The sequence below is a fragment of the Equus przewalskii genome, chromosome 14 (assembly GCF_037783145.1).
Source record: "Equus przewalskii isolate Varuska chromosome 14, EquPr2, whole genome shotgun sequence".
Classification (NCBI taxonomy): domain Eukaryota; kingdom Metazoa; phylum Chordata; class Mammalia; order Perissodactyla; family Equidae; genus Equus; species Equus przewalskii.
Window position 1 is genome coordinate 11,002,551 of NC_091844.1, and position 281,466 is coordinate 11,284,016.

General features: G+C 41.4%; 1 protein-coding gene and 1 long non-coding RNA gene across 31 annotated transcripts; one reads left to right on the plus strand and one right to left on the minus strand.

Annotated features, from left to right (window-relative positions):
- Positions 1–19,429: 19,429 nt before the first annotated feature.
- On the minus strand, positions 19,430–220,511 carry VWA3B (von Willebrand factor A domain containing 3B). 30 transcript variants are annotated; one of them, XM_070572067.1, is made up of 29 exons: positions 220,273–220,511; positions 209,206–209,315; positions 196,881–197,108; positions 185,123–185,217; positions 183,010–183,260; positions 181,091–181,250; positions 175,039–175,208; positions 171,343–171,458; positions 151,922–152,047; positions 131,984–132,186; positions 125,120–125,274; positions 119,931–120,069; positions 118,724–118,855; positions 105,298–105,396; positions 98,495–98,677; positions 90,002–90,132; positions 87,450–87,607; positions 78,732–78,848; positions 77,210–77,297; positions 76,969–77,125; positions 66,532–66,650; positions 62,249–62,299; positions 53,174–53,375; positions 39,597–39,708; positions 33,985–34,109; positions 32,209–32,346; positions 30,108–30,205; positions 20,348–20,527; positions 19,430–19,490 (listed from the first exon to the last, which is right to left on the minus strand). In XM_070572067.1, the coding sequence occupies exons 2-29, from the start codon at positions 209,246–209,248 to the stop codon at positions 19,481–19,483; spliced, it is 3,786 nt and encodes a 1,261-aa protein (XP_070428168.1). In that variant the 5' UTR covers positions 209,249–209,315; positions 220,273–220,511; the 3' UTR covers positions 19,430–19,480. The 30 variants fall into 30 exon arrangements, with proteins under 30 accessions (XP_070428168.1, XP_070428165.1, XP_070428167.1 ...); XM_070572064.1 differs by having other exon boundaries at positions 20,308–20,527; XM_070572066.1 differs by having other exon boundaries at positions 78,732–78,881.
- Positions 69,289–77,222, plus strand: LOC139075503 (uncharacterized). The gene is made up of 2 exons (XR_011525884.1): positions 69,289–69,521; positions 75,487–77,222. It is a non-coding gene; the product is annotated as an uncharacterized lncRNA (long non-coding RNA).
- Positions 220,512–281,466: the final 60,955 nt, after the last annotated feature.

The window sequence follows — 281,466 nt, forward strand, 5'->3', positions numbered from 1 at the left end:
TTAGGGATAAAGGAACATCATCTCTGTCATTTAGTCTCAAATTGTTCAGAAAAAAATTATTGTGTGTGTGAGAAGGAACAAGAGAGAAAGGGAGCGAGATAAAGTCAACATGGTAAATGATGAAAGGTTGACATTTATGGGTTCTGGATGAAGGGCACATGGAAATTCCTTGGACTATTTTTGCAACTTTTCTGTGTCTTAAATTATTTCAAAATAAATATTTAAAAAGAAAATGTATAGATAAGCCCCAGACAGAGAGAAAATATTCACAATACATATATCTAACAAAGGACTAATTTTCAAAGTATATAAAAATATATATATATAATTAATAATAAAAAGACAATCCAATTAACAAATGGGAAAAATATTAGAACAGACATTTCACCAAAGAGGATATATGGAAGGCAAATATACACATGAAAAGTATTCAATGCCATTAGTAATCAAATTATGAATTATAAATTAGAAACTCAAATTAAAACCACAGTGAAATACTACAACACACCTACTAGGATGACTAACATTAAAAAGATGAACAGCACTAAATTTGAAGAGGATTTGGAGCAACACACACGTTGATGGTGGGAATGTAAAATGATACAACCACTTTAGAAAACTATTTGGCATCGTCTTATGACCTTAAATGTATGCTTACCTCACAACCCCACATTTCCACTCTTAAATATTTTCTCAAGAGAAATGAAAACATTGGTCATTGAAATGGTTTGTACACAAATGTTCATAGCAGTGTGGGGGAGGGAGACATTTCCTCTACCCGCTCTGGGTCCTTCTGGCCAGACAAAGAATTAAGTTCACATGAAACAGAATAACAGGAGAATATTAAACAAATTGTTATGACATATATACATGAGAGACACCCAGAAAAACTGAATAACTCAGCCAACTGGCCGAGGCTACCTGTTTAAGTATCTTCAGCTACAGACAAGGAGGACATTTGGGGTAATGGTTTGGGGCTTAGGCAACCCACATGGAAATGGAAAAGCAAATGTTTGGTAAATAGAACTTTGATAGGAGTGGGCTTAGCAAGGATCCTTCCAGTCTACCGGAACCCAAAGTTATCTATGATGATGGCCTGTCCCGGGGACAGGGCTTTACTTTAAATTTCTTTTAGGCAGTTAGGGGGGAAAGGTAGAATGTTCTTGCTGAGTCTGAGATTGTCTTCAGCTAAAAGTAATCCACATACCAGAGCTGCACATCTTGGGGTGGCCTGCCCTGAACCCCATCAGCAGCTTTATTTATAATAGCCCCAAACTGGAAATAACTCAAAAGTCCATCGATAGATGAAGGGAGAACAGACTGTGAGTTAGTCAAGCTTAGCTACTACTCAGCAAGGAGAGAGAAGGATTACTGACACATGCAACGATGTGGACGATTCTCAGAAACACTCTGCTGAGGGAAACAATGCAGACACAAGGGTACACACAGCATGCTTCCATTTACATGAAGTCTTGGAATGGGCTAGACTGATGCATGGAGCAGAAAAATCAGAACGTTGGTTCCCTGGGGGTTAGGGTGGGGTTGACTGCAGCTGGGCATGAAGGAAATATTCTATATCTGGTTTGGGGTAATGTTGTCACAGGTGCGTGTGACTGTCAAAACCCATTGAACTGAGCACTTAAGGTCTATGCATCTTATTATGTGTAATTTATACCTCATTAAAAATTGTATTAAATATTTTTTAAAATCAGTGACCACTAAAATGGAGTAGAGTGTGGGATGTGTTTGGTGCTTATGAGTGAAGAAGGGTGGGAATTCATCCCCCAGAGTCTGGTCCCAGCCTTTCCCTCTTCCATGACTCACTTCCTGAGTCACTTCCTGAGTGTTAATATGCTAAAAGACTCATTCCCTCCTTCTCCAATTTGAATTGCATTACTAAAGACCTTCTTGTAATGGCAATGTCAACCTTCAAGACACTCAGTTCTAAACCCTTAGAGTCATCCTTGACTCCTCTATTTCTTTCATGACCCACATCCACTCCAGTAGCAAATCTCACTTGTTGTACCTTCAAAATAAATCTAGGCTTAATGACTTCTCACCACCCCCACTGTTACATTTTTTGTTATGCCTGGTCTGGATTGTTGCAATCACTTCCTAACTGGTTTCATTGCTTCTACCTTTGCCCCTTCTCTAGCTTCCTTGTTAACCCTCAAACAATCAGGCACACTTCTGCCTCAGGACCTTTGCAACTGCTTTCCCCTCTGTCTGGCAGTCATCCATGTGGCTCCCTCCTTCACTTCTTTTATGCCTTTGCTCATATACCACTTTCTTAAGAAGGGATTTCCTGAAAACCCTATTCAAAATTTCAAGACTCCTCTCCCGTCCTACCCACAATCTCGATCTCTCCTTCCTGCTTTACTTTTCTCCCAAACACTTATCTCCATCTGACATACGACATATTTTATTCATTTATTTTCTATCACCCCCATGGTCTGTAAGCACCATGAGGACAGGGATTTTGCCCTCCTTTGTTTACTGCTACACCTCCCAGAGCCTAGAATGAAGTCTGGTAGGTAGTAGCAACTCAATAAATACTTTCTAAATGTGTGAATCCTAGCTTTGGTTACCAAGTTCCAAGACTGCAAGTGAGGAGAGGAGTTCTTCCCCGCCATGTAGATAACGGGGATGATACATGTCAGAATGCCTTGACAAATAAAACTATGCTCAAGTCTCCGTGAATACCACTCTGGGAGAAGCTGATCATTTTTTTCCCTTTCACAATCACCTGACTTGTTTATCATCCTGCAGATGTCTATAACTTGCCTCTTTCAATGCTGGATGTTAAAATTCCCAGGGGTGGGTGAAGGGACTAGATTTAACTTCTTTAATATGGTGATGAGGTGGCCCCATGTACTGGGGGTGTTTGAAAGCTGCTGATGAAGGGAACGTGGTTTGTTTTGACTCTGATGTCTCTTAGAGTAATGATGCTGAACAGGAAGAAGTCACAGACACCCAGAATTTCAGACCCTGGCATGGGGGCTTAGCTGATGAAGCAAGGGTTTCCAGGAAAACTGATTCAGACCCTCTAGAATGACTTCATGCAGTTTATTATTCACGAGATCTGGGCGACATCTGGGCGACATTTACATCATGCAAATGTATCCTGCTTATCTGTGAGCGGACACAGCACACCCATTTGCCGTGACACAGAACAATGACTAATATGTTCCAGAGGAGACAAGGGTATTTTACATTTCCATTTGACTCTGTGAAGTTCAGCTTTTGAATTTTTCTTCTCTATTGAATTCTGATTTCTTACCAAGTGGATATACAAAGGAATTTATCTTTTTTTCTTCTGCCTCTCCCTCCCTTCCTTCTTTAATTCCTTCCATTTTTTTTTCTTTCAATCTTTATCCTTTCTTCCTCTTTTCTCTCCCTTTTTCTCACTTCTTTTCTCTGTTCCATCTCCCCACGCTGGCTTTCACCTACCTTTGGGGATGAGGTGATCTCCACCATTTTCTCCTGGCCTGTGTAAGCTCACATTCTCTGTGTGTTGCATGGGCCCATGGTTACTGTTGATGCTCGTTTTGGGTCTGGAAGAAGAATGGAGAGGGGGCTCTAGGAGGCAGAACTGGGAGGTTCTTTGGGGATCATTGGATGCAGTAGATCTCCTCCCACGCACCCCACCCCATTCCTCAAGCCTGCCCACTGTACAGGTAAGAAACTGAGGCCCAGAGTTGGGGGGAATTAGCTCAAGGTCAAATGACAAGTTACTTTCACTCTTTACCTTTTGTGATCACGTCCCAACTATCTTTCTAGGCAGATGTCCTGCCCCACGTGTCCCCTGAGTCCCTCCAGTGTTATCACAGGGGACGTGAGCCCAGTATGCTTGGGTTATGCCTCCAGCCTACGAAAAAGAAATCGTAGAATTTTGCAGAGCTCTCAAACAGGCTGATAGCTTTGTGATTTGGAGAGCTAAGGCTTGCTCCTTTCATACAAGATACTTTGCAACAATCCTACAGGGATGAAACCTGCTTGTTATTTAGAGAGAGATGCTGAGAAAACATAAGCCCTGGTGGTAATAGTGTCAAGATGTTCACAGCACTTACTCTAAGTCACACACCGTGCAAAGCACACTTAATCAATTCATTTAATTTTCACAGTAACAAAGGGGGAAACTGAGGCACAGGAGGGGTGCCCACCATCATAAAGCTAAGCTGGCACCAGCGGTGGGTTCTTAAACACACTTTTAAACTGTGTCCCTGTGTCTCTGTCATGCCAGGAAGCTGGGCCCTCAGGTGCTTCTAGGACTCAGAATCCTCCCACCAGACACTGGGCAGAAGAATGTGACCTCTCCGGCCACATAAAAATGGTTGTTGATGTGTCTGTGAAGTTCTCTCCATCCAAACCCATTTACAGTCAAAGGGGAGGTAAACAGCCTGGAAGAAGTAAGGTGCAGTCACTTTGACCTTATCCTGAGTGGCCAGTTTTCAGATGGGCCAGCTACTGAGCAATCAATAGATGTTTACCTCCTCATTACGAATGAGGTTGAGAGTCCTTGCCTTATCTCATTGGTTGCCCTCAAACAGCAAGCAGCTATGAATTGTAGACATCTTCCATTTCCATTTAGATAATCATGCCTAATGGTGGGCACACTGGCAAACAATATTCCCTGGCCAGACCCTCTGATAATGGGGTGTCCCATTTTAATCCTGGCTCACCTGTAATTTCTATATTAGCCAGAGAATACTGAGTATACCATGCAAAGTAACATCAAGTAGGGACCGAAGAGCTGGTGTCTACAGGTCCTGTAAGGGGACATGGATGGCCAGGCCATACTACATGTGTCTCTTTGCCAGAGGTCAAATCAGAAAGGATGGCGAGGGCCTTCCTGTAGCTCTGGGTAATGTAGAGATCCTCTCCACTCCCCACGCCCAGAGGTGCTGCCTGGGGAGGCACCAGCCAGTCCATGCTGGACACCTCTGGGGCCTAGAGTGAGTTACAATTTCTCTAAGGTGCACATACTCCTTCAGGGAATTTTGAAGCCCAAGAGAAAGGTTGCCTAAATCAACGTCCGTCCATTGCACAAATATGTATTGAGCACCTTCTATGTGCTTGGCTCACCTCATCACATTGAGAAAGACTTCCTACTCCTTGTGAATGGTCTGGCAGAGCCTCAAAATCACGCAAGAGATGGCCATGCACTCCCTTGACCAAAGCTTTTGAAGGACTGCTTTAGGAACACCAAGAAAGTTGCTAAGGATCAACACGGTTATTGGTGTCTTGGGGGAGATTCATAGCACTTTGACTCCAAAGGAGAGCTTGGTGAATGTCTTCACCAGCCACTTGGTGCCTGTAAGGAGGGAGCTGGATCAGAGCAAGATCACCATGCATGTCCGGGATGACAGAAGGGGGATTTGGGGATTAGAGTGGCACGTAGGAAGGGAACAGTCGTGGAGAGGGGCTATGAGATACTAACTTCTTAGTGGAGGATGATTTGCTGCTGGGTGGGCAGACATGGGCTGCTCCTGCAGACAGCAAGAGCCCTGGGAAGGTCTCCCAGTACGAAGGAGACAGGAGTTGGTGCTGATGCTGAGCTCATGGTTATAATTTGTTTCGCATGGCTCTTGACTGTTCTGAGTGGTATTCTCTTCCTCACAAAGTATGAGGGTGGAGGGATATAGGCCGCCCTGCCATCTCTGGGTGGGAGTGTTAGCGATGGCAGTAGCAGTGATGTTGGTTATGGAACAGCTAACATTTGTTGAGTTCTCACTGTGTGCCAGACCCTGTTCTAAGCCCACTATCCATTTTATCCCCACGGCAGCCCTGTGAGGCAGGTACAGTTTTCACTCTAGGTGCCCAGGGTACCTTCTGTAGGGACCACAAGCCTGACAGCCAAGAGGCAAACTGACTCTGGGTCTCAAAGGCCCTCTGATTCTCCTGAGCATATGGGCAGGAGCATTTCCTCTCAGATATCCTGCTTAGGTGCTGGTTCCCCGTGTATGATTTTTTGAGATCCTGCTGAGGAGCTTGTTAAACATACAGAATGTCAGGTGTCAGGCTCCCCCCCGCCCGAGGCTCACTGAGTTTGAATCACTGAGAGTGGGGCCTGGGAATCTGCATATTCAACATAGCAATTTACATATAGCCATATTAAAGTTGCAAAATTCCACTGTAGGGTGTAATTCCTACCTTGAACAAGTTTCTGCTTTGTTCTACAGGTAAGGATGGAGTATTGGGAAGACTCACATAAAGGAATACAATTTTGGATTCCTTGCAGGAGGTAAATCATTTATATTCAAATATACTCTGGAAGCAGAGAAAAACTACTGAAGGCTTTTGATAATGTGAAGAGGATTGCTAGGTTGTGCCTCCAAAAAACCCCAGAGCGAGGTTTAAAGCCTCATGACACCCCCCAGCAGACCATGTATAGATCCAAATGACAGACTTACTTAAAATAAAAGTGAACCTGAGGCACCCCCGCCTTTGCGCCAAAAGGAAAGCTTCTGCGGTAACATACTCTTCCAGGGTTCAGAGAAGGCCCGCCTGATGCAGACTCCCAATTAACTAACACCTTGCCTGGGCACCCAGGCTTGAATGGGGAGTGAGCAGAAACCCCAGAGATCTCCCTAGAAGTGTCTAGAATACTTCAGGCATGAATACAGATAATTCACACAGAAAGTAGACTGAAAGCAGATCATTGTCCAGGGAGCAGAGACACAAGGCGTGCCTTGGGTATTGAACTGTTGGTGGAACTTGATTTGGTTTTCACGATCTCAGTCACAGCAAAACAGCAAAGTGTTTCTCTGCTGGGCATGAGGTGTAGGTAACACATTAACGAAGAGAGGGGATGTGGAAAAGAAGGGGGAAGGAGAGCGGTCCCAGAACTACAAGTCCCTGGACCACCATCCTCCAAATCCTAGCCCTTGGGAAAGTAAAGGAAAAAGACCTCTCAGTTTGATACAAATCCTCCGTTGGAGGCTGGGGTTTGGAAATACCGTGTAAGCAAGTGTCCAAGGTTGGCCATCTAGCCCCAGAATATTTCCTGCACCCCGAATGGCCCTGGGTAGTCCTTCTTTTGGAAGATGGTGAGCCTAATGTCCCAGGAAACCCATACCAGGGTAGCAGCCCCAGAATGTAGCAGGATGGGTGGTATTTCTGCCCCAGTTCTTACAAGTCCAAAGATCCCAATACAGCATCCTGCTGATGGAGTCAGCTGTCTCAAATAGGGTCTCCGAGGGCTGCCAGACAATATCCTTCCCACTCCACACCTTCATACTCTCCAATCTGGCCAAGCTGACATGCATAGAGCAGGCCGTCAGGAAAGGCAAGCCAGAAATCTCGGGCACGGGCTGAAGCTGCTGTCCACAGATGGAACTTCTTCTTTATCAGAGAAGCTTCATCCTGCTCTTCAGGCCTTTCAAATGATTGAATCAGAGCCACTCAGATTATCTAGGATAATCTCTCTTGTAGTCAACTGGTTATGGATTTAAATCATGTCTACAAAATACCTTCAGAGCAGCACTTAGTGTTTGATTGAATAACTGAGGACTGTAGCCTAGCCAAGTTGACACATAACAAAGACCATCAGAATTTCCCTGAAGACTGATGACATCAAGCAGTTTTTCATGCACTTATGGTCAATCATGTATCTTCTTTTGGGAAGTACACAACAAAGTCTTACCTGTTAAAAAAATTAGGTTGTTTGCCTTTTTCTTATTGAGTTGTAAAGTTATTTTGATATCTTAAATGCCAGTCTTTTATTAGATAATATGTTTTGCAAATATTTTCTCCCGGTCTGTGACTTGCTTAACCCATTTCCCTATTGGTATCTTTTGTTGAGCAGAAGTTTTAAATTTTGATGAAAATTAATTTATAATCTTTTTCTTTTATGTTTACTGGTTTTTGTGACCTGACAAAGAAACATCAGCCTACTCCCATGGTCACAATGATTTTATCCTACGTTCTAGATGTTTTGTAGTTTTAGTATTTACATTTAGGTCTATGATCTATTTCAATTTTTATTTACGGTATGATACAAATGTCGATGTTCATTTTTTTCCATGTGCATATCCAGTATTTCCAGTATCATTTGTTGAAATACTTTCTTTTCTCATTGAACTGCCTTGGCACTTTTGTTGAAAATCAATTGACCATATATACCTGAGTCCATGTCTGGATTCTCTTTTGCATTCCATTGATCTATATGGCTAACCTTTCACCAATTCTACACTCTTGTTCACTGTAGTTTTAGAGTAAGCCTTGAGATAGGGTAATTAATTAATTAATTTTTCTTCTTAAGATTGGCATCTGAGCTAACAACTGTTGCCTATCTTTTTTTTTCCTGCTTTTTCTCCCCAAATCCACCCAGTACATAGTTGTATATTTCAGTTGAGTATCCTTCTAGTTGTGGCATGTGGGACGCTGCCTCAGCCTGGCCTGATGAGCAGTGCCATGTCCGCGCCCAGGATCCGAACCAGTGAAACCCTGGTAGCCGAAGCAGAGCCCTCAAACTTAACCACTTGGCCACAGGGCTGGCCCGAAATAGGGTAATTTAAGTCACTCAACTTTGTTTTTGAGAATGGCTTGTAAATTCTAGTTCTTTTACATTTCCACATACATTTTAGAATCAGATTTTCAGTTTCTTCCAAAAAGCCTGCTGGCGTTATGTGCAGAATTACATGGAATCTATAGATGAATTTAGAGAAAATTGACATCTTAATAATCTTGATTTTTCCAATCTATGAACATAGTATATCTACTTATTTTGGTCTTTAAGTTCTCTAAGGAATGTTTTGTAGTTTTTAATGTAGAGGTTGGTACTTCTTTAGTTAAATTTATTACTAAGTGCTTTGTGGATTTTGACACTATTTTAAATGGAATTTTAAAAATTTCATTTTCAATTGTTTGGTTGCTAGTATGTAGAAATACATTTGAGTTATCTATATTGATTGTGTATTCTGTGACTTTACTAAACTCACTTATAAGTTCTGCTAGTAGTGCTGAATATTCCCTAGGGTTTTCTATGTAAATAATTGTGACTTTTGAAGATAGAAATTTTTTTACTTATTTTCTGGTTCTTATCACTTTTATTTCCTTTTCTTGCCTATTGCACTGCCTAGGAACTTCACTACAATATTTAACAGAAGTGGTGGAAGTGGGCATCCTTCCCTTGCTTCCAATCACAGGGGAAAGCATTCATTCTTTCACTATTAAGTGTGATAATAGCTGTAGAAATTTTTTTTTTGGTGGATGCCTGTTGGGAATTTGAGGAATTCAGAGACTGATCAAGGAAAAAGATATCACCAGCAGAGGCAGTAACACACAACAGGCTTTATTGGGTGGCACTTGGACAGAGCTGAATGAGAGGGAAAGTCCGTCACAGTATGAGGCCTTTCAGAGGCTTATAGAGAGGGGTCACTTCCAGAATGCAGACAAGGAGACTGCTAGGGGAGAGGAAGATCGCAGGGAGGGCTTACGTGCTGGGGATGTCACTCAGCAACAAGGTGGTGCGTCTCAGTGAGAGATGGCTGAAGGGCAGCAGCTGCTTAGGGCCCAATAACTACAGGCTATTTTATCAATAGGTAACAGCTGTTGAGTGAGGTTGCAAGGAGTGCGCAAAGCAAGCTGTGTCTACATAGCTAAAAACATGCTTGTTTGGACTATTTTAAAAATAATTCAATGAGCAAAAATTTGAGTTTGGTGCCAGCAGGCTCTTGAGCTAAGGGGTATCAGGTAGCAGTGAAGAAATAAACAACCCAGGGGCATTACACAGATGCTCTCTTTGGTTCATTTATATAACAATGCCCTTTATCAGTCTGAGGAAGTTCTTCTCTTTTCCTATTCTCCTGAAAGTTTGTATCATGAACAGATTTTAAATTATATCAAATACATTTTTCTGCATCTATTGAGATGATCCTTTACAATGGAATGAATTGAATTACGTTGATATAGTTTGATTGTTAAAACAATCTTTAATTCCTGGGATGAACCCAATTCAGTCATGAGGTAGCATCTGTTTTACGTGTTGTTGAATTTGATTTGCTTATATCGTAATTTGCTTTTATTGTAACCTTTGTTTTGATATTAGAGTTATGCTAGGCTCAATAAAATAAATTGAGAAGTGTTACTTCTTCCTGTATTTTCTAAAAGAGTTTGGTGTTATTTCTTCTTTAATCTTTGACAAAATTCACCAGTGAAACTATCTGTGCCTGCAGCTTCTTTTGTGGAAAGGGTTTAAATAAAGAACTACATTTCTTTAATAGATAAGATGATTCAGATTTTCTGCTTCATTTTATGTCAGTTTTGGTTAGTTGTATTTTTCAAGGTCCATTTCCTCTTAACTTTTAAATTTTTCAGGAAAAATTTATTCATAATATTCTTTTATTCTGACTTTAATGTCTGTAGGATCTGTAGTGTTAACCCCTCTTTGTGTTAATTTGTGTTCTTTCCCCTTTTCTTGCTAATTAGAGGTTTATCTAACTTGATTTTTTCAAAGAGGCAACTTTTGCATTTGTCATTTTACCTTGTAATTCTTCTTTGCTCCATGGATTATTCAGAAGTGTGTTTATTTAAACTCCAAATGTTTTGAGACTTTAATGAATACATTATGGTCATTAGTTTCTCATTCAATTTCATGTGGCCCAAGAATATACTCTGTATGATCACAGTTCTTTTAAAATTATTGAGACTTGTTTTATAGCCAAGAATATGGGCTATTTTGAAAGTACTAAGCATGCTGGGAAAGAATATGTTTTCTAGGATTTGGAGCATAAGTCAAGGTGGTTGAGATAATCTATGTCTCTACTTCTTTTTTTTTTTTTTTTGTCTATTTGTTCCATGGAGTGCTGAGAAAAAGAAGTTAAAATCCACAACTATGTAAAATATAGAAACTTTGCAGCTATATAGGTCTGTTTACCACTATACCAGTTGCCTTTTATGCCGTAGTTGCTATATGTATTCTATCTGTATGTATTATCAAGGAAATTAAGAGAAAAAACAGTTAAAAAAAATTTACCTAGATACTTACTGTAGGGGAGGAAGACCTTTCCTCTACATTACCTGGGTTCGTCTGGCTGGAGAACGAATTAAATTCACATGAGACAGAATAGCAGGAGAAAATTAAATAAAGCTTTATGAGGACCATGGCTCAGGGCCTTTCTTCCTGAAGGAAGAAAGGGCACTGAAGAAGTGGGGTGCACAGAGTGGTTATATATCCCCAAACAGGGTGTTTCACATATGATTGAAATGTCCCTCCCACAATAGTCACAAGATTGCCCTGTCGGCACAGTGCTTGAAGGACACAGCAGGTAGTGGGTCTGCTGTCTCAGAGGGCATAGCAGGAGGCAAGCCTATTGGATGGTCACAGGTGAGCGCAGCAATCAGTTCCTAGCCTAAGGAAAGATGCTTCATCCTTAAGGAAATGCCAACGTTGGGGCGGGGAGGGAAGTCAGTTACAGGAAGTTACCAGACAAGTACAATAAACAAATGCAGATTTAAGTCCTTGCCTTCCCCATTGATTAACAGTTTCTAGAGACAAGGTCATCTCCCCTTCTTCCTGGTACAGAAGGAGATATCTTTACAGATGGAGAGTTCCTTTACAATGTAAATGTCTCTTACAAAGGGTAAGTAAATTCTACTTTTCAGTTGCTTTCCTGTCTGCAAAGTAACTAGCCTCAAATAATCATCATGCCAAAGAGACGTATCTTGGGGTGGCCAAATCCAGGTCCCCACATTACCATTTCTGTTGCTGTTCATTCTATCCTTAAGATCTGATTTTCTATTTTGTATCATTTCCCTTCAGCTTGGAGAATTTCCTTTAGGATTTCTTATAGTATAATTCTTTTGGTGATAACTACTCTTGATTTACTTTTATCTGAACATGTCTTTATTTTACTTTCATTTTTGAAGGATATTTTCACTTGATATAGAATTTTGGTGGAGAAGTTTTATTTTTTTTCAACACTTTTTTTTTTTGAAGAAGAAGATTAGGCCTGAGCTAACTACTGCCAGTCCTCCTCTTTTTGCTGAGGAAGACTGGCCCTGAGCTAACATCCATGCCCATCTTCCTCTACTTTATACGTGGGATGCCTACCACAGCATGGCTTGCCAAGCGGTGACATGTCCACACCGGGGATCCAAACCAGTAAACCCCAGGCTGCTGAAGTGGAATGAGCTCACTTAACCACTGTGTCACCAGACCGGCCCCTTTTTTCAACACTTTAATGATATCGTTCCACTGCCTTCTAACTTCTATAGTTTCTATAGAAGTCAGTGATTTCTAATTATTGTTTCCCTTTATGCAATGTATCATTTTTTTCTGGAAGCTTTCAAAATTTTCTCTTTATGTTTGGTTTCAACACTGAGCCTAAAATGGATTGATTTTCTTATTGTTTATTTATTTATTGTTTGGAGTTCACTGAACTTCTTGAATCTGTAAATTTATGTCTTTCAAGAAATTTGAAGTATTTTTCAGCTATTGTTTCACCAAATATTTTTTTCTTCATCATCTCTCTCCTCTCATTTTAAAACTGCAATTACAGAGTGTGTTAGATCTTTTGTATTGTCCCACAGTTCCCTGAAGTCCTGTTCATTTTTGAAAAAAATCTTTTATCTCTTCTTCAGACTGGACAATTTCTATTAATAAATCTCAGATCTTCTGACTCTTTCCTCTGTCTCTTCTGCTTTTAAGCTCACTCAGTAGATTTAAGATATCGTATTTTTTACTTCTAGACTTTCCATTTCTTTAGTTCTTTTATAGTTTGTTTTCCTACTGGGATTTCCTGTCTTTTCATTCATTATAAGCATATTTTACATTAATGCACACAGTTATAATGGCTGCTTTAAAGTTCTTGTCTGATAATCCAACAGCTGGGTCATCTCAGAGTTAGCTTGTTGCCTTTTCTCTTGAAATGGATCACATTTTCATGGTTATATCTTGAATAACTTAAAGTTGTATCTCAGACTTTGTGCATATTAAGTTGTAGAGACTCTGGATTCTGTAACTTTCCTTAGAAGTCTGCATATTTTTGTTTTAGCAGACATTAATTTTGTTGAACTTAAAACTGAAATTTCTGCCTCTTAGGTGGCAGCTCAAATCTCTGTTTAATTATTTTAGCCTTAGATGATTCTCCTGTAACCTGCTTGTGCATGTGTGGTTAAGGCGTCAGTGAGACACTTGGGAAATTTATATACACAAAGTTTGTGGCTCCCTGTGGCTCTGGCTCTGTCCTTCTTGGGATTCTCCTGTACTTTCCAGAAGCTATAGTTTCTCCAAACTCTGTTTTCTGGTTTTTCAAGCCAGAAAGACTAAATGTTTTCATTCAGAGATTAAGCTTTCACATGTAGTACTAACCATATCCTGCCTCAGCCTGCTCTTGAGCTAAACCATGCAATAACAGGAAACTCACCACACCAGAATCTGCCTGCTTTTGGTCACCCTCCAGAGTCTCTGGATAGTTATTATCTGTCAGAGGGTTCTGTGTTGAATTTAGTCATACTGAGGGTGAAATTCCTCTCACTTTCATATTGGAAGGTTAGTTCCACTGAATACACAATTGTTTGTTATAGGCTTTTGTTATTTTTTTCTTTCTGGTCTCCATGGTTGTAGTTGAGAAATCATTCATATTGTGTCACTGTTCCCCTCAATGTAACATATTGTTCTTCTCTGGCTGCTTTCAAGATTTTCTTTTTATTGCCATCTTTTAGCAGTTTGAATACGATGTGCCTTGGAGTGGTTTGTATTTATCATGTTTAACGTTACTTAGGCTTCTTGGATCTATTAATGTTTTCTACCACATTTTGGAAGTTTTTGGACATTGTCTCCAAATATGTTATTTTTCTCTTTCTCTGTTTCCTTTCTTCTAGGATTCCAAATTCACATATTTTGAAATGCTTGAAATCTTCCCACAGGTCCCTGAGGTTCTGTTTACTTTTCTTCAACCCTTTTTTCTTTCTGGTCTTTGGATTGGGTAATTTTTATTAATCTATCTTCAAGCTCAATGATTCTTCTGCTCTCTTCATTCTGCTGTTCTGTCCATTTAGCATATGTTTTGTTGTACTTTTCAGTTCTTGAATTTTCCTTTTGCATTTTTAATACTTTCATTTCTCTATTGAGGTTCCCTATTCATTTCTTCATTGATACTATATTTTCCTTTAATTCTTTGCATTTATTTAGAATAGCTGTTTTGATGTCTGTTAAATACAACATCTGGACTCAGTCAAAGTTTCTATTAAGGCTTTTATCCATCAGAATGAAACTCATTTTCCTGTTTCTTTGTTCAAATTTTTAGTTCAAAATTGGATGCTTTAGGCAATATGGTCTAGTGATGCTGGATTCTAATGCATTCTTCAAGGATTTTTTTTGGTCTGCTTGATTTTTTTTTCTATTCTAATAGGAAGTTATCTTGCCTGTACTGAAACCGCAAACTTTTTTCTCCCATAGTATGAAGGAGTTCACATCTCTATTCATTCTATGGCTTCTTACTGCTGTTTTTTTAAAATCCTGGCAGCTTGGGTATTTCTCCTATGCCTAGTAATTTGGTGATAAGCCAAGGATTTTGGCAGATTTTGGAGCCCACTCTTTCAGTGATTTCCTTGCTTAAATTTTCAACTGCTCTGCCAGACTCAGTCTCTGTCCCCGACACTTTAATCCTGTAAGCTTGGATTACTGCTACCTAAGATGTACATGGTTTTAAAAAGCATTTCAGTCAAAAAGCAGCAAACACAGACTTTACTCCAAAAAGTTCTGTTTCTCAAGAATAGATTTCTCTCAGCTTTCTGCCTACTTCTTCTTTTTTTTAATGAGGCTCCTTTGGTTCTCTCTAGTACATGCATGATTTAGTCATCAGTCAGAAATTAGAACAGAGTTTATGCTTGGATTTTATGACTCCCTCTTATTGTAGTTTCTGGCTGCCGAGATTTCTTCTTTAAATTTTCAGTTCTTTTCTAGCCTTGAACTCTTACCTCTGACACCTGGAGTCAGTCAGGCTGCAGTTTTCTGTTGCCTTGGCCTTGAAAGTTGGGGAGTGCCCTTAGGCCAGAGAGTCACAATCTCACCAGTTGCAGTTTTGTGAGAGACTCTTCACATTCTGCCTGCTTTTGAACATTTGATTGTGCCTTTAAACACTTGTTGGTTTTTAGAAATATTTTATCCAGGTCACAGAATTGTTATTTGTGAATGGATTTGCATTACCACTTCACATGGCCACATTACTGGAAGTTCTCTAAATGTAGTTTTAATCTACATTATCATTTCTTATCATTAGTGGAGTTAAACATCTTTTCATACTTTTAGGTATATTCTTCTATCTTTGTGAATAGTACATGGCTTTTGCCTATTTTTCTCCCAAGTTTTAGTCATTTTTTCCCCCTGAATTTTTAAGTGTTCTTATATATTTTGGGACATCAGCCTTTTGTGTGCTATACTGTGCCAGGACTTTCTCCCAGTTTATCATTTATCTTTTGTCTTTGCTTATGGTGCTTTTGGTAATGCATTTTTACAGATAAATTTTTCTGAAGGTGAGTTAAGCAATCTTTTATTGCATCTGGATTTTGAGTTGTACTTTAAAAAATCTTTTTCTACACCCATGTTATAGAGGAATCCACTCACATTTTCTTCTAGTACTTGTATGCTTTCATTTTCTTACATTTAGGACTTGGATCTGTTTGGAGTTCATTCTGGTGTGTAGTATGAGGCATGGATCTAATTTTATTGTTTTCCAGTGGGTATTAGCCATCCCAGCATCAGTTATTAAAGAGTACCAGTGATCTGAGATGCCACTTTTATAGTATACTAAATGTCCATATATATTAGTGTCTATTTCTGGATTTCATTCTATTCTATTAGTCTATTTGTCTTTTCTTGTGCTAGGACCACACTATTTTAAGCATAAAGATGTTATAGAGTTTTATATGGCTTTTCTTTTTCAGTATTTTCTAGTTACTGTCATATATTTATTTTTCCAAATGAACTTTACTATCAAGTTTTCAAATCTCATAAAACATTTGCTGTTATTTTTATTAGGATTGTGTTACATTAATAAATGAACTTGGGGAGAACTAACATGTTCATGACATTGAGCCATCCTACCTGAAAACAAGGGATGTTTAGGTCTACTTTTGCACCTTTCAGGAGTGTTTTAAAGTTTTTCTCATCTTGTTTTTGTACATTTCTTGTTAAGTTTATTCTAGGAACAGTTGATCCTCATCATTCATGGATTCACTATTTCTGAATTCACCTGCTCACTAAAATTTATTTTTAACTCCAAAATCAATGCTCAAGGCATTTTGCAGATATGTGTATGCTCAGAGTGGCGAAAAATTTGAGTCACCTGACTGCTTTATTGTTTCAGCTCTCCTGTAAAACAGTGTCCTTCTCATAGCATATTTAGTGCCACACTTTTCACATTTTTCTGCTTACTGTTAATGATTTCACTGATTAAAATGACCCCCAACGTAGTGTTGAAGTGCTCTCTAGTATTCCTAAGTGCAAGAAGCCTGTGATGTGCCTTACCAAGAAAACATGTGTTAGATAAACTTATTCAGGCATGAGTTACAGTGCTGTTGCCTATGAGTTCTATGTTAATAAATCAATATATATATTAAATAAGGTGTCTTTAAACAGAAACACACATAAAAGAAGGCTGTGTACAGATCAGTTGGTGAAAATGATATGACTACAGGCTTGCAGGAAACTAACCTTGTATTTCCCCTAGGAGCAATGATTCAGTATTTGCTAAATTCAGAGTTAGAGGTGACTTTATAGAACATAAGTACCATGAATAATGAGAATCAGCTGTATTTTATTTTTTGTTACTACTGTAAATGAGATTTTCTCTATCATATCTTCGAATTGATCATGATTTGTGTATATGAAAGTTACTGATTTCTGTATATTAAATTTCTATTCTGCCACCTCACTGAATTCTTTTTATTGTTTGAATTAGTGTTATCACTGATTCTCTCAGGTTTTCCAGGTATACTCTTTTATCATATGCAAATATAATTTTACTTCTTTTTCAATTATATTCCCCTAGGTAATTTCTCTTGTCGAATTATCTTGACTACAGCTCCTCCCCGCTTTTATAAGGACAGTTTTTCATCTGCGTGGAACTGCTGTGAGTTGGTAATGGACCAGGTCATTGATCCACAGACTCCTGGGGCTGAACAGGAACTTAGAGGTAATGTCTGTTGCTTGATGCATGGATCTTTTCTACATCACTCGAGTGGTCATTCAGTCTCTTCTTGAACATCTGTTCTCTTTCTTCTGGTAAGAGCATATCTCTCTCTTTCAGGGAGTCACTCTGTACCCATTCCACACAGTTGTTATGTGACTATCAATCACTCCATCCTGAAGCCCCATCCCTGGCTTTTGGTCCAGGCCAGTTATATAGAGTGGCCATAAAATCTGAATACATAGCTATTATTACTTTTTTAAAAAAAACAGAGTGAGCCCCTTTTATCACTTCTTCTGGCATATGCTAAAAGTGTAGATTTATTCAGTGAAAATCAAACACACAAATCACCTGAGGCAATGCCTACAGATGCATCTTGAGGGGTAGATGGAAATGCAGTAGTGCACCACTGCCATTACCCTATACTGCCAACTAGCTTTAAAAGAGATTTAAATAATAAGATAACAGTCTTTTATATATACCAACATAGTAACCATTTCTGGTACTTTTCATCATCTATGCCATTTTGGAGTTAATTTCAATTGATTTTTCTCCTCATTATGGGGCATATTTTCCTGCTTCTTCACATGCCTGGTAATCTTTGATTGGATTCCAGACACTGTGAATTTTACTTTATTGGGTGGGGGATACTTATTTTTTTATCCCTACAGACATTCTTGGCTTTGTTCTGGGACACAGGTTACTTGCAGACAGTTTGATTATCGTAGGGCCTTCTTTTAAGCTTTATTAGATGGGACCAGAGAAGCGTTTAGTCTAAGGCCAATTTTGCTCCACTGTTGAGGTAAACCTCTTCTGAGTATTCTACCTGACGATCCGTGAATAATGAGTTTTTCCTCTCCGACTGGAAGAAACAGGAAATATTCTCAGCCCTGTGTGAACTATGGGAATTGTTCCTTCTACTCTCTTTTGGGAGGTTCCTTCCCCAGGCTTGAGTAGTTTCCTCACAGCCATGCACTGATCAGTACAGATTTGAAGACTCAAGGGGGCTTCTCTGCAGATCTCCAGAGTTCTTTCTGTGTAGCTCTCTCCTCTCCAGTGCTCTCTCCTGTGGACTCCAGCTGCCTTCGTCTCCTCAGAATCTTAGCTCCATCTCCTCCATTCACAGAGGCTGCCAGGCTCTCCCTGAGTTCCTGCTCCCTTTGCTGCAGCCTGGAAACTGTCCCCAGGCAGTAAGCTGGGCACTCATTTATTTCTCCGAGATCACTGTACCTCACTGACTATGTCCAATGTTTTAGAAACATTTTATCAGGTGTTTTAGCTGTTTCAGGTGGGGTGGAGGTTGGGGGTGAAATTTGGTTCTTGTTATTCGATATCGGCTGGAAGTGGAAATATACTGTTGTGATTACAGTTTTCCCCAGCACACTGAACTGGGCATTGTCAATAAAGGACAACACATTGAATATATCACTTAATGTCATTGAGCATATCATGCATTGTTATATCAACAAACTATTATTATGTATATTTGTCCTGTACTTTTTCCTCCCTGCTCATCCCCCAATACCAGACAACAGTGATTGGTCCAAAAATAAAGTGGAGATGAAGAGAGGCAGAATAGAGAAGGTAACTACTTTCCTAACGTCTGACAGTATCTCTCTGAAGCCCTCAGTTGCTTGTTGAACAATCGAATGAATGCATGCAGGCTTACATGAATGCATGCATGCCTGAATGAATGACTATGACTGGATGCACGGTTTCTTTCCTACTCCACCAGCTCTCCACTGTGCAGACAAAACCAGATGACTGCTCCAGAGCTTCCTGCCTGGGAGGAACCTCTAGGTTCTGGGGGGCAGCATGCCTCCCCACACACTGTCCTCCACTGCGTTGTGGATCATTTCCTCCCTCCTCAACTCCTTCCTCACTGCCTTACTGCTTTTAGCTTGACGCTGAGCTGATGTCTCCTTTTTCTTTCAAACTTTTGGAAGTGGATTCTTTCTTTAATTTCTGCTCCCTAACCTTGGTGACTCCCCAGCTTTCAGAACGTAAGCACCACTTTTAATAGGTTGCAAATTTTTGAAGTATGAAAATGCTGCTCTATTTTTTCCATTTGCAAAAAGCATCCAACATTTTTCTTATTAATAGTCTGCACCCTGTTATTATCTAGGGGCCATTACTGGCTAGAAAAAGAGAATTTGGGAGAGCTATTTCATTTTTGAAATTAGTGACGCTAATTTCACTAAGAAATTAATGAACAGAATTGAACACTTTTATACGTCATTCCTGAGATGTGTCCAAAGACAACAGTAACAAATAAACAATCCATAGTTTTGAAATGTTTTCAAAGTAAGAGTTTTTATTCTGGATCCATGCTCACTTAGAGGTACCTACAACAGACTACAGACAAAAATAATTAAGGAGAGCTCTATTAAAACTTCCGGAAAACAATAAAATAGGGAATGTTCAGTCTTACAGATCTCAGACACATTCTTAGGTCTTAATTTCATTTCTAACATTAAGCATAAAATCTCTAATTCAGATGAGATAATCAATTTAAAACAAGACTGCAAGCTTGGCTTATAACTGCACAGACTTTCAGAAAATCTGAAAATCCTATGACAGTAATCTGTTAGATGAAGCTTCTGGGTGCAGAGAGTCTACCAGAGGACTGAGGGCAGTTTTGTCAGGACAGGGAAAATACTAGGGTGATGAATGGTCAGGAAAAGCCGGAACCCATAAGCTCAAACAGGGAGGAGGTCCGAGTGGGAGATGACAGGGGAGTCCACCTTTTTTAGAAACAGGGAAGGCACAGGTAGAATCAAGGGTGGCCTTGTCTCAGCAGAGGAGCAACTGTCACAGTGTCAAGTGGCTGAGGTGTGGGCAGCCCTGGAGGAACGCTGGCTTTCTTAAACACAGTTGCCACTGGACTGTTTTAAGGTCTTCAGCCTTTTGCTGCTGTGGGTGGCTCTATGAGGGCAGAGCAGGAAGTGCTAGAGGTGGAAGTGTGGCGGAAATGCTGTGGCTGGCTGCCTCCTAGACCCCAGGCTGAGGACCTTCTCTGGGGAAGTGGATGTCAGCCTTACTTAAGGGTGTTAGAGTTTTTGCTTTACTGGGACCTAAACTGCCCTGGAAACTGGAGAGTGATCTCAAATGCACTATTCTTGAGAGAGATTTCAGGGTGTTCTGAAAATAAACGATGTCACCCCCCTCCCACCTTGGGTTTGGGGTGTTTCTTGTGGTAGGATTCTTGGGACCTGATGCCACGAGAAGAGTCGTCTGAGTCCAATGACACCATCTCCTGGAGAGGCAGCCTCTTGGCGGGTTTCTTTTTCTTCCTTCTAGGGTTCTCCTGTCTCAGCTCTCGTAAATCCCTAGTGTCAACTTCTCTGAGTGCCCGTACGAGGAAAGTAGAGTTCCTTGTGTCCACATCCTCCCTAGAGAGAGACAGAAAGATCAGGGTTACCCTGGTCTTGATGGCTGCTGTGTCTACAGAGATGTCCAAGCCAGCCCCGTGGGCGTTACTCAGCTCTTTGTCTCTTATCTTTCTTCCCAAGGAATGGATCTCATGAGTCCTGTGGGCCCTGAAAGTTTGGGCTGGGCTTTATTCCACATAAGTCATTTCCACAGGCCTTTGATATGTGGGAGCCTCACATAGCATGGAGAATCTAACCATTTGGACTCTGTCCTGATCAAGTCAGTCAGTAAAGGAATAGCTCCTGACCAACAAGCCCCTTGGCGTGCCTCAGAATTGACCCCTGTCCAACCCAAGATGATAAGCTTGGCCACATCACAGTCCAGTTCATTCTTGATATACTGAACTTGAGCTTGTATAATAGAGACATTCTTTTACACCCTCAGGGTTCTCTAATTACTCTAAGTTGTACTATGGGGAAAATGTCCCCAAACTCTAAAAACAATATGACTTTTGGTTAAATTTAATTGACAAAACTTAGGTATGATTATGAAGTCATAGAGCTGGATTTACCAATTAGAAAATACAGTACACACAATGAAGTAATACTTGACAAGGGAGCCAAGAATACTCAATGGGGAAAAGATATTTTCAAAAAATGGTGCTGGGAAAATTGAATATCCACATGCTCAATCTTACACCACTCACAAAAATTAACTTGAAATGGAAATACTAGAACTGAAACCATAAAACTCCTAGAAGAAAACATAGGGGAAAAACTCCTTGACTTTGACTTTGGCAATGATTTTTTGGATATGACACAAAAAGCACAAGCAACAAAAGCAAAAATAAACAAATGGGACATCAAACCAAAAAGCTGCTGCATAGCAAATAATTAACAAAATGAAGAGGCAACCTATGGAATGGGAGAAAATATTTGCCAACCACATATTAGATAATGGATTAACGTTCAAAATACATAAGGAACTCATAAAACTCAACAGCAAAGAGACTAATAACCCAATTAAATAATCGGCAGAGGACCTGAATAGACATTTTTCCAAAGAAGACATGCAAATGACCAAGAAGTACATGAAAAGATGCTCAACATCACTAATCATTGGGGAACTGCAAATGAAAACCACAATGAGATATCACCTCACACCTGTTAGAACAGCTATTATCAAAAATACAAGAGACAACAAGTGTTGGCAAGGATGTGGAGAAAAGAGAACCCTTTTGCATCGCTGGTGGAAGTGTAAATTGGTACAGCCGCTATGGAAAACAGTATGGAAATTCCTCAAAAAATCAAAAATAAAACTACTATATGATCCATCAATCCCACTTCTGAGTACATGTCCAAAGGAAATGAAATCACTATCGTGAAGAAATATCTGCACCCCCATGTCACTACAGCATTCTTCACAATAGCCACGAGAAGGAAACAATCTAAGTGTCTATCAATGGATGAATGGATAAAGAAAGTGTGATATCCATGTGATATACACACAATGGAATATTATCTAGCCAAAAAGGAAGGAAATCCTGTCATTTGTGACAAGATGGATGGACCTTGAGGGTATTATGCTAAGTGAAATAAGTCAGACAGAGACAGACAAATACTGTATGTCCTCACTTATATGTGGCATGTACGTCGCATTTTCATTTTTGTTACTAAGAATGTGAATCCATAAAGATGACTGGAAACCATTGCACCAAACTGTTAATGGTTGCCTCAGGGAAAAGAATTCCAGTGGAACTGTCGCTTTCTCCACATTTGAAAAACTTTTTGCAACTGTCATAAATAATAAGGAGAAACAAAAATTTTTATTTTGAGGAAGAAGAATCAACATGGCAAGAAAGCAGTCTAGAAGGATATGTATCAAAATATAAATGGTGATTACTTTTGAAATATGGGACTAAGGATTGTTTTTATATCCTTTTTGCCTTTAATTTCTAAATTATATTAACTATTCATTGCTTTTGGAAGAAGAATAAAAAAATACACGGTCATAATTAGAATAAAAAGCAGACTGGGATTTTAATCAAGGAAAGGGCTTTACATCAAGTAAGCAGATGCTGCCCGGCCAAGTTTAAGCTATTCCCCAAGGAAATGTCCCCGTATGGGTGGGCGGGGGAAGGGTAGGTGTGAATCTGACAGGAAAGTTCTTATCCACCCACCCCAGGCACCCTCACTCCGCTTGGCCCAAAACCACTCTGAGGAACAGGGGAGGGTGGCCACGCTCCTGACTTCCAGCCAGTGGACATTCTCCACCAGCAGGCTTGGAAAGGCCTTGCTCAATGGCTTTCTGTTTTTTTTTGAAGGCATGCTGTTTTTGATGAAGAAGATCAGCCCTGAGCTAATATCTATTGCCAATCTTCCTCTTTCTTTTTTTCCCCTCAGAGCCCCAGCACACAGTTGTATATCCTAGCTGTAAGTCATTCTAGTTCTTCTGTGTGAGATGCTGCCACAGCATGGCTTGATGAGCAGTGTGTACGTCCGTGCCCAGGATCTGAACTGGCAAACCCTGGGTCGCTGAAGCAGAGCATGTGAACTTAATCACTCGGCTACTGCGCTGGCCCCTCAAGGCCTTCTTTTGCCCTATCTCATACCAAAACCTAGTTAAATTAAGTGCCATATTAATTATTTGAGGCTATAAGTTTGTTCAAATAATATGACAAATAGGCCCAGACTATGTGTGTATGTGAGCGTGGGGAGGAAAGTGCGGGAAGCCACTGTGACTTCACTGGCTCTTCAGAAGTAGCTGGGTCCACTTTGGGGAATGAAATGCTGAGCACCCACTCCCTGCTCTCCTTGGGTCAGAACCCACCTCATTTGCTTGATCAAGCATTGCCAGCTTGCCCATGTTCTCACTGGTTCCCTGAGGCCTCACTTTTATTCTGCCCTATGTGTCTGCCAGCAAGCCATCTTAGAACATAAAGAATGGGAGAGCCTACGGGGTAGGCACCAGACAGACGTTTGATGAGGACCTCTGAGCTTTAAGAATGGAAGGGGCAGAAAATGGAGAGACTGATAAGATGGGGTATTGCCATCCAAATTGTTACCACTGGCCCTCAGAGTGAACGAATCTCTGTGACTCTGTGTTCTCTCATCCCGGGCTCTAGGGCACCACAGCACGCTTTCTGAAAATAGGCAATGGCATTTGTCCCCCTGAATAATATAGGACACTCACAGACAGGGTTTATGGCTGAACTGCTTGTTTTTCAGCGTTTTGCTCCAGCCGAGGAAATGGGGCTCCCAATCTGACCAGAGGGACGAGGGAGCTAATGACATACAGAGGCTTAACGCTTTCAGATGCACAGCTCCTTCCAAGGGCAAAATAGTCAGTAGGGACTGGGCGAGATTATGGGAAGTGATTCATCTCGTGCAATGCCAGAGGCAGCACTGAATCTTGAGGTTTCAATCAATGGCTTAATATCAGTGCTTCAGGAAGACAATGCGAAGCCACCACGCAGAGTAAAGGCAGGAGTGTTAAATAACATGCGAAGTATAATTTCCTTTGGGACATACTCTAATCCAAATGGCTTGATGGAAAATTACTCAACTGCTCAAAGAGAGAGGGTGAGAGGCTAATATTTTGTGTAATAGGAACTGGCAGGTGACCCCAGATCCAGACAAACCGCATCTGAACCCTGGGAGCAGGGTCTGCCCTCCTGTAGACTCAGCCACAGGCACGTCCCCAAGACCACACGATTACAAGCACACATCAAGGGCAGAACACTCCTTGCCTTCAGGATCTCAGTGCCCAACAACCTCCTTCAGGTGCCCAGTGATTTTTCTGGAGCACAGAGAAAATGATTAGTCCTATCTGGCTTTCCTGATCACATTTAGAATGTTGCTAAGTTTTTCAAGAAATCAAACTCCTTCTAAAGTGAATCTTCTTAAGGAGGAGCCTCAGAGGTAATTTTTCTGAGCTTTTCTCTTGACAGAAGGGCCTGTCAAGAACAGAGGATAGGGGCCAGCCTGGTGGCGCAGTGGTTAAGTGCGCATGTTCCGCTTCAGCGGCTTGTGGTTCACTGGTTCGGATCCCGGGTGCAGACCTGGCATCGCTTGGCAAGCCATGCTGTGGTAGACATCCCGCATATAAAGTGGAGGAAGATGGGCATGGATGTTAGCTCAGGGCCAGTCTTCCTCAGCAAAAAGAGGAAGATTGGCAGCAGATGTTAGCTCAGGGCTAATCTTCCTCAAAAAAAAAAAAAAGAAAAAGAAAAAGAATAGAGGATAGATTCCAGTTCTACTGGTAGAGATGTCCAGCCAGTTATACACAGCACCAGGTGTGTGGATTCAGATCAAGGCTGCCAGAGGTGCCCTAGCTGGAGGAGCACATGGTCCCCAGGCTGTGGGTGGTTGAGTAATGCCTGGTTGAGGCACTTCCCTTCACTGGAGGAAACCAGAAGCCAGAGCATCAAACCCACCAGGCGAGCTTCCCACATGCATGCCACAGCCTTCTGATGTGAACAGGACCCCAGGGGAGGTAGTCAGGGAAGAAGTCGGGCTGTGCCTCCCCTGCCTGGCCAGGAGGGAGGATGCCAAATGGGGGGAAATTCCTTCTGGTCTGCTTGATCTTGGAGTTATTGAGAAGATCACATGGGAGAAATCACATGTGTGTTCTCTAAATGGAGAAAGTTATAGACAGGTTAGAGAAGATTTTCGCTCAGAACAGACATCTCTGATGCCATGAAATGTTAAAAAAAAACACCTCAGGAACACCACCAGAATTAACGTAAGGCAAGAGCAATCATTTCCCTCTGTCAAAGACACTCTTAGACGACATACCTCTCTCCCAGCTGTGCTGTCAGAGAACGCAGTCGCCATGAAGCAAAGGAAAGAGAAAATCAGTAACAGCCTCACTCGATTTCACATTGCAAACATGGTGATACCAAAATTCTGTCCTTTAAGCACTAGTTATTTGCAATTTAGCAAAATGGATAACATATTTTGCAAACCGACCTTATTAAAAGTCTTCAAGAATCATTTAGGTGTCAAATTTTGAGTTGAAAATGAAAATTTGCATCAGCTGTGTCCATATTCAATCGTTTTGAATGCTTCACCCTCCAAATACTTTCCTTCTTGCCTTTACTGTGCACTACCCTCAGTTAGGAACCAGAAGAAGGGCCTGAAGAAGATACTCTCAGTCACCCCAAACTGAAGGCCCCAAGAAGGAAGAAAAAGAGGGGAGCCAAGGATGGGGAGCTGGATTTCGGGTGCCCCGGGCCACCCTGCTCTTTGGGGCCATGTACCCCTTGTCTTACCAACTTCAAGTGGATGGTTGTAGTGGATTCAATATTTTTAAATTAAATTTAGTCAAATATGTCCTGTCGGCATTGCAACTTATAGGTCATTTGTTTAATTAGCCCATGAAGAAAGCACCGGGATTTTTTTTTGTTTGAAACGGTCTTATTTGGTGTAACGGTGTGAAGACTTCCTAAAGAACAATGGAAAAGAGATGGCACGTTTATAAAGTAAGTGAGAAAGAGCTCCTGATGAGAAAGGACCTGCCACAGGGAAATCCCAGTGTAGACACAAAGTAAGCCCTACCCCTTTATTTTGTGTGCTCACTTCCGCCAGCCCTGATTACAGAAACAGAGAGAGATTAAGCTTAAACTTAGCGGGGATGTGGCCTCTGCTTAGGAGAATTAAATGCAGTCTCTTGCTAGCAGACAGTAGAAATTATGGTGGGGAGACTAGGGAGTCAGGGAACGCTTCTGCTGTGGAAAGCCCTAGAAGCTAGGGTAGAAAATTAGCAGCTAAGGGCTTTAAATAAGGCCCACAGTAGGACTAAGATAGAAAACAATTAAAGGCTTTTCTCAACGTAGAAAGAATTGAATTTTAATTTTGAAATAGTGATTGACTATGTTGAGTTTAGTGAAAATGGTCAAGACCTAGCCATATCTATTCATAGTCCTTTATAAAGTACTGTAATTTGGATATCATATTGTTTGAGTAGAATTTTGAGATTAACAGAAAATGTGCTATTACTTTAAATGAAATATTAAACTCATCTAGAAAAGGAATAAAGGATTGTAGTATATATTTTCAGTACTCATACCTAAGGAAAGATTCGCTATGGAACTACGTACACCTCAAGGAGTATTGGTGGGCACCCACCAGCATTTGCTCATTGCTTCACTCTTCAAATAGTCATTGGGCACATCCTGTGAGCTGAACCCTGGCAACCAGGATTCAGAAGTGATAGAACCTGGCCCCTGCTTTCAAGGACTCATGCCTGACAGGAGTGATGGCCATGAAAGTACATGGCTCAACACAAAGGAAAATTCTTGTAGTGAGGGCCGGCCCAATGGCTTAAGTTTGCACGCTGTGCTTCGGTGGCCTGGGGTTTGCAGGTTCAGATCCCGGGTATGGATCTTCACATTGCTCATCAAGCCAGGCTGTGGCAGCATCCCATATACAAAATAGAGGAAGATAGGCACCAATGTTAGCTCAGGGCTAATCTTCCTCACCAAAAACAAACAAACAAACAAATAAATAAATAAATTCATTCCTGTAATGAAAACCTCTACACAGTGAAGTGGAATCACCTCACTGCATAGGAGGCTGGAGTCCTGGCACGTCGCATAGTGGTGGTGATGCTTGAGTTCAGTGGTGGAGTTCCCCAGGAGGCCACGGGCAAAGAGGAGCATTCCAGGGAGGGAATACTTAGCCTGTGCAAAGGCACAGAGCCTTGAAAAAGCATGGTGAGGGGAAAAAGCAACAAGTAGTTTAGTATGGTTAGTGTTGACTGGAGGGTGGCTAGGGAGAAGTGAGGCCAGGAAGGCAGGCCTGGGTTCGACTGACAAGAGGCTAAGCTAGGATAAGAAGGGGCATGGACACAAAAAAGACAAATTCGTGTCACTTGCGACAACGTGGATGGACCTTGAGGGTATGATGTTAAGCAAAATAAGCCAAACAGACAAAGACAAACACCGTGTGATTTCACTCATATGTGGAAGATAAACACATGGACAAAGAGAACAGATTAGTGGTTGCCAGAGGGGAAGGGCCTCAGGGGAGGGTGAAAGGGGTAAAGGGGCACAAGTGTACGGTGATGGATAAAAACTAGACTATCGCTGGTGAACATGATGCAGTCTGCACAGAAACTGATATATAAAAATGTACATCTGAAATTTGCACAATGTGATAAGCCAATATGACTTTAATAAAATAATTTTTAAAAAACAGAAGGGGCGTGGGGGGAGGTTCTGAACGATTTTTATTTTTATTTATTTATTTGTTTTTGCTGAGGAATATTTGCCTTGAGCTAACACCTGCTGCCAATCTTCCTCTTTTTTTGTATGTGAGCTGCCCCCACAGCATGGCCACTGACAGGCAAGTGGTACAGGTCCACGCCTGGGAACCAAACCTGGGCCACCGAAGCAGAGTGTGCTGAACTTAACCACTAGGCCACTGGGGCTGGCCCTGGAGGGTTTTTAGGTGGGCAAGGGGCAAGAGCAGATTTGCATGTTAGGAAGATTCCTCTGGTCATCCCTTATGGGAGATGGCTGGGACCGAGGCAGGAGGAGGCCGGAGGCAGAGCCCTCAGGGAACGAGAGCACCTGAACTAAGGCAGCACCAGTCCACAGAGCTGGGAAATATTTTCGAGTTAGGATCAATATAACTTGGAGACCAGTGGGGTGGGGTGAGTGAAGGACCAGGAGAAGCCAAAGATGACTACCAGGTTTCTGCTTGGACAGCTCTGTGACTGGTGGGTACAAGAGTGAACCGAGACGGGGAAGGTGGAGACGGGAGCAGGTTTGTGGAGAGCTACGATTTCAGTTTTAGATGTGCTGGGTTTGAGGTTCTGTACACTCAGGGGGATGGCCGGAAAGAATATGATTCCCACCAGCTGCTGAGCACCCACTTTATTTATGCCACGCACGGCGTGACCATGTCCAATCCCCACACCACTCTGATCTTACTTACCCTGAGGAACAAGCTCAGAGATGATAAACAGCCTGCCCAGGGTCACAGAACTAAGTGAGGGTGGGGCTGGGATCGAACACGAGTCTTCATTTCCAAGGCTCTTTCCACCGCGGTTATCAGCCATGGCTGCACATCATAGCCACCTGGGCAGCTTTTAGGATAATCCACCCCAGGTCCCACTCTCGGAGACTACGATTCTGAGCAAGAGCACAGAAGCAGTCTTGGTTGGAGATGGAGATATGAGGTCCTTAGTGTAAGTGGAGTTATGGAAACAATGGGTGGGGCGAAATCAGGCAGGAGGAAATCCAGAGAGAGGAGGAGCCACAACAAGCCTCAAGAGGAAGGGTTTAGAGGAAGGAGTGGTGCACCGTCAAATAGGACTGAAAGAGCAAGCATAGTCACTGGGGTGGGTGGAGTTCATTGGTGTGAGCGTGTGAGAGGTCCCGAGAGGCCCCTTGGAGATAGTTTCTTCAGAGGGGTCAGGGAAAGCTCATATCCAAGGCTCAGGGAGTCAGAAGGAGGGAAGAGAGTGGAGACATCAGGCCTGCAGACTGCACATGGGGCTGGGCAGTGAAGGGAAAGGAGGGTGCTGGATCACACTGCAGAACCAAGAGAGGTCTATTTAGGTAAGATTCTGTGTGTGTGTGTGTGCACACTTGCATGCATGTGTGTAAACAGAGGAGGCGAACTTGGGTTTTCGCTGAGGAAAATGAATCAACGGAGAGGAGCGAAGGAGAAAGGAGAGAAGAATCCAGGGACAACTGACAAGGCAAGGACCGGGGCTGTGGGGACAGGCCCCCAGATCCTGAGGGCCTTGGATGAGAGGAAGAACTTCAACAAAAAGATGCAGGTTTCCACAAGCCCAGAGGTGGGGACAGGAAGCGGAGGAGAGAATGTCTGATGGTTTCTGTTTATGAAGCACAAGGTGAGGCCATTGGGAGAATGACGGTTGACACTCAAATATGACCCACAAACCCCAAGTGAAATTAATGAGGGTTTCCTGGATCCCTTTCCCCAACCCATCTTCACCTCCAAGGTCATGGCTCTCACTCCAACCTTGATGCCCCTTGTTGGGCCCATGGACTTGGTTTTCGCCTGCTTTCTAGGACAGTTTTTTCTTATTGACTTTGCTTTAATCCACCTTTCCAGCTTTTAGCAATCCTACCGCCTCACATGAAAATGTGTTCGCTTCACTGTAGCCCCTGGAAACTACCACCCACCCCCCAACCCTCACCCGGGCACGGGCAAGCCAGGGCCAGCAGCTTACTCTTACCGCCAAGGGGAGAGGCAGACGGGGGATTGGTCCCAGTTGCAACTAACTCTAACCTTCGCTTTATATAGGACTTCATTAGAAGGCCTTGAATGCTTACAAATAAAAGGGGAATCATTCCTTCAGATTCATGACAGGATTGAATGCTTTTCTGAAAGTTCAGCGAAATCATGTTGGATTTGAAATTAGAACCAGACAGGCAAATGACCAGCAGCTAAAAGGTGTGGCATTGAAGGAATAATGATCACAGAATGACATTTTAAGTAGGAAGTCCTCCACCTCTGCTTTTCTCCCCAAGTATTTTGGAGATCATGGATAAAAACTCAGAAACAAATGAAAAGTGCAGAGATATCAATAAAATTCAGGGAGTAAGAAGTTGGGTCCACTTACATTTTTGAGTCCTGCATTGGGAGTGACTTTATATGAGAGCAAGAGAGAACATACTTGTTCTGGCTGATCTTAATAAGTGCACTCCGCAGGCAGAATTCCTGTAATAACACCAAAAGGGTTCACTCAATTTAAATCACAAATATCCACAATTCAGATGTAATTTTATTCCAGCTCAACCCATTACAGTAGCTACGAGCCATTATCCCATTCAGGGTGCTACCGAAGAGTGCAGTCTAAATGCAGAGTCTAGCTTGATAATCATATGCTGAATAACAGTCATTGTTGACTCCTGTTATTTCTCCATATGCTGGATCATTTGCCAAGTCCACTCACATAAGACGCACATGTGTGCACGTGCACACCTACATCCTTTCATATAACCACCTTGGTCCCTATCTTTATTTCAGCCTTGGCCATCTCTTTCCTGGACTTATAAACTATTGCCACATGGGTCTCCCAGAATTTCTATCAGAACTGTCTTTAGCGTCCATCTCTCAGACCATGCCATCTAGTTGCCAGAGCCCCACTGCCCTGTGGGTACGTTCAAGGTCCTTCTTGGGCTCTGAGGCTCTTCCTCAGGCATCCAAGGTCACCTGCTTCACGTCTCCCCACCCTGTGGGGCTCAGGGACATCTCTTCAAACGTCCCTTGATTGGCTCTCTCCTCTCTTGCCTAGTAGCTATCCCCAGAGCAGGGCCACATGTCAGAAATGCTTCCCCACCTGCCGCCCTTCCAGACTGCTTTTTCACTCTCATCTAAACAGCTCCAGGAACATCCATTTTCTCTCCGGGGCCTTTCATGATGAGAAGGCACTTCTTGATCCCTCTCGCTCTGTCGGATTGGGTACAGTGCTCCTGGGGCCCGTTGGCTCTGACGTCATTACTCTTTGCTCTTAATTCTAAAACTCATTTACCATGACCCCTGCCTGATGGATGTACGTCACGCTACAGTCAAGACCTGACTGGATATTTTTATTCTGTGCACTGGGCAGTCGGCACAGACGTTTAGCGTGCAGGCCATGGAGCCAGACTGTCTGGGTTCAAACCTCTGCTCTGCGGCTGACCCTGTATTGACGTAACCTCTCGGCTTCAGGTTCTGGTCTGAAGATGCAGATAATAACAGTACCTCCCTCACAGTGTTCTGAGCCTTCAATCGTTCACTATGTGTGATCGGATTAGTACTTGTGGCACAAAGGAAGTGCTTAATAAAGTTAGCCACTCTTATTTTGCTTGCTAGTCTCTTTTCTAGGCATATGAAGTAGTCCGTGAAGACAACATTATTTCCATTAGAAACATCATTTATTCAAGTAATTGAAAAGCAACTGGGAGAATCTTCTCGTTATCAGGGGCTGTGCTGGGGGTGCAAAGATGCACAGGCCGTAGTCCCCGTCTTTCAGGAGCTGAGACATTGGTGAGGAAGCCAGTGTGAGTGGAGGGCAGGACAGTGGGCGAGGGAACCCTGAGCGTGACAGGTGTTCTCATGGGAAGAAGACGGGGAGGGCAGTCCAGGAAGAGTTAAAGCCCACGGCCTTGGAAAAGCCCACTGTGTTCAGGAAGCATCGAGCTTTCCACGGGGCTGGAAACTAAGCTCACGGGGCAGGCTGCGGCTGGGCTGGGGCCACGCTGGGCTTTTCAATGAGGCTGATAAGTGTGTGTATGGGGGACATCAGGCAGGCAAGGGACATTATCAGATTTGTAAACTGATAAAGATTTTTTCCTACAACTTTTAGGAAAAATACACAGGGAGGACCAGCAGTCACAGCAGAGAGGGAGGAGTGGTGCTGCAAGAACCTGGGAGGCCACTGAAGAAGCGGAGGGAGCCCCGGCCGTCAGATGTGGAATGAGAGCCCACAGTCCATCTGACAGAGGGGTGAGGAGGCCACGGCAATCCTAGTAAGGGCCAATTTTGTGCCATAGAGAGGGCAGAATCCAAACCACAGGGAGTGGACGTGCAGGTGGAATAGATCCAGCCAGGAAAACTTCTCTTCCAAGACCGCTGGCAGCGCCAGGAAGAGCTGGGCAGTGCCCACAAGATAGGCGGGCGTAAAAGCAGCCACTTTCTGCCTAGCAAGGACGTCCTTTTCCAAATGAAAGTCTACTTACTCTCCGATTGTTACACTTCAAAACCGTGTAGAACTTGTCTTCGGCCACATTCTGATTCGGAAGTGCTATGACAATGGCAGGGACGTAGAAGTCAAAGCCGTTGGGGACCACAATTTTGGCAAACACATAATCTCCAACCTGTAGACGAGAACACATTTCACAGCCAATATTTTGCTTATAGATCTTACAGACAATATTAACATAAGCTTGTTTATAAGATGATTAGCAAATATTGATGCTAAAATTCAAATACCTATCTTTTCTCAGTTGGAAAAAGTCCACAGTTCCAAAATTCTCTGGGCTCACTGGGCCACAGCTGGAATTTTGTGACCAGTTTGGGGAAGCCCCTGTCTAGCAGGACCTCTTCACCTGACAAGGGGCCTGGGGACAGCCAGCAAGATGGCGAGGGGTCTGGAAACGGTACCCTACAGACACTGGTGGAAGGAGCCTGCAGTGCTTCACATGAAGACCGAGGAGAGATGTGAACAGTGCCCCCGCACATCCGAGGGCTGTCACGGACAAGGAGAGGAGCAGGTTTGTTTGATGTTGCTCCAAAGCACACACCTGACATCCCGGGTAAAGGCCATAAAGAGAGAACTTCCAGCAGAGAGAAAACCTTGTGAAGGGGCGTACAGAGGCCGCTGGGCACTTGCCAGATGCAGAGGACTGATTGTCAGGGGAACAGTACACTGATGTGCGCTCTGGGTCTGGCCGGGGAAGGCTGGACCAGACAACCAAAGCGGAATCCTGTGACTGCTCCCTGGGCACTTCTCCTGCCTCCCACTATCCAAGAAACAGCAGCGGTGGAGCTCTGGGGGTCTCTCTCTCCACTCTCTGGCTTTGGTGCCAGGATGAGGGTAGTGGCAGGAGGATGGGCCTGACATAGCACAGCTTTTATGAATTTATAAGCAGGTGAGAACACATCCGCCCAGCTCACCTGTGGAATGCATGTTCAGGGGTGACTGGATCATGGTATCAGGGTCTGGCATCAATTGACTACTATGTCAGGGAAAGCACTACCTCTGTCCTTGTTACGAAATCCATTTTTTTTTCCTGAGGAAGATTGGCCCTGAGCTAACATCTGTTGCCAATCTTCCTCTTTTTGCTTGAGGAAGATTGTTGCTGAGCTAACATCTGTGCTAATCTTCCTCTATTTTATGTGGGATGCCGCCACAGTGTGGCTTGATGAGCAGTGTGTCTGGGATCCGAACCTGTGAACCCTGGGTTGCTGAAGTGGAGCATGTGAACTACGCCACTGGGCTGGCCTCCTACCTCTTTTTTCTTTTTTTATGTGAGCCACTGCCATAGCATGGCCAGTGACAAGTGGTGTAGGTCCATGCCCAGGAACTGAACCTGGGCTGCCGAAGTGGAGCACACCAAACTTAACCACCAGGCAACCGGGACTGGCTCTGAAATCCATTTTAATATAGTGTTTTGCAGTGAAAATTTCAAGAGCACCAGCAGTTACAGCAACTCCCTTCTCCGACACTCAATCATCTGTAAAGTGACAATAGCCTCAAGATGCAATGCAAGCATGTCTGTGCTCTTGTGAGCTACTTAACAGGACATTAGCAGATCAGGGTCACGAGCAAAGAAATCACCAGGCAAGGAGGTCACAGGAACAGGTGCCACTGCTCTTCCTGCCCAAATTTAAGCTCCCTGTGTGGCCCAACCAGATGCTCAGTAAAGGGCAAAACCGTGGCTGCGCCACTTCCTGTTATCCACAACTCTGGGAATGAGGAAAAGGGCCCCGGGAACAGATCGCTGGAGAGGTACCTGGAGTAGTGGGCAGGGCATGGCGCCCCCCACAGGTGTGATGAACGAAGTGGGCACAATCTTGGTGTCCCCATATGTGAAGCCCACCAGTGCATGGGTGGGGCTCACGCACTTCTTCACAACCCCTGGAAGGAACCAAATTTCAAATCAAAAATAAATAATACCTATTCCCTTAGGCTTGCCCCAACCTGTTGGCTTCGCTAAGTTGTACATTTTGCCTGTTTAAATCAGTGCGCCCCTCTGATTTCTCCCCCAGATAGCATTGGATACCGTGTGATGCATACTGTGCTTGACCAACCCAAAGTGGTGGAGCACAGTGCTCTGGTTGAGAGCACCTGCTGGGCTGGGAAGCCCAGAGAACGTGCAGACACTTGTTCATCCAGCATCACCAGCAACCGTCCTGAGAGGACATCGTTCCTAGAAACAAATTTCCTCTCCTTGGACGCTTCCTACCTGCTGATTTCCTTCCTTATTTATTTTAGCCATATTTCCTTCTATAATACTTAGAGATAGATAATTGTAGCTATTAAATTGTGAAAGAGAAAAGGAAATATGAACTACCATCCTCAGCTTTTCATCTAATAAATGATAAGGTAACTAGGCTGAACATACTCCATGGCTTCCTTAAAATGTACAGCCAAAACAGGAAAAAAGAAAAAAGAAGCAAGAAGTTTCCTTTTAGTTATACTCAAAGAGAGGATTATAACAGGAAAAGAAAATACGTGTGTTAAGGTTCATGCATTTTGTCACGCATCCTAGTTGAAATTTACTTTCCCATTAAGGAGGGATTACAAACATTAAGGGGAAGTTTTTTTGTTTTTTTTAAGATTGGCATCTGAGCTAACAACTGTTGCCAATCCTTTTTTTTTTTTTTTCTGCTTTTTCTCCCCAAATTCCCCCAGTATATAGATGTATATTTTAGTTGTGGGTCCTTCTAGTTATGGCATGTGGGATGCCGCCTCAGCATGGCCTGATGAGTGGTGCCATGTCTGCACCCAGGATCCGAACCGGTGAAACCCTGGGCCGCCAAAGCGGAGCGCGCAAACTTAAGCACTTGGTCTCGGGGCCAGCCCCAAAGGGGAAGTTTTGACATGGACCTTCCCTGGCCAGTAGCAGCTGCACTTGTTCTCTGCCCTCGGCCCCAGAGAGGTGAGGCCGTGTCTCCTGGCTCTCAAAGGTCTCTGGGAACCATTTCAGGGGCCTGGGCTCTGGAGCTGGGACCAGCACGCAGAAGCCCCTCCAGTGCTTTTGATCTTTCTCCTGGTGGAGGCTTGGTGATCCCAGGCATCTTCCTGGGTTAGAGTCAGGCTCCCCACCTTTGCCAGAGGGCTGTCTCATCCTCAGGCTGGGGAAAAGGGGATGCACCCCTTTTGAGACCCTCAGCAAAAACGTGGCCCATGCTCGGTGGTCAGAGGAGTCTAGAAATAGTCTAAGCACACAAGGCAGGTCAGTTCATCTGGTGAAAGATGCAGGAATAGTTCTCAACTTTTGCTCCAAACAGGAATTTCTTGGGCCGGAGAATGGATTTTTCACCTCTGGCTGTAAGAACCTTCCTATATTTACAGCCCAGCTTAAATTCCAGCTCCTGAACAAGGCGTTAGCTTTGCTCCACCAGAAGCATGCCCTCCACCTGCCCCACTCCACCGTGTCACCCTACACGTCTGTTCATCACATTCTCCTCTTCCTTTAGTCTCAGAGGGTTCCTCTCTAGCCCCTTGTGCTGGTTTTTGCCTTTCTGAATTGCTTATTAAAGTTTTTAAATTCCAAGCAGCGCCCTCTACCCCCAGGAGAGGACGGGAGTTATTTATGTCTCCTAAGAGGAGCTCTCACATGGGTGATAGAAAAACTCTTGACGTGTAATTAACGCTTTCCAATTTACAAAATATTGTATATTAGCATATGTAATAATCTAATGGGCATTTAAAGTGTTTCAAATCCCATTTGGAAAGATGAGGAAACTGAGGCTCAGTGATTCCAGTTACAGGGCTCATGGAGACAAGATGCAGACTTCAAAGAAATGAAAACTCAGGATTTTCTGACCCTAAATCATCACCCTTGAGAAAGTATCACATTTCCCGGCCCCCTCCCTGCCCCGCCTTCGCCTTCCATTGTAAGTTGTTCCTTTGGCACAAGGCAGAAACCTTGCAACCTGGATTTACATCACTGTGAATGTCCTAAAGTAAAATGCTCCTTCTTACTGAACAACAGGAAGGATGACCCAATTCCCACAAATAATGATTTAAAATAAGGTTCTGAAATGTGTCTTCCTCCCTGCCTTTCAGCATCCTGAGAAGCCAGGCCGTCAGCTTGTCACTTCCATTCTGAACAGTGCAGTCATTCCTCAACTGGATAATCCACTCGGACCCCTGGAAGAGAGTTAGCCACATGGAAATCCCTGTCCCGGTTCCCAAGGATGGCAGCAACCACCGGACTAGCTCTGCTCCCGTGTAGACCTGGCCTTAAGCCACGGACGCTCTGATCCAATTACTCTAAAGCACCTTCTGCTGAGGTTCGTCTTAAAGCCAGCTATTTTCCATGAAAAATGTTTAGGAGGCTTGGGACAAAAGTTATCAGAAAAGGAGTCACCAATGAGTATCATGCCTGTGCTCCACAAAACTCTTTCACCTTCTTTTTTGCAAGGGAGAAAACAGTAAGGCATCGTGACCAGGTGATCTGAATTAACGTCACTAATGAGGGCACATGGACATTAGGTGCCTCTGGATGAGATGCCCTGAGCGGGACGTGACATCATTGTCATCACGTAGGTAGCATTCTTTCCAGGTATGCATAACCTGAATCCAATCTAAACCAAATTGAGGAATATGCTATAAAATAATTGGCTTTACTTTTAAATAATGTCAGTATCATGAAAGATGATAGAAAAGGCTGGAGAATGATTCTAGATTAAAGAAGACTAAAGAGACGCTAAGCAAATGCAATATATGATTCTAGGTTGGAGCCTGTACCGGGGGAAAAAATGCTACAAAAGCCATTATTGGGACAATTAATAGAATTGAAATATACAGATAAAAAGTAGTATGATAATGTTAAATTTCCTGAATTTTATAACTTTATGCTGGTTACATTAAGAGAATACCCTTGTTCTTGAGAAATACACACTGATGGTTAAAGGGACATGATGATGTTACTTAATCTCAAATGGTTCAGAAAAAATAATGTGTGTGTGTGTGTGAAGGTCAGTAGGGAGACAGAATAAAATAAAGTAATAAATGTGACAAAATGTTAAAAATTGGCAAATCTGTGAAAAGAGTATACAGGAGTTCTCTATTATTCTTGAAACTTTTCTAAGTTTGAAATTATTTTTTATAAAAAATAACTCTATGAAGGTAAAGTGGAGTTGAAATTCCCAACTGAGGAAAAGACCCATTGACTTTGGGTTGGGGGGGAGCACAAACTCAGTAGATCCAGTAAGCCATGTGCTGTCATTTAATTTGGCTGAATCAATATTTACTAACTAGCCACCAATCAAAATGACTGATTATATGACTAAATTCAAATGTTTATTTCCTCTAAACTGACTTTTTTGAGTTTAATCACAGCTACAAGTTTGAAATTCCTGAATAGGCAGATCCCATGCAGCTCTTAGGAGGGTGTGCTCTCTGCCTCTAGTTGCATATTTTTTAAAAACCAGGGCAATAATCGCTGGTGCGGCCGCAGGTGTTGCATGTGGCTGTGCTGTTACCCGTGTCTCCTCCACTCCCCCTGCAGCAGGTCTTCCCATTTTCTCCTCACACAGGAATGGTGCTGGGGAAAAGGTTAAGCTGTCCTACTTTTCTCTGAGACCCTGACCAGTAAACTGATCCCAAGCCCTAATCCAGCCATTTGGAATCCAGTCCTTTCCAGCATTCCCATTCAACTGTCAAATTGGCCTGGGACCCCTCTCCAGGGCTCCCATTCAGCAAATCAAGTAGAGGTGGTCTCCTATCATCACCTCCCAGCAAATCTGAGCCCCAAAGATTTGGCAGGTTCTCAGGAGCTCTCTTGCAAAGAAGAGCTTCATGCCTTCATGAGCATCTCAGAAGCCCAGATCCGTATTTACTCTCATCCAGTCAACTCCAACGCACATTTACCAAATTTCCAGTAAAATGTCCCAGTTGCCAGTTCTACACATAAGCCTGCTGGAAACCAAAACTCTTCCTGAAGCATTTTTTCCACTTAAAAAGAAGATTTAATTAAATTTAATTAATAACGAATTTTTCTAACTGGTGATTGATAGATAATGCCTGGTACGGAAGACCAGCTTATTTCTGCAGTCTGATCTTTTTGCTTGACAGACCATCCTCAGGATTCTTTCTCTAAGCTCTCTTTTCCCTACAAGCCTTTACCATGATTTCAATGTCTACTTTTGTGTTGATGTGTCAAAATTCCCATCTCCAAACAGATTGCCTCCCCAGACTCTAGACCCTTATCTTTGCTTCTCTGACAACTTCAGTTGTCTCATGGTGCCCCCTGCAATTCATCGTGTCCCAGACATACCTCATTATCTTCCTGTCCACACCACTATCTCCTGTAGGTATGTCTATTTACCTTATGACACAAGCCAGTTACCTGAGCGACATCCTAACCCACTCTGCGTACACTCTTTACACAGCAATGGGAAGGATCTTTTCAAAACCTCAAGTGCGATTGTGTTTCTCCCTGCTTGAAATGTGGTTCTCCAATAAAGTCCATCCTATTTAACACGACCCTTTATGAACTACCCCATACTTACTCCTCTGAAGAGCTTTATTATTTTCTTCCTTTCCTTTGCATTCTAGGTTCCAGCCATAACCTATTTTATTTCTCCAGACATAAAATGTTTTTCTTCACCTCTAGATCTTCACACATACATATTATTTTCACTATCTGTGAAGCTCTCAGTGAACTTCAGCTGGCTGATTCCTTCAGGATCACATGTCCCAGGAAAATCTTGGGCAAACCTCTTGGGTCCAGCCACAGTAGCCTCTTCCTCCAATATGCCATGAGAATTCCAGCCTCAGGACTTTGTACTGCCATTCCCTCTGCTTAGAACTCTCTTCCCCCAGATAATCTCACGGTTTACCTCTCCTCCTTTAAATCATTACTTAGATGTGACTTTCTCCGGAAGCTCTTCATTGACCGCCATATTGCAACCTTCACATTGACACTCTCAACCTTCTTTCATGGCTTGATCCTTCTTCATAGCACTGTATCTGACACACTGCATATTTTATTTATTTGGTTGCTCGTCTGTCTCCCTCACTAGCATGTAAGCTCCATGAAGACAAGCATTTCCATCTGTTTGCTCACTACACTAGACCAGTGTGTGGTTCAATATTTAGGAATATTACATACATGAAACATAGCAGATGTGTAGTTCAATATTTAGGAATATTACATACATGAAACATAGCAGATGTGTAGTAAAAATGGTTCACTGAACAAATGAGAGATTAAAATAAATACATTTTTATGGCTATTTTTCCCCCATAAATATGGGGAGAAAGCTCATCATCGTTTCATTTTACAAGTGGAATACCTTAGCGCAGCTCATGGGAAAGAAAAGTTTGAGAACCTCTGGTCTCTGATATCATATTTTCTAACAAAAGAATCTTATAAAATAAAATATCTACCTGGAAAATAAAAGCCATTTTCATCACATCTTGCAATAACCTTCTGGCCTTTGAGGGGATCCAATTTTTTTGATTTGATTTTCTTTGTTGGATTCTCTTGAAACTTCTCTTGCTAAAAAAGATAAAACATTAATAATTGATAGGAAAAGACAATGCAGACAGTGAAAATCACAGGTATGGGGTATCTTGAGATTCTCTACTGAGAATCAAACTATTGAAGAATTATGGAACATACATGGATTGTCTACTCACTCTGGAGTACTTTCTGTTCTCTGTTGCTGGGAACAGGCTTTTAAAACTGAACTGATAGGGCTAATCACTGCCCATAGAACGTAGGACAGAATTTGCAGTCCAAATCTAATCACGTTTTGTCAAAACAAAAAAAGGTCAACCTTTTGCAGAGAACTTAAACAGGATCCAGAGTCTTAAAACATAACGGTCAGTATATCCAATATATAATCCAAAATGCAACATACAAAAAAGCAAACAAATATGTCCAATTCTCGAGGTAAAAGACAATCAGTAGATCAAAGTACTGAGGTGATCCAGGTTTTGGACTAATCAGATAAAGACCTTAAATCAGCAATTATAACCATAATCCATGAGGTATAGGTAAATACTCTTGAAATGAAGGGTAAGGTAGTTGTTTTCAGCAGAGAAATAGAAACTGTAAAAATAATAACCAAATGAAAATTTTAGAAGTAAAACATACAATATCTGGAGGGGCTCAATAGCAGAACTGATATGACAGAGGAAAGAGACTTGAAAACAAGTCAGCAGAAATTATGCAATCTGAAGAACACAGAGAAAAAATATTTTAAAAAATGAGCAAGATCCTTCCTGTTCTAGATAACTCCTTCAAAGCCCAGCTCAGTTATAATCTCTCTGGGAAGACTTTACCCCCAGGCAATTTCAGAAAAAACAAGGCAAAGGACTGCTTTGTTATTTCCAAATGGTACCTATGAATCAAGGCTTGGAGTGAATGCGACGGCTGTGTCCACTAGATGAAGAAACTGGTAGCATAATTTTTGATTTGTAAAATCCAATTTTCTATGCTTTATGATTGATCATTAATAGAAAGACCCAATCCTTGCTCATCCTCCCCCCACAAAAAAAAAAAAACAACCCAAAAGCCTCCATTCCACCTTCCAGAATAGTCATTATTTTTAATTCCCCATCAATTTGAGGACCAGTGCTCTTGTAATATATATTTTAAGTGAATTATTAGAAAATAAAATAAACATACAGTGTTTGGGTTTCTGGGTAAAATCTATTGAGGGACTCTAAAGAGCAAACAGTAGCAAATGGGTTGAGAAAGAAGACAAGAATTATTTGAAGTACCACCAAACTGGTGGGGAATTTACTATTTTTTTCCTTTCGTATTCCCAGGGCTGATCTCAAGGCAACCTAATACACAGAAGTGGGCACCTGGGTGCAGACAGAGAGAGCCTAGGAGAAGGTCTCTAGTTCTGGCTTGAGGAATGGGAAAAGAAAATCCTAACACTCAAAGGATGCAGAAATCCTCCTTCCTTTTTTCCCCCATCCTCAGACCCAAGTCCCCAAGCAATCATGTGGCACTGGCAGCAGTGTTGGCAACATGAGCCTAAAGGAGCCAAAACTCTGAAGGAGGGGAACCTTCTTGTCTGATTAGTGGCACTGTGGTCCCAACATGGTGGGAGGAACTCACATTGTTTTCTCTTTCTCTGTGCCTGGCTTCTGTTTGTCCCCAGATGTAAGTACAACAGGTGGAAGCATGCAATTGAGTTAGGAACATAAAACCCCAGGCTGGAGGACTGGAAAGAGGGGCCCTAGGAAACCAGAAATTACTAGGAAGATTATTTACATTAGAAAAGAGAAGGTCAAGTAATACCCCAATACGGAATCAGAAAGATACCACAAGAAAAAGAACACTATAGACCTATATTCCTCATGAATATAGACGGAAAAATCCACGAGAAAATATTGGCAAATGAATCCAGCAACATATAAGGATTATACACAATGACCAAGTAGGACTTATCCAAGGTATGCAAAGCTAGTTTAACATCTATAAATCAATTAATGTGATACACCAAATTAATAGAATAAAGGATAAAACCATATTATTATTTTAATGCACAGAGAAAGAGCATTTGACGAAATCCAACACTCTTTTATCATATAGACTCTGAACAAACTAGGAGTATGACGGGACTTTCTCAACTTGATGAAGGCATCTATGAAAAGCCTGTGGCAAACATGATACTTAATGGGGAAAGACAGGATGATTTCCCCTTAAGATCAGAAACAAGGTAAGGCAATCCTGCCACTTCTATTTCACATTGTACTTGAGGTTCTATCCACTGCAATCAGGCAAGAAAAAAATAGAGGCATCCAGATTGGAAAGCAGCAGGAAAAATTGTGTTTATTCATAAATGATATGGGAAACCACCATAAATGATTAGGGAAACCACCCCAAAGCTACTAGAATTAACAAGTTCAGCAAGATGTCATGAGGTGAGGTAAATATACAAAAAAATCTATTATATTTCTATGTACTAATAATGAACAATCTGAAAACAAAACTAAGAATCCCTCTTATAATAGCATCAAAAGAATAAAGTGTTTAGGTATAAATATATCAAAATAAATGAAAGACCTATACACTGAAAACTACCAAATATTGCTGAGAGAAATTAAAGATCTCAGAAGTGGAGTGACATATCATGTTCATGGATGAGAAGATTTGACATGGTTAAGACAGCCATTTTTCCCAAAATGATTTACAGATTCAATATAATTCATATCAAAATCCCAGTAAGGGGCCGGCCCTGTGGCCGAGTTGTTAAGTTTGGGCGCTCCACTTCAGCAGCCCAGGGTTTCACCGGTTCGGATCCTGGGCGCAGGCATGGCTCATCAGGCCATGCTGAGGCAGCATCCCATGTAACACAACCAGAGGCACCCACAACTAGAATATACAACTATGTCCTGGGGGGGGCTATGGGGAGAAGAAGAAGAAGAAGAAAAAAGAAGATTGGCAACAGAGTTAGCTCACATGCCAATTTAAAAAAAAAAAAAATCCCAGTAAGATTTTTTTATTTTTGTTTGTTGTGGAAATTGAGATGCTGATCCTAAAATTTACACGTAAATGTAAAGGACTCAGAAGAGCCAAAACAATGTTGAAAAAGAACAAATTTGGCAACTTACACTTCTTAATTTCAAAATTTACTCTAAAACTTCAGTAATCAAGAAAGTGTGTTACTGACATAAGGATAGTCATATTGATGGGGGGGTCGGTGAGCCGAGGAGTCGAAAGAAAGATTTCTTGGACTCTCAAGATCTGGCAGTAGTGCTCTTTTATTTAGAGAATAGTGTGGAATAGCATGGGGACAGGACCCGCAGGCAGTCAGAGCTGCTGCTGGCATGGGGAGCCGCTGCTGCTGCAAACATGGGTGGAGAGTAAGGCTAAATTTAAGCCATAGGTATGTGAGTTATCTCTTTACAAGACAAAGGAAAGAATATGTAAAAAGAGTTGTTAAAATGGTATCAGGGCAGGTGGGGTCTGGTTGTTGGGTGGTCCTATAACTTTTAGATAAGAATCAAACCGGATTAAGTAAATGGCAGAAGTCACCGCTTAAATATTATTTTCAGCTAAAGACAAAGGAGGATGTTGGCAGGCGGGGCCGGGGGGGGGGGGGGGTGGGGTGGGGGGGGGCAGTCAGTTACATGAGGTTGCCAGACAGTAAACAACTTAAGTTCTTGCCTTTGGCATTGATTAAGAGTTTCTAGAGATAAGTTCATCTCCCTTCTTCCTGGCACAGAGAGGGAGGCATCTTTACAGATGGAGGTTTCCCTTACAAATGTAAATATTTCCCAATAAAGAGCAAGCAAACTCCGCTCCTTGGAGCCTGCTTCTCATCTGCAGTTTTAAAATTAACCAGCCTAAAATCCCCATCAATATGATCAAGGCAACAGTATTGAGAACCCAGAAATAAATCCTTACATTTATGGTTAATTGATTTTTGACACTTTGGAAAAAGTTTTGGCAGTTTCTTTAAAAATTAAACATAAACTTACTGTGTGCCCTAGAAATACCATCATTGGGTATCTAGCCAAGAGAAATGAAAACTTATATCACACCAAGAATTTTATGTGAGTGTTCATATCAGCATTATTCACAATAATGAAAAAGGTGGAAATAATTCAAATGTCCATTAACTGAGGAATGAATAAAAAGATGTGGTATATCCATACAATGGAATATTATTCAGCCATTTATATATGAAATGTACATAAAAGGCAAATTTATAGAGACAGAAATTGATTAACGGTTACCTAGGGCTTGGGTTGAGACCGGAGATTGACTGCAAATGGACACAAGGGACCTTTTTAGGGTCAGGAAGTGTTCTGCAACTGGATTGTGGTGGTGGTTGACAGCTCAGTCAGTTTTACCAAAATCACTGGATTGAAATAGGTTAATTTTATGGTGTGAAAGTTATATTTATTTGACTGCTTTTAAGGTAGAGATAGGCAGTCATTTATTTCTGGTTTGCTCTGTGTAACTGCTCGTGGTATTTTGCATATAGTGGGCTGAATGAGTGAATGATCGTAGACACTTTTGAATTTACTCTTAAATCAAAAGGGAAACCACATAGGCATTTTCTTCAAATCACTACATTGCAGAAATTGGGGATTTTCCCTCCTATACTGTTTTCATTTTTTGTTTTCAGGACAATTCACTTGTTAAGTCTTGGGTTTCCCAAGGAAATTAGTCCGCCATCCCAATCAGAGTGCCCAGCGACTTTATCTCCAGCTTCTCTTCTTTGCAGACTATCAAATGCTGCTCCTCTCCATGGTACAAAGCCAATACACAGTGTGCTCACATGCATTTGATGCCACCATTTTGCTGTGGTACAGCTGTATATCAATAAAGTATTGAATGCATATTTTATGAATTCATCTGCAGGCCTCTGCTTAAGCAAGCCTCTAATTTATGAGGCCACTGACTATAAAAATGTAAATAACTTCAGGTAGTCTGAACGCTGTTTGCTCTTGGGTCATTATTCATGTTCAATACAGCCTAGGCTCTGGAAATAAGTGGGCTCACTTCCCTGATGCCCTGATGCAACTGGGTTCTGTTCCAGCTGTCTATCATCTGGATCTGTTTGGAGATGCTTTTCAGGTTCATTGAAAGGAGTGGGAGCAAGGTTTACTTCCCGGAAGATGAAAACTTAAGATCCAGGTCCTCAGAAGTGAAGAAATAATGAACTAAGGGGTTAAGCGCTCTTGAAGGAATTGTGGGATCTTATCACATCTTCAGACTTGTGTTGCTTGTAGCCTATGCAGCCACAGACAAAAATGTAAAATGAACACTATCCTTTTGTTTATGATGTTCCCATTCAGCTGGATTTTGCTTGGGTCTCTCCATTCTCATGGAATTTCTATTTTTACTAATGCACTAATGCATGTCAAAGAGGATGGCCCAACATCATTGGTGGATGGTGAATATTATCTGCTTGTTCCCGGGCTTTCCCAGAGGAGAAACCTAAGCACTCCTTCCCATGGGAGATTCACAGTGACCTGCTGCAGTCTGAAATGGCCTCAAAGGGAGGAGACTGGGCGAGGAGACAGGAGAAACAGGACCAAGTGCTGTCAGCTTATGCATATGCAGAATGAGGGGACAAAGTAAATGGTCTCTAACATCCTCTAATTCCATATTTCTGTCCAGGAGAGCCTACATCTTACTACGCCCTTCTGCAGTACTAGAGAAACTGTCAGGCCATGTGCATACAAGGACAGGGACACGACCTTTGTTTGCAGTTTTTACAATATGAGGGAAATGTAACGGCCAGGACTGTGAACAGGAGTGGCACATTTTCTGTCATCTACTCCAAAGAGATGCCCACACCACGGCTCCCTACAGTCAGTTCTTCAGGGAAAGACTCCAGGTAAAGTATTCCCGTTTTTGGTAGAATTTAGAATCTTAAGAATCTGGAACATCTCAAGTTAAATCAGCTGTTACTTAAAAACCTCACCTTTACATAAGGTTAACTTCCAAGGCCACCTTGCTTCATGCCACCAGTGTTCACATCAAAGCCCAATCGGCCAGGGAGGGGCTATTGGTCACTGAGGCACCAGACAGCCTCACCTCCAGACCAATAACATCCTGTTATTCCAAAAAGAGTCCACTTCACTTCCAGAAAGGCATTTTTCCCCTTTAGATTTCATCAATGTAACAGTCAAGCCATTTATTAGAACCTGTGCCTAGAGACATTTAAAGTTCCTTTTCAAAATTCTAAATGAGTATAACCGCATATTTATTTAACAAGCCCCCTTTCATCTCTAGATTCTAAACACTGATCCTCTCAATACCTGAGCCAGAAGCTAACCAATGAGATTACCTTCTACGTTTCCACAGGTACAAATTTGTGAAGCCAGTTGCCCCAAATCCTCAAAGAACTCTTTTTTTTTTTTTATAGTTGTCACTCGCTTCCCAGTTCCTCTGATATAGAGCAACCGCTTACTCTGGGACGACCTTCTCTGCACGAGCAACAACCAATGGTACCAAGGCAGAGTGCTACAGTGTTCATTTTTAACACACTGAAAATGCCACCTAAAAAAATACTTTGCTAAATGGCTGAAAAGTATCACTTCTCCTTCAAGTCATTCACACAGCTGTGAGTTCACCTGTAAGGACCATTACAGACACTAAGGGGCTTTGTACATGTAACGCACATTTACTTTACTTTTGTTTCCAACTGTTACTACTATTGGCAATAATTTATTTCTGCTTGTTTCCACAGCACGTAGCTTTATGGAAGGAACCATTCACCATACACTCAGTGATTCCTCCATACCAAAGCACAATCAATTCAGCTACACCACGGGTAAATGAGAGCAGCCACGGCAAAACAAACTTACGGGGCCAGCTTTCATTCCATAAAACAGACCTTTGGTTTCCCAAATAGAAGGACATCCACCAGGGCAGCTAGACACCCCATCCCTTCAGTCACAGTGTTGGGAGCACCTTTCCAGAAAGATAATATCCTGTCATTTTTGAATTTTGCCAAAGACTTTAGAGACACCGTGCAGTCCATTGCAAAGAACATTCCTAGCCCTGTTCTTTTCCTGCCACACCTCACCTATGCACGTGCACAGTAGAATCACGCCGCTGGGTTTTAAAAAGACATCCCTGGAGGATGAGAGTCAGAGGGGATGGGGGTGAGAAGAAGAAATGCCAGCACTAAATAAATAAGCCGACACACCTCTGGGCTCAGGTGCATGAGAGTAGCTGCATGCCAGTTTCAGTGAGGAAGTCAGAAGGGCAATGATGCTGGCAGCAGGGACGCTGTCCGCTGGGTAATTTGATTTTGCCTTGTCTCCAAAATCCAGAGAATCTCATTCATTTCTTTGCCAGATTCAATTATTAGGTGATATAGAGCAGGACCCCAAATGGTGCCACCCTCCTTTCATGTCATTACTCAATTTCAAGGTCATGCTCTCAGGTTTGCATTGGTGGGGACGGCGAGGTTACTACATGTTTGATGCTTTAAAATTTTCCATTTACCAAACAACGTGTTTCCACATCAGGTACAGAACGCATTTGTATGATTTAACTAGCACTAGTCGTTGGCTTAAAATTTTGTTATAAAACCACTACTAGGATATTTTTTCCCGCCCCAAATCATTGCACTCTGCCACACACTATCCCCAAACTGTACCGGCAGCAATTCCCATGCGCCTCTCTGTCCATGTTTTGTCCTTAAAGGCTCTGACTGCTCTAGTCAAGGTAACCCATGTAGTGTGGGGCGGGTTTTGACTTTTCCTCTCTCCAGGATTCCTAATTATAGGAATATTTGCAAACTGCCTCTGTGAGCAATTCACCACCCTTCAAATCCTTGGTGAGGAGGACAGGGCCAGCCTGGAGCCTTCTCTGATCTTCGCAGTCTCTCCCCTCATTTAAATGTAGAGGGGTTTCCTCCACTCTGAGAGCATCTAAGGTCTGCATCCCTTTGAAAAATGGGTTCTGGAGAGAGAATGAGAAAACGACGTTACAGGAAAATGTAACGCAGGAGTGCCGCACTTCTGTACAGCCCCTCTAGGCCTTGGAGGAACCACCCAGGGTACATGAGTGGGAAGGCTTCAGTGTGCTGTCCTCCTGGGGCATTTGCATTTTAACAGGAGGCAGACCATTATGCTAAAGGAGTGAAGCTGTAAGTGGAATTTCCTGCCTCAGCTCTGCCCTTCTGAAGAAGTCTCCTTGCAAGACCTCTCATGGGTACAGCAGGTTGGTGCTGGGGCTCACGGGGACACCGAGGACACTGCACGTGAGTCCGGGGCTTAAGGGGGAAACTGAGGCCAGGAGGACGTACAGAGAGCGTTGTTATCCCTCTTAAGAAGTCTCGAGCACTCAGCCTTGCTCCAAAATCCCAAGGGGTGTGGGAGGTGCTTCTGTGGAGTTGTTTTCCCCTCCTCCTCAGGGAATAGTGTAACTGCAGCAAACCCAGCGTGAGAAAAACACATCCCCAAAACTTGTGCGCAGTTTCCACTTCCCTCGCTGGGGGCTGCTTCCTAAGCAGACGATGTGGGGAGCTGCGGCCTGACTCGCGTCCCAGCTTATGGTTCCTGTGCTGGGTGAGTGGTTCCTTAGGAAGCAGAGGAGACACCTGCAGGGTGAAGCCTGGACTACAACACAGTGCTCCCCTCCCAGCACCAGCAGCAGCCCCGGGCTATGGAGAAGAGTTAGCCACTCTGAGAGGGAGGTCTCCAACCAAACGATAGTCACTCGCAACCCAAAGGGCTCTTGTGAAAGGATGAAGTTTTTGTGTGCGTTTTCTTTTTTCTGGTAGCTGCAAAGGAACCTAATAAATATGCATTAGTTGCCCTAGACCAGGCTCTAAAGAAGGTTAGTTAGAATTCAGATGCCCTGTGGTGATTGATTTCCACCATACTGCAGCTCTGAGGGCTCAGATTGGCCAATGAGCATGAAATCTGCACCTATGGCCTCAGAGGGGTGCTAGTGAAGAGAGTATTCAAGGGGAATTTAAAATTTCAGACTTAAGACCTCTCCTTTCTTTATACAGTCAGTGAGCCAAGGACTTGTCTCCAGGGAGGCCACAGAACTAGTAGATTTTGGAAACAGGGTGAAACAATTAGATAGTTAAGCAAGGAATGTGCCCAGAGCAGGGCGCTGGGCAGATCAGGTGGGATAATGGTTCTCACCTTAGGTCTGATCCAGGGGCCAGAAAAGGACTGCCAAGGAAAGCCGGAGTAGAAAAGTGGGGCGCAGTCTAGCTGGACACTGGCATGTGCAGCCACTTCTCCCCACCTCTGATCCTCACCACAGGAAAAACACAAAGCTGTCCCAAACTCAGGAACCAATGGGATGGCTACGTTGGGTGTCAGTGTACTGCAGAGGAGAGTATGAGAGCGCCACAGACTTCCAGACTCCATCATGTACCCTGGAGGGGGTCAAATAGAGTGACCACTTCTTTCTGAACATGCATGGGCATTCGGATTGGACTCCACTCAAATAAACTTTGATCACCCTCTGCTACACATTATCAATAAACCCTGAAGGGAGCGGAGGTTGGTCTTAATGAATAACAGGTTTCTTCCTCTCCAGTTTACAATCATTGATCAAAATCTTTGGCCTTCGCTGAAAGAATTTAAAATGAGACTGTACTTCTGTATGAATCAATAAAGATGATTTGCATCTGTGTTGAATTTTTACCCTGGGATCTCAAAAGGCCTGGCCATCTTGAGCTTTGGTTCCAACCAATGGTTTTCACACTGGAGGTCAAGACCTCTTAGTGGGTCATGAGATCAGATCAGTGGGGCGTGGTAAAAATGGAACAAAAATATCACAGAATACATCACACATGGTAAGGAGAAATATTGTTTTAAGAAAATAATACACAGAATCTTCCATTGCAGAGGGTCACGCTATGAGTGGAAAGACCTCTGTAGATAAGCTGCCAATTATAAACCCCCTCAGTCATTAACTATGGACAATTGTCCTGGGCACGTGGGCTCTCCCCTGAACAGACAGTGGGGGCTTTGGAAACCTGGTGTGGGGACAGGGCAGTGAAGGGAGAGCCTTAGCCCCTGACCTAGAAAGGGGGCAGCAGTGGACCCGTCAATACCACTAACAAACTTAATGTCTTCTCTCCCTCTGGCTCACACCTCAGGTTCCCACCATCCCTTTCTCCTTTCCTTCCCTATGAAGATCTTGAAATAAAAATCTTCACTTCCTGTATTTACTTTTTTAGCTTCTATCCGCTCCTCTAACTTTCTGGCTTGGTCCCTTCCACTGCCTCTTCTTCCTCTTGCAGAACGTCAAATGACCTCCTAATCTATCTCCTTAACTCAGATTTCTCTCTTAAGCTCCAAGGATGCAGCTGTCTATTGGTCTTTCTGACCTGGGTGCCCTGTGGACATCGAAGAATGAAGAGGACCTAAAGTGAATTACCTTTCCCTGAAAACATGCTCTTCTTCTTAACCTCTTCCTCCTGCTTATTCATTCAAATACTTATAAGTTCTTACAAGGAACCCAGCACTATTCTAGTGACTGGGAATGCCCAGAACACAGGGGACCAAGTCCCACCCCATTCTTGTGGAGGAGGAGACAGATCATGAACAAATATGTACGTAACGTCAGGTGGCGAGATGCTTGTGAAGAAAGCAAACATGTGGTGAGGGATTAGAGGATGACAGGGGGTTTAGATGGGCTGGCCAGGGAACACCTGTCTCCCTGAGGAGCAGAGATGATGCAGATATGGTGGTTAACAGTGCCTCTGTCTCCCAGTTGTCCAAGACAGAAAGTTTGTGGGCATCCTCAACTTTGCCCTTTGGCTTACCTCACACATTCACTTTCTACCAGCTCATGTGTCTTTGGCTTATTCCCTCCCCACTGTTCCAGCTTGGCTCAAGGACTCACACCTCTCAGTGGAGTGTTGTATCTGGTTTTAGTCTTTCCCCTCAACAGTGCGCCTCATCACGCTGGTAAAATAATTTTTCCAAGACTCACACCTGTTCACGTCTTCCACCTGCTGAAAAGCCTTCCCTGGGAATCCATTTCTTACAGGCACGAGTCCTTGATTCTAGGAGAGAATTCCAAGTCCCTTGGATTCTGGTGCCATCTTCCCTTTCCTGTTTTGTCTCTTGCCATTGCTCTGGTGAACATGCCATGTTCTTCCCACCTCCTGCCTTTGCACAGGCTGATTCTTTAACTCAAAACATTTCTCACACTCCAACCCTCAAATTCCTACACATCCTTCCAGACAAACTTAATTGTCCCCTCCCTGAAGCCTGCCCCAACTCCCGAGCCAGAATCATTTACTTTTTCCCATCTTCTAATTGTTCTGTGAGTGCCTCTGTTGTCATATTTATAACACTCTGCTATGAGGATCTGGGTTCCATTCATTCTATAAATATTTATTGAGTGCCCCCTGTGTGCTATGGACGCAGACAAATAAGGCCAGACAAGGTCTCTGCTCTCACGGAGGTTACGTCCTGTTCTAACATGTCTCCTCCACTAGGCTGGGCCCATGTCTTCAACGCACTTACACTCCCAATTTGTGTCCAACGTACAGTATCACCTTGGGAGGCCCCGAGGAGAGAGAGAAGAATGAGGCATGCTATTCACTGCCTGAGATCGCCCGTGCCAAACATAGAATCTGATCCACTCTAGGGAATGAATAAATATTTTTAGATGAAGAAATTATGGGAATTATTTTTATTCCCACTTTGTGGACAGGGAATAAAGTAGAACATTTAATTCACATCCCATGAACGATGAGCTTTGATTCCCAGAACTCCAGACAAATTCAATAGTACTCACCATCTTTGGTCTGAATCACAAGAGGCTTCTTTTCACTCCATTAGCAACACTTCCAATTTTTAAATTTAATATAAAGTATAAATAAAAGAATAGTGTTAGAATGCCGTTAGGCAGTGGTGTCTCCACAGTTCAACTTGGGAAAGTCCACCATTTGGGACCTGTAATGGTCTGTCTGCCCCACTAGAGTAAGGGTGAGACACTGCTGTCCGTTTACGTCCTCCCAGTGCCTAGAATAGTGCTTGGCACCTTGTAGGAACTCGTAAATATTTCAACGAATAAATGAAAGAACAAGCAGAGAGGAAGAGGCGTGATGAAAGGAAGAGCAGGTTTTCAGGGAGAGAGAGAATTCACTTTCAGTCTTCTTGATTCTTGGGTGCCCACGGGACATCCAAGTGAAGAAGGTCAGTGGGCAGCCTTGTGTTTGGAGGCATCAGATGGTGCTTCCTAAGGAAACACTAAACAGCTCTTTGAGGAAGTCACTTTGTTTGAATAACAGTCATAGGCATAAGATGTTTTGTGAAAAAATTTTTGCATTCTGTGCAAAAGACATAGCTTTCTACACTGAAGGAAAAAAAGCGATTTGTAGAAGAAAAGTAAAATTGAACAAAAACAAACAAAACAGAATACAAGAATCTAGAGCCACAAATAAAGAATTTAAAACCAGGCAAAGCAAGTATCACTTAGCAAAGACTGAAACCAAAAAGATGAATCTCAAAGGTCAGTTCTTTGGGCATATTTTTTTAGACTATCATATAGTGAAAATATGAAAATTACACAGAATTCAGTAAGACTTCAGATGATCTACCCCAGGTCTACACACACCCAGGCACAATCAGAAAGGGAGTTTATACAGGCAACACATATTTAGAGCTCCCAAATGTTCACGACCTTTGATCCAGGGATCATACTCCCAAGAGTTTATCCGAACAAAATAGTTAAACTATTTGCACCACGGAAGTCATTAAAACATCACATGAAAGAGAAGAAAACTAGAAAATATCCCAAGTGTCCAATATTCAGTGAAGAGTTAAATAAATCAGGGTATATATACATCATGGAATATTATGTAACCACAAAAAAAGGTCACTCTGAAGATTCAGAAAAAACACAGCGAAAGCATGTGGGATAAGGCTAAAATTAGAAACAGAACATGAAATGATTATGGACACTCTGACTGCTTGTATGTAAAAAATTTATTCAAGGAGAAAAAAAACTAAAAGTAAATGATCAAAAATGGTAATAATAAGGCAGTGAAATATTAAATTATTTTTTCTTTTTAGAAGGTTTGTTTTACTACTACTAAAAATAATTGCTAACACTTATGGGAAACTTTCAATACCAAGCATTTTAAAACTCACTTTACTCTCATAACAGCTCTACAAGGCAGATACTATTAATAGTCCTAATTTACAGATAAAAAATCTAAGGTTTAGAGAGCCAAGATCACACAGGGATTAGATGCACATCTGAGGCTAGACTCTGCAGGCTAGACTCTGGATCAAAGTCACTGCATTATACTTCTGTTTGGTTTTATTTTCCAATTAAAAGAAGTATTGTTTAAAAAATAAGGTCATAGTAAAATCAAATGGTATTTTCCTTCTGTTGAAAAAAAGTCCCCCGATCTTGACTGGGTTGGCTCGCACTCTTTTAGAAATTGGCATGGTGGAGTAGGGGAGAGAGAAGGAAGGCCAACGTAGGATGGCAGTGATTTGGGACAGGAAGGAGGGAGGAATACAGACACCTCCACGGCACCCACCTCTCCCAGTGCCTTGCTCACGTAATTCTTCTTGGCAGCCTCCTGGAGTTCCATGGCCTGCTGGACGTAGATTTTCCCAGCTAGGATTTCATTTTCCAGCATTGACAACTCCTTCAATGAAATGGGCCAATTCAACCGTTCTAATGCCTCGTTTAAAGCTGCCTTGTTTTCCAAGTACTGGATTGGTTTGTTTGCATCTAACCTAAAACAAAAAAGGGAAGAAACAAAAAACAAAGAAAGTGACCATAACAGAAAAAATATGGAAAGACGGTTTTTCAGTAAACCCTCCCCCTGAGGAACATCCATCAAAGCAGATGTCAGGTGTCAGTTGGCAGAATCACAGCCACACCCTCTGGTCCATCAGGACTTTGGTAGCTTGTAGAAGTTAAAAATAACCATCTCTCATGGGGCAGCCCCGGTGGCTTAGTGGTTAAATTTGGCACGCTCTGCTTTGGCAGCCTGGGTTCGGTTCCCTGGCGTGGACCTACACCACTTACCAGTGGCCATGCTGTGGTGGTGGCTCACATACAAAAAGAGGAAGATTGGCAATACATGTTAGTTTAGGGTGAATCTTTCTCAGAAAAAATATCTCTGTGAATTCAGATAGGGCTTTTTCCCCATTACTTAATGTGATTATCTGATTTTAAAGAAGTTTGACACACATGACATTTTCTCAACATTTTTTTTATGGCATATTTGGAATCCATTTCTTCTTCCCTAGGCCTTAAATCTGGCAGAACCAAAAATGAGCTTCAAAGAGATGTCACACACTATGCCTAGCAGTGACTCTAGAAAACAATGCAAAGTAAAGCAAAACCAAACAAGACCAAAATATGTGCCTCCGTGCAGTTATTCTTCAACCAGCTCATTTTAGTTATTTTGATCTCCTCTCCTCCTTGTAAGTCTAAATAGGCCTAAACTTTCTGGCTTCATTGTTTTGGCAGACAAAGAACAGAAGCCAAACTTTCTATGAGCTGATCAACAGGCTGAGGCTCCAGGGAAAGCCAGTGAGGTGTGATGGCCCAGGTCCTGGATTCTTTTTCCAGTCCCAGGTACCACTGAGTCAGACACTCTTGGAAGGGGAGAGAGAGAGAGAGAGAGAGATTGAGAGAGAGAGAGAAAGGCATGCCGTAATTATCATTCTCTAATTGCTGAAAGTGTCACTTCCTTTGCATGTCAGGTGTTAGAAGAGTACAACGTAAGCCCAGCACAACCACAGGACTCAATCCACAAACAAATTTGTCTCTAGACAACGGCAAAAATTCTTATTAAAAATCTAAATTGGAGTGACGCCAGCAAGATGGTGGAATAAGGAAACTCAGGCCCTCATTCCCCCACAGAGACACCAACTTAACAACAATATATGGACCAAATTGCATTTGTGAGAATTCCAGAAACCAGTTAAGAGGTTGCAGCACTCCAGATGAGCACAAAGCCAAGAAGAATAGGCACTGAAGTGGGTATGGATGTTTGCTGCATTTTGCCTGGCCTAGCCCCTCCCCTTCCCTGGCACAGTGCAGTGCAATTGGTAGAAAACTCCTAAATCCTGGCTTCTCCTTTGGGAGAGAAAGAGAAGAGTGGAACATGCATCCAAGATTCTGTTTTTTTGGGGGTGCTGCCCAAGAGACTGGTTTCTGTCTTGCCTGAATCAGTGTGCTGACTGGAATGTCAGCACACTTTGGGTGCCAGGTTAGGAGTGGCTGAGAACAAAGCCAAGTTCCCCCGCATGTTACCAGAGATACTGCAGTACCAAAAGCAAACACCAGGGAGAGCAACAGATTATGGGCTCCTGAGAAGAAGCAGGAGCAAACCTCTTTAACTGGGAAATTACGCACACAAGCCTAGAGAAGACATAGCCCCAGAAAAGATTTGAGAGGTCCCCAGAAGCTCTAGACCTTGCTGAAAGCCCTCCCCTGTCAGAAGCCAGTCTGCAACGACTGGGAGAGGTGTCTGTTTTTTCAAATGCTCAAATCTCAACTAAAGATCCTAAGGCATACAAAGAAACAGGGAAGGATGGCCCAATCAAAGAAACAAAAAAAATCCTCCAGAAATCTTCCCTAAAGAAAGGAGATCAATAAATTACCTGACAAATAATTCAAAATAACTGCCTTAAAGATCCTTAATAAGCTCAGAGAGAACATAAATAGAAAACAAAATGAAGTTAGGAAAACAATGCACGAACAAAATGAAAATATCAACAAAGATATAGAAACTATAAAAAAGAACCAAACAGGAATTCTGGATCTGAAGAATACAATAACTGAATTGAAAAATTCACTAGAGAGGTTCAAAAGCAGACTCGTTCAAGCATAAGAAACAATCAGCAAATTATGACTATTTTAAATCATAAATTGTTACAAGAGACAAAGAAGGACATCATATAATGGTAAAAGGGTCAATCCAGTAAGAAGATATGACAGTTATAAATACATATGCACCTAATGTCAGAGCTCCCAAATATATGAAGCAAATATTGACAGAATTGAAGGGAGAAATAGACAGCAACACAATAAAAGTAGGAGATTTCAAACCCCCTTTTCAATAATGGATAGAACAACCAGAAAGAAGATCAATAGGAAACAGAGGGTTTGAACAACACTACAGACCAATTGGACCTAACAGACATATACAGAACACACCACTAGCTGATAGCAGAATACACATTCTTGTTAAGTGCACACGGAACATTCTCCAGGATAGACCACGTTAGGCCACAAAACGATCTTAAAAGCTTTTGAGATTGAAATCATACAAAATATCTTCTCCAGTCACAATGGAACAAAACTAGAAATCAATAGCAGAAGGAAAACTGGAAAATCCACAAATATGAGGAAATTAAATAACACATTCTTAAACAACCAATGGGTGAAATAAGAAATCACAAGGGGGAGTAGAAAATATTTTGAGATAAATGAAAATGAAAGCACAAAATATCAAAATGTATGAGATGTAGTAAAAGCAGTAGTAAGTGGGAAATTTATAGTGCTCAGTGTCCACATTAAAAAAGAAGAAAGATCGCAAATCAACAACCTAACTTTACACCTCAAGGTACTGGAAAAAGACCACAAACTAAACCCAAACAAAGTTAGCAGAAGGAAGGAATAATAAAGATTAGAGCAGAAATAAGTGCAATACAGTATAGAAAAACAATAGAAAAAAATCAACAATACTAATAGCTGGTTTTTTAAAAGAGCAACAAAATTGACAAATGCTTAGCTAGATTAACTAAGAGAAAAACAGGGAGAATCAAGTAGAATCAGAAAGGAAAGAGGAACATTATATAACTGATGTCACAGAAATAAAAAGGATTATAAGAGACAATTATGGTTAATAATACATGAATGAATTGGATAACCTAGAAGAAATGGATAAATTCCTGGAAACAAACAACCAGCTAAGACTGAATCATGAAGAAATAAAAAATCTGAACAAACATATAACTAGTAAAGAGATTGAACCAGTAAGCAAACACCTTCCAACAAATATAAACCCAGCACCAAGTGGCTTCAGTGGAGAATTATACCAAACATTTAAAGAAGGATTAACATCAGTCCTCCTCAAACACTTCCAAAAATTGAAGAAGAGAGAATATTTCCAAACTCATTGTATGGGGCCAGCATTACTCTGATACCAAAGCCAAACAAAGACACGACAAGAAAACTACAAACCAATATCCCTTATGCACATTGATACAAAAATCCTCAACAAAACACTAGCAAACCTAATTTAACAGCACATTAAAAGGATTATATACCATGAAAAGTGAGATTTATTCCTGACATGCAAAGATGGTTCAATATATAAAATCAATCAATGTAATACACATTAACAGAGTGAAGGAAAAAAAAATCCACTTGATCATCTCAATTGATGCAGAAAAATCACTTGACAAAATTCAACAAACTAGGAATAGAAGGAAACCACCTCAATACGATAAAGACCTTGTATGAAAAGCCCACAGCTAACATCATACTGAACGGTGAAAAACCGGGAGCTTTTCCTCTCAGATCAGTAACAATGCAAGGATGTCCACTTTCACTATTTTTATTCACCAAAGTACTGGAAGTCCTACCCAGAGAAATTAGGCAAGGAAAAGAAACAAACAACATCCAAATTGAAAATGAAGAAGTAAAATTATATCTGCTTGTAGATGACATGATTTTATGTGTAGAAAACCATAAAGGTTGCACAAAAATACCAGTTTTACTTCTATATGCTAACCATGAACAATCCAAAGAAAATCAATAAAACAATCCCATTTACAATAGCATCAGAAATACTTAGGAATAGATAGACAAGGACGTTAAAGATTTATACACTGAAAACTACAAAACATTGCTGGAAAAAAGTAAAGATGACACAAATAAATGGAAAGACATCCTGTGTTCATGGATTGGAAGACTGAATATTGTTAAAATATCCATACATCCAAAGATTCAATGCAATCCCTATCAAAATCCCAATGAAATATTTTGCAGAAATAGAAAAAAAATCTTCCTAAAATTCGTGGAATGTCAAGGGACTCCAAATAACCAAAACAATTGTGAAAAAGAACAAAGTTGGAGGCCTCACACTTCCTGGTTTCAAAACATATTACAAAGCTACAGTAACCAAAACAATGTGATACTGACATGAAGACAGGCAATTAACGGAACACAACCAAAAGCCAAGAAATAAACTATTATGTATATGGTAAAATGATCTTCATCAAAGGTGCCAATACCTCACAATGGGGAAAAGGACAGTCTCTTCAATAAATATCTCTGGGAAATCTGGATATCCACATCTAAAAGAATGAATTTGGACACTTATCCCATATATAAAAATTAACCTAAAAAATGGAGAAAAGACCTAAACATAAGACCAAAAGCTATAAAACTCCTAGAATAAAATATAGGAACAAAGCTTCATGACATTGGATTTGGCAATGCTTTCTTGGATATGATACCAAAAGCACACATAGACAAATGGAACTACATCAAACTTAAAAACTTCTATGCATCAAAGGTAACAGATAAAGTGAAAAGGCAACCTACAGAATAGGAGAAAATACTTGCAAATCATCTATCTGATAAGTGGTTAATATCCAGAATATATAAAGAACTCCTACACCTCAACAACAACAACAACAACAACAGAATAACCCAATTAGAAAGTAAGCAAAGTACTTGAATAAACATTTTTCCAAAGAAGATATACAAATGGTCAACAAGCATGTGAAAAGATGTTCAATATCACTAATCACAAAAGAACCGCAAATCATAACCACAATGAGATATCACCCACACCCAGTAGGATGACCACTATCAAAAAATCCACAAACCCATAATATAACAAGTGTTGGTGAGGATGTGGAGAAATTGGAACCCTTACATATTGTTGGAGGGAATGTAAAATGGTGTAGCTGCTACGGAAAACAGTATGGAGGTTCCTCAAAAAATTAAAAATAGAATTACCATATGATATAGCAATACCATTTCTAGGTATATAACCAAAAGAATTACAACAGCATCTTGAAGAGTAATTTGCGCACTCATGTTCATTGAAGCATTAGTCACAAAGCTAAGAGGCAAAAGCAACTATCATAAGGAAAATGTGGTATATAGGTATTGTGGAATATTATTCAACCCTAAAAATTAAGGAAGTTCTCTCACATGCTATAACGTGAATAACCCTTGAGGACGTTATATTAAGTGAAATAAGCCAGTTACAAATGACAAATACTGTACGATTACACTTATATGAGGTATCTAAAGTAGTCAGACTCACAGAAAAGGAAAATAGAACAGTGGTTTCCAGGGCTAGGAGTAGGAGAAAATGGAGAGAGGTTGTGCAGTGGTTACAGAGTTTCAGTTTTGAAAGATAAAAATTTTTAGACATCTGTTGCACAACAATGTTAATATAGTTAATACTAGTGAAATGTACGCTTAAAAATGGTTAAGATGATAAACTACATGTTACACATTTTTTTACCACAATTAAAATTTTTTAAAATAAAATAAATTTAAATTAAGATTTCTGGGTTATGTTAACCTACTCATGGAGGAAAATGTTTCTACTGTCAAATTAATAGTAACCTTTTCAAGGAAAGATAGATGGTTTCCAGAGGGTTGTAGTGAAGGGAGAAAATCTTATTCATGTGCTCAACTCTTTAATTTGAAAGAGTTGTGAGATGAGATTCAATGGACATTTACAACACTCTACCTGGATTATGGGGATTTGTACAAATTCTATAGTCCCTTTACCAAATGCAATTTCTCAAAGTTTAGCTATTCTTTATATGAGTACAGAACTGGCCTTCTAATAATCCATTATCTAAATACATCCTACTTTTCTCAATTTATGAAGATTTTAATATAGTTAGAAACCATTCTTTAGAAGGCTGCAAAGTACAACCAAATATCAGATATTTTTTAAAGTAGAAATAATCACTCCCTGATTGCAGATACAGGAATTAAATTCTTAAAATGCTTGAAGGCATTAAAATGTTGTAAAGGGAAAGAGATTGGTAAAAATATTTAAAACTGTCATTTCTAATAGACTTCACTCATCAATTTATTCAGCAAATATTTACCACATGCCTACCACATGCTATGTAGGCTACACTGTTAGAATGGGTATCTCTGATGAATAAACAGCCATATCCTAGCCTTGTGAAGTTTACAGTCTGGTGGGGAGAGAGAATAAGCAAGGTAATATAGAAAATATATAATTATAAATTGTGACAAATGCCAAGAGGGAAATAAACAAGTAGTACTGAGAGAGAAAGAAACAGGAGGAGCTCTAGAGCGATCAAGAGGACTCTGATGAAGTGACAGTCACAAGGAGGCTGCCATACACACAAATTACCAAACTGACTCAGAAGAAATAGACAAATCCCAAAAGCCTATAACAAAGACATCGAATCAGTAACCAAGAATTCCCCAACAAAGAGAAGTCCAGGACGAGATAGACGGCTTCACTGGTGAATTCTACCAAACACGTAAAGAACAATTAATATCAATCCTACTCAAACTCTCCCAAAAAACAGAAGAGAGGGATCACTTGCTAACACATCCAATGAGGCCAGCATTACCCCGATGCCAACACCAGACAAAGATACTAAAGAAAAGGAAACCACAAGACCATTTTCTTTTATGGAGATAGAGGTAAACAGCCCCAGCAATAGCAAACCAAATCCGATGTAACATTAAAAGCATTATACACCATGACCAAGTGGGATTTACCCTAGAAATGCAAGGGTGGTTCGACTTAAGAAAATCAATTGATTTAATACACCGTATCAATGGGATAAAGGGGGAAAACTCCACATGACCATCTTAATAGCTGCAGGAAAAGCATTTGAGAAAATTCAACAAATACCTTTTCATAATAAAAACAATCATCAAACTAGAAATAGAAGGGAACTTCCCTAACATGATAAAGGACATTTATGAAAAACCCACGACTGACATCCTACTCAATGGTGAGAGACTGAAAGCTTTCTCCCTATGATCAGGAACAAGACAAGAGTGCCCTCTTTCACCGCTGCTATTCAACATTACACTGGAAGTCCTAGCCAGATCAATTAGGCAAGAGAAAGAAATAAAAGGCATACAAGATGGAAAGAAGTAAGATTATCTCTATCTGCAGATACAGATACCTCACTCCACATGTAAAAGTTCACTCAAAGTTGATCAATGACCTAAACAAAAGAGCTAAAACCAGAAAAGGATTAGAAGAAAACACAGGGGTAAATCTTCATGAGCTCGTATTTGGCAATGAATTCTTAGATTTGACACCAAAAGCATGAGCAACAAAGGAAAAAAGAGATAAATTGACTTCCTAAAAATTAGAAACTTTTGGGCAAAAAAAGGACATTATCAAGAATGTGAAAACACAATTTATAGAATGGGAGAAAATATCGGCAAATCATACATCTGATAAAGGTTTAATATCCAGAACTCTTATAACTCAACCACAAAAAGATAAGCAACTCAATTTAAAAATAGGCAAAGGAGTTAAATAGATTTTTTTCTTTGAAAAAGATATACATATGGCCAACAAGCACATAAAAGGATTTTCAACATTATTGGTCAATAAGTAAATGCAGATGAAAACTACAATGAGATATCACTTCACAGCCAATAGGATGGCTTTAGTTAAAAAATGAAAGGGAGAATAAGTGCTGGCAAGGATGTGAAGAAACAGGAACCCTCAGATATTGCTGGTGGGAACGTAAAATAGCGCAGTTACTATGGAAAACAGTTTCTGGTTCCTCAAAAAGTTAAACATAGAATTACCCCATGACCCAGCAAATCCACTCCTAGATAGATATTCATGAAAAATAAAAATATGTCCACATAGAAACTTCTACATGAATGTATATTGCAGCATTGTTCGTAAGAGCCCCAAAATGGGAACAAGACAAATATCCATTGATGGAAGAACTGATAAACAAACTGGCACATATATGCAATGGATCATTACTCAGGCATAAAAAGGAATGAAGTACAGGCATGCACCACATAATGACATTTCGGTCAATTATGGACCGCATATACGACAGTGGTCCCATAAGATTAGTACCATACAGCCCAGGTGCGTAGTAGGCTATACCATCTAGGTTTGCGTAAGGACACTCTATGATGTTTGTACAGTGATGAAATTGCCTAATAACACATTTCTTACAATGTATCCCTATCATTAATTGGCGCTTAACTGTACTAGATATGCTATAACTTGGATGAACTTTGAAAACATTAAGTTTTCATATTAATGAAGTAGAAGAAGCCAGACACAAAAGGTCACATGTTGTGTGGTTCCTTTCATATGATGTGCCCAGAATAGGCAAATTCACAGAGACAGAAAGCAGACTGGTGGTTACCAGACTGGGAGGGAGGTCTGGCAAGGATTACTTAATGGGTACAAGGTGTTTTCCTGAGGGGATAAAGTTTTGAAACTAGAGGGAGGTGGTGGTTTGCACAAAATTTTGAAAAATTTAGATATCATTGAATTGTACACTTTAAAACAGTTAATTGTCGGTTATGTGAATTTCCCCAAAATAAAAAAAAAAGTGAGGAGGAACTGGCTTACTTTTCTTTTTCCTCTTGAGATAATGCTCGCCAAACAATTTTATTCAAGTGCCTGTTCAAGAAAATCAACAATAATTATTCAGTAGCAATACTTCATTTCACGGCAAACGGCTGACCCCAGGCTCTAAAGGGCACTTCAGGGAGAGGCCAAGCCAAGCGCCACCACCAGTGGACCACGCCACTGCCATTTGCTTAAACAGATTGGATATGTGTCCCCCCCCCCCTCAGCACCACTGCAGAGCCTCATGGCTTTGTGGGAATCGTGTCAAATATTAAAGGAGGGCCATAGCTCTCAGCTCAATCAGGTACAACCCAGGCAGAGAAAAGGCAGTAAACAAACTGGTCCTCATTATCTCTGCATCAAGATGTTTCTAAACACGCACCATTTTTCTCCCTATGGAAAAATATACCTGTGCCCTTCGCTTGCCTTCTGTAGACATTCTCCTGCCTGGATCCTCAAAGCAAAAGGGGTTAATAGGGTCATTAAAAAAGGGTCAGGAGACACTTTAGGGATCAACCAGCCTGACCTCCTTGTTTTCCAAATGAGGCTGTGGAGAGGGGCAAACAGATGCAGGGCCTTGCTAATCCACCACAGCCAGCTGGAGGTGCTGAGACCAACGCTCGTCACTGAACGTGTTTGCAAAGAGATGCTGTCAACCCAAGAGGAGAGGAGGAAGTCGGAGTGGTGGGTTCTATAGGGTAGTTACAGCTCCTTCTCTTGTTACTAGTCACTGATGCTGCCTTCAGAGGTTCCAGCCCATTTCCGTACCGCCACATCATTACCCAAATCAGCCTTCCCTGAGTGCAGGGCACAGAACACTGGCTCCGCAGGTTGTAAGCTGGCGTTCCATGAAAACAAATGCTTCCATAAAATGAGGTGGGAGGATACTGTCACTCTCCAGGAGGCATTCTTCTAACCACAGGACCAGCATCAGTGGCACAGGGCTCTGGGAATACACTTTGGGTGCTATTATCCTGCCCTGACTGCCCATCGCAGGCTTGGTGAGATCATGGAAAGGGTGTGAGGCATGGTGGTGAAGAGCACAGACTGGAGCCAGCCTGCGGGGCCAAGAGCTCTGTTAGCTTCTCCTCTCACTGGCTGTGAGACTTCAGGCCAGCAGCCAACTTTTCAGTGGAACGAGGCTAATATAGTACCTCCCTCCTAGTGTTGCTGTGAGGCCTCAATGCGCGAGTGTGTGCACAGCACACGGAACTGTGTCTGACACAGATAAATACTCTGCAAGTGATAGAAAGAGTCTGGAAGACGGAAACAGGGCAGCTCAGCGCTCTGTCTCACTTAAGGTTTTGGTTCTGTGGGCCTGTTTGGAAACTGGATCTCTTTAACCCTGTGGTTCGGTAACAACGATCAGGGCTTCTAAGACTTGTTCAGAGGATTCATAGGATGCATTTTTGGTTTTTGCAGGCGTGCTTTCTGAAAACAAAAACCTTTATTTAAAAATCCTCTTAGGTCTAAACCTTGAAAGTGGAAGCAGTATAGTAGGCAGTGTGGACAAGAGCTTCAGAGCTGTGTGGGTCTGGGTTCAAATCTCAGCGTCTCCACATTGCTGCTGTGTGATCCTGTGTTTCCTAGCTTCCCGAAACTCTGCTTTCTCATCAATAAAACAAGAATCACACCAGCCACCCTTGGTGCAGAGGATTAGTGAGCTGCATCCATAAAGTGAGCAGGAATAACAACGTTCGTTCCCTCCAGGTCGTGAAGAAGGGCGAGGTCTGGAAACTCTGAGAAACCATTGGTGAATGTGGGTCCAATTAGCTACCATATGTCTCTAATTTTAATTCAATCCTTTTGAAAATATTTTTCCAAGAGCATATTTTCATAACCTTTGTTATTCCTTATTTTCCATCTTCACTGAAATATTTCAAAATACACAGGGAAGACAAAGTGGGTGAGTATAAACTGAGGGCGGCTGAGAGTGTGTTGATCCTGATCCAGCTGACTGGGTAGGCGACCGCTGGAAAGCCTCGTAGAGTGTGGGATGACAGCAGTCAGTGCTGGGAGGGCACTGGACGTGAGGGCCTCTCTGAGTTTCACTAATTACGTTTCATATTCTGCATATCTTTAGACAAGTGAAACAAGATGGAAATGGAACTGACATTTATACCAACAAATTCTTAAATAATATTGAATACAAAAGATGAAGTTTTATCTGTATAATATTAATGTTAATATTAATATTATTACATAACCATATTAAACAATATTAAATTCATTTAATATAAACATCAAATAATTAATAATGATTCAATAATTAATATTAAATAATATTAATCGTATTAAAATGTTGATCATATCAAAATTAATAATATCATTAATAATAACAATGTAGTATAATATTTCTCTAAGGGTACTAAAGGCTTTTCCAGAGATTGAGACAAATCACTACTGTTTGTATTTTGTTTTTCCTATTAAGAAAGAAGGTCTCTCATCTGCCTGGGAAGGGAGGTTCCCTGTCCTGCTGGAGACCCTCGGGAAAGGGTCAACGTCATGGGAAGAGCTGTGCGACTATTACATTCCATCTATTTATGGTTATTTTAGGATCAGCAGATTCAGGGAATGAAAGGGAGAAGTAATTAATGTTAATTGTTCTTCGTCTATAATTTACACAGCTCTCACAACCACCCTGAGATAGATCTGGTAAATAAGGAAGCTGACACTCACAACCGTCACTTGGCTTGCCAAGTAGACGTCAGAGCCAAGGATGAAAGGCAGAACTGTCTGACCCCTCAGAGCCCTAGCTTGTGGCCCTGCACCAGGCTTTCACAGACCAGGTAATTACAGAACTCAACTATTTCATTAATTCAAGAAAATTAAATTATAATATGAATGATATTATTATATTACATTTTTGAATAACTGAATTTGATGGATGTTAATAACTAAACTTGAATTAGATCAAATTCAAATTAAATTCCAGTAGTCAAATATATATAGACCAACACCTGCTAGGAAGAGGACACAAGGGGGCTGACGTCCTCACAGGGGAGAGACAGGCCTGTGCAGAGGCTGTGAGCGCTCTGAGGGCCACACGTAGGGTGGGCGGAGAGTCCCTGGAGAAAGGCCTCTCTGAGGAGGGCCATTGGTGCTGCGGCAAGAAGGGGTGAAAGAGGCCAGGTGGGGGACAGGAAGAGTGGCAGCAGAGCTGAGAGGCAAGGAAGGCCTGCCTGGTGCCAAGGCAGAGAAGAGAGGCAGCGCCACGGGAGAGGGCAACTGCAGAGCAAAGTCTCAGACCCACGGGGAGGGTGAGCCTTGCAGAGTCAGGCTGCCTGAGAGAGAAACGAAGGGCGGGCAAAGACTCAGAGGAATCCTGAGGAGCCTGTGGAGGCAGCTGAAGAGGCTCATGCAGGACAGCCTCAATTCTCAGGTGAGGCCAGCGGAAGAGGCTCAAGAATAAGATTTGGAGAGGCCTGTGATGGGCATGGTGTGGAAGGACCAGCCTCTGGACTGGACTGTGGGCTCCACGTGGCAGGAGTCAGGCCTTATACTTCTTCTGAACACACACTAGACACGCTGCAAAACGACAGTAGACCAGTAAACGCTGGCCTGGGCCACACTGTTAACTTTTGTGTACTTTATTTCCTTTTTCCCACCCACGTGATGGTAAATGGAAACCCAATTGCACAGCTTCCAGAACCAAGCATAGGCTTGCCTGGAGAAGCTAGGCACATTCAAAGTTTAATTAAGTGCTGTGCACTAAGGACTAATTAAGTGCTGAGGGGCGGGCTGGGGAGGGGATTAGGGAGCTGGGACAAGGGTGAGACTGGGTCATCTGCCCTCATGAAAAGGAGGCCCCATCTCAGCACTGACACAGTGACCATTTAAGAGTATAGTTTATACTCTGGTCGACTTGATCATCATCTTTATGTTGATAAAAAATTATGTAAATAATAACATATATTATGTCCATTATCTCATTACTGTGGAGTTTTCTTAGTCACTTCACAGAATGTTAGATGCTGAAATGATTGTATTCCCTCTGCCAAAGGGAAAGCTTTAAAGATCTCATGGAGATGAGATTTCTATAGATTTTGGAAAGGGAAGACGGTTTCTTTAAAACTCTGCCGGACATATTCAGGCGATGCGCCTAATGCAGTGCCTTGCACACGGGAGGCCCCCTGTGTGAGCTGCTGCTGCTACCGCTGCTATTCTGCATGGACAATTTTTAAATAGCTGCTCCAGAGGAAAACCCAAGTTAAAACAAGAGAAAGCAAGTCAAAACAAACAAATTCCACATCCATTAAAGAGCAGCCAGGAGTGATACTCACCTTTCATAGGACTTAATTGCCTGTTCTACTTTTTGCTTGTAGATGTTGAGGTTGACTCCTTGGGGGTTAATCAGTGTCATCTTATTTGTGTCGTGGCACACATGTGCCAGAGGGAACACCTGTGCATCAATGCCAAAGGAAAGTGTCATTTGATAGGTTAATGCATGCCTTCAAAAATGGTCTACATGGCTGGACGGTATGTTTTTCCAACTGTAAAATCAATACATTATAATAGTAGAAAAATTAGAAAATACAATCATAAAGAAAAAAGTAAGAATCAGAGATATCATTGCTACCCTTTTCATTTCAACTTTTAAAACTATATACTTTGAAAATAACTACCACCACACACACAAGAAAACAAAATTGTTTCAGGAAACCCTAGTCAGAACTGAGTGTTATCTTCATAAGCCTCTGTCAAATTGATGAGAGTGACTGATAAGAAATCGGAGCTCATTGTTGGTACTTTGTAAATTACTAGTTGGGTTAAACATCTTTTTTCATATACTTATTCATTTGGTTTTCTCTTGAAGATACCCGATTATGGTTACTTTCTTTTGACCATTTTCTTTCTCAATTTATGAGGTTCTTATAGATATGAAATAGAGAAGGCTTGGTGATCAATGAAAGAGAGGGCTTCTTTTGAGTTCTTTCTGGCCACATCTGGTGCTTACTCCTGGGTCTGGGGATGTCTCTGACTCCACGCCATCTGAATACTACCGGTAATATTATATGTTTACCTTTTTGCATATTGCCTACCTCTCCCTAACAGAATGTAAGCTCCATCAGAGCAGGAACTTTTCTTTATTCACTACTGTATTCCTATCACCTAGAACAGTGCCCAGCACATAATGTGTCCTCAACAAATATTTGTGGATAAATGAACAAATGTATGTTCATGAAAAGGTATATTCCATATCTTAATATTTAAAAAAAAAAGAAAAAGAAAGTCTAATAGGAGAATACTAAGACACGATATCATTTCAATATTGCCTATGATTCCAACCACAAGGAGCATGTAGGCATTTTGGAAATGTGGGGAATTACTTTTAAGAAGTAAATCTTTACTTTCAATCAAGATGATATAGTTCGTGCTTTTATGTTCCCCCTTGCCTCCAAAATCATGCCAAAATTGTACTGTTGTTGTTATGTAAGAAAAAAAGGAAAAAAAAGAAAAAAAAGAAAAGAGGAAGGAAAGAAGGAAAAAGAAAGATGCATGGTTGACAGATTTCTAGAGACAGAAAGTTGAACAGAACTGTGAACAAGTCGGCAGGGTTGAAGCTCTGGGCTTGTTGACTCTGTGTCCAAAGATGGCAGGGGAGTGGGAGCTCAACTCCTGGGAAGCAAGTGAGACTATGAGCGCTCTGTAAGACAAGGGCCCACATCAGCCTCAGTCCTGAAGCCAGCACTGGTGTGAGGATGTCTCACCCCTGAAAGAAGGCCCTGCATATCGAGAAAAAGCCCTGATGTAGCCTCGCAACCAAGGACTCAACCAAGCCACCCGCCGTCTACAGCATTCCCCTATCAACATGGAACTGGAGCTCAAACCGCCAACCAGGGGGTGCCAGGGGATGGACTTAGGCAACTACAGAACAGAAGGAGAAAGAGAGAAAGACAGATTAAAAACATCTTGTTAAAATGAGCCAGCAAACTAAAATTCCAAAGTATACACACAAAAAATGCCAAAAATGATAGCTGAGCAAATCAACAATCAGAATGTCAGTTCATTTGAGAAGAGGTTAATTTTATGAGCCATCTAACAATAACTTTATATTAATTATGCTTAAAATTAATTATGATTACGTTGTTCAAAGATGTAACAGTCATATAGAAGTACAAAAACATACAGAAGTGTGATGGGGAGAAATGGATAAGAAAAAGAATAATATTTTAAATAATAAAATAAAATATATCTTGGAAGACATAGGCATTAAAATGGAAAATTACATATATTAATTTTGTTTATTTAATTTTTTAATTAATTAATTAAAACATCAAGACCTAAGCAAAAACATAGGCAAAGCTTTAAAAAACTGAAAAGAAAGAAGTGAAGAGGCTGCATAGTCAAACTTGTCAGACACATAAATTTATCACGTGGCTTCTAAGCCACCTTCATCAAAGGGAAAGAGCCAGAACAGTGCATTAAAAGGTGAGTAGACTGGACTTTGAAAACAGAGGAAAGCTTGCAGAAGTGAAAAAAAATCCAAAGCCCATCTTTCAAAATAGAGCCACATATCACAGGAACTTTCAGAAGAAAAAAAAGTCAGTCTCAACAAATGAAAGACCCTCATGTTTTCATCACCCCTGGAAAAAACATCCTTAAGGAGTCTATAAATAGCTCTTCAAGCTTGCCAGCTTTTATGGCTCAATTGCAAATCACTATCACAAAATATTTAACAACATTATAGTATTTCACCATGCTCAGCTTGACTCCTGACTTAATGTACTTGAAGAATGTACTTAATGTACTTAAAGAAACCCTATTGTTTAATGTTCTACCTGCCTCTTTTGTGAATTTGGATCTCATGCGTTGTACGGCCATCGTGTACTTCTGTGTGGTAGTAGTTCAAATCTGGCTCATGTGCACCCACTCTCATTCCTTTCTGCTTGCAGATTTAGGGAAAGACAAAGTCATACTCCACACCGGCAGTCTGTGGTCTTAGCTTTTACAACATGGTGGTCATGTGGAGGTCCCATGAGATATTCTCTTTATGATGTCAAATTTACTGTGATTATGAGGTCATAAGGGGCATTCTCATAGGGACTTAAGGGATCGGAATCATGGCCACTCTACTTCTGCAAGGAAGGGGGTTGGGAGGAGAGTGAGATTAATGAAGAAACTGACAGCTCTGTTTGAGAGGGAAGAAAACCAGCTGATCACACTTCCTTTGAAAATGGTTTACTTATTACCTCTTATAATGCAAATCAAGCAAAACCAACTAATGAGGGGCTCTTCTGGACAATATTTGATAACCAAAGAGAGCCTCAAGGTATTACCTACTTCAGTTCTTTTGATGTTAACCTAGAAGCCTAACCAAATTGATATTAATAATCACACCCTGTGTGGGAAGATTTTAACTATGGGGGAGGGAGGGAGGGAGGAAAGGTGGTAGAGAGAGACTGAGATCGAGAGAGAAACGATAACAGCAGAAGAGCTGGAATTCACTGCCAATTTGGGCTGATTCTGTTAGACTTTTCCCACTGTTGGATCAGAGATACCCTGTAAGCAACCACTGTAGTTGAGAATAGTTTCATCAATAATAATAACAGTGTTTCTCCTGTACTCTCTACCAAGCACGGGGCACTCTCTACATATTTTCTCATTCAACCTCTCTAGATATGTACACTGAATTGCGGTTTTTTAATATGGCTTCCCTTTCCACTAAACTCTATAGCTCTTTATTCCTTTTTAAAAACAGTAGTTTCTAGTACAATACATGTACAAAGTAACTACTAATTGAACACATGAAAGACTAAAACCAAATATAAATTAAAATAATGGTCAAGGCTCAACAACTTTTAAAAGTTTATCTATATTATAAGACATAATTAAGTTTGGATTCTACCAAATTTGAATTCTTGGTGATTGAGGTGTGGGAAAAGTGTAACTCTGCTATTTTTAAAGTGGTGTTTGCTAAGAACGAGAATAATGCAAACAAGATTTTCAGAGTATATTTAACTTACATAAGAAAACTATTCTCAAATAATAAAAGAACAGAAAATTAAAATGAAATATTTTCACACAGCAATTGGCAAAGATACGGAAAAACAGGCACTCTTAAAATTCAAAGTAAACTGCCCGATAACAGGGGGATAGTTAAATAAATCATGGTAATTCATATTATTGAATATTAGTACAACCATTAAAGTTCATCTAAACACGGTCGTTACAAGGAAATATGTTCACAACATATGCTAAATGAAGAAAGCAGGATGCAGAACTGTACACACAGCTGTTTGTTAAAATAACACAGGTAGAATTCTACTTGACAACATCCTGGCCGTGTTTATAAGCAATCCCACAGCATTTTGAAAATGGAAAATAGTGTGAAACTGGTGTTTACATATTTATTGTTCAACCCCAACTAAATTCACCAACTTCACTGTTTTTCAAGTAAATCACTTCTTCCAATAAATATCCCTGAGCTTGCTGCCAGATTGGCCAAGGAGAGGTCTGATTGGCCGTTGAGTAATGAAAATGCAAAAGCTGTGCAAATCCCACGCGGATGACTCTGGACATAGAGGCGATGACATTATAGACATGGCAGTTGTACACATTGCTGAGCGCTGAAGCTTAACTTCTGCTTTCAAACAGAAACATCTCCAGGCTCCACAGAAGAAAATGAAGGCAGGGCCACAAATTAACTGGCAAACATATGTGTCAATAAGATCCTGCATAAATGCATGAAAATCTGTTACTGCAGTGTAGATTACATCTCACATTTTTCAATCTACACTTTTAAAAGATAGAAAGATTATTTTTTCAATTTAAATAGTATAGTAGATGAATAGTAGATGAATATTTGCTGGCATGAAATGATGTTCACAATAGGTTGTTGAGTAAAAATGAAGGTACAAAACAGTATATTCAGTTTGACTTCATGTTGGTAAAACTAAAACAAAAAACAACGGATAAATATGTAGAGAAAAAGGTCTGCCCAGATAACCACCAAATGATTCATCTTTGGGGAATTAAAACTCATTTCTTTCTCTTTCACTTATCTGTATCTTCTAGTTTGTCTACACAATGAATACATACAGCTTTTGTAATAACTGTCCTTTTAATTTTTGAATTAAAATAAGCTTTTCTATCAGTTCAGTTTTGAACGCTACAATATTTGAAAGCAACAAATCACCATGTCTCTAGCGGTATGCCTAAGCTCTTGGCACCTAACATTCCTTGTCAGCGAAATGAGATGAACAGCCACCTCACTAGGTTGCTCTAAGTTTTAGATGAGAAACTTTGATGAGATCAAATGCTTCTCTCAGAACCTAGTATGAGGTCTCACCACATAGGAGATTTGGGACCTTGCCATGGCCCATCAGGAGTAAATGACAGAGCTGGGGTGCAAGCCCAGGCTACCTGACCACAAAGCTACATGCTGAACCCAGATAAGGGCAAGGCAGGACGCCTGATTCCATGCTGCTAAAGACATGATGATGATCATGATGATGCTGATGTGGACTTTCCAAAGGTACAGACTAATGTTCCCAAATTATTTCGCTTTTATTTTCAAAGCAACTGGCAATACACAGCTTTGAATTCCAGATTCATCAAATAACTAAAACCATTTTATTCTGTATATGATTTGGGGATGAGTTAATCTTTTGAAAGACCTAAGGTAAAATTTTCTGGTCCATTGGAAACTAAAAGTGCCAGTTAGCATCATGTAATGAAGAGTTGCCAGGGCAACCTGCCTGCTCAGTACTTCATTTCCAAGGTGACAGATTTGATGCTGGACCAGGAGACACTGAAAATCAAAACAGCATTGTGCTCCAGAAGAAGAAAGAGCCCGTACATAAGTCATGAATGAAACAAAGAGCTGGGAACAAAGCCAAACACTGCTTTATGGTTCTACCCAGACAGATGTGGCCGTGCACAGAACATAGGAGAAAAAGTCAATTACAGTTCTCAGTGAAGTGGGTTAAGATTCATGTATCCTTTTCGGCTTCATTCCACTTTTTGTCTACTTTTTCATAAAATGTTAGGACCAAATCTCAAAAGGCCATACATCTCACTAAGTGGGATATATGTTTCGATAATTGTTTTCCTATTCTTTCCATTTATAGCTGAGGGTCTCTTGCAGTCAGAGGAAATATTAAGGAATAAAAGAAGTGAGCGTGCTTTGAGGGTGAAATTGGAATTAACTGCAGTGTATTTCCACCACCATCGTGATTCTTGCTCCGCCAATAATGGAGGAGGCTATGCACGCTGGGCAGTGTGCTGCCCACCCACGGGTTCGCGATGAGAATTTACAAAGCCACAAAAGGCACCAAGCACAAATGCCCACGGAATGCACTTGAAAAATGTTCACCCTCTTCCCTGGGCTTTGCTTTCTAGAGTCAGAAGACTAGAATGTTCTTCTGAAGAACAGGACTCTCACTACTCTTTATCCTGGTTTTCCCTTCTGGATAATCACTCGACATTCTTCTCTCTCTCAGCCACATGTGATTAGTCCCGTCCTCTTGACTTTACAAACAGCCTTGGACCCACCCCCAGTGTTGGCACCTGGGACAGAGTCGCCTAAGCCTTGCCTCCTGACTGCCCCTTATCCTCCCAAACTCAGAGCTCTCCAACTATTCTCCACACTGCAGCCAAAATCCAAATTTGATCTTCTCTCTTGTTTGCTAAAAACCCTTCAGTTCCCCTCAGGATGACATTGGAAATCTTTAACTCACCCAAGGCCTCCTTCACCAGCTTTAACGTCTTCCCCCAGTCACACTAAACCTTCTCAGGAATGACAAACTTTCTCTGACCCTTGGACCTCTCCACATGTTCCCCCACTGCCTAGGACACTCCTCCTGCCTCATCACCTTCACAACTCCTCTCTGCCCTCCATCCAAACTTGGACTGAACAGATCCCTCAGGTCCGAACTCTTAAGGCCAGGTCCAAAGCCTCCTCTGACAACTGACACCGGGCTAGGGGCTTATCCTGCATCCTCACGCTGCACTTCCCACTCGTCACATTCGACTAGAACTTATTTTAATTGCTCCTTTCTCTGCGAGATTATAAATTGTGTTTGGGTAGGAACATTGGCTGTCTTGTTTGGCTGTATTCTAGAGGCCAGCTCAGGGCCTGCATACAGTAGGCATGTAATACTTATTGAATATTTTTATAATAAAGGCCAGTATTTATTGAGTGTCTGCTAAGTACTGTCCATTATATGCATTACTTCTTTTAATCCTACAGCAGTCTCAGAGTAGGTATATTATGATCCCCAGAGTACAGATATATTACATACATCCTGGAGAGCAAATTTCTGGATGCTGGAGGGAGTTACTACATTCACGTATTCAGAGTAAGAGCCGGTGAGAAGAGGACAAGTTGAATAAGAATAAGATTTTATGTTTGCCTGCTATTTTCATGGTTCTCAAAACATTTCTACACTCGTTGAACTAATGCTTATCAACAAGTATTATATAGAGTTCCTGTTAGGAAAAAGGCTGTCTTGGGTCCAGCTATCCCATCTCTGGGAATCTATTCTAAAGACACACTTGTACATGTGCCCAAAATCTATCTGCAAGGAAATCTGTTACAGGATTGGTTGTAATAGACAAACACAAAGTAAATGTCCATTAATAACAGGGAAGAAGCTTGCAAAGAATAAGAATAAGATACACTCATGTCTATGCACGCAGAAAGGTCTCTAAGATCTTAATTTTTTAAAGATAATTTGTATAAGATGAAAGATAATTTAGAAAAGATAAAACATCAAGTCCATATGGGATTGATTTGTTTATTAAAATTATCATGTATATGTATATAAATGTACATTCTGTATACACATACATATGCGTGTGTGTGTAGAAAAAGGATTGAAAGGATATTTGCCAAACTATTCAGTGTTCCCTTCATAGATGAGAGCAGTTGAGGGAGAAGCTTCCACATTTTTCTCTAAAGGCTTCAATTGGTCATTCTATACCTAGAACGTATTCATTTATTACTTATCAAATAAAAATAAACCAACAAATTAATTAAAAATTAAGTTCCTTTGGTATTTACACCATTTTATTATTTGTTTTAGGTCTGTTTCTCTTAACATTTTTTCTTGGTGTATCATTAATACATATTCAAAGTTAAAAGTATGACCACAAAAACGAAAAAGCACATAAACAAAATCCAAAAATCTTTAATAATCTCACCACTCAGATAAATACTGTTAACATTTTGGTAAAAGTGAAAAGGGAGGGTGAAAGAGTGCCATGCCCACATCATACTTATATACAAATTAACATATTATATACAGAGTTTTGTACCCTGATTTTTTCATTTAGCATTATATTGAGAGCTTTTTCCCACGTCATTACTTATGCTACAGAAACACAGTGTTTAATGGATATATGACATCCCATCATATAGATGTGCCTACCAGATATTTAGATGGTTTTCAATTTTCTCATTTTTAGATATAAGGCAGCAATAACAATTCTGACAAATTCTGACAATGTATTTGTCAGTATTTCTGATTGTTTCCTTGCATAGATTATGAAATATCTACATATGGGTTTGCTGGAGGAAAGACTGTAAGCCAACACCTCTGAACACATTGCCAAGGTTGCGCCAATTTATACTCCCACCAGCAGGACATAAAAGTTCTAATTTCATCCCATCTTTGCCATCACTGTTTATTAGTATTTTTTAACCATAAAAATTTGATAATGGTTGAGAGTTGTCTAATTTTTTTTTCAATCTGCTTTTTTTCTAAATGCATATATTTGGTTATCAGTAAGAAATATTTTTGTCTTTGGTTTTGACCTTATTTTTTTCCTACCTTTTTCTCCTAGATTTTCCACTAGGGTATCTATCATTTTTTTATTCCTTTATGGCATGAGTGTGCATATCTGTATATATACTGAACACTGACACTGATTTATACACTCACACACACACACCACACGTATGGATTTATATGGATACAAACACACAAACACACATATCTAAGATATTTCTCATACAACTCTGTGATATGTTAAAAATATTTTTCTGATATCTGCCTTTATTTGATTAAAATATTTTTATGCAAAATAACATTTTTATGTATTCACTCTATAAATCCTTCCCTTATGGTTTTTTCCTTTAATTTTATGCTTATGCTCCCCCACCCTATCATATTAGTTTTTTGAGGGATTTACTTTTCAATGCATCTCAGGTAACTGGAGGTTTAGAAGGAGACAGGGTAAGCGCAAGAAAATTCTATTCCTAGGGAGAGTTCACTAAATATATTTTATTCCAGGTAAAACAAGAAAATTAATAAAATAAATGCAGAGAATATGAGAAGCTGTCAACAAATTTCCTAGAAGAAATGAATCAGTGCCCAGTTTCCCTGTGTTGCTTCCGGAAGAAGTCAAGTTCACGTGATAAGTTGATATCTGACTAATCAGGTTAGAGCTCACTGAAGGTATAAATAGAATCTGCCAGTCACAAGATGACAGCCAGGGAAAGACCACGCACCTTGCGGCAAAGTCATCAGGAGCTCAGCCTAAGCGATCACACACCACCTCCAGAGCAAGAACCACGGGCCATGTCAAACCAGGACGCATGCTGAACTCCATGGCTGTAATTTCTTAACTGTGACTAATCGAAAAATTCACTAATTCATCTGCTTCCTCCTGGTTCCTTCCATCGAACCTCAGCTAGAGCAAGACTAGGTAGATAAAGCTGGGGTCTTTTCAACTTTCTATTAGGGGAAATTTCAAATATGTAAAACAGTAGCCAGAAGAGTAGAATGAGCCTCCTCTCACTCTATATTCTTATTACCCAAATTTAACAATTATCAGCTCAAGCCAGTCTTGCTTTATCTACTCCTCCTGCCCCTCCACTACTCCCACCATCCAGATTATTTTGAAGCATATCCCGAACAACTCACATTTCCCCTGTAAATATTTCAGTATGAGATAAGGTCTTTTAAGGATATTATTTGCATTTAGAGACTGTAAAGCCTGATATACTCCTCGTGAAATTCTTAGCTACTGTTACATTGGCCAGGAAGCCCCGGGGTTCCATCTTCATATCCTTGTTTCTTTCCTGTTCCTCATCCCTGTGCAATCTGGCTGCCCCACTGCAGCTGCTCTTGCTGAGGGCCAGGACCCACCAGCTGCCCCATTCAAGGGAAGCTTTTCACTACTTCTTTGCCTTCCTCCACATTTAACCCCACCACGCCCTCCTACTGGAAGCTCTTTTTCTCCTTCCAGGACATGACAATCACTCTCTTCTTTTCTGGCTCCCTCACAGGGTCTCTCACAATCCCTCAGTCTCTCTGTCTCTGTCTCTGCCTCTCCCTCTCTCTTTCTCTCTCTGACATTTCCTTTGGAGACTTTTACGATGGAACAGCAGCACTGTATTTAGGAAGGGAAGGGAAGCAACGGAAAGACATAACCTCTCTCAAGTTCTCCCTACCCTTTGACATTGGGTGATGTCCACTCAAGACTCAGGACTCTGAGCTGGAGGCTTTTCAGACAGTTCTGCAGCTCCACACTGCTACCCGTCAGCAGCGAGCCACGAACAACCAACCTGACAAAGGCCAATTTCTTCTCGCCTTAAAAATAAAAATGCTTAAGGGCTTTTCTCTCTCCATTTTACTGCCTTTAAAATAATGCTTTTCCAATAGCTGAAATACATTTCTGTTACAACTGTACAAGACTGAAGTGAACTACTTTTTATTCGAACAGGAAATGAAAAATATATCAACTAGGGACATATAGAAAATCAGGTTTACCTCATCAAAGACCTTGGAAACAACATGCTTGTCCAGAATGGGAACATAGGTGGGGCTGTGAGGGACCGCTGTCACTGACAAGGCATCCATGATGGTGAGCTTCTTGGCGACCAAGCCGTGCGTCTTGAGCCAGGTTGCTGAAGACACAGCTAAAGAACTAAGAACACAAGACTGTGATGTTTTAAAGTTTATAACAGACAAAAACATAATGAAATTGTCCTAGTAAAATTAAAGTACTCACTCTTGGTCATAAACCTGGCTACCCTCTAGAGTCAATCTTTCTAATGCTTTGTCGTCTGGATACCCATTTGCCAGCAGGATGCTCATTTCTGTGAAAGGGGAAATGGCAGTTGTATAATTTCCTGATATATGGGGTTTTATCAAAATGCAAAAAGATCACTCATCTCTGAGCTCAGTTGTGACTGAGGGCTAATACATGGACCACATTTCAGAGAACAATGATCTGTTAGCATGGGAGATTCATTTGCAAGATTCATTTGCAAGTTATACTAAAGACCAATGCATAGGTAAACATGGTGCTATCATTGTACTATCATGGTACCATCATTGCTTTGTTTATCTACCTCACCCCATCTTCACTGAGATCTCTCTCCATGGAAGAATGAGACACACTCATTCTCTCATTCTCCAGAAAATACGTTTTTTAAATGTTAAATAAGAACACGATTAACCAACAATTGTTCAATATTACCCTCATTAGACTACCCCCAAGTTATACAAGGGAGCCTTGATCAACATTTTAGTTTCTGATAGTTTGTTTTGTGGTTCCTCTGCTCTACGCAGAAAACCCAAATCTCTACTAGGTCCTGTTTAGTTGTAGGTTCAAGTCTCCAAACTAATATTTGGAGTTTTTAATGTATATCCTTAAGAAAACTTGGATTTAGAAATGGAAAGGTATATTAGCTAGTTGAATCAGCAGAATCTAGGAAGGGCGTTTGGGAATGAGTTAGCCAAATGTCTAAGAAATCACATCCTAATCACCATACGATAAGCCCTTTAAGGATTGTGCACATAGCAGACAGAGGAAGTATGACAGTTTAATTGAAACTGAGGAAAAGCCATCACACCCATCAGCACTGAAGAACACGAGGTTTGATTAAGCTATGACTGAGTAACAACACGTATAAATTTGCCACTCAGGTGCTTCTTACTACCTAGGGGATTGTGTGTGTGTGTGTGTGTGTGTGTGTGTGTTTAGCTGGGATTTATCATCTATGAACTATTTGAAATACAGGGGAAAGTACTACAGGACTTAAACTTTCAGAAATTTACTATTTTAAGAATAGTGCTTTTATCAATAGTAATAAAAATTATGTGGAAATGTCATATTTTCCTCACATTTAGCCCCCAAAAGGCTGAAAGTATGGGCCAGAGAGGGGCTCTTAGATGGCATCACCACCTGTGAATGAAGGGAAGAAAATAAACCAACTATGAAGTCAGATTTTCAAACTCCAGCCACAGAGTGGCAGCAGCATTACCACTAGCACCACAGTGATGCGAGCCACGTGTCCATTACACACCCGGGCACAGTAAGCGTGAGTCTTGCCCTAGGAAAATCTAGTTCACTAAAGCAGATAGACCTGATTTACAGTGGAGTCCTCTGAAAAGGAAGCAATCTGGACCCACTTAACGATGATTTGTTTCCCCTCAAAGCATCTATACCCGCTTTTTCAGGAGCAGACACACTGGGTGAAGGGAGGTCAGCCTGGGCTTCCTGACCTAGAGACCCCTCTCTGGCTTGCCTCTGTCACGTGGAGTGTTCCAGCTGCTGGAATGGGAAAGGCCGTCCTTCCTCTCACTGCAAGCTGAGCTCTTGAGGGTGGACATCTGGCTTCTGAGCAGGCTGGTTTTGGTTGATTCTGTTGGTGTCACAGGGAGAGGGGTTAAAGAAACTTGGGATGGAAGAAGAAATTTTATTAGATAAAACTATTTCCTTGGATCCTCAAAAAAAAATGGCAGTTTCAGTTTCCCAACCCTCAGAGGACAGTCTGCCAGCAACTGAACGCTGTGGTAATGGCTTGGTCCATCAATCTGAGCCAAGCTCTACCCCTCCTGGAGAGAAATCTGCTTCCAAGCTCATTCAGGTTGTTGACAGAATGCACTTCCTTGCAGCTGTAGGACTGAGGTCCCTGTTCCCTTGCTGGCTGTCAGCCGGGGGCCTCGCTCAGCTCCTTAAACACCTGCACTCCTACCCACATGACCGTCTTCATCTTCAAGTCAGCAACGACACACTGAGTTCCCTTCATGCTTCAAGCCTTTCTGACTTTCCCTCTGCCGCTAGCTGGCAAAAGCCCTTGCTTTTAAGGGCTCATGTGAGTACACTGGGTCCCCTAGATAACCCTGTCTTAAGGTCAACGCAACATAATCATGGGAACGATGCCTCATCATATTCACAAGATGCAGGGTTTAGAGTGGGCCATCTTTGGTGGGCCATTTTAGAAACTCTTCTTACCACAGCTGCTGTCCAACAACTTTATTTATATTATTTTCTACCTTCTGGTTGGGTCCCTTTAACTAGCAAGTAGACACTTATCACACACTGACATTTAATCTGTGTGCTTTAGAGGACAATGAGCCTGTACCAAGACATTTTGATTACTTTTCAAATGTGATTAAATAAGCTACATTAATGGTCAATGTATTCTGTACTTCACAATTTAGAAGCAGAAATATCAAGGCTTTATGTAGTATTTATGAATGAAATGTATCCTTGTTTTCAACAAGAAGGGACTTACCATCTCCTATAAGAAATTAGATAATTAGAATGAAGATTAAGAATCTAAAAGTTGTCTATCTTTGGCACAGAGAGGCAACATCAGTGGTTTCCATGCATAGAAATAGGAGTGTGCTATTCATCGTTTTCTAGGCAACAAAAGGGTGAGTCCCATCTTGGTTGCCTCTGTGACCAGAAATTAAGGATAAATTTCCTCGGGAACTATGCCTATCAGCAAAAGAGATAAATGATCCACACGGAAGAGGTGAACTCCTGCCCTGACCACACTTACAGGCCACTTTGACCAGAAGCACTAGGCAAAAGCAACCACATACACTGGTGTGCCAAAATGAAAATGACATTTAGCTCCAAAAGTTCCCAAATATAAAAACTGTACTTTTCTTAAACCCTGCAAATACTGAATAAAAACACATTTTTCTGGCAGTGTATTCAAGCATTTAACTACTCCCCAAGCTCTGTATATTGAATCCCCACATTTCATCACTCTTCTACATTAAAAATTGAAACAGAATAAAAATTCAGCACAGGACTGCCTATCAATAGCAAGGATCCAAAATCTAAGTGAAATGGTGGAAGCAATAAAAGGCCTTTAAAATGTTTAGGATGAATAGCAAGTAGCTTCTTTAGCAAAACTCAGACTTATTGGAATGGGGAGCAGGCCTGGCAAAAGGGATCCAGTCACACTCGGGGCCCGATGTGGGAAGCCTCTTTGTTCCCAGGGTCCAAGACATGCCTCCCTTGCACAGAGACACAAGGATAAATGGACAGCTCATGCAGGAGGGACCAAGATATAGTAATTAGCCCATTCCAGGAAGCCTCTTGGTCTCTCTGGGTTCAAGGATCTTCCCCTCATGCCCAGAGACGTGAGACAGTAGTGGGGGAAGCTGTAACAGTCCTCCCCCATGGAGAGACATCTAGCACCCCAACCTGAGGAAAGTCTTGCTGCTCTCTCAGGCAGCTGCAGCAGGGACCAGTAGGAGCCCCAGTGCCACCAGAAAACCAAGCACCAAAATAATACCACGAAGGCTGTGAAAATTAAATTGCCATCAGAACCACAGCTCACAAAAGCAGGCCAAGGCCTATGTGCTCACCTTAACCAGGGCAAGCACTTCCTAAAATAAACGATTTAAACAGGAGCCAGAGTCCCTTATGTAATAGACAAAATGTTAAAGATACTATTACAACATCACCCACCCTATCAAGAACCAAGAAAATCATACCTTGAAGGAGAAAAAACAGTCAAATGACTCCAACGCCAAAATGAATCAGAAGTTGGAATTATCTGACATGAGTCTCAAAGAAGCTGTCTTAAAAATGCTTCAACAATTAATTACAAATTACCTTGAAACAAATGAACGGATAGAAAATCTCAGCAAAAAAATAGAAGTTATAAAAATTCCCAAGTGGAAATTGTAGAACTGAAACATAAAATAACAAAAACCAAAAAAACTTGTTCAGGGGCTGGCCCGGTGGTGCTGCAGTTAAGTTCGCATATTCTGCTTCGGCAGCCTGGGGTTGGCCAGTTCCGATCCTGGGTCTGGACATGGCACCACTTGTCAAGCCATGCTGTGGTAGGCATCCCACATATAAAGCGGAGGAAGATGGGCACAGCTGTTAGCTCAGGGCCAGTCTTCCTCAGTAAAAGAGGAGGATTGGCAGCAGATGTTAGCTCAGGGCTAATCTTCCTCAAAAAAAAAAAAAAAGAGAGAAAAAAAACTTGTTGGATGGGCTCAGTAGTAGAGTGGAATTGACAGAGGACAGTATCAGAGAACTTGAGGACAGAACAGTAGAATTCAGCCAATTTAACAACAGAGAGGAAATACCTTGAAAAAAAGATAGAGTCTTAGGGAACTGTAGGACAAGATCAAAATATCCAACATTCATATTATCAGAGTTCCAAAAGGACAGGGAGAAAGAAAGTGGGACTGAGATTATTTGAAGAAATAGTAGATAAAAACTTCCCAAATTTGCTGAAAGACATAATGTACAGATTCAAGAAGCTAAGAAAATCCCAACCATAATAAATTCAAAGAAATCCATGCCAAGATGCATTACAGTTAAACATTTGGAAATTAGAGACAAAGAGAACAATCTAGAAAGCAGCCAGAGAGAAAGGACACATTACCTATAGGGGAACACCACATAGGGTGTCAGTAGATTTCTCATTTAAAATGTAGCAGGGCAGAGAAAGAGGCTCAATATTTTCAACTACAAAAACGAAAGAACAATAAACTACAAATTCTGAATATGCCAAAATTGTCCTTCAGGAATGAAGAGAAAATAAAAACATTCCTAGACAAAGAAAAAGTAAAAAAATAATTGTGGCTAGCAGGCCTGTCTTTGAAGACTGAATACAGAACATTCTCCAGACAGAAAGGAAAAGATAAAAGGAGGAATTTTGGAGAACCAGGAAGGAAGAACGAAAGAGAGCAAAAATATGGTACATACAATAGACTATCCTTTCCCCATAAGATTTATAAATCATATTTGATGATTTAAATAAAAAGTAAACCACCACCTGACGCTCAAGACAATGATATTTAAAATTGAGGAAAATAGGGGCTGGCCCGGTGGCAGAGTGGTTGAGTTCACATGCTCTGCTTTGGCAGCCCCAGTTTTGCAGGTTTGATCCTGGGCATGGACCTACACACCGCTCATCAAGCCATGCTGTGGTGGCGTCCCACATATGAAATAGAGGAAGATTGGCACAGATGTTAGCTCAGGGACAATCTTCCTCAACAAAAAAAGGAGGGAGAAAATAAAGAAATCTAAATTGAAGTAAGATTTCCATACTCACACAAATTGGTAAAATGTTGATGCTAGTAGATTCTTATAAGTCTCATCCATATGCTTTCATACCCAGAGAAATCACTACAGAAACCAAAGAGATACACTCCAAACACTACAAATAAACCAAGATAGAATTTTTTTAAAAGTTCAAATAACCTGAAAGAGGGCAAGAAAAGAGAAATGGAGGAATGAAACCAGTGAAAATGAATAGAAAAATTACAAAATAACAGAAGTACGTGCTAACATACCAATAATCACTTTAAATGTCAATGGTTTAATTACACTAATCAAAAGACACATATTGGTAGAGTGGATAAAAGACCACTATTAAATGATAGACTCTTAGAAGAAATTTACTTCAAGTGCAACATAGGTAGATTGAAGGGAAAGGATGGAGTGGTTATCTTAATATCTGATAGAATACATTGGAGAGCAAAGAAAATTTACATAATAAAGGGATCAATCCATCAGGAAGACACATAGATCCTAAATAGGTATACACAAACTGATTCAGCCTCAAATATTTGAAGCTAAAAGTCGAAGAGCTGAAAAGAAAAGTAGGCAAGTCAACAAATACAGTTGGGATCTCATAACTTCCTTGTCAACAAATGAAAGAACTACTACACACAAAATCAACAAGGGCAGAGAAAATCTGAACAGAACAAACCGGCAAGATCTAACTGACATAGAGGGAACACTGTCCTCAAAAACACTGGAATACCCATTTTTTTCTAGTGTCCATCAAATATTTATCAACATAAATTATATATTAGGCATTAAAACAAACCTCAAAAAAAAAGGAAAAGAATTAAAATCATACAGAATGTGTTCTCTGACCATAGTGGAATCAAACTAGAAATCGATCGCAGAAAGACAACAGGCAAAACTCTAAACACGTGGAAGTTAAACAACACATTTATAAATAATCTGTGGGTCAAAGAGGAAGTCTTAAAGGAAAGAAAAATACTTATAACTGAATGAAAACAAAAACACAACAAATCAAAGTATGTGAGATGTAGCTAAAAGGGTGCTGGGAGGGAAATTTATAGCACTAAATGCTTACGTTGGAAATGAGGAAATATAGTCATATGTTGCTTAACAATGGGAAAATATTCTGAAAAATGCCTCAGGTGACTTCATTGTTGTGTGAACATCACAGAGTGCACTTACACAAACCTCGATGGTATAGCCCACTACACACGTATGCTTATGGTGCTAATCTTATGGGACCACCATTATGCATGCAACCTGTTGTTGGCCAAAACATCATTATGTGGCACGTGACCATATCTCAAATAAATAATAAATTCTTAACTCAAGAAACTAGAAAAATAAAAGCAAAATAAAACTAAAGCAGGCAGAAGGAAGGAAACAATGAAGAGCAGAAATCAATGAAATTAAAAATAATAAAACATTAGGGGCCGGCCCTGTAGCCGAGTGGTTAAGTTTGTGTGCTCTGCTTTAGCGGCCGGAGTTTCACTGGTTCGGATCCTGGGCATGGACATGGCACCGCTCATCAAGCCACGCTGAGGCGGCGTCCCACATGCCACAACTAGAAGGACCCACAACTAAAAATACACAACTATGTACCGGGGGGCTTTGGGGAGAAAAAGGAAAAATGAAATCTTAAAAAAATAAAACATTAGGAAAAATCAATGAGACAAAAAAGCTGTTTTTTCAGAGAGGGGGACCAATAAATCTGATAAAACCTCTATCAAGATTGGAAAAGACAGGAAGAAAAGAGAGAAAGAGAAGACTCAGAGCACTAACATCAGGAGTGACATATGGGCCATCCCTATAGACCTTGCAGCCACTAAAAAGGTAATAAAGGGATACAGTGAACAAATCTGCACTCATAAATTTACAAGCTAGACAAAACAGACCACTGTCTCAAAAACCTCAAACTGCCAAAACTCAACTGAGATAAAATAGACAATATTAATAGCCCTAACATCATTTTTAAAAATTGAATTCTTAATGAAAAAGCTCCTGGAAAAGAAACCTCCAGGCCCAAATGCCTCCATGATAATTTTACCAAATATTCATAAGAGAATTATATCAACTTCTTCCAGGGACAGAAGAGGAGGGACAACTCTCAACTCACTTATGAGGACAGCATTAGCTGGATACCAAAACCGGATCAAAATAGTATTAAGAAAATAAAAGAAAATTACTGACCAATACCCTACATGAACTTAATACAAAATCCTCAACAAAATATTAGCAAACCAAATCCAGCAACGTACTAAAAGTATTACACACTGAGACCAAGACGTACAAGGATGCTTCAACATTTGTATATCAATCAATGAGATCACCGTATCACTAAAGAAGAAAAATCATACATCAATTGACTCAGAAAAAGCATTTGACAAAATCCAGCACCCATTCATGATAAAAAAAAAACTCTCAGAAAACTAGGAATGAGAGGAACTTCCTCAACTTGATAAAGAATATCTACAGAAAATCTACAGCTAAAATCATACTTAACAGTGAAATATTGAATATCTTTCCCCATTAAGACTAGGCAAAAGGCACGAACGGCCACTGTCGTCACTCTTGTTCAACATAGTGTTGGAAGTTCTGGCTCCTGCAGCCTGGCGAGAAAAAGAAATAAAGCCAGAAAGATTGGAAGAGAAGATAAAACTATCCCTATTTGCAGGTGACATATTGTCTATGTGGAAAATGGCAAGGAATCCACACACACACAAAAAAACACAAAACACAAAAAACTAGAACTAGAACTCCAAGAACTCCTAGAAGTGAGTTCAGTAAGGCTACTGGTTACAGGATCAACACACAAAATCAATTGCATTTCGATATACTAACAATGAACATACGGAAGCCTATATTAAAAAACCTATACTATTCATAATTGTTCCCCCCAAAAGAGATAATTAGTTATACACTTAACAAAACATGTACAGGATCCATAAACTGAAAATTACAAAATGCTACTGTAAGACATCGAAGACCTAAATAAAATGGTCATGTTCCTGGGTTATGTCATGTTAACAGGCTGAATGAATCAACGTCATAGAGAGCCACTTATCCCCAAATTGATCTATAGGTTTAATACAATTCCTATCAAAATCCAAGAAAAGCTTTTTTATAAATGTAGACATTCTAAAATTTAAAAAGAAATTTCAGACCCTAGAATAATTAAAATAATTTTGCAGAAGAAAAATAAAGTTGGAGGAATCATTGTATCTGATATGAAAGCTTACCATGTAGCTACATTAATCAAGACAGCGTGGTTTTGGTGAAGAGATAGACACATAGATCAATGAAACAAAATATAGAATTGAGATTTAACCCACACAGATATGCCCAGCTGATTTTGGGCAATGGCGCAAAATTAATTCAATGGAGTAAGTATAGCTTTTTCAACAAATGGCGCTAGAACAACATCTATAGGCAAAAACAAAACAAAATAAAACAAAACCTTGCTCTAATTCTCACATCTTATACAAAATTAACTCAAATGGATCATGGACTTAAATATATAAAATATAAACTATAAATCTTCTAGAAAAAACTTCATAATGGCAAATATTTAGGAATTAAAGATAGTGAAAAAATTCTTAGATTTGGACACCAAAAGCATGACCAATAAAAGGAAAGATTGGTAAAGTGGATCTTATCAAAATTAAAAGCTTTTGCTTGGCAAAAGACCCTAACAAGAGGATGCAAAGATGAGCTAAAGACTGGGAGAAAGTATTTGCAAATGACATATCTGACAAAGGCCTTGTACGCAGAATACATGAAGAACTCTCAAAATTCACCAAGAAAAGACAAATGATCCATATAGAAAATAGACAAAGCACATGCATAGACATTTCACCAAAGAAGATATACAAAATGCAAACAAGCCCATGAAAAGATGCTCAATATCATTAGTCATTAGGGAAATGCAAGTTAAAACCACCAGGAAATATTACACACCTATCAGAACAGCTAAAATAAAAAGTAGTGACAACACCAAGCGCTGGTGAGAATGTAGAGAAACTGGATCACTCATTCACTGCTGGTGATAATGTAAACTGGCACAGCCATTCTGGGAAATAGTTTGGCAGTTTCTTATAAAGCTAAGCATTCAATTACCATATGACCCATCAATTGCACTCCTTGGCATTTAGCTCAAAGAAATGAAAACTTATGTTCACATAAAATTTGTACACGGCTGTTTGTAACTGCTTTCTTTGAAATAGCCAAAACCTGGAAACAACCCAGATCTCCTTCAACAGTTGAATGGTTAAACCAACTCTGGTATGTCCATATTATGGAATACTACTCAGCAATAAAAAGCAATGAGCTACTGATAAACACAAAAATGTGAATGAATCTCCAGGAAAACATGCTGAGTGAAAAAAGCCAGTCCCCAAGGGTTATATACTATATAATTCCATTTACATAACATCTTTGAAATGACAACATTTTAGAAATGGAGAACTTCATAGTTCCCAAGGGTTAGGAAAGGGTGTGGAGGTGCGGTGGGTGTAGAAAAGAGCAACACTAAGGATCGTTGTGGCGATGGAAACGTTCTGTATCTTGACTATGGTGGTGGAAACACAAAACAACATGTGATAAAATCGTATAGAAGTACACACATACACACACACGAACACAAGTAAAACTGGGCCAATTTGATTAAGATCATGGATTGTATCAATGTCAATATCCTGGTTGCAATATTGTACTATGTTTTTCAAGATGTCATCATTGGGGGAAACTAGGTGAAAGGTAGGTACACAAGATCTCTCTGTACTATTTCTTACAACTGCATGTGAATGTAGAATTATCACAATAAAAATTTCAATGTAAAAATCACAGGTTCAGGCTTCTTTTAAAACGCTATGTGAGTTTAGTTTTATTCTACCTTTTTGCATTGAAGGAAAACCAGTAATGAGATTCAAACCATTTTGTTCACTGATACCTGCGTGGAGCACTTTCTTTTTCTGAGTCTTTTGGTTTGAAAGGTCCCCTGGTACTTTCAACATATTTAGGGATGACGTTCGTGCTGATTCGACATCAGAGTAAGGTTTTCCACATTTTTCTGGAGTTGAAACCATAGAACAGATCTCTTTTTGATGCCTGTTTTGATTTAGATAAAAAGTAGACAAAGAAAAAGAAAGAACAAAAAAAAAAGGGAGAGAAACAAAATTTCCATCAGGAAGGCAGCGTTAGCTCAATACGGTCCTGTTGAACACTGCAAACTTAAAGAAATGAGCCTCTCCCTGTTGGGTTAATGTAAGAATAGTCATTTATCCCTGCCCCATGCAGAAGACTGGACAGGGGCCCACTCCAGAGTCGTTAGATACGGCTCCCATCACAGCTCTGTTCCATCCTGGCTGTGTGATGCACGCAGTCACTCAATCCTCTCTAAACTTCGTCACTTTGCTCACCTATAAAGTGCGGGAAACTTTAGCTGCGCACCGACCGTGTGGGGCTGGTGTAAGGACTGACATGAAGGAGGGCCAGCTGTAAACCCGAAAGCATTACAGAAACCCGTTTCTCTACCAAAGGGTTGAACAGCCAGTTCTTAGAAAAGCCACAGATGGGAACCCCCTGCCCTGGACCCTCTGTGCCAGCACTAGATTGTGGTGAACCATTCTGGTGAAAATCTGGGGCCTGGAGGGACACCAGAAACTCCCGAGTATTTTCCCAGACACAGCTTCTCTGAAGTTCAGAACACAGCAGCCACAGAAAGGAATTTCCAGAACAATCCCCTGCTCCATCGCTGCAAAGCATGCCCTCCCTCCTTCACCCCCACCCCATGCCTACCTCCACGGAGCACCCCCCCGCAGTGCTCCATCAACCTTTGTGCATCCCCCACCACACTGTACATCCCATGATGGAAGGACCAGGCTTACATTCATCTGCACATCCCAGTTCGCCTGGCACACGATTTGTACTTAATGAATGTGAGAAAAAAGGAGGAAGGGAGGTGAGACCTGGGGGCAGTAACATTTTCTTACCTGGTGGAAAACTAGAAAGGGCCATTTGTTTTTGACCACAGCTAAGTGGGTGAACTAACTTTTCCTAATGTTGTTATGTTATAAGGAAGTAGAGAAGCATGATATCTGTAGAATGAGGAATTGAGCTTTATTTTTCCTTTATATCAGTTTAGAGCTCTTCTTATGTGCCAGGCATGCCCTTGGTTAATCCACCCAACAACCCTATGACTACCATTATTCCCATATTATAGATGAGGAAACTGAGGCTCAGCCAGGTTAAGTAACTTGCCCAAAGTTACCTAACATGTAATAGCGGCAAGTCTGGATTAAAACATTTCTCTGCATGACTCTAGAACCTGCCCCATTCAGCCGCTAAAAAACAAATACAAAAAAACAAGAAGGCATTCACTACTCGGTCAAGAGCAGATCCAGTCAACTGACCAAGCCGATTTCCAAGCAATTGCCGGCCATTTTGTCCTGAGATTTCTTAGTTTGATTAAGTCAGGGGAAGAAGCCAGTTAAGGCACTGGCTGAAAGTACGGAGAAGGTAATTTGCACTAATGTGCTATCCATTTATTTGATTCTTAGTTGATTTGTTCAAATTCTCCAGACTTAGAAGATGTAGCTGAACTTTCTCAAACAAATGCTTGAAAAATATTGCTGTAAAATCTCATTATAAGAGATGCCTGATATAACATTTATCTCTTTTTACTGACTTCCTGCTCATGCCCTGCCCACAGCCCATATTAATGCTTAATTTGGTAACAGGAAGACAGCAAATTTTGATAAAGAAATCATCACGATTAATAAATGTTTTTTCAACTTCTTTCCATTTTGCTATCACTCTTTTGAATAAAAAGACATACTCCTGATAGGGTGTGTATATGAAGCTATGGCACTTGAATAACTGTACAATGTGAAATCATTTTAATAAGATTTGACACATTTTCTGAGTGTTGGGGTGGTTTTGATTTTTGTTTAAAAACGAATTTGAAACATATTAGAATATAGGGCGGGAAAAGACATGAGAAATCATCTAGCCCAAATCCTACTGCCACAACCACCATTTTAAAGACAAGGAAACTGAGACCCATGGCAATGGACAGGTGTGGAAAAAAGTTAGAGATTCGCCAACATCCAGTTGGGTGAAGTTTGGGCCTTGGACCTCCTGATCCTTGAGTCAAATCTCCTCCACTACACAGCACTCCTGCTCTGTTCTGACATCACTTGGGTTGGGGTGGGGGTCCACCTGTCCACACTGGGTGGAGATGAAACCTAACACTGCTCTGAGGTGTCATGCAAGGATTTCAGAACCTCTATATAAAGGTGAATATGTGGCCTCCTTAAGCCAATCATTATTAAATCATTAAATTATGAATTCTCTTTGCTTAAAAATAAAATCCTAACATAATCACACTAGGTGATTCTTTTCACTAAAAGAAATCTCACAAAGCATTGCAGAAAGAAGTGTCAAGGAGAGCGAGCAGGACATCTCCAAGGCTGGGGAAAACAGGAGGTTTGGCAAGCTCACTTATTGTCGCCTTCCTTCTCTCCGTTGTACCACCAGTCCATGATCAAGGACTCCGAATAAAGGTTCTGCACCTTCTCCAGGTCACTGCGTCCCTGCTCCATTTCCTTAATCAGAAGTGTCAGATCTTCATTCTGCCAAAATGAGAAGTGAGTACAGTATGAAATTGTATAAAAGAGCTCAAATTTCAAACATTTCTAACAGAAAACCAACTGTATCAGGAAAAGAAGAATCCAAAGGATTTCATGCAGTTCTTTTGTTATTCCATTTTTAAACAGCTTTGTTGAGGCATAATTCACATACAATAAACTGAATGTATGTAAAATGTACAACTTGAACGGTTTCAACATTCACATCCATGAAATCATCATTGCAATCAAGGCAAAATAAACATCAAAATAAAATCAAATAAACATACCCATCACCCCCAAAAGTTTCCTTGTGCCTCACTGTAAATCTGCCCTCCCCCAAAACTCCTCTCCCCGATTCCCAAGAAACTACTCCTCTGCTTTCTGTCTACATTAGTTCTCTATTTTCTAGAATTTTATAAAAATGGAGTCACACAATATGTACTCTTTTTTTGTCTAGCTTCCTTCACTCATATAATTATTTTGAGGTTCACCCATGTTGTAGCATGGATTGACAGTTCATTCATTTTTATTGCTGAGTAGTATTATAATTGTATACTGAATACCAAAATTTAGTCACCTGTTGATGGACATTTGAGTTGTTTCCAGTTTGGGCTATTATAAATAAAGCTATGAACCTTTGTATACAAGTCTTTGTTTGGACATCGACTTTCATTTCTCTGGGGTAAATATCTAGGAGTGGGATGATTGGATCATGTGGTTAGTGATGTTAAACTATTAAAGAAACTACCAAACTCTTTTCCAGGATGGTTGCACTAGTTTACATTCCCACCAGAAATGTATGAGAGTTCCAGTTCCTTCACATCCTTGTAAACACTTGGTATGGTCAGTCGTTTTAATTTTAACCATTCTAACAGCTATGAAGTGGTATCTCGTGGTTTTAATTGGTATTTCCCTAATGACTAATGACATTAAGCGTCTTTTCACTTTCTTATTTGTCATGCATATATCTTCTTTGGTGACATGTCTGTTCAAATCTTTTGCCCATTTTTTAGTTTCCTTATCATTGAGTTTTAAGAGATCTTTATATATTCTGGATACAAGTCCTTTATTAGCTATGCAATTTGAAAATATTTTCTCCCAGTCTACAGCTTGTCTTTTCATTATCTTAGCATTAGCTTTTAAAGAGAAACTTTTAATTTTGATCACGTCCATTTATCAATTTGTTCTTATATACATCATGCTTTTGATATCCTATTAAATTTTTTTGGTCTAATAAGCTCACAAAAGGGTTTTTTGTATGTTCTCTTCTAGAAGGAGAAAAACCTAGGTTTTACATTTAGGTCCATGTATCATTTGGAGTTAATTTTTGAATAAGGAGTGCAATATGGATCAAAGTTCATTTTTTGCATATGGATAGTCAATTGTTCCAACACCATTTCTTGGGGGAAAAAACTACAACTATCCTTTCTTAACTGAATTGTCTTTGCACCTTTGTTGAAAATCATTTGTCCACACATGTGTCAGTCTACCTCTGGTCTCTCTCTTCTGTTTCATTGATCTGTATATCTAACTTTGATTCTGATTACTATGGTTTTATAATAAGTCTTGAAATCAGGTAGTTAGTTATCAACTTCATTTTTCTTTTTCAAAGTTGCTTTGGCTATTTTAAATCCTTTGCATTTCTATAGAATCAGTTAGTCAAGTTTTACTCTCAAAAGCCTGTTTGGATTTTGACTGGGATTTTAATGAGTCTATAGATCAATTGAGAGAATGGACGTCTTACCATTTTCTCTAATGTTTTACTGTTTTCAATTTGATTAATTCACGCTCTTATCTTTCATTTCCTTCTTTCTGCTTGCTTTGGGTTTATTTTATTGCTCTTGTTCTAGTTTCTTGGGGATGGAACTCAGATTGTTGATTCAAGTCCTTTCCTTGTTTCCAATATAAGTAGTGCTAGAAATTTCACTCCCAACACTGTTTTAGCTACATTCCGCATAGTTACATAGTTTGTTATGTGGTATTTTTGTTTTCATTCAGTTCTAAGTATTTTTTATTTCCTTTCAGACTTCCTCTTTGACCCATGATTATTTAGGACTGTGTTGTTTAAATTCCATGTGTTTGGATATCTTCCTGCTATCTTTCTATTGTTAATTTCTAGTTTGATTCCACCATGGTCAGAGAACAAACTCTGTGTGATTTCAGTTCTTTTAAATGAGTTGAGGCTTGTTTTATGGCCCATTGTATAGCCCATCTTGGTAACATTTCACGAGTACTAGGAACAAAACTGTGTTCGGCTGTTGTGGTGGGAGTGTTTGACCTATGTCAACTAGATCCCGTTGGTTGATTATGTTGTTCAGATCTTCTCTATCCTTGCTGATTTTGTATCTAATGACTCTCTCAGTTGCTGGGAGGGAAGCATCGAGGTCTCCAACTATAACTTTGTGTTTGTCTCTTTCTCCTTTCAGCTCTATCAGTTTTTGCTTCATATAATCTAAGGCTGTCTTGGTTTGTGCACACACATTTAGGACCTTTATATCTTCCTTGTGGATTCATCCTTTTATTACGTATGCATGCAAATTTTTTGCTCTGAAGTCTACTTTATTATTAATATAGACAGTCCACCTTTTTATTAATATTTATATGGTATGTCTTTTTCCAACCTTTTATTCAAACCTACCTATGTCATTGTACTTGACGTGAGTTTCTTGTATGCAGCATATAACTTGGTCATGTTCTTTTTTTTATTTATTTATTTTTTTTATTTATTTATTTGTTAAAGATTTTATTTTTTTCCTTTTTCTCCCCAAAGCCCCCCAGTACATAGTTGTATATTCTTCATTGTGGGTTCTTCTAGATGTGGCATGTGGGACGCTGCCTCAGCGTGGTTTGATGAGCAGTGCCATGTCCGCGCCCAGGATTCGAACCAACGAAACACTGGGCCGCCTGCAGCGGAGCGCGCGAACTTAACCACTCGGCCACGGGGCCAGCCCCTTGGTCATGTTCTTTTATCCACTCTGCCAATATCTGTCTTTTGATTGGTGTAATTAGACTATTTACATTTAAAGTAATTATTGCTATGTTATCACTTACTTCCATTATTTTATTATTTGTTTTCTTTTTTTTATTGGTTTTGTTCCCCTGTTTCTCTTTTCTGGCCTTCCTTCAGTTTTCTTGAACTTTTTTTTTACAATTATATCTAGGTTGATTTGTAGTGTTTTGAATGCATCTCTTTGTATTGCTTTTGTAACGGTTTCTCTAGGTATGACAGACATACATGTGACTTATAACAGTCTACTAGCATCAGCATTTTACTACTTTGAGGGAAATATGGAAACCTCACTTCCGTTTAGGTCTTTTTATCCTCCTCACTTCTAAATATCATTGTCTTGAGTATCAAATGGTGCCGTAATTTTTATTTCAATCATCAAATATGATTTATAAATCTCATGAGGAAAAGGACAGTCCGTTATAACTACTCATAATTTTGCTCTTTCTTTCTTCCTTCTTGATGCTCCAAGATTTCTTCTTTTATCATTTCCTTTTGCTTGAAGAACTTCCTGAAGCCAATATAAGAGTAGGTCTTCTAGCAACAAATCCTTTTAATTTTTATTTGTCTGATAATATTTTTATTTCCCCTTAATTCCTGATGGACAGTCTTGTCTGATATAAAATTTGTGGTTGATAGTTCTTTTCTTCCCACACTTGAAAAATATTGTGCCACTTCTTTTCTGGCTTTCTTGTTTTCAGATGAATCTTCTGGCAAATCCACTCTCAACTTGGTGTCATTTCTTTCAGGTTGTTTTCAAGATTTTTTCTTTGTCTTTGATTTTCAAATGTTTAACTATTATGTGTCTTAGCATGGATTTATTTGGTTTTATCCTATTTGGAGTTTCCTCAGCTTCTTGAATCTGTATGTTTATATCTCTCATAAAATCTGGGAAGTTTTCAGCTAGTATTTCCTCATGTAGTCTTTCAGTCCCATTTTCTTCCTCTTCTCCTTGGGGAATTCTGATGATACTAATGTTGGATCTTTCAATCTTTCATTATTGTCCCACAAGTCCCTGTGGTTCTGTTATTGTTATTTTTTTCAATCTATTTTCTCTACATTGTTAAGATTGGCTGAATTCTATTGTCTGACCTCAAGTTCACTGATCCTGTCATTTCCTCTCTGCCATTGAGCCCGTTCAGTGCATTTATTTGTTATTGTATTTCTCAGTTCTATAATTTCCATTTGGAAATGTTTATAACTTCTACTTCTTTGCCGAGATTTTCTATTTTTCACTTGTCTCCAGATAATTCGTAATTGATCGTTGAAGCATTTTTATGGCAGTTTCTTTAAAATCCTTGCAAGTAATTTCAGCATCTGATTAATCTCTGTGCTGTCATCATGTGATTGCCTTTTCTCATTCAAGTTGCAGTTTTCTTGGTTCTTGATATGATGGGTGACCTTTTAATGTATACTAGACATTCTGTCCATTGTGTTAGAAGACTCTGGGCCCTATTTAAATCTTTTATTTTAGCTGATAGTCGCTCTGTTTAAATTTAGCATGTGAGACTTCTCCTATTTGTTGTTCCAATGGCAGTTTGATTTTCAGAGCCTTTTTGATATTATTTTGGTCTTCTTTATTACTCTGGTGTCAATGGGGCTCCTGCTGGTCCCTGCTGGTGCTGCCTGAGGGTGGAGCAGGGGTTTCCCTCAATCAGGCTGCCAGGTGTTTCTTGGTGCCTCTATTGCTGTCCCCCCAGGCATCCCTGTGTCACTAGGCAGGGTAGGAGGGTCCCTAGCCCACAGGGACAAAGAATTCTTCTGGAATGGGCCACTGGCTCTGGCTGGGTCCCTCTTGCCTGTTCTTCCCACTCACTGTGGTATCTCTGGGCAGAGGAGGAGAGTCTCAGATCTGCAGGGACAAAGGGGCCTCCAAGACTAGCCCACCTGTGGCTGTGTCACTTTGGGTAGTACTGCCCACCTACCCCTGTAAATCTGTTTTTCTAGAACACTTTTTATGTGTTTGGGGACTTTTATAGCTAAATTTCACTTTCATTTGGGCACAACTGTGTATCTGGTTTTTTTTTCCACCTATTTTTGTCAAGGCGAGCTGTTACAGTGGCCAGAGTCATGAGTTCAGTTCTCTTTTTGTGGGACAGTTATCTCCACTTTGTTCACAGACAGAGCTCCTAAGGGTAGGGGATTAACAGCGTACTAAGTTACTAAGTTACCCCACATAACCCTGCCTCCTTTGGTCTTATTGACTCTGGATGGGGGTAGAGGCTCAGCTCTCCACTGGGGAAGGACCACAGTGCTGTGAGTCCCGTTTCACACTACCTCAATTATTGTTATGCCACTGGGTGTTGTGAAGGCTCAGCTCTCCACCAACCTTGACTGACACCAGGGATGGGGGAAAGTGGAGAGTTGCTTATCCCTAACTCACACTTCCTTTCTCATTTTCATTGATGCTGGGTGTTTGTGGAAACTCAGCTCCCTGCTGAGTCCCATTGACATGAGAACTGTGGTGAAGCATAATTGTGAATGGACTGTCCCCACATTGCCTTAAGTCTTGGGGCTACCTGGAGGGGTAGAGGCCTAGCTTGCTGCTGGACTCCATGGACACTCTCCCAGTGGGCGAATCAAAGGAGTGCTTACTTCTGCTGGAGGGGGTGATGGACAATCAGCTTCTGTCTCAATCTTCTGATGCTACCCTAGCACAGGATTTGGAGTATCATGTGCTTCTTCCCAGTAGGATGTGCAGAATCAGCTTTCCATCCAGACCTATTCACACTACTCCAGCCAAGAAGTCAGAGCATTGCCACCTGCTTCCACTATGCGGGGGATGGAAGATTAGCTCTCTGGTCAGCTCTACTTATACCACCTGGCAGAGGGATCAGCACACCATCACTTGCTTCCATGGAGCAGGAGGATGGTGTGGAAGATCAGCTCCCAGTGAAATCCTGGGGAAGCGGGTGCAGTTTTTCCGTTGGTGTATGGCTGGAGTAGGGCCAGTATTGGCAAAGTGGTTTGTTATTGTTAGACCACCCTCTTTCCAGTCCTTTGTCTAGGGGCAATAGGCTTTTCTTGTGTCAATTTTTTGTTTGTGCCTGTTAGAGTTTCCAGGTTGGAGGCTTCAGCAGTGCCCTATCTGAGACAGATGGAAGGTGATAACAAAATCCTCAGGACTCATTACCACGTTATTCCTAAGCATCCCACCTTCTTTCCATCTTTCAGAGTCTTCCTATGCTTGTTTTTGTGTGTGAGTTTTACGTCCAGGGCTTTTTAGCTGTAAGATGGAGGACCTAGGAGGAACAGGGCTACTCCATTATTGCTGGAACTGGAAGTCTCTCCAGTTATTTATCTTATAATTAATTTAAATAACAAGGAAAAGCTCTTACATATTCACCCATGCAGTTACCATATCCCTTGCTCTTCATTCCGTAGTGCAGATCTGTATTTCCATCTACTACGATTTTCCTTCTGCCCACAGCACTCCCTTTACTATTTCTTGTACGTCCAGTTTATTGGTGATGAAGTCTTTCAGTTTTCATATATCTTTAGAAGTCTTTATTTCACTTTCCTTTTTGAAAGATATTTTCACTGTATATAGATTCCACACTGACAGTATTTTTTCTTTCAGTACTTTAAAAATGTCACTCCACTGTTTTCTTACTTGCATTGTTTCTGATGAGAACTCTGCTGTTTTTGTTATCTTTGTTCCTCTGTACATAATATGTCTTCTTTCACCCTCTTCTTTTAAGATTTTCTCTTTGACACTGATTGTGATGTGACTTGGTATGGCTTTCTTCATGTTTCTTGTGCTTGGGGTTCATTGAGTTTCTTGGATCTGTAGGTTTATAGTTTTAATCCAATTTGTAAAATTCCTGGCCACTATTGCTTAACTATATATTTATTAGTCTACTTAAATTTTTCCACAGCTCACTGACACCCTGTTCTCTGTTTTTTGGTTTTAGTTCTTTCTTCTCTGTGTTACATTTTGGATAGTTTCTATTGCTGACTTGCAGTTTACTAGTCTTTTTTTCTGCAATGTCTGATCTGCTGTTCATCCCATTCCATGTATTTTTCATCTCATACATTGTAGTTATCATATTTAAAAGTTGGATTTGTGTCTTAGTTGTATTTTCCATGTCTCTCCCTAACTTTTTGAACATATCAAATACAGTTATAATAACTGTTTTAATGCTCTAATACAAACATCTGAGTCAGTTATGGGTATGTTTTAATTTTCCTATTTGCTTTTTCTCCTCATTATGGGCCTATATTTTCCTGCTTCTTTGCATACCTGGTACTATTTAAATGGATGCTAGAAATTGTTGATTTTACTTTGTTGAGTGGTGGCTATTTTTGCTTTCCTACTATTATTCTTGGGGTTTGTTCAGGGATGCAGTTAAGTTCCTTGGAAACAGACTGATCTTTCAGGTCTTGCATTTAAGATTTCCTAGGCAGAACTGGAGCAGCATTTGGTTGTTCCCACTACTCAGGCAAGACCCTTCTGTATACTCTACCCAACGCCAATAGGATTATAAGGTTTTCCAGTCCAGCTGATGGGAGTTGTCACTATTCCCTGCCCTGTGTGAGCTCAAAATACTGTTCCCTCTAATCCTTTTGGATGATTCATTCCCCAGACTCCCGCAGTTTCCTCACATGCAAGCACTGATCAGTAATCTGACTTGTCCTGGATTTAAAGTCACTCCTCAGGACAGATGATAAGACGAAAAACACATTCTCTAGAAGGGCATTCTTGAAACGCATATCCTCAGGCCAAGATTGGAGGATTGGAGAAAAGAATTTTACTTACTTTCTCCCAATAGAATGAATTGCTTTATCAGATGGTCACATGGTTATATAGTCTGAGAAGTCAAGAGACAACTACCTAGCATCTGAAGTTTTTGAAAGTTTCCCCAAAATGTCTGCAAACAGTAGTGGTTAACAACCTTCATGTATGGACACCTGGGGATGCTTGTTAAAAATACAGATTCCTCAAGTTTGGCAAAATGTTGATAATTGTTGAATTTGATTTATGGGTATATGAGGGGTCCATATACTCTTCTACTTTAGCGTATATTTGAACAATAAATGTTATTATTCAAATAAACGTTCCATAATAAAAAGCTCAGAAAAGAAACAAAATATATTAATTAAGATTCCTGGGCCTCTATGCCTAGAGCCTGACTTAGTAGCTCTGAAGTGGGACCCTGGAATCTGCATTTTCACAAGTGCCCTAGCTCAGGTGGTCCTTGGATCACATTTTTCAGTACACTCATTGTCAAATGATCCATTTGCTCGACTTAGTTGTCTTTGTGGTTGCTGTTTTCCCATCTAAGGCATTGTCCATGGGCACCCAGCCTGGAAAGCTCAAATAAGTGAACACTCTCTTCTCAGCTCTTAAACTCTTACCTGAACAGCCTGTGAAGGACAAGGATCCTTGCAGCCAAAATCATAAGAATGGAACTGTCCTCCAGTCAAAGCAGCAAGCTCTTTCAAAAATCCATTTGCAATCTCATCATTGTAATTGAAGGAGATGGTATAAATAGGAATTTTCTGAAAAACTTTCACTTGGTCTATAACCATTTCAAGTGGCTGAAATGATATGTTTTGAGGGGAGAAAAGGGAGATGGAAAGAGAGAAGAAGAGAAAGAAAAAAATAAGACATGAAAATCCTTAGTATTTGCTACAGATCGTGAAATTCTCAACTAGTAATTCCTTACACAGTGGTGAATGACTTCTCGGAAAGGTGTCAATTCAATTCAATAAACAAAGCAAACACTGCCAGATGGTGAGAGTATGAAGACCAACAACACAGCCCTTGCCCTCTGAGGGCTCACAATTTGGTGGGAAAAGAATCTGAAAGAAAGATTTGACTAACCAAATCACTCAATTTTAGGTGCACCTAAGCCTGGAGTCCACCCTTTTGAAGTGTTGGGCTATACTTGAGGGCACTTAAAGTACTAGGGTCACGGGTGGAACATCCTGTCTATTGGGATTCAACAGAGTGAGGCCACTGGATCTTGATGGCTTCCAAAGCATCTACTCCAAAGGAGCAATTTCCAGCTCAGACAGGCCATGGTGAACGTGTCCCCCACAGAGTAAAAGAGGAGACATTTATTAAGGGTCCTTCCATGTGCTAGGAACCCTACTGGGCACAGAAAATCCCCGTTGATCCTCACAACCATCTCACGAGGTAGTTTTGGAAGGACTGATAGTTGCCTACCTAATATCCATTCCTCTCCTCCTTTTTTACTATCAGAGCTCTGGTTTTTTTTTTCATGGCAACAATGTGCCCAGTTAAAAACAAACAAACAAACAACACATGCACACATAAAAACATCTTCTGATACTTTTTGCAGTTAGGAGTGGTCATGTGACCCAATTCTATCCGTTGAGATATAGGTAGAAGTTCCAGGGGAGAGATCCCTTTCCTCTAATAAAAAGATGAAGACTTAACAAAAAAAGCTAATGTCCTTCCTTTTCCCACCCCCAAACCCTGGAAAATGGACACTCTACCTAGAAGTGGAACGGCCATCTTGTGACAAAGAGGGTGGAAGTCATATACAAAGATGATGGATCATGAAGATAAAAAGAAGCTGTTTTCTGGGACTCATCCTTAAGTAGCTGTATAACCTAGACTACCTACCCCTGGGCTTCCTTTCAGTAGGAATATAAATGTTTCCATTGTTTCAGCCATCATTTGTCTGCTCTTCTGCTTTTTCCCCAGTAATATGCAACTCTAATCAGCACAGTAGGTATGGGCTCCACTTACAGATAGACAAATCGATGCTCAGAAAGATTTCCTAGGGTCGTCAAGCTCTTAAGTGGTAAGAATGGAATTCGAAGACAATTTTTGTACTAGAAGCAATACCAGATTGTTTGTCTCCCTGGTTTGCAATAAAAACTGTCTCTTGGTAACGACTGACTCTTAGTAAATATTACTGACTCTCAGGAAAGATTAATTGATAAATTCCCCTGCCGCCTCTCCATGACAGCCCAGCTGAGAACCTTCAGAAACTTCCTCTGATTGTCCTTCCCTGACTTTCTCTGCATTTCTCAGTGCTAGGAGTCCCTCTTTGATTGACCAAATTTGCTGGCTCCCTCAGCCAGTCCCCACTCTCCACTTCCAGCTCTATCCTTTGGCCTTTAACCCTTCCAATATTTTTCCTGAGTCCTGGGGAAGGCAAGGTGATGAGGGAGAGAGGACTCTGGACTCATCACTGGCTGGCCTTGGGAAGCTCATACACTGCCCAGGGAGGCAGCCAGTTGAGTGGTCCCTCAGGGTCTGATCTCATTGCATCCACCACTTACGCACAGCCTCAGTCTCTGGCTCCGGCTCCAGCCTTGAGCTTGCCCTGGCCTTAAGCCATCTTTCCTCCTTTCTTCTTTTTTCTTCCCTTCTGGCCACCAGCTGGTTTCCTAACCAAACAGCAACCTAACCTAGCTAAAGTCCTGACCTCATCTCTATTGTCAACTGTAAGGACAGAGCAAAGCCCTCTCTGCTGCCTCCTCTGTCTTCCACCTAAGTTCCATTTCTGAGCATTTACTGTGTACTAGGCAATAAGAGCTCTGCTTGTGCTCTCTCCCTGCATCCTTCCTACAACCCTCTGAGGTAGGTACCATCAGCATCCTTATTTCTTACCAGGAACTCCTGGCCACTGCCCCTCAGTCCCATATACCAGACTGGAGATGTTAGACCTAAATTCTGTTAATTTGATAAATAAATTTTAGCCAGGAACTACTCCTATACTGACTTACAGCTGAGATATATGGGAAGGCAAAGAAACTAACACTGATTTAACACTGACCATGAGAGTGCCAGGGACTGTGGGTAGCATTTTCATATGCTACCTGACACTATTTCATATATTTATTTGCTCATTGCCTATCTCCCCGTAGAACATAAGTTTCACCGAAAGCAGGCACCTTGTCTATCTTGCTTACCACTGTATCCCAGACTGATAGCCTGGCACGTACATGGTGCTCAGTAAACATTTGTAGAATGCATTCATGGGAACATCATCTCATCTACTCACAGCAACCCTGTGAGGAGGGAGCATTAGCACTAAGCCACAGATGAGGAAATTCACCTTAGAGGACACTTGCCCAAGGTCATTCAGATGGGCATGCTGGGGATGACCTTCTAACCCCGGTCTCTATCTCTAAAGCTATTTCCATCATTCCATAGAGCCAAAGAGAGCGCAAGCATGAGATAGTCTGTTATATGTACTGTTGTGAGCCTCTCACCCGCACCCACCCCAGGTAGTGTTTGCTAAACTGAAGTCCTAGAGCCCAGTGTGGTGTTGGAGAGCTTGGCAGAGGGTGGAGGTGCACCTTGATTGCAGAAGGAGCTCCAGCCCTGCGATGGGAAATAGCCATTCCTGTCCTCCTGTCCCTCCACCCTCCAGGGATTCCTTTATTGCCTTATGTCCTCACAGTTTTGAAGAGTAGACTCAGAACACTGAAGTAAAACTTTCGCCACCGCAGCCTGACTAAGCCTGACTCTTTCCAGCCACTTACTCTAGTAGCTCCGCTGGGCTGTGGAGTGTGGTGGGCCACTCCCTGTGTAGCTCCTCTGTAACACTGAGGAAGCCCTTCTCAGCCCAGGACTCCTGAGTACGTTCTCCACAGGGGCCCTTCAATCCCTAAGACGAGGCCAAGCAGCATACCTGAGAGAACGCCCAGTTCCCTCTTCTCTGAGTCTAGACAGATGTGCATCCAGATGTCCCTTTCACCACAGAAGTCAATCTGGGGTGGCAAGAGAGGCAGGGGTGTGTTCTCCTAACTGCCTGAAGGATTTGTGTGCAGGTGGCTCACCTGGTGCCTTCCCCACGTCCCCACCCATAGCATACCCCATGATAGACTTCATCCATTCATTTTTGTTTAGAATGATGCAGAAGCCTTCCTCAAATCCACTTTCTTGATTCCTGCCAGGGCGAGCCCCTAACTTCAAAGAAGTCCCAAAATGACTGCAGCCAAAGATGTGCTGGGCTGCTCCCGGCACAGGCCCGGCAGTGTCCATGCACACCTACAGGTGTCCACCAAAGGACACCCATCGGTTCCATCTTAATGAAGACTAATATTACTAGAACTCTTTTAACTTGATTAATTTTAAAGACTTGCCTTGCTATATAATTCTGCCCTGGACATTTAATCAACAGGCAGTAAGTTGGTGTCTGTGATATTGAATCCTGAACAGCATCTCTGGTCTTCCAAGTATAAATTCTGCTGAGTGTTAGGAATAATAACATTGGCCTTACATAGCAGGTCCTACAAAGTCAGTGAAAATTCAAAAATGAATGGAGATTTCTTAGTGTCTCAATGTCCTCTACATAGAGTGTGAATATCAAATATTCATCTACTTTTCTGAGAGAATCTGAGGGATAATGCAAAATAAATAGACTGCATGTAGGAAAAAGCCAGATAGAAATATGACATGCCTAAGTAAGAGTTTATAAATTACTTTTGGGGTAATTTGCATATTTCTGATTCCAACTATCACCCGTATCCCTGGTTCTTCATCTTTAAGTGGACCGCAGGCCCTCTGAGAATCTGGTGAATGCTATTGATCTTCTCCCCAGAGACATATATGAAGCCATTTTGTATATATTCTTGGGAGATTCTGGACCCTCGGAAGTCTATGACGGATTGGAGATCAAGAACCCTTCTCAATACACTGCCAGAAGGAGTGTTACTTGGTACATCCTCTTTGGGAGGCTATTTGGCAGTATCCGTCAAAACATATACCTTTTGACCAAGTCCACTTCTTAGAATTTACACTTCAGATATGCTCATACATGTGCAAGATGATACACGTGCATGGTTACTTTTGCAACGTTGTATATAACATGAAAATTGAAAACAATCTAAATGTCCGTCTCCACAGGACATGGCTAAATAGCCATGTGATGGGATAGTAGGAAACAATGAAAAAAGTGAGGAAGCTCTTTATGAAACGATATTAAACAATCTCCAAGGTATATGGTTTTATTAATACAGGTGCAGGATTGTGTGTATAATATGCCACCATTTATATATTCTAAAAGGAAATATATATGTAAATATACATCTGCTTGCATGACAAACTATCTCTGAAAGAAGATGCAAGAAACTGGTAACACACATTGCCTCTTAACTGGTGAACAAAAGGTGGGAGGGGAATTTTCTCTATATGTCCTTTTGTACCTTTGTAATTTGTACCATGTGAATGTACTACTATTCAAAAATTAAATAAACAAAATTAATTTTTATGGTAGAAGTTTTATTAAATCTATATAATAAAATATGATATAGTTATTGAGAATGATGTTTCTAAAGAATTTCTGATGACTTGGAAAAACTGTGCGTATTAGATGAAAGAAAGCAGAACGCAAAATTGAGTTATGAACGATTTAAGTTTTCTTCCTTCTTATGCTTATGTGCGTATCTGTATTTTCTAAACTGCAATAAAATCAGTAAGAATTTATTAAAAATAAAAAGATCCCTATCCAGATGACTTTCAAATCAGAATCTCCAGCCCACATCTTCTCCAGACACTAGCCTCCTATTTCTAGGGGATTCTGGACATCCATGAACGACAGGCGCCCAAACTCAGCATCCTCCACCAGCACACCCAAGCCTGTTCCTGCGTTAAATTTAAATTTAAATCAGTTAATAACAATTGTTATAAGCCAGCAATCAGTCACCTTGACCCCTTTCTCCTTTGCTCCCACCTTCTCCTCACTCCACCCTCCCCTCCTCCCAAATTGGCCACCAAGCCCTTTGTTGCTACTTGTCTTAACTCATCTCTGAAGAGAGTCCCCTTCTCCCAATTCTGCTGCTCCTACCTGAGGTGGGCCCTGACCAGCTCTCATCGAGATCTAGTCTTTCCCTGGCACTACAGAGGCATATTTCTAAAATACAGGTGGACGGGACCACCTGCTCCTCTGAGCCCCCATCGCGGCAAAGCCCATCCTTTCCATGTGGTGGTCAAGGACCTTCATGATCTCCCCCAACCTAACTTTCGAGCCTCAGCCCTGACACTCTCCCATCATTGCCCTCAGATTATTGCTCTGAGCAGCCCACATATTTTCATGCCTCTGTTCCTTCTACCCAGGATACCAGGAATCTCCTCTGTTGAGAAAATTCCTTCTCCTCTTTCTAGACACAGCTGAAAGGTCCCCTCCTCAGTGGAACCTGGCCTGGTGTTCTCTGCATCTCGTATAGCAGAACTCATCACTCTGTGCTCCCAGATGTCTCCCAGCACTGGCAACCCCACTCCCCAAAACGTATCAGAGTTAAAGGCATCTGTCGAGCACCTCACCCAGCCTGGAGACTTCCCTAGGCAGGGATGAGATATTAGTCAGCTTTGTAGCCTCAAACTGGGCACCACACAGGGAACACAAGCCAGGCACAGTAAAACCGCTTCTGAATAGAAAGTACAGTGAAGTTGATAGGAAAATCATTCAAAATAAAATTTTACTTTACATAAACTTCTCTGCCACAAATCTAACACTGTAGTAAAATCCAGTTGCTTTACTGTTTAAGCCCTGGACCATTCGACATAGGATATTTTACAATATTTGCCTAGCAGTCTTCACAGGCAAACACCTCACAATACGTTGATCCTAACTCACTTTAGTTAATTTACACTGTACTGGCCTGCAAATCCGTATGTTTATTTAAGGCCCAGAGCATTAGTCTTTCATTCACAAAGCTCAAAAGAAGACGAACAGACTCCGCTAAAACTTTTCAAATAGTTTCCAGTCAGGCTAAACAAAACAAAGAACGTTTCACTGGAAAGGCATGCTTTTGTTTAAATGATTAGTAAGTTAAAATTAGAGGTAAAACCAAGGACAGCGTACAGTGACATGTTTAGATTTAGAGTCCTCAAAGGAAAAAAATCAAAAAGGATCTCCTCACTCTTAGTTTGCAATAAAACATAAACCAGTCTTCAGTGGAAGACGGACGTCTCCTTTCATGAGGTTGGTCTCCCGCTCTGGGAGTGTGTGTCACATTAACCAGACAATACTCACGCCCACATAAATTCTCCTCAGTGTTTTAATAGACAAAGGAATTCCTCAGTGGATTTTCTCACCTCAGTTCTCTGTTCCTGAACCAAGAAAATATCTCTCAGCAGTTTTCTGGTGACAGTTGAAAAGATCCCCCAAACCCATTCTCAGCATTCACTTTCAGGGAATCGGTTAGTCTTTGTTCACAACTTTGCTAAGTACCTGATCAGGCCTCCCATCTGTCAAAAGGTAGATTGCTTGTGTTTCTTTATCAGCAAAAGCAATTTGCAGGGCATTCAGGGTGTTCGTGGAACTTCCAATCTACAGAAAAGAGAGAGAGATGACAAGCACATACTCGAATCTCAAAAAAGGTCTCAAATGAATGTTATTTATTTTCTGCTTCCAAACAAGAAAGAAAAGTACTTGTGATATAAAAGATAGATTAAAATTATGTTGAGATAATAATTTGAGCCCAGTAGTTCCAAGAAGCCTGACCCCTGGGTGTGCCATAAAAGTCTCTATTCAGACAGTTCCAGGACTGCTAGCTGCCAAGACTCTGGGTTTCCTGTCCTCAGGACAGAGTTCTTAATGCAATTTTACCTTTGTGTGCTTCTGTGTGAGGCACTAACTCAGTTACTGTTCATTCAGCTGTCAACACCGCTTAAACATGCGACCTGAATACACCTGGCAGGGATCATGTTTGTTTCCAACCAGGATTTAATCACGACACCCAACATGCAGCAAACATGAGTGTGGTATCACTAGCAACCTGGGAGTACAGCAAAGAAACAGTACATTTTTAAAACTCCTGCAGTTTCTGCCCAGGTATGTAGAGCACTGGCAAGAGTCACTCCAAAACTCATAATGAACGAAAGCCGACAAACAGCAAGCACGCGACTTTTGTTAGGCCAGTCAGAAGGCTCAGGTCCCAGGACAACTAACTGGCCCAACACCTGGGGCGAGATGGGCATCTGCGGAGCCGGGCAAGATGCAAGCACTGGCTTTCTGGGACAAGAGGCAGCCAGACACTAGGAAGAAGAGCTAGGCTGGGGCGATTGGTAAATTGGTAGAGTCTGGCCAGGTGTATACTGGTGAGAGGGTACAGTCCGGAGGCCACAAATGTAGGGGGATCTGCACTCTCTTGAAGGCTGTTCACCACAAACCCCACAGGGTACTCACAGAAAAGACTGGGAGAGTCCTAAGAAAATATCTTTCATGTGCAGAAGTGGGAGAGAGGGCCACCGACACAGGAATCTCCACAGGGAGCCTTCTCCTCTATCTCCCCTACAGAACAAAGCCTTAATCTATGTGTGCTGGGAAGCGGAGGGAAGGGCAGCAAACATGGCCACCCTCAGGGCATGGGTGAAAACCAGGACAGCTGGAGGAAGGGAAGAGGAGAGAAACAAACCCGTCACACCTGCAGAAGGAGCAGGGAAAGGTGCTGGGCTCAGAACTACGGAGAAGGCCACGTCCCTGAGACTCTGGGACACCGTGCCTGACTAAGACCAAGGCTTATTCAGAAATCACCTCACATCTGCCAGAATGGCTATAATTACCAAGACAAAAAACAACAAATGTTGGAGAGGATGCAGAGAAAAGGAAACCCTCAGACACTGCTGATGGGAACGCAAACTGGTGCAGACACTATGGAAAACAGGACAGAGATTTCTCAAAAAATTAAAAATAAAAATACCATACGATCCAGCTATCCCACTACTGGTATTTATCCAAAGATCTTGAAATCAATAATTCAAAGAGATTTATGCACCCCTATGTTCATTGCAGCATTATCTACAATAGCCAAGACATGGAAGCAACCCAAGTGCCCATCAACTGATGAACATATAAAGAAGATGTGGTGTGTATATATATATATATACACAATGGAATACTACTCAGCCATAAAAAAGACAAAATCACCTTATTTGCAACAACATGCATGGACCTTGAGGGTATGATGTTAAGCGAAATTAGACAGAGAAAGACAAATACTACATGATTTCACTCATATGTGGAAGATAAACAAACACATGGATAAAGAGAAAAGATTAGTGGTTACCAGAGAGGAAGGGGGTAGTGAGGTGGGTGAAAGGGGTAAAGGGGCACATATATATGGTGATGGATAAAAATTAGACTACTGGTGGTGAGCAGAATGCAGTCTATACAGAAACTGATAAATAATAATATACACCTGAAATTACACAATGTTACAGGCCATTGTGATCTCAATAAAATAACTGAAAAAACCCCACCCACCCATCACTCTCCTGCAAACACTGACTAGCAAGTAACTTGCAAGAGACAGACTGTCTCTGAGGCCCAGAGTAAAGGGAAAACCAAAAGCTGAGGGTGGAGCAGACATTGAAAAATAACCATCTAGCACATCATCCACCATCTTAACACAAAACATCTACAAGACTTCAAGGGTATGTGCACTGAAGGTAACAATAACAAACCAACCTCAAACCCAGCCCAACTCCTAATCAGACTAATGTTATCGCTCCCACATATTTTAAAAAGAAAGGCATGCTCATTTCCAGGCCTAAAAAATATTTATCTCAATCTCTATCTACCTCACATGATGTCCAGCTTTAACAACAACAAAATATTAAAAAGAAAAAATAAACAATGTACTACCAAGAGACAAAAGTACTCATCAGAAACAAACTCAGATATGAGACAGATGTTGACACGATCTAACAGAAATTTAAAAAGAACTATGATTAAGACATTAAAACCTTAATGGCAAAGGTCAGCAACTTTCAAGACCAGGTGGGTAATTTCAGCAGAGATGGAAACCTTAGGAAATAATCAAATGGAAATGCTAAAACAACAACAACAAAAAAAAACCCATAGTAACACAGATGAATACAAAGAGGAAATAAGAGTAAATCAAAACAGAAAAGAGCACCAAAGAGCTGTGGAACAATATCAGATGGTCTGACAGCTGCATACTTGGAAACACAGGAGAAGAGAGAAACAGGGTAGAAGAAATACTTGAAAAAATAGTGGCTGAGAATTTTCCAAAAACAATGACAGACACAAACCTATGCACCCAAGAAAGTCAGAGAATACCAGGTAGGATAAGTGAAATAAAATGCCCTAACACTTCTGCCAGGGGGGTGTCAGAGAAGGCCAAGTAGTAAGCCAAAACTTTCATCCCCACCAATTGTAATAAGTCCTCCATGCCCGATGGTGTCACTCCCACCCAGCAGTAACAAGGTGCTCTTCCCCCTTCAGAGTCTGAGTGGGGAACATGGACTTTAGCCTCCACCTGACGGTACTGCAGCAGGGTCCTCTTATCCCCTGACAGAGCAGTGTCAGACAGAGCCAACTAAATAGAAGGTTTGAATAATATCCAGAGCATGATAAGACAAAACGAAAATGTCTGGTATTAAATTGAAAGTCATCTATCATACCAAGAACCAGGAAGATCTCAACCTGAATGAAAGAGACAATAGATACCAACATTGAGATGACAGAGATGTTAGAACTATTTGACAAAGGTTTTAGAGCAGCCATGATAAAAATGTTTCAAATAGCAATCACCAACAAGTTTGAAACAAACGAAAACTAGAAAGCATCAGCAAAGAACCAGAAAGTCTCAGCAAAGAAATAAAAGATACTAAGGAGAACCAAATGGAATCTTAAAACTTAAAAACACAATAACTAAAATTTTAAAACACAGTAGGGCTCAACAGCAGAATGGAGGGGAGAGAAGAAAAAAATCAGTGAGCTGGAAAATAGAACAATAGAAATTACCTAATTTGAGAATATAGAGAAGACAACTGAAGAAAAAAACACAGAGCCTTTAGATATTTGTGGGACTGTAACAAAAGATTTAATGTTTCTGTTATCAGTTCCTGAAAGAGAGAAGACAGAGCATGGGACTGGAAAAGTACTTGAAGACACAACACCTCACTCTTCCCAAATTTGGCAAGAGATCTAAATGTATAGATTCAACAAACTGAGCAACTCCCAAAGGAATCCATGAAAATACATAGAAATTTGTGGGACACAGGTAAAGCAGTGCTAAAAGGAAAATTTATAGCACTAAATGCATACATTAGAAAAGAGGAAAAGTCAAATAAATAATTAACATTCTCACCTCAAGAATATAGTAAGAGAAGAGCAAAGTAAATCCAAAGCAAGCAAAAGGAAGGAAATAATAACAAAAAGAGAATAAACCAATGAAATTGAAAACAGTAAAAGAATCAAGAAAAATCAATGAAATAAAGAATGGCTTCTTTTAAAAGATCAATAAAATTGCCAAATTTCTAGCAAGACTGACAAAGAGAAAAATGAGAGAAGACACAAATTGTTAATATGAGGGATGAAATAGGGAATATCACTGCAGATGCTGTAGATATCAAAAGAATAATAAGGGAATTCCACAGACAATCCTACACACATAAATTTGACAACTTACACACAAACTACCACAATTCACCTAATATGAAACAGAAAACTTTAATAGCCCTATAACTATTATTTACGTAGAAATCATAATTTTAAAACTCCCAACAAAGAAATCTTCAGTCTAGATGGTTTCATTGGAGAATTCTACCAACCATTTAAAATTTCCACAATTCTACACAACCTCTGCCAGAAAACAAAAGAAGAGGGATACTGTCCACTTCGTGTTATGAATCTAGTAATACTCTGATACCAAAACCAGAAAACGACAGTACAAAAAAAAGAAACCTATAGACCAATATCTGTCACTAACATGGACACAAAAATCTTTAACAAAATATCAACAAATAAAATTAAGCAATATATACGGTGAATTATATACAATGGCCAAGTGAGGTTTATTCCAGGGATGCAAGGGTGGTTCATATTAAAAAAAAACCCATGGAATTCACCATATTAACAGGCTAAAGAAAAAAACACATGAGTATATCAATCAATACACAAAGTGCATTTGACAAAATTCAACACCCAGTAATAACAGAAACTCAAGAAAAATAGAAACAGAGGGAAACTTCTGCAACTTGAAGAAGAGCAGCTACAAAAACCTACAAAATCATAAGTAATCTACAAAAAGAACCTTCTTGAAGTAATATGTGAATTCCAAAAGGGTGCAGAATGCAAGAGAAATATACAAAAGTTAATTGTATATACTGGCAATGAACACATGGATATCAAAATTAAAAATACGATACTTGGGGCCAGCCCTGTGGCTGACTGGTTAAGTTCGTACACTCTGCTTCGGTGGTCTGGGGTTCGCCAGTTCAGATCCTGGACGTAGACCTATGCACCGCTCATCAAGCCATGCTGTGGTGGCGTCCCACATAGAAGAACTAGAATGACATACAACCAGGATATGCAACTATGTACTTGGGCTTGGGGAGAAAAAAAAAGAGGAAGTTTGGCAACAGATGTTAGCTCAGGGCCCACCTTCCTCACTAAAAAAAAAAAAAAAAAAAAAATCATACTTTAAAGAAAAAAATGAAGTTTAAAAAAAGATACAATACTCATTTACAATTACCCCCCAAAATGAAATATTTAAGTGTAAATGTAGCAAAACATATGCAGGACTTATATCTGAAAACTATACAATACTGATGAAAGAAATCAAAGAAGATCTAAATAAATGGAGAAATAAACTATGTTCATGAATTGGAAGATTCAACATAGTTAAGACATCAACTTTTCCCAAACTGATATCCAGGTTTAATGTAATTCATACTTCAAAAAAAAACCCCAAGATTTGCAGATATATACATGATTATTCTAAAATTTATATGGAAAGGCAATGGAACTAGAAAAGCTAAGATCATTATGGAAAAGAAGAATAAAGTGGAGTCAGTCTACTCATATTCAAGACTTAATACATGGCTACAGCAATCAAGCCCATGTGGTATTAGTGGAGGGATAAATACATAGATCAATGGAAGAGAACAGAGAATTCAGAAATAGACCCACAGAAATATACCCAACTGATTTTTGACAGAGATGAAAAACCAATTCAATGCTAGAGAGACAGACTTTTCAACAAATGGAGCCAGAGGAATTGATGTCCACAGGCAAAAAAAAAAAAAAAGGAACCTCGAACCTTGGCCTAAAAGTCACACTTTATATAAAAATTATCTCAAAAAATATCATGACCTTAAGTATAAAACACAAAAATATAAAACTTTTAGAAAAAAATATAAGAGAAAAATCTTTAGGACCTAGGTCATAAAAGGAAAAGATTGATAAATTTAACTTAATCAAAATTGAAAACTTTTGGTCTGTAAAAGATGTGTTAAGAGGATGAAATGACAAGCTCCGGATTGGCAGAAAGTATTCACAAACGACATGTCTGACAAAGGACTAGTATCTAGAATATAAGAAGAACATTCAAAAATCAACAGTAAAAAAAATGAAAAATTCAATTAGAACATGGACAAAAGATATGAAGAGATATTTGGTTGAAGAAGATAAACACACAGAAAATGAGCCCATAAAAAGATGCTCATCATCATCAGTTATTACCTAAATGAAAATTAAAATCACAATGGGATATTACTTCACGCTGATCAGAATGGCTAAAATAAAAAAGAGTGACTATACCACATACTAACAAGGACGCAGAGAAACTGGATCACTAATACATTGCTGGTGGGAATATAAAACAGTAGTCTCTAGAAACAGCTTGGCTGTTTCCTTAAAAACTAAACATGCAACTACCATACAAGCTAACAATTGTGTTTCTTGGCATTTATGTATACTATTATACAGGATCTCTCTGAACTTTTTCTTACAACTGCATGGGAATTATAATTATCTCAAATAATGAGTTTAGCTTAGAAATACATGTGAACAAAATAACAATATATGTACAAATAAAATAAACATCAACAATAACTCTACACCTAAGCAAATAACATTCAAACTATTGAAACCAAAGGACAGAAAAACTTTGAAGTCAGTCAGAGAACAAAGACACAGCACATACAGATGGACAAAGGTACGAAATATAGCAGACTTTTCCACAGAAACCATGAAAGCTAGAAGACAATAAAATAATAGCTTTTAAATACAGAAAGAAAAAAACCTGTCAATCTAGAATTCTATTCCCAAAGAAAACATCTCTCAAAAATTGAAGAAGGGTCTGGAGCAAGATGGCATAGACTCACTCTTCCCTGCTTCTGCCCTCTAAATACAATGAAATACCCTCAAGATTATTTAACAGACAATCATAAAAGGATTCTAAGAGCTAGAAAGAAGAAGGTGGACTGGCTAGGGACCTCAAGACTTGAAGAAAGGCATTGTAGTGAGTTCCTTGGTCTTCTTTTGATCTCTCATATGCTTCCAGTTTGGGTACCAAAGAGGCCTGCAACTGGAAACCATTAACAGGCATGGACCAAAACAAACAAAACAAGCCAAAAACTCACTTGCTCTGACAAAAGGACTGGGAAAGGTTAAGTCCAACAGAGACCTAGTGGAAATCCCCAACCTCTACTCCACAACTCAGGCCCTGTTTGCTGGAGGCAGTGGCAGTATTGATGTCATGGTGGTCCCAGTCCTTGCTCTACAAACCAATCTGCCAGCAGAAACAGCAAAACCCCAGCTGCCTAGACCCTGTTCCACAACCCAACTCGGGAAATCGATCCACCAGAAACAACGGCAGCAGTAAAGCACTCAGGCGTCCAGCCCCCATGCTGCAACTCTGGGGCATGTGCCAGTGGTCTGATCTGCTGATAGCAAAAGCAGTAGCAATATCTCAGGCTGTCTCGGCCCCCACTCCACACCTGGGGTACTGGCAGGTGGTTCTATGCAACTTCAGCACAGTAAACAAAGTCCTGTTCATTTCCAAACTTGGGCACTGGCAGGTGGTCTGGCTCACTGGCAGCAGTGGCATCAGTGCAGCTAATCTAGCACCATGCTACAACCAGCTCACCAGTGGGTGGTGTGATCCGTCAGCATGAGCAAAGTCCCTGACTCTCCCAGATCCACAACTGGAGCACTGATGGGCAGTCCAATCCTACAACAACAGTAAACACCAAGCCCTGTGTCTTCCTGCCCTCTACTCAGTGACAAAGGGTGCAGCTTCTGCTCCTGCACCCCAGAGGGTCACCCAGCAACAATAGGCAGCCCAGGGACATGACTTCCACCCCCACAGACAGCACCAAACAGGAACTGAGTGGGAGTCCCAGCAGAATGAGGAGAACAAAGCAGACCAGAATATGACTGCATGGCTTAGAAAATTAAAGTGTCATTGGAACTAAAGCCCACAAAGTTATGCTGGAATGAACATACTAAACCTGAACAAGGTGACTGCCTGCTAAACGAGAAGATTTAAACGGGAATAGAGAGTCTCCTAACATAATAACCAGATTATCCAGGATCCAATAAAAGAATCATTCATCATACCAAGGAACCAGGAAAACTACATTTGAATGAGAAAAGCAATCAACTGATGCCAATACCAACAGAGCCTCAGAGATCTCTGGGACAATGAAAAGGATGTAACATTCATACCATCAGAATCCCATAAAGGAGAGGAGAAAGAGTGTGGGACCGATAAAGTATTTAAAGAAGTAATGGCTAAAAACTCTCCAAATTTGATGAAAACTACAATTCAAGAAGCTAAGCAAACTGCAGATAGGGTAAAACCAAGGAAATCTACACAAAGACACTTCTGAAAAGACACAAAACTTATGAAAACTAAGACAAAGAAAAATCCTAAAAATAGCCAAAGAGAAATAATACATTAACTATAAAGGAACACCAACCAAATGACAGCAATTTCTCATCTGAAATCATAGAAACCAGTGCCATGACATTTTTCAAATAGTGATAAAAAAGTACTGCAAGCCATGAATCACATATCTGGTGAAAATCTCCGCCAGGGTTGAAGGAGATGGAAAACAAAGAGAATTTATTGCTGGAAGACTTACCCTTAAAGAATGGCTAATGAAAGCTCTCCAAATAGAAAGAAGGCTTTGACCTTCAGAAATGAAAAAACAATGGAATGGGTAAATATAGAAGTAGATATAATAAAGAATCCATAACCTCATGAGTATCTTTAATGAACTCATGAGTGTCTTTAATGATGTTTTACAGCTGAAGCAAAAGTTCAACACTATCTAATATGATGTATAATGAACATAGAGGAAATAGTTCAGAAAATTATAGTTTGTATATGGTGAGAGTAAAGGGACCTAAATGGAAGGAAGTTTTGTACACTTAACTTGTAGCGGTAAACCATCAGTGGGCTGTGATAAGCTACATATATGTATAAGAAAATACCTAGAACAACCATGAGGAAAACCATATGAGGCAATGCACTCAAAAACATTAAAAGTGAATCAGAATAGAATACTAAAACTCTTCAATTAATCCATAGGAAGGCAAGAAAAATAAGAGAAAGGAGAAATAGAGGAAAAACACAGAAAACAACAAAATGGGAGGCGTAAGCCTTAAATATCAATAATTACTTTATATGTAAATGGCCTAAGTATGCCAATAACATGACAGAGATTGGAGAGTGAACAAGAATATGGCCTAACTCTATGTAGTCTAAAAGGAACACATCAAATATAACAACATAGGTGGGTTGAAAGTAAAAAGACAGAAAAGATACATTATGTAAACATTAATTTTGAAAAATTATGAGTAACTATACTAATATCACATAATGCAGATTTTAAAGAAAAGGAAATTACAAGGGACTGAACATGATGATAAAAAGATCAATCCAACAAGAAGATAACAACCCTAAATGGGTATGCACCAAACAACAGAGCTTCAAAATACATGAAGCAAAATCTAACAGAGCTGAAAGAAATAATGGACAACTCAACAGTTATGATTGGGGACTTCAATAGTTGTAACAGTTGATAGCATTCATAAACAGCAAGGATATAAAGTAACTGAACAATACCTTCAACTAGCCACATCTAATTAACATTTAGAGAACATTCTAACAACAGAATACATATTCTTTTCAAACAAACATTGAAAATTCGTATAAATAGACCATATCTTGAGTTATAAAACAACCCTTAACAAATTCAAAAGAATTGAAATCATACAGAGTATGTCCTCTAACTATAGTGGAATCAAAATAGAAATTGATAACAGAAAGATAACATGAAAATCTCCAAGCACTTGGAAGTTAAAGAATGGGCTTTAAATAACTCATGGTTCAAAAAAGAAACCACAAAGAAAATAAAAAATTACATAGAATTGAATGAAAATTAAACACAACATGAAAATATGTGAGATGAAGCTAATGCAGTGCTGAGAAGGAATTTATAGTATTAAAATCCTACATTAGAAAAGAGGAAATGTCTCAAATCAATATTCTATATTCCTATCTCAAGAACCTCTGGTCTATCTTTTCAAGGATGTTTATATAGCAAACAGCCTTTGAAAATAGAGATAATGTCTTCCTTCAAAGAAAAAGGCAAGTATGCTTATTATCCACTATAAAAATAATATCTAATTCTAGAACAAAGGACAAGCATGTTTATAGTCCATTATAGAAAATTCAGTTCCTCTATGTTCAGGATCCCTTTTCTTTAGCACAACCTACCTTGTCTGCAAGTGTCACCTGTCCCTCTTCACATCACCCTGTGGGAATTGGAGTTCAGAGAATTGGTACCAGAAGATGCAGATACTCTGGCTACTGCTATTGCCGTGAATACTAAGTCCTTTGTTTCTGACCCAGGAGTTTTGGGTCTTCTGCTAACATTCATGTTAGTTTGCAAATAAGGTAAAATCTCAGATCCTTCACAGTTCTTGACATATATTCACACAAAAAGCTGTATCCCAAATGTTCATAGCAGTTTTATTCATAAATGCCCCAAATGAGAAATGACACAGATGTCCTTCAACAGGGAATGGGTAAACAGTTTTACATCCATAGAATGGAATACTGAGCATCAATAAAAAGGAACAAACTCTTGATTCATGAAATAACTTGGATGAATTTGAATATCTTTTGATAAATGAAAGAAGCTAGAACCAAAAGGCTACCTAGGATATGATTCCATTTATATGACATTCTAGAAATGATAAAAAAACTATAGGGACAGAAAGAGAGAGCAGTGGATGCCACGGGAGGGGAGGAGTTAACTACAAAGGGCTCTTGAGGATATTTTAAGGGTGATGTAACTACTCTCTTTGGTACTGTGGTTTACACACATGACTACGCATTTGTCAAAATCCACAGAACTATCCAGTCATGCGCCGCATAACTATGTTTCAGTCAACAATGGACCGCATATGTGATAGTGGTCCCATAAGATTAGTACATATAGCCTAGATGTGTAGGAGGCTACACTATCTAGGTTTGTGTAAGTACACTCTATGAGGTTCACACAATGATGAAATTGCCTAATGACACACTTCTCAGAACATATCCCCATGATTAAGTAAGTGATGCATAACTATACACAACAAACTTGGCAGATGCTACCTTAAGCAAGTGATCAGTTAACATCACCAGTATTAAGGCATATCAACATTGTGTACCTGATATGTACTTGATATGATATGATGCACTAAGAAGGACACACCACCTCTGAGGTATTCTTCCCAAAATCCATAACCCAAATCCAGTCATGAGAAACCATCAGACAAAACCAAATTGAAGGACATTCGACAAAACATCTGATCAGTACTCTTCAAAAGTATCAAGGTCAAGAAAGACAAGGAAAGACAGAGTGCTGTCACAGATCAGAGGAGACTAAGGAGACCCTGCAACTAAGTGCAAGGTGGACTGAATCTTGGTTGAACCTTGGAACGTAACAGGGACTTTAGTGGAAAAACTAATGAACTCTGAATGAAGTCTGTAATATAGCCAATAATATCAATGTGCTTTTCTTAGTTTTGATATTTGTACTATGGTTGTGTCAGATCTTAACACAAGGGTAAGCTGGGTGAGGGGTATATGGGAATTCTCTGTACTATTTCTCCAACTCTTATGTAAATCTAAAACGATTTCAAGTTAAAAAGTTAAAAAAAACAACTCCTGCAGCATTTGGGCAGCAGAAATGTAAACAGAAGAACAACCTCCCTCTGAGCCCAAGCTCAATAGTCCCTTGTTGACAAGCCCACTGTTCAGGGTATGCGGAAAAGGTACTGGAAAAGCTGGGAGAAAGTCACACTGAGCGCCATGGGAACGCTGGCCAGGAGTTGGTGCCTGTTTCACACCTGCACCCACAGCAGCCTTGGGCCAGACCCCACCTCCCACTACCCTACTGGGCAGGCACTGCCTCAAGTTGTGCTTCTCTGACCTTAGGACTGGCGATGCCTGTTTGGGGAACTCCTGCTCCGTGACACCAGCACATGGTGGCTCAGAGCCTGAGAGGTGTGCTGAAGGTACTGGGTTGATTCCTGGACCAAGCGCGCCAAAAGAACTATAGAGGAATCTGGACTTGAAAATGAATTTTGCACCTTCAACAAGCAAGTAAGGGAGCTTCAATGCAGACTTTTGAAGAGAGCAGAATCATACTATACAAAGAATGATCTGAGTTATATTTTTTAGCCATTTAGATGGCTGGTTCTATTCATTAGTGACTCTTATATAAAGCAGAACCCATTAATGCTTTTATCCAATGAGATTACATATGTGATATCTTGTTATCACAAACCCTAAATTAGTGGACTCTGAATTAACAAGACATTTCCTATTATAGATGCTCTGTAAAAGGAGAGAACATATGTCCCACGTAACATCCTTGGTTAATCCTGGAAATTTACCAAGTTGGGTATGAATTTAATACGCTTTCCCAGGCTAAAGTGGCCAGTTAGGACAAAATTTTACAGGCATTATTATTTCTTATAGAACATATGTCCTCCTCCTCCCAATTTGTAAAAGCAAATCCCAAGGGATCTCCAGCACATCCCAATGATGGCACAGGCCCTGCTTTGTTAATAACCAGGGAGCCCCCCGAATGTCCATTTGTGGCTTCCCGTCAAATCTTGACTCTAAACTCAGGCACTGAACTATTTTAAAGATATTTATGATCTATGTTTGACTTTTAAAAAGAGCCCTTAGTCACAATTTTAGTGTATCTCAAATACCTGGAATGCTATACGGTTCTTGGGGGAAAAAAAAAAAACCTTTTAAAATTAAGATAAGTTCAAGACAAGAGAAAATTTAAGGAAAGGAAAACTCTCCCCAGTAGTCTGTGTAAATGCCAAAAACAATAGCTTTAAAGTTCTCCAAGTAAAGTGCAGGCCTGAAGAAATTATTTCACCTCCTGCTGCATCCTGCTCTCCTCTCTCCCTGCTCTCCGTCTTGACCACTCATCTTGGACTGTATGTTTCCACAAGTTCATTACTTTTGAACAAAGTCCACTGTTAAAAATGGCTACAATATATCACTTAAAACAATAATGAAGTTTCAGAGGGAACAAATCTGTTTGAGTACAAAAAAAATTGCATTTTGAAATTTGTTTTCATAAAGGGGCTGAGACACGAGCCAGGGCAGATCTGGAAATGAAATGCTGTGAAGAGAAGCTTAGTTAAATATTAAGATATTGACTAACGAGATTGGATTAATGTGACCCTTGTAAACAAAATGAGTGTCTACGTGAAGCCACTGCCATCCTTGGGGCTCAAAGAACTTTCTCAAGCATTTCTATCCTATGAATAAACCCAACAGGTGATCATGTCAGGCTTCTTCTCCCAGACGTAGCCTTACCTTAATGTCTCTAACCCAGGACTGAGCCCTTTTCAAATTATCTTCATCAATTTCAACAAGTTTTTCCCGCCAAGCAATTGCTTGAGCATCAAACTGCACAAAATTGAATTTCCTTTTATATTTCAGCTGTTCCTGTAAGAGACAATTATTATTTAACCATAAAACCACTCAAATGTAAGAAAAGGTTAGGACAGGTCATGGTTTCATAAATTTTAATCACTATGATAGCTATTTTCCGTTTTAGAAGCTAAAAGTTACATTCAATAGAGAAAATCTTTTCTAGTACAAAAAGCATTTAAATAAAACTTATACACAGTTTGGATACTAAACTTTTACAAATGTACATATGTATGAATATATATTATATACATCTCATATATATGTTTACATACATTATGTAATATTAAATGTTGTCTTTAATGCTAATGTTAATATTATACCAAATATGCACATTATTGCAATCTGCTTAAAAAAATGAAATTCAAAATGGAGTCATTGTTTTGGTCATGGTCTTTTGGTAAAGCTATTATTCAGTTATGTGTCTATTCACTTGTCTTCCATCAGCCCATATTTCTCCAGCAGAGATTTATCAAATTAAAAACCATATTTCGTATTTGTCAACATCCCCCACAACTATTTCCTGTGGTTAATACATCAATATCACCAACTAGTAGCACTACTATGGTCCCCGTTATAGGTGTGGAAACTAGGAGTCAGGAACCATAGGCAATCTGCTCCAGGTCATACAACTCAGAGGCAGCACAGGCAGAATAAGAACAGGAAGCTCCTAACCATCAGCTTACACTACTCCCATCCATCAATTCTGAGGCCAGTGCACACAGTATCCCTGAAGAACATTGGTAATTAAAATAAAAATGCTGAGCTGAAGGTTATATGGAAAATGATGGAAGTATGTGCACATCACAGATTTCAGGATTGAGAAAACTTGAAGCAATGGACACAAAAACTCCCTTAGCAACCCATGCATTACAGAAAGGATCCACCAAAGGAAGGGTCTGTTTGCAAAGAAGAACTGATAATTCTCTAACCTGCAATAGGGAGCTCTTTCCTGAAGTGGCTTTCCTACAGAATCTTGAGTGCACATCTTACTTGTGCACCTCTCATAACAACTGTAGGTGATGACTGGTGGAGGTGCATTCATGATGCACAGGCCCCCAAATGCATGAACCTGACAGCCCCATCTAACCTGTATAAACTGGATGATCTTGTCCTTCACCAAGTCCAGTTTTCCCTTCATTGAGTGAGATGTATCGATGAGAATGTACACGCAATCATTACGCAATTTTCCAAAGAGCATTTGACTCCTCTCCTGTAGCCATTTAATCCTAGGCAGGAACAAGGTTAAAAGTGAATGGTTAGAGCCCACAGCAATGAGCACCTCCCTAAGAACTTAATGATACATCTACAGAGGCCAGAGCTGTGCTATATTGTTTATACACTTAAACAATACACTTAAAAGTGGATTACTCACTTTTAGGGTTTTCTGTGGAAAATCCTACATTTGGGCTGGCTTTCTCATCACCACTCCCTCCCTCTGCTATCCGTCATCAATCCAAGTGAAACCAAACTACAAAATCAATAGGACAGAAAAACTAAATCCAATACTGGGTTCCAAAGTCAAAAGTAAATTACCTCCAGTCATCTGATAGTTTGAAGCCTCAGCCATGACTTCAGACCATTTGTTCTTCTAAGTCTGCTGACTGCAGTCAAGCTAGTAAAGCCAGCACATTCCTGAAGCTTCAATGAAGCTTATGGACAGTATCAAGCAACCCCAGATCCCTACAATAAGCAAATGCCAGGTGGTTGTATGAGCAGGACTGCTTCGTGGTCAAAGCTCAGGCTCCCATCATAGGATGTAAATTAAGTTCACAGCTGCAGGCAAAGCCTGGAGGAGGGGGCAGGGCAGATGGAAGAATACTTGAAACTGAGTTCAGAGTTCAGCAAGGCCTAGGCAAGTAGAATTTGTAGGGCAAAATACTGAAGAAGAGATTACTGCATAAAAGGAGAGAGAGAGGGTGAGGAAGGATGGAGACAGAGAGAGAGAATGCACTCTAGAGATCTCCAGAAGAGTGCCCTGGAGATTTTGGCAAAGTAATGATCAGAGCATGTGTGTGAAGCAACTACTGAAGCCAGGGAATGAATCACCAAAAAAGAGTAGGTAGCTCCACCCCTCAGAGCTTAACATAGGGCTGGAAACAGTTCATTTTCTAACCAGCCAGAGTAGGAAAGCCTCTTTAGTACATGGAGCATCAAGTAGAGTCCAATAAGAGTATTGCCTTAGTATTAGAACCAAATTAGCCCTGGACTAAAGGCTGCCCTGGACCAAAGCTAACATAACTTAAAAGCAAGCCCCAGAGGGATCAAAGTGATTACAAGTAACAACTGCATCATAGAACACATGTAAAAAAAAATACAACAAAATCCAGCACCCAAGAAGGTAAAATTCAAAATGTCTAGCATCCTATAAAAAATTACCAGACACACAAAGAAGCATGAAAATATCACCCATAACCAGAAGAGAAATAAATCAACAGAAACAGACCCAAAAATGACACAGACAATAGAATTAGCAGAAAAGGATATTACACAGCTATTATAAACATAATCTGTATGTTCAAAAAGATAAAGTATGAACAGAATGAGGAGAGAAATGCAAGATATAAAAAAAGACCCAGTGGGAACTTCTAGAGATATGCAATAACCAAAATGAAAAATACACTGCATGATATTAACAGTAAATTAGACCCTAGCAGAAGAAAACATCAGGGAACTTTAAGAAAGACATAGCAATAGGAAAAAATTAAAAATAAAACACAGAGAGAAAAAAGCCTGAAAAAATAACAGAGAATAAGCAACCCATAGAGCAGTATCAAGAAGTCTAACATATGTGTAATTAGAGACTAAGAAGAAGAGGAAAGGGGGAGACAAAAAATACTTGAAGAAATATGGCCAAATGTTCTCAATTTTTATGAAAACAGTACACCCATAGATACAAGAAGCTCAAAGAAACCAAACAGAAGCAAAATTTACAAACATAAACTAAGGCACATCATAATATAATTGCTGAAATCCAGTGACAGAGAGAAAAATCTTAAAAAGCAGCCAGAGACAACATAAGTATGACAGGAGACTTCTCATCATAAATCATGCAAGGCAAAAGACATGGAGAAAGATTTTTAAAATACTGAAAGATAAAATGATAAACCTAGAATTCTATAGTTAGCAAAAATATCTCCCCAAAATAAAAGTAAATTAAAGAGTTTTTCAGACTAAAACAGCTGAAATAATTCATCACCAACAGACCTGCCCTAGGATCTATACAAAAGAGGAAAGAGCAACAGAAATATCAAATATGTGGATAAATACAAAATACGTTTATTCTCATTTTAAATCTATTTACAAGACAATTGATATGTACTGTGGGTTTAAAGCATATGTGGAAATTAAGTGTAGGACAACAATAGAAAAGACAGAAGGACCATAGGGGAAAGGGGAGAGGGGAAGGCAAAAGAGGGTATTGGGCACACGTGTGGTGATGGATTATAATTAGTTTTTGGGTAGTGAACATAATGCAATTTACACAGAATTCGAAATATATTATGATGTACATCTGAAAGCTATATAATGTTATAATCCAATGTTACTGCAATAAAAAATAAAAATTAAAAACAACAACAAATAAACAACAACAAAAAGAAAAGACAGAAGGAAGCATGGAAGTTGTAAGACTTTTATGATACTCATGAAATAACATAATGTTATTTGAAGGTGGACTGTGGTAAGTTAAAGATGTATATTGTAAATACTAGAGCAGTCACACACACAACAAAACAAAACAAAGAGTTAGAATTTATAAGCCAATAGTGGAGAGAAAATGGAATCATAAAAAATATTCAGCAAAAGGAATAAAAGTAGAACAAAGAACAGGTACAACAAATAGAAAACAAATAGCAATGTCTTAGGTTTAAATCCAACCAAATCAATAATCACATTAAATGTAAACGACCTTAACACTCCAATTAAAAGGCAGAGATTATCAGATTGAATTTAAAAAAATAATACCTATATGTCTGTCTACAAGAAACCTATTTCAATGTAAGACACAGACAGGTGAAGGTAAAATGATAGAGAAAAGGTAAACCAGGCAGATAATAATCAAAAGCAAGCTGGAGTGGTTATATTGGTATCAGAAAAAGTAGATTTCAGAACAAAGAATATTACCAGAGATTTAAAAAAAGGGACATTTCCTAATAATAAAGGAGTCGATTCATCAAAGGACAGAACAATCCTAAATGTACATGCACCTAATAGAACTTCAAAATACATGAAGAGAAAACGGATAGAACTTAAAAGAGAATTAGAAAAATCCACAACTATTGTTGGCGATTTTGACACTTTTCTCTCAATAATTTACAGAACAACTAAACCAAAAATCAGTAATAACATGGAAGACTTCAACAACACTATCAACCAAGTTGAGCTGAGATATTTATAGTACACTCCACCCAACAAAAGCAGAATGTGGTTTTTTCTTCATATTGGGGGCCACAAAATAGGTCTCAATAAGTTTGTGAGAATTGAAATCATACAGTGCTTCTCTGTCCACAGTGAAATTAAAAGCTATCAGGAAAATCCACAAATACTTGGGAAGCAAACAACACATTTCTAAACAAACCTTTGGTCAAAGAAGAAATCACAAACGAAATTAGAAAACATTTTGAAGTGAATGAAATGAAATACAACATATCAAAATTTGTGATAGGCAGCTGAAGCAGCACTCAGAGGAAAATTTATAAAATTAAATGCTTATATTAGAAAGAAAGTTCTCAAATCAGTGATGTAAGCATCCATCTTCAGAAACTTAAACCCAAAGTAAGGAGAAAGAAGGAAATAATAAAGAGTAGAAATCAATGACACAGAAAGGAGAAAAGCATACAGAGAAAAAAACCCAATGAGACCCAAAGCTGGTTCTTTGCAAAGATCAATAAAATGGATAACCTGTAGCCAAACTGATTAGGAAATAAAGATGACATACATGACCAACACCAGCTCTATCTTTGTGCATTTAAAGAAATTGAATACATAGTTAGAAACCTTCCCACAAAGAAAAACTCCAGGTCCAGATGGCTTCAATGGTGAATTCCACAAACATTTCAGGGAGACATGATACCAATTCTCCACAAAGTGTTCTGGAAAACAGAAAAGGAGAGAAAACTCTCCAACAACCCCTGAAACCTGGTGAGAAGAGACGGATAAACAGAACTGGCAGCTTCCAGGTGGGGTGTCTTTTAAGCAGCATCTTTTTTCCCAATCTGAAATACAAACTACTATCCCCAAAAGTCAACCCCAAAACTATAAGCAGAGAAGACCCCAGACACAAGTATTACTTTTTCTGAGTAACCCATCACCAGCTTGGTTTTGAGAAGCGGGGGCTCTGGAGAGTTAATACGGGAGGAGACAAGCGTCTGGAGCTTGCGGTTTTAGAAAAGAAAACGTAGATGGAGGAGCTCTCATTTTCAAGTGGCTTCTGCAGGCTGGGTACCAGCCTAAACTTATTATATTTAGCATCTAATCTAATCCAGAGAACTCATTTATAAATGGCATTATTATTCCCATTTTATAAACAGGGAAACCAAAGTACAAAGACATCAACTAACTTGCCTGGGGTCACAAACAAGTGGCAGAGCTGGGATTAGAATCCAGCTCTATCTGCCCTCAGAGCCCATGTAGCCAAATGGACTTGGTTTTCTCGGTCTAAAGCTGTCCCTGGCATCCAGGAGATGAAAGCATTAAGGTAGATTAGCCCCCTGGGACTGACATCGATGTCGCAGTATTAGTACACCAGACTTGTGAGCATTACAAGGTTTTAAGAACAAGCAGGGTTGAGAGGGATCACATGAAGTTATTTTTAACTGATTTCTAAAATATACATACGTACATAAATATATGTGTGTGTGTGTATATATATATAATTCCATTGTATTTAAATGTTTTACAACATTGTAACAGTTGCCTTGAAATGTAATATTCAAGAGTACAGAGGACAGGTGTAATACAGTGTGCAACATACCTGTGGCCCACAAAAAATGCAAGACACGAGCAGAAGCATTCCTTAGCCTCCTACAGTGATGTACAACCAACATGATAATTACATCTTTGTTTGCTGTTTTTAAGAGTCTGCGCTGGCATCAAGGCAGCTTGCAATCCAAATCTAAACATCCTCCTTTGTAAATAAGGCCACCAGCAAACCAACAGGTGGCAGCCTTGACTTAACAATGTTTATTGACCATTTCCTGGTTGAGCTTGACCAAGAGATCAAGTAGATTTGAATTTCAAGAGACTAGACCACGCATACCCTCCTGTAAATACACCAACCTCCTCTGGATGCAGGCCAGGACTGCATGAACTCTCTCACTGTACCATGTGCACTTCTCCTTGGTAATGCAGACGTGGACCAAACTCCCATCCTTCCAGGGAGCATGGACAAACCTGCTGCAGTATTTTGCATGGATTGTCTTCTTGTTGGTCTCCTAAGGAAAGGACAAAGGACAGAAGCCACTCAGAAACCATTCAAGGAACAAAAATCTCCAGATGGCACCTCCATCTCTGCCTTATTTATACAGCTCTTAGCACTCATTCTCACCATAAAATCACTCAACTGCTGGTTCAACCAAACATGTACTGGGCCTGCTCCAAATGAAACGCTGTGCTAAATGTCACGAACGATGTCAGGAAGACGTGCAATCCCATCTGTGCCCCAGAGAAGCAATGTTTCCAGCAGGCAGACATTGTCCTCACACTCAGACACAGACACACACACATACAAACGTAGGAAGTTAGCAATGCAGAGACCTGGACACCCACTACCTGGTGCTGAGTTGAGATAGTAACAACTGGGCAAGTTCTGGCAGAGAAGAAAGAGCTCACAGTGGACTAGAGAGTCAGGGAGAATATCTAGGGGAGGTGGGACTTGAGACTCACACAAAACATCTTTCCATTGTTACTGCAGTGGAGTAGACCCAGTGAAGCAGCCAAGCACCCCATTCCACATCTAGTGCCCCTTACTGGGACATACAGAACTGGCCCAAGGACAAGCGCTTCCCACAAAGAGCTTTCATAAGGTCTGTCACTCTCTATTACTCATCCAACCATTTTACAAATTTATCAAGCACTACTCTATGCCAAGCACTCTCTTAGGCATCATGAATACAATCCATAAACAAAACCAAAATTCCCACCTCCACGGGGCTCACAGTACAGGGGAAGAGCCAGGTAATAAACAAATAATTATACAGCAGGTCAGATCATGACAAATGCTATGCAGAAAAGTAAAGCAAGGAAGGAGATTGAAGAGTGCTGAGAGAGGGGTCAGGACGGGGACAAGTTAAAACCAAACAGGCAAAGGCTCCAAGAGAAGGTGAAATATCAGCAAAGACATGCAGGAACAAAGAGTGTGGCCATATGGAGGCCTGAGGGATGTTTGAGGATGCAGAGGACACAGCAAGTGCAAGAGCCTTGGGGTAAGAGTTTGACTAGCATGTTTGTAGAATTTTAGAAAGGCCGGTGTAGCCGAAATACAGTAAGCAAGGGAAAGAGTGAGAGGAACTGCAGAACATGAAGAGGAGGGCCAGGAAGCAGATTCTGTAAAGCGTGCTGGCCGATAGAAATGACTCTGGCTTTTCCTCCAAGTGAAAAAGGAACCATGCAAGGGCCTTCACATGAGAAGTGACACAATTTATAGTTTTAAGTTTTATTTACAGTTTTAAAGTTTGATTTCGAAAACTATATCATTTTAAAAGATGACTCTGGTTACTCTGTTGAGAATAGACTGTAGATGGTCAAAGGCAGAAGCAGGGAGTCAAGAGGTCAGTTAGGCATGAACAAAGGGTACTGGCAGAAATGGTAAGAAGTGGTCAGATTCTGAATTATAGATATATTATGCAGTTGGAACTGACAGGATTTAAGGAGAGGTCAGATGTAGGTATGAGAGAAAAGAGAGGAACCAGGAATGACTCTAAGGTTTTCAGCCCAGAGAACTAAAAAAATGGAATTGCAATAAATTGCTAGGGCGACTACAGGAGAGCAATCTTGAAGAAGAAAATCTGGATTTAGTGACTAACATGTTAGGTTCAAGACACCTATTAGACAGTCTAGTAACGTGGCAACTTTTCAGGTGGGGACCAGCAAAGGATTCAGGGCTAGAGATTTAAATGTGGAAGTCTCCAGTGTGCCCACAGTATCACAAGCCAAGGGACTGGACGAGATCACCTAGAGAATGGGCGCAGATAGAGAAGACGTCCGAGGACTGTGCCTTGAGGCCCTTCTGTATTTAGAGGTTGAGGACATGGGAAGGAGTAACAAAGAAGACTGAGAAAGAACAGCAGTGATGTAGGAGAAAAAAACAAGACAGAGCATTTTCTGTAAGCAAAAGAATTTCAAGGAAGTAACCATCTATATAAAATGTCGATAATAAGTCAAGTAAGAAAGAGACTGAGAATTGACCCAGATTTAACAATTCAGGCATCACCGGAAAGAGTGAGTTTTGCTGGAGAGAGGGCCTTTGCCTGGTTGGAGTGCATTCAAGAGAGCATGAGAGAACTGTGAAGGGGGAGAAAGGGAATGAATAAAACTCTTGAGGAGTTGAATTCTAAGGATGAGCAGAGGAATGAGGCAAATGAGGAAGAGCCAGACGTGAATACGGGGGTCAAAATACAGTATTTTTAAGATGGGAGAAATAATAACACCATGTTTGTATGCTGATGGGAAAGATCTAGAAATGAGGGCAATATTGACGTATAGAACAGAAAGGAGGAGAAATGAGTGAATGAGGAGATAGAGATCCGTGCACACACAGAGGGGTTGTCTTCAGACATAAGCGAGAACAATGTGGTCATCCTAGAAGAAATAAGGGACACACAGGCGCAGATGCTGGGGGATTTGTATACATGCAAGCAGATGTTCATGGACGTTCACTTCACTGTGCAACGGACTGGGAAGCAAAGCCACCTGCGGAGAGTGAGCATGGAGGAGAAGGTATTTGAAGTTTGAGGACAAAGGACAAGGTAGACACCTTGGAGAATGAGAGTCCGAGTAGATCAGAAAAGCACAGTAGGATTGCTGGGCAACACAAAACATGCACCTGATACAGGTTATAAATTTAAAGCGAAAACAGGCATCGTGGCTGTGTGTTTTTCTCCTCTACTGTGATCAAACACACAGTTGCAAGGCAGAAAAGGCAGAAAGTTGGATTTACCCAGCGTTGAGGTTTTGCCAGATGAGTGCAATAGTGTAAGAGAGGGGGAAAGTAGTTGAGGATGTATGAGAGGGACAAAGGGATAGAGAAGACCGAGAAAAGGTGGTGGAAACAACAAATTGTATATCCCAGTGGGGTTGAAAGATCGGTGGAATTAAGGCAGTAGAGGAAATGACCTAAAAAAAAGTGGTCAGAGTGGGACCTCTGGAACTGATTATGTGGGTTATGATTACACAGTTATTTGTAATGAAAAGATCAAGAGTATGCCTATGAGGCAGGCCCAGTGGTGTAGTGGTTAAGTTTGCACACTCCGCATTGGTGGCCTAGGGTTTTGCCAGTTCAGATTCTGGGCGCGGACCTAGCACCACTCATCAAGCCATGCTGAGGCGGCGTCCCACATAGAAGACCTAGAAGGACCTAAAACTAGAATATACAACTATGCAATGGGGCTTTGGGGAGAAAAAAACCCAGGATATTGGCAACAGATGCTAGCTCTTGGCCAATCTTCATCACCAAAAAAGCATAAACAAACAAATAAAAAAAGAGTATGCCTATGGCAGAAGTGATAGAGATGGAGTAGAGGAGGAAGTCATTAAAGGAGAGGAAGTCAGAGAAATGAAAGGTTAGGGTATGGGAAGGGTCATCCACATGGGATTGACATCACTAAGAATTAAAACAGTTGGAGCCAGTGAGAACAAGCCAGAAGCTATAATCTTCAAAGATTGGTGGAGATGACCTAAGGCTCAGTAGGTGACACCTACAGGAGGTGTAGCAGGTGGTACATTCTGATGACATACGAAGAGGGAGGGAGAATGATCAAGGAGCAGCAAAGAGGAGCTAGGGGGACACCACCTGCCTCCTGGCCCACAGGACAACGTGGCAGAAACAAGGGTCTTCAAGAGAGAGAATCCAGACACGCAGGCGACGGGAATATTTCAGAGCACTGGAGGCTATAGGGGGTTTGTTGATGACTTCTATTTCCAGAGGTCATGGTGGAGGGATTTTAGGAGTCAGGGAAGAATGGAGGATGCTCAGACAAGGAATGTCAGAGCCACACAGGGATGAGAATTCAGAGGTCCAGTGGTGACTGATCTGAACAGGGTTGGAGGCATGAGGAGATCAGTCCTCCAAAGCAGGCAGAGGGGAACCACATCTCCACTGCAGTGCAATGATGGAAGGAGAAAGTGTCCTCTCTCTGATCCTTGCCACACTCCTGGCGATGTCACACAAGAGAGTCCTCCTTACTCTCAATCCCATCATATGGCGTTTCCCATCTGTGCCTTAAGCACTCCCAAATAGAGACACACCAGATGGTAAGTTACACAAATACAGGTGTCAGGCAGCAGAGTGTCAGGATGGGAAAAGCACAGTGTGAGAGCCCAGCAGGTCTGAGTCCCAATCCTTCCTCCACTCACCATGAGATGGCAGGTGAGCTGCCTAACCTCTCAGAGGCCCTATGACTTCATTTTCTCATGTGCAAAATGAGAGCATAAATATTCACCGTGTACGTAAAGCATATAGGCATTCCATAAATGCTCATTTCTGACTTAGATAATGTTTGTCATAAAGTAAAGAAAGCAAGTAACATCTATTGGGCATCTCCTAAGTGTGCTCAGACATGCGTTTTATAATTTGGACTTTACACCACCCATTTTACAGAAATGGAGAGTGAGACTCAAAGAGGTTAAATTATTTGCTCAACATCTCATAATTAGTAACTGGTGGAAGTAGCATTTACACCCAGGCCTTCTCGCTCCAAAGCCAGTGCACTTCCCACCGCACCGCACTGCCTGTACACAGTGAAGGGTCAATAAATATCTGTCAGAGGAATAAGTGGTGGGACTAGAGGGGGTTGCTGAACACCAATGGCTGGCTTGTGCATGAGCAGCATAAGCAACCATGAATGCCATGTGATTTCAGGGGCACCCCAAAATATCAAGTCACTAGGCTTTGCCCGAAATTCCCTAATTTGAAATGCATTTGTGTCTCCTCCTCCACAGGCTCATGCATCTTAGAAATGCTACATAGCAAAGCCTTGTTGTTCACTTATCTCTCAGTACAAACGAGTTCCCTGGATCTGTACCTACAAACTGGTTTTTACGGTTAAGTTTAGGGGGTCCTGCCAGTGGGAGTCTGGGGGAACCCCAAATAATCAACTTATTTCATAGCCTCAGTGTCTCCCTACCTTACACACATCACAATTTCAGGTGTGAATCCAGTTTCGGATATGTAGCCCCAAATACTAAAAATAAAATTGTCCCTTTTTTATCAACATTTGTGAGAGGGGATAGCTGTACTGTATACTTCTCAACTTTTACTATGTTATTACTTGTTAGCACAAGAAATTTGAAGTAAAAGTCTCCATTTACAAGCCAAATTTTTCAAACCGTCCCTGTAAAATTTCATTTAAAATTGTCAAGAAAGAACAAGGAGAAAATCAGCGTCAAAAATAGACCTGCGCACTCCACGCAGACAGGAGCTTGCAGCGAACTATGTTCAAATGAACAGGGATTAATATTTGTAAATGTCCAGGGCTTCATATATTTAAAGAATGAAAACTTAGTTACGTATGATTTCCTAAACTAATAACATTACTGAATAATGCCTACAAAATCAGAAAACTGTGCCGGGGGAGGAGCCCACAAATGCGATTTCTCTGCACTCAGCAATTACTCCACGTCCCAGTATATAAGCCAGGAAACAAGTCTTGCATCAATTCTGTTTCTAATTCAATTTTTATATTTTCCTCCTTGCAGTTCATTGTAAACACCCAAGAGTAAGAGGGCAAAAATACAACATCGCATGGCTAATGTAGCCCCAAAGGAAAGACCCTTCCTGGGGGACGTGTGGAGCCCAGTGGCCAGATGGCCCGAGAGGAGGCATCAAAGAGACTGGGCTTTCCCCTCTGTAGGAGTGACAGACGTCTCAGTGATGATCCTGACACTGAACCAGAGCCTTAGCCAGTACGTAAAGTGACGGTGAATGACATCGCCTCTCCTAGCAGGCTTTGTTGGGCCATTCCCGGCACATCTGCTCTGTTGCTTGCATTGTAGCCTTCGCTTCTCACTGTGTATCTGGGCCTTTACTATCTTCTGAAAGAGCTTCCCTTCAGTTTTACAAAATCAGAATATTCATTTTATCCCTACTTTCTGTTTCACATTGTGACACTTTTTAGTCTTTCCATAATTCTAAACTTTTGACAGTCTTCCGGAGCCTGTTCTGCACCTCGATGTTTTTCTCAGTGTGGCCTCTGGACCAGCAGCTTCTGCATCATCTGGAGATCGCTATAAGTGCAAATTCTTGGGCCCCACCTCAGACTCACTGACTCACGCATGCTAAAGCTCAGGAGCCCCTGCTATAGCTCATTACACTTCCATCATGAGCCAGAGTTGGGCGCTTTGAGAAGCTGTACTCCTTTCAGACCCATTGACACAACGGAACTACAGGTTTCAAAAGTTTTCAATGTGCACCCTTCCAGTGCTACACCCCCTTAGAGAATCTGATTTTATGTTTACTGGGAATCCACTAAATGCTGGCTGGTAGTCACCAGAATAACATATCTTTAAGATCATGACAATGCAAGAGGACCACAGAAATGCCTGCTTCAGGCATAGTCACCAGCAATTTCTCTTCTATTCAATATGAGGGAACAAAGGGCTTCTCTTTTGACATAATATTGAATAATTCTGAGACTTATAATGCCTTGAATTTCTACAAGCCCAGCTCCTGGCTTATGTATAATTATTGTTTAATTTGCTTATATCCAGAAACCATTCCCAGACTTGATCTCCATGCCCAAAAGTATCACTCAGAGAAGTGTAAGGTGGGAAGCAGAGGGGCATCCTTCTTCATGGAAACCAAAGATGGTTTCCCTGCATGCTGCCTTTCACACCTGGGCCCGCCCTGGGCTCTGGTCTGAGGGAAGCCTTACCCCCCAAGGCACCAAAGGAAGGCCAGAGCCCTGCGCAGGGGTTCACTTCACTTACCGCACTAGTCTGCACGGACTCGTTCTCCGGTTTGGCTTTTATATCAACAACTCCGTCAGCGTGGCGGAAGGCGCAGTCAGCAAGGACATCATAAAATGACAGCCTCTGGGCTTTCAAGCCATGTTTCTGGAGCCACTTCTTAGAGTCCCAAGTGACTTCTGGATTTGACTCGTTCTCAACAGAGGTTGCTCCAGATTCTGTTTCTGGAATCACAGTTCATCAGCCATTCATATTACACAATCCATTCATATTTCACCCTCAACTTAATATTTACCAAGCTGGAACACGTTCTTTGTTAGATCACATTCATTTCAGGAAGCATGCTTTCCAAAGCAGGACTGGCAAAGAATTAGTTCACAAGACGGGAAGGCAGCAAATGCCACTCTTCATCTCACTTCCTCCTCTACCTGAGTTGACTGGCCCATGCAGAGGTGGGGATGGCCAACAGACCAAAGCTGTGCGTCAGGAGAGCATTAATTTGGGGTCAGAACCTCTGGGTTCAAGTTCTGACTCCACCACTTACTAGCTTGGGCAAGTTGTTCAAACTTGGGTGAGTTACTCCACTTAACCTCTCTGAGCTTCAGTAGAATTCTTCACCTACACATGGAAGATAACACCTGCTTGGCCTTCCTAAGTGTGTTGAAGTGATTCAATGAGAAAAGTCATGTCAAAGTGCTTTGTAACGAGGTGGGAAGAGAAGTAGGGGCATGTAACCTGCATTGAGGTGGAAGTCAGTCAACCCAAGAAGGCTGGCAGGCTGCCTCCCAGGAGCTCCCCTGTTAACTTGGTGAATTTATCCCTATTCAGAGCCCGGCCCTCAACTCTGCAGGCTCAGAAACCTCATATGTCAGCTCAGGCACTTGGAGCCATATCAATGACAACTCAGGTCACAGGTTAAAGTATAACCCAGGAGGCCAATTGCACAAATATCCCCAGCTTTAGGCACATTGCCTTAGTGTTTTCCAAAGGTTATCTGTACTCTTTGAGTGGGAGGAGGTGTTATGTTACCTGAGCAGAACACCATATAAGCCAGCTTATCATACAAGCAGGAAAGTCTTTAGGTGGCTCAAAACCCCTACTGCCACCTAAGGGAGACTGGGGTATCTGGAGGTGGGCACAGAGGAGCGGGTGAGCAAATCTGAAGGTAAGAAGGTGGCACTGGGGTCTGGAGATGGTTTCCACTGGCCCAGGAGAGCTCTCTGTGCATCTCTCCTCCCAACTCCATGTTCAGTGGTAGCACATTGGTAGGGAGAAATTGACCATGCTGGGAGTATCTACAGAATCTGGAAACCAGCAGATGCTATAAATCAGAGCTTTTTTATTGCAGAGAGTGGATTGGTAAACATTTATCTGCGTGCCACTAGAAGGAAGGCAGAAAGGACCCTAGGCCCTTTCCTACAGCAGAGCACTAGGAGGACAGGGAGGGGGTGCTGGGCAGAGAGGAGGTTTTTTATAACGTGTTCTGCCGCATAGTAGGTCCAGCAGCCTTCAGAGTTTATTTCTGCTTAGATCAGTGGTTCCCAACCCTGTGCACTGAAATCCTCTGAGGAGTTTTAAAAAATACCGATGCCCTGGGGCTGGCCTGGTTGCATAGTGGTTAAGTACACAAGCTCTGCTTCGGCGGCCTGGAGTTCACAGGTTTGGATGCCAGGCGCTGACCTAACACTACTCATCAAGCCACGCTGTGGCAGCATCCCACATAAAACGGAGGAAGATTGGCACAGACGTTAGGTTAGGGCCAATCTTCCTCACACACACACACAAAATACTGATGCCTGAGCCCCACCCATGAGATTCTGTTTTAATTGGTCTGGACATTGGGACTTTTCCAAGCTCCCTGGGTGACTATACTGGGCAGCCAAGCTTTGCAACGAGGGTAAGACAGAAAGAGCTCTCTAAATTATGATTTGCTGACCCATCAGTTATGCTTCCTCCAGACACAGACTCAAGTTAAATTATACTTTTCATTAAAAAGCAGCACTCACTATTAAGGGAACAAAAATATTAGCCATTACTATATTTAAGGGGATATATAGAATAAAATTTGAAGAAATAAAACACTTCAGAGTCAATTGTTTCTCAAAAATACAAAAAGGATCATGTCCTCAAATTTCAATAGAACACCGTTTAAATAATGCACTCTGAAACCTACTGGAGCTGGAACTTCTCAAAGAAGCTTGTTTTTGGCTTTTGAACTTTAAACCAATCTGGCATCAAAAGCCCCTTAGGGTACCATCCCCAGGGCCAGCAGTTGGTTTCTCTATGATTCACAAAGTGTCTTCTCGCCCTGCACAGGAAGCTCAAATCAGAGGTTTCCCAGAGCTTCTGATCCCCCAGGTTCTCCTGCCTCACAGGGAAATGGCAAAAAGAGAACGAAGCCCTTTCTGTCAGTGGGGTCAGCCTCCTTGGAGAAACTCTTTGGGTGACTATTTTCCCTCAATTATGGTTACTTACATTTAAGCCTTTGTCTCCTCTTTAGTCCTACTTCATTCTCCTCCCTTCTTTCTGATTAATAGGTGTAGCCAGAAACAAAATTTTCATTCAATTATTTCCATAGCAACACACACTATCGTACACTTCTGCTCTGTTTTGGTCTGCCTTCTTTTAAAGAGACAAGAGCCATTTAGCAATTATAAATTCAAGCCTGCCATAAAGAATGTCCTTAAAACAGATCAAACCAATTCTAACAAGGGATTTTAAAGAGCCAGAAACTAACTGTTGACTCCTTCTAGCTGAAAAGGGGGTTGGGAAGAAGACCCCAAAGCACCTCTCATTTCCTAAGGAGAGAAGGGGCAGCCAGGCTGCATGAACAAAGAGCGTAGGTGCTCCGGAGCTGAAAAAGGAGAGAGAGGGGGAATCCTTTCACTGTCAGTGCTAATTACACCAATTAGTGGCTGAACCTCATTTTCTCTGGGGCGGGGGGTGGTGAAGAAGGTCGTCATAAGTTCATTAAAGTCACTTACTGTGGGGTCCTTTCCATTCTCCTGCAGTTATCTTAATTAAAAGTGTCACGTCAATTCTCACCTACAGAGCCTAGGGTAATACCTTCATTTATCACAGAGACGTGAGCTCATGGTTCACCCTGTTTACACTGCTTTCCTAGCCCATCTGACAGATCGTAAAGATTTCCTCTCAGTTATAGGCAGGAGAAGCACATGGCAGATCACTTCTGTGCCACAGCATTAACTTTCCCAGTCCTCTGTGTCCTACTTATCAACCTTGGAACATGTTTTAGTGAGTACCATCTACTGGCCAACACTTCTGAAACATCACCGCTATAGCCAGGACCACAGCGAAAAGACAAATTGGGCACAGTTTATGAATGCCCACTCTTCCTCTCAAGGTGCAGCGCCCTAGTGGCTCACAGCCGTCAGGATTTATCACCACATAACTTCCCCCCACACGGCAACTTAATCTTTTGTGTCAACTTGGCTGGGCAACGGTATCCAGATATTTGATCAAAAATTACTCTAGATGTTCCTGTGAAGGTACTTTTAAGGCAAGATTAACATTTAAATCAGTAGACTTTCAATAAAGCAGATTACTCTTCATATCTAGTCGGCCTCATCCATTCAGTTGAAGGTCTTAATAGAAAAAAGACTGATGTCCCAAGGAGGAGAGAATTCTGACAGCAGACTGCCTTCGGACCTGAACTGCAACACCAGCTCTTCCCTGCGTCTCCAGCCTGCCAGACTGCCCTGCAGATTTTGGACTCGACAGCATCCAGAGTCTTGTGAGCCAATTCCTTAAATCTCTCTGTCTCTCTCTGTACACACACACACACACACACACACACACACACACATACACACATTCTATGAGTTCTGTTTCTCTGAAGAACCCTAATATGCCCACCCTTCTCCACTGAAAGTTACTTGTCCAGCACCTCATTGCTGCCATGCCAGGTCCATGTGCCTTTCAAGGGAACCGTCAGCTAATGTATAGACTAGAGCTCCAGATCTGGAACCAACCTCAGAGAGCATCAAGTTCAATGTTTCCCACGCTGTGTTCCACAAACACTACTTCTATTGCATGTCAGTGGCAGTTACTCAGAAAGAGGGTTCCTTAGCAAAAAATTTGAGAAGCTTGAAAATAAACAGTTTCAACAGGTTCTTTGTCATAGGAATTGACAGTGGGGTTCACCATGAGCAGAGGCATAAATAGCATTTCCTAAAGTTATTTAATCCCAGGCCCTTTTTGCATAGAACATTTTGGAGGGCTTATATTTGATAGACTACAGTTTGGGACACACTGTCCAACATTCCTGCTCTCACAGGTGTCATGAGACACTAAATCAACCCTTGGCTGCCACATGGGAAGTGGCATGGGAAAGGAGGCTGTGAATTAGTGGGGAAAAAAAGGTTGAGAAGAAGCTGGAAGTGATGTCTGACAGAAAGAAAGATGGAAAGGGGGAGGGAGGAAAGAGGGAAAGGAGGGAAGTGAGATGGGTGAGATTTCAGACATGTGAGCCAGCTCAGCAGACAGCAGCTGTCAGGGCCGAGGCTTCTCTGAGAATGAAGTGATGAAGCTCGCCTGGATCTGGGCTCCAGGACACAGGTGCCGACAGCGTGGCTTGAGAGAGGAGCCTGCTCCTGAGCAGTTACACACTTGTTCACTGTACTCACTGACTGACTGATGTTCTTTCTTCATCTAAACTTGTTAAAGCACCAAGTCTGAGCAAGCTTGCCCGGCACTGCAGGGGAGGCACGGAGGGGATGGGGGTCAGAAAATGGTACCCACCAATATTCTGCGAAACTGACTCGCTGGGCAGATTGGGGTACACGTGCTTGGAGTGCCCAGGGGTTACACACACGAAGGCTGAAGAACCAGGAGATGCAGTGACGTGCCTGAGGTCACATCTCTCCTATGTGACCAAGTCCAAATGGGCTGTTCTAGAGTCTGACCAGACTTGAGGAAGATGATTAGAGTGTGCAACCATTAAGTTTGTAGGAGAATGGGAAAGAATCCTGACGAATTCTAGGCCCTTTCTCCCCTGGAATATCATGAAATGGTTTTTACTTCTCCCTGGCAATGCTTTTAAAAATAAAAGTAAAATCTCTTTTGAAAAGAAAGTTTCCATGGCTTACCCAACTTGTTGATAAACCAGTGGAAAAATGACTCCAAACCTGAGTGTCCCTAATTCCCATAATCCTCATGGACTGAAAGTGAGAGGAAAAGGAAATTAAAAAAAATAAAGAGGTTGGGGCCGGCGTGGTCGTGTAGTGGTTAAGTTCACATGCTCTGCTCCGGCAGCCCAGGGTTTGCAGGTTCAGATCCTGGGTCCAGACCCATGCACTGCTCATCGTGCCATGCTGTGGTGGCATCCCACATACAAAGGAGAGGATGATTGCCACAGATGTTAGCTCAGCGACAATCTTCCTCAAGCAAAAAGAGGAAGATTGGCAACAGATGATAGCTCAGGGCCAATCTTCCTCACCAAAAATACATAAATACATAAATAAATAAATAAAGAGGCAAAAAAGAAGCAGGCATAAAAATAAAGAATAAAAAGCACCAATAATGGGCAGGAGCCCATACACAAGGAGCAAATGCCCTCTCAAAGACATCGTTCTACATTTCCCGTACTTTCTCTTCTGCCTCATCATTCTGAAGGAAGGAAGCCAAAAAGATTACATTACACGTAGGCTGTGGATGAGGCAGTGGTAGGAGGAATGTTTGGACTACATCACCTGCAACCAGCTACTGAGAAGTTAGAGCAATAGTCAGTTTAGGGACAGACCTGCATGAAGGCTGAGAAGAAACCACTTGTGGAGCGCAGACTCCAAGAGGAGAATTTTGAAAGCCACATTTTAACGTGTCCACATCTAAAAACGACATTTAAAATAAACTGAAAATAGTTAAGGATCAGTGATGTAGGTAACAAATTGTACCCTAGGCAACTATTTCTTTAAAAATAGCACGACATGGCAAGATAAACACAGAGCAATTCAAGATGCTTGGTATAAAGTAGAAAAATCGAGATTAAGAAATAAGAAAAGGATTAACGGAGTTTGGGAACGTTAGATTAAGAACCTGAAATTCATGTGGTAGCGATGATGGGAACTCTGAAACAGAGTGGGAATCCTGGAATTAAACCAAGACTGCAATCTGGATCTGCTTCCTTTGGGAAATTAAAATATTTGCCACTTTTTTTCATCTTGTGTCACCATTGCCAAGGTATTTCTTTTATTTTTATTCATAATATTTCCTGTATTCTTTAAAAAATTTTTGTTGAGATATAATTCACAAACTATAAAATTCACCCTTTTAAATCATACAATTCAGTGGTTTTTAGTTTATTTACACAGTTGTGCAACCATCACCACTATTGAATTCCAGCACATTTTCATCACCCCCAAAAGAAACCCTATACTCATTAGAAGTCACTCTCTATTTCCCCTTTCCTCTTCCCCTCATGAATTTACTCTATGGATTTGCTTATTCTGGACATTTCCTGTAAATTGAATCATACAAATTATAGCCTTTTGTTGCTAGCCTCTTTCATTTAGCATAATATTTTCAAAGTTAACCCATGTTGTAACATGTATCAGTACCAAACAACTTATTACGGCTGCATAATATTCTGGTGTATATAAATACCACATTTTGTTTATCCATTCATCAGTTAATGGATATTTAGGTTGTTTCTACTTTTTTGGCTATTACGATGCTGCTATGAACATTCACGTACAAGTTTTCATGAGAACATATGTTTTAAGTATATACCTAGGAATGGAACTGTTGGGTCATATGCTAGCTCTATGTTCAACATGTGAAGAATTGCCAGACTATTTTCAAAGGGGCTGCACCATTTTATGCTCCCACGAGCAATGTATAAAGGTTCCAGTTTCTCCATACCTTGCCAACACTTCCGTCTTTTTTATTATAGCCATCCTGGGTGTGAAGCGATATCTCATTGTGGTTTTCATTTACATTTCTCTAATAACATGTTGAACATCTTTTCATGTGCTTATTGGCCATTTGTATACCTTCTTTGGAGAGATTATTCAAATCCTTTGTCCATTTTTCAGTTGGGTTATTGGTCTTTTTCTTGTTGAATTGTAAAAAGCTCTTTGTATCTCCTGGATACTAGAGCCTTATCAGATATGATTTGCAAATATTTTCTCCCATTCTGTGGGTTGTCTTTTACTTTCTCATTAGTGTTCACTGAAGCACAAAATTTTTAAATTTTTATGAAAACCAATTTATCCATTTTTTCTTTGGCTGCCTGTGCTTCAGCTGTCGTAGCTAAGAAACCATCACCTAATCCAAGGTCACAAATATTTACACCTAGGTTTTCTTCTAAAGTTTTTATAATTTTAGCTCTTAGACTAAGGTTTCTAACCCATTTTGAGTTAAATTTTTGTATACAGCGTGAGGTAGGAGTTCAATTACATTCTTTTGTATGTGGATATCCAGCTGTCCCAACATCATTTGTTGAAAAGGCTGTTCTTCCCCCCATTGAATTGTCTTGGCACCCTTGTCGAAAATCAATTGACGATAAATGGATGGGTTTATTTCTGGGCCCTCAATTCTATTCCATTGATCCGTATGTCTATCTTTATGCCAGTACTTCACTGTGTTTGTTACTGTAGCTTTACAGGAAATTTTGAAAATACTGTGAGTCTTTCAACTTTGTTCTTTTTCAAGACTATTTTTGTCTATTCCAGGTCCCTTGCATTTCCATATGAATTAAGATCAGCCTGTCAATTTCTGCAAAAGAAAAAAGAAGCCAGCTGGGGTTTTGATAAGGATTGTATTGAATCTGTAGATCAATTTGGGGAGTATAGCTATTTTAAAAATATTAAGTCTCTAAATCCTTAAACATGGATATCTTTCCATTTATTTAGGGCTTATTAATTTCTTTCAATTATGTTTTGCAAGTTTTTCCATGTAAAAGTCTTACACTTCTTTTATTAAATTTATTCCAAAGCTTTTTATTGTTTTGATCCTATTGTAAATGGAATTGCTTTCTTAATTTTATTTTCAAATTGTTCATTGCTAGTGTAGAGAAATACAATTGGTTTTTGCATATTGATCTTCTATCCTGCAAGCATGCTGAACTTGTTTATTAGCTGTAAGAGTTTGTCAAACTCCTAAGGATTTCTATAGACAAGATAATGTCATCTGCAAATAGAGATAGTTTTATTTCTTCTGTTCCAATCTGGATACATTTATTTTTTTTTTATTGCCTAATTCTGTTGGCTAGAAACTCAAGTACAATGTTGAATAGAAGTACAGAGAGAAGATATCTTTGTCTTGTTCCTGATTTTAGGATAAAGTTTTCACTCTTTTACTATAAGCATGAAATTAGCTGTGAGTTTTTCATAGATTCTCTTTATCAGATTGAGGAAATTCCCTTGTATTCCTAGTTTGTTGAGTGTGGTCATCATGATAGGGTACTGGATTTTGTCAAATGCTTTTTCTGCATCCATTGAGATGATCATGTGGTTTTTGTCCTTTACTCTACTAACATAGTATATTAGATTGATTTTTTTGTTGAGGAAGATTAACCCTGAGCTAACATCTGCTGCCAATCCTCCTCTTTTTGCTGAGGAAGACTGGCCCTGAGCTAACATGTGCCCATGTTCCTCCACTTTATATTCGAGACACCTGCCACAGCATGGCTTGACAAGCAGTGCCATGTCCGCACCCAGGATCTGAACCAGCGAACCCCAGGCCACTGAAGCAGAACGTGCAAACTTAACCACCGCACCACTGGGCCAGCCCCTAGATTAGATTGATTTTTGTGTGTTAAACCAACCTTGCATTCTTGGGGTAAATTCTCCTTGGTTGAGTTGTATAATTCCTTTTACATGTTGTTGGATTCAGTTTTGGTAGTATTTTTTTGAAGATCTTGGATCTACATATGAGATATTGGTCTATAGTTTTTTTTTTTATTTTGTTTTGTTTTACTTGTGATGTCTTTGTCTTGTTTTGGTGTCAGCACAATACAGGCCTCATAGAATGAATTGGGAAGTGTTCCCTCCTCTTCTGTGTTTTGAAAGAATTTGTGAAGGATTAGTGTTAACTCTTCTTTAAATACTCAATAGAAATCACCAGTGAAGTGATCTGGTCCTGGATTTCTCTTTGTTTTGGGGTGAGGTGTTGTTTACCAGTTCTCTTTACTTATGATAGGTATAGTCAGATTTTCTATTTCTTCTTCAGTCAGTTTTGGTTGTTTATATGTTTCCAGGAATTTGACCATTTCATCTAGTTTATCTAGTTTGTTGGCATACAGTTGTTCATAGTATTCATTAATAAATATTTTTATTTCTCCAAGGCCAGCGGTGATGCCCCCTTTTTCATGCCTAACTTTAGTAATATGAATCTTCACTCTTTTTTCTTAGTCTAGATAAGGATTTTTCAATTTTGATGATCTTTTAAAAGAACCAACATTTGGTTTCTTTGATTTTCCCTCTTGTTTTTCTATTCTCTATTTCATTTATGTTTTCTCCAGTCTTTATTATTTCCTTCCTTCTGCAGGTTTCAGTTTAGTTTGCCCTTCTTCTAATTTCTTAAAGTGGAAGATTAGTTTATTGATTTGAGATCTTTTTTCTTTTTTTAATATAGGTGTTTACAGCTATAAATTTCCTTGTAAGGACTGCCTTAGCTGCATCCTGTAAGTTTTAACAAATCATGTTTTTATTTTCATTCACCTCAAAGTATTTTCTAATTCCCCTTTTGATTTCTTTTGACCATTGGTTATTTAGGAGTATGTTGTTAATATACACGTTTGTCAATTTCCAAATTTTCCTTCTGTTATTGATTTTCAATTTCATCCATTGTGGTTGGAGAACATATCTGTATTATTTTGATCCTTTCATATTTATTGAGACTTGCTTTCTGGCCTAACATATGGTCTTTTCTGGAGAACACTTAGGGTGCATTTGAGAAGAATGTGTGCTCTACTGCTGTTGCATAGAGTATTCTAGAGGTATCTGTTAGGTCTAGTTGGTTTATTATGGTGTTAGTTTTCTGTTTCCTTATTGATCTGCTGCCTAGTTTATCCCATTCATTATTGAAAGTAGAATACTGAAGTCTTCAACTATTATTGTTGAACTATTTCTCCTTTCAATTTGTCAGTTTTTGCTCCATATGTTTTGGAGGTCTATTGTTAGGTGCATATATGTTCATCATTGTTATACTTTCTTGGCAAATTGACCCTTTTATTATTATCAATGTGCCACTTTGTAAAAATTTTTGTCTTAAAGTCTATTTTGTCTGAAATTAGTATAGCTGCTCCAGCTCTTTGATTATTATTTGCATATCTTTCTCCATCTTTTACTTTCATCTTATTTGTGTCTTTCAATCTAAAGTGTATCTTTTGTAGACAGTGTACTGTTAGATCATGTTTTTAAAAAAAATCCATCCTACCTATTTCTGTTGTTTAATTGAAGTGTTGAATCGATTCTTATGTAATATAATAAATGATACGGTAGGATTTACATGTGCCATTTTGCTATTTGTTTTCTATATGACTTAAATCTTTTTTGTTCCTGTATTCCTCCATTACTGCCTTCTCTTATGTTAAAAAGATATTTTCTAGTATACCATTTTAATTCCCTTGGCATTTCTTTTACTATACTTACTTAAGTTAAGTTTTTAGTGGCTGGCCTCAGGATTATAATTAATGTCTTAACATCACAATCTAGCTTGGATCAGTACCAAGTTAATTTCAATAGTATACAAAAGCCTTGCACCTAGATAGCTCCATTCCCGCCCCTCTCCTTATGCTGTTATTCTCATACAAATTATATCTTTATACACTATTTTTCCACCAACACAGATTTATAATTATTGCTATATGCAGTTGTCTTTTAAATCACATAAGAGGAAAAGAGGTGTTACAAATGAAAACTACATTTACGCTGTCTTTTATATTTACCCATGTAGTTATTGTTATTGGTGCTCTTTATTTCTTCATGTGAATTCAAGTCACCCTCTAATATCCTTTCATTTCATCCTGAGGGACTTCCTTTAGTATTTCTTGTTAGGCAGATTTGCTAGCAATGAAATATCTCAGCTTTTGTTTATCTTGAATGTTTTAATTTCTTCTTCCTTTTGATGGATAGTTTTGCCAGATACAGTATTCTTTGGCTGACAGTCTTTTTCTTTCACCGTTTTGAAGATTTCATCCCACTATCTCTGGCCTCCATGGTGTCTGATAGAAATCAGCTGTTAATTTTATTGAGGACAACTTGCATGTGATGAGTCAATTCTCTCTTGTTCTTTCAAGATTCTCTTTTTGGGCCTGCTACTTTCTGTTGCAGAAGGTTATTATTATTGATTCAATTTCTTTGATAGACATAGGCCTATTGAGACTGCTTCGTCTTGTGGAAGTTTTGACAGATTGTGTCTTTCAAGGAATTGGTCCATTTCATCTAGGTTATCAAATTTGTAGACATAGAGTTGTTCAGAATATTCCTTTATTATCCTTTTAATTCCCACAGGATCTCTAGTGATGTGTCCACTTTCATTTCCTATATTTGTAATTTGTGTGTTCTTTCTTTTTTTCTTGGTTAGCCTGGCTAGAGGGTTGTTGATATTATTGATATTTTCAAAGAACCAGCTTTTATTTTGTTGATTTTCTCTACTAATTTCTTTTGTCAACTTCATTTATTTCTGCTCTAATTTTTATTATTTTTTTCTTCTGTGTACTTTGGATTTAACTTGCTCTTCTTTTTCTAGTTTCCTAAGGTGGAAGATTATTGATTTTAGATCTATCTTCCTTTCTGATTTATGCATTCAGTGCTATAAATTTCCCTCTAAGCACTGTTCTCACTGCATTCCACAAATTTTGATAAGTTGAATTTGCATTTTCGTATACCACAGTCACCTTTTAATAACATGATTCTAGCTTTAACTTTTCATCATACCTTGTATTACATTCCAGTATGCTTCCTAAATTAAATGCATCACATCTACAGAATCCTAATGAACTAATTCTTCTCCCACATTTTGGGGTAAAGTTTTCAGTGAGAGCTTTAACTCTGATTTTTGGAAGTATTACATGCAATTCTTATACAGATGTTTTTCTGTTTGTGTTTTTTGTCTGGAAAATATAGAGCTCGCTACCCATGAGAAAATATCTGTTTGAGTTAAACAAAATCCTCGCCTTCTCACTTGTTGCTTATTAATCAGCTTGTCAATATTCATTTTACTGTAAGGGGCTCTAATGGTGGAAAGCCATGCTGGGAAAATGGCAGTTCTGGGAAGAAATATTATTTTCCCCCTTGCCTTGCCTTAAGTGTGAGCACTTTGACAAGTGTGCCATTTGCTTCTGGCTGCATAAGAAACCAGCAGTGCCCAACCACAGATCTCATCCCGCAGTCCTACTTGAACAAAAAGGGAAGATACTCTTGAGAAGGTAAATATGTACAACTGCTGTGCAAATCAGCCTGTTCTGCCTTCAAACCTGAAGTCATCATGTTGGTAAAATAGTCTTTGTTTAATACAGTGATTGGACATCATTGATACAGAACAGAAAACTCACATGATATGTTCTTCTCTGTGGATATCAGAATCTAAAGAACTTGGGGTCAGAGATTCAGAAACATGGGATTCCATTTGATGGGCCCATATTTGTCTTTATAGCAAGAATGTTCACTTCACCTCAACAGCAATGTCACTCACAGTTATCTGAACTCCAGACCTGCAGAGTCAATTGCCTCCCTCACTTATCTGTTGGGTCTCTCTAAGGGGCTTCAGTCTTAATAGGTCCAAACAAAACTCACCATCTTTTCTCCCAAACCTGGTTCTCCTCCAGCATTCCCTCAGCGCAATATCCATATAGGAGCTTAGCTCTGACACCTACATCTTCCTCACTCCCAAGCCCTGCTAAGTTCAATATCTGAATTTTCCCTCAGATCTGCCCACTTATCCTTCACATGCTACCACCCTGGACCAAGATGCCATCATCTCTCATCTATACGAACACCTTAACTCTCTTCCCTCATCCTTGCTCGGCCTCTCCTCTCCAATCTGTTTCCCACCCAGTAGCCAAAGTGACTTTTTTCTAAATGCAAGTCTGATCTTATCATTCCTCTGCTTAAAATCTTCCAATGGCTTCCCAATGGTCTGAAATTAAGGATTGACATCTCATACCATGGGCTCCAGATTGAGCAAGATCCAGTCCTTACCTACCTTTCCAGACTCATCACAGGCCTATTGCTGCCTTGAAATCTGAGCTCCAGCCACATGCATCTTTTCCAATTCTTCTAAAGTGCCATGCTCGTTCCTGCCTCAGGACCTTGGCATGTGCTATTCTTTTGCCTGGCATACATTCTCCCCTTACCCCCAACCCCTTCACCTCATTAACTAGCCTCCTCAATACTCAGATATCAGCTCCAATGTGATTTTCTCAGCAAAGCTTTCCTTGACCACAGAGAATAGCTCAAGAGCTCACATTTTCCTTAGTCATACTACCCCAGTTGGTAATTATACTTCCAAGTGCATCTGATTTTCTACCCTCACTGAGCAAGAAATGGTACAAGGTCCTACTTTATAAGGACCTGTTCCATGTCTGTTTTACTCACTGTTATATTCATTGTCTAGCACAGAGCTACACATAGTAAGCACTCAATAAATGAAAGAATAAATAAGTGGATTAACCTTTTCTTAAGCTGTCATTGCATTCTGATTATATGCCAGCACAATTCTAAGTGTTTTACACATATTTTCTCTCTTAATTCTCACAACAGCCCCATAAGGTAGATATTATCATTATCATCTCAATTTTGCAAATAAGGAAACTGAGGCACAGATAATAAATGTCTTGCTCAGGGTTACACAGGAGTGGGCAGAGCCAGGATTAATATCTTTCTAACTCTAAACATGTGTACTTCACCACCACCCACAACTACAGAGAAATCTGGTTATTTAACAAAATACCAATAAAAATGAGAGTTGTCTCCCTCTCCACTTGTTAAAAAAGAAAAGTGCTCAAAGCTCCTGTAGAGCTCCTGGTTGGAACTGCCTGCAGAGCTTGAATGAGCCTCTAGCCCCTTGTCTTTTGACATTGAGTTTGATATTTTGAACCAACCAAGTATTTGGAATCCAATCTTGGCACGACTACACAACATGATTAGACCAATTATCTCTAGTGAGTCATAAAATGGCTGTGAAGGTTATTCCAAATGAAATGTTTTGAGCTGCTGCATCACCCAAAGAAGTCTCCCTAACTTTGGACAAATTCTTGAACATTTTGTGAGAAAAACTGTCTTCTCATTTGAGAGTCATACCTGGCGCACACGCACACACACACACACACACACACACACATAGAATGCTCAAATGTACCAACACCAACATCTCTGAACAGCTCAGCATCTCAGGAGTGATCCACATCCTCCTTTTTCATTTTATTAACAGCCGTGTTAAGGTATAATTGACATACAATAAACCATACACATTTAAAGTGTACTAATTGGTAAGTTTTGACACGTGTATGGTTAGGTTTACGTCTATCATCTTGCTATTTGTTTTCTATTGGCCCTATCTGCCATTGGTTCTCTTTTTTTTCTGACAGCTTTTAGATTGAGTATTTTAAGTTCCATTTTATGTCCTTTGTTGGCTTGTTTTGTTACTTAGTGGTTATTTGAAGTTTATAGTATGCGTCTTCAATGTATCACAGTCTAATTCAGTTGATATTATACCACTTCATGCATAGAACAAGAACCTTACAATAGTATACTTCCATTTCTCTCCTCCTAGATTTTTTGGGTTTTTTCGCAATGCAGTGGTTTGTTGTTGTTGTTGTTTAATTGTGGTAAAATATACATAACATAAAAATTATCATCTTAACTATTTTTAGGTGTGCAATTCAGTGGCATTAAGTACGTTCACATTGTTTTGCAACCATCACCACTATCTAACTCCAGAACTCTTTCAGTAGCCCAAAGGGAAACTCTGTACCCATTAAATAATAACTCCCATTTCCCTCTCCCCCTAGTCCCTGGCAACCACTATTCTACTTTCTGTCTCTATTAATTTGACTATTCTAGCTACCTCACATGGATGGAATCGTATAATATTTGTCATTTTGTGTCTGGTTTATCTCACTTAGCATAATATCTTCAAGGTTTATCCACGTTGTAGCATGTGTCAGAATTTCCTTCCTTTTTAAGGCTGAATAATATTCCATTGGTTATAAATAAATACCAATCTATAAATACCATAAATTACCACAAATTAGTATAAATACCACATTTTGTTTATTCAGTCATCAGTTGGTGGATATTTGGGTTGTTCATCTTTTGAACTTTTGAATAGTGCTGCTACTTCTCTCCTGGCTTTTATGCTATTGTTGTCACACATTTTACTTATACATACATTATAGATCCCAGAGTACACTGTTATTTTTGCTTAAAAAGTCAATTGTCTTTTAAAGATATCCATATTCCTTTGTATAGATCCATATTTCTATTCGTTTTTCCATATAAAAGTTTCATTCTCCTCCCACCTAAAGGATTTCCTCTAACATTTTCTGGAGTGCAGATGTGCTGATAATAAATTCGTTCAACTTTTTATGTCTGAAAATGTCTTTATTTTGCCTTTGTTTTTGAAAGATATTTTCACAGAATATAGAATTCTAGATTGAAAGTTTAAGGTACTGAATGAAAAAAAATAAGATGTTGCTCCACTGTTTTTTCACTTGCAACAAAAAACCTGCGTTATGCTTATCTTTGTTCCTTTATACGTAACATGTCTTTTTTTTCCCCTCTCGTTGGCTTTAAGATTTCCTCTGTATACTGGTTTTGACCAAATCAATTATGATGTCCCTTGGTACAGTTTCTCTATTTTCTTGTACTTGGCATTCATTGAACTTCTTGAAACTCTGGGTTATAGTTTTCATCAAATTTGGAAATTTCTAAATCTTTATTTCTTCAAATATTTTTCCATTCCCCTTTCTCTCCTCACCTCAGGAGTTCTATGTATGTGTATATTTGGCCACCTGAAGTTGTTCCACAGCTCACTGATGCTATTTTATTTGCTTGCTTTTCATTTGTTTGTTATTTATTATTATTTTTCTTTATGTGTCTCATTTTGGATAGTTTCTATTGCTATGTCTTCAAGTTCACTAATCTTTTTTCCTGCAGTGTCTAATTTGCCATTCATCCCATTCAGCATGTTTTCAGCTAAGACATTTTCTTCCCTAAAAGTTTTCATCTCTAACAGTTCAATATGTATCTTTTTTCGTATCTTCCTTGTCTCTACTTTTTGAACATATGGAACATGTTTATAATAACTGAATGTCTTTTTCTGCCAATTCTAATGTCTATGTCAGTTCCCAGTCAGTTCTGATTGATTATTAAGAGACACATTTCCTGCTTCTTTTCATGCCTAGTAATCTTTGATTGGATACCAGTCATCATGAATTTTACCTTGTTGGATACCAGATATTTCTGTATTCTTATAAATTTTCTTGGGCTTTGTTCCGAGAGGTGGTTAAGTTACCTATAAAGAAATTCTTTCCTTTCATGTCTTGCTTTGATGATTTCTCAGGAGGACCCAGAGCTCAGTTTAAGGCTGGCTATTACTGAGGCAAGACCTTCCCAAGTAGTCTAACCAGTGCCCCATGAGTTGGAAATTTTTCCAGTCAGGCTGGTGAGAACAGGCACTTTCCTGGCCTCGTGTGAGCTCCAAGCACTTTCTTTCCAATTCTTTCCAATGGATCTTCCCAGCCTCATCTCATTTTCTCACAGAATGAGCTGATCAGTATTGAGCCGAATTCTCAAGGGCGGCTCTCTGCAGATTTCCAGAGTTCTCTCTCTGTGCGCCTCTCTCTTCTCTGGTACTTTGTCCTGTGAAATCTAAAAATCATGGCCTCCCTGGATTCTTAGCTGTCTCATAAACTCAGAAGTTTGCTGTGCTCCACCTCAGATCCTTCTCCCCATACCATGGCCTGGAAATGCTCTCAAAGCATTAAGCAGGGACAATCATAGAGCTCACCTTGGATTTTCCCTGTATCTCAGGAAGCACTGGCCTTCAATGCTTGGTATCCAGTGTCTTTAAAAACCATTGTTTTATATATTTTTGTCAGTTTTTTCCCCCAGGGAATTCTCATGACCTGCTCTTGGTAATTAAAAGAGGTCAAAATTACCAGTGGCCAGAAGGTCTGGCATCACCATCTTCTTATTCCAGGCATCAGGCTGATGGATCAGCCCTGCCAGAAACTTCCCTTGTGGCCCTATGGCTATAGGTGTGAGCTGGCCCTTGAGCTACTGCATCCAGCCCAGGGGTCAAGTGAGGGCTGCTATGCCCAGGAAGCCAGATTTTGTCTGACTCACAAGAAGTTTCCACATGCAATGGCATCCCGCCTGACCTCCTCCATTCTGACCCTTCCCCTCTCAAGATGGAAACCAACCTCCTCTGGCCAGCAGAGCTTTGGCAGCCAAACTTAGGGGATGGTCACTGCCTTCACATGAAGCAGACATAGGGTCTTGGGCTGACACAGCATTTGCACCCAAAAACACTGGGCTTTGGGTGGCAAGGGGAGCAGGTCAGACACTGTACATGTGGCCTCTGAGGCCAAGACAAGGTTACAAAAGCTTTGATGGGAGTCCAACAGTGGAAAGGTACTGACCAAATTTTCCTTTTTAAATAGAAATGGTACATTTGAAGGATCTTTTGAAAATTCATGCTTGGAGTTATTCTGGTTTCCAGTTTTTGGTGTGTGTGTCTTAGATTGAAACAAAGGGATGATGGTCTACCATTTTATTGATTACAGAGGCCAACAGCGCTTCTGTTTCTTCACTAATAACGTCTAAAAACCTCCTATCAACCCTCAGGACTAACTCTCCCATGCTTAAGTACTCCCTGTCATTAGTCTGCTTGAGGCTCCATCGCAAAATACTATAGACTGTGTGGCTCAAACAACAGCATTTGATTTTATCACAGTTCTGGAGGCTGGCCGTGCACGACCAAGGTGCCCACGGGCTGGGTTTTGGTGCAGCATCTCTTCCTGGCTTGTACACAGCCACCTTCTTGCTGTGAACACACATAGCTTTTCCTCTGTGCACCCGCAGAGAGAGAGAGGTCTCTGGCATCTCTTCCACTTCTCATAAGGACACCAGTCCTATCAGGTTAGGGCCCCACCCTTACAATCTCATTTAACCTTAATTATCTCCTTAAACGCGCTGTTTCCAAATACAGTAACATTGGGGGTTAGGGCTTCAATATATGAATTTTGGGGGACACAATTCAGTCCATAACACTCCTCAAAACACACCCCTTAGCAGCAGGCTCACCAGCCTCTTTGCCAGGCCTGGGTGTTTACTTTAATCCAGGTCCCCCTGCTTTATTTTTATTCTCTCAGGAGGACAGAGGACTCTCTGGGTTCTTGACTCTAAGTTTGTACTGAATGGGGTGTCGCTACAAGACAGCAGCCCTTCCAGACAAGCCTGATGAGGCCCCTCCTTGGGAACCCCAGAGAGATGGTCCTGGCATAGCAGGCACAGCTGCTGCTGCCCCAGGACCAAGTCAGGACACCCACTCACAGGAAAAACTCACTGTTCCCAGGAACTTACTGTCACACAGGGCAAGCTTGCCCATGACTTTAAACTCTTCCTCCTTCTACACATGTCCTCTTCCCCCTCTCTGCTCTTCAACTGCATTCTTGTCCCCAGCCAGCATGGCCCCCTTGCTCTCCTCCCAGACTGACACCTCTGTAATACAGGCAGGGTACCAGGAGGCAGGACAGCCTGGCAGAGATTCCCAAATTTTGCTGCACAATTAGGATCACCTAATGGTGATCTGGGGAGCTTTCAAAAACCCCGCTGTCCAGATCGCATCCCTTATAGATTAAATCAGAACATCTGGGGTGAGAACCAGATATGGGTATTTTTACTGAGGAACTGGTTTTGAATCCAGCTTCATCACTTCTCGCTGTGTGGCCTTGGGCAAGTTACTTAATCCTGAATGGAGATAAGAGTAGTGTCTATTTTATAAGATGGTGGTAAGGATTAAATGAGCTAATGCTTGTGAAGAGCTTAGAACAGTGCCTCACATGTAAGGTGTGTGCTGTGTTAATCACTATTATTACCAGGGGTGCCCTAAATGAAACCAGAGCCCAACAGAGAACAGCCTGCACTAACTCAGGAATTAGAAAGGGGGATCAGTACACAGCTCCCTACCTTTATCAAGTGCCTGCTTGGTGCAAAGCCGGCATTATTTTACTTAATCTTTACAATAATCCCTCAAGACCGATATTACAATTATTTAACAGGAGAATAAACTAAGGCTTAAGAAGATTAATTCAGGTTAATCTAGTGACGGAGTTGGGATTTACACTCCAAACTCAGCCTCCTCTGAATCGTCTGCTCAACGTGGCCTCAACCCTTGGAGTTCTGTGTTTGTCTTTGCCTCACCCAATTTTAGCAAAAATCCTAAGTCAGTTTAGCAAGAATCCCCCATCCTCAATATCTGAAAAATTCCTCATACTTCCCGCCCCCCAGGTGGTGTCTGATCACCCCGGCCTGTCTTCAGCGAGGATCCTGTCAAGTGGGTTTAGCCAGAAATCCCCCCGACCCCTGAGGTTCCCTCTTAGTAATTTTCCATCCACCGACGCCTCTCCCGGCTCCCTGGCTCTAAGTCCTGACTTGTCCATGTTGTTTTCACAACTGAGCCCAGTCCTGAGGTCTCTTTTCTTCTATTACAATAGTTCCTGAATAGAATCTGCTTTTACCACTTTAACTACTGTCCAGCTCTGGTTTTTCTGACAACCTACATATACGCACACACGCACACGTGCACACATGCATGCACACGTGTGCACGCACACACACACACTATAGCACAGCTCTGGAAGCTCTCCTCAGGAGCTCCTCACAGCTGGCCTCAGGAGCTCTCCTTGGTAAGGAGCATGGAAACAGTCCCCCATCCGCAACAACTAACGGTCATGACTCTTTCACACTCGTGACCACAAACAGCACCCACCACAGTCCGTTGTGGCCACGGCGGACTTGGGAAGCTCAGCCACCAGCCTCTGAATCTGGGCCAGCGTGCTGCAGGCTTCCTCCATCTCCTTCCAAATGAGAAACACGTCCTCTCTGACCCCGGCTCCTGGGAACGGAAACACAGCGTGAGTGGGCGGCTGTGGCAGGCCTGAGAACTCTCTGGTAGTCCCAGCAGGACTGGCATATCCTAGCCAACTTTCTAGAACATTTCTGAACATCAAATTCCACTTTCTCCACTAATCTCTTTCTGGGACTCCAAACTGAAATCCCTAAGGAAATGCTGTCACCTCAAGAAATCCTCGTATGGATGCAATAAATCCTTGTAAAGTAAATATTTGTAGTAGCCAGAATATTTTAAGATAAATTATTGGTAATACTCAAATAAGATAAGGAATAAAAATATTCAAAAGCACCTAATAAAAGCCAGGGTGATCACTTTGAGGGAGAGAAATTCAATAGTACGTGAAAATAACAACCCCTAACCCTTTCTTGATTTAGCTGAGATTTCCTGCTTCTTTGAAACCAACAGCATAAGTCTTTATTTTCCCTAACGTAATAAAATTCTTTGGCCACTTTTTCTGGAACTCGCTGTCTCAGTTCAGGGTTAGGTTTGCCTGTATGACATTTTTTTTAAGTGATATGGCTTCATTAATATAGATATTTACGTCACTCTCACAATCAGTCAGTCAATAGGATTTCATCCCACGGGAAGAGGTGCAAGGCTGGGATGGAGGCTCTGCCTTCCAGGCTCTAACAGATCAGTAGTTTCCAGAGGATACGGAGGGTGTAGGAGGAGGAAATGGGTGTGACTATAAAAGTACAACATGAGGGAACCTGTGGTGGTATCTTCACTGTATCAACATCAATGTCCTGCTGTGATATTGTCCTGTAGTTTTGCAAGATGTTACTGTGGGAGGAAACTGGGTAAAGGGTACGTGGGATCTCTCTATTACTTCTTACAACTATGTGTGAACCTACAATTATCTCCAAGTGCCTCTCAGCCAGAGCCTGCTGTGTACACGAGGCCAGCAGTGACTCCACAGTTGGAAGATGCCACCCACCCATTTTCAGTGGCATCTATGGGCCCAGCCACCAGCCTAGCACTACTCAAGGCATTGTGGGGGCTACAGGGCAGTCTCTGCTCTGAGGTTGCTCCTAATATAGTAGTACAGGTAAGAATTTAGCAGATGTATTTAGAGGGTCTAGTTTTAAAAATTCCATTCCAATAAAAAATTTAATAAAAAAACCCACAACTCTGTTTCACAGACTGTACACAGTCTGCTCGGAGAACACTAATGGTGTCATCATTAAAGTAAGTGGGGTGCAAATTCTCTAATGATAAATACCTTTTTGGGGTACCTGCTATATGCCTCGCATTGTGCTTGGAAATTTCTAAACATTTTCTCATTTCTCTTCATCACAACTCTGCAGGCAAATTCTATTCCTGTCCCCATTTTACAGCTGCATAAACTGAGGCAGAAAATGTTGTCCAAGGTCACACCATCAATGAGTGGCAGAGCCCGAAGTCAAACCCAAGTTAGTGTGATTAAACCAACTCAGCCGCTCTGACTAGTTGTCCTGGAAAAGGGATGCATGGTTACAGAGGGGGCACTGCAGCCCCGCCCCCAGCTGTTGATGAGACCCCCACTTGCCAAGACTGTCTACATAACAGTTCACAGATGCCCAAGATCCCACAGCCACAGAGAATGAGAGACCACAATCAGGTCTAGGGATGACCCGGGCGATTCATCCACCCAGGACAGACCAGGGCAGACCAGAGTTGATGCTTCCGGCTCTTCAAACATAGTCAAGAAGGGCAGGGCAGAAGTACAGGGACACCAGAGCTCTGGCCCCCCCGAAGTTGGTCAGATCAAGTGAGAGAGTATTAATAGCTGTGATCATAAAGAAGCAAGTGACAAGCTCTGACAGAGACGGATGGCCACCACGGCTTTGCAGCCATCAACAGTCCAAGGAGTGAAACGTGATGTGTACCCAGCTCTGTGCTGGAACTCCGAAAATACCACACGCTGCTGCCAAATGCAAACCTGAAGCTCACAGGACTTCCTGACGGCGGGAAAAGCAAGACTGCCTTCCAGCTGCCTGCCTCAGCACGGAGGCGCTAAGTAGCAGGATTCTCTCTGTAAAAGTTTCAAACGAGTCAAGGCTTTCCATTTCCCCCAGAGTTGTCCATAACATCTTAAGAGGGAGCGTACCACAAGTCAGCCTCAAAGGAAAATTTTCCAAAGAAATACAGCTGACTCTTGATGATCCAGGGACGGGAAAGTGTGTTAAAGGGCAGCAGTGGCGGGGACGGGCTCCCCTGCACAGGTAGTAATTAGGGTTATTGCCACACTCGTTTCGTCACTGTAATTAGGCAGCTACAGATTCCTACGATGGTGATCAGAAAACAAAACAACTCAAAACTATCCCTTTAACTAGCTTTGCTTTAAAAACAAAACCAGCTATCGAATAAGAAAAGCCTCAGGGCAGTGAAAAGCATAACTTAGAATGGAGAGGCTTATTTCAAGTTGTTCCACAGCAGTGAGGAAGAGCTACCATTTTGATCAGAGCCACTTCTAAGGGACTTAGCTGGACTATCAGACAGCTGCAGGCAAGGGAGACAGCTCCGCTGGAAAAACAGGAGGGAGGACGAGGCACAGGAAATCCAGTGTTCAGACAGCTCTGTGAATTTGAAATTCTCCAGGCCCAACCAGAGAGGGGAAGAAACAACAATGAAGCCTTATGGATCTTGACCATCAAGGGATAAGCCAGCCAAGGCCTGAGATGCACAGAAGCAGGATATGGTTCCCCACAGAGACATCTAGGTGACCTAAAAGATCCTCCGACCCTAATGGCCCCCTCCTGCACCAACCCCTGACATCCCCCATATGCCGTGCGATGATCATTTGAAAGCTGCAGAATGCTGACATCAGCTGGGAGAGACGTCATATTAAGCTGCTGCTTTTCATCAGCATCCGGTATAGATTCTTCAGACTGGCTAGTTTTACAAATGAAACAAGACCCAGGACAGATACGTTTTGATGTGTCATGGGAAGAGCCCATTGAGTACTTGCCACAAACACCACCTGCCTGTCAAAACTTCCCTGTCTCACCTGCAGGATGAAGTCCAGTTGTCAGAGTCCAGTTCATTAATCTATTCGTTTAGCAAATATTTGTTAAGCATCTACTATGCGGTGAGTGGGCACTGCCAGTGCTGGAGATGAGTCCAGGGTTCAAGGCCTCCCATAACACTCCCTCTAACACTCTGCCACCATGAACCGGGCAGAGCACTGTGCTCCCAGCCCTCCAGGGCCTCTGTCCTCCCACCGTCCTCTCCTAAAGGGATTCACTCACCTAGCCCCACCCTTCATTCAAGGCACCGTCCTGCCTCCACCATCAAGCTCTGCCCAGCCGCCCCTAGAAACAGTGATCTGCCTCCTGCTCCCTCTCAGCTCCCAGGGAACGGAGCGGCCACAACCACTGTTCTCAGTCTTTTGCTGCCAGGACACACTCTCAGGCCAGGCCATCAGGTGGTCTGATAGTACATGTGATGCCCGGCTGCCTGACACTCCAACCTCCGATTCCAAAGAACACAAAGAAGCATCGGCCAGGATGGTGGATTAGCATATGCATGACCTTGAATCCAGTCTAATTTAAGTCAATCCTTCACAAACATGATGTTCTATTTTTAGGAGGCAGCTGCCCACAACACAGCTCACCACTCAGCAGCGTGTCCATGGCCGCCCTGCTGTCAAGAGCTGAGGCCTCCTACAGTATCAGCATTCAGCCTTGGGTTACTGGTGACGTTTGCACAGGCTGACTTTGTCCACTGGACTGTAAATGTCTTCTGCATGGGGACAATGTCCTTTCTTTCTTTGTATCCTCCATAGCACTCAGCACAAGATCCAGTGTTTTGGTAAGGATTTCTATCCTTTCTTGTTTTTGTTTTTCCTTATTACAATGACACAATTATCAAGCACCTAATGCACTCTTTTCTCAAAGAATCGCCCTGCCTCGTGATGGACAGCCCCTGATACTGCAAGAAGCTCTTCTGAGTGGTATGGAACAGACCTATATCATTTGAGCGTGTGGCTTTGCCCTAGGCATTCCAGAAACTAGCAATGATATGCCCTAAAGCAGTAAGTGATTTCCTTTTAGATCTTTGTGCCACAGCTGGGCAAGGCTCCCCCCATGTACCCGAAACACTAGCATTCCAAGGGCAGGAGGGGAAAGGCGATTAGAAAAGGCACTGGTCTGAGGACAATTAAATGTAGTACCGGGAGAGGGCAATCCAGAAATTAAAACCACCCTCGGCCACCCTGAATCCCAGGCCATCCCTAGGTCCTCTATGGGCTCCTTTCTCTGTGGCCCTTTCCCCAGCGCCCAGGACTCCTGGGTGAAGAATGGGCCCAGCTGGGTGGAGACATCGCCATCTGCCTGAGCCCTAACCGCCTATCCAGTCATGAGGATCTAAAAGGCAGCATTTTCAGGAAAAAGCAGCATATACTTCTATTTTCAGAAAACAATATAATATTCAAAATAGTTAACAAACTATTAAATTAATTAAAAGGTGTCTAAAATTCCCAGAAAGCTAAAATTATAATGTAGATCTGGTGAAAGGGGACATATTACATCCATAAAGGGTTTGAAAGTGGTGCAATCAGTAGTTTTATTTTTGTTTTTTTTTTATTAAGGTTATGAAAGTTAACATCCTTGTGAAATTACAGTTGTACATCATTATTAGTTGTGTTATAGGTACACCACTTCACCCCTAGTGCCCTCCCCCCACCCCTCGTTTCCCCTGGTAACCACCAATCAATTCTCTTTGTCTATATGTTAACTTCCACCTATGAGTGGAGTCATACAGAGTTCGTCTTTCTCTATCTGGCTTATTTCACTCAACATAATACCCTCAAGGTCTATCCATGTTGTTGTGAATGGGATGACTTTGTCCTTTTTTATGGCTGAGTAGTATTTCATTGTATATATATACCACATCTTCTTTATCCAATCATCAGTTGCTGGGCACTTAGGTTGGTTCCATGACTTGGCTATTGTGAATAATGCTGCGATGAACATAGGGGTGCAAAGAACTTTTGGAATTGCTGACTTCAGGTTCTTAGGATAGATACCCAGTAGTGGGATGGCTGGGTCATAAGGTATTTCTATTCTTAATTTTTTGAGGAATCTCCATACTGTTTTCCATGGTGGCTGCACCAGTTTGCGTTCCCACCAACAGTGTATGAGAGTTCCCTTTTCTCCACAGCCTCTCCAACATTTGTCACTCTTGGTTTTGGATATTTTTGCCATTCTAACAGGTGTAAGGTGATACCTTAGTGTAGTTTTGATTTGCATTTCCCTGATGATTAGTGATGATGAACATTTTTTCATGTGTCTATTGGCCGTCCGTATATCTTCTTTGGAGAAATATCTGTTCACGTCCCCTGCCCATTTTGTAATTGGGTTGTTTGATTTTTTTATTGTTGAGTTGTGTGAGTTCTTTGTATATTATGGAGATTAACCCTTTGTCGGATAAATAACTTGTGAATATTTTTTCCCAATTAGTGGGCTGTTTTTTTGTTTCAATCCTGTTTTCCCTTGCCTTGAAGAAGCTCTTTAGTCTGATGAAGTCCCATTTGTTTATTCTTTCTATTGTTTCCCTCATGTGAGGGGTTATGGTGTCCGAAAAGATTCTTTTGAAGCTAATGTCAAAGAGCGTACTGCCGATATTCTCTTCTAGAAGACTTATTGTTTCAGGCCTAATCTTTAGGTCTTTGATCCATTTTGAGTTTATTTTAGTAAATGGTGAAAAAGAATGGTTGATTTTCATTCTTTTACATGTGGCTGTCCAGTTTTCCCAGCACCATTTGTTGAAGAGATTTTCTTTCCTCCATTGTAGGCCCTCAGCTCCTTTGTCAAAGATTAGCTGTCCATAGATGTGTGGTTTTATTTCTGGGCTTTCAATTCTGTTCCATTGATCTGTGCATCTGTTTTTGTACCAGTACCATGCTGTTTTGATTACTGTAGCTTTGTAGTATGTTTTGAAATCAGGGATTGTGATGCCTCTGGCTTTGTTCTTCTTTCTCAGGATTGCTTTAGAAATTCGGGGTCTTTTGTTGCCCCATATGAATTTTAGGATTCTTTGTTCAATTTCTGTAAAGAATGACATTGGAATTCTGATTGGGATAGCGCTGAATCTGTAGATTGCTTTAGGTTGTATGGACATTTTAACTATGTTTATTCTTCCAATCCATGTGCATGGAATGTCTTTCCATCTCTTTATGTCGTCATCGATTTCTTTCAAGAAGGTCTTGTAGTTTTCGTTGTATAGATCTTTCACTTCCTTGGCTAAATTTATCCCAAGGTATTTTATTCTTTTTGTTGCGATCGTGAATGGGATTGAGTTCTTGAGATCTTTTTCTGTTAGTTCATTGTTAGCATACAGAAATGCTACTGATTTATGTATGTTGATTTTATACCCTGCAACTTTGCTGTAGTTGTTATTGTTTCTAATAGTTTTTCTATGGATTCTTTGGGGTTTTCTATATATAAGATCATGTCGTCTGCAAACAGCGAGAGTTTTACTTCTTCGTTGCCTATTTGGATTCCTTTTACTTCTTTTTCCTGCCGAATTGCTCTGGCCAAAACCTCCAGTACTATGTTGAATAAGAGTGGTGAAAGTGGGCACCCTTGTCTTGTTCCTGTTCTGAGAGGGATGGGTTTCAGTTTTCGTCCGTTGAGTATGATGTTGGCTGTGGGTTTGTCATATATGGCCTTTATTATGTTGAGGTGCAATCAGCAGTTTTTGTTGTAATGGAAAAATTCCCTGTTACTTGCATTAAGATGTTCTGTTGTCGAGAGGTCACTGAACACCTGCTGGCTTGATTGGGCTTGATCTGGACCCAGGGCTCTAACCGCTGAGGTGAGCGTGGAGCTGCGCTCAGTCTCAGCCATGGAAATTACCATGAATTAATGTAAAGCAAACAGAGTCGTTTTGCCATCTGGATATATGTCTAATGTTTTCTTGGGGCAATGAATATATGTGTTTCACAGAGCGATTTCAAATACCACGTATGGGCAACTCTCAATAGGTGGAGCGCTTCTAAGCAGAGAACTGTAAAGTGCAATATAATGCAGCCTAACAGTCCAATCTTCACCTAGAAAACCTAAAGAGGAACTATCACTATTCTGGTAAAGAGCAGGTGCTCCAGCAAACTCAGTAAGAAGCGCTGACCGCAGGCTCTGGGTGTCCCTGGGCAAGCAGGCGATAAAGACAAGAGCACAGGGAGAGAGAAGAACATCTAAAGAAAAAAATGCCCATCACTAAAGTTGAGTTGAATAAGCCTATTCTATTTAGAATAGGTCATACTTTTTAAAAGACACCAACTCAAAGGGTAAATGTTTTAATGAAAAGTAAATTCAGGGGAAATTTAGAGAAAGATTTCCTTAGAGGAAATTTATCAGAATTGTTGCTTTTGAGTTTTTCCATCGCAAAAAGACCCAAACTTCTTTTGGATCTAAGGGAGCCACAGTGCACAAAAAGAATGCAAGATGCTCACAGAACTGACCCCTGATTCTGTCATCCAACTGAATCAACAGAGAAACAGTGAGGCTGGGACTACTGTCATTGGACAGCAACCCCACACCAGCATCTGCGCAGCCTCCTGGCCTCAACAGAAGCCTGTTTTTGTGAAAATGAGTCATGTGGCCTCCTGGGGATGGGGTCTCACTCACATGGCTCTGCCAGGTCATCAGGAAGGAGCAAGTTCTAGGAGACTAATTGTTTTCTTCAAACTCACAAGAGACTGACTTAGAAACCAGGAAGCCAATTATTTAAAAATATTCTCCTCTCAGCAGGACATCTTCTAGGAGAATCATCATTCACTCACTGATCCACGAAAACTTGGTCAATGTCTGTTCTGTTTGGGCACTGGAAACACAGAGCCAACAGGAAGCAGGCCCAGTTTTGAAGAGTCTCTGGCTCCAGGGTGGTCGTCCCAAAGTGTGGTCCTTAGAGCCTGTGTCAGAGCCTCCTGAGCTGCTTGTCAAAAGGCAGATTCCTAGGCCCCACCGCAGACTCATTCTGAGGGTAGAGTTCCAGGAAACGGTTCTCTTAAAAGCATCCCAGTGATTCTTTTGCCACTAAAGTTTGTGAAGCTTTAGTCTCATGGTGAGACAGGCGTGTAAATTAAATAATTTCTATCCAAAATATTCTTGGGGACAATAAAAGTTGAGTGATTTCCAGGAGCAACACTCTATACCCTATTCCCTCTTTCCGCCCTAAGGAAATGCTCCCCTAAGAAGTTGAGGCTCTTTTTCCCCTTCACAGTGTGGGGGAGTCCCTGACATGCCATCTTCTGGGTACCCATTCTGGGCCACTTCTCACTGACACAGTTCACAACACTCTACCATGTCTAAAAGTGTCATTTATTTTAGATGTATTTTATAACGGCTGCTTCTTGCTGATACACAGAGGGGGAGAAAGAACAGGAAACTAAAGTTTACTATGGACCTACTATGTGCCACTGTGCTGGGCACTTAAACACATTACCTCGTTTACTCTCACGACAATCACATAAGTAGGGCTGATCATCCCCATTTTACAGATGAGCAAACTGTGGTTCAGAGAAATTAAGGGACTTGCCCAAGGCCACTCTCTAATAAGTAGTCAAGTCAGGATTCAACCTCTGTCCCCAAAGCCCATACTCTCCACACTGGGACACTGTCCGTGTGGATCCTCGCCAATCATCACAATGCAAGGTCTATGTAGGGAAACCTCATGTGTTACGTATTGGTTGTTTTCAGTTTCCTTCAAGGGGCTTATTGACTCATCTCTTCCTGGGATGAACCAATCTGTAATTCCGATCCGTAGGTGACGATGGTGGTGAGCTGTATCGCCAGGGCCTAATGTGACAGCCTGATGAGTAACAGCACACACCTGCTGGCTTAGCTCTAATCTGCCTGCCCCGGGATTGGCAGTCACCCCAGGATGGGCTTGACGGGGTTACCAAGCCTGCGAGCTCTCCAGTGTTGCTTCTACTATCTGCACGTTTGTCTCCCGTATCAAACTGTGACTTCCTTGAAGACAGAACCATGTTGAGCTGTCTTAGTAACTGCTTTCCTTGGTACGTCCCTGACTCCTGGGAGATACCGCCAATAGGCTGTTGGAGAACACAAGCTTATTGAGGAGAGGGACTTCCTTTTCTCATCACAGCATCCCCAGAGCTCAGCACAGTGCCAGACTTTCAAACAACTGTGGATGGGATCTCTCACCCTGAAATCCGAGCAAGCTTGTTCAAATGCAACCAGAAATCTACACTAGCTCTTCTTCCGAGTAACTCATTTCAATTTTAAAAAGCTTTTTGAGGGGCTTCTCCATGCCTCATGCTTCGTTAGGTGACACAACATGCCTGGACCCACTCGATTATTTCAGCACGATTCTAAGAGATTGCCTGTGGTGGTGACTGAAGGACCCGGCTGAACCTGCCACTGATTGCTGCCAACAGGGGGCTACAGCGAGCGGCGGAGGGGTCCTGGGAGAGGCTGTGCTGCAGCCAGGAGCCAAGAATAAAACAAGGAACCCAGGACTTACACCCACCACGGGCGAAGGAACATGGGGTTCCCAGCCCTTCGGGGGGCTCACTCTCCAGTTGGGAAAACTCAACCTTCACATCCAACAGGTGAGGGCATGACCTCAGGGAAAACGAGGGGCCGGTGAGCAGTTCTGAAGTTCTGCACCAGGCTCCCGGAGGTATGGTGGGAGGGAGCAACTTTTAAATCATCAACCAGAAGCACGATGGACACTCGAAGGGTTTGGGGTTCCCTGACTAGGAACCTTGTCTTTTATTCCTTTTTGAATCTCTTCCTCACCCCTAACGAGACTCTAAAGCACACAGAAGGCATTTAATAAATGTTGTCAACTAACCAGAGGATTGTCTCATGGCAGCCATGAAAAAAATGCAAAGCAACCCATTGTTAGAAGCAGCAGGACTCTGGGGATAATGAAAGTCTCTCAGCCGTATAAGCTATAAGGTGGCAACAGTTTTGGAAGCGCAGCTGCTCCGGCTCCACCCGTGGAGTTAACCTGAATTCCAGGGAGAAGGAAGGAGACCTCTGAGAGAGCCTGCTGCTGTCAGGGAGCTGTAAACAGGCACCAGTCAGGGCTTCCAAATTAAATCAGAGATTAGACACAGGGAAGCAGCGCCAAGCCCGAGTGACGGCCCAGGAAACATTAAATATCTAATTAAAGATCACAGTGTCTTCCAAGAATGGGACTTTGGTTATTTTTTCTCTTTCAGCCCAACAGCCCAAACACATCTTAAAGTAAATAAAGTTTGGTTTCATAGTATTTAGTTTTAGTTCATGCATTTTTTTCTCTACCAACACAAAAAAGTGCAGTTCCCAAAGGTGGAATCAACCACATTTTTATGGCTACACCGCTTTTGGACTCAAGAATAACAGTCATGGAGCAGAGCAGCTTTTCTAACCCCATTTTGCCAGGAGTCCTGGACACAAACAAAAATACTCTCTGGAAAAATTGCCTTTTCCTATTACCCAATACTCACTCCTTTTTCCTTATTCATTGCAAAGTCCCTCTCTTGTCCCATAAGCGAAATACGGTAGTGAGCACACTGAACACTGGCCGGTTCTGACCAGTCAGCAGGGCCCGGCCAGCGTGCTGTGCTGAGAGCGGTGAGGTGGGAAGGGGTCACGATAGACTGGTTAGCGATGGCTGTAGTGGGTGGGGGCGGCCGGGCAGTGAAAGGTGTTGCTCTGCCCAACCCCAATCTCCTGGAACCGTGAGAGGCTTCTCGGCTGTGGGTTCTCTTGGTTGCGTGTATGAAACCGTGCTAAACTTAAACCTGTGCCCCAGCTGTCTGCAGCTTGCCGCCTGCTGCTCCTCAGGTATAAAGCCTGGTGCTCTGGCTTGAAGCGGGAGCTCAGAGCTCTGACCATGGCTGCCAGCATGGGCGCTCATCCTACCACTGGAGCGCCTTGAATTTCCAAATCTGAAGAGCCTGATACCACCGGCCATCTAAAATAAGTCCACTGTCACTTCACCGATGAGTCCAGATCCTGGGCAGCTGCATCGATGCTGAAGTTATTTCCCTTTTTTAGTCTGATGCTAGGTCCTCAGTGAAAATTTCTACTCTAATATGATTTTACTTATCTATATTTAGTATTTCAGTTTAATTAAATTTTTCAAGGATAAAACAGGAAGAAAGAACCAAAATAAAAGATGAGGTGTGCTCTGAACCAAGAGATCAAAAGCCTTTTTCCTTCCTAAGACGAAGTCTCCAGCCCACTAAATAGAGCCCTCGCCCTGGGCGCCTGGGGCATTCATCACCTAAGGGGTAGCTCCCCACGGGATTAGGATGGTGCCCCTTAAAGATACCGTCCCTGGAAAGCACCAGCGGTTAAGTTCCTTCCCAAGGTGGTAATAACCCAGCCCCCATCCAGAACAATCCATCCCTACATGAAAGCTTCGGAGAATTGAAAAGTTCCATGTCCGATCTACAAATAGTCCTCTCACTGAGCCCAGTCTGACAACACGGAAGTGTGTGAAAGCCATGCTCAGAAAGGGCCCCACCATATAACCCTGCTTATCACTTCCAGTAGAAGAACAGGGGTTCCCGATTTCCTCTGGATAGGTCCCAGAGGCCTGGCCCTAGGATCAACCTTGAAAATGGATCTTCCTCCCATCAGGACACAGCTTAACAGCATAGCATTCACTTCCTAGGTCCAAATTCTGGTTCCCATCCATCATTATGCATGCAAGTAAACTGGATAGTGTCATGATTATTCTAAAAGTGGTCTTTCCAACAGAGGCTGCCATATCCTGTTGGATTCTCTTCCTTTCTAGAACCATTGTCTACAATAAAAGCTCACTTGGAATCCCAAAAGGAAACTAACATTAATTGAATGCCAGTTTTGTACTAAACATTTCCATGTGTGTTATATGCTTTAGTTCTCCAACAACCATATGACGTAAATGTTATTATTCCATTCTTATAACTCAGGGAACATATCTCAGAAAGGTTAGGTAACTTGCCTATGGTCACACGAGTAGTTAGTGGCAAAACTAGGGTTTGAATCCAGGTTTGATTCCAAAGTTGATTCACTCTCCAGCAAACATTGTTTCCAAACCAAAAAAGAATCACATAAGAACAAAAGATGTGATAGCTTGCATTACTGTTCAGCAAATATTTACTTCCCTCCCTATCTCAGTGTGAGTGGAGTAGACCTCCCCATCCCATGGATGTTGGACTTGGTCATATGATTTGCTTTGACCAACAGAATATTAGTGACTGTGTCATGAGCAGGGGCCTTAGCATGGTTGCATGGCTTGGCTTGGCTCTTGTGCACATGCTACTCACCACAATAAGAATACACCCTGGATAGCACTACTTCAAGCAGGGCAAGTGAGTCCTAGATTAGTCAAACTGCAGTTGATCTGCAGACCTGTGATCAAAAATAACAGCTAAAATTTTTCCAAATTTGATTAAAACTATAAACCAACAGGTCCAGGAAGCTCAACGAACCCCAGGTGCAATATTTATGTCATTAGAATTGGAGGGGACACTTGGTGGCGTGTTTTGCTCTTGAAAAGAAATGGTGAGAGCCTTCAGAAAGCAAAAGGAGAAACAGAAAGGAGGAGCCAGGGAGGATGTACGTCAGTCTTTCCTCAACCTCTAGACGTCAGTAGCATCTATTAAAATCACACCTAATGAAGAGTGTGAGAGGAGCGTGGTTGGAGGGAATAAACAGAGGAGCTGAATTTTCATCCAGGCTAATGTAGAAAAAGCAGACTCAGCACAGGCAGAGGATCCCAGAGGGCAATGGAAATGGAAGGGTGTGCCTCCTCCTCTACAGGTTCAAGGAAATCCAGGAGGAAGGTCTTTAGACAGCACCTGACTGCAGAATCGGGGTTAGCAGCAATTTTCTCTTGATTCCTGAGGTGGGCAGGCACCACCATCTGCACAAGTGCTCAGAGGGGCTAACACAATAGGTGCCATGAAGCTTAGTCCTCATCCTGTCCTCTCTCGAAATATTCTTGATAGCCAAAGAAGATTGACCATGAGCTCTTGGGAGGCAATGTAAGAAAAACTTCAAACGTAATGCGCTATTTAATGTACCACCCTAAGCAGCACACACTGTCCACGTCAAAACACTGGAAAAACTTTCCATCGCCTGAAAAGAGCAGTCCTGGAAAAACAAACAGAAAAAAATTCCATCTGGGGGGAAATTCTTCTAAGGAATTAATGTACACATAAGAATCCAAAGCAGGCACAGAATAAACAAATGATTGTACACGATGTATCTCTTGTCCTTGAAATGAAGCAAAAAACAAGACGAATTCTCTCAGCCTACAACCATGTTTTGCTTTCTTAGAGGAGGAGTGTGATGTAAGGAATCACCCCAAAATACAAGGCCTAAAGCTGGTAATAATTCACACACGATGAATTTATCTGCAGGTACTATTACAACTGATTTATCAAACTCATTATAAGAAAGGCAGATTGCTACCAATATGTTACCAACAAGAAACAAACGTCAAAATTAAATGAAACTAGAATTTCTGGCAATGCATTTATCTAATTTATCCAGTCTCTACTAATTTAAGTTGGAGCAGTCCAAAGGACTGTCGAAACTTTAGAGAATGATTATAGCCTTTTAAATCTCCAAGTGATAATGGGTACAAGTGCATTATTATTGTTCCAAATTTTAAAGGCTTTAATACACTGACAAGAAAAGCTGCAGTAAGCAAACTGCTGATACAGCTCAATCTTTTGTTTTCCTTTCAAACTGAACCCCTGGACCCACCCAAATCTATACTAATAAACAGCATTGGGGGAGGAGTGAAGAAAAGGAAAAAAGAGAAAGGAAGGAAGGAAAATATATTTGGGGAAAAAAATAAAAAGCTTAAAATGTCAATGGATATTACGAGAAAAGGAGAGTGTGTTGAGCAAGAGAGCACAGAAACTAAGCAGACATGTGCTTTCCCCTTAGAAGAATCAGTCCAGCAATGCACAAAATGAAGGTTTATATGGACAATATCAAACCCATTTTTCACGTCTACAATAAACATACAGGGAAGACAGAAGAACAAATTAATGTCAAAAGGTCATCACTGGAAAGGAAGACCAGAACGAGAAAGGACAATGAAGACAGCACACGGCCCAGGACAAGCCCATCACAAGTGGGAGTGTAATATATTACAAAGGAAGCCACATACACCAGCGGAGAATGAAAGGTTAGCAAGTAAATGGTGTGAATAATGTTGTTAGCTACTGGAGGCAAAATCCATTTATATCCTTACATCACACCATACCTCAAAATAAATCTAGATGGACCAAAAATATTTTTGTTTTTGTTGTAAGCTCGGGCCATAAAGAACTAAATGGAAAAGAGATGGAATCACTAAAGAGTGATATAGGATTGAACTTACTGTGCAAACATAAGGTTGCATATAAAACATAGCCAAAATGAAAAGGAAAACAATAAGATAAATTATCCATAAGTAATGGCACCAAATAGTTAAGGTCATTAATACACAAAGAGTTCATACAACGTGATAAGAAACCCAGCAGATAAACAAGCAAAAGACCAACAGGTAATTCACAAAAGAAGTTAAACACAAAATGTTCGATTTCACTGCTTTTCACTAATTGATATTAATTTCTTCATCAAAGAAATTCAGATGGAAAAGAGATATATTTTTATGCTAATTCAGGTTCAGTGAAATGGGTATTCCCTATACACTGTTGATGTGAGTTATGCTGTCTTAAAGCATTTTACGGAAAGCAATTCAACATGAGAGATTACCCCAAGATGTTCAAACTTGTTGATCCAGTATTTTCACTATTAGAAATATATCCGCCAAAAATATAGAATGTAGGAGGAAAACACCACAAGAAAAAGATAAGTGCTATATCATCTCTAATAGCAAAAAAATTACCCAAATATCCAAAAGGAAATGATTAACAAAATTATAGTTTACCACTTTAATGATGTATTATGTATTTTTAACATCACTTAGAAAAGTTTCATAGGAACATGGAAAAATACTTGCTACAATATTAAGTAGAAAATGCAATATTCAAATTGGCACACAATATAATATTTATGCTTTACTTCTTTAAAAACAGTATACAATGAGAAGATTGGAAAGAAATACACCAATTTATTCAACAGTGAAAAGGTTAGTGTGGCAACAATGTTTCTTTCCCTTTCTTCTCTGTATTTTCCATATTGTCTACGCTGTCTGCAGAGTACAAGGCAGCCAACCGGTCACAGCAGCCTGGCCCAGACCTCAAGATCTGCCTCTGAGCCATCGAGTAACCTCAGAAAATAATTCTAAGGTTCTTTCTCTCCCAAAACATTGAGATAATAGTATCACTCACCTCACATGGTTGTTGTGGAGATTAAATGAGATAACGTGTGTAATGTACCTAGAAACATACACACACACACACACACACACCAGCTTTAACGAGCTTGGGAAAAAATCCTCTGAAATGTCAAAAGTTAAACATTTAGAGGGTTAGCATACTTCATCAGTCTCATTCAATAATTAGAAGTGGCATCCTGGTTTCTAGAAAATAACTGATGTAATGGTGAGAGAAAAGGCAGACAATGCTAAAAGTTATGTTTTAATATGTGCAAATTATATTCTCTCTAGAAACACCGGAATTTTATACCAACCTATCAAACGTTATTTTGGAATTTGAGAAATTGATAATAGATAGGCTAAGTATTCAAATGATACTTTTTGTATAAATACAGTGAGTGGCAACATAATGTATGAGACGTAAACGTATGACAAGAAAAAGTGAAAGATCCCGTCCACCTTACACAGTGGATGAAGACCTCGGGGCTCGCACTGGGTCTTAGAGCTCACTTGAACACACCTTTGAACACTTAAGACTTAGCCTTTACTTCCAGGGTAAATACAAATAGATAAGTCAATGTCTTTTCCCTTTTTCCTAGAAATTATGGGTGGGGGGGGGAATGAGAATGAAAAAGAAAACACAAATACTTTCTTCTGCTAAATTAGGAGACAAAAACAGCATCCAGATAAGGGCTGTCAAGAGCAGCAGAGATGCAGCAGAAGCTGTGCAGGAGAAAGCACAGAGAACGCACTGCTGGAGTGCTCCAGAGAGCTGGGGCAGGTATTAGGAAGTGGGGGAACCACCTAAGTCAAAGGTGAACCTGGTTGGATGCCGGAACAATGACAAGGGCTACTAGCAAAAGTCTGTCTGCTTGGTTCAGAGAGGCCAAAGAGAGAGGGCTCCACAAAGCATCGCTCGGAGCTGATTTGCAGGAATCACTCTCTGCAGCAGCAGAGGAGGGAGCCTCTGAGTTCCCTAGCGCACCACCCCCACGGACCACCTGCAGATATCTACCTTGTCTCCTTTCAGTGGTGAACGATAAAAAGGAAGCTAGCCCGCAGCATCCGAACAAGGCGTTACAAGGAACAAATTAGGGGAAAAACAGCAAAACTATCAAGAGATAAATAATACTCACTAGAAAGTTATCAAGGAATACATAAAAATTACGATCCAATATTTCACCATGAATTAAAAAATATGTATGAAGCCATCATCCCCATGAAAGAAGAAAAGAAAGCAGAAATTCAAAAACTCAGGAGTGAGATAAGAAGACAGCAGGAAGAGATGAAATATGAAAAACTCAGGAAAGCAGAACAAAAATCACGGAAGTTAAAATTGATGGAAACAGTGAAGAAAACATACTATGGAAGTCACTGTAAGAAACCAGAGAAAGTGAGCACAAACAGAAATAAAGGATTTTTTAAAATATTAGAAAATGGTAGATATAAGAGAGAGTCAAAGGTGATATATCACACTTTACATTTAAAATGAGTTGCTAAAGAAAACCAGCCTGGTGCAAAGGTAAAGAGAATAAACTGACTCAGAATCCTTACTCAGTGAGTTGCTACTTACTCGCTATGTGACTTAGGACAAGTCTCTTTACCACTTTCTGTCGTGGTTTCCCCATCACTACAATGAGGATCATAACAGTACCTACTCATAAGGTTGTTATGAAGACCAAGGGACTTAAAATGTGGTAAGAGGCTGGAACAGTGCCTGGCACATACCAGGCAACGTCTAAGTGTTTGTTAAATTTAAAAATAATAATAAGTAAACAATGGACACAGCGACAGAAGCTGGAATGGTGCGTGCAGGGGCTGGGAGTGGGGAGAAGGGGGACTTTTTGGTTAGTGGTTATAAGACGTTCAGCTTTGCAGGATGTGAAGCGTTCTGGAGATTGGTGCACAACAGCGTGAATGTACTGAACACCACTGAACTGCACACTCAAGAATAGTTAAGATGGTAAAGTTTACGTTACGTATACTTTACTACAATTTTTGAAACTATTACTTATCTTGACTACAGAGGTTTTTTGCATTGGTGTAGTGCATGGGGTAATGGTAAGTAGGCCAATTATCTGAAATCCAAAACATTAACAATAGCAGGATATTTCTTTAAATTTCCCGGTGAGTTCTCTGAGCAAGGCTCCTCCCGCCCCTCCCTGCATAGCCTCTCTTTTCTATCCTACAGGAGGCAAAAACATCTCCTGAGGAAGCATCCTCCCTCCCAAACTAGAGACAGGCCTGAGAAAATGAACACTGATAAATGCTGGAAACAGAGGGCGGGGATATGGGGGAGAGGGGCTGACCAGGAAAAGGTTGCAGAACTGCCTCTGGGGCCCTGGGTAGGTTGGAAACCACACATTTTGAATAATAATAGTCTGTCAAAGATTTCTGGGCAGTTTTTGAGTGGGAGACGTAGGCTCTGAAATGTTGGCATTTCTGGGACATTGTGATGGATAGAGGAGATGAGATGGCATATTTAGGATCTGGCGCTCTCTCCCCAAATTCAGATCACGTGATCACTGAAATGGCATTAGAATGGCAGACTATGCTCCCAGCATTTCATTCTAAGAAAAATGTTTTTATCTGTAATTTAATTTGTATGCTTCGCAGGGTTGGGAAGACGGTAGCTGCTGAAAATGTAAGCTATGCGGGCAGATATGTTTTCCTTTATAACTAAGTTGCCAAGGAATACATAGGCCAAAATTAAACCCATTTACGGTAATTGGCACGCCTTGGAGCGCTGGTGACATCTCACATTCTTTACTCTGATTGATTCACTGGCCCCTAGGCTTAATCTTGTAAATTACTTTCAGTAGGCATGGCATACATCCTCAATTATTTTTTTTTTCTTAAATTAGCATCAACCTTGTCGTCAATTGACATTTTCTCCAACTCTCTGGAGATGTCCACTTCACCATCAGAACAAAAATGTAAGTTACCTGGAGCAGTGTCCCCAGTGAACTGGACAGGAACCCCTCCCCTGCTCTGCTCTGGGGCACTCAGAATCTGAATCCACAAAGGGTGTGACAGGGACAGGCTTTGTGACTCGACCCCTGCCTCTGTCTCCACCTGACCACCCAGCCTGGTGACACAACTGCCTTCTATTCCGTCCCAGTGCCCTTCTCCTGGGAGCCTTTGCAACACCGTTATGTAAACCTTTCAAGCAGATGCATACGGCAGCTTCTCCTCAACCCCAAAGAGGAGTTCTTGCCTCGTACTGAAGCTGGAAATCTTTCCACCGATTACTAAGGAGGAGCAAGAGGGTGGAGGGGGTCGCGGGGCTCTCTCAGACTTCTAACTACCCTGTGCCACATCACCTCACCACGGAACAGAGCATCCTTCCCTCCTTTCTTGGCGGTGTTTACTCAGTGCCTTTGGCACTTTGCAATTTCATCAGCCCCAAGGAAACTCCCATCTCTTGGCTTTCTGAGTAACTTTCTAGTCCTGTTTTCCCAAATCACAACCCTACTTCTCACTGATTTTGTGATCTCGTTCCCTATGCCTGTTGAACTCTCTGATCACATCCTTTGAATGAAAGGGGGCATTCATTCAGCCTCCCTGGAGGTTCCGGTGCTGCCTTGGCCCTCATAGGAGGCAGGTCAATCCCACTCAGGCACCGACAAGCACTGCTGTCACAGGCAAGAAGTTCCACAGAACCCCGAGAAGTGCAGGCAACCTCGCCTCAGCCTGCAGCTGACCCGGGCAGCAGAGCAGCTCTGCCTGCCAAGAACTAAGTCCTGCTCTGACGCGCCCGGGGCCACGTCTCCAGAAGGTCCCCAAGTTAGTAAACACATATCATTTAGGCCACTTCCTGGGTAAGAAATGTATGCCTGGTCGCTAGGCTGACAAGTGCACCATTAACATCCATGAACTCTGCCCCTTCTATCACATAAATAATACAAAATATACGGTTAGTCCCTCCCTAGTGCTTTACCTCCTAAGGAGACAGCTCATCTGAATTTATTAAGATATAAACTACACAGTTTCTTTTAGATTCCAGATACCTGGAGGGAGTTGTCCTTTCAGTTTCCTTGAGTTCCAAGTACTGACACTGCCACCATCCTTGATGGGGAAGGCGGGAAATTCCACACACCCTGTTCTCTCTGCAAATGCGTGGAATCTGAAACATGAAGAGATGAGCAACATGAGACTAGCAAGTGGTATCTGCACACGTCCACTCATTCTCCCAAGACTGAATTTGCTTTCCTGTGGGGCTGAGCATCTGACACGTGTTCACTGCTTTTCCCTGCACCTTGTCAGTTCCCACAAACAAAAGACAGGGAGGCAGACAACAGCAAAGAGTTGTGGACGCGTTGGGATTTTTACTGATGACTCTTCTCTTCATTAGGGGGTAATTAGCTCATGGTATTTATTGACCCAGGAAAAATGATACCCTGTGCTTATAATTATCCTTTTTGTTCCCAGGGTTCAATCACGTCAACACAGTTTTGACAAGTCAAGAGGCTAATGAGGGCCCAGTAGCGCCTACAGCCCTGCGGGTTCAGTGTTGAACGCTGGTGACAACAGGCACCATTGGCTCATCGGCCAATCGCTGACGGGCTTCAACCTCACCTGAGCAAACGCACGCTTCCCCAGGACCTAAGCATGGCACTGATGAAAACAGTTCCTGTGTGGGCGAATGTTTAGGGCCTGGCTCCTCAGAGTGTGGCCGCAGCAGCAGCATCTGCGAGCTGGCGAGGGATGCGCACTCCCGGGACCCCTCGGGTGACGGGTCAGAACACACATTTTAACAAGATCCCAGGGGAGCCTTGAAGCTCAGGAAGCCCTGGCGTCACACATGGGGGCATGGGCTCAGTCACACTCTCGAGGCCCAGTATCTGGAATTCAAAAAGTCAGTAATCGCCGGAAGTTTCTCTCAGCTTGGCAGAAGAGAGCTCTAAGTAAAGCTCCTCCAGCCTCTCAAGCGTTCCAGCTCCGCCTGTTGCCATGCACGCAACACAGAGAATCCTGAACCATGGGCTGGGACGGACAGATGGACGGGCAGATGGCGGGAGAGGGGTGGGGCCTCCTCTGGGCCATGGAAAGCCTCCGTCCCGTCTATTTCTAAAGGGTTTCGGGCAAGACTAGGACGAGGACTTGATGGCACCGAACAAACCCCTCACGAGGCTGACGGACTCCTAACGGGGCCGTGCCTGCCTCCTGCAGGGGCTTCCTCCGGAGCAGAAGTGGCCAGCTTCCTTCGTCCTGTGACCTCCTTGCAGGGCTGGGGGAGGGGGATGTTAATGGCTGAGGTTTGCCCTGGCAGCCCCCACACCCTGAGCGCCAAGGCCTTTGGTGCCCAGGACTTTCTACTCTCTGATGTGTTCTCCAGCTTAGAAAAGACAAGGCAGACATTCCCTCTGGCTAATACAGCCTCGACTGAGCAGAAAGCAAATCACCATTAAGAAGGGCTCTCGGAGAGCCACAGAGTACAGCACTGCAAGCTGGGATGCTCAGGACGCGCCCTTCACAGTTAGATAATAACTGCGCTTCAGCTGGGCTCAACAACTGAGCGTGCGCAGAAACCAGATGGGAGCCCAGCAGGGCGGAGAAGGCAGGAGCACCGCTGGGCCTGGGTTGGGCTCCCTGGCAAGGACCAGAGCAGGGACAGGAGCGCACATTTTCACCTCATCCTCTCCCGCAAAACTTGCTTTCCACGGTGCCTGGCCTAAACGTCAGGAGCGGAACTGCAGCTTCTCCCATGTTAATCACCGCCTGGCCTCTGCCCACCCAGAGAAAGTGCCCCTCCTGAGCTGAGCAGGGGACAAGCAAGAGAGGCCGCCCTGCCAGTTGCCTTTTTCTCTCTTCACCAGTGAAAGTGGGGCACTGAGCCCCTTCTCTATTTTGCGGGGCTCAGGAACCCAGAATCAAAGCCACACAGCTGATGTTAAAAGATTCCAAAGAGCTTTAAGAACTTCCAGAGCGGTGGTCTTCAGAATTACCAGGGGTCCTGTTAGAATGCATATTCCTGCCCACGCTAGACCCTGAAAATCAGAATCTCTGAGGCCGTGGCCACGATGTCTGCACGTTAATCAAGCTCCCTCAGTAGTTCTTATGCAAAGTGAAAGGCTGAAACGCAGATTTCCAGGATCCCCTGTATTATGTGGAATCAGCCCGCAAGGTGAAGCCCAGGCCTCTGAACTATTAACAGGCCCCCCCAGGCAAATATGATGAGCAACTAAATTTGAGAACAAATGCTCAAGAGTGGGCATGGTACCCATTTCAGACAGCTAACTTAGGAAAGGACTCAGTCATTCTACCGGTAACCACACAAGTAGTTGGTCTCTCTCCACAAGGGACCTAAACTCATACACACACAGATGGGGGGATGGGGAATGTCTTAAAATGTAGATTTTATTATGATTCAGATATGGTGAGGCCATTAGATCAGGAGACAATTGCCATTGAAAAGAGAGTTTGCTACTCACAGTTTCTTCTATGGACTGAATTGCATCCCCCCCCACCTCCCCCCATCCCCCCCACCCCCCGCAAATCCGTATGTTGAAGTCTTAACCCCCAGTGTGACTGTATTTGGAGACAGGGCCTATAAGGAGGTAATTAGGGTTAAATGAGATCATAGGGTGGGGCCGTGATCCAATAGGATTAGTATCCCTTTAGGAAGAGACACCAGAGAACGTACATGCCCTCTCTCTCTCTCTCTCTCTCTCTCTCTCCTCCCCCCACAACCCCCAACATGGAAGGACACGGCAAGAGGGCAGCTGCCTACAAGACAGAAACAGAGCTCTCACCAGAAACTAAACCAGCCAGCACCTTGATCTTGCACTTCCCAGCCTTCAATACTGTGAGAAATAAACTTATGTTGTTTTTTAAAATTTTTCTGTTTATTTTTTTGTGAGGAAGACTGGCCCTGAGCTAACGTCTGTGCCAATCTTCCTCTACTTTATGTGGGATGCCACCATAACATGGCTTGATGAGCAGTGCTAGGTCTGCACCCAGGATCCGAACCTGCAAACCCTGGGCCGCTGACATGGAGCGCACGAACTTAACCACTACGCCACTGGGCCGGCCCCAAACTTCTGTTGTTTAAGCCACCTAGTCTATGATATCTTGTTATGGCAGCCGGAACTGACTAATACAGTTCCTAAGAGGAGGGGGCATGCCACACCACACAGGGAAGCACCAGGCTTGGTCAGGAGGCAGAGGGGACAAGGGGAAAATGTGGGCAACAGTGTTTCTTGTGGATTCTGCAGGAAGGAATGGGTGAGGCAGAGTAGGCACGTTTAGGATTGGCTAGTTTGCATAATTTCAGCAGTGTCAGGGTGCAGAGGCTGTCCCGAATGGTTGGTACCTGGCCCTGGGGTGATTAGCGCAGGGGACAGTAGCCCAGAGTATGAGCGTCTGGACTGAGAGTGTGGCTCTGGACTGGTTCCTTTGCATAGGAAAGGTACGCTCCTGAGCGAGTCATTCACTATCTCTAGGAATTAGCCAGTCCTGGAAGGGGCCATCCCTCCATGGGCAGCAAGGCCCCAAGATCAAAGCAACAGAACTACAGAAAATAAAAAGGCAGGATTAAAACAGGGTAGAGAAGAAAAGGTGCGTGGAGACTAAACGCCACTGAGAAGAGGGGAGAACAGAGCAACAGAGGGGTCAGGAAGACCACAAAGACCCAAGACCCACTGCTGACCTCATGTAAGCAGGCAACTCCCTCGCGGTCCCTCAAGAGCATGTCTTCCGCCTACCTGCTGCAGGTCTTGGCGCTCAGGTCCTTTAAGAAAGCTACAGTGCCTTCTCCTCTGGCGTTGAAGGACACCGTGCAGACAGGATACGGGCTCTCCAAAGCGCTCTCAAGGAGAAGCTCCTTGCACTCCTCAGGAACGTCCCCCACCACAAAGTAGTAAATGGATTCAATCTGCAAAACAGAGGTGGCAACAGTTTATCTCCCAGACGCACCCTGGCCTTGTCCCAGACCCATGGGCAATACACTCCCTACAAAACCCCCTCTTCAAAAAAACAGGCAGAAGAAGAGCAGCACTGCTCTGTGTTCTGCGAGGGCGCTTGGGGCCGAAGTCAAGAAGTGAGATGGTCACGCCCGGTGTCAAGAAGGTCTATGGGCAGTGGCGACAGTCTTCAGTTTTGCATAGGAGCGAGACGGTTGGCAAATTTGGAGAAGAGCTTCCTCCGAGCCCATGAATACATTACACAGGTCAGGAGTGGCTATTTTCAAGTTTAGGAACAAAGGAGGTGTTGGCACAGCCACTGCGGGCAGGAGGCTTATTAGTTATTTCCCATGGAGTGGCCAGAATTCTACAGCAAACTCATCCATCCTCAGTTCGAGGCAGGATGCGGGAAGGAGGGCATGTTCCCAATTGGTTCATCCTCTGGTCTCATCTCCCAGGGAAACACATGCCTGGGGGGCAAAGCTGTCCTGACTTCACACAGCAGGTCAGGAGCCAGGTCCACCCACCCGGCCTTGCCTCTCACTGCCGTGCCAGGTCAGGAGAAGAATGGGAGAATGAACAACCCCCTGTGTCAGGAGCCACATACACCCCAACCTGAAGCCAGGCATCTGGGAGATGCACACCTCACCCAGGTAGGACACAATCCCACATGCTCCCTGCTTAACTTAGAGAGACGTAAAATCCATCCACAGGGCCCAGTGACACAGTCCCACCCCAACCTCAACCACACTGCTCTTGCTCTTCCCAGGACTTTCTGTGCCTTCCACGGTGTTTGTCTCCCCTGCCGCTCACGAGTTCTGTAAGCTCGGGCAAGTGACTCCACTCCAGTTTCTTCACTTGTGAAAAGGGAGATAAAGCGGTTTACCTCATGGCTGACTTTAAACAAGATGACACCCTTATGTATGTACGTAAATCTCAGAAAGTAAAAACCCAGGGAGAGTCAGGAATACATATCATCTAAACCTAACCCTAAAAACGCCCTTATGGATTGTCTCCACAGATAACCGGGAAGAAACCCCAGCAAACGATTTGTGTTTAAGGGATAGATAGATGTCTCCATTCTCTTAACCCCCATTAACTAAACGTAAATAACTAATTACCTCACCTTGACTTCAAACCCGGGACATAAACCCACCTTATGAGTTTGGTGGGTGAAGTGGACTTAAGAGAGAGGTGGACTTAAGGTCAGCTGCCCAGCTGGTTAGGACGCCTGTCTGCGGCAGCCAAGGAGGCAGGTGGGAAAAAAGCCCCCTGCCCCACCCAGGGCTCCTTCTCTCCGCCCTTCAACGCCAGCTCCTGGATTTTAAAAAGCACCTAGGGGAGGTAAAGACTCAGGAATGTAAACTTCTTCTAGTCAGTCACCCAAGAGGCAGAAAAAAGACCGAAAGAAGAAAGACACAGTGTTCTCCAGATTCCTTATGAGACAACCGATATTGTTCTGCCGGCAAACGCACTCCATCTCATTCTGCCCCTGGTGTGAGACTGCACCTCGTGTAGGATGCGTTAAACAGGCTCCACTGAGCTGCACGGTTGTTAGTTTTCCAGCTGCAGAGCCCAAGTTTAGCATGGAGACAGGTTCATCCTCTCCTAAGGATCTAAAATCACACACAGCCCAAGACAGCGGAGCAGACACAGTGGGTATTTCCCAGGATTTGTTAAATCAGCAGGGAGGTGAGTGAGGACGAACATCTCTAGGCGGTTTGTCAGCGGCTTCTGACACCCTGCATCTCTGTGGCACGTCATGCAAACTCAGCTTCTTTGCTCTGACAATAACCCAAGGGTCCGAAATCCTTGTGCAGAAATGTTTTTCCCTCGAGATTTCATCAGACTAAAAATTGCTATAGCCAGCCATGAGTCAGGATTTCCTCTCCTAAAGCGATGGAGTTATCCTCTCACTACTCATTAAGTCCCTTACTCAGCTTCCTAATTGCCTATGTTTGCAGTCAACTCAGTTATCCATGCTACCGATTTCCTGGGCTGTGCTTTCTGACAAGACCACCGATGCCACTCCATTCCCCTGCACACTGCCTCTCCACCTCTCCTTTCTGCTCAGAATGACATTTAGAAAAACACAGAGGATGATAACATATGCTACCTATCACCATCCCCCCAAAATTGGCAAAATGCCTTTTAAACAGAGATGAAATGGCCATCGGCTATTTGGGATGATAAGCTAACATAAATTATTTTATTCAACACTCCCAATAGTCCTGCAGAACATGAATTCTCATTATCACACCTAGCTTACAAATGAAGAAACTGAGGCCTGGACAGGATCATTGGCCTGGTCTCGCAGCTGTCCACCCAGGTGCCTGACCCCATGAGCTTCTGCCCTGCCTTCAACCCCACACTCTGTTGGCTCATCGTGGCAAGGCCAGTCACCTTTTAGAGATGAACCTGAATCCCAGAATTGCGAAAGCAAGATCATAGGACAAGAAGGTGGCCAGAGACAGGCACTGCTTTCACTTCATTGTCCCCCACACCATCCAAGGCTCCTGCCCCCAGATATCAACGTCACTGACCAAAAGTTGGGTCCAAGAGGTCATCTGGCTCAAGGCAATTATCTTAATGGGAATCCTCACCCCTTAACCAGTACCTCTGAGCTCCTTGAGGACAAGGGCCAGTCTTGAGGATCAGCAGCAGCAGCCAGGACCAGGAACAGTTTCCTCACTGACCAGCATTTCCCTAAATGCTGATTTGCACTGAATTTGATAAAACAATGCATGGAAAATATTTGAGTTCCATGCAGCTATTTTTCCATGAGTCAAAAACTCTTGCCATTTTATACTGCAGAAAATAGGATGGAGCATTTCTGTTTTCACTTGAAATGACTTATTCTGTCTCGGTCCTTTGTTCTGCAGCTTCCTATGGTCATCTGTATTCTGCCTGGCCATCCCTGCCCCAGGTTTGGGGGAAAAGAAGAACCAGACCGGGAGAGGCTGCTTTGGCTGCCACTGCCCTCTGCTCCCGCTCGTCAGAAGCCCTCAAGGCCTCCAGGTATAAAAATCTCCATTCTGCAATGAGGCAAAAGTGAAAGTCAGCCAGGGCAGCATCAAGAGCTAGACCAACATTCTGTCTTGTTGTTTGTACAACTTTGACCATTGCAACAGTTTTGACCAACACCAGACCTTGAGTCTAACTTCCAGATCCGGATGGGAGAGAGGCTGAGAGATCACAAAGAGAAATCCAGCTGCCCTCTGGGCAGGCGGACTTCTGCTGAAAGCAGAAGCAAAGCCCCTGGGTCAGCCTTCTCAGGCAGCTGAGAATCGGGGCTCTGGATAGGCAGCCTTTTCTTTCCTCAAGTCCCCTCCCCTCCTGGATCAGAAGGCCTTCCAGGGCCTCTTGGCACAGCACCCCTCCTCATAAAGGCCAGGGAAGCCACCAGCTTCCAAAAGATGTGTCCTAGGACCAGAGGACACTGCAGAGCAGAAACCCTGTGCTAGACAACATGCCTGGGCTCTGAAGACAACACCAGTCCTTCTATACTGCCAATATTTCCTCAGTACCTGACAGGCTGCCCCTCCCAGGAACCAGGCTCTTTTTCACAGAATACACGAGTAATTCATCTATCAATACAGCTCTTCACATGACATTATTAGAGCCACGATTTAGACAGATCCCACGTTCTGCCCAGGCTCCTTGGGACCTGAAGGCTCACTCTTGGTCAGCCCTCTCTGTTCAATTTTCCTGGTCCACCTGTGGTTACAAAGCCCGGTCCTGGAGGAGGCCAGTGGCCTCTGGGCATCCTCCTTCACCGTAACCAAGCACATCAGTCAGCACTTCCTCTCATGTGGACCTGTACAAAACCCAACTTCTGTGTTAATCTTTGGACACAAGATAATGCTCACTTTCTTGGTTCCTTTCAGAACTCAGTCAGGGGAGATGCTAACCCAAAGCAGGTTATCATTAGTAAGAAAAGTCTGGAGTTTAGATTTACTGTTCAAAAAGTTTCTTAAGCCTTAAGTCTTTTCTATTCATAGCAGACTCCAGCTACTTGGATCAATTTAAAACTCACTAGGGTAGACGCGAGGGGCAGAGAGCAGAGGAGCAGGCCCTACGGGAACCCATTCCCCTCCCACCCCCACACACACATGCTTTCTTTCTACTCCTCATAAAACATAGGACACGGTGTTTCCATACATGAGGCAGTTGCATTTACTAGCATTTTCCCTGGGACCACACTCAGACACAAGCTGTAGGTGGAGGGACGCCCGGGTCTGCATGGTTTGCATTTCCCATGCTCCACAGTCTCAAGAGTTTTCAAGTGGCATTTGATGCTCAGTGCCTGGAAGCTGCTTTCGTCTCCCTCTTCTGTAGGATTTCCCTGGAGCCCGCTAAGCTGGTCCATACATCCTGGGCTAGGGATGAGCCCCAGAGAAAGGGGAAGCACAAACCAGCGGGAAGTAAAAGAGAAAATGAAGGTCCCCGGGAAATCCTGCAGTCACATCGGGTCACCAGACTCAGCTATGACGGCGGTGGCCAGTGGACAGACAAAGAGAGAGAACACCCATGTGCGTGCGCACACACATCCAAGAGCCTGTGAAATGTTCCTTCTTGAACGCTTATGATGGTGTCCAGACACTTGAAATTTTACAGATGTTAAAATGAACTTGAAAGGCCAAAGAACAAAGTAGCTTGTATTTTATTCTTCTTTAACGGGAAACATTTGTTCCTCTGGCTTCATGAGGATAAACAAGGTGTTTCCAATTTCAAACCATCACCCTCAGTATCAATAAACACACAGTCTGGTGACCACTGGGGACTGTCCTTTCAAGGTGCCGGCACATGGCCTCCTTGCCCAAGAGAAGACTTCTTAAGGCAGCAGGAAAAAAAAAAAAAAAAAAAAAAAAAAAGCTTGAAATCTACAGAATCCCCGGGCATCCAGAAACAATTAAGTATTAATTAGTACTAATTAATTAATTAATATTAATTATCTGTATCCCAAAGGAAAGCTGACCTACCCCCACCCGGGGAGTTGAAGCTGGCCAAAGGACCCTGCCTGCCCAGAGTACTTCCTCTCTAACTAGCCACCAGCCTTAACATTCCCACCGTCAGAGCCACTCCAAAACCACACACCCTTTGTGGCTAAAAGAATGTAAAATACCACCATTTAATCATTTCTTCCAGGTAAAGCTTTATTCCTAAAAGTTCCCTATGAAAATGTGTATGTGAATACATTAACATTTGAAAACAAATGATTCATCAGCTTGGACATACTTCACCTTGGAAAGCACAGGATAGACCCATTTGTGGAGAAGAGGAAGTAGGAGAGATTCAGAACACGGACGCTGGGGAAACCCTATTTCCTCATCCGCAGCGTTCCATGAGGAGATTTTCAACCTCTCCTCTTCAGCAGAGACGGACTGATTGATCCAATTGTCAGGAGAGCGAGAGTGGAATTAAAATGTTGGAGACGCACAGCGAGGCCTAGCTCCCTGTCCTCTTGATGCTCAGTGGCTGTGAGCAGCAGGTGGCTCTCCCGACACTGGCTAGATGAGGTCTGCCCTGCACCCAATCACCCCGGAGGGGGAGCCCAGCCAGGCCCAAGGGCAGGTATTAAGGATTCTCATTTGGTTGGTCCTGCTCTGCCATCACCAAAGCTGCTATTTTGCTCCCCATCTGGGGCCTGTCACCTATTTCTCCACTGATTCCAAATTCAGAGGTGAATCGGATTAAGCCTTACGGGGCTCTTCAAAGCTAATGATGGGCTCTCTGTGGGATGCCACTGGAAGGGACCAAGGTCAGCTGAAAGGCAGTATGAGGATACTGAGTGTGAAAAAACAAGTTCGAAGCCACCTTCGTGACCTGGGGCCAGCCATGCATGCTCACTTACGGTGGTGTCTTTCCCAGCTTCCAGCAGAGCGTCCAGGCGGCTAGACTGGCTCACAGCCAGCTCGAAAGTCAGTTTCTCAACCCAACTGATGGCAGCAGCGATGGACTGTTCTGTCACAGGAGTAGCATTTTCCTGCCATTTCACAGGCTCTTGAGAAACCCTGAAAGGAATCACATGGGGCTGTCACTAGCCAGTGGTCAACACAGTCAGCAGCCTGCAGTCTCACAGCTACAGGCAACAAGCCACTTAGCGGCACCAGAGCTGAAAGAAAGCAAAAGCACCTCCCAGTCCTCCGAAAGTTACCAACAAAACAGGCAAGCTGTTTAAAACAGGTTTCCAGAGCACCGCTGCCTTCCACAAGCTGCACTGACCAGGAAAAACAATGTTTACAGGAGACTAAAAGATCTCAAAAACGTAAACATTAACAAATACACTAAAATTATTGAGGGAAGGGGGCCGGCCTGGTGGCACAGTGATTGCAGACCTAGGTACTGCTTATCAAGCCATGCTGTGGCAGCATCCCACATATCAAACAGAGGAAGATGGGCACGGATCTTAGCTCAGGGCCAGTCTTCCTCAGCAAAAAGAGGATTGGTGGCGGATGTTAGCTCAGGGTTAATCTTCCTCACACACACACACAAAACTATTGAGGGAAGTTATTTTCATGAACAGGCAGGTTTATGTGCAACTATATTCTATCAGTAGTAAATTTATAAGGGTTCATTAAGATATGCAAATCAGCAACCATTTTATTACTGTAAAATTTTACTTCTGATTCTTTTATGACATTGTTTTCATGTTCTGAAAGATTCCCATCAGTTGCCTTTTTTGGATCAAAGATAGTATTGTTTTGAGTTCCGCAGAACATACGTTTTTAAATCCTGGGGTAATTTGATTAAATCATTTAGTTTGGGCTTGGAAATGTGATGGAACCTCCCCCTGAAAAAGAATGGCATTTGAATTTATTTATCTCTGTGCTTTTAATTGAATGAATTATATGAATCATATATGAATTCATAATTGTAAGAATTATATGAATCATAGACTAAATGAATCAGCCTGATTTGTCCCTCATAGCCCACCTCCAGAAGCAGAGGCCAGCTCACACTTGTGTCACTTCTGAGTGGCCCCTCCTGGTAGAGAATCCGGCTGAGTGGCATAGATGCTATACCATACATTTGCAACCAAGCTAAAGTGTTGCAGACTTAAGTACTTCCTTCCTTCAATGATACGCCTGTGACAGAAACAGGAACCTGGGACAGAACACAACTAGGTAACATCCCCAAAGATCTGGAAATATTTTACTTAAAAAAGAAAAACTCAATTAGGTAGATGCCCCCCTCATCCAGATGTTTCCTGTCAAGGAGGTCCAGCCACTATTCCACATGAGAAGTTTGCACTAAAGTCCAAATTCTCATGAATCCAAGAATCCGTAAATAATTGACTGTGAAAACTCTGAAATATGGGAAACTCTATAAAGCCAGCCACCTGTCGCTCTGATTAAAGGTGGTCAACTTACAGAGGAGGTCAACTTGAGTTGCAAACTCAGTCTGAAAAATAGTGAAATCTGGGACAAGTCTGAACTCATTATCCAAGCCAAAAGCTAAAATATGTAAAGGGATTTTATGCCTTAAATATATATTCAATACAATTCACACTCTTATATTCTGACCTTGCCATGCATTGACAAAGAAGTCTGTTTTTAAATCTCTTCTAATTTTAAAACTAAGATGCCACATGCAAAACAGATAAAAGTTTTCTAAGATTTACTCCTTGTGGGTTTTCTTCTGGAATTACATATCCTAGGAAATTACAAGATAATACCGCCTCCCTCCCCGCAGAGATAACCATGTTAGCTATGCTACTTAACTCCAAATATATGAAAATTACTTACAAATTTCCTTCCTATGGAAACTCACCATATGATATTGAACTTGGCTATGTGAGCCACCTGCTCCTGGAGGACCATTATTAGAGCATCTTGGCACAGATTAAGCTCCTCCTCCAGCATGCCACCAAAATCCAGCACTATGGTGATGCATTGTTCCAAGATGACACCAAAAATCTGCCGGCTTTTGCTAGTGAGCCAGTCCATCCGCAGCTTGTAGGTCTCCACGGCCTCTGCTAAGTCCTCCACAAACTGACAGATGAGCTCTGATTTGGCTGTCAACTTAAAATAAAATTGAAAAAACAAAACAAAATTAAAACACCCCAAAATAAGTCAACTGAACCACAGTGTAGCCGGAAACAACAGGGTCCACTGAGTCATGGCTCCCGTCCTCAAGAACTGTGCATTAATTACACTAATGTGCATTAGTAACAATTTGGTAGATGACCCTCCAAATTCCCGGCTTTCAACTGAAAAACGCTTGGACGATTCCCGACAGAAGAAAACGTGATGAGGTGTTCTATTCAAAATAGAGCACTCTTTTAACCAAATGTGTTTCTAGATTGTGTTTTATCTTTGTAGTTACAGAATTATCTTTATCAGAAAATGCCCAAGGGCAGAGGTAGAAGAAAAGAGAGATCAGCAAAAAAATAAAACGCACTAAAAAGTTTTCCTAAGTACAACATGCCAAAAATATTTCTGAAAATGCTTCTAAACATGCCAGCGCATCTGCCTGGCTCCCTTGGAGAGCTGCCGCCCCCGTGACTCCTCCTGATCACGACCTTTGTCCCATGTCCTCTGTCTCTCAGGCCAAGCTCCCCTGTGCCTGGATCACCTGAGCACCCATCGCTGTCACCAACACCTCTAGGGGCTGCCCCTGAAAGGTGACAGAGACTTGTGGGCAATTTCTTGTACACACACATAAACCATTGTTCACATAGATCAGGCACAATCATGCAAGGCCTTTCAGGGTGGAGGGAGATAGGAGACACAGAAAAGGAATAAGAAAAAAATGTTCCCTGTTCTGTGAAGAATCAAATTTTAAAAGATCTGGTACTTTAAAAAAAAAAACTTCAACAAACCTCAGAGCACCCCCAAATACCTAAATTGTTAAGAAAAATGTGTCTTCTGAAGACATCACGTAATTCCACATTTTCATGCCTCAGCTTGTGTTGTCCCTTCTGCCTTAAACTCCTCTCCTCCCCATCCCTTTGTGTCTCTCAAGCCTATTCCTCAAGCTCCAGCATCATTTCCTGCTGCTTTCCACGGCTCCTTCGGGCAGAATTCCTAACTCCCCCAGCAGCGTCCCCAGCACTTACTACAAGTCTCCACCACAACACGGAAACCAGGGTGCGAACATGTGACACGGGCTGTGGAGGTGGAGTTAGGTGGCGAAGACAGACATTTTCAACAGTTCTGTATGGATTTTACTGTGGTTCAGATGAAAAAACATATTTAGCCCACCAAACTCAAAAATCCATGGATATTATTGCTTAGGACCAGGCTAAGCATAAAAAGTAATGTAAATTTTTAGATATTAATAATTAACAGTCCCAGTGGTGCATGGATGCACCCTGACATGAACAGATGTCCATAAAGCCGCGCGATGGGATGTGCACCTCCGTGAGCTCCTCGTGGAGCGCCAGGGTGTCCACGGGGCCTGACGTGCTGGGGCGGAGGCGGGGGGCGGGGGGGGGGGGGGTGCGGGGGAGGGGAGCGCAAGGGAATGAAAGACTCCAGTAGGAGGCGCTGCTCGCTCTCTGTCCGCCACTACCTGCGAGAGCGGCCCTCTAGTCCCAGTGCACCCGTCAGATAACATCAGCTGGCTCTTGCTTTTCAGCTAACCTCTGTCCTACTGATTTTTTCCTTTATTTTCAAGGGAAAATAAAGTGTTGATATGCAAAGGTTTTCACCTCTGGTCAAGAGCTTTCTGCACTCATCTCTAATAGGTCAAGTGCTTCCCTCTCCGGCTCCATGGCCCTGACTTTCATCACTCTGCACACGGCCAGAAGAAAACCTCCAGCCCCGATAAGGCCTAGGCTCTGCTGCATCGGTGCAAAGCCGCGTGAGCCTCTCCACGGAGCCCACTCCCAGACCTCAGCATCCGCTCACAGGACCTGTCCATCAAGGGGACTCTGACTTACGTTGTATACTCTGCCATCTTCCGCTCTGTAGAACTGTGGAAACAGACCATCTGCATACCGGGAAGCCACAGGTCTCCCCAGAGAAGTCACATAATCTGCATGTTTACAAAGAGAAGCATTCAAAATGGTGCATTACCAAAGCTTTTTATTTTTATTTCAAAATGCTTTTCTCTGGCGCCATTCAAAATATATCCCCGGTGACACCAACAATCTGTGATGCTTCGTATTCTGTTCCAAATAATGGAGTATTTCTAGGTGCTATGATAAATGTAACTGTTTATGGCGGGTGTAATCCTTCAATGCATGAATGAATAGGGAGGAAGAACAGGGTTTGTTCCTTGGTTTCCTGGTTCTTTTGTCCAGAATGATTAAGGCAAAGGTCAAAAATACAACAGAGCAATTGTGTTTAATTCCCGACAGCTTTTATTCAGGACTTCGACCTAGTTTTCAGAATTTTAAAACTTAAACTTAGATGTTATCTATTGCTCTCTCCTGGGGGGGTTCATGAATAAATGAGTGAAGTGAAGCAAGAAGGTAATGGAGTCAGAATACTCACACGGAATGTCAAAACCATAAGATTTTCTCCTTAGATTATATGCTCAGCTATTCAACACACATGGCACAAACACTAAGCACCCACTGTGTGCGAGGCACAGTGCTTACCGGATGAGAAGACAGTGCTGCCTGAGACATACGTCTACTCCTTCATGGAGCTAACAGAAGGCTACAGAAAGGCTTTAAGGACTAACTACAACTTGGCAGGACAGAAGATGAGGTAAGGCTTCCCAGAGATATTTGTATTGTGACGATGATTTTATCATTGTTATTACTAAGTCCCAAAGGTGGGAGAGAGAATGGTGGTACTCTCGGACCCAGCACCTCCTTTCCTCTGCCTTTCTAGGGAGGCAGGCTAACAGCCTACTTTGGAAAGACAGAAAGGGCAAGGCTGAACTTAACAGCCTCTCAGGCCAGGCACGATCCCAAATCACCAGGAGTCATAAAATTTACAAGTCTTGAAGTCCAGTGATCATAACAGTAAAGAGTAAAAAACGAATACTTGAATTTCATTGGCAATAACCTCACTCAATAAACCTCTCAAACTCAAAAATCTCCATTTCCAAAATTTCAACTTCTTAACTGATATTGATAGAGCAACTTCAAATCACCAGTAGTATTCTCTCTCTTCCTAAGACATTTATCTGGAGTCAGGAGAGGGGGCTGTCTTTTGAGGGTTGAAGGAGATGAGTCTGCGGAAGACTCTGTAAGCTGTAATGCCAATTAAAACGTAAGGCATTGTGAGTTCTGCACCCCGTAATGGTGGAGTAGATTCTACTGGCTAACCCTCATACAGAAAAATTATAATTCTGGACAAAACATAAAAATACTTGAAGGCACTAGAGAGCAATCAAAAATACGCAGAAACTCAAGCAGCATTAATCCTTGAAAGAAGGAAATTGGTGAGACTTGCATTGATTTAGCAGGGGAGGCTGAGTTTGGAATTTGAGTCCAATCAAGTTACCTGTCTACCGTAACAGGAATCAGCTCTCCACCCATCAATTGATAAATGGATAAACAAACTGTGGTAAATCCATACAATTCATCTCCTTACATTATTTGGCCATAAAAAGGAATAAAGTACTGGTACATGCTACAACATGGATAAAGCTTAAAAACATTATGTTAAGTGAAAGAAGCCAGTCACGAAAGACCACATATTACATAATTCCATTTATATGAAATGTCCAGAACAAGCAAATCTAGGGAGACAGAAAGTAGATTGCTTTGGGCTGGGGGCTGAAGGGTAGGATGGATAGCTAAGGAGTACAGGATTTCTTTTTGAGGTGATGGTTGCCCATATCTGTAAATATATTAAAAAATGCTAAACCGTACACTCCATATTGGTGGATAGTATAGTATGTGAATTACATCTCAATAAGGCTGTTATTTTAAAAAAGCACATGTGAGAATCTAGCTGTTTTCTATTAAGATAGACACTAAAGAGATTTGCAAAAATGTAAAAAGATGCCACACTTCTCAGTAAAATTTTTTGTTTTAGAAAATAAACTTATTTTTCTTAAACATATTGTGTTAACATAAAATGGATTTGTTACCTTTAAATGAATTCATAAATATTTTTAAAGTTTTTAGTTTTAACTTCCAATACAGTTAGTATCAATAGATATAAAACGCATAACCTCTTATTAGTACAAGAGATTAAAAACAAAGACATGATATGAAAGTGTATAAAGGAGGCGTAATGAATTGAATAAAGAAATATCAAGGTAAAAACATTTAGCTACCAGTAGTAGGTAATCAATTCTAATGACAGTGGTTTTCTCATCAGAAATCATGGAAGCCAGAAGGAAGTGGCACAATGTTTTTTAAGTGCTAAAAGAAAATAACTGTCAACCCTAAATCTTATTATCTGGTGAAATTATTTTTCAGAAATGAAGGATAAATAAAGACATTGTTAGACAAAGAAACCTAAAAGAATTTGTTGCCAGCAGAGGTACTCTTAAAGAATGAATTTTAAAAAGTGCTATAAACAGAAAGAAAATGATAAAATAAGAAACCTTGAAACACCAAGAAAGAAGAACATGGTAAGCATAAGTATGGGTAAATACAATAAACTTTCTTTCTCTTCTTGAGTTTCCTAAATTATGTTTGATGGTTGAATGAAAAATTATAGCACAACCTTGGGGGCTGGCCTGGTGGCACAGCAGTTAAGTTCACATGCTCCACTTTGGCAGCCTGGGGTTCACCAGTTTGGATCCCTGGTATGGACTTAGACATGACTTATCAAGCCATGCTGTTGCAGGTGTCCCACATATAAAAAATAGAAGATGGGCACAGATGTTAGCTCAGGGCCAATCTTCCTCAGCAAAAAGAGGAGGATTGGTGGCAAATGTTAGCTCAGAGCTAATCTTCCTCAAAAAAAAAAAAATTATAGCACAGCCTAATGTGATTCTCAATGTATGAAGAGAAAATAACATATAAATGGAGAGAGTAATGGGACATAAGCAAAATAAAGTTTCCACTCTTTATTCAAACTGGTAAAATGTTGACACAAGTAGACTTTGATAAGTTATATATTTGTGCTGTAATACCTAGCACAACCACTAAAAAAGTTGCATGAAGAGATACACTCAAAAATACTATAGACAAAAACAGAATCCTAAAAAATGTTTAAGTAATCCAAAGATAGGAAAGAAATAATAAATGGAAAATAGAAAAAAACAGAAAACAAAAAGTAAAATGGCAGACAAGCTCTAACATATCAAAAATTACATTAAATGTGAATGCTATAAATACAACAACTAAAAGACAGAGACTGGCAAAGAGGATTAAAAAATGACCCAATAATAGAATGTCTACAAGAAACTTGCTTCAAATATAATGATGTATATGTTAAAAGTAAAAGGATGAAAAAAGATAGTCATCTAAGTATTAACAAAAAGAAAGCAGGATTGACCATATTAATCTCAGAAGCGTAAACTACAGAACAAAGAATATTACTAGGGACAGAGCAGGACATTATATAATTATAAAAGTGTCACTCCACCAGGAACACATAGCAATCCTAAATGCATATGCAGCAAACAACAGAGCTGCAAATATGTGAAGCAAACACTGATGGAACTGAAAGGAGAAATAGACAAATCCACAATTATAGTTGGAGATTTCAATACCACTCTCTCAATTTATAGAATAACTAGACAGAAAATCAGCAAGGATACTCAACAACACCATCAACAAACAAGAACTCATTGACATTTATAGAAAACTCTCCACAACAAGAGAGGAATACACATTCTTTCACATATACACATTTCACATTTACTCATTTGCACATTTCAAGTGCCCACAGAATATATACCAAGACAAACCATATCCATGACTATAAAACAAACCTCAAAAAATTTAAAAGAACTAAAACCAAACAGAGTATGTTCTCTGTCCACAATGGAAATAAACTAGAAATCAATAACAGAAAGATAAAAGGAAAAATCTCCGAACTCTTGAAAACTAAATAATATGCTTCTAAAAATCCATGAGTTAAGAGGAAGTCTCAACAGAAATAAAAAATACTTTAAATCAAATTAAAATTATAATACAACATATAAAAATTTAAGGGACACAGCTCAAGGAGAGCCAAGAGGGAAATTTATAGCATTAAATGCTTAACATAAGAAGAAATGAGAAGTCTCAAATTAATAATCTAAGCTCTCATCTGAAAGAAGAGCAAAACAAATCCAAAGCAAGCACAAGGAAATAAACAATAAAGATCAAAGCAGGAATCAATGAAATTGAACACAGGAAAACAGTAGAGAAAATCAATTTAAAAAAAGTGTCTTAAATTAATAAGATCAATAAAACTGACTAACCCCTAGCAAGACTGACAAAGATAAAAAGAGAGAAGATATGAATTACTGATATCAGGAATGAAACAGAGAATATCACTAAAGACCTTGCAGACATCAAAACGAATAATGGAATACTACAAACAACTTTATACACATAAATGAGACAACTTAGATGAAATAAATCAATTCCTCAAAAAACACAAACTACCACAACTCACTCAATATGAAAAATAATTTGAATAGCCCTATACCTATTAAGAAAATTAATTTCTAATTAAAAACTTCTTGAAAAAGAAATTCCTAGGCCTGGATAGGTTATCTGGAAAATTCTACCAAATATATTAAGAAGAATTAACATTCTACACAATATTTTCCAGAAAATAGAAGATGAGGGAACACTTCTTAACTCATTCTATGAAGCCAGTATTACCCTGATACCAAAACCAGACAAAGGCAGTATAAAAAAAGGGAAAACTACAGACCAATATCCTTCATGAATACAGATGCAAAAATCCTTAACACAATATTAGCAAGTAGAATTCAGCAATATATAATAAAAACAATTATACAACATGACCAAGTGATATTTATTCCAGGATACAAAGCTGGTTTAATACTCAAAAATCAATCAATATAATCAACCAAATTAACAGGCTAGGGAAGAAAAATCACATGATCTTTTCAATTGACACAGAAAAAGTATTTGACAAAATTCAATACCTATTCATGATAAAAAAAAAAAAAAAAACTTTCAGAAAACTAGGAACAAAAGGGACCTTCCTCAATTTGATTTTTTAAAAAATCTTAAAAAATCTACAGCTAACATACTTAACAAAGAAAGACTGAAAACTTTCCCCCGAGATCTGAAATGAGATAAGGACGTCTACTCTCACCACTGCTATTCAACATAGCACTGGAAGTTCGAGCCAACACAAGACAAAACAAGGAAATACTAGGCATACAGATCAGAAAGGAAGAATGAAAACTTTCCCTATTTGCAGATGACATCATGGTCTACCCAGAAATCCCAAGGAATCAATAACAACAACAAACTCTTAGAATTAATAAGTGAGTTCAGTAAGGTCACAAGATAGAAAGTCAACATTTAAAAAAAATCAACCATATTACCATACACTAGCAATGAACATGTGGAAACCAAAATTTAAAATACAATATCATTTATAATTGCTCAGAACAATGAAACATTTAGCGTAAATCTAACAAAACATGTGCAAGACTTGTATACTGAAAATTACAGGACAGCTGATGGAGGAAATCAAAGAAGCAAATAAATGGAAAGCTATTCCATATTCATGGACTGGAAGCCTCAAAATAGTAAAGACGTCAATCTCCTTAAATTGATATACAGGTTTAATACATTTCCTATCACAATCCCAGCAATATTTTTATAGACATAGACATGCTTATTCTAAAATTTGTATGGAAATGCAAAGAAACTAGAGTAGTTAAAATAATTTTGAAAAAGAATAAAGTAAGAGGAATCAGTCTACCCAATTTCAAGACATTATATAGTTATAGTAATTAAGACTGTGTGGTATTGGTAGAGAGACAGACACACAGATGAAGAGAACAAAACAGAGAACCCAGAAATGGCCCTGTGGAAGAAAAGTCAACTAATTTTTAGCAAAGATGCAAAAGCAATTCAAAAGAGGAAGCGTAGTCTTTTAAATAAAAGGTGCTGGAGTAACTGAATATCCATAGTCAAAAAATGAAATATATAGAAACTAACTCAAAATTATCACAGGCTAAATGTAAGACACAAAACTACGAAAATTTTAGGAAAAAAAATAAGAGAAAATCTTTGAGACCCAGCAAGATCCAGCCAGGTAAAAAGTCAATAAATTGGACTTCATCAAAATTTAAAACTTTTGCTCTGAGAAACTCTGTTAAGAGGATAAAAAGACAAGCCACAGACTAAGAGAATATATCTGCAAACCACATATGTGACAAAGGACTCATCTAGAATATATAATGAATACTCAAAACTCAATATTAAAAAAACAATCTAATTAGAAAATGATCAAAATACATATGAAGAAACATTGATTTTGCCAAAGATGATATACAGCAAATAAGCACATAAAAAGATGTTCCACAAAACTAGACATTAGGGAAATACAGGTTAAAACCACGTTGAAATATCACTATACAACTATCATAACAGCTAAAATTATTAACTGGTGACCATACCAAATGCTGGTGTGATGTGGAAAAACTATGTCACATACATTACTGATGTGAGTAGTAGAGACACGCTGGAAAACAGTCTGGCAGTTTCTTAAAACAAAATAAAATAAAACAAAACAAAAAAGTAAATATACACTTAACATACCACCTAGCAATTACATTCCTGGTCATTTATCCCAAAGAAATGAAACTTATGTTCACACAAAAACCTATAAACAATTGTTGACAGCAGATTTATTTGTAATAGCCCAAAACTGGAAACTACCCAAACGTCTTTTAACGGGTAAGCAGGTAAACAAACTGTGGTACATCTATACCATGGAATACTACACTGCAATAAAAAGAAACAAACTATTGATACATGCAACAACTTGGATGAACTTCAAGGAAATAATACCAAGTGAAAAAATGCCAATCTCAAAAGGTCACATTCTATATGATTGCATTTATATAAACCTTCTCTAAATGATGGAAAACAGACTGGGGGTTGCCAGGAGTTAAGGATGTTGGGGAGGTAGGTTGTCTGTATGACTATAAAGGTGTAACACAAGGGAGATCCTTGTGGCGATAAATAGTTCTATACCCTGACTGTGGCTGTGGTTACTCGAATCTACACAGTGATAAAATTACACAAAATTATTCACACACAGTGTATCAATGTCAAATTCCTGGATTTGACATCATACTACAATTTTACAAGATGTAACCATTGGGAGAAATTGGGTGAAGAGTACTTGGGATCTGTCTACACAATCTTTGCAACTTCCTATGAATCTATCATTATTTTGGAATAAAAAGTATCAATCAATGAATCAATGATCCAAGAACAGAGAAAGTAAACTAAAGACAATATCAGATAAACAAAAACTGAGATAGGCTGTCACCATCAGACCCGCACTACAAGAAATGCTTAAAAGAAATACTTTAGGAAAGAACACCAGATGGAACCTCGATTCTTATGGGAGGGAAGGATATTATAAATAGTAAATATGTGGATTTTAGAATGCTATTTTTTTCTACTCAGTTTCTTAAAAGACAAATGGCTTCCTAAAACAATAATTATAACACTGGATTGTGAGATTTATGATGTACGTAAAAATAAAATATATTAAAACAATAACACCAAGGAGGGGGTAGGGGGTAAATGGAGCTATACTGTTGCAAGATTCTTACATTTTACATGAATTAGTACAAAGCTAACTTTTATCACACTGTGACAAGTTAAGGACATAGTCACTAGAGCAACTGCTGAAAATATAACGCAAAAAGGTGTACCTAAAAAGCCTATTGACATCTAATTGGAAAAAGAAAAATGGAATTAAATGAAATACTAAAAAATATTCAATTTGCCCAAAAGAAGGCAGGAAAGGAGAAACAGAGGGGAAAGAAAAAAAATGAGCCAAATAGAAAACAAACAATAAATGGTTTACCTAAATATAACCATATCAATTATTACATTAAATGTAGAGAACCAAACACTACAATTACAAGACCAGATTATGAGGGTGGGCTAAAGAGGCACTCTTTAAATATGGAGACTACAGATAGTTTGAAAGTAAAAGACTGTAAATGTGTATGCCATGTAAAAATTAAGCATGAGAAAGCTTCAGTGGTTGTACTGATTTCAGACACAGTAAATGTCTAAACAAGGACTACCCATCTGAGATAAAGATGGACATTTCAAAATTATTAAAATTTTTCAATTCATCAGAAAGATAATGACAATTCTAAATGTGTGTGCATTTAGAGCTTCAAACAACATGGACAAAACTGACAGAACTAAAGGGAGAAATGGATAATAGACAAAAAATCACTAACGATACAGAACATCTCCACAACACTATCAATCATCTGGGCCTAATTAACTTTTATAAATATTACCTAGCAACTGCAGAATACACATTCTTTTCAAGTGTGTATGAAATGTCTGCCAAGATATACGCTGGGCCATAAAACAAATCTCACTAAATTTCAAAAGACTAAAATCTTATGTTCTCTGATCTCAATAAAACTAAATTAGAAACCCAACAAAAACAAGATATCTTTAAAAGTCCTAAAATATTTGGAAATTAAACAGCATGTCTCTTAAAACCATGAATCAAAGAAAAGGTCACAAGAGAAAAAAGAAAATACTTTGAACTCAATAATAATGAAAACACTATCAAGATCTGTGGGCTTCAGCTAAAAGCATTGCTTAGAGGAATACTTATAATTTTTAAATGACTATATTAGAAGAGAAGAAAGGCTTAAAATCAATTATCTAAGTTTCCACCTTAAAAGCTAGGAAAAGAAATGCAAATTAAACTCAAAGTAAGTAGAAGGAAATCAATAGTAAATATCAAAGCAGATATGAACGAAATAGAAAACAAAGAATAGAAAAAAATCAACAAACCCAAATTTGGTTCTTTGAAGAGAGTTATGATATACCCCAACAAGTCTTATTAAGAAAAAAGTGAGCAAAAACACAAATTATCAACGTGAGGAATGAAAGAGGGGACATCACTACAGATTCTACAGGCATTAAAAAAATGTTAAGGCAATAATATGAACAATGTTTTGCTAATATATTAGAAAACACTGATGAAATAAACAAATTCCTTGAAAAACAACTTTCCTAAACTGGCATGATGAAACAAAAATCTGAATAGCTCTATGTCTATCCCAGAAATTGAATTTCTTATCAAACTTTTCCTATAAACAAAACTCCAGGCTCTGATAAGTTTCACTGGGGAGCTCTATCAAACATTTAAAGAAGAAATAGTACCAACTGTGTACAAACACCATCAGAACACAGAGGAGGAGGGAACACTTCCAAATCATTTTACGAGGCCAGCACAATCCTGACGCCAAAACCTGACAAGGACATTAAAAGTACAGAGCAATATCCATCATGATCTTAGACGGAAATAATCTTTAACAAAATATAAAGAATTGCTATTTTTGCTAATATTTATGACTGGATTATAATTATTTGAAATAAGAGAGAAAACTGCTTTCAGTCTGTTTCCTTATATAGAAATTCTATAGACTCCTGATTTTGGCAGACCCCTACTCAAAAAGTATTTAGATGGTCAGGGCTGCTCTTGTGGAAGGATAAATAAGAAAGCATAGCCTGGGCCCTGAAGAGCAAGGCCTTGCCATCAGGATGGGCCTCTGGATCAGTCTATAACAACCACATCCCCTAGACTTTCCTTATTACCTTATTATTATTATGGAAGAAAGCTCACAAGGAAACTGGTGGAAAAATCTGAAAAACATGGTATCAACGGCTCTTCAATAAATATTTGTTTAATTGGCTAATTAATCGGCCAATTCAGAATTACTGAGTGAAATCCTAGTATTGGAAACTGCCCTGACTGAAGAAGTGCTCCTCAGTTGGGGTGTTACTGACATGTTGGACAGGACACTCTGCTGGGTGGGCTCCTGCACACCCTGCGAGACACTCAGCACCCCTGGTCCCCAGGCCCTATATTTCAGTGACAACCCAAGTCAATATGTCATCCAAAAAACCAAAGAAATACCCACACCCTCACACAGTTCCATACTCCCTGTGGGAGGGCAGGACTACTGGGAGTTGAGAACCAACATTCTAACCAATGCATTTAGAAAAAAGTGGACCATAAGGCAGGCCACAACAGGAAAATAGCATGTTCTCCCAGAAACCACACACAGCTATTGTCTTAATGAATAGCCTCCAAAAAGGGGTTGCACATCCCAGGGAATGAGCAAGACATCTGCTGGGGTATGATAAATACAAATAACTTCTATTTATCTTTTATTTCATCTTTAAAAGAAGAAAGAAAAGGGGCCAGCCTGGTGGTGCAGCAGTTAAGTTCACACTCTCTGCTCTGGCAGTTCGCAGTTTGGGATCCTGCACATGGTCCTTTGCACCACTTATCAAGCCACACTGTGGCAGGCATCCCACATATAAAATAGAGGAAGATGGGCACAGATGTTAGCTCGGGGCCAATCTTCCTCAAAAAAAAAATGAAGAAGAAAGAATGAAATTAAGCATTAATAATATTTAATGTGTGGATTGACCATTGTACTTCTATATAATATACACATGTTAGGGGTCTGTGAACAAATATTTTTTACTGATAAGGATGTTGGATTAAAACAAGCTCAGAGACCTGTGGTTTTTGAGGGGCTTTCAGAACCAATGCAGCCTCCCCAAAAGCTATAGGGCAGCATGCTGGTTGGGTTTCCAGCCAGTGTTGCTTTGTGAGTACTGATGCGGGCTCAGTGAGTCGAGGAGTCAAAAGAAAGATTTCTTGGACTCTCAAGGTCTGGCAGTAGTGCTCTTTTATTCAGAAAATAGTATGGAATAGCATGGAGACAGGACCCATGGGTAGTAAAGAGCTTCAGGCATGGGGACAGGACCCATGGGCAGTAAGAGCTGCAAACATGGATTGCGGGTAGGACTAAATTTAAGGTATAGGTATGTTATCTCTGCATATCTCATATGAGTTATCTCTTTACAAGACAAAGGAAAGAATATGTAAAAAAAAGTTGTTAAAATGGTATCAGTGCAGGTGGGGTCTGGTTATTGGGTGGTCCTACAACTTTAGATAAGAATCAGATCAGATTAAGTAAATGGCTGAAGCCACCACCTTAAATATCATCTTCAGCTAAAGACAAAGGAGGATGTTGGTGGTGGGGCGAGTCAGTTATATGAGGTTACCAGACAAGTACAGTAGACAAGAGTAAGATTATTATGCAGGCTTAAGTCCTTGCCATCCCCATTAAGAGTTTCTAGAGATAAGGCCATCCCCCCTTCTTCAGGGTGCAGAGAAGGAGACGCCCCTACCAATGGAGATCTCCCTTATAAATGTAAATGTCTCCCAACAAATGGCAAGCAAATTCCACTCCTCAGAGCCTCCTTCCCATCTGCAGTTTTTTTTTTTTTTTTTTTAAAGATTTTATTTTTTCCTTTTTCTCCCCAAAGCCCCCCGGTACATAGTTGTGTATTCTTCGTTGTGGGTTCCTCTAGTTGTGGCATGTGGGACGCTGCCTCAGCGTGGTCTGATGAGCAGTGCCATGTCCGCGCCCAGGATTCGAACCGACGAAACACTGGGCCACCTGCAGCGGAGCGCGCGAACTTAACCACTCGGCCACGGGGCCAGCCCCCCATCTGCAGTTTTTAAAAGCAACCAGCCTAAAATAATCCTCATCAAGTACTATACCTTCACAGTGTGGGAATCCAATCTGTGACAAAATCTGTTTCAAGGTCAATTTGTTGCTCTTAAGCCCATGCAGTTGAAGCCATTCCTCGGATGAGATGAGGCTCTGCTCAGCCAAGTCTGTTGTGGCATTGCTCAGTCCCTCTTGACTCCACAGCTGCTGCTCAGAGATGGTAGAAGATGAGCCAGACGTCTCCATCTCTGAACCAGAATTTAATTCACAGGGACCTCCTGTAAGGGCAATTGTCAAACTCAGACTTCCCAAAAACTGGGAAACAATCTAACATCAATAGAGGATTGGTTTAATATAAATTACAGTAAATCTTTGAAGTGGAATTCTATGTATTAGTTAAAAGTTATAATATAGATGTATATTTGTTGGCAAAGAAGGTATCTACATATAATGCTACAAGATATCCATAAAATTCAACACATATTTTTTCCCTTCCACTGTCTCTTGATATCCTGGGAATTTTGGTTGATGCCAAATTCCTTTGAAATAGTTCTGGGAATTCCCCAAGGGGACTGAAATCTGTATTCAGGCTCTCTGTTTTCTCACTCCTACTGTCTGTACTTTCCTCTGAGTTCTCCTGCAGACCCCCTGACCTGGAGCCTGTAGATTTTGTGTGATCTGTGACCTCTGGTAGGATGGATCTATGGAAGCAGTGAAGGGTCTCTGACAGAGCTAAGGGTAAATGGGAAAACACAGGCGATTATTATCAGGAAAAGCCATGAGAAAAACATGAAGTAACTTTCCTTTTCTAGTACACTCATGTTTCATCAGGAAAAGAGGCAACTGCAATAATAAACTTCACTAATATCACACTGAGATAACTACTGCTAACATTTTGGTGCACTTTTTCTAGTGTTTTTATAGACGCATATATATTAAAATTAGTTATATGTACATACCAGTATACACACAGAAAAAGGCCTAGAAGTATATATGTCAACAGGTTTACAGTATTTTCTCTGTATGGTGAGAATGTATGTGGTTTTTGCCTTTTCTATGTTGTTTAAATTTTTGCATCATTTAAACATTTCTAAAATAGGATTTACTTTTATAATCAGAAAAATACAAAAGTCTTCCCTTTTGGAAAATAAACAACCACTCCTGAACCTTCATTACACATCAGTATTCCAATTATAATCACATCTGACCTTTTGCTTCCAAAGAGGATAAAGAAGACAAAACCCTGAAAGGAGACAGCTGTTCTGCAGGTGGAATGGCTAACTGAGGGCCAGTGACAGGGTGGGAACCAGACTGCAGCTCAGCCCAGCTGGAATACACGGACGCACCTTCTGAATGCTTTACTCGAATGTTTTATTCTCTGGGACTTTAAAGTTGGACTTAAATGTTCTGGGTACCTGTTCTAGGACCAACTGGACTCAAGGCAACATGCAACATATTAAACTTAGCTGCTTATTGGTGCCATGGTGTCCATCCCAACTCCCAGTGACCCTGGGTACGGCAGAGCAGAACCCTGCCTGGCCTTCCTGCGCCATCCTCTCCCCTTCCAGTGCTATATCAGACAATGCTCTGTGGCTATGCATAGAGTTTTCATGGCCAATTTTTTTGGAAGTAGGTGGCCAAGTCCTTCTTCCTAGTCTGTCTTAGTCTAGAAGCTCTGCTGAACCATTTCCACCATAGGTGACCCTGCTGATATTTGAAATACTGATGGCATAGCACACAGTATGACAATCGACAGATGGGTGGTGTGGTTCCCTGACTGGGAAAGGAACTCAGGCTGCAGTGGTGAGAGTGTCAAATCTTAACCACTAGACCACCAGGGCTGGCTATTAAATTTATCTAGACCCACCTAGAAATAGCCAGTGACACAAGAGGAAAGGAGTGGCCAAAGTAATGCAATCTTAACCCACTCACCGCGACGTCAGGCAGGGCTGGTAACTTGGAGAAAGAGTAGAAAACTCTGCTTACCCCTGCGTGCAGAACGTGCAATGCACAGAAAAGTGTTCCCTGGACTGCGAAACTTTTCAACAATGGAAATATCCTCTTTTCCCATTTTCAACTCCGTATTTCCTAAAAGTCTGAGTGTTACGACATAAAAATTCAACACAGAAATCAGCTGGACCCAAGCTAGGGAGGTTTTGTGAATAGTTAGAAACATTATTATTAGCAAACAATTAACTTTATGTCTATTCTGCATAGTATATATTGAATCCCTGTAATAACCTTATGAGGTAGGCAGTACTACTATTTCCATTTTACAGATAAGGAAACCAGCACAGAGAGTGGTTAACTGACTTGCCCACGATCTCACAGCTGGTGGGGGTGTAACTGAGATTCGAAGCCAGGTCATCGGCTCTAGAGCAATGTTCTGTGGCCTTTAGTATAATAGGAACAACAGCAGGGGCTTCCATTTGCAGGCCAGGCACTGGCTGAGCTTTCTCTATGCACTATCTCATACATTCTTCATAACCATACCAGTTACACGCTGCTAACACCCCACTTACAGCTGAGGAATCAGAAGCTTCAAGAATTTAAAGAGGTTGTTCAGGACCCACAGGCAGTAAGCGGCAGAAGCAGGAGTCAACGCCGTTTCTTGACCACCCTGCTACGGCTATGACTGAGCTCCTGCAGCTGGGCCCTATGCTACAAGCCGACAGATGGACTGCATTCCAGCGGGACTGCTTCCTGTTAGCTCTCTTGGGTCTTCACTATGAAGACACAGACACTTTATTCTCAGAGGTCGGGCTCAATAAGCTTCCTGGCTCATCATTTTCAAAGACAATGATTTCCATTTTACGGTTTATGTGAATTTGTGTTGTCCATATATGTTGAACTCCAAAGGTACACAAACTCATACTGTGAAGATCTTGTCTTCTTTCTACAAGAGTTTAATTTGATGAGAATGTTACCATAGTACTTGTTGAGCATCATGTAGGAGTGGGAAAGTTTGGAACGAAAACTCTGTGTAGGCCCCTTCTTAGACAAGTGATTCCTGTTCTCTAGAACAGGGACACGACCTGTGCACCTTGACCCCCAGGGTTACTGCAAGGAACACACATGCTGATGCGTGAATTCTGCATAGATAAGCACTTGATATATTGGAAAGAGCTATGTACAAATAAGTTACTTAAAAGTCACTGTCCTTTAGTAATCGTGCTTTGTTTCATACGCCCGCTTTTACTCCAAGTCCCTTTTCACCCCCGAGGCCCCAGTCCTATCGAGCTATGATGTTTGGGGTCCTCCTCCGTTAGAATCACAGAGCATGACAACAACAAGAAGGGCAGACTAATATCTTCAACTTTCTTTCTGAGATCTGTTCAACAAAGACTGCCAGCTGAAAGACTTTTAAATTGGACCCATGGTTCCTATAGAAACAAGAAAAGGAAGCTCAGAATAAAGATTTTTGACTATTTCACCATTTCCAGTTAATCTTTCTCTCTCCTGAAACACACTCAGTCACCTCCTATGTTCTTACTAGAGGGAGCTAAGCTACATAAACTGTCCTAATAAGGCTCCTAAACTGGATTTTGGAACGTTAAAGAAAGTCAAAAGAATCATAGCTTTTGTTTTTAAGCCAAATGGACACGTTCTTGATTCCAAACAAAAGGCAACTGAATCCTCCAGCTAAGGCACACACCCTAGCCCCTTCTGCACGCACACGACTTAACATATTAAACATAAAAAAGTCTGGTTGGCTCTATGGAATCTGAGAGCCTGCATGAGTCACTCTGATTCAGATCTTGACTCAGGGTGTCTTAGCCTGAGAATACCCTTATTGTTGGAAATGACAGCAACTAGAAAATGGAGCTTATCCAGAGAAAACAAGGAAGGAAAGAGAGAAAGGGCATCTCAACAGAAGGGATGGTCCTGCTCAAGTGGAATAAGAGCTGCTTTGCCAGAGCAAGGAAGCCTGCTGGAACCACGCTGCCAAGGGACCCTACAAAGTGACCCCTCCGCACACAGCACACCTGCTTTCCCACCTCCAAGGGCCCTCAAGGAATCCTAGCCATCAGGGCCCATTTCAAACCCTGCCTCCTCCTTTAAGCCTCTCCAGACCCCCGCCCAGTTTTGCTTTGACACTTCACCAATATGGCCTTGGGCACTTCAGGTCCGTCCTCTCTAGACTGAAAAAAGGTTCAGTGACTACAGAGACGAAGTACGTGAACGTCCTCAGCACTGTGCCTTATAGACAGCAGGCACTTTGTATGGGTGTTCAGTTGAATTAAATTGATCACTCAGAATTACTGAGAATCCTGATTTTTCAAACAACGCAAAGACTTGTAGTTCTAACAAGGGTAAGATCAGGAAAGAGCTGTCTCTTTAACAGAGACATTATTTTCTGGATATTACTATGTTATTATTATCACTATTATAATTCAGAGTTTCTTCATCTGAGGTTATTACAAGTTGGAGAACAGAAGAATCCAAAAGTAAGAAACAACAAATCCCAGTTGAGCATTGCCCTAAGTTTTAAAAGCTATCCCAAGAGCCAAAGTCTGGGGAAATAGGAAGGGATTTCTTGAATAGAAAGAGAAGTATAAATGGAGGAGAAACAAAAGGAAATGAAAGTCTAAGCTGAAGGCAGGGGCAAGTAGGCAGAGTTCTGGGGAAAAATAGAAAGGTTAAGCTGGCACGTGTCCAAAGGCCCCAACCAAGGAAACTAGGGGCTCCGTGTACAGCCAGCCCGTGCTGCTGGAGTCTGCCTATAGGGGGCAGCCAAGAGACGCCCGTGATTGTCCTGAGGTGAGCACCTTGTGGAAGTCCTCACGGCTTAAGAGAGCAGGTCCTATATGGTCAGAGGTTGAGACACAGTGCACGACATAGAGTCCATTAAATTCAGCTTAAACATTTGGTGTACTTCTACCTGCTTTATGATCAACACCCAAAACTTCCCACATCCTTGTTAGTTACTGAAAAAGAAGCCTGGGCTAGGTGGGCATATCTTGTGATTTATGTAAGTTTTGAATTATGGTTGCACCAGAAAGAAAGGAAGCTGGGATGAAGCCCCGTGGGTATCCTGCCACAACTGTCCCCCAGAAACCCTTAATCTCCTTCCTCTTTATTCTTCTGCCTTTGAGGAGCAAGGCTAGGCTGTGATCATCTGCTCAAATAATGTGGGCAGAGGCAGGGAGACTGAAATGGACTGTCCCACGGTTGAGAAAATAGGGCCAGGAAAAGAAAGGCTAAGAATAATCGGGGCGCTTTAGGGGGAAGGTCATTGCTGAGGAGAAACAAAGAGCCCCCAAGAAGATGAAGGGAAAACTCCACCAGGTGGAAGCTAAACCTCCTTAAGTTTTATGTCCTTATTTTTTAAAAAAGCAAAAGAAAATGGGGGCTCCTGTTAATGATGTGATTGTGAAAAGCACGTTTGTGTGGAGGAATGGGGGAGAGCCAGAGGACATTCTGGGACAGAAAGTTGTAGAAAGCTTTAATCCGAGCAGAGAGCTTTCAGTTTTAGACTATTCACATTACCATTACTTCTTAAAAATAAATTTCTCCTGGTTCTTGTATTACCTCGAAAGCCCAAGTGGACTTCACCTTCTTGTTACTGTTGGCCCGTGGTAAGACAGAAACTAGGAAAGCTGGTCCTCCACCAGAGCGGCTGGGGGCGAGGTAGGTAAGAGCTGTGCAGTAGGAGGGCGGGGTACCTCGTTTCTTGGCCTGACCCTTGTACCAAACTGTTAAGTGAGTCCAGGCAAGTCGCTGAGCTTCCTGGGCCTGTTCCCACATCTGTAGGTGGGGGGTAGTCCAGCTCAGAAACTGTGTAAACTCCAAGATTTCCCTACGCAGCCTGTCGGAAACCTCAGCACCTCCGACGTTCTGGCGTGGAAGGGATCGCATCCCACACTTACTAGACAACGTCAGATGAAAAACGAGGCGGTTCCTATTTCAGCAGCCACCCGCCCATCCTCCGGGGGCCGTGTGACCCGGGAGGACGGGCGAGGTACGCATGCCGCCGGCTGACAAGGCAGCGATTCCCGCGGGCGAAGGGTCCGCGCTTGGCGCGAAGGATCCCAGCCGTTCGATTTCTCTGTGACCCAAGAGCCAGCCGCGCGGCCTGTTGACCACGGCGTCGCCGCGGTTGCTCGGACACGGCCAATCACGGCGCGGCTCCGTGAGCTGGCCCCGCCCACGGAGCGCGCCCTGCGGAGGCGGGGCCCGGGGACGGGGGGCGGGGCCCGGGGCCGGGGGCGGGGCTCTGAGGCGGTTCCCGGGGCGGTGCGGAATGCAGGTGACCGGGATTCTCTAGGGACCCACGACCGCCACCTCGGACGCGAAGCCAGGGCCCCACGCCAGGGGACAGGGCGGAGGGCAGTGTCTCCTGCGCCTGCCATCATAGGGAAAATTTACGACGGTGGTGAATATTAACTAATTAAGTGAACAAATAAGTACACAGACAAGCCCGGGTAAGGGGCGAGGGCGCGAGCGGACGTGGAGGAAGGCGCCGAAGGCGAGGAGGAAGCCGGTGCGCTTAAGGAAACGTTACAATTAACTCCTGTACTTAACTTTTCCGCGCGCGGAGCGCTTACCCTGCGAGATTTTGTTTCATTTTCACCTAAACGCTGCGAAGAGGTGTTGTCTTCATTTTACAGTTGAGGGAAAGAAGCTTGAAGAGGTGGGGCAGGTGGCTGTAGATAGCTCAGCCATGGAGCGAGGGAGGACCTGAGACCGCGGGCCCAGGGAGCAGCAGTTTTACAAATTTGCAATTTATGAAGCAGGGGCTGCAGTTGCCAAAAATACTCTCATCTAGTAGATATGAGTATTCCTATAGGCATTATTTTCTCCATTCTGCTTTATTTTTAACCCTTGTTTTACTTTTACCTTATCAGGTAAGCAAAGAGCTGAAAATATATACCTGTGAGTTTTCAGTCACTTGGGAATAAAATTGTGCTTATGAACATCTTTAAACCCTTAATAAAAGATCCCACAGGCAAGTATTGTTTTACTAGATTGGGATATTAAACTCTTTTAGATTTTAAAACTCAAAAAGTGAGATCATTTGTAGGTTTTTGAGTCAAAGATCTAATAAAACAGTTAATATTAGAACTGACTAATTCTGTCATCAACAGAAAAGTCTAATTCATCCACAGGGGTTTATTTTTCCTACTTTTTTTTTTTTTTTTTTTTGCTGGGAAAGATTCACCCTGAGCTAACATCTGTGGCCAATCTTCCTCTTTTGTTCTCTCCCCCAAAGCCCCAGCACATAGTTATATATTCTAGTTGTAAGTCCTTCTAGTTCTTCTACCTGAGCCACTGCCACAGCATGGCTACCGACAGATGATGCTGTGTTTCTGCCTCTACCACCCCCAAACCAAACTCTGGCTTCCGAAGCAGAGCACCCCAAACTTTAACCACTAGATCAGCAGGACTGGCTCTCCTACATCTTTTTAAACGCCTTTATAACTGTGAAAGTACTGAAAGGTTTGATCTCAGATCACGCATCATCTGTAGAGTTATCAGATTGTATACCATTGGCGCTGCAAATGACACCTGACAGCTGTACCACCCAAAACAAAAACTCAGTGCAGAGTACTAAAGATCCTGTTCAGAAGGGAAGTAGCACGGCAGCCACACCTACATTTGCCAATGCCACCTTAAACTCTGCTGTCCACACCCTGCCAGACCAATATTATAGGGTGACATGGGTGAGACAGAGCACACCGCACCCACACAGTCAAACCCACTGCCTCACATAGTCACACCAGGCACTCCTGTCCCCACCTTCGCCCCGTGTCTTCTCCCATCCCTGGGACACTTGCCACGTATATGCAAGTAACTGCAGATGACTCTATGCTTCTGTCGATTATGTTTTTGTGCCTATAAGCATAAGTTCCTATGAAAATGTTAAACATTAATTACTTAAATTGTAGACAGATAAGTGAGCTGAAGTTTAGGTTATTTTAAAGCGTTGCATAGCTGATACAGACTTCAGTTCAGCCAGCCAGGGGATGGTTCACCTTATTTTTGTTTGTCGAGGGGTCTGGAGTGAGAATACCTTTAGCACAGTTGTGATATACCATTGTACTGAATTTTAACAACTTTGTTTTGAGTTTACATTTTACAGATCATTTATATCCTACCCTCAACCTCAGTAATTGACATTTATCACATCACTCCCATCCTTAAATTAATGTCTAACCTGAATTTACCACTCAGGGCCCAGATTATACTTTCAACCTCTTTGCCCACAACTCAAACCCTCCAGCAGCGAGACTAACCTGGTCTCTGCCTCTGACCCAGATGCCTTTACTCAGCCCATCCCCTTCACCTGGTTTGCCCCAACTTGGAAGCCACATCCCCCCAGGTCCTTCAAGGTCAGCTCAAGCTCCTCTCTCTTCACAAAGCCTCTCAGGGACACTCCAGCCCCAATCGTTTCTCTCCACTTGTCCAGACTCAGAGCCTCAATTGTCATTACCACACTCTTGGCAGCCCTGTACTGCCTCGTGACAGCCCTCACATTGTTATTTGACCTTTGTGCTGTTTACTTTTCAAGTTGAATGGTTTTTCTTCAAACAAGTCGAGCACCGGTGCTACTTGGGCTTATGATCATGATTAGAATCTTTGGGGGGAGGGGTGGAGGGAAGATGCTAAATGAAATGAAAGGAGGAAAGGCAATTTTCCTAAGCCCACCGCAAAAACTGCAGCCAGAGGAAAAGAAGAATGTTAATTCAAGGGAAATGTATATATGTGTGAGAAAGAGTCTGAGATGGAATTAACACTGAAGGGGAAGGAAGGGGAAGCGGGAAAGTGAGAGTGAAGCAATTAAATCAGGCAGCAATGCCTGCTGAACCTTGGTTGGTACTGTGAGTCCAGGTGTTTCGGCTATCAGGGCTGCCTTGAGAGAGGGGGTGGGAGTGGGGAAGGCAAACTCTCAGTGGCTATTTGCATATATTGTGATGTTCTTCAGGTCACTGTTCATTATTTGGGGAGTGAGTGCAGGCCTGTGGCTGTCAATCTCAGGTCTTTCATGAAGAACAGAGCTTTTAGGCGCAACAGTTCTACTCTTGACAATTACTGTGTTCAGTGTTAATCAGCATTTAAAAAGAATAGCTAGAATTTACTGAATGCCAGACAATTTCAAGTTCTAGCACTTTAAATATACCACTTCATTCAGTCCTTACAAAAGTTCCAGGAAGGAAATACCATGATTATCCCCATTTTACAGATAAGTAAACTGAGACATAAGATTAAGCAACTTCTCCGAGGCCACTCAGCTAGTAAATGGTGGCTCCAGAATTTGACCCCAGGCAGCCTGCCTTCAACACCCTGCTCTCTTAATTATATGCTGTGTTGATCAATTGTTGGCTTTAGTTTTTTCCAGAAGAAATTTTCTGGCATCTCAGTTGTACAGCGTTCATTTAGATCTGAATGTTAACGCCCCGGTGAAAACCTCACTGGATTTGAATGGGCTTTTAAGAGAACATATTTCAGTTTTAAAGGGTACAAAGCAGATCTATTTTCTAATGACCCTCCCTCCCACACTTCCTGTTAACCAACGCCCTTGCAATGTGGCATTGCTTTTCAATTAGCTGGATGCCTTTTAGTCTACTACCGTATCCCCATAGCTAAATTAGGAAGAACTGAATGACAACATTTTGTCTAAACAAAAAGTCCCCAACACTTGGAAGTTTAAAATCACTCTTCAAAATACATACTTATACCAAAAGCTGCCCAAAACCATGCTCCTGGGATGAGATTTCCATCACATGGAAATCGTGTTCAGGAAGGGGCCTGAATCTTGCCTTGGCCGGTCATCCTTCCCGGCGGTTCTGAGGAAAGGAGTGCATCCATGGCAACAGATGATAAGGCACTTCCATATTCTAGGTCCCTGCAACCCCAGTGCGGGTGACCTGGCAACCCCGTGTGGGTGCAGGACTTGGGCACAAGTCTAGGGCCTCTTTCTCTCCTTCTAAGCTCAGGTCTTTCTACCAGCTCCTTGCTGAGCCCGGAGGGGCAAAGGTGTGGCGCTGCTCATGTGGGAGGAAGAGAGGGAAGAGGGTCTGCCCACTGGAAGAGGTGAGCTCTGATTCGGCTGCCTCTTTTCCTCTTGGAGAAAGAGCAAAGTACCAGAGAGAGAACCACACCTGGTGGATAACTTCACGAGTTACGTACCAGTGCCAACTCGTGAACTTGGCACCATCAACCTCCTAGAGTCAGATCCAATTAGATCCATACTCCCACTTCCCCAGGAGTGAAGAGGAGAGAGGAGAGAGAGAAAGAGCATAACAATAGAAGATTAGAACATTCTCATTGATTAATCTTATTATAAAAATCCTGCATAGAATGCCAGTACCTTGAATTCAATGGAATATTTTTTAAAGCAATATTTTAAAATTTGTAAAAGTATATATCTTTCTGCCAAGCAATTCCACTTCTAGGTTTCCTTGAGAACACACAAAAGTATTTTCATAATAGCAAAATAATGGAAATCGTCTAAATGCCTATTAACAAGGGAGTGGTTGAAATTATGGTATATACTGTCTGTGATATGGCAACAGTTTAAAAGAATAAGTTTATTTGTTATAATATAAAAGATCTCCAAGGTATATTGCTGAATTTTTTAAATCATGTTGCAGAACAAATACATGCAGTGTAGCGCATTTTATGTTAAAATACACACACGCACACATTGATGCATTCATATGCTTGCTTCCACTCATAGCCCATGGGCCAGAGCAAGTCACATGACCCCACATAATAACAAGGAGATGGGGAACCATGGGGAATAATCCCTGGGCGGTGGGAATTTTTCTTTGTCCTGTAAGCCAAGATTTGGGCTTTGGAGAACAGCAGCCAGAGTTGCAGGCACTCTGCTTTTCACGCTTGAGGAAATGAAGTCGAGAACAGGCTGCCTGGTGGAGTGCGGGGGCAAGGGCACGTGGAATGTACAGAGAGCCAGAAAAGACACACACGCACACACATATGGTCCAGCGTCATCTAAAACTATATACAGATTTGCCCTGCTGTCCGAAAATTCACTTTACGCAGCTTTGCTCTTATGAAAGACCTACATTAGTAACTGTTCTCGCTAAGCAAAGGAAATCCAAAGGAGTTTTTCACTTTCACAAAAAAAAAAAAAGGCAAAAAGCAAAAATAGCGTTCCGCGTTCATCTTGCAGCAAGCAATGCATTATAGAGGTAGTGCACCCTCGCGGCGGGAGCGGCGCCTCCGGGCTTCTTCCCGGGGAGCTGCACTCACCATCTCGCATCAAGACGCCAGAGCTTGGAACAGTGTCTGTAGCATCTGGGCTTTATCTCGATATTTTGGTAGGTTATTTTTTGGGTCGGCAATGCTCAAAAATTTTTCCCATATAAATTAATGGTAACTGCTTCTTCGCTTTACGACATTTCGGCCTTTGAAAGTTTTCCTAGGAATGCCCTACTTTCAGAAACCGGGGGAACCCTGTGCTTAGATTTTCTTACTCAAATAGAAATGCTGTCACAGAGACAGGGTTTATAATATTGTACACCAAGGGCTTTTGTAAAACGTTCATATAATGTTGCTCATTTGAAGATTATCTCTGTATGTTCTAGAAGTATCTATTAAAGACATTGTGTTATCACATGTCTGGATTCAAACACCCTACAAGCTTCTCCAGGAGTTTAGCGCTATGGACATGTGTGCCTTGTGTTTGCGGATAGTTTTTGGTTTTGGTTTTTGTTACGCTTTAAGCTCACATAGCGTGTCTTTTTGATGTCGTTTGTCTCCCTCTCTTTCAGCTCTCGACTGGTATAATTCTGCTCTGGTCTTAACATTTTTGTGGGTGCGTGTGGGGTGGGCCTTAACCTGCAGGGCAGTGCCTTTCAAGAAGAGCGTGGGCATAAATAAAATCTCAGAGGATCGGAGGCCTCTGGGTGCAGCGTCCTCTGAAGCCTGTGCGGTGTTGGGAGGGCTGAGCGGGAACTTCTGGGTCATGGTGTACGGTGCTCATCCACCTGGGAATGGGCCGACGGGCACACATATGGCGGAGCCCAGAAATGTGGGGGACAAAGGGCTCTACCCTCTTCTTGACTTGAGGCCTCTTCCCCCCACTCCCCACCCTGCAGGAGCTGGAGAATGGCACTGTGGCCAAGGCGTCCATGGGGCCAGCTGAGCCCGCTGCTCCTTGGGCCCAGGGCTCTCCACAGGAGGGAGCCGGGAGCCCACCTCCTCCCCCAAACCCCAGGTCTTTGGGCTTAGCTTTACACTCGTCCTTTCTCCTGACAACGAATCATTAAGGGATAGCGGAAGGAGGATTGTCGATTTTTAACTGCAGTAAAAGTTTAAGCAAGATCCCAGAAAGTCATTATTGAAATGCCACTTTTTGTCTTTCGAAATCCTCTTTAACTGAAAGGATGGTTTTAAAAGAATACATACTCAGTAGGCTTCTTCTCTCCGTGGAGAACTTTTCCCACTCCATGACGAATGCCAAGCTCTAACCTCTTGCAAAGCTGTAGCCTTAGTCTTTAAGATAGCAACTGTGTTTCCTGAAAGAACAGGACAAGGAGCAAATTATGACTAATGTGAAAAAGAAATCCCGTAGAGCCATTCTCTGAAAGAATAAATTTATTTATTTATTTATTTATTTATTTATTTATTTATTTATTTTGAGGAAGATTAGCCCTGAGCTAACATCCACTGCCAATCCTCCTCTTTTTGCTGAGGAAGATTGGCCCTGAGCTAACATCTGTGCACATCTTCTTCCACTTTATATGTGGGACACCTGCCACAGCATGCCTCGCTAAGTGGTGCCAGGTCCGCACCCGGGATCCCAAACCGGTGAGCCCAAGGCTGCTGAAGTGGAACGTGCGAACTTAACTGGCTGTACCACCAGGCCAGCCCCAATAAATTCATTTAAATAAAAGAAGCAAAAAATAATTATGTATCCTTTTACTGAAATGTATCCATTAATTGCCTACATAAAATTCGGTGCCTGGCATATGGGGCATGTCCCTCTTTGTTCCCTCATCTATTTAGATATACATGGGTGTCTCAGTAACGGCACAACTGATTATTATAGTAACATGGTCCTTCGTTTTAAATAGAACTTACAGTTTGGGGGCTTATTATAAGCCAAACATCATAAAACTGATAAATATAAAATAATTTCTGTCCCTGGGCCCCACCTATCCTATCTAAGGTGTAAAAGGAGAGAGTGTGAAGGGCATAGGAATCAGAGACGAGGGACGAATGGACCTATGCACTGAATCAAGATGCTTACTAGCTGTGTGACCTTGGTCAAGTTAATTACACTCTCTGATCACTTTTCTCATATATCAAGCCTCGTTTGAGAGGGAGCATAAAACATACACCTCCTGGGGTGTTGTAAGATACAAATGTGTAAGTGAGGGAAATTACCATTCTCAAATACTATAATCAAAATGATATCAGGGCCAGCCCGGTGGCATAGTAGTTGGGTTTGTGCTTCAGCAACCTGGGGTTCGCAGGTTTGGATCCCGAGTGCAGACCTAGCACCGCTCAGCGAGCCATGCTGTGGCAGCGTCCCACATAAAATAGAGGACGATTGGCATAGATGTTAGCTCAGGGCCAATCTTCCTCACACACAAACAAAAATGACATCATATATCTGAGCTTGAATCCATAGGCAAGGAATTGGATGAACTCTGGGAGGGGATGGAGGCAGGAGCCTTCCTTCTGGGCCCAGAACAATGGGCATGGCTGTGGAGGAGGGAGAAAATTGTGAATAAGCTTGTAGATTCAGAGAACCCTGACTGTACGGACCTAGAAGGCAAAGCCCAGGGAAATAACACCTGGAAGGGTGTGGGGGAAAAGGGCTCAGAGACAGAATGAAGTTTGGAGAAGGGGGTTGATTGATCAGTCTGGGGTTTCCTATGGGTGCCTGTCAAGCTGCCAGGACAAACACGGAACAGACATGGAAGGAGCCTGGCTTTGGACCAGAGGTTGGAATGAAAACAAACTAAAGGGTTGATGCCCATAGGAAGCCCCAAACCATGGAAAGAGGGTCGATGACAACAAAATGGGTGGATGCCAGCAGGGGCCTCCGAACAAAGTCGACTGTGCTGGGGCTGCCCTGGACAGCACCCTCCAGCAGCTCAGAATCCATCTGCTTTCACCATAGCTAGGTCTCTTTATGCCCTTGGACTTACCCAGAGATGCTGGTCCAGAGGGCAAGAGAAGAAGTGACCACCATGGGCAGCCATGCTCAGGGGCCCAGTTGAAATCCTCCCCCGCCCCAACTCAGTCTTGACTTTTAAAACTGGGTAATGGAAGTAGAATTTTAACCTGAGTGGAAAGAGGCCTTTGTGTTTACCGTTCCTCTTCCTGGAATGTTTTTGCCCCAGATAGTCACATGACTTGCTCTCACCACCTTTAAGTCGTTGCTCAAACGTCACCTTCTCACTGAGGCCCTTCTGACCGGGGCACTGAAAACCACAGACCACCCGCTCTTGCTCCCCTAACTCTCTGTCCACCTTCCCTGCTTGACTTTTCTTCCCGGCACGCATCGCTGCCTAACTTCTGTAACAGCGGTAACTTTGCAAACTATCTGCCTCTCCCCTATAGGATGCAAGCCCCTGGAGAGCAGAGACCTTGGTCTATTTTGTTCACTGTGTATTTGCAGGTCCTAGAACAGTGCCTGGCATGCAATAGGTCCCCCGTGCATCTTTGTGAGATGAATACAGATGAGAGGAACCTAAATCCAGTTGCTTCCTTTTTTAAAGGATATTTCGGTAGGGTAACCACGTCATCAAACTAATTAAGCTGATTAGTTACCTGTACTAGATAATCCACACTGAAAGACTTCTCTTCCTCTTTTTTTTTTTTTAAGATTGGCACCTGAGCTAACAACTGTTGCCACTATCTTCCCCCTGTACACAGTTGTATATCTTAGTTGCAGGTCCTTCCAGTTGTGGGATGTGGGACGCCGTCTCAATGTGGCCTGATGAGTGCCCAGGATCCGAACCCTGGGCCGCCGCAGCGGAGCGCACGAACTTAACCACTCGGCCACGGAGCCGGCCCCTCTTCCTCTTGATAAGTAGAAACAGAGAGTCAGCTGTGGTCACCCAGTGGAAGCTCTAGATCGGTTACAATGATGCAAGCTGCTGTAAGAAGCAAACCCAGAAACATACACCGATTCAAACACAATGGAAGCCAGTATCTTGCTTCCAAACATTACAATGATGCAAACGTGATATTCCTGATCAGCAGGTCCTCCAAGCAGTGACCTGGGGACTCAGGCTCCTTATGTCCTCTAACCCCACCATCTTTCTCACTGACTCACAAGGCGCTTGTCTCCTCAAGCCAGCAGAAGGGGAAAGAGGGCTGGAGAGTGACAGTGGGGAGGTTTCTATGGGCCAGAGCTGGAAGAGGCGTTTCTCCCTTCCACTTAAATTCCTTTGGTTAGAATTCAGTCCCGTGAAGAGAGGCTAGAATACGGGGTCCAGCTGCGTGCCTGGCAAGGAGAAAAGAACTTTGGAGGACACCCAGCCCCACTCTGCCACACGCTTCCTTAATCAGCCTCCTCCGAGCATATTCACAGGTCAACTGACCTGCAGCCCGCTGAGCACAGCACTTCGGCTCCCTAGGAAGGCAGAGGTGCGCAGGCTCTTTTCCAACCAACTGAGCTGTACGTTTAGCGGGTCAGATATGTTTGATCTCAAATCTATTTATGCTGCTTAGACTCTCATCACATAATTCAATTAAATGTTATAAATTAGTGAAACGAGTGTTAAAAGAGAGAAAGTTCTAATTTCTGTGAAACTTAGGATGAATGCTTTGGAAGTACTAGCTGCAGGTGAGTCATTAAATGACATTGCTGTTGAATTAGGAGTGAGTGAAACCCCAGTAGGTGACTGGGGGGAGGGATAAGCAGTTCCCCGAATCTGGAAGTATTCAGCTCTCCAGTGCGTGCGTCTTTACGCTCTATGTCCACTTCAGAGAGAGTGAAGCTGGTCCTTGTTGTCTGTGATATGAGCGCAGTTTTTGAAAGAAAGAGAAGCAACTCTCAACAGTGGACAAATATTCAAAGAAAAAAAACCTTGACCCTGTTAAAAGGTAAGTTTCAGAAAAAGGTAAAAGCATGACTGTGGTTCAGAGATAAAGGTGAGCGCATGTTAGGGTTCTATTAAATTCATCAAACGAAGGAGACAGGAAGATGTTATAACTGCTTCAGAGGAAAAGTAAAGGAAAATTTATATGCAGTAAAGTCATACTGACTGTGCAAATGACACAGACTGGCTTTTCCCCAAGGGCACAGGAAGCCCATCTCCACCAGACAGGACATAATTTGCACGTCTGTCAGTTACCCACACTGTACAGATTTATAAAACGGGCCCACAGAATCAATCTGATAAGGCAGAAGTGTACCCTATAGACAACGCATCGTTTTCCATTGGAATACAAAATTTTTTTTAACAACCCTATATCAAATGTTTGGAGAATGAACACCTTTATATGAGCCAAGTTAAAATGAGGTACGTAAGATCTGTGTATCATTTTTTTAATAGTTCCTACATTTTCAACTAAGTGGTTAACAATCAGCCCCAATCCCTTAAATAGCAGAGTCTCCGCTGTAACAGATTTTCTTTCACTGGACAAAAGTAGTCAAAGAAAAGGTGATATTTCCTGGTTAAAAAAAAAAACAAAAACAAAGAGCAAAGAACAAAAAACAGGAATTGATTATCTTTTCCTAATGTAGCAACCTGATAAATGAGCTTTAAAGTAAGCACTGGGAGAAACTGGGTGAAGGGTACCAGGGACTTCTCGGTATTATTTTTGCAACTTCCTGTGAATCTATAATTATTTCAAAATAAAAAGTTAAAAAACAAAAGAATATTAAATTTTTGTATGGGAGAGACCCCCATAGATTCCACCTTCTGTTTCTGGTGGAAGGAGGGAAGGTTGTCCTTTGGGCACAAGGAATAAGGGACAAGCGGGGCCTGCTCTGTGTATTCAAGACGAGGGATTCGCAAGTCTTAGAGGAGACAGCATTTCTCTGCCCAGAGAAGGCGTGGCTGCTACAAACCCAGACAGCCTGAGCAGGGTGCAGCGTGGAGAGCTTGAGCTGGTAGTAGTAGATTTAGCACAAGATGGAATTCGTTTTTTTCTTAGGTTTTAGGATTTTCAGTTTTTACACTGTCACATGTCAAAACGAATAGTGGCAATAGCACCAATGTCAATATCAGTGTCCTGGTTTCAATAGCATATTGCAAGTATGTAAGATGTTATCATTGGAAGCTTGGGGAGGAGTATAGGGAATTCTCTGTACTTTTTTAAATAACTTCCTGTGGGTCTATATTCATTTAAAAAGAAAAGTTAAAAAGAAAAGAATGATGGTATATGTTTCGAAGTTTATATAGTTGACTTTATGAAGTTTTGTTGATTATATCCTGTTCTTGTCAGAGGCAGAACTGTAATTTCTCCAGGGTGTTGAGTCCATTGTGAAGTCAGGTGCAAGTGGGAGTAAATGTGGGCCAAGTTAACGTTAAACGTCTCGTTTTGAGGGGCCGGCCCCGTGGCCGAGCGGTTAAGTTCGTGCGCTCCGCTTCTGTGGCCCAGGGTTTCACCAGTTCGGATCCTGGGCGTGGACATGACACCACTTGTCAAGCCATGCTGAGGCGGCGTCCCACATGCCACAACTAGAAGCACCCACAACTAAAAATACACAACTATGTACTGGGGGGCTTTGGGAGAAATAGGAAAAATAAAATCTTTAAAAAAAAAGTATCATTTTGAGGGTATTGGAAATTGCTCCATCAGCACCTTAAGGATCATCATAAAAAAATTAACAGGAAGAGGAAGTGCTTTTTATACCTTCAGAGAAAGACAGATCCAAGAAAGAGCTTCCTTCTGCATATGATAGTCAAAAGTCTAGTTGCCAGTGAAGACAGAGCCTATGATTGTTTCTCTTCTCTCTCTGTACACCTTTTCAAAGTCAAGATTTACAGGAGACGTCTTTTCACCTGCATAAGCCTAACCCTAGACCTGGGCCTGACTGCAAGTTTCCCTTGGAAGGAACCAGAGCGCGAGAGTCCCTGTTTCTGCTATACAACTGCGCACTCAGTGTTTCTGGTCTTCGTGGACCTCTTTATGGCCAGGCATGGGGCTTTGTCAACACAGGAGCCATCCCCAGACATTCTTTAACTGAAGATGTTACCCTTCAGCTGAGTCACAAGGGGACTCCCACACAAACCTGCTCTCTCTGCCGTCCTTCTCTGCTCGTCTGTCCTCTGCCCTGGATGCATCCTTTGTTCCCACTGCGGAGACCCACAGTTGGGGATGGGGAAAGATCTCCTTGCATACTGAACAAACCAAAAGGGTCTGCTGCCTCATTTAGAAGAATAATAGACAAGACCACAACTGTCCCGTGACCATCATCTTTTAAAATAGAGATTCCCTGAGGAACAAGGGATTGTTTTGAGAAAGGAGCTTTTCGTAATGTGTTAAATGGCGTTGTCTTACGGTCACTTGTGAAGAGAGAGTTTTGTCTGATGTTTTCACACTGATTTGGGTGCCCTACAGCTCATTTATTCCAGCGGTGTAAAATGCACCCTTTTGTCTATGAATCCTCACTGAAAGTAGAATTCATAGAAGGTGCTGCTTACTAAAAATGGAGGCCCTTTTTGTGACCTGTTCTAGGATTTAAGACCCCTGGTCACAATTCTTCCTTTTACCCAAGAGAATAAACCAACCCTAGACGTGTCCTCCACAGGGTTTGTAGCTATAGCTGAAAGAATGCTGTCCTATCTTCCAAAAAGCGACTGATATGAGAAATCAGAAACCCAACCCTTTCTGAGGTTTAATTTCACTTAAATAAATCCTTTTCGAGGTTTAACTGCACTTAAAATTTGCCTTTTTTATTGCAGATATGGTCTGCTAATATTTTAAATTCGTATAGCCAGCCACTGTGCTCTATGGATATAAGTAGTCAAGACCAGCACAGTCTTGTCCCTTAGGAAACTTTCACTTAAATCACAGTCATCAATAGATAAAGACTAAATATATATCAAGTGAAGTTTTATAATGGTGCAAAATTGTAATAAACTTGAGTTACAAACAAAAGGCCTTGGTTAAATAAATTATAGTGCATACAAACAGGCCATTAAAAACGATGTGTGGAAGACACTTTTAAAGACTTGGCAAGGCTAGAACACTATAGTTAGTGAAAACAAAAAGACTCCAGTGTAATATATTGTGTGCATAATACGAAAGTACTAGAAGGAAGTACATAAATAACTGTAGGTCCCCAGAGCTTATCTCCAAATAGTCGGATAATGGGCTATTTTCATTTTTTTCCTTTTCCTTCTTGTAGTTTCCTGGTTTTCTATACTAAATATGCGTTATTTTATAATTTGAAAAGCTAATAACCGTTTCCTTCTTAAGTGAAAGAAAATACATCCCTAACATTATTTACAATAAGAAAATATGACACTAGTGAATTCTTTTCTTTAAGAATGTATCTGTGATTGCTTGTCTGTGCATAAGATATTTCTGGAAGGAGACTCAAGACTGTAATATTGGTTGCCACCAGGGAGGGGAAATGAATGGTTAGGGACACAGGCACAAAGAAGATTTTTCACTAAGTTTTGTATTATAATTTCTGAATTTTATATCATGCAAAGGTGCAGTGTATTCAAAAATTAATTTAAAGGTTGAAAATTGTAAATTTAATCAATATTAACTGAAAGTCATCTTCAGCAATCTTAATCAAGTCCTTGCCTTAATGTTGCTGGCACGTCTTTGACGCCCAAGACCTTGACCAGCATGTCTGGTAAGGGATTTTCCCAGCTCACTCACTACAAGGAACGCACAGGAGGACTGCACATTCTGAAAGCACAGTCACGGCTTCTCTTTCCAGGAAGCTGATTGCTGTGGGCAGAATATTGAATCTAATGTGGTCTGTGGCTACAGTTAACAAAGCGACCTGTCAGTTAATTCTGCTTGCTACACAGTAGTTGATTCACTGAGGGTAGAGAGGAGAAGGGGCCAGGGAAAGTCATTGATTTCCTTGGCTGGGTAAAATATGTTGCGCTCAATGATGGAAATTAAGCATAGCCTTGGTAGCATTGCTCTCATGGCCACACCAGATCCTCCCATGTATGAGGTTTCTCTATCAGTCCTGAGAAGCCCTCAGCAGCCCCCACCCCTTTCATTGACCACCCTTTGGGGGAGGTGTCACTGCGGGGTTTGCTTCTTATCTGTTCTGTCCCACTAGGCCCCATTCAGCTGCCTCTCCCATGAAGCTTGCTCTCACCACCCTACTCTTAGGCCACTCAGGCTGCTAGGCACTCCTGTAGCATCTAGTCTCTGGGCCACACTCTTTGACAGTGTAGGTTCACTGTCTAGTCAGTTGCAGTTTTGTCCCCCCAACTAGATTTTCAGCTTTCCAAAGACAGAAACGTGAACTTCATTGTGCCCCCTATGGAGCTAAACTCAAAGCAGGCACTCACTGTTGCTTATTTGACTTACTATAATGACAGAGAATTGCAAACATACAAACACTCAGTTCAGGGACATTGATCTCTCTGCCTTGAGTTCTCCTCTCTTATTCTCCACCTGGAGAATTTCTCCTCATCCATTAAGGCCCAGTACTGATGTCACCTACTTTGTAAAGCTTCCTACCGGTCTCCAGAGCAGCTTCCTCTGGTGCTGCATTCACACATTGAGCTGACTGCTGGGGTCCTCTCCCCCAGCCCCACTCATCTTGCCTTTTGAGTGTCCAACACTTAGCTGTCTCTAAACATAAAAGAGACCAACACATTTTTTAATGCATCAAAGAATAACCAATGGCAATGTTTCTCACACTAGACTCCCAATCCTGTATTCCTTCTATTTATTTTTGGATGTCTGTGAATGCTCTATGAAAATTTGTAATTTTGTGTTTTCATTTCCATGTTGATCTTCCTTTTAAACTATATGACTATATTCTTGATTGATTCATGAATATTTGAATGATGTCCTGTTAGCTAATGGGATTTGAGTGACCATGTTTATATGTGTTTATTGATGTATCAGTGTCAGAAATTAAACGTCTCAAATAATTAGACAAGAACTTGGAAATACCATGAATATGAAAGGATGCATTCTGCCAAGTAAAGGCCAAATGGTGGTGGGAAAATGAAGTCATCATGTCACATACAGTCACATATAGTAACAGAGGCTGCAGTAGGAGCAGTCAGAACATACCCTCACTGCAAGTTGTAGGTGGGCTCAGCAGAACAGTAGCATATCGCGGTAGATGTCCACTTGAATTTTACTACATTTCATGGTCTTTGTGTGTTTATCTTATAAATTTCTTTTGGTTTTAAAATTGTATAAGTTATAAGCATGAGGAGTTAGTTTATTGCTAGCTTTATATTGGTGGATTTAAGAAACGTTATAATAAAAATAATGTAAGACCATAGTAGTTGTCTTCTTTTTCTTCGAAAGAGTCCATATGTTCCTCAAGATTAAGAAAAAGCCTTTAAGAGCCTGTCTTTGGACTTATCTACCACATGACCTAAGTCAGTGACTCTATCTGGTTTGCTTGCTTCCTATACCACCTACTACAGAATTTAGCAAATGTATATGTAATTATTGTAATAATTATGATGACAGATAATAAGCGCTATGTTAATATTGCCCTTTTCCAGCATTTTAGACACAACTGGAAGTTTCATGTTGATGTTTTTCAATGAACCTACCTGTAAGTCCCACCTCCTCAAAACTATTCCAAAGCCACATTACTCTTTGTAAAATCTCTTGTATTAGTTTTAAAAAGCCCTAACTGGTGTCTTGACACTTGGTGATAATTAGTAAGTATTCTCTGAGGAAAACTTTTATGGTATTTGGGCCACTGACAGTTATGTGTATATGCAGATGGGCCCACTCATCCCGTGTCCTCAGCACATATATTATTTCACTAAGGGCCTCAAGACATCCGTTGCCTAGTGCCAGCCAGCACGTGGTACCAAGGCTGGTGGGCCCAGCAGACAAAACCAAGGAAAACCCAAATCACGGTTTAGGGAAGGAGGAAGAATAATCTAAGGGACTCCAAAAACAGATGTATTAACTACCTATTCAAGTTCCTTGAATAGGTTAATTATATTCTTCACCTTGGCAGCTAAAGAAAGAATGTTCTTGATTTTGATAAGAATTAGATGAATTTGCTTATATGTCATAGTTCAGAATATGTTGTCTTAGATGTTTTACCACTCAAAGAAGGGTGGCCAAGATGGCATTCTTTTGCACCTAGCAATTTTCGCTTCCTTGTTAATCTCATCGTTATCGTTCTTAATGATATTATCATCCCATTACATGGGTATGGACTATGTGCTCACATGTTCTAAGTTCTAGTCAGAACAGGAAGATCATAACTCTTTACACTTTTTCTCAAGACAACAAGGACTTTGCAGTTTAAATCTCCTGAATCTTAGAGCCAGTACCATTTGGGGTAGACCCAAGGATAGGGAGATTAAAATGAACACTCTTCATGGCCAAAAGGACTCTGTACATATGCTCTCATCACTAAAGACTTAGAAAAGATGACGAGCTCCTAAAGTTTCCCTATTTAGGTGATCTGGCCTCCTTCTCTGTATTTGTGTCTCTCCATCCAAAAAGCTGTCATTTTCAAGAAAGCTACAAATGTCGTAATTTAAGTAAGGCATTACAAATTAAAACCAGCTTGAAGCCATGTATGGTCATCAGAGTTGTGTGAAAACGTGCTAAAATTAGACTTACAAGACCAGGATAAAACTTTAGAAATGATTGCTTCTCCCCATCAAACTTGTACTTCAGGGGAGTATGAATTTTTAAGATTGAGCAGTGACAGCTGAACAAGTTTAGGAGAAGGAAACAAGATAATTCTAAAGAGGTCATCTATGACGTTTACTTATAACTTCCATAAAGCAGCAGTTCTCAAAGTGTAAAAACTACATAGCATTGTTGAAAGAAATTAAAGAAGACCTAATTAAGTAGAAAGACATCCTACGTACAAGGATTGGGAGACTAAATATTAAGATGGCAGTACTCCCCAGACTGACCTACAGTTTCATTGCAACTGAACAAATAAATTCAGTTCTTCTGAGGACAGATTTAGAGGGCTCTGTTGTTATGGACCGCTTCTACCCCTGGGAGAATCTCTGAGCCACCATACTCCTGGCACGGGATGGGGGTGGTAGCTTCTGGTCTTCTTGGCTTGCCTTTCCTGATGTGGAACATCCACCCTACAAGTAAGCCAGGGTGAGAGTGACCAGGATCCCAGTATTCTCACCCTATTTTACCTGGGATAAAGCCTCCACCTTATGAGTGAGGTCTGAGTGGAGGAAGAGAGCCCCCAAACTGTTGTCCACACTCCCTAGGAATTTAGCCTCTCCAACTGGGCATTGGAGGGGGCGAGAAACGCTAACAGCCTGCTTCTCCCTGTGAGATGTTGTATCTACTGACTAGGAGTCCCTCTCTTGACGGAGCCCCATCTTCTCACCATACCTGTCTGAGTGGAGCTTCTGTCAAGCTGAGCTGGGCCAGGGAGGAGGGAGTTAGGGCCCAAGCACCCCAGACTCTCGCTCTTCTTACCAAGTTTTGGTAGGTTTTCTTGAATAAATATTTCTTCATTCAATGTATGCCCTTAGGACAATTTCCAGAGAATTTACATTGTTGTTTTATTATAGTTTCATCTCTTGTGCTCATTTTACCTGAGCCTGTGGAGCTCACAATGCTGCCATTCTGGAATTGGAACTCTCTCTCATATCTACTTCTGCATTCAGTCTGTCTGACTGAAATATGAAGAAAATCTGTCATCACACAGATATGTAGTTGGAAAAGAGAAGAATATTTTAATAGCCTTTTCAGATAACTGTGGATATTCTTTGATGTAACTCCCAAACTCTGTCAGTGGCAGTTTCTTTTTTTTCTTCTTTGTTTTGAGGAAGATTAGCCCTGAGCTAACATCCACTGCCAATCCTCCTCTTTTGGCTGAGGAAGACTGGCCCTGAGCTAACATCCATGCCCATTTTCCTCGACTTTATACGTGGGATGCCTACCACAGCATGGCATGCCAAGCAGTGCCATGTCTGCACCTGGGATCCAAACCAGCAAACCCCGGGCCGCGGAAGCAGAACGGCCGAACTTCACTGCTGCGCCACTGGGCCAGCCGCTGCCAGTGGTAGTTTCTTAAGGGTTAATTGTAATGTGAAATCAAAAACCATAGCAGTGTACTTTTTGTTCTCTGTTATATTAAATCCATTGGTCTGTCTTTGAATGATCTCTTTTGCCCATGCAGAATTTTGTAATATCATGTTTTGGTCATTTGGAAAATATTGATTCACTGAGGTACACAGAAGTTCCAAATAGTGACACAATTCAGGACATAATATTTAAAACAATTGCAGTTGTTAATGTTGTCATCAGTCTCATCAGGAAAATATGCAGGTGTTGGGAAGCTGTCAAGTTCATAGTGGTAGACACTAATCTTCCAAAATTCTGATTTTCACCTGAGATCATAAATTTTATCACGAGTAACAAATACTGTCAGTCATTTTCTTTTTTCTTCTGCTTTTTCTCCCCAAATCCCCACAGTACATAGTTGTATATTTTAGTTGTGGGTCCTTCTAGTTGTGGCAAGTGGGACGCTGCCTCAACGTGGCCTGACAAGTGGTACCATGTCCGCGCCCAGGATCCAAACCAGCGAAACCCTGGGCCATGGAAGGGAAGTGCACGAACCTAACCACTCAGCCACGGGGCTGGCCCCAGTTGTTTTCTTGAAACCACAGTAAGATAGTCCCTCACACTCACTGGGATGGCAATAATAAAGAAGACAGATAATTACAAGTGTTGGAGAGGATGTGGACAAATTGGAACCCACAAACGTTGCTGGTAGAATATGAAATAGACTGTGGAAAACAATCTGGCAGGTCCTCAAAATGTCAAACACAGAGTTACCATATGACCCAGCAATTACACTCCTAGGCATACACCCAAAGAAATGAAATATATATATCTATACAAAAACTCATACAAGAATGTGCATAGCAGCATTATTCATAATAGTCAAAAAGTGGAGATATGGCCAAATGTCCATCAATTGATGAACGGATAAATATAATGTGGTATATGCATACAATGGGATATTATTCAGCAATTAAAAGAAAGGAGTTACTGAAACATACTACAAAATAGATAAACCTTGAAAACATTATGCTGTGTGAAAGAAGTCAGTCACAAAGGACCACATCTGGTATAATTCCATCTCATGAAATGTCCAGAAGAGGCAAATCCACAGAGACAGAATGTAGACTGGCAGTTGCCTAGGGCAGGGCCCTGGGGGTGGAGGGTAAGAAGAAATAAGGTGTGAATGCTCATGGGCACAGGGTTTCTTTCTGGGATAGTGAAAATGTCTTACAATTAATACTGGTGACGGTTGCACAACTCTGTGAATATAATGGAAACCATTGAATTGTACACTTTAAATGGGGGAATGGAATGGTTTGTGAAATATATCTCAATAAAGCTGTTATTTTAAAAAGTAGGTATGAGAATCCAGCTGTTTTCTATTGAGACAGTCATTAAAGAGATTTTCAAAAATGTAAAACGATGCCACTCTTCTCACTAAAATTTTTGTTTTAGAAAATAGACATTTTTCTTAAAAATATGTTTATGTTAACATATAATGAGTTTATTGTTATTTTTAAATGAATTAAATATTTTTTAAAGTTTCTGATTTTAACTTCTAATGTGGTAAATATCAATAAGTATAGAATGCATAAATTGTTATGAGAGATTATAAATGAGGACATGATATGAAAGTGCATAAAGAAAATGAAATGAATAAAGAAATACCAAGAGAAAAATCTTTACTATTTACATACTAGTAGTAGGTACTAAGAAAAGAAAAGAACTCTGCTGAAAATTGTTCTGTATTTTACTTAAAAGCAACAAACAAATGCTCTTTCATATTATTATTTGAAAATGCATATTATACTTTCGGAACTAAAAGTATATTTAGAATTACTGTAGGTTAGTTTAGAAAAAAATCTTAGCGAAATGAATATGCCTGTTTTGTATATTTTAAGGCGAAGTTGTATTCTCCAAAGATATCTTTAAAACTATTTTCATCCTGCAGGACTTTAGCTAGCTGGTGGTGTAATAACAGCCCTGCCATGAAGGAGGACACGGATGATGGCAATTGGGCAGCACCAGATCCAGCAAATGCTTGGTGTGAGGACAGGTGGGGCCCAAGCGGACTGTGCCCAAGAGAATCAAATTTCCAGCCATTCAGTGGACATTTAAGTTTGTTTCTGTTTGCATGGAAAGCTAGCAACTGCCTGCAGCAGCTCTCCAGAAATTAGAAGCAAAGGCTCGTGAGCTCGGCAAACATTCTCCATGGTTATGGAAGCCTTGTGCTAATGAAGCCTGTGTGGCGTAAGTCTGCAAAGTCAGAGGACCGGGTGTTCTTCACACTCTCTGCTGCCACGCCTCCTTAAGCCCTGACGCCCAGCCTCCCCTGGGGATCTGTGTGGCCGCCTGACCCTCTTCTCCACATTCTGAGGAAAGAGGACTTAACACGGCTGGCCTTTCAGAGCAGAGGGTCTCCCCCACAGCAGGCCCTCACTGAAGAAGTGCTAATTCGGTAGATCTGGGTTGGATTCTTGAGATTGGAAAAGGGTTGAAAAAAATAAAGGAGCAGGCAAATCCGTAGGGACAGAAACTAAATTAGTAGTTGCTGGGGGCTGGGGAGAGGGGAGAATGAATAACTGCTAATGGGCATGGGGTTTCTCTTTGGGGTGATGAAAATGTTCTGGAGTTAGAGAGTTGGTGATGATTGGACAATTCTGTGACTATACTAAAAATTAATGAATTGTACACTTTAATGAATCTTTTTTTTTTGGCAAGGAAGATTGGCCCTGAACTAACGTCTGTTCCAATCTTCCTCTATTTTGTATGTGGGATGCTGCCACAGCATGGCTTGATGAGTGGCGTGTACATCTGCACCCGGGATCTGAACCCACAAACCCCAGGCCGCTGAAGCAAAGCACGTGAACTTAACCACTATGCCACCAGGTCGGCCCCTGAACTGTACACTTATGGTATATGAATTATATCTCAATCAATCAATAAATGGGAGCTAGTTCACTGGCCAAAACTAGCAGAAGAAGCAGGGTAGTTTAATAACATGAGGAGCTAGCTCAGAGACATTTTGAGCAAGAGTTTTTTCTACAACTGAAAACTTGATTTGTGGGGCAGGACTAGATGTTTTGAAGAAGATTTTGTGTGAGACCGAAAGAGCTGCATAGTATCTCTCTCTGGAATGGAGGAGAAGGTTGAAGGCTCTTTTTCTGACATTTGAAGATGAGGTTACATGAGCAGAAATTTATGCAGGTCAATATTTGACTTTGCATTTGGTCTGGGAGAAACTATTTACTGAAAGATTGGGTGACTCTTATGAAGGCTCTAGTGTATTTTAAAGGCTATATATATATATATATATGAATATACGGAAGCAGGAGCAGACTTTAGGACACATTTCTAGGCAAGAGCAGAAGGCAGAGGCCTCCGGGGAAGGAAGGACTGTCTTGGTCATAGGGAGATTCGGAGCTAAGCAAGAAGGAAATGGGGCCTTAAGAGGGGAGGAGTGGTAGCTCCAAGCACTGAGATGTCCCTGTCCCTTCTGATTCCCACCCTTCACCATCCCTGCCTTGAGTGTCCAAACCAGGGAGGTAAGAAGTTCAAGGCCCCAGGATGCTTCTGCCTCAGAGCTCAAAGCGTCTTCTAAAATGGGTGTCTGAATTGGTGCCCTAGTACTGTTTGACTTCTCTGGGTAAACAAGACTATGGTGTTGATAGAGAAGAGGGTCCTGACTCAGGCTCTTATAAGGGACTGATCTTTCCCTGGGAGGGAACTCAACCTAAGGAAGAGGGAGACAAAGCTGGAACCAGCATAGATTTTGCCAGTGAGTTTGGTCCCCGCTCAGCCTTTCCTGGACTTCTGTTTGAAGCCCAGGGAAAGAAGAGGTGATGAGCGGGGCTGGCCCCGTGGCTGAGTGGTTGAGTTCGCGTGCTCCGCTGCAGGCGGCCCAGTGTTTCGTTGGTTCGAATCCTGGGCGCGGACATGGCACTGCTCGTCAAGCCACGCTGAGGCAGCGTCCCACATGCCACAGCTAGAAGGACCCACAACGAAGAATATACAACTCTGTACTGGGGGGCTTTGGGGAGAAAAAGGAAAAAATAAAATCTTAAAAAAAAAAAAAAAAAAGAAGAGGTGATGAGCAAAAATGGAAGGAGACCGTTTCACTTGAAGTGTTTGCGCAACGAGGGCAGCTTCAGCCAAGTGTAACACAAAAAAGGAGAGAGAGACATTCTGTTTTCAACTGAGCTAAGCTAATCCCTAGGCCCAACAATTGTGCCACTATTTTGGGTATCGCTAGGCTCCGCCAGTTGGAAGTGGGAGGCTGCTATATATTTCCTTCCCCGCAATCTCACAGCCAGATGGCATGTAACAATCAGTGTTAGGCTCAGACCAGATTCTGCCACATGTACAAGCTTTATTAGCAACTAGGTCCCAAAAGTCACACAACCAGTTTTGTGACTCAGCGAGGCTCCCACTCTCCCCTTATTAGGCACTCTGATACACACTGGATTCGTTTCTTAGGGCTGCACTAACAAAGTACCACAATCTTGGTGGTTTCAAACAACAGAAATCTCTTCTCTCACAGTTCTGGAGGCTAGAAGTCTGAAACCAGGAGTCAGCAGGGCCACGCTCCCTCTGAATCGTGGGGGAAAATCCTTCCTTGCCTCCCCCTGGCTTCTGGTGGTTGCCGGCAGCCCTCGGTGTCCCTTGGCTTGCAGCTGCCTCATTCCAGTCTCCACTTCTGTCATCACACGGCGTTCTCCCTGTGTGTCCCTTCTCCTCTTCTTATAAGGACACCAGTCATATCGGATTAGACTCCAGTATGACCTCATCTTAAGTTGATTATATCTGCAAAGACCCTACTTCCAAAACGGTCACATTCACAGGTACCAGGGGTGAGGACTTCATCATATCATTGTGGAGGAGACAATTTGACCTATGACACACATCTTGCCAGAAAGGGTCATTCCAAAGCCAACATGGCAATGTCCTGGCTACAGGACCAGCCAGGCTTCTGGTTGAGCCAGGCGATAATGTCCTTTGTAAAAGGAAGACCAAGGGGGGTCCAAGACCTTGGTCTAGTGGGCAAGTATTGGACTGCCGGGTCTTCTGATTCTTGGGCCCCAGTAATGCAAGAACAAGGCTCCTAACAGGAACAGCTCTGATTACATGGGAGAAAAGTAATTTCTAACAGCCCTTATGTTAATTAACCTCCTAGGCAGAGTCTCTGGAACATTTTGTGCCATGGACCCCTTTGGAGGTCTGGGAAGCCCACAGACTCCTTCTCAGAAAAAAATGCTCTTAAATGAATAAAATAAAATACATAAAATTGTGAAGGAAACCAATTATATTGAAATACAGTTCTGAAAATATTTTTTAAAAAACTTGTGCTACAGTAATACATGTGCTTCCTTATTAACACTTTAAATAACAACATCTAGTGGCAGGTCTGATAATTATTGTGATTTTAAAGTAATGGTGAGTATAAACACTGTTTGCAGATACCTGCGACAATGGTCCCCTCAATGACAATACCAAAGGTTTCTGCTCTGGCGGAATCATTGATTTGCTGCTCCTATTGTGTTTGCTGCCTACTTTCATAATGGAGGGAAACGCAGATTTTCAGTCTGAGGATAGTGAAAATGAAGATGTAATTTTTTTCCCCTCCAAACTGATAGACTTCCTGAGTTCCAGCCTTAGCCTCCTGCGAGGTCAACGGACTCAGGGTGAAGAAGCCCCAGTGGATACAGAGAGCATATTCCTGATTAGGGAGCTTTACAAGGTAACTAACAGCCCTGGGGGGAAGAAAAAGTTAATACCATTCCACTGTCCGCACTGATTCATCTGAAAAGAGGTTATAGATCCTTTAACTGCAGAATTCTGGGAGGCGGGGGCCATACAGGTACCATGGAGGAGGGTGCAGAGGCAGGGGTCCTGGCCAAGATGGGAGAAGTGGGGGTCTCAGAGAAACAGCAGCATCAGCAGCAGGGAGCAGGGCAGGAGTGGCCCTAAGGAAAGCTGGGCAGTGGAGATGATGGGGCAGTAGACAGAGCCAGCACAGGCGAAATGAAACTGTAGAAATGGCTGATATCGTTTAGTAATTGACTATGTGTAGGCACTTGGAAGGTACCACTGGGTAAACTGGAAATTACCTGGGGACATTCCTGCATCATTTGCGGGTAGCTAAACCCAATGAAATGTATGTTATATTAGAATATTTCAGACGGGTTTCATCTACAAACAGCACAAGTTCAAAGCTTGAAAATCTATCATTTCACTATCTACTAGAGGTTAAAAAACATCAAGTTAAATTTCAGAATATATCAGCCTGCAGTGATGATGCCCTCAGAGAAGTGGATCTATTTTTAAAGCAGGAGAGAACCTTCCAGAAGAGAATCATTGTGTAGTCTATTTTCTAATGCATACAATCTGTGGCACCCATTTAGAAATGTTAAAAATAGCACTTCAGCACATCATCTGTGACCTTCTGCACTTATTCAAATGTGACGGAGGCAAAGTAGATGGTAACACTGGCGTTGGCGGGGTTGCTGGGGGAGGGTGGGGACTGACGTTCAATCTTGTCTCTAAACTTCTCTTCTTGTTTTTCAATTACATCTGGCCTATCGTTGATGTATTCTGTGTCAGCGGCCTGCAAAAGAAAAGGCAAAACTCCCAGCCTCTGTTTCAGAGAAGACATCTCCGTCCATCGTTTGGGGCTGAATAAGCTACCTTCCTGGATCACTTTTCTGAACAGCCGTGCCTTGGAAGGGGGCCTGAGCTGGACACCAGGGGACCTGGTGCTTTCACAGCCCTGCTGAGGATTAGCTGTCTGACCTTGGAAAAGTCCTTTAATCTCTTGGGGCTTCAGTTTCCTCTCCACTTAATCTCTGAGGAACTTTCCAGTTCAAAAATTATTCTATGACAGCATTATGCTTAAAGGAAAAGCATTCTTGTGGACTTCCAACACAGTCTATACCAAAACTGATATATAATAATGTACACCTGAAATTACACAATGTTATAAACCAATATGACCTCAACAAAATAAAAAATAAAATAAAATTATAACAAAAAAATTACTTAAATACACAAACTTAGAACTAGATATAAACTCCTCATGCAAATAATTTTAGAGATTTGAAACAAGCAAAACAATGAATCCAATATATTTTAATCAGTATACATCATTATTAAATTTTGATTACTTTTGCTCATTAATAATTGACATTATTAATTCAATGTGATGGATAATACCAGTTTGCTGGATCTAAATTGCTGCTCACACCTGGACTATAATTTTCCAGAGCACGGCATTCTATTTGATGACTCAGTTCTCCCGTCATTCTCTCCCTTTGAACTATTGTGAAATTTTCTTCCAGCCATGGCATCATTTGGCCTTTACTTTGGAAGAATACACTGTTTACATATTCTATCCTCCTTTGCTCTTTTCTCCTGAGCCTAAAATGATTAAAGCTACATGGCACCCAAGGACACCACAATCAGTGCCAAAGCTTCATAAGGGGTCATCCAGATGATCTCCAAAGTGGTTACATTAGCATTTTTGTTAGGTTATTGTTGAAATAAAAACACAAGAATTTTAATTTCTCATAAATTCACAATTGTCTGGGATCTCAGTTTGAGAATGCTGTCTTATGACTTCGCAGTGCCCGCATGCTACCTTCTCGGAAGGACAGGACACATGCATCAGGCCCTCAGTTCTTCTAGAGCGTTTTGGAGATGAGGATGTAGAGCACAAGACCCAATATGTTTGCAAACATTATCAGATGCAAGGTGATGCCCAGAAAAGAAAAACTCGTGCTCACTCTTGCAGAAATCCAATCCCATTCTCTGCTTTCCAAGAGATTTAAGTAAGGAAATAGGTCAGGAAGGTCCAAAGACCTAAAGGAGTATTACTACAGTGGGACAAATGCAGCCTGAGACCCACCTCTTGGGCTCCAGAGGGGCAGTCTCTTTGATTTTATGCAGGCTGCTGCCATAGAAAAGGCTCAAGAGACTCAAAGGCACAAAGAGAAGCTAATGGTGGCCATTGTGAAATATGCTCCCGGGAGAGTGGATAGCCTTCATGACTGAGTTCAAGTTCGGCAATCTCCAGAAACATGAAGGAGCAGCCTACAGTACACAGGAACGCCATCAGCACACATGAGGTAAGGCTGACCTTCACGGTGCAGTCCAAACCCTGACACCCCATGGTCAGAACAATGTGAAGGTAGTGATCTCGTGCTAAGGCACAGGAAGGTGAACTTGACATAGAAATTCTTCATGACACAGAAGCCAACCACCTCACAAGAAGCCCAGAGTTCACTGTTGGCCCATTAGGCTAGAGTGGATGCAGTATGAAACTATCAGGCTCTGTGGGAGTTTGGCCACTGTCACAGAGAAGCAGAGAACATTCCTTACCCTGCACTGGTGGAGGAGAATTCGGAGGGCCAGACCAGGTGCCAACACTAGGGATAACATGGACACTGACAAGGTCTTGCAACTCCCAAATTTTATGGAGTAGTTGAAAACCTGGGAGGCATGTGTTTTCAGAAATATTGGGTGGGGTCTTTTTCTTATCAAGAATAGGCTTCTTTCTTTAAGGTCTACTTCCTACCTCTTTCCTGTTGAAATCCCTGTCCAGAAAGGCACAGATCAATTGTGGTAATTGCTGCAAAGGCGAAAAAAAGAAAAATCAAGGATATTAAAATAAAGCCTGGAATGGAACATTATTGAAAAGCCCCTGGGTCATCCTTTCTTTTTATTTTAAATAAACTTTTTATTTTGAGATAATTATAGATTCACAAGCGGGGTTGTAAGACATAAAACGGTTAGATTCCGTGTACCCATTACCCAGTTTCCCTCAAAGGTAACACCTTGCAAAACCATAGCACAATATAAAAACCATGGTATTGACATGGATACAGTCAAGATACAGAACGTCTCCATCACCACAAGGATCCTTCGTGTTGAGCCTTCATAGCCACACCCACTTCCCTCTCTGCCAACTACTGCTCTCTTCTCCATTTCTACAATTTTGCCATTTCGAGAATGTTATATTAATGGAATCGTGCAGTATGTAACCTTTTGGGATTGGCTTTTATCCCACAGCATAATTCCCTGGAGATATATCCCAGTTCTTGAGTGTATCCATAGTTTATTCCTTTTTATTGAATTCTATGGTGTGGATATACCACAGTTTACTTAACCATTCCTCTACTGAGGGACATCTGGGTTGTTTCCAGTTTGGGGCTATAATGAATAAAATTGCTGTAATCATGCTGTCTACATTTTTGTGTGAACATATGTTTTCATCCCCCTAGGAAAAATATCTGTGAGTACGACTGCTGGGTTGCGTGGTGGTGTAGTCTTTTAAGAAACTGCCACACTGTTTTTCTGCTATACCATTTTACGTCCCCACCAGCAACGTATGAGTGTTTATTCTAAAATGTATATGGAAAGAAGGGACTGAGTACCTAAAACAATTTGAAAAGGAAGAATCAACTAGGAGCATTTTGCAGTTTTCAATATGCCTGTCCTAGACGTGTTGTGTTAGATTTACATCTACGTATTTCTTTTTAAAAAAAAAAATGATTGCAAATGATAATGCATTTTAAATTTTAGTCTCCATGTGTTTATTGCTTGGATCTAGATATACAAGTGATTTTTCATGTTGTTCTGCGCTCTACAATCTTGCTAAACTCACTTACTAGTTATAGAAGTTTTTTGTGTTTATTTTTTTGGTGGGTTCCTTGGGGTTTTCCTTGTAGACAAACATGTCTTCTGCAAATAGGGGTGGTTTTTTTTCTTTCTTTCTGATTGGTGTGCCTTTTATTTCCTTTTCTTGCTTGATTACACTGGATAGTCTCCTAGCACTACCCTGAGTAAAAGTGGACATCCTTGCCTTATTACTGATCTTAGGGGGAAAGCATTCGATCTTTCACCATTAAGTATAATCTAAGGTTTAAGGTTTTGTAGATGTTCTTTATCCAGTTGAAGTTTCTCTATGTTCCCAGTTTTCTGAGAGATTTTATCATGAATTGAATATTAAATGCTTTTTCTGCTTCCGTGGATACGATCACATGATTTTTCTCCTTTACCCTGGTGTGATGGTGGACTTCTTGAATCAATCTTTGGATGCTGACCCAGTCTTGCCTCCCTAGAATAAACCTTACCTCGTTGTGTTGGATAATTCTTTTTATATATTGTCGAATTCTATTTCCTAATGTTGTGTTAAGGATTTTTGCATCTATTTTCATAAGGGATATTGGTCTAAACTTTTTTTTTTTATATGTCTTTGTTTGATTTTAGTATCAGAGTAATACTAGCTTCATAAAACGAATTGGGAAGTGTTCCCTCCTCTTCTGCTTTCCCGCATAGAATGTGTAGAACTGGTGTTAAATCCATAAGCTTTTGGTATTATTCTTTGGGACTGATTATTTCTTTGTGGGGGGGGGGGATTTTTAAATTATTAATTAGATTTCATAATATTTATAGGGCTATTCATATGAGCTGTCTTATAAATGTGAATTGTGCCAGTTACATTTTCATCTAAGTTGTCAAATTTATGTGGGTAGAATTGTTCGTAGTATTCTCTTGCTATTCTTTTAATATGTACAAGGTCTATAATGATATTGTCTGTTTCATTTCTGATAATGGTAGTTTGTGTCTTATCTCTTTTTTTCCCTTGTCTGTCTTGCCAGAGGTTTCAAATTTTATTGATCTTTTCAAAGAAACAGCTCTTTGTTTCATTGATTTTCTCTATTTTTTTCTGTTCCAATTTCATTGATTTCTACTCTGATCTTTATTATTTCCTTCCTTCTACTTGCTTCAGTTGTTTTGATCTCCTCTTTCTAGGTTCTTGAGGTGGGAACTTAGATTATTGATTTGAGGCATTTCGTCTTGTCTAATGTTTGCATTTAGTACTATACATTTCCTTCTTAGCACTGCTTTAGATGTGTTCCACAAATTTTGAGTTGTATTGTCATTCAATCCAATGTATTTTTAAATTTCCCTTGAGAGTTCCTCTTTTACCTACGGATTATTTAAAAGTACATTGCTTAGTTTCCAAATATTTAGAAAATTTCCTGTTGTCTTTCTATTATTAATTTCTAGTTTGATTCTATTGCTGTTGAGGCACGCACTCTATCATTTCAGTTCCTGTAAGTTTGTGGAGGTTTGTTTTATAGCCAACAATGTGGTCTATCTTGGCGCATGTATTGCAGGCACTTGAAAAGAGTGCGTCTTCTCCTCTTGTGTGCTGTTTTCTGTAAACGTCAGGCAGATCTTCCTGGCTGATGGTGTTGAGTACTTCTAAATTTTTGCTGATTTTCTGTCTAGTTGTTCAATCCATTGTTGACAAAGAGGTGTTGATTTTTCCAACTATAATTATGGATTTGTCTATTTCTCCTTTCAGTTCTCATTCACATATTTTGCAGCTTGGTTGTTTGGTGCATACACATTTAGGATTACTGTGTCTTGTTGGTGGATTGGCCCTTTTGTTATATAATACTCTCTCTGTTTCTAGTAATTTTCCTTGCTCTCAAGTCCCTTGGATTATTAATTTTAGATCTCTCTTGTTTTCTAATACATGCACTCAATGCTATAAATTTCCCCTAAACACTGCTTTTGCTACATCCCTCAAATTTTGATAAGTTGTATTTCATTTTCATTTAGTTCAAGATACGTTTAAATTTCTCTTGAGACTTCTTCTTTGGCCCGTATGCTGTTCAGAAGTGTGTTGTTTAATCTTCAAAGATTTGGAGATTTTTTTTCCAGCCATCTTTCTGTTACTGACTTTTAATTTCATTTCATTGTGATCTGATATACTTTGTATGGTTTCTGGTCTATTAGATTTGTTAAAGCATATTTTATGGCCTAGAATGTGGCCTATCTTAGTGAACGTTCCAACTGAGCTTATGAAGAATGTGTATGCCGTTGTTGTTGGATGAAGTATTCTAAAAGTTCAGTTAGATCCAGCTAACTGATGGTGCTGTTCAGTTCAACTCTTTCCTTACTGATTTTCTGCCTGCTGGATCTGTCAAATACTAATAGAGAGGTATTGAAGTTTCCAGCTATAATAATGGATTTCTCTTTTTTTCTTTGCAATGCTATCAGTTTTTGCCTCATATATTTTGATGCTCTGTTGTTAGATACATACACACTAAGGACTGTTAGGTCTTCTTTGAGAATTGACCCTTTTATCATTATGTAATGCTCCTCTTTACCCCTGCTAATTTTCCTCGCTTTGAAGTCTGCTTTTTCTGAAGTTAATATGGCTACTCCAGTGTAATGGGTTGAATTGTGTCCCCCAAAATGAAGTTGAAATCCTGATTCCCAGTACTTTAGAATGTGATCTTATTTGGAAACAGAGTTGCAGCTGATGTAATTAGTTAAGTTAAGATGAGGTCATACTGGAGTAGGGTGGGACTGTAGTCCAATATAACTGATTCCCTTATAGGAAGAGGAAATTTGGAGACAGGCATGTACACAGGGAGAACACCATGTGAGACTGGAATTATGCTGCCATAAGCCAAGGACCCATCACAAGCTAAGCGAGAATCCTGGAACGGATCCTTCCTTAGCACCTTCAGAGGGAGCATGGCCCTGCTGACATCTTAATCTTAGACTTCTGGCTTCCAGAACTGTAAGAAGATAAATTCCTGGTGTTCAAGCCACCTGCCATATGGTATTTTGTTGCAGCAGCCCTTGCAAACTAATTTGCTCAGGTTTCTTTTGATTAGTGTTAACGTGGTATATCTTAAGAATTGTCTGCCATTTATTTCTTGTTTCCTGGTTTTTTGTTTTTCATTTCTCTGTTTCTCTTTTTCCTGACTTCCTTTGGGTTACTTGTATATTTTTTAGAATTCTGTTTTGATTTCTCTATAACGCTTTTGAGTGTATCTCTTTTTATAGCTTTTTGTAGTGGTTGCTCTAGGTATTATATTATATACATAAATTGTCACCATGTTCTGTTCTCATTTTACCAACTGAGGGAAGCACAGAAATCTATTTCCCTTTATGGCCCTTTACCCTCTCCTGTTAATAATGTAATTTTCTCAAATATTTTCTCTACAAACATTTAGAACCACATCAGATAAGGTTACAATTTTTGTTTCCTCATCAAACATAATTTATAAAAATCAAGAGGAAAAGGAGAATATATTGTATTTTTACTAACTGTGTTCTTTCTTCCTTCCTGCTTTTCCAAGAGTCTTTCTTTTATCTTTTTCTTTCTGTTTAGAGAACTTTCTTTATTAATTATTTTAGATGAGGTCTGCTGGCAACAAATTCTTTAGCTTTCCTTCATCTGAAAATGTCTTGATTTCTTCTTCGCGTTTTAAGAATATTTTCACTGGATATAGGATTCTGGGTTAACAGCTCTTTTCTTTCGGTACTTGAAACATATTGTGCCACTTCCTTCTGACCTCCCTGGTTTCTAATGAGAAATCTCCTGTCATTCAAATTGTTTTCCCCCCCGTACACGAGATGTTTCTTTCTGGCTGCTTTCAAGATTTTTTATCTTTCTCTTTAGTTTTCAGGCTTCGACCATAGTGTGTTTTGGTATGGATTTCTCTATGTTAGTTTTATTTAGGGTTTACTCAGCTTCTTTAATCTGTAGTTTTACATCTCTTGCCAAATTTGGGAAGTTTTCAGCCATTATTTCTTCCAGGACTTTTTTAGCTCTGCTCTCTTTCTTCTCTCATTCTGGGAACCCACTGAGATAAATATTGAATCCTTTGTTATAGTCCCAAAGGTTCCAGAGGCTCAGCTGATTTTTTTCAGCCTATTTTCTCTATTGCTCAAATTGAGTGATTTGCATTGTTCTATATTCAAGTTCACATATTTTTTCCTCCATTTCATCCATTTTGATGTTGAGCCTATCTATTACGTTTTTGGTTATTGTACTTTTCAGGCATAAAATTTCCATTTGGTTCTTCTTTATATCTTTTATTTCTTTGCTGAAACGGTCTGTTTTTCTGCTGAAAATTTCTACTTTTTCGTTTCTTCAAGCATGTCCGTAGTTACTCATTGAGGCCTTTTTATCATGGTTGCTTTAAAATCTTTAGCAGATAGCTCATAACATCTCTGTCATCTTGGTGTTGGCATTCGTTGTCTTTTTTCGTTCAATTTGAGATCTTTCTGGTTCTTGATATAATAAGTGATTTTTTGTTGAATCCTGAACATTTTGGGTACTATGTTGTGGGACTCTGGATCTTATTTAAACCTTTTGTTCTAGTTGGCTTCTTTTGACATCACCCTGGCAGAAGTGAGGTTGCCACCTTGTTACTGCCAGGTAAGGGGAGAGTCCAGGTTCCCCACTTGGCCTCCTTTGACACTCAGGGTGATGGGGCTCCTCATTACTCCTGGGGGTGGGTGGAAATTCTGGTTCTCCACTGGGCTGTCCCTCCCTGGCTGGGTGAAGTAGGAGCTTGTCATTTTCTGCTCCTCAGATGGCCTCCACTGACACCATCGGGGAGTGGCCTTGTTATTGCTGGGCAATAGTGAACATCCTGACTCTCTGTAACACCACCTGGGCAGGGGAGTTGGGGCACCTCTTTATACCTGGTGAGGGTAGAAGTCTAGGCTTCCCACTCAGCATTTGCTGGAATAGACAGGAGTGGGGCCACAGGCTTTTTCTCTGGTATTTAGCTGGAGGAGAGCAGTTACCGTCTAAAAGTCTCCTGTCTTGCAGACTGTCTCTTTCCTGGTCCTTTGGCAAGAAAGAGCAGGCTTCATTGAAGTTTGTTTCATTCTATTTTGGGGGGAGATTTTTGTGTCTGCACCATTGGAATTTCCAGGTTTCCAGCTTCTTCTGCCCTCTATCCAGAATGTATGGGGGGAAAAAATCCAGGAAACTCACTACCACGTCATTCCTTGGATCCTGAAGCCCCAGCTAGTTTGCCTTCTGCTCTCCAACTTTCAGAGTCATAAGAAGACTCTGAATATAAATTCCTAGACATTGTTTTATATATAATTCCCATGGCTTTTAGCTATACTTAGTGGGAGGAATAGGTAAAGTACATCTACTTTATCTTTCCAAGAGACTCCTTGTGCATCATTAAGATCTATTTTGGAAGTTCTCTTTATATGGAGAAACGGAATGGCAGCACTAGCTTTCCCCACATAAAAGCACGTCACCTCAGCAATGGCCTTTTCAATGGTCTCCAACTAGAGCAGAGCTGTCCCTGCCTGTCTGACATTCAGTTCCCAGAAGTAGACCTGAGATGGGATTTGGGCAAAAGGGATTTATTAGGAAGTGAATAACCAATCAGGGAGGGAAGAAGTGGGACTAGGAAGGGAGGGAGGCCAAAAAGTGTGCATTATCACAGAGGGTATCTTTGGTGTGAGCCCCCAGGGAGCAGTGGAGACAGTGCACGTGTCCCCTCTGAGTTGTCCTGCTCAGAGGCAAGGGCAGGGCCAAGTTCATGGGAGTCCACAGTCATATGGGGCTCCACACTCGGAAGGGCCCCATGCTTAGTTTAAATGTTCTGATCTCAATATCTTGAAATTCTTAATAATTTTTTAACAAGGGGCCCTACATTTTCATTTTGCACTGGGCCCTACAAATTATGTAGCCAGTGGTGGAGTATTCATACCTCCTTCCCCGCAAAGGAATTGCAGAGATATAAATTCCTGGACATTCTGCATTCTTCTTTAGCTCAGGTCTACTGGCTTGCACACTCGCCATAAAATTCATGTCCACTGGAAACTTATGGCCTTATTTGGAAAGAGGGTCTTTGCAGATGCAATCAGCTTAGATGAGGTCATACTGAATTAGGTGGGCTCTGCTCCAACGACTGATATCCTTATAAGAAGTGAAAACAGGGGCTAGCCCAGTGGCATAGTGGTTAAGTTCCCACACTCTGCTTCAGTGGCCCAGGGTTCGCAGGTTCAGATCCCGGGTGCAGACCTAGCACCACTCGTCAAGCCATGCTGTCGTGGCATCCCACATAAAATAGAGGAAGATTGGCAACAGATGTTAGCTTAGGGCCTATCTTCCTCACAAAAGAAAAGAAGTGAAAACAGATAGACACGCACACACATCAGGGAGAATGCTGTGTGAAGACAGAGGCAGACGTTGAAGTGAAGCACGTACAAGCCAAGGCACACCAAGGATCGCCAGCAGCCCAGCAGAAGCTAGGAGAAGCATGGAACAGTTTCTCCGTCAGAGCCTCCAGAATGAACCAACCCTGCCAACACTTTGATTTCAGACTTTCAAACTCCTTAACTGTGAGAGAAGAACTTTCTTTTGTTTTAAGCCAGCCAGTTTATCACAGCCTTGTGGAAACTAATACACCAAGCCAGGTAGACTCCAGGTACTGGCTGTTGGCGGTGAAGGCGCACCTAGGCCAACATGCAAGAAATTGACGAAGGATCGGAGGGGCGAGGGCAGAACCCTGCTGGGGCCAGGCCCTCTGGCCTTGGCCTTTCTGTCAACCAAACCAACTTCTCATCTCTAAAATGAGGATGTGGACTAATGACTCAGCCCAGAGGGAGGCATTCAGACAATAGGGAGGGTGGGGCCTCCTGTGAACCACAGATGCTGACCCTATTTAATTGCATCTGGGTTCAGATTTTTAAAACCAAGCAATGCCAACCAAAGAAGGCCTGTCAGAGAGCCAAATTCAGCTTCCAGGCCTAGAAATTGTACATCTGGCCCAGAAGCTCTCGAGGTACTCAGTGGAGTCATGTTACAGCTATTCTGTGGAATGAAGGTCCTTCTACCCCAAAGGCAGCCCGGCTTTATTCACAACTCTATTATGCAGGGTCCTCAGCTATTCATTAATATCTCCCCAACTGGCCCTAAAGGTTCTGAAACTCCTAGCTGACTTACTCTTCCATTAAGCATTAAAGTTATCTGCTCACTTGCAAATATCATCAATGTCTACAGTCTGCTAAAGCAGTGGAAAATTAACTCAAATTACATTACGACATAATCTCCCTGAAGGCCTCGCAGAGCCTTAAGCAGATGGGGCACTAAGCAGGTACGTTTTGATGAGAATCAGGCGAATCTGAGCCATAGGTCACTGCCTGGGGCGTGCAGTCCAGGTGGAATGACTCGGAACGAGATCGCCAGCAGCAGGGGAAGCGGTGTGCTATGAGTTGGAGGAAAGGTCATGTAGGAAAGGAAAAGGAGACCCAGAAGATAAGCATCGTTGAATCAAAATGTTGCACACGGCTGGCACTGCCCACAGAAATGGCTTAGGGAGCACGGGCACAGAGAATTTTTCTCCCAATTTTAGGCACTTTGCCTCATGTTAGAGACTCAAAAATAATAAAACCAGAAATTTGAACATATGTCTCTTCTTATTTCATTAGACCCTCACAACATCTCTGAAAGGAAGCTATTTACCTGTCCGCTGTATAGAAAGGAGAATTCGATTTAAACGGATTGAGCTTTCCAAAGAGCGAGTAGGAAAGTCAACACCAACCCAGCTCCTTTCCAGAACCTTCTGCTTGCAGCTCACCCCAGGGGCTCCTGGCACATTTGGATGCAAATCCTGCCAGTGGGAGGTTGGACAGTGGGAGGGTAAATAGCAAGCAAGGCCAGCTACATAGACTGCAGACCAGCGTGTGACCACACAGGGCCACATGCTCAGAAGACGGCCCACTGCTCGGGGCTTAGTGTTCTGGGTTGCCATCCTAAAACTCTTAACAATTTGATTTTTGAATCTGTGTTTGCAGGTGAAGTCTCGTGGAACAACGGAAATGTACCAGGAGCTTGGAGCCTTGGATCGTATTCTGTCCCACCTCCTGACGCCTCCCAGCCACCCCAGGCTGGATTTCCCACCCACCACCACGCGCCCCCCCCCCCCCCCCCCCGCTCCCTTCACCCCCCACCTCCCCCACCCCCCACTTAGCAGGTATTGCTGCCCTCCACCCCTGCTGGGGGCTGGGCTGGGGCTCAGGGACAGTCAAGATCAGGCACATTTGCCCTGTGCTCTGAACTGTGGGTCGGGCCCTGGGCTTCTATGAGGGTCTGCACTTGACCCATGAAAATTCCTATGCCTGAAGGAATACGACATTAAATAGCAAATTAAAAAACACCTTATGAAGTTGAAAGAGAAACAGAGAACACGAAAGAAAGGAAAAAACCATTTTCCTCCCTAATAACAATGGCATCCACATTTTTCGTCTTGCACTGGGGCCTGGAAATGATATAGCCAGCCTTGATAGCAATGACCCAACACACACTGGTAGATATATACAAGCAACTTGCTGAGCCAAGGAGCGCCTGGGCAACTTACTGGTACACTTAACACAGCCTTGACACTGTAAAATTGTAAAGACATGTCTGTAATACTAAAGCAGCGCGCAGGGGCAACCAGCCTGTCACACTGCTCTCAATGCACTCCAGCCCCATGGCCTGCTCCGCAGCTCAGATCTGCAAACCAGCTGCAGACTCCCTTACACAGAGCCTCAGCTCTCTGTCTCCTGTGAAGGAGCTGTAACACGCTCAGATCTGTGATGGTCTCTGCCTGGATAAACTGTGTTTATTCTGTTCATTGCTAAATTCCATCAGTACAGCCTGGGGAGGCACATAGAAAGCCAATCCTGAGCTCTGCCCTTCCCTTTGGCCTTCTATGGAAGCACGGAGGATAGATCCAGGTTGTCCTCCAGCTTCCTGCTAGCTTTTTACCCTTGATTTCCACAGATTAAGGTTGCAGTGTTACCACATATTTCTGGGTATGTGTCAGCCTTTCCAGATTAAACATGACTGTTGTCCAAAGTGGGGCTAATTTTCGTTCCAAGTCTACCATGATCATTCTTGTGTTCTCTCCACTTATTTGTGTTACTCTGGGGATATGCAGCCCTGCTCTTGTCACTGCTTCCAGCAACAGCTGACCGGCAGGATAGGCTCCTCCTGGACCTGCTCCCAGACAGCTGGCAGGAGCAGAGGCTGCGCACTTGAGCCCTGTCTAGCAGCAGCCTGGGCACAGAAGGGGAGCAGGTGGGCTGGGTAGGGGCAGCTGGGGTAAGGGGGTTCTGCTGCCCTGTGCCTGGCAGAGCTCGGGTCACAGAGGGCGGCAGGACGTGCCTGAAGGACAACCATAGGCTTCCTTATGCCCGTCCACTTAGGGTCCATGGACGAGCACAGAGAACGTGCCAGTGACTGCACTTGCAAAAAGAATTAATGCACAAATGAAGAGTCTGCCTTCCTGGGGGCCCCTGAAAGACCAAGCCCACTGTGACTGGAGTCTTCCGTGTTGTCCCTGGCAAATGAGCTCAGCCGACTTCAAGCAATCGCTTAGATCACTTCCTCAAAAGTCGCAATAAAATATGTGCTCCAATGGGGATTGACTGCAAATGAGTATAAGGGATTTTACTGGGGTGATGGAAATGCTCTAACATTGAATTGTGGTAGTGGTTGCATGACTCTGTACGTTTGATAAAAGTTACTGAATTGTACACTTAAAATAGGTGAATTTTATGGTACATAAATTATATCTCGATAAAGCTCTTTAAAGAAAAAGCAGAAACAAAAAAGAAATGTAAATATTCAGATTGCCTTGAGAATTCCTATCCATTCAGACCCTAGCTCCAGATTGCATTTATGTCCTTGTTTGTAAATCAATTTTATTGAGGTAAAATTTATGTATAAATAAATATATAATTTGATGAGTTTTGACAAATGTATACATCTGTGTATTAACCACTGTCACAATCATGATATAGAACATTTCCATTCTCCTAAAAAGTCCCCTGTAGGCTTTCTGCAGTCAATTCTACCCCGTACTCCAGCCCCAGGCCACAGTGATCTGCCTTTTGTCATGGTAGATTGGTTTTGATTCTTCTAGAATTTCATATAGATGTACTCTTTTGTGTCTGGCGTCTTTTGTTCAACATAATGTTTTTGAGATTCATCCTATGACCCTCTTTAAAAATAAAACAAAACAAATGTGTTGGTGGTCTCTTCAAAGTGAGAAGGCCATCTCTACGACAAGAGCAAGTTTTTTGAACAAGCACATGACTTTCCTTCATTAATCTAAGGATCCTGGCTGATAATATTTTTCTTAATACTGAGTTTGGAAGAGGAAATTTCACTTCTAATTTAGAATGAATCTTTTTATTATCTCTGTTAAATTTTTTTTTTTAAGTGAGAGAGAAAAGGGGTTAGGTTGAAGGGAAAGAAATACATTAAGACAAAAGTACTTTGAACGAAAACATCTACCTAAAGATGTCACAAATTTAAAGTTTTCAAGCCAGGTGAGTATTTTCCTAAGAAAGGCGGAATATTTAATCTTACGGCACGTAGCAGACACTCCAGTAATTGACGAAAGATTGGATGAATTTGAAAATATTTCTGACACTCACAGGCACAGACAACATCTCTGCAAGCTTGCCCAAATGGCTGTCTAAAGCAGTCGGTGGAAAACCTGCCTTTGGTTGTGTTTTTAATCTGTCTGCCTTTAGTTGGTCACGAGATAGTAAGTGTCACTTTGAAGACGAGGAGTGAATTTTTAAAATAGCAAAACCAAATGGAACAAAATGCGGGTATTGCCTGACATCGGAGTTATATGCTAAGTCAAAAGCAAAGCCTGCGAGCTTTGATTGAAGCCAAACAGACCTCAAATGGTTTAAACTACTTGGAGAAGGAGATGAGACCATGAGAATTAGCAGAGCAGGGCTCTAGGCAGGGCCCACAGGCCCCCATCTTTGCCTTCGGCCATGGAAAAAGTTGTTCCATTGATCCTTTCCAAAGTGGTCAGATGTTTCTCTGCACTCTTCCCTGACAACACACCCCATCTCCAGAAGTTTCCAAGAACATGGTCCTGGACGTCTGTTTCCATAGCTAGCACATATACCAACAACAGAAGCCTCTGCTTGGGCTCCCCTCTCCCTGCCATTCTAACTAATTATATTATTTTTCAAGTATTTTGACCTAGAAGAGTACCTGGGAATCTAAACACGCTCATTTCTTTGTTCTTTATTCCCTTCTTGTCCCAGTTTCCATTAGGGATCATCTTTCTTTCTTAGTCTAACTATTGTCTTTCATTCACTATGGGTCACCCAAATCCCACAGCCTCCTTATCCCTTTTCCCACAACTGCTGGGAGCCACCCACCCACTGGCTCATCCCACGCCACCTCTAGGCCCAATCTCTGTTGGCAGCAGGGGCGGAAATGTTTTACACCTACGAGTTTACACAGGCGCTTTCTACCCAAGGAGTCATTACATAACCAAGGGCCTTCTCCAGTCCCTTCCCAAGTATTATGGGCTGAATTGAGTCCCCTGCAAAAAAGCTTGTTGAAGTCAGCCCCCAGTACTTCAGAATGGGACTTTATTTGGAAATAGGGTCATTGCAGTTGTAATTAGGTCATACTGGAGTAGGACGGGCTTCTAATCCAATATGACTGGTGTCCTTATGAGAAGACAGCCATGTGAAGACACAAATACACAGGTAGAATGCCGTGTTGTGATGAAGGCAGAGACTGGAGCTATGCAGCTGCAAGCTAAGAAACAGCAAAGATTGACAGCAAACTAGCAGAAGCTGGGAAGAGGCAGGGAAGGCTGACTCCCCCAGAGCCTTCAGAGGGAGCACGGTGCTGCCCCACTTTGATTTTGTCTTCTAGCCTCTAGAATAGTGAGACAATAAATGTCTGTGTTTTTAAGCCACTCAGCTTGTGGTGCCATGTTGGGGCAGCCCTGGGAAGCTAATACAGCAGGTAATTCTCATTTGCACTTGACTGTCACCTCTTCCAGGGAGCCAGTCAGAGTTTGAAGCCACTCTTCTGAAACTGTATTTTATCCTCTGTTTAACTCCCTGGTGAAATAAGATTTCTTAAATAATGAATTTTGTTTTGCTTTCCTGGTGTTCCTCCCAAGTGAATGATCAGCCCTGATATGGTCAGGAATATGACAGGATAGGGGGGAAAAATACCAGCAAGTTTCTTCCTGACTTTTAGATTCCAAATCCTGGGTCCCAGGGGAATGCAGAGGACCAAAGCATAGACATTATGTTTGGGAGAAGTGAGGTTTGAAGAATGGAGCCCACTCTCATTCCTGTCAAGTTAGAAAATATTCCCCCTGGTGTGGAGGAAGGAGTAGGAAGAGGGGAGGATGGGAGCAGAGGATTGGAGGGTTTCAGAGAGGGAGGCTACAACTGGCATCCTAGAAGAGTCCTGGGTAATTTTGGAGTGCGGGGGAGGGAACTTCCCTGTGAGGGAAGTATTATTGTTTGTAAATGAGGGAACAGAGGCCCAGAGAGATTAAGTAACTTGCACAAAGACAGGTAAGTAGGTGTGGTAACCAGCCTCCAAGATGGCCTCCAATGAGCCCTGCTTCCTGGTATTCATGCCCTTCTGTAGTTCCAGCCTCCCATACTGAACCAGGATTGTCTGTGGGACCAAGAGAATACCACAGAAATGATTATATATCACTTCCAAGGCTAGATCATAAAAGGCATGTGGCTTCTGCCTTCTCTCTCTTGGATTGCTTGCTCTTGGAGAAGTTAGCTGCCATGTCATGAGAACACTCAAGCAATCTGTGAAGAAACTCACATGGCAAGGAACTGAAGCCTCCTATCAACAGCCACATGGGTGAACCATCTTGGAAGTGAATCCTCCAGCCCCAGTCAAGCCTTCAGATGACAGCAGCACCAGCTGACATCTTGACTGCAACTATATGAGAGATTCTGAGCTAGAACCACCATTTGAGGAATCATTCTCAAATTCCTGCCTCACTGAAAGTGTCGATAAGAGATATTTGTTGTTTTGAGTCAATTTGGGATAATTGGTTATATAGCAATAGATAACTAATACAGCAAGGTTCAAACAGAAGCTTGTCTGATCTCTGAACAATGCCATCAGTCTCTACATAGGCCCTTCTGTCTTCTATCCTTTTTCTAATTAATAATGAAAGGAGAACACATTAACAATTAAAATTTTAAATGCATTATTAAATACTCTGGCAGAACTTTAAAGAAGAAAGAGAGAGGAAGGATTCCGGCAGCTACAAAAGACAAGCGTGGAAGGAATGGAGGGCACAGCTAGGGCATAAAAGCTTTCAACCCACGACTTTATTGAGTACAGACTCTGGGCCAGGCATGGGCTTGACCCTGATGAGACACAGACGTGCAAAAAGGCCCAGTGCCTGGCCTCAGGGAGCCTACAGACTAGCAAGGGAGAGTCTTCTTTTTCTGGTGTGACTGATGGTCAAATACAAGTTTGGGAGAGACAAGAGAGGAGACTGGGGAGTCCAGGAGGCACATCTGGGACACACATCAGGAAAATACACATTTACAGTTCCTATGGGAGACTTTTTGGTCTTTTTCATTTGAAAAGTGTTAAGCTGTCAACCTTTTTAGAGAGTGGGGACCTAAGCCTGGATACAGGTGGGCAGCATCCCGAGGTGTGACCATGGCTGTGGCACACTGGGAGGTACCTAGGTCACCTTAAAGAGCCCATATTCAAACAGCACTGACTAGATATCTTCTGAGCTCGTCTGTAGGCAAGGCACTGTGTTTGGCATTGGAAGATCCATTCCTCAAGATGCTGAGTGTGACACAGGCACTCAGAGAATTAAAATCCAAGAAAAATATTATGTGTCCATGAGGTTGGTGACATAACCCATAAGCTAAATCCTAGCCAGTGAGGCTTAGTGGGCTGCTGGAGGATTTCCATCAGTAGTGTTGGAAACTGAAGTGAAAGGCTCTGGAAAGTGGGAGCTTGCTGACAGGTTTCTCAGTACAGTATTATCAAGAGAATATCTATACATTTTCAGGCAGGAACAAGGAAAACCAAGACACAGTTGTAGACAGAATTCAAAAGTTCCAGTCAAAGCAAGAACTGTATGGGAACAAAGTTAAGTGTCCAGTTGAGCATGGAGATTCAGATTGGACAGAGGGAAACAGGAGAGCAAGAGTTTGAAGGCTGGTTTTGGAGACACTTTCCCAATGGCAGAGGAATGAGCTGAGGTGTCAGAGTAACAGTCCTTGCCTCCCTGGAGAGCAGTACCTGGTCTAAGATTGTGAAAAATGCAGTCCAAGTGGTAGAAAGCAAGTTCACATCTGGCTGGGGAATCAGGAAAGGCCTGTGATGCTTTGGAGGATAAGCAGGATTTTTATCAGCAGAGTTGGTCATCATGGAAGAGAAGAATTCCAAATGGAGGAATCAGAATGAGCAATGGCATAGATATGGAAAAGTGCAAAGTATGCTTGATGAGCGGCATGCACCAGTCATACATAGGAGGAGAGGAGGGGAGAGAATGCTACCAGATCACAGAATAAAAGCGATTTGACTGGTCATTTAACCCAATTCTTTCAGTTTAGTTTTGTCTTCATGGGGTAAGGGACTTTGAATGTCAGGTTGTAGCATTTAAACACTGTTCTATGGACAATGAGAAGACAATGGGTTTGTTGGAAAGTTGGGGTAGACTTCATTTCTAAGTTAAATAATCGGCATTCAATTCAATAGAAAAAGAAGTGCCACATGCTTTAGAATTCTATTTTCCTTCCCAATTGGACTATTTGCTATTTGATTCCTAAACCCATTCTAAATTTCAGCCTTTGCAAGAGTCAATGCTGCTCCATGGAAGGAATTCACCTTCCTCACCAGCCAGTTGGATTCTAACCATTCTTTAGGCCCAGCCGAAACACCATACACAATTTTTCCAAATTTTTACCAGCTTCCAGGAAGAGAAATATACCGTAATGAGGTTGCCATTGTCTGCGTACACGCAAGTTTAGCTATGCGAGACAGTTCTTGATGATTTGATTGTAACTTCACTTGAGTTATTTGCGTTGGTAGCACCAGGCAAGATTGAATTTAAACTTGAATTCAGTTCCCTAATCACCACCAATATGACTCTTGAAAGATTATATACGATGCAAAAGAGAAACTAAAAATAATATTATATGCAAAAGACTCCCTGAGTGTGAGCCTGCTGGTGTTAATATGCAGCATAAAGGGGGGAATTTCCCTCTTTGAAAAATCACCCAAAAGTAAGAAGGAGAATAAGAAACAGGAACAAAACCAAATCTTGAAAGTAATCAAGAGACATCTGCACCTTGAACTAAAATAGATGAGGAAGGGCTTCTAAACGCAGAGAAAGTCAAGTATCCATGTGGGAAGATAATGAGAGAGGATATCCACAGTTGGAAACATCAGTCAAATCCAGGAAAGCCTAATTCCTCAAAGTAAATGACACAGCCTAAGGGACAAAACCAACAACCTCTTTTTGAACAATGGGAACAGTGTACAGGTTTGTGGCTGGAGATTCTGTAGAGTGGTTAAATCCAAAGTCTTGACCAACAAGAAAGGCGGGACTGCATGAGGAAAGACACAGACAGGCCACGTATGCATTCTGACGGTGAGGCAGGATGGAGTGAGTAGCTGCCATGCTTCTCACATCTGACTGGGGAGAAGTAAAGGACAGAAGAACTCTCACACACACAAGCATCTGTGGCCCGGGAAATGGCACCAGCCCCTCTTCAAGCTAAACCTCCAGGAAGAATTCATCTCTTTATAAAAGAGTATTAACTTTGTTTAAAGTCACAGAATCTAAACAAAGACAGCACAATAAAGAAAAAGACGAAAGTAACAGTGGGGAAGTGGCAGATGAAGAACACTCACCAAAAAGGTTATTGCCCCAGAACAGATGAACAGCTGACTAAACGTAGTACCAGAAATTTTAGAAGGAAATGAAGGAAGTATTAGCTATGAAAAAGAAGAATACAAAGCACAGATTTAAGAGCCCAGGAAAGACAAGGTAGGGCACAGAGGAAGAAAATGTGAGTTAGCAGAGCATAGGAAAGCAGTGAAATAAAAAGCAAAACAACTACAGAAAGAAAGAGTAGAATAGATGCTGCACACAAGAGAAGAGTCTCAGCTGATAACACAATAAGATACAAGGAAGAGAGGACTAAGAAAAGTGAGCAAATGAAATTAAAAGAACCAAGGATTTTAAATGATTTGGAGGTATCTCCAGCTACGATGGTTTGTATCAGATCAATCTTCTCCCATGAGAAAAACAGCAGATTGCACACAGAAAAGGGATTAGGAAATTGGAAAATAGGTCAGCTGGAAATATCCAAATTGAAATCCTGAAATAAAAAACAAAGGATAGAAGATACGGGAAAGAGAATATGAGAGGCATGGGGCATGCACGGTGAAAAAGTCTGACATACATGGAATTCAAGTCTTAAAAAGAGAGAAGAGAGAGAATGTGGCTGCAGAGAATCTGGTTTATAATTTTCCAAAAGCAGTGAAAGATATCGAGTCACAGATTCAAAAATCCTCCAGGATAAATACAAAGAAAACCACACCTAGTCACCACATTAAAAGGCTGAAGACCAAAGGTAAAGGGTAAGTTTTAAAAGGATTTTTTAAACAGGAAAAGAATAAAAACACCTTATATTCAAAGATACGATCATACTTCTAGCTGACTTTCAACAGAAATTATGAAAGCCCAAAGAAATACATTATCATCTTTCAAGTACTGAAAGACTGTAACGGCCAACCTGGAATTCTCTATCCAGGGAAAATAGCATTCAAAAATGAAAGAGAAATAAAGTCATTTTCAAAACAACAACAAAAATCCAAAAGCCTGAGTGACTGTATTACCAGCAGCCCACCTAAATGAGAACAAAAAGGAGGGGGGTTTTTTTGTCAGATGGAAATTGATCCTAGCTGGAGGTATAGGAAGGAATGAAGAAAAACAGAAGAGTAAAACTGAGGGTGAATCTAAATCAATATTGAATTTAAAATAGTATTCTTTTTCTTGAGGAGTTTCAAATGTATGTTCAATGAAAATATGTGACAACAAAAGTCAGGAAGAAAGTAATGGAATTAAAGTGTTCTAAGATCTTTGCACTGTCTGGGAAATGGTGAAAGTATTAATTAAGGGTGACTCTAAAAATGTCAGAGAAGCATGCTGCAATCTCCGAGGTAAATAAATAATAAAAGCGTGTGTAACTAACAATAAAGGAAGGGGCACAAGATAGAATAACAAAAACAATGAAAAAAATTTGTTAATCTAAAAGAAGTCAAGAAAGGAGAAATACAAAGAAACAAAGAAAGTTTGGAAAAATATAAAAATGAATAGTAAGTCAGTCAATTTAAACCCAAATATATCAGTAATTACATTAAATATAAAGGGACTAATAATTAAAAGACAAAAAGACTCTCAAACTTGATTAAAATGAACCAAGTTCTACACAACTTATTTTAAATATTTTAAATATAGAGACTCAGAAAGGCTGAAATTAAAAGGATAGAAAAAAATACATGATATGAACAATAACCAAAAGTAAGCTATACTAATATGAGACAAAGCAGACTTTAAGACAAGAACTATTATTAAAGATAAAGAAGAACATTTCCTAATAATAAAAGGAGCAACTCAATGGGAAAATGTGATTATTCAAAGCAACCCAGAGGTCCAAGTAGAAATCACAATGGAAAATACAAAATATGTAAAATTAAATGACAAGAACAGCAAAAAAATGTGACGTTCAGCCACAGCCATGCTTAGAGGGAAATTTACAGCTTTAAATGCATATATTAAGAGAGAAAAAAGGCTGAAAGTCAAGTATGTAAGCGTGCATTTTGTTAAATTGATTTAACAAGGAGGCCATTAGACTGAGGTGGCTCTAACGCCTTAACAGCCTACATGAGCAAACCAACCCCAAGCCTGTCAATGTCTCAAGATTAAGGAATCAAAACCTAGTGACAACCAATCAGACAGCCAATGAGACGGTTCCAGGTAAAGCAAATACTTAAGCTATAGCCAATCAAATCATTTCTGTGCTTTGCATCTCACCTTCCTCTATGCAAGTCCTTCCTCTGGCTCCTGTCAGTGGAGCGCTCCTATTTCAGGCTTGGTGCAAATCAATTTTTATGCAAATGAACTCTTAAAAATTTTAGTATGCCTCAGTGTATCTTTTAACAATTTTAAGAAAACTAGAAAAATATCATCAAAATAAAACCAAAGGAACAGAAAGAAGAAATTAATAAAAAACAAAAATCAATGTAATAATAAATACACAATACAGAAAAACATTTTAACTGCCTGCAATTAATATTTAGGCTAATAAAATTGATAATCTCCTACAAGGACCAATGAAGAAAAATAGAAAGCATAAAAACGCCAATAAAAACATCCTATAGACCTTAAGAAGATAATGAGAAGATATTAAAATAACTTTATGCCAGTAAACAGACATTTCTATGCAATGGGAAAATTCCTTGGAAAAAACTTTCCAAAATCATCGAAAGAAAGAATAGAAAATATGAATAGTCCTATGTTTACTAGATAAAATTGAATGTATAATTAAAACTCTTTTCACAAAGAAAATTCCAAGCTCTGATGGCTTCAATGGGAAATTTCTCCAAACATCAGTAGGGTCAATATTATACAAACTTTTCCTGAGAAAAGACGAAAAGGTTAAGATGCCAGCATAAATCTGATCACAACCTGACACTTCAATGAAAAAGTTACTTTGAAAAGAACCTACTAGGGCTGGCCCCCTGGTCGAGTAGTTAAGTTTGTGTGCTCAGCTCCAGTAGCCTGGGGTTTGCCAGTTTGGATCCTGGGCACGGACCTAGCACCGCTCATCAGGCCATGCTGAGGTGGCGTCCCACATAGAAGAACTAGAATGACTTACAGCTAGGATACACAACTATGTACTGGGGCTTTGGGGAGGAAAAAAAAAAAGAGGAAGACTGGTAACAGATGTTAGCTCAGGGCCAATCTAGGAGAAAAAGAAAGAAAGAAAGAAAGAATCCACTAGAAATACATATAAATCTTCTAACTATCAGAAAACACATATATACACAAAAGAAGTCAGACAATATGGTGAGAGACGTAAAAAGAAGCAATCAAAACAGAAAGTGTAACACAAAATGACAGAACTGAGACCTAAGATATTAGTTAATAAATATAACCAGGCTCTCCTATTAAAAGGAAAACAATATCAGATTACCAGAAAAGCCCACAGTCCTAATATATAGACATACACTTGCATATAAAAAATATACCTAGAACAAATTGCTCAGGAAGGCTAAAAATTTTTAAATGTGCAAAGGCCGATGAGGCAAAGTAAACAAAAAGAAAGCACGGTCACAATCTTTACCAAAGGTAAGTCGAAAATTCAGGACAAAAAGCATTTACAAGCTAAAGAAATGTACTTCATAGCAGCAAAACTGTGCAATTCACAAACTGTTGTGAATATCCACACCTCCAATAATATAATATAGTCAATGCTTCAAAATGACTCACTCAGCACAACCCCAGTCAACCGCAAACACACAAAAGCTAGAAAGCATGTGACTTAAGTTCCCTTAATCAGACCTATGAAGGAGAATTGGAATGCAAAAGTGAGCAGCGTGAGAGGATCAACCACGCACAGGCATTGGGGTCAACCGGAAAGCAGCCGTGGAGGCATTCGGTTCTTCTGGGATAGCTATGGTGGAGGTGTTACTCTTTAGTCCCCGGTATTTTACATGCCAAGTGTCAAATGACAGCAGCCGTGGAGTTGGGGCAGTGGTGTATTTGGGCACCTCCTTATCTATCCCAAGGCTTTTCTGTCACTGTAGTCAAGAAGAATATCAGATAACTTGTTTCTAGGTTACACATGTCCACAGATAGAGAGGAATTTTGTCCCAGGGTAGACCATACCTGGAGTTTCACTCATACTTGATTTAGATGTTTTAGAAGATGAGATTTAGGACTTTTTGATGAGATTTGGGACTTAAAGTTGATGCTGGAATGGATTAAGATTTTGGAATGTTTGGATTTTGCAAGTGGGACAGACTTGAATTTTTAGATGCCAGAGGGCAAACTGTACTAGGCTGAACAGTATCTAAAATTCAGGTTCCTCTGGAACTCAGCTTGGGACTTCATTTGGAAATAGAGTCTTTGCGGATGTAACTAGTAAATTAAAACGACGTCATACTAGATTAGAGCGGGCCTTAATCCAAACACTGGGGTCCTTATGGGAAGAGAAAACAGAGACACAAAGACACACAGGGGAGAAGGCCACAGGGAGACGCAGACGGAGACAGGTGTGAAGCATCTGCAAGTCAAGGAACACTCAGGATTGCCAGCAACCACCAGAAACTGCAGGAAACAAGGAAGGATTCTCCCCTAGAGCCTTCAAGGAGAACATGGCCCTGCCAACACTTTGATTCCAGACTTCTGGCCTCCAGAACTGTGAGAGAATAAGCCGCTGTAAGCCACCGAGTTTGTGGTAATTTGTTATAGCAACTCTAGGAGACTATTATAGTGACCTGCAGTCTATTTTCTTTACATTCATAGTCATCTTTAATGTATGTGTGTGTTTAAAATTAGGGTGTGTACACACTCTTTTCAGATCTAAAGCATCTTCCTACGAGATCAAGTAAATCCTATAGCAGCATACTTAATGGCCACATCGTATGCCATTTTACGAACCCCGCAGAATTTATTTAACCTTTTCCCCACGGCTGGGCATTAGTATGCTCCTTATATTCCCCCATCAAACATCTCTTTAAAGTTCACCTGACCTGTGTGAGAGGTAGCAGAGGGTAGCGTTTAGAGCTCAGAGTCTGGAGCCAGACTGGGTTCAAACCTCGACTCTACCAGCCTGCTAACTGTGAGTGAGTCATACAGGCCCTCTGTGCTTCCATTTCTTCCTTTGTAAGGTGGGAACGATGTCTGTGCCCTCCTCATAGGGTTGTTGTCAGGACTGCTTGGTTACATGGAAAGCCCTTAGAACAAATGGTGCTGGCAGTACGTCACATACCCTCTCAGTCCCCCTGTCCCTGCTCTCCAGCAGTTGTGACAGCTCCTTCCTTCACATGGAGCCTTCTATTGTGAGGATGAGAGAGAAGGCCCCTGGGGGCAAGAATGTGTCATACATCTTTAATGCCCTTAAGTTCTGAGAAGACTTTATAACCTAACTCCCTCCTCTGAGATGAGGCCAGTGTCCGAAGGAGTGGGAATGACACTGTTCAGTGGAAACATCACCAGGGAAAGGCAGCAGGCAGGTGGCCAAACTCTTCCCCAGCTCCTCAAAGAGTCTTATTCAAAGAATGCAACAGTCTGATTGTGCAGATGACAATCCAGCAAAAATTAATTGAGGGCTCACTGCAAGCTAGGCCCTGAGCTGGATGTTTCCATGGTTCTTGTCTTGTTTCATCCTCACAATAGCATCATCCTCACATAGCAAACAAACCCACAAATCTATACTAAGCTAGAGAGGCTAAATGTTAAAGCCAGAGGGAGAAAACCAGTGGTTCTCAAATTTAACACCTGACAGAATCACCTGGAGAGTTTGTTAAAACTCAGATTATTGGTGAGAGTTCCTGATCAAGTAGGTCTAGAGAGGGGCCTGAGAATTTGCATTTCTAAAGTTCCCAGGTGATGCTGATACTGCTGGCATCAGGGAGCATACTTTGAGAACCACTGGAAGAATGACCCAGGCCATCAGGGCCAATCCACGATGCCCCTTCCCCGCAGGGAGGTTGTGGCTGTCTGCAAGGCAGGTGGTTTGGAGGCCTACATGTGTGCTTCTGGGCCTTCCTTCTACTTCTTCCTTCTTAGCCAGCTCAGTAGTACTTACAATTCAGTGTCCCTAAGAATTTCTGTAAAGGCTTGCATAAATGAAACCAAGAATGCCTGCTCCATGGCAGATTTAAGAAAGAATTTCAAGGGCAGTTTTGGTTCTACTTGATTTTTGCCTTCTGTGCTAATTTCAGAACATAATCTGCTCATAGAATCTGATGCCACTGCATAATAATACATAGGACATAGTGTGAGAGGAAAGATTTTGCACACACATGCACAACTGAGGGGGAGGAGAAGGGGAGAAAGGATTCACTCATGTCAAGACACATGCGCTTACACCTGAAGAATGGATACGAAGTCAAGAGTTCTTGGTAGGGTGGACATTCCAGGCAGAGGAACAGCATATGCAAAAGCATAGAGGCAGAAAGGTCTGGGCTTGGTTAGACCTTGACGAGGAAATGCGTCACCCCACTCATGTTCCCTTCTGGTGAGGGGGCATTAGCTCATGATCCTAACAGAGGGATATACTGCTTACATTTTTGTTTTTGTTTTTTTCCCAGGTCTAAAACTAGTTGGCACAGCTCTGATGGGCTAGGAGTTCAATGGACAAACACCCAGAGTATTCCCATGGAGCACTGATTATGGGATGCTCTTAGACCAACACTGTCCAGTAGAACTTTCAGTGACGATGGAAATGTTCTATAGCTGTGTTGTCCCAGGCTAGCCATATGTGGCCTATTAAGCACTGGAAATGTGGCTAATGGGACTGAGGAACTGAATTTTTAATTTTAGTTAATTTAAATTCAATTTTAAATTTAAATAGGCACATCTGGTGACACGTGATGGCAGCTCTGGAGACAGACCATCAGGGGTTATCACTGTGGTTCTTCCAGCTACTGCTATGGCGACTCCCTGAAGGCAAAGTTCAGAATTAGACGCTGGTGGGAATAAATGATGAAGGGGGCATGGTCCCTGCCCTCGAGAAGCTCACCATCTAGACAGACAGAACTGAACAGGAAACTGGCACACCGCGAGGTGAATGCAGCAACAGAGGAAGCCCAGGATTCTGTGGGAGCACTTGGAGAGCCCGGAAGTCCAGTCTGTTGCTCCCAGATGGCTTCTTAGAAGGGTGGAGGCTGGGCTGAGGATGAGCTGGAGTTAGCACCAGAGGTGGGGCCAAGTGGAGGAGCTGGCACCCTGTGGTTGTCGTGGCGACACTGAGGCCCTGGAAATCACAGCCTGCCCTTGTGCTGCTATTTAATTAAGCCACAAAACCGTCACAGAGAATTGCCATTCATTTAATTTATTTTTATACTTTATTTCTTCCCAAACAGAGTTGAGGAGGATTGCAAGAACAAACACAGCACAACAGGATAAAAATAGAAAGCCCTTAGAGTGAAGGGAAAGTAAGGACAACTAGTAAGATGAACCCAGAGGGCTTCTGGGTTGTCTCTACCCTTGGTGAGCTGTCGGATGCATTATTCACATGGAGGAGCCCCTGCCCGCACTGACTTCTGGGATCTAAGGCTCTTGAAATGACAGTAGCAGGGGCCTGGGCAGGCTTCCCCAGCAGCACCTGAGCAAACGGTTGCCCAAAGATGGAGGTGAGCTTGAAGAAGGCAGCACCATGGAGCCCTCCCAGTTCCCTAAGTGCAGGAAGCAAGAACGTATAACTGAAAGCTGTGACTTAACACGCTGTGATGGATTGAATTGTGTCCCCCAATCATGATATGTTGAACTCCTAACTCCTAGTCACCTCAAAATGTGACGTTATTTGGAAATAGGATCTTTGAAGATGAAATCAAGTTAAAATAGGTCATTAGGGTGGGCCCTAATTCAATATGACTGGTGTCCTTATGAAAAGAGGAAACTTGGACATAAAGACAAACGCAGAGGAAAGGGGCCACGTGAACATGGAAGACTGGAGCGATGCGCCAGAAGTCAAGGAACACCAAAACGTGCCAGCAAACCAGCGAAGCCAGCAGGAGAAAGGAAGGACCCTTCCCCTACAAGTTGCAGAAGGAGCCTGGGCCTGCCAGAACCTTGATTTGGAACTTCTACCCTCCAGAGCTGTGAGATGATGAATTTCCGTTGTTCTGAGCCCCCCTGTCTGTGGTGCTCTGCCACGGCAGCCCCAGGAAATGCACACACACACCCAGACACAAAACGTGCTGCTTGAAAGGCTGTTGGAGCCGGGACCAGCTTGGCAACGTGTTAGGTTCTGAGCCCATGGGGTCAGGGATGAGGTCCTCAAGGAAGCGTGGATCCGAGTGCCTGCGTAAGAGGCTGAGTTCAGCAACCATGACTAATTCAAGAAACCTTCACCATTAGTTTAACTATCACTGTCCCACCAGGAATGGGAGCAGACAACACACACGCACGCGTGCACAAACACATGCACGCACGCACGCACGCACGGTCAGTTCATACACAATCTTAGAAAGAATTCCCATTTCCTGAGCAGTGCGCTGCTTGTTTCTGGTTTTGGTTTGGTTTGGTTTTGGTTCCTAAGGTCTTTGATTAGCCATTTTTCTACATGGTTTGTAACATTTATTTTAAAATACAAATAGCCAATTGTAACTAATGTGCACCTTTCATCCCATGTCAGAATTACAGTGTTGCTTGTCACACTTGACAGAGTTTAGACTTGCCCCTAGGTGACTAAAGCCACTGAAAGTGAAAAACGATACAAAGGAACAATAAAAAACGTTTGAAGTGGGGTAAGGCCAGCTAATCGGTTGCTTTAGTGTGTAGCAAATCTTCAACATTGATCATGCAATTTTTTATGTCTAAAGTTGATTATAATATCATCCCAATGTGAGTTGGCTTTGATTTTTTGAATACTTTTCTGTGCCTCAGTTTCCTTATCTGCAAAATAGCAATGATAATAACACTACCTCATGGGTCATCAAGGGCTTCACAGTAAACTTGGAATTGTGCCTGACACATAGCTAGCTCTCCAGGGTGTTAGGTCTGGAAGGTCTCCCAGGCCCTGCCCTCAAGGAGCTTACAGTCGACTTTGGGATACTAGCAAGTGAGGAAACTCTGGGCTCTTCTCTCCTCTCCAGCCCCTCCCCCAAACCCCTTCCTTGACCTGGGAGAACATCTTTTCTAGAAGGTTTAAAAAGACAGAGACTGTGATAGCAAATAAGTGTTAAAGACGGGTTAGCATCCTTCACAGTTCTCCTTAGCTCATTCTGACTACAGTGTGAAGAGTGTATTCAAGGAGGTGTATAGAGGAGTGGGGGGAGGGCAGAGACCAATAGGGCTAAAACACAGGCCAGGTGAGTCATGGCAGCCAGGAGGGAGAGGAGCAGCAGAGGTGAGAGATGTTATGGGCTATAATTCCAAAGATTTGGTGATCGCTGGGGACAAGGACAGGATAAATTAATGGGAGGAGTGTAAGGTGACTCCCAGAGAGCAGTGAGGTAGTGATGTCATCTGCTGAGACAATCTTGGAGGAGGAGAAGGTTTGGGAAGAACGGTGATGAATTCAGTTCTATTCCCATTTATTAGAGTAACCTGTGACGTACTCTGTAGCGGAGCTCTGAGGTGTACATGGACCTCGGAGGCCACCTGGTCCACTCACATGGGCATCTCTTCTACAGCATTCCTGACTGGTGAGCACACTTGACCGGCGCCAATGTCAATGCCCTCACTAGCTCCCTGGGCAGCCCACCCCCATTTACGCAGCTTGAATGTTCAAATGTTCTTCCTTACTGTAAGACCATGAAATTCCACTAACTGCAAATTTAAAGTGAAGAAATAAGTGAAAACACGGGCAAGATTTGTACACAAAGATGTATGTACGTAAATGTTTTTACTAGTGATGACTGTAACAGCTTAAATGCCCCAAATTTGAAGATTGGTGAATACAGCTATTGAAATGTTTTTAATTATTTTTTAACTTTACCCGGGAGAGCTATACACAGACACACACACACAGAGACACACACACACACACAGAGTGCGTGTAAAACTGGTGAACTCTGAATAAACTATGTGGATTGTACCAAGGTCAATTTTCTGGGTTTGAGAATATACTACAGTTAGGCAAGATGTTACCATTGAGGGAGACGTGCAGAGTCTCATAAGGACCGGCTCACTCACGATGCAGAAGTGTTCCCTCACCACGGGGATCTCCCTCATGCTACCCTTTTATGGTAACAAGCACCCCCATCTCCTCAGCTCCTCCTTAACCCCTGGAAACTACTAATCTATTCTCTATCACTGTAATTTTGTCATTTCAAAAATATTACATAAATAGAATCATACAATATGTAACCTTTTGAGACTGATCTTTCTCACTCAGCACAATGCCCTTGAGGTCCATTCAGGTTGTTTATGTGTATCAAAATTTCATTCTTTTTTTTTTTTTTTTTTTTGAGGAAGATCAGCCCTGAGCTAAGTATCAGCTGCCAATCCTCCTCTTTTTGCTGAGGAAGGCTGGCCCTGAGCTCACATCCATGCCCATCTTCTTCTACTTCATATGTGGGATGGCTGCCACAGCATGGCTTGCCAAGTGGTGCCATGTCCGCACCCAGGATTGTGACCAGCAAACCCCAGGCCACCGAAGCAGAATGTGTGTACTTAACCACTGAGCCACGGGGCCAGCCCCAAGTTCATTCCTTTTTGTTGCTGAGTAGTATTCCGTGGTATGGATGTGCCAGTTATTTTAACCAGTCACCAAGGGAAGGACACCTGGGTTGATTCTTGTTTGGGGCTATTTCAAAGAAAGCTGCTATGCACAGATTTTTGTGTAACCATAAGTTATTATTTCTCCAGAATAAATGTCCAAGAGTGCAATTGCTGGATGTATGCAGTTGCTTGTTTGTTTTCTAAGAAACTGCCACAATGTTTCCCGCCATGGGTATACCATTCTACATTCCTATCCATGATGTATGAGTGATCCAGTTTCTGTAAATCATTGCCAGCATTTGGTGCTATCATTATTTTTCATTTTAGCCATTCTGATCGGTAAGTGGTGGTATCTCACTGTGGTTTTAATTCGTGTTTCCATATTGGCTAGTGATATTGAACACCTTTTCATATAATTAGTTGCCATTTTATGTCCTCTTTGGTGAAATGTCTCTTCATGTCTTTTGTCCATATTCTAGTTAGATTGTTTTTTTTACTGGTGAGTTTTGAGAGTTCTTTATATATTTCAGCTGCAAGGCCTGTGTCAGATATGTGGTTTGCAAATATTTTTCTCCCAGCTTTTTATCCTTTTATACTTTTTATCCTTTTTCAAAGCAAAAGCTTTCCATTTTTATGAGGCTGAATTTATCCATTTTTCCTTCTATTGATCATGCGTTTTTAGTGTCAAGCCAAAAAACTCTTCACCAAGCTCAAGGACCCAAAGATTTTCTCTTATGTTTTATTCTATACATTTTGTAGCTTTAAGTCTGTGATTCATTTTGGATTAATTTTTGTATAAGATATAAGGTTTAGGTCAAAGTTTAATTTTTTGCCCCTGGATGTCCAATTGCTCCAGTGCCATTTGTAGAAAAGGCCATCCTTCCTTCCCTGAATTTCTTTCGCAACTTTGTTAAAAATCAGTGGGGCATGTTTGTGTAGAATCTATTTTTAAGACTTGTATTCTGTTCTATTGGTCTGTGTGTCCATTGCTCCATCAGCACCATAGTGCCTGTGTTAGTACAGCTATGCAGCAGGCCTTGACGTCAGGTAGCCCGGTTCCTCCCACTTTGCTCTTCTTTTTCAAAATTGACTTGTCTATTCTAGTTCCTTTGCCTTTTCATGTAAATTTTAGAATCAATTCCTCTAAGCCTAGAAAAAACTTGCCGTGGTTTTTATAGGAATTACGTTATCTATAGATCTTTTGGGGGAGAATTGACACCTTTACTATGCTGAATGTGACAATCCGTGAACAAGGTATATCTCTCCACTTATTTACTTCTATTTTTGTTTCTTTGATCAGCATTTTGTAATTTTCAGCATTCAGATCCCAAACATGTTTATTAGATTTATACCTGAGTGTTTAATTTTCTTTAGAATGATTGTAAATAGAAAATTAAAAATTTTTTTGGATTCTGTCTTTTTTTAGTATACAGAAATGTGACTGAATTTGTGTGTTGATCTTACATCCTGTGACCTCGCTGAATTCACTTATTAGTTCCAAGAATTATTTTTATAGATCCCTTGGGATTTTCTAAATAGATAATCATTTCACCTGCAAATAGGGGCAGTTTTAATTTCCTCTTTTCCGATCTGTGCATCTTTTAATTCTTTTTCTTGACTTATTACTCTGGCTAGAACTTCCAGTATTCTTTTTGCATAAGAGTGGTGACAGCAGACATCCTTGTCTTTTTCCCAGTTAGAGAGAAAGCGTTCCACGTTTCATCATTAAGTATGACATTAGTTGTAGGTTTCTTGTAGATACTCCCAATCAAGTTTAGGAGTTTTCCTCTCTTCCTAGTTTGCTGAGAGCTTTTAGCAAAAATGGGTATTGGATTTTGTCAAATATTTTTTCTCCATCAATTGATATGATCATATGACTTTCCTGTTTGAACATGTTATATGGTGTGTTTCATTTATTGACTTTTGAAATCTAAATGAGACTTACACACCTGGAATAAATCCCAATTGGTTGTGTTGTGTAATACGCCTTATACATTGCTAGATTTGATTTCCTAATATTTTATGAAGAATTTTGTGGCTAAGTTCATGAGAGATACTGATTTACAGTTTTTTCTTGTTTTATAAAATAAGTTGGTAATGTGCCCTCCTCTTCTGTTTTCTGAGAGACATTGTGTAAAATTGGTGCTAGTTCTCTTTAAATGTTTGGTAGAATTCTCTAGTGGAGCCATCTGGGCCTGGAGATTCTTCTGGAGGATGGTTTTACATTATGAATTCAATTCTTTGATGGTTATAGGACCATGCAGTTTATCTGTTGCATCTTGATTGAGTTTAGAAGTTCATGCTCTTCAAGGAATTAGTCCATTTCTTCTAAGTTTTCAAATTTATGAACATAAAGTTGTTTGTAGTATTCCTTTATTATGCTTTTAATGACTTCAAAATCCGTAATGACATCCCTGTCTTATTCCTGACCATCATGACTTGCGTATTCTCTCTTTTTATCTTTATCAGTCTTGCTAGAGGATTATCTATTTTGCAATTTTTTTTGAAGAACTAGCTTTTTGTTTCGTTGATCTTTCTCTGCTGTTTTCTTGTTTTCAATTGCATTGATTTCCTTTTCATTGAGATATTATTCATATATCACCCTTGTAAAGTGTACAGCTCAGTATTTTTTAGTACATTCACAAAGTAAGCGCACATCACTACTATTTAATTCCAGAACATTTTCATCACCTAAAAAAGAAACCCCCTACACATTAGCAGTCACTCTCCATCCATTCTTGCCCTTGGCAACTACCAATCTACTTTTGTTGATATGGACTTGCCAATTCTGGATGTTTCATGTAAATACAGTGGGTGACATCATGTCTAGTTTATTTCACTCAGTATGTTTTCAAGCTTTATCCTTATTGTAGCATAAAACAACACTTCATTCACTTTTGTAATATCCCATTCTGTGGCCATGCCACATTTTATTTATCCATTGCTTGGTTCATGGAAATTTGGATTGTTCCCATTTGTTGGTTATTATGAATAATGCTGCTATGAACATGCCTGTGTACCTTTTTACCTTGTCTATTTTGTTGATATTATTATTGCCCCCCAAGCTCTTTTCTGGTTACCATTTGCATGTTATATCTTTATCTATCCTTTCACTTTCAACCTGTTTGTGTCTTTGAATTTAATGTGTTTCTTGAGGACAGCATAAAGTTGGGTCATTTCATTTTAATCCATTTTGAAAATCTCTAGCTTTAATTGAATTTTTAATTCATTTACATTTAATATAATTACTGTTATGGCAGGATTTGTGTGTACCATTTTACTATTTGTTTTCAATATGTCTTATGCTTTGTTGTCCTCATATTCCTTCCTTATTGACTTGTTTTGTGTTAAATAGATATTTTCCAGTGCACTGTTTCAGCTCACTTAGTGTTTCATTATATTTTTTGGAGTTATTTTCTTCAAGGTTGCCCTTGGGATTACAATTAGCATCTAAGTTATAACAATCAAATTGGATTGATACTAACTTGATTTCAATAGTATTCAAAAATCTGACTTATATATAGTTCTGTTCCCTCCTCCTCCTTTGTTCTGTGTCATGTGAATTATATCTTAATACAGTGTGTACCTATCAACACAGGTTTGCAATTATTGCTTTGTGCAATTATCTTTTAAGTCAGATAAGAGGAAAAAAATGTTAAGAACAAAAATGCATTTATATTTACTTGTGTGGTAACCTTTACTGGAACTCCTTATTTCTTCAGTGGATCCAAGTTACTGTCTAGTGTCCTTTTATCTCTATCTGAAGGACTTCCTTCACTGTTTTTACTCTAAATCAGCCTTTTTGATGGAATAAACACTACTCCTAGATTGCTAAAAGCCTTTGGTTAATTTCTAAAGTTCTGAAAAATACTCATTCTGAAAAGTTTACCATTTTTCTTATTGCCTTTATGGATTTTTGCTGATCCTTACTCTGCTGTTTTTGCTGACATTATTTAATTTCATTGATTTGTGGTCTTATATGTATTCTTTCTTTTCTCAGCACTGTTTGAGATGCAGGCTACAAATATTGATATGTTGTATTTTACTTTCATTCAGTTACATGTATTTTTTTTCCTCTGAGACTTTCTCTTTAACCCATGAATAATTTAGAATTCTGTTGTTTGTATCCAAGTGTTTATTGACTTTCTGTTATTGATTCCCACCTTGATTTCATTATCTTCAAGGAACATACTTTGTATGATTTCAAGTCTTTTAAATGTGTTGAGGTTTACTTTATGGTACAAGATGTGTATGGTCTGTTTTTCTTTGCAAATGTATCACAGGCACTTAAAAAGAAGGTGTACCAGGGGCTGGCACGGGGGCCAAGTGGTTAAGTTCACGTGCTCCGCTGCAGGCAGCCCAGTGTTTCGTTGGTTCAAATCTTGGGGACGGACATGGCACTGCTCATCAAACCACGCTGAGGCAGCATCCCACATGCCACAGCTAGAAGGACCCACAACAAAGAATATACAACTATGTACCGGGGGGCTTTGAGGAGAAAAAGGAAAAAAATAAAATCTTTAAAAAAACAAAAAAGAAGGTGTACTTATCTGTTGTTGAGTAGAGGTTCTATAAATGTTAATTACATCTTGTTCAGTGGTGGTGGTCAGATCTTCTATATCTTTGCTGATTTCCCATCTAGTAGTTCCAACAATCCCTGAGATTGGGATGTTGACATCCCCAAGTACATTCGTGTATTTGTTTATAGTATTTGTCTACAATGTATATATATAACATCACAGTCTAATATTGATGATGTTTTATCATTTTTTTGTTTTTAATTTTAATTAATCAACTTTTTATCATGGTAAGAACACAACATAAAAGATATCCCCTTAATAGATCTTTAGACGTACAATACTATATTATTATCTATAGACGTGTCTTATAGTAGATCCCTAGGACTTATCCATCTTTCATGACTGAAATTTTATACCCATTGATTAGCAACTCCCCATCTCCTTTTTCCCCCAGCCCCTGGCAACCACTATTCTATTCTTTGCCTCTATGAGTTAGACTACTTTAGATACCTCATATAAATGGAATCACGCAGTCCTTCTGTGACCAGCTTATTTCGCTTAGCATAAGGTCCTCCAGGTTCATCCATGTTGTCACATATTACAGGATCTCCTTCTTTTTTAAGACTAAACAACATTCCATTGTATGTGTATACCACATTTTCTTTAGTCATTCATATATCAATGAACATTTAGATTGTTTCCACATCTTGACTATTATGAATAGTGCTGCATTGAACATGAGAATGCTAATACCTCTTCAAGATCCTGATTTCAATTCTTTTGGATAAATACCAAGAAGTGGGATTGTTGGATGATATGGTAATTCTATTTTTAATTTTTTTAGGAACCTCCTTTTACTGTTTTCCATAGCATCTGCACCATTTTGCATTTCCATCAACAGTGTACCAGGGTTACAATTTCTCCACATCCTGGCCAACACTTGTCTTTTATTTTTTGACAATAATCATCCTAACAGGTGTGAGGTGACGTCTCATTGTGGTTTTTATTTCCCTTTCCCTAATGATTAGTGATGTTGAGCATCTTTTCATGTACCTGTTGGCCATTTGTATGTCTTCTTTGTTTTATCGCTTTAAGTGTAGAAAACTTTCTTCCATCTATCCACTAATATAATTCTTTGATATTCTTCTACATACATGGAGCACTATGTCAAACAGTGTTATGATTTTTGCTCCAATCATTAAATATTATTTAAGAAATTCATGAGGAATAAGATAGTCTATTATATTTACTCTCTCCCCTTTGTGGTTTATTTTAAAACTCATTTTATAATTCTTCTTTCCTTTCTGTTGTTCCAAGCCTTCTTCTGATAGCTTTTCCTTAGACAACTTCCTTTGGCCTTTCTTTAAATCTAGATCTGCTCGCAAAAAGTTCTCTTAGTTTCCCTTTTCTGAGAGTGTCTTTATTTCCTCCTCAATCTTGAAGGATAGTTTTGCCAGATGCAGAATTTGTGGTTGACAGTTCTTTTTCTCAGCACTTAGAAAATATTATGCCACTTTCTTCTGTTCTCCTTGGTTCCTCAAGAGAAATCTTCTGTCATTTAAATTGTTTTTATCCACATAGGAAAAGTGTCATTTCTTTATGGATGCTTCAAGGTTTTTGATCTGTCCTTAGATTTAACTGTGACCTACTTAGTGTGAATTTCTTTGGGTTTATCCTGTATGGGTTCATTCAGATACTTGAATGTGTTGTTTCACCTTTTTAGCCTAAATTGAGAAAATTACACCATTATTTCTTCAAGTAATTTTTTTATCTTCACTTTCTTTCTCCTCTCCTTCTAGGACTCCAATAACATGAACGTTACAATTTTTTTCATTATATTCCCGCAGGTCCCTGAGACTCGGTTCTTCTTCTTCTTTTCTCCATGCTGTTCAAGTTGGCTAATTTCTGTCGTTCTATCCTCAATCTCATTGATTCATTTCTCTGTCATTTTTTTTCTGGCACTGGTGTTCTTTTTAAAATTGGGTTATTGTATTTTTTAATTCTATAATTTAATTTCCCTTTCATTCTTTTTTGAATATCTTCTACTTCTTTTCTGAGATTTTCTATTTTTTCATATATTTCAAACATGTTCGTAATTGCTTGTTGAAGCATTTTTTATGAGTCTTTGTCAGATCATTCTGAGTCTTTTATCAGTCTATTTTATAAAGTCTTTGTCAGATAATTCCAACATCCGAGTCATCTCAGTGTTGGCATCTGTTGATTGTTTCTCTCACTCAAATTGTGATTTTCTTTGTTGTTGGTATGATGAGTGATTTTCAGTTGTATTTTGGACACTTTGATTAGTACATTGTGAGACTCTGTATCCTATTTAATCTTCTTTTTTAGTGGACAGTCACCCATTTTAGCACACAGGTATAACAAACAGGTCAAGGTGTGGGTGGGTATCACTCTCCCCACTGGACCCCGCTGACACCATCCTGACAAAGGTCGGTGACTCCTACTGTCTATGAGTGCAAATGGGTGGGGTAGAAGTTCAGTAACCCTGTTAGCACTGACTCACACTGCCTCATTGTCTCCAAGTGGGGTATAAGCTCAGCTCCCTGGCAGGCCTAGCTGACACAGGAGTGGGATGTGAACGGCTGACTAGCCCCACTACAAATAGCCTCTTTCAGTTTCATTGATGCCAGGTGGGAGTAGATGCTCAGCTACCCGCTGGGCCCGACTGACAGTACCAAAGCAGGAAAATCAGAGCGTTGCTTGCTTCTGCTGGTGGCAGACAGAAGATTAGCTCCCTGTTTGACCCTGGAACACCACCAGGTGGGTAAATCAGAACTTCATTCCTGCTTCCTTAAGGCTGTCAGTGGAAATGGAAGACTAGCTCCCCACTGGGCCTAGCAGAAATCTTGGATGGGGATACTTGTCCATTGATGTTTGGCTGGAGTAGGGGAGTTAATATGAAAAAGGTTTTCTGTTCTCTTATGCATCTCTCTTCTTGGTTCTTTGTTTAGAGGGAACAGGCTTTTCTTGGAGATTATTTTTCTCCTTATGCTTAATGATAGTTCCAGATTGCAGGCTTCTCCAACACTCCATTCAGCTCATATGGGAAGCAGAAAGAAAACCCAGGGAACTCACTGCCATGTTCCTCAAGTCCTGACGTCCTTAGGCAGTCTGCCTTCTTCTTGCCACCTTTGAGAGTCTTCCTACACTTGTTCGTTGTGTTATGTGCAAGCCTTCATGAGTTGTAAGAGGGAAATCCTGGGAAGAATGCAGCTAGTTCATCTCGGCTGGAACTAGAACTCTGAAATTACTTTTTGAAGATCTGTAATGATGTGAGACATGCTTACTGTTAAGTAAAAAAGAAAGATAGAATTTGCATGTATTACATAATCTCTACCATGTAATACATCTCAAAACTGGGTGGAAATACACCACCTTGTCAACAATGCTTATGACTAAGTTGTGAGATTAGGTGTAATTTTAGCTATCTTCATGTTAATGCTTTACTTGTGTATTCCAATTTTTCTACTGGGTATATACATAACTTTTACAAAATAGAGGAATGTTTTCTTAAAGGCCTTTTATATACTTAGTTGTAATCTCCCGTCCTCTTACTTTTTTCTATTTTGTCCTAGTTTTGTCCTCTGGAAATACACAGAATAAATACCACCTTTTTCCCCATGAGACTCCACAGAACATTCCATGAATTCTAAATTTATTTAGAGTAAGTAAATATGAGCCTCTTCCTCATTTTCCTCTCAAATCTTGGCTTTCAGTTTCTTCTTACCAATATTCTATTTATAGGTCCAAGAGCATTCTTCTTGGAAGACAAAATGGAAGTAAACTAGGAACTGGGTCATGGCTCTTGTTCATCTCTGCAGGCTGAGTTAGCTGTCTGCCCCCTGTGCACGAGAGCAACCTGCTCACCTCTGTTAGGGCACTCACAACCCGGGCCGCCAATGTAGGTTCTATTTCCACCCCCAACCAGAATAAGTTCCTTGAACTCCTGTCCTATTTTTCTCTGTACCCGCAACACTTAGCATAGTGCCTGGCATAGAACAGGCACTCTGTAAATGTTGAATTGGATGGATGAGTGGATGAATGGATGGACATAAAGGAATTATATTTGTTGGATAGATGGATGAATTAATCAATTAACATCTTCAATCAGTGCTGTACCACCAGATCCCCCCAATTTGATCACTTTCTCATTCCAAGCCTTAACATTTTCCACAAGCTTCTGTGTGTACACAGCTATGGTCTCCCTGAGGTTTACCTTGCAAATCCTGAAAACCCTTTGAAATGTCATTTTTATAAGTCCTGGAATTTTTTTTTTCCCCTGAGGAAGATTGGCCCTGAGCTAGCATCTGTTGCCAATCTTCCTCTTTTGGCTTGAGCAACATTCGCCCTGAGCTAACATCTGTGCCAGTCTTCCCCTATTTTGTATGTGGATCACCACCACGGCATGACCACTGATGAGTGGTGTAGGTCTGCACCTGGGAAACTGAACCCAGGCTACTGGAGTACACCAAACTTAACCACTAGGCCATGGGGCTGGCCCCTATAAGTCTTGCTTTTAATCTTTTGTCCACTTTTATAATATATAGTAGGTAGTGAGATTTTATGAATAGGTTTTTTAATAAATTGGTTGGAGTATTTTAGTCATTTTCATAAGACTGGCTAATCAGGTCAAATAATTAATTTTTCCTACCCACCAAGGCAAGCTTATTACATTGAGGCATATGTTTATCCATCAAGTGGCTATGAACTGACTGAAAATTAAAGAGACTTAGCTTGTAAAGCTCAGAACCACTGGCTGACGAGTGAAAGACCTTAGCAACATCCAGGGGTTGGTCAGGATCCACCACAGGAGAATCAGCAGGGACTTACATTCCTGAAGGAGCTCAAGTTTAGACCTTTGATAGTATCTCCAAATAAGATTCTCTATACAATCACAGAGATACCCCAGATGGTATATTGTATGTTCTTGTTGTAAAAGCATTAATTTGTTAAACAAAAGCATTTAAAATATACCACAATTTGGAATTTTGAAATTTCATCCATTTTTAATATATTGGGAACCTCTAAAAACGGAAGTACCTGGGGGCCTTTCTTGATCTTTAACAACTTATGGGAATTGGAACCAGTACTCCCTGAGTTGCTGATCACAATGGCTTGGAATAATATGTCCACCATTATCACAGTTTGTCCTCTTGGAGTTGTGAGCAAATGGAACAGTTTTGGATGAGAATTCAGACCAAAGAAGGCATAATGAAATTGAATTTGCTTCTTTGGTCCTATTCTGCTTCAAGAGATGCCCTTTGCCTTCACAAGAGCTCCAGTACCTAGAGGGATGGAAGTATCTCAGCAGATTTTCATCAGATAATCTCTTCCTATAATGATCCACAGTTGTTTGCTTATTTTAGGTGAACACAAACACAAGAGGCTTCCCTCTCCAAACACATTTTTTCATACTCCAGAGCAAACATATGCCTAACAAACCTTTCCTGTAACGCAGGCTAGTTTTGGCTCTGAATGCCCTTGTTTCAGTTTAAGAAGGAGGAAAAACTAGGTTCTTCTGGAAGACACAGATGGTGTAATAACATTGTCTGAGGGTACTGCATTTTTTTTCTTATTTTTATATGTTTTTCTATTTGGACTTTTATTAAAATTGACCTGTTGGAAGAAGCTGTTGAGCCCAGGAAACTTCACCTGGATGGAGATAAACAGGACCATTTGCCGGCTGTGAGGTGCAGTACCCTACAAGTACTTTTGCATCATGGCCTTTGTTCATAAGAGCCAACAAAATATTCATATTTTTCCAATATATTTGCAATCTGGGGTACCTTTTTTCGATATTTCCTTATCACTCTGAACTACCTCACAAACATTAAATGTAAATACATTTATTATAATTCATATTATTTATTTGAATTCATTTATTGAGAGCTTACTAAGTGTCAGGCACTGGCTAGGTGCCTGGAATACAGCAGTGAACAAAACAGACAAAGGTCCCTGTTCTCGTGGAGCTTACTTTCAGTGGGAAAGAAACACAAATGAAGAGATATAACATATGTCAGGCAGTGATAAATGCTATGAAGAAAATGAAGCAATGTAGGGCATTAGAGAGTGACGAGGTGTAAGATCTTTCTAGGGTGATCAGGGAAGGCTTCTCTGAGGATGTAACACAGAGGGTGAAAGAATGAGCCATGTGGATGTCGGGAGAAAGGGCATTCCAAGAAGAGGAGCCAGCAGACACACGGGCCCTTTGATGGGAGCAAACCTGGCATATTCAAGGGACATCATCAAGAGGGCTAGCATGGCCGAAAGGCCATGATCTGGGGAGAAGAAGGAAGAGAGGAAGGAGAGATATCCAGGGCTCAAAGCAATTAAGGCTTTTTAGGCCATGGGAAGGACTTGGCATTATTCTAAGTGTGATGAGAAGCCAGTAGAAGGGTTTGAGCAGGGACATGAGCTGACTTACATTTTAAGAGGGTCACTTTGGTTGCTATGTGAAAAATACACTGAAAGGGCCAAGAATGAAGCAGAGACACCAGTTTGTGAGCCTGTGCAATAGTGCAGGTGGGAGAGGATGGTCACTGACCTCAGGTGGGATGTAGAGGTGGTGAGAAGTGATCAGATTCGGCATGGATTTTGAAGCCAGAGCAACACGATTTGCTTATATATTGAACGTAGAGTCAAGGACAGCACCAGTTTGGTCTGAGAAACTAAATGGGTGAAGTTGCCATTTGCTGAAATGGGAAATACTGGGGAAAAAGCAGGTTTGGGAAAAAGTCTGGAAATTAAGACTTGGTTTAGACATATTAAGTTTAAGAGGCCTGTTAGAGATCCAAATGGAATTGTAAAGCAAGCTGCTGGAATATATGAATCCTTGTTACTAAAAATAGGGCTAAAACTAAATATAAACTTATCTCAGTATTTCTCAAAGTGTATATTGCACGTTGCTAGTTTCACGTGCTGTTTAATAATATTATATTGGACTACCATTTCTGACCACGATAGGGTAAATGGTACCAGAGTAACCATCCCTCTATAAACAGCTATAAAACTGGATAAAATCAACAGGCAACCGTTTTTAGGTAGTGGACAACAGGCAACACAAGACTGTAACCCCTGAGAGAAAGGAAACTTACCAAATGAGCCTCGTGATTGCCCAAATCTCTGCCCCAGGAAAGTTTTCCAACTGACCACAGCAGAGTTCTGGAGTCCAAGCAGAACACTGTGGTCTCTCTGAGCTGAAAGGGTAGAAATAGTGGTTTAGGGCAGCAGAGGCAGGTGGAATCTATAGGGCGGGACATAGCAGAGGAGGGAGATATGAGGAGAGGGAGAGGGGGCCCTAGAAGTCCATATGGGGAACCCCCATGAATCTGTTGATGAGGGATGGGCTGTCCAGGTGCAGGGCAGGACTTCTTTAGGCTTACCAGACAGCAACTGCTATGATTTTGAGGGCGGGACAGAGATACTAGAGGCTGAACAGTACTTGAGGACATTGGAGTCCAGCTCTGCCAGAGTGAAGAGATCTTGTTTACACTTTGTTAACATCCCTGGCATCCAGTTGAGACACTGGAAAGCATGTGCCTTTGAAGTGATGACCAAGCCCTAGAGTAACACCTACTCTAAACTCACCCTAACAAAGTCTAAAGTCAAGTCCCAACAAGATTCACATGGGATAAAGACGGTCTGAAGGCTGAGTCCCATCAAGTTAGAACGGCTCGGGAAACATGTCGAACTTTCCATATATCAACACTAACTGAGTATGAAACTAAGCCTATATAAGTTCACAGTGGTCATCCATCAATTAACAAGCCTGCTAAAACAAAAACTGACACTCTTCAGAGAAAGACAACAGAAAACAGAGTCTCTAAAATGTACTATCACAATGTCCAGTAAACAATCAAAAATTGCTAGGCATACAAAGAAACAGGATAATGTGATCCACAGTCATTAAAAAAAAAGGCAGTCAATTGAAACCAAATCTAAGATTGACCACATTTTAGAGTTAGCAAGAGACTTTAAAGCAGCTGTTAAACTTCTGTTCAAAGAATTACAGGAAAATATGATCTTAGTTGAGTGAACAAATGGGGACTCTCAACAGAAAAACAAAAACTATGAAAAATGGAGATTCTTGAAGTGAAAAGTAAAAGTGTTATTTTGAGATTAAAACAAAAGGATTCTATGGACAATTAAAATGGGGAGCTCGTTTAAAAAGAGTTTAACGGGTTGGCTTACTGTAGTACTTTTTAAAGTCTTTAATATACTTACATGCACTATGAATGTCCACAAGAGAACATCATAAAATACAATGGTTTCCACACATATTTTACCACAGAACTCACATCACCCAGCAACAGTGGTCTGCAGAACACATTTGAGGATTGCCTTTGGACTTTATACTCCTATCTCTTCTAGCGGTGCTCATTCTCTGACTTGCCATGCAATCCTGTACCTCCATGCCCTTAAATACTATTTCCTTTGCTTTAAAACTTCTCACACCCCCACATCCATCTGATTAATTATTCATCCCTTAAAACTTACTTTAAATATCATCTTCTTCTTGAAGCCTTCCCAAACTCCCTCTCCATCTTCCAAGATTCCCTAGACTCTGTAGAAACATCCACTGAATCATCATTTGCCGTGTTGCATTATAATTATGTGTTTACATGATTCTTCTTGTGACTGCCTTATAGAGACTGTCACCTCCTTGAGGGCACTGATAAATCTGACTCATCTCAATGTCCTCAGCATACAGCATAAGGCTAGGGATTGACAACATCATAAGTATTTGTTGAGTGAGCAATGTCTTATGTCACAAGATGATAACTAATGGAAAGCAATGACCAAGATGATTCATGCTCCAATTTTTAGTAGTATTAAGGCAAGTCACGACAACCCTCTGAAGCACAGTATTTTCTGGTGTTTAGGATCACAAACTCTGGGGCCAAACTTCCAGGGTTCAAATCTATACTTTATCACTTGCTACCTGTATAATCTAGGGCAACGTGATTAATTTCCCTTAGCCTCAGAGTCCTCATCTGAAAAATGGGGACACTAGCACCCTCTACCTCATAGGATATGTGAGGATTAAATGAGAAACTCATGTAACACGGCTAGCACAAAGCCCTACACATAAAGAGCGCTCAGTGAGCAGTGGCTATTTATATTATTACCTTTTCCTGCTTGTCATCTGCCTGCCACCACCTACCCTCCTAAGCATCAGTCAGTTATCAGTATTCTCCCCTCCAGCTTCTTTACCCACCCAACATCCTGCCTGTTACTACCATCCCTTACCAAAGCCTATCTGCTCACTCATACCAAAACGGCAGCATGAGCTGTCAGCACGTTCCAGCACACATTTATCCCCATGTATACCTGGAATGCTGCACCCATGGGCCCAACTTTTCCCTCAAGGCCACGTTAGATCCGAGTCTGCCCATGAAGCTTTACTAACTCTTAATCTTTCCCTTCCCTTCTGCACTATTTGTCTGGTCCACGTGATTTGGCATTTGGCTGTGTATTTCCATTGTTTCGTATATGCAAGTACTCTTTCCTCAGACAGAGTATAGTCCTTCTGGGGAGGGAACTAAGCTCATTCCATTTCCTTCTGTGATTGCCTCCTAGACTCGAGACCCAGGAAAGGGCCATTGCAGGATATTTGGAGTGCAGCAGGGCATCAGACTGTCTCTATAGACATCCTTTGAGGTAGCAATGACTGTTCAGCAGAGGTCACACACTCAGCTGCCTACAGAGTCCAGACAGCAGGTTTGTGTGTGAGACACTCGAGATTTTAGATAACTGAACATATAACTCAGTGGTGTAATGTGTTATTTAAAAAGGTTTGATGGTCTTGGGCGACAAGAGTAGAAGATAGGGTCCAGGACAAGGGCAAGAGCTCTGTGTGCTTTCAGCTGGCGTGACATATTGTGTTCCATCCTTGAACTCTGCTAGATTGCAGTGGCATTCCCAAGCACATGCAAAGGAGGGAAGCAAGGATGTTTAGCAGTCTAGAAATGGCATCAAAGGGTGAACAGCTGGACAACTTGAAAATATTCAGTTGAGAAAACACATTGCTTAGTGTGAAGTCCTTTGATAAAGATTGTTAGAGTTTTTTCTAACCCTTAAAAGCTAGCTTTGATAGTGACATAACTATAACACCTTAGCAAGAAGATTTTTATCAAATTATCTTCTGTTAAACGTGTTGACCAACTTACTTGGAAAGGTGCTGTCACCTCCCTTTTTCCCCCTTCCAAACTTATCTATAGAAAAACCAGTCCCCACTGCTCTCCTCAGATCAGGGCTTTAAAACAATATGAACGATCTCATACAAAATGGGAGGTCTGGAGGTCAGTGGGAGCAATACTTTCTAAACTGAGCATTTGGTGGAGGAAGACAGTGAATATCCCCAATATTGGAATTCTGCTACTGCAGAAGAGTTAGGTTACGGCACACATCTGCGTGAGATTGTACAGAAGAGACTTGGCAGGCACAACCATGGGAAAATTTACGCTCCAAGAACTAATGGTAATAAAACAGTCTGAGGGCTTCAAAATGCTCACAAAGATAAAGGAATGAGTAGAATTCATAAGGCAGGAAGAGAACATTGGGGAAAATAAGGAAGGAAATGGAAATTTTTGGAAATGAAATATATAGTCATTAAAATAAAAAAAAAAAACTCGGTGGACAAGTTAGACTAGATGACTAGTGACAGAACTGGTGGTTTGGAAGACAGGTCTGAGAAAATCACACCGGAGTACAGAGAGAGAACAGAAATTATGAATGTGAAATCAATGTATTGTGAAGAAGAGAACGACAAAATCCAATATGAATCTAATAGGAGTTCCAAACGAGAAAGTAGAATCAGGGAGATGCAACATATTAAAGAGATGATGGTAGAGAATTTACCAGAATCAAAGGAGGGTGGATGCTCAGATTGGAAACGCACATTGGGTTATGAGCAGAAGAAGCAAAACTAAATCTACCTACAGTCACATCATAGTGAAACTGAGGGGCACCAAACACAAAGACAAAACATTAAGATTCTCTTAAGAAAGGGAACTAAAGTAGGTTACTGAGAAGCCACATCCTGTCTTGTCTGGTGGCCTGGTGGTCTTCTTCAGCTCCCAGCCAGAGAAAGGAGCAAGAACTGAGAAATAGCCAGTTACTCTCCAAGTGAAAAGTAAGAGATTTGAGAGAGACATTGGGCCCGAAAGAAGGTGATGGTTTAATCCAAACCACTTTGCAAGGCCTCATTGTTAAGATTTGTTGATAACATGCACTTGGGCTTTCACCCACTAATGTGTGTGTGTGTGTGTGTGTGTGTGTGTAGTGGGGCGTGTGTGGGGAGCATCATGAATCTTAAATCTTCTGCAATCCACCTCTTCATTTTTTAGTACATGTGCGTAAAAGGACAGTGAAACATCCTCCCAAAGCAGGGTTCTCAGCCCTGACTGCACATGAAAATCACCTGGAGAGATTTTAATTATACTAATGCCCAGGTGGGCTCAACATGTGCATGCTTTAAGAGCTCCCCAGGTGATCCTAATATGCAGCTGTAGTTGAAATCTATTAAGGTTTCTCAACTTCAGCACTACTGACGTTTTGGGGTAGATTCTTCTTTGTTGCAGGGGGGCTTTCCTCTGTATTGCAGGATGTTTAGCAGCATCCATGGCCTCTACTCAACAGATGGCAGTAGGAACTCCACCCACAGTTGTAACAACAAAAACTCTCTCCAAACCAATCTCCCTTTGTTTCTCAGATTCCTTTGACTAAGATCCATAGCTTGACACCCTCACATAACCTGAAACAAAGGTTTCAGAAAACATTTCTTATCCTTAATATAAGTGATGTACTCTGATTTTCTGGTCTTTTCCATCCTTTTCTGTTTCTTTTCTTTCTTTAGTGCTCATTGTAACCTACTAAACTTCTCATTACTCTTCAAGTCACGCTAATCTGACTTCTACCTCATGATTTCATCAAAACTCTTCTTGGTGAAGATCACCAATGATATCCCCATCCAACAGACCTTTTGCAGTCCTCAGGGTACCTGAGCTCTCAGTGGCACTACACAGAGTCGACCACACCCTCCTTCTGAAATAGTCTCTTTCCTTGGCTACCATGACATCACACCTCCTCATTTTCCTCTGCCCTGTTTTGGTCTATTTGTCTTCATTTCTGGATCTTTCTTCTTTGTCTAATCTCTATATTGTAAAGTTTCTTAGAGGTCTGTCTTGTTACTCTCTCTCTCTCAGCCTAGATGATCTTTCACATTGGCTTTCAAAACTAACCATATGCCAAGGACCCCCAAATTTATGTTCAGCCCAGACCTCTCTTCTGAACTTGGACTCCCACAGATCCAACTGCCTTCTTAACATCTTCCCTTTGAAGTTTCACAGACATCTAAAACAAGAAACTCGTGTCCTTTCCCCAAACCTTTTATTCTTCCAGCTTTGTAAACCTCAGTAAATGGCACCACCACTCCATGCAACTGCTTAAGCCAGAAACCTAGAGGTCACACATGACAACCCCCAGACATCCAATGTATCAGGTTCTGCCAACCTGCGAAAGACATTCTGAGTCTTTCTACTTCCCTCCATCCCCAAGGCCACCATCCTATGCCAAGTCACCATCATCTCTTACCTAGAGCACCACATAGGCCTTCCAATGATCTTCCTGTTTTGATTCTAATCCAGTTTCCAGCCAACATACAACAAGACTCTTAAAATATAAATTTGATCATATGTCTTTCCTCCTTAAATCCCTTCAATGACTTCCCTTTGCATTTGGAATTAAGAACAAAGATACCAGCCTAGCCCATGAGGCTCTCCGTGACCTCGCCCCTCCCTGTCTCCCTAGACGTACTTGTCACTGCTTACCCACTTGCTCATCAGCTCTGGCTGCGCTGGCCCACCTCCTTTTAGTTGTATGAAATTGCCTGCCCGTGCTCTTTCCTACCTTGGGTCCCTTACTCTTGTTCTGCTGCCTGGAGCACCCTTTCCCCACTTTTCGCGGGCCAATTCCTACTACTCCTGGAGGTGTCAGATTAACTTCCATTTGCTCAAAGAGGCCTTCCTTGATCACCACCTCCCACCCCAATCCAAATTATAGTGTCTCCTAATGCTCTCTACTTTTCCTGTATTGTACCATCAGAATTTGTAGCTCTGTGATTATTTGTGCTCTCCATCAGAAAGTAAGCTCTATGAGATAAGGACTGTTTTTAGACTCACCCTGAGCCTAGGTCAGCACCTGGCACAAGTTCAGCACTTCTTAAATATTAATTGGATGAAGAATGAACAGTGTTATTTTGCAGAAAGAGATAGTGAGATAAGACTCAACTGGACAACTCATAGATGTTGAGGAGGTTAAAACGGCAAATTTGAATTATTCTTTTGAGAAAATTGATGGTAAAAGGGATATAAGAAGGTAACTGCTTGGAAAAGGGCAGCAGGGTCATGGGAAATTTTTTGTTTTAAACTATCTGGAGAGTGACGTCAATGATGGAGAAGAGTCCTATGTGGTCAGGCCTCCTTCATCCACGTCCTGAAGGAACTCAGCCAGTGTACTGTCAGGATGTGTCAAGTGCCTCTCTGAGTCAGGTTAAGTTCAACCACCTATGACAGAAGTGCTGGTTCCCAACTCTCTCCACCCACTTCTACCCATGGTTGTTTCCACTGTAGATCCCCCGCCCCTGTTGTAAACTCTGCCTCTCCTCAGACAGGACTGCAACTGACTCTGGTGAAATGTAACTATGACCTTTGACAACTGCTAACCCGAATCCCTGAGGGTCAATTCCAATAGGAACTGAGAATTTCTTCATCATTTTTACTTACAGAATTACAAGGCGATGACGAAAGTTGAGTTTTGTAATGAGTTTTAAATATCATCACCCAGAAAAGCTTTCCCATGGCTCTGGAACCACAGGCTGCGGAGATATACTCGATGAAACCGCTTCTTTCATGGGTGTGAGGTTGGACAGATCACTTCGTTTTTCTGAGCTTCAGTTTCTTCATGAGTAAAATGAATGAGTGGGCTGGGTTGGACTTCTGGCGTGCGGTCAAGGATACACACACATTCAGACCTCACAAATCAGGGTGTTTGAGGGCAGGACCCAGGCTTTATGTATTTTAAGAAGGATCTACAGGCGATTCTGACATACACTTCTGGTTACTGGCTTAAGTTCTTTTAATTCCTAACATTTTATATTAATACTCCCAGTTTGCTTAAAGTAAAATCTATCTAAATAATAGTGCTAAAATTTCCCTCATGAAATTTTGGTACTATGGTTGCATTTAAGTTGGGATTCTTTTCTTTCAAAAGACAATTTATTCAGAAAGATAATTCATTTATAATAAAAGAAGCCAAAATATTAACGCCTTATTAATCTATCTGGCTCTAATAAATACCCATAACTTAAATGCTACTAAGTACTTGATTTAGGAAGAATGTTACTCATTAAAGGAGACATCATAATTGGGAAATGTGCTATAACATTCATGAGGGAAAAGGGCAGTGTAGGAGTCTCCAGGCAAAACGACCTCACTTCATCACTAAACCTTTAGATCTGAGATCAGAGGAAAGGTCTTGTATCAGGGATGAGAATAAAGAACTGAAACTTACCATGGAACTGAGAACAGAAATTACAGGCATGGCTAAAAAGCAGAACCCAGACGTAGGGAAATCATCTTCTTGTAACAGAACCCAGTGGGTGAGTCAGAAAGAGCTGATACAGGAGAAATCCTGGTGGGGCAGGCTCAGAACGCTGATGGGCCTCAGTCTCTCCAGTCGGTGCAGACAGGCAGGGGCAGCGTCTCAGCCACCTGTGGGTGAAGTCAGTGTTCCACCCCACCACAGGGAATACATACACGACCCCCATCGCCCCTCGCTGGGCAAAAGTGGGGCAGGACGTTAACTCGACTGCTGCTAAGAGCCTCTATCACATCGAAATCAAGCCTCAGAATATGAATCAGGCTGAGTTATAGAAAAATAAAGTTATTTTTCTTGTGCGCACAAATTTGTGGACTGTGATCCATGCCCACCACAGAGCTGCTGTTGTCATTACCACTGTTAATTGTCACCCCTGCCTTTGTCTGGGAGCCCTTTCACCTCTGCTCTGTGGCTCAAGTGCAGATGACTAACATGCCCTGAGACCTTCCTGCTCAAGTTACCATCTCTCCTTCCGGTTCTCCAGGTAGATTGCTCTCTTCCTCCCTCTATGAACAGCGAGAGAATTCATTCATTCACTCCTTCATGACATTCATTCAGTCTAAAAATGTCATGTGTCAGAGAGCACTTTAGGCAACAGAGATACAGCAGGGAACAGACAAGTTCCTTCTCTCCTGAAGACTGTGTTCTGAAGGAGAGAGACAGACAGTAAACAAATAACTATATAATGTGTCAAGTGGTGGCCAGTGCCCTGCAGATAAATATAGCAGGGTAAAGGAATGAAGAGAGACAGGAGGCAGATGCTATTTTAGAGGCGGTCAGGGAGTCCTCCCTGTGGAGCTGACATTTGAGCAGAGAGCTCTGTGAACCTATAAAAATGCTTTATACACATGATAACCACAGATAATCAGCCAACTGGCACAGTAGGGGAGCTGTTCCCTTGGCAGTATACCCAGAGCCTGTCACAATCTAAGGCTAAATCAAATGACTCAAAAGACAGGTAAATACCACCTGGATGCACATGTTCACTGATGAAAGAGAAACTGACTGAAGATTAAAACTGGTAGCAGCAGAAATGGGCTTCCATTCAAAACAATCTTCCTTTAAGCAATATATAAAATTACTAGGCAAAAGAATAAGATTATGATAAGTTATAAATACCTAAAGCTATCCAATTGGTGTTTCCAAAGAGGGTTTTTCCTTACACTGTTTTGATTTGGAAATGTTAAGAGAAGGTTTAGAAGCTCATGGTCTCAGCTATGTTCCAGGGTTCCATAGGGAAATGGACAACACAGCCGATGGATGGGCTCCTCTCAATGAACCACAAGTGAGAGACAAGATGGTAGAGTGGAGACAAGGAGGCTTTGGAATCAGGCAGACCCTGGTTTGAGCGGAAACTGAGACCGAGAAATTAAATAACTTTCCCAAGATCACACAGCCAGTAAGGCGTGAAGCCAGAATTAAAATTCAGGCAGACCTCAAGGGAATTGTGCTGAGCGGGGTGGGGAGCCAATCTCAAAAAGGTGGTATACTGTCTGATTCCATTTATATACCGTTCTTGAAATAAGAAAATTATAGAGATGGAGAACAGCTTGTGGTTGCCAGAGCTTAGGGTGGGAGATGACTCTAGCTATAAAAGAGTAGCATGACAGGGGCTGGCCCCGTGGCCGAGCGGTTAAGTTTGCATGCTCCGCTGCAGGCGGCCCAGTGTTTCGTTAGTTCGAATCCTGGGCGCGGACATGGCACTGCTCATCAGACCAAGCTGAGGCAGTGTCCCACATGCCACAACTAGAAGAACCCACAACGAAGAATACACAACTATGTACCGGGGGGCTTTGGGGAGAAAAAGGAAAAAATAAAATCTTAAAAAAAAAAAAAAAAAAAGAGTAGCATGACAGAGCATGTGGCGATGGAACAGTTCTGTATCTTGATTGTCATGGTGGTTACACAAATCTACATGTGACAAATTGGATGAAACACACATACACACACACACACACGAATGAATGCATTAAAACTGGTGAAATCCAAAAAGGCTCTGTGGATTATCCTACTGTTAACTTCCTAATTTTGACAGTATACCCTATTTCTGCAAGATGTTACCATTGAGGGAAACTGGGTGAAAGGTACACAGGATTTCTCCTGTTTTTATTTCTTACAACTACATGTGAATACAATTACTCCAAAATTAAGAATTAAAAAACAAAAAAACTCAGGCAGTCTGAGCCCTGAGCCTAAGCCATAATCATGATGCAGAGCCAGAGGCTGCAATGGTTCTCTGTGGCAAGGGACTCTTCAATTAAACAATATAATATTTTTAAACTTCTGTTATTCTTAGATGTTCTGTTTACCTCTTTAATGGACAAGGAGAATAAATCTAATTTTAAACAGTTTTATAATAAATTTATTAAGTATTTTAATTAAATCCTTACTTTCATGACATAATCCACATAAAACATCTCGATTCAACACAGGGGAAAAAAACAGATTCTAAATATTTGTATTCCTCCCACAATTCTCCATTAAAACTTCTGTAGACAGAAAAGTAATCAAGTGGCTTTTGAAAGCTTTAAAATGATTCTCAGTGTCCAGCAGCATAGACAGAACTCGCCCTGTGGGGCCACACGTGCTCTGTATTCCTGGCAGGCTGGAGGAAGAAAGGAACACCTTTGCTCGGCGTCCTGAGAGCCGCGCTCCAAATGCACAGGAAAAGCACCTTCCCACTTGTTCCCCTTTATTGTTCTGATTTATCTGAAATGTACGAAATGGGTACTGGAGGATACTGCATCACATTTACTTGTTTCTAACAGTCTACGCAATATGTTAGGCTTAATTGCGGAAAAATGAATTTTTGAATACTAGCATTTAAAAAGCACAGCTCGGTTAGCCCAGGATGATGCCTGGCAGTTTTCTGGAGAGCGGAGGGCGGGTCTGCAAGACTGCGTCCGGAAACTGCAAACCTGAGTCTAAGAAGCGGGAGAGGAAATTCCCTTGGACACATCAGGGAACCCGAGGGCACGGAAAGGGCGAGCCTGACCTCAGAGCTCGCGGTCAGAGCTGGGCCGGGCGAGGATCCCTCTCTGCCGTCGAGCGAGCGCGGCGACCCAGGGACCATCACCCCGGCGCGTGCGCAGCCTGGTGAGCTGCGCGGGCGGTTCTCAAACACCTGCTTCTCCTTCGCCTCCTTTGCCTGAGCCCTCTGTCCTTCTATAATAGCAACGGACTAATGGAGAAAAAATACAAAGAATGTTTTCATTGTAACTTTAAAAAGTGATCGACTTTCAAGCCCAAGATGTTATTTTTTAAATAATGAGAAAATAAATAGATAAATAAATAATGAGAAACATTTTCCTCTAGCATTCTTTCAGGCTCTTGGGCCCCTGGTGGCTGCATGGTCCGGGTCCCAGGAGTCAGGTGCCAGGGGACCATGACAACAGCTTTGACGGGTATGGTGGTGTATCAGCACAGGAGAGGACAATTTGAGCAAAGATTTGAGGTGCAGCTAAATTAACTTTGCTACTTTTTAGAGTTCATATTTGATTCTAGATCTTTCTATTAACCTATGATCAGCCCAAATCAGGGTAAATGTCAGTTATTTTATAGCCTCCAGCAATAAGTGCAAACACTATCAGATTCCTACTTGTGCAACGTGAGCAAGCTGGTATAATATTTGGGAATGCCAGCCCAGCTCACAGCAATCCTATAACACCCCTCTTTCCAGGAGCGGAAAAGCCCCCAGGAGCCTGAATGCCCTGAAATACTCCACCTCCAGCCCCAATGCCGGCCCCGCCGCCCCAAACACATCAGAAGGGCCCTGCTTCTTCCTGTGAACTGACAATCTGTCTGAAACTCTGGCTCTGTCTGTTCTGTGTTTTGAATAGACACTAGAGCCCACATGTTTTATGTCACAGGAATGGAATAATAGAGAACACACATCTTGAGGGATAGGAATGAAGCAGATGATAGGTACATAGAGGGAAATTATCCTCAGAGGTATTCCTCTTCCAACTCCTGTCCCTTTCTGAAACCCAGCCTTAGCCCTGTCCTCGGGGGTCTATGCGATAACTCTTTTTCTTTTTTACCTTCAATAGAAGCGTCCTAATGAATACTGGTGGAGTCTGCAAGGTAATAGACTGTGCTGATTTGCTCAGCCGTGTCTCCAGTGCCTGTCACGGTGCCTGGCATGTAGTAGGAGGTCAATTTATATAAATTGAATTAATGCATGAACAATACCCTAGGCAAGTATGGCACATGTGGGAGGAAACAGCAGGAAAGAAGCATGCCAGAAGAGAGTTCTCTGCTTGATGGGAACGATGGCAAGATGGTGGAGTTAGTTGTACAAGAGAACATCTTAGAGGGGAAGGCTAATGTGTTGACAATGGAGAGCGAAGATACTCATCTGTCATTAGTTCCCATCCGAATTCTTTTAAACACCCTCTCCATATTTTGATGATTTCCTAGATTGTGAACTTACCTTCAACTGTAGAAGCCAGATCCTACCATCCCCAGCCTCCCTTCCACTGAGGTACAGATTTTTGACTTGGGTTCCACCAATCAGATGAAATCGGTGTGAGACATCGTTTGGAAGCCAACTGCAAGAGGACCAGGCAGGGTCTAGGGCACCCGTGTTGCTGGTGTGCTGGAGGCAGAGGCAAAGTGGTTCTGGGGTCACATCTTCCTTAGCAGGTTGGTTCTGTGAAGGGCTTGTGGATGATGGCCCTAAAAGCTCAGCCCAATATACCCCTTCAGCCTTTCCAAGGACCTTGTGATCTTTCTAACAGCTCTTAATAAGTTCCTTCCAGTGTAAACCAGCTAGAGTGAAAACAGGATATAGAAGCTAAAGTCTTAGTCATGAGGACAGAGCTGAACATCACGTCTAATAGTCAAGGTGAGATCCAAAATGAAAGAGTGAAGCAGGAAGCCAGAAGAATGCTCTTTCAAACAACCAGTTTTTGGATTAATTGATTTTTCTCTATTGTTTGTTTTTTCTTTTATTAATTTTTAGTCCTATCTTTATTATTTCCTTCTTTCTATTTATATGAACTTAATTTTCTGTTTTTCTAGCTTCTTAAGGTAGAAGCTTACATCACTGATTTTAAACTTTTCTTCTTTTCTAGTGCAAGCATTTCAAGTTATCCTCTTCCCCTCTAAGCAATGCTAAGCTTTATCCCACAAATTTTGGTATGTCAGGTTTTCATTATCCTTCAGTTAGAAATATATTCTAATTTCTCTTGTGATTTCTCCTTTGACACGTGTTATTTAAAGTGTTTAATTTCCAA

Coding starts and splice junctions, on each gene's coding strand:
- VWA3B (XM_070572063.1), bottom strand. CDS start 209,248: ATGGAGTGGGAAAAGTTCTCCACGGAGAGAAGAAGCCTACTGA. Junction 175,209..181,090: donor AAGCTGGGAAAGACACCACC/GTAAGTGAGCAT, acceptor TCTGTTTTGCAG/ATTGAATCCATTTACTACTT. Junction 98,678..105,297: donor CAGATGGGAGGCCTGATCAG/GTACTTAGCAAA, acceptor ATATCATTTCAG/CCACTTGAAATGGTTATAGA.